Below are 288,358 nucleotides of genomic sequence, written 5' to 3' on the forward strand. Positions count from 1 at the left end.
AGATTCTCAATTGGATTCAGGTCTGGACTTTGACTTGGCCATTCTAACACCTGGATATGTTTATTTTTGAACCATTCCATTGTAGATTTTGCTTTATGTTTTGGATCATTGTCTTGTTGGAAGACAAATCTCCGTCCCAGTCTCAGGTCTTTTGCAGACTCCATCAGGTTTTCTTCCAGAATGGTCCTGTATTTGGCTCCATCCCATCAATTTTAACCATCTTCCCTGTCCCTGCTGAAGAAAAGCAGGCCCAAACCATGATGCTGCCACCACCATGTTTGACAGTGGGGATGGTGTGTTCAGCTGTGTTGCTTTTACGCCAAACATAACGTTTTGCATTGTTGCCAAAAAGTTCAATTTTGGTTTCATCTGACCAGAACACCGTCTTCCACATGTTTGGTGTGTCTCCCAGGTGGCTTGTGGCAAACTTTAAACGACACTTTTTATGGATATCTTTAAGAAATGGCTTTCTTCTTGCCACTCTTCCATAAAGGCCAGATTTGTGCAATATACGACTGATTGTTGTCCTATGGACAGAGTCTCCCACCTCAGCAGTAGATCTCTGCAGTTCATCCAGAGTGATCATGGGCCTCTTGGCTGCATCTCTGATCAGTCTTCTCCTTGTATGAGCTGAAAGTTTAGAGGGACGGCCAGGTCTTGGTAGATTTGCAGTGGTCTGATACTCCTTCCATTTCAATATTATCGCTTGCACAGTGCTCCTTGGGATGTTTAAAGCTTGGGAAATCTTTTTGTATCCAAATCCGGCTTTAAACTTCTTCACAACAGTATCTCGGACCTGCCTGGTGTGTTCCTTGTTCTTCATGATGCTCTCTGCGCTTTTAACGGACCTCTGAGACTATCACAGTGCAGGTGCATTTATACGGAGACTTGATTACACACAGGTGGATTGTATTTATCATCATTAGTCATTTAGGTCAACATTGGATCATTCAGAGATCCTCACTGAACTTCTGGAGAGAGTTTGCTGCACTGAAAGTAAAGGGGCTGAATAATTTTGCACGCCCAATTTTTCAGTTTTTGATTTGTTAAAAAAGTTTGAAATATGCAATAAATGTCGTTCCACTTCATGATTGTGTCCCACTTGTTGTTGATTCTTCACAAAAAAAATACAGTTTTATATCTTTATGTTTGAAGCCTGAAATGTGGCAAAAGGTCGCAAAGTTCAAGGGGGCCGAATACTTTCGCAAGGCACTGTATTTTGCAGAATATGCCAGTGCTTTTTCAGGATTGCTTTCATTTTCTCTGAACACTCAGTGTACTAATAAGTGCAAAACACTGTTACGTTGTTTTTTATTCTTTGGTTTAGTTTTTAGTAATTCCTCTCTTGGTTTTTGAGATATTGTGGTCATCGCAGCGTTAAGAGTTTTGTCCTTGTAGCCTCTCATTTTGAATTGATCTGTCATTGTCTTAGTATTGCTGTCAGTCTGACTGGTGTGTTTAACCCTGCATAACTGGCTATATGGTAGACCATTCTTGAGGGGAAGGGGATGAATATTATTCTCATATACAGTGCCTTGCGAAAGTATTCGGCCCCCTTGAACTTTGCGACCTTTTGCCACATTTCAGGCTTCAAACATAAAGATATAAAACTGTATTTTTTTGGCAGGTCCGAGATACTGTTGTGAAGAAGTTTAAAGCCGGATTTGGATACAAAAAGATTTCCCAAGCTTTAAACATCCCAAGGAGCACTGTGCAAGCGATAATATTGAAATGGAAGGAGTATCAGACCACTGCAAATCTACCAAGACCTGGCCGTCCCTCTAAACTTTCAGCTCATACAAGGAGAAGAAAAAATTGGCCCAGTGTCTTCTGGGTTTGGTCAGGGTAGGCCGTCATTGAAATAAGAATTTGTTCTTAACTGATTTGCCTAGTTAAATAAATAAATTGGTCTGCTAATAAAAGTCCAATGCACTACATTTGTGAAAAATGTTTTTATTAATATTTGTGTTTTATTACGATTTTTCAGGGGGTGCTGCAGTACCCTCGACACCGGTACCTCCCGCAGCTATAGAGGCAACCAGGTTTTTAGCTAAAATGCTCTGGTACTGGGTAAAGTTTATGATGCCTTTAATCTTAATAAGGGCCCCAGGAGGCATTGAAATGTATTGAAAACAAGGATGCCAATCATTTTGACCCCTATCTTTTTGAGAATAACTATTATTACTTGTTAAACAACATTTATTTCTCCGAGCAATTGTATTAGGATAAAATCATAGAATTGTGCTTTTTCTTTTTTGAATACAATATAGCTCAGAATTTTTTCATGCAGACTTTTTTGCTCATCTTTATCAAGGGTGGCAAACATTTTGGACCTGACAGTATAATTAACCTGTTGTGTTGGTGGGGGTATACTGCAGACCCAGTAGTAGGACTTCAGGCATTCTATTCTCTCTCAGGAGAGGGATTCCATGGAAAGCAATCCCTTCTCTGACCCAATCCTGTGCTAGCACATACTCTAACACATTTCAGTGCATAAACTTTACAACTGGGAGCTGATAAAATACATTTTGTTCCAATACAGTAGTTATTTTTACAAACTATGGTCAGGCCGAGATGACAGTTACTTGGGCAGCCTGAAGTCCCTCCCTTCTCTTTCTTTCTATCCTAGCCTCCCCATCTCCCTCTCTCTCTCTCATCGACTTCCGAGCTGTCACCATGACGCAAGTGTGTTGGGAACATGGATTTTTTTTAGCAAACGGTTCAAAAGGCTCCGCTCTGAGATGGTACTGGTACTGCCTGGAGCTCACTCTGTGCCGAGCACAGTGGTGCTCTGACAGGGCCATCTCAGTCTGGGTAGCAGTGATGAGGCCCCTCCAGGAGACCTTCATTCATCTACAGGTGCATCATGGCATCAGAAATGCAGAACTCACTCATGCGCCACATGTCATCCATCCAGCCCCTGTCTAGACAGAAGGAAAACGTTTTTTTTTTTCTAGCAAAAGATACTCCGATCAGTTCAGCATTAGTCCTTTCACAGAAGCATCTCTTTCAGGTAAAATACATACTGTGCCTAGACATCATATTACCTATAAAGGTATTGTAGATGACCATTGTTATTGCATGCTGTCCATCTAACATTCAAAATGTTCTTTTGATTCTTGCTCATGGATATGTTATATTTGTAACTGAAAGAACACTGTGCAAAGGATAGCGCTATGAGCCAGCTGTGTGTAACAATGTATAAGGTCTTCTGTATAGCGTATAGTATAATGCAATGCGCATTACTGTATAAATCTCTCAGCACAGTGTAACAGCCCATGGCATATAACAGCCTGCACAGTATGAATCCATTGTCTGTGATGCATTCATTATGAACTACAAACAGGTGGTTCACAAGCGTGGCTGAACTCAGACAGGAGTCAAACCAGGACAAACAAAACAAGTCAACAGAAACAGAAACAAAGTGTAATAAACATTAGTAACAGCTTGATCCAAAAATACTAAAATGTCATATTTCCACACATCGCCGCCAATGAACTCAAGGATGAGCAATGTTACAATAACGAATTGTGTTCTGCTCAGACTTCGCCTTGGAAATCTCTAGTGACAGATCGGACCTGGCTGAAAACCAACGGTGTCCTGGCTGGCTCTTCAGTGCACTCCAGTGGTCCCCAGCTGTCAGCTGCACTCAGCACACTGTACAAGTAATATGCAACCTTTGGCAAAAACCTAACCTTCTAAGAGGACAACAGTTGGACTCCGAACCTTTAAAAACACGTCAGACTCACTGCTTTCAGTACCCTATATTTGGTGAACAGTTTTTATTTATTTTACCTTAATTTAACCAGGTAGGCCAGTTAAGAACAAGTTAGGTCAATTTGGCAAAAAGCTAGACAACTGGATCGGTTTACAGTTCAGATTCAGTCAGGAGATTGCAGTCTCAATTGATATGGTTGGTGTCATGCTGCACCCAAATAATAACTATTTACATGTTAGTATAAGGGAGAAAATAATTGCAAAAGATGATACGTAGTCATAAAGTACGTTGTAAAGCATTATACATATGTACTTCATATGAAAGTATTACCCATAATAGTTATAGGGCTCCAGTAGGGTGTGGCTACAGGCAGCAGCTCAACAGGGGCAAAAATAAGAAATTGTCAACGTACAGTGCCTTCAGAAAGTATTCAGACCCGTTGACTTTTCCCACATTTTGGAAGGTTACAGCCGTATTCTTACATTGATGAAATAGTTTTCCCCCTCATCAATCCACACACAATTACCCCATAATTAGTTTTTTTTAAAATTGTTGCTAATTTATTAATAATAAAAATGGAAATATCACATTTACGTGAGTATTCAGACTACTTTGTTGAAGCACCTTTGGCAGCGATGACAGCCTTGAGTTTTCTTGGGTATGACGCTTGGCACACCTGTATTTGGAGAGTTTCTCACATTCTTCTCTGCAGATCATCTCAAGCTCTGTCAGGTTAGATGGGGAGCGTTGCTGCACAGCTATTTTCAGGTCTCTCCAGAGATGTTCGATCGGGTTCAAGTCCGGGCTCTGGTTTGACTTGCCCCAAAGCCACTGCTGCATTGTCTTGGCTGTGTGCCATTGTCCTGTTGGAAGGTGAACCTTTGCCCCAGTCTAAGGTCCTGAATGCTTTGGAGCAGGTTTTCATCAAGGATCTCTCTGTACTTTGCTCCATTCATATTTGTCTCGATCCTGCCGCTGAAAAACAGCCCCATGGCATGATGGTGCCACCATCATGCTCACCGTAGCGATGGTGCCAGGTTTCCACCAGACGTTACGCTTGGCATTCAGGCCAAAGAGTTCACTCTTGGTTTTATCAGACAAGATAATCTTGTTTCTTATGGCCTGAGAGTCTTTAGGTGCCTTTTGGCAAACTCCAAGTGTGCTGTCATGTGCCTTTTACTGAGGAGTGGCTTCCGTTTGGCCACTCTACCATAAAGGCCTGATTGGTGGAGTGCTGCAGAGATGGTTGTCCTTCTAGAAGGTTCTCCCATCTCCACAGAGGAACTCTAAAGCTATTTCAGAGTGACCATTGGGTTCTTGGTCACCTCCCAAGGCCCTTCTCTCCCAATTGCTCAGTTTGGCTGGGCGGCCAGCTCTAGGAAGGGTCTTGGTGGTTCCAAACTTCTTCCATTTAAGAATGATGGAGGCCACTGTGTTCTTGGGGACCTTCAGTGCTACAGAAATGTTTTGGTACCCTTCCCCAGATCTGTGCCTCGACACAATCCTGTCTCGGAGCTCTACAGACAATTCCTTTGACCTCATGGCTTGGTTTTTGCTCTGACATGCACTGTCAACGGTGGGACCTTATATAGACAGGTGTGTGCCTTTCCAAATCATGCCAATCAATTTCATTTACCATTTAGAGATGTAGAAACATCTCAAGGACGATCAATGGAAACAGGACGCACCTGAGCTCAATTTAGAGTCGCATAACAAAGGATCTGAATACTTATGTAAATACCATATTCCTGGATTTTTTAAAATTTGTATTTATTTTTTTAACAGTATTTTTATTGGAATTTTACAATTTTCACCCATATTAAGAGATACAACAACAGAGACAAAGCACACAGAAAGCTTCTCTCACCCCATCACCATCATTGGGTCCCTCAATACATACATTTTAAACAAACTTACAAACAGAAATTAAACAAAAAAGCTCAGTTTAAACCAAGAGGTTAGGTTCCACACATGGAACGTACAGTGTAGTTCTGAAATACATACATCCCCGTCATTCTACGAGAATCCTTGCAGCATAATAGCTGATACCTCAGGTTCTAGGTAATTTAGATAAGGTTCCCATACTTTGTAGAACTGGTCTGTTTTAGAATGCAATGTACATGTCAGATATTCCAGAGGCACCCATTCAAATAGTATCTTATGCCAATCTTTAATAGAAGGAACCTTATCACTAATCCACTGTAAAAGGATGTTTTTCCTCGCTGCGAAGGTGAGGATGTTGTAAAGCCTCCTTTTACCCACAGAAGTAACCTGCCTACTAGGGAGACCTAACAGTAAAGAAACTGGGTCCAACTCTAGATCAACCCCTAGGATCTTTTCAATTTCTTGCAGAACACCAGACCAGTATCTTTGTATTTTGGTACATGACCATAAACAATGTGTTAGGGTGCCTGTATCAGTTTTGCATTTAAGACACTGAGGGGAAGAGGAGGTGGGGCTAAAAGCATGTCTGCGATTTGGGGATATATGCAATCTGTGTATTATTCTTAATTGGATTGCTCTAGTACGATTACATATAGATATTGTTTTTGCATATCTCCAAATGTCCTGGATTTTTGTTTTTAATACATTTGCAAACATTTCTAAAAACCTGCTTTTGCTTTGTCATCATGGGGTATTGTGTGTAGATTGTTGTTTTATTGTTTTATTTAATCCCTTTTAGAATAAGGCTGTAACGTAACAAAATGTGGGTAAAGTCAAGGGGTCTGAATACTTTCCGAAGGCACTGCACACCATGCCAACAGTACAAAGGCTATAGCATAGACACTTTGCCATATGAGCAAAGTGTCTTGTGTTTAAGAGCTCCAGGGTAGCGCTCCTATTTTGGGAATGCCATGCTTAATAGGCCACTGCCTAGATCTGCTTTATGATAAAACATCTACAGGTAATGACTTATTGAACTTCCTCAAATTGCTTCTCACTGTGCCGGAAGCAGTCCTCATTGTGCGCTGGCCTCGGATCCATTATCGCCTGCGTCTGGAGGAGCACCACCATCACAACATCAATGTCTGCTTCCAATAAAGCAGCTGCTTACATCCAGAAGAGGTTATTAAGGCAGCAAGGCTGCTGGTCCATGATAAACCCTCATCATACTAGATGAAACAAGCAGGTGCAGAGCAAAGATCGGGGTTGCAAAATTCAAATTCCCAGGTTTTCCAGAAATTCTGTTTAGAAGATGAAGTAGGATTTCTGAAAAAACTGGGGATTTTGGGAAAGTAGGCAGAATATGCAACCCTAGAGCAGACACAGAGACGCTGGATGTGGTAATAAAGAGGGTAAACAGAACAGGGAGAGAATACATTTAGCTGAAAATAAGGACATAACGACAAATACACTGCATTCGGAAAGTATTCAGACCTCTTGACTTTTTTCCACATTTTGTTACGTTACAGCCTTGTTCCAAAAATGATTAAATAGTTTTACCCCCTTATCAGGGGTCTGAACACTTTCCGAAAGGCACAGAATATCTCTCCTTTGGAGAGAAACCATCAAGTTCTGGGACATGGAGACAATGTGCCAATACACAATAGAGTCCATTAAAAGCCAATAGAAGACCTCATGAGAAGAATGAGACGCGTGATACTGTTGCGCTCCACATGTTGGCATGCCATTGATTGTGGATCGGAATATGATGAAGTGTGTCAACCCTTTTTTGAAAGGTCTATATGACAACAATTGAGAAACAGTCTGTTTCCTGTACAGGCACATTTAGTTTACCTTCGAAGGAAGATGCCTTTATGGGACAAAACACCGTGTAGGAGGAGAACAGAAAGTTATCCCGGCGGATGACATTTATCAGCAAGCAGTTTGAGAAAGGAAGGAAGAGGGAGGGATGAATCTGCTGGCCTTTGCAAATGATATAATCTGAGGAGACAGAAAGAGGCTCAATCACTCACAGACTGAGTCACAGTCACAATCAGCCTCTTCGCATGCTGCATGTGGGCTAGTTAACATGACAAACAGCAAGCTCAGAAACAACTGGAAAAACAAGATAAACTACTGCAAGTCTTGTCTATGTCAATACAGCCAATACACTTTTTGGCCTGAAAATGGTGTGTTTTTCAAAATATTGAAATAAATTTGACACTAAAATGGGTTATATTAGTTTGATCCGGGGCCATTGCCGGGTCCGTTGGCGTGTCGACAGACGGGTGGTGCCCACAGTGAGTAAGAGGCAGGGAGTGTGAAGCGACAGGCAGCCGCAGCACTGCCACACCTTCAAACGTGCACCAGCTGCCACAAAAGATCAGCGTACGCTGCACAGAGGGAGCCGCTCTCCAAAAGAGCACCGTTGTTCTGTTGTCCTTGTACGTTTATCGTTGCAAATGAAAGGTCACCACGCAATAGGATGCTGCTAGACTCTCCCTCCCTCTGACAGTTTAGTCTCTACGCAGGTATTGTCGTGGCCAAATGCGCATTATTCATATTCGATACAGAAATATTCAACAACAACAAAAAATGTCTATCCCTTTTAAAACCGCCTAACATTGTATTATCTGTTGTCAACAGAGCAGCCATCTGGGCGGGTATACAGATCAAAGCTGTATTCTGGGAGAGTTGCACCTGGCTGAGGTCAATTTGAGTCTTTGATCTGTATTCCAATTGTTTCCTCCCTTTGTACCCATTATATAACCAGTATACTCCTCTCCCAGTGAAAGGGCCAAAGATTCAATTGATCAGTACTTAAAAAGGGATGTCACAGCCGAGCAGACGGTAGTCGGAAACAGCTTTCCTCCCGTGTTGCTCGAGGACTGAGGTGACGAGGGGGGCAAAGTGGTTGTGACAGAGCAGTTGGGTGTTTAAGGTGGTGACAGGTAAGTCTGGAGGACACTGCCACTGTGGGAGAGGTGTAAGAGCACAGCACTCTGCCACTGCCTCAGCCATTCATCTCAGCTCGCAGCCGGATTCCAACGTGTCTGCAGCTGGAGCCACAGCTCGGAACTTAGTGGCGTGACCTCGCCAATGACCTATGTCTGGCTCTGCTCAGGGAGACGGTCATCTCGTCACTATAGGCAACAGGGAAACATCTGACCGGCGCACCTATTACTGCTGTACACTCTCCTGTCAGTGTTACCCTGGTCTTTTACATGATAGCTGACCTGGAGATGCCCATTTGATGTCAAAATACTGAGACTGAAACAAGTCCTGCTGAGGCTGAGGTTGTCCTAATATGGACACCGTACAAAATATCAAATAAACATACTTTTTCAGATAGAGATAGATAAGAGATGCAACCAATTGTAACATTGTGCAAATGCAATGCCGCATGCATACAGGACACAGTGCTCTGGACACGTGAAAAACCATATGCATCCACCTCAAAGGTGATATATTAGCCAATGTCAGACCCCTTCCTCGAATCAACTGGACCTCACACACTCCAGTGCCATCCCAGCCTTGATTTGCCTGCTAAACAGCTGATCGCTTTTGACTTCAAATTCCCTAGAAAGTTGTAATCATTTCTATCTATCAAAGTCATAAGTTGGACATGTAATTCACCTTGTTGCGGTCGTTGTGCCACGTTTGTTAAATAGTCAAAGTTACATGTATTATCACCATTAGCGTGTCATCGGAGCATCTGCTCAGACCCAGCAACGGCCAACGCATAGTGCATCCTGCTGCCAATATCAGTCACCAGTATTCATCCCTGTGGGTTTCAATTCCGAAATAATGTGTTTGAGGAACAATTTCTTTCAACTCGGAAGGTAAAATGACAACGTGTACTGATGAAACAGAGGTCTAACTTGTCTTTGAGGGAAACTTTGTGACAGAGAGAGGGGAGAGAGAGAGAGAGGATATGGGGGACATTAGTCACGGGAGGATGTGAGCAGACTGTCATGGCCAGTTCGCCATCAACTTTGTCAGCTGACAGCCAATAGGGAGCAGCGTAGCAGCGAGCTGGGCCCTGTGAGAGAGCCCCAAGGGCGGAGGAAAACAGCACCACTCTGTAGCACTCCCTACTTCCTGCCTGCCACCATCGTCACGCAACCCCACAACGAAAATCTGAACAGCCCAATACTGGCAGCCACGGCAGGGGGCTCCTCTCACATGGCAGCCAGGGACATTATGTTGTCTGGGCATTTGAGAGATTATCGGAGAACTAAATTGCTTTCCAAAAGTTTCCCAAAATAGCTCGCTCAATAGTATTCTATCCATGTAGCCTGGGGTTTCGGAGCTTTAATGCACTTTCAGATTGTCATTAGCCAACCTATTAGATTAGTTTGTTATAAAACAGAATAGCAATAACCCTTTACATTGCGCAAGGTAGCTGGTCTTAAAGAACAGAGACGCCACATCAATCAATACAGCTCTCCGAGGGTTTGAGAAACCCTCCCTTGTTCCCAGGCTAGAATCTTACACATTCCTGTAGGACTAATATCCTCTGACAGCTAAGTGACAGCTGTGACTCTTATAGCCCTGAGCATCGTGTGCATTAAGGGTAGTGATGTGGGCGACACTTCTTCCCCACACAATGAAGGTGGTACAGGGATAGGGGAGGCTTTGACAGGACTCCTGGTGGACTGGTACTGTGACAAGCTGTCCCTGTTGCACAATGCCTTCACAGGAGGTTGGTTGCACCTTAATTGGGGAGGACGGGCTCGTGGTAATGGCTGCATCAAATACATCAAACACATGGTTTCCATGGTTTCCAGGTGTTTGATGCCATTCCATTCACTCCATTTCAGCCATTATTATGAGCCATCCTCCCCTCAGCAGCCTTCACTGCCCTCCGTGTACCATAAAATAAGGCAGTTTTGCTGGTAGGTTGCTGCTGGCCACTGATTGGACCTCGGCACATGCCGGGTTATGTCAGAGAGCATTTCTCAGGCTTTTAGGAGCAAGAGCGAGCACACAATTACAGGTGACATTTAGAAAATTGCTAGAAGGGGAACATTTAACATGAAATGGCAACAATCTTTTTGTTATTTTTCTAGGTGTGAAAATACCTTACCCACTATCCAAACGCAAGCCTGATTTTTTTGTTGTAGCAGTGAGGTTTGAAAAGTTCTCTCCCCTCATCTACAAAAAAAGGCACAGAAAGCAAAAGAACATAAACTCAAAAATAATAATGTCACCAAGACGGCAGTAGCCCCATCTTATTCCGTATTTCAAATTGTGCCGTTATGTCGAAGAGTTGCAGTTCATTTTCCACAGAAAAGTTTGGCAAGTTTTATGATGAATGCTTTGTACTTGTTCCTTTGTTCCTCATGTACATATTAATATTGGTTGGGGAAGATGGGAACTCTGAAAACAAGTCTGAAAAGTATGCATCCTCACTGTGACTGGCAGAGGCATAGAGATCCTATACCTCCATAAACTACAGCTATTACCCCAGCAGATGCATTCACCTCAGTCGATCTAAAAACACGTAACACCTATTAGCTATGCAATTAGCCGCTACACATTAACTCAGCACCGGGTTTAAAAAACGATACATACAGAGTGTTCTGTTGTGCAGAAAAAGTATTTTATGAACAAAAGGTAAACAAATACGCTTTCATGCCATGTTAATATGATATCTGAGAGTGACTCACAAAAACCAAATGGGGGCCCCATGGAGGTCAGGGCCCCTGGGCACATGCCGGTCATTAATTGGGCAATGATTACTACAAGTTTAGATAGCTGGCCAAAAAATTGCAACTGACATGGAACAATAGAGGGACTGTCATTGACTGACATATCAATAGTAAAACAGTTGATGTATAACCAAGTTTTGAAATGGCACCTTACGTAATTCTACTATTCTAACTCTCAACAATAAGTTGAAACCACGACTAAGCCCCCCCCCCCCCCCCCATTTTAATTTTGTATTATTGTTAAAAAGTATTGTTGTATTCATACGCAGACCAAAGCAGCTGTGAAACCATAGCATAAAATAAACATTCCCTTCCGTGCCTTTGTGTGATTCCATCTGAAGTTCAGCTTCCCTGAAAAGCAGAATCTCTCTCTCTCGCTCTGGTCTTCAATGTCCCTCTGCTTCCTTTCAGCCTGCATTTGGTAACAGTTTGCTGTCACAGTGCATCAGCTGCATCTAGACTACAACAGGGTTCCTCTGCCCTCTCTCGGGTCTTTAAATACCAATTTCACACAGACCAGGGCCACAGTCGTCGGGTACGTCCCAAATGGCATCCTAATCCCTACAAAGTACACTACTTTTGAACATAGCCCTAGGGGCTGGGTCAAACGTGGTGCACTAAATAGGGAATAGGGTGCAATTTAGGGCACACTTTTCCTCACCCTTTTACTATATCACAGCAGCCAGATTCAGTTCCACTTACTGTTACCAATGGCCTTATGACTCCCTCCTGATCGGAACATAAATTTAACTCTAATAATACCCATAAATGTGATAATGTATTTACTCAAGAATGATAGTGTACAGTCCTGGCAGAGACAGAGACTGGCCATTCACTTAGCAATGTACAGTACACAGCAACAAACGCAAAATAGAACAAAATTAATGGTGTGTTTTATTCTGATTGGCAATCAAAAGCACATCATTAAAAGTGATCGTTAGCCACTAGTCAGTTTACCCCCATCTATATGTACAAATTACCTCGACTAACCTGTACCTACGCACATTGACTCGGTACCACCTGTATATAGCCTCGTTATTGTTATTTTATTGTGTTACTTTTTATTATTGTTTACTTTAGTTTATTTGATAAATATTTTCTTAACTCTTTATTGAACTGCATTGTTGGTTAAGCGCTTGTAAGTAAGCATTTCACTGTAAGGTTGTATTCAGCGCATGTGACAAATAAAGTTTGATTTGATTTAGGAAAAGCTGACTTTTATCAATATATGTGCCTGTATTTACCTCCCAAAAGGAAACACTAGTTAGCTGCTAATGTAAAGAACTACAAATGCCATGATGATCTGGACAAGACTGCTGAATCGAGGCAAAGGTAAGAATGTCTGGATGAACTATCGAATGCTAGCTAAATGTAGTAAAGAATAAATTGGCAAAATGTGGTGCACGAGTGGTGCATGACTTCATAGTTCAGCATGAGAGAAATATCAGGGTCCAGAGATCATACCCAAGTTTCCTAGTCGTAATTACGAGTTGGAGGGGCATTTAAGTACATTTTTCCCCAGTAGGAAGGCCGTATTTACAAGTTCCCGACATGACGTGAACACAGCATTACCCTCGGGGGTAAGCCAGTCCCACCACAGGGCTGTCACAGCTTCAACGTTTCTCACTTGATTTCCAGGTGTCCTCCATGGTCCCCCGAGAAGACCATCCCATAATGAGTCCTTGGTGGGGCCTGGGGTGCTGATAGGGCTAGGGGGGATTTGCAGGAAAAACAGGCGCCTGTCCAAATATAGACACCATACGCATGAGAGAGAAGCAGCTAAGCAAAATATGTTAATGAGCCCAAATACAGAGAATAACGAATCAGAACTTTTAAAAAAAGCATTGCGGCGGTGACTGTAGGAAAATGACCTACATTAGCCTCCCACTCTGAGCGAAAGAGCAGCTGTGTTGTGGAAGTTGAATCCGATTGAAACTAATGACTAAACCCACAGTAATAGGCAGTCCCCAGATTGTTTTAGCAAGGCGTTAGAGGTGCAGTGGCGACCCGTAATTTAGCTCTTTTGAGCACCACCTGTTTTTGTTGTTGCCTGTTTTGCATGTTATTTTGGAATTAATACGTTTCACATATCAGTTTGCAAACAATGTAAAAACAAAACAAAAAAGTTCTGAAGACGCATGCAAACATGGTCTCTTTTCTGCTTTCTTGAGAAAGGCAGCTCCAAAATGCCGCCTAGTTTAGAGCTTTCTGTGGTGGTGGTGGTGGTGGTGGTGGTGGTGGGGCAGCCAGCGGAAAATAAAGAGTGTAGGGGTTGGTAATCTTCTCTAGCTGTGCCATGATTGGCTCCGTGTTCTGTCACTCATGGGGACACTGCTTCACCGCAAAATCTACAGGGAGAGCTAGAAAGTTCAAGTCCCCTTGGGTGCTGCCATAGATTTACATTAGAAGTGCCTTTCCAAGAAAGCTCAAGGTCATTGGCCACATAAAATGATGTCAAATTAAGTTATCTACCGTAGCTGTGACTGGACTGATCCTGTCAACATCATACTTTCAAAATCTTAGCTAGCAAGCTAGACAAGCAGTCATCATCCTGAATCAAGCCGACAATCTACTGGCAAATCCTTTTCAATCCTTGTCATATGAAGATACAATTATAGATGAAACTTATAAGGTGCACATCAGCCATTGGACATAAACATTACACAACAAGTTGGAGATTACAAATTCAAAAATGAGTGGTTTGGAAGGAATCCATTGCTAACTGCAAGCATTGCAAAGCAATCCCGATTTTTGCTTCCCCTGCTATTCGGTGGAGAGGGTTTGTGTGGTCCAAGTCCGGGTTTAACCTCTATGGGATCGGTGTTCCTAAACCTGTATGGATGTTGCTCAATATGCAATAATGTGACTACAATGCATTGTATACAACAGCCAACTTTCCGGGTCAGACATGTCTTATATTGTCAGAAAGCTTAAATTCTTATTCATCTAACTACAGTGTCCAATTTGCAGTAGCTAGTTACAGAAGAAAATTCCATGCAATTGTTTGAGGATAATGCACGACAACAAAACACAACTGGTTCGATACATTCACCTCTGAAGGTAAATAATGTACTTACATTCAGTAATCTTGCTCTGATTTGTCATCCTGAGGGTCCCAGAGATAAAAATGTAGCATAGTTTTGTTTCATAAAATCTATTTTTATATTTAAATGTAGGAACTGGGTTCTGCTGGCTCCAACACCCCCCCCCCCCCCCCCCCCCCCCCCGAAGCTAATGATCCATTATGTATGACATTCCTGGGAGCGTGTAAACTTAAATGTTGTATTACCATAGTTGTATGTTCTCTATAGTTATGTACTTGGAAATGTATAAATTGGGGAAAACTCCTGGCAGACTTCAAAATAGGCAAAATATTGTGTAGTGAGGTAATTCTTCACTGGATCAGTCTGAAGCTTTGTACACATGCTGCCATCTTGTGGACAAAATCTAATTTATAACTAGGATCATATCTTGATGTATGGCCTTTCTCTTGCATGTCAAAGAGATGATGGAACAAACAAAAAAAATATGTTTTTTCATTTGTATTATCTTTTACCAGATCTAATGTGTTATATTCTCCTTCATTAATTTCACATTTATACAAACTTTAAAGTGTTTCCTTCAAATGGTACCAAGAATATGCATATCCTTGCTTCAGGTCCTGAACTACAGGCAGTTAGATTATGGTATGTCATTTTAGGCGAAAATTGAAGAAAAAAAAGGTCTGATCCTTAAGAGGTTTGCAAGTCAGCCATATCAGCTATGTTTATTTTTATAAAGGCAGTAAATGAGGCTGAATGAACTGTTGATAGGCAGGTGCAGCAGTGGTAAGGATTCACTCCATGGTGTTGAAAAGAAAGGTCTGCTGTTGGGACAGCTTTATGTAGGCCCTAACAGTTCGTGGGCACCATTTCTCACCGTTATAGTGCAATTAATGTATTGTTTAGTGTTGTGTTGTGGCTTTGCTGGTATACATTAAAAAAAAGAATGTTGAGTTTGCCCCACCAAGATTGCCCATCACCCACCAAGATTGCCCCACCATGTTAAAATCGCCACTGTAGAGGTGTATTAGATATAATCAACAAAGTATGCCACCACGTAGTTATTTTTTCTTTTTAAAGAATGCTGGAAATAGCTTTGAGTAGGGCTGAATTTGGCTAGATGAATATGGACAGGACGAGCCACAGCATGGGTGAGACGACTGTCACATGACGTTACACTCCAGTAGCTGGTTCGGATTACTGGCAGGTTGGGCAGATTTGACAGAAGGCGACTGACACTAAAATCCCTTTTGGAGTAGGACACCGCAATGGAATCTGAGGGGAATTGATGAAATATTAATTTGCCCTGACTCTCATCTTGTTTGTGATGTGGTTTAACCCACACATGCAGAGACAACATATGTCTTATTCATCTATTGAAATATGAAGGAAAAAAAGGGTCTGTTTTCACACAATTACCATTTTTGCATATAAAATATGACATGAAGCCGTATCAAATTTGAGGCAAAGTGTCTTGGATATTTAGGCAGCTCTAGCTCCTGTTATCTGTTTAGGTCTAGATGAGATAGACATGCACTTCATATACTGTACAGGATCTAAATAGCAGAGTACGATATATGTCAGCATATGACTTGAGATGCCAAACAGCGTTATAATGTATATTTATTCAATTATAACATGAAGCAACTATAACTGGAGTCTGACGTGGGTTGTCAGAAGATGTAATAAGACCTTCTAATAAGGAACTGCTGCCACTCATGACTGAAGCAATAAATGAGTGTCACACTGCATGACTGACTGTGTCCCAAATGGCACCATATTCCTTATATATATATAAAGGTGCCATCTAAAACCTAAAAGGCTTATTCTGCTGTCCCCATAGGAGAACCCTTTGAAGAAGCCTTTTTGGTTCCAGGTAGAATTGTTTTGGGTTCCATCTAGAACCCTTTTCACAGAGAGGTTCCATGTAGAACCCTTTTCACCTGGAACCAAAAAAAAAGGGTTATTCTATGGGGACAGCCAAAGAACCCTTTTGGAACCCTTTTCCCACAAGAGTGTAAGTACTGTACACTACTTTTGATCAGAGCCCTAAAGGGTGCCATTTTGGACGTAACCCAGCTCTATCAGATCTTATGAAATACACCATGATAAAATATTAAGACTAATAAATGGCAATCAATACACGGTAAAAACAAATAACTACAGTATATCACCAAAACTGGAAATTACTTTATTTGATTAGATTTCAGATTCTCATCCATAATATTTGCCTTCACAACCAGGAAGCAAGCTTAGTGAGTCATAACAAAACCAGGTATGTAATCGTGTCATTCACCACAGTGGACTTTATGACATGTATTTCTGACTGTGTGTTTGTTTCCTACCTACCACCTGTCTCTGTACTTGTATTGGGCTCTAATGGATTTGAGTCGATGGCATAGCACAGCTAGTATTAAACCATTATGTCTGACAGTCCGAGGAACCACTGCTGTGCTGATGAAGTGCTGAAATAGACCCAGATTTGATATGGAAATGGTTCGAAAAGGGGAATACTGCAGCTGCATCCAAGATATGATGCAGCATAGGGTCAATAGAGAACCTGCTACATCAATCTTTTTACATTAGCCTTTTTTTTGATGGATGTTCATTGGAAATGGTCAATTTAATTTTGAAGGAGGTGAAGTGAAATTAATTTACACAAACTTATTTTATATCCCAAATGGCACCCTATATTCCTTATGGGCTCTGGTCAAACATAGTGCACTATATAGAGATGTGGATGCCATTTGGTACTCAGACTTAGAGTATGCAGTAAGTCGCATTTTGTACAGTGTTTTGTTCTCCACGATCCAGAAGCCAAAGCATTGAAAGGCACATGAATATAAATGGTATTGTCTGTCGGCTGTAAACATGTGCAATTGTGTTTATTTCTTGCTGCTGTTTGAACGCAAATTAATACTGACAGACTGTCATCAGCAATTAAAGTACAGATCTTTGAGAAACTGCAGGAGGACCCTGCACGCCCGGAGAAAAAGAGGGAGATATCAAACCAGTGATGAATCCAAGTTGACAAGAAAAAAATTGTCCCAGTACAAAAATTGATAGGCCTTCAAAAACATGTTTCTGACATCTGAGACGAGGTTTAGTGTTTCGTTTGTTTGCTCAGTACACACATTTATTCTAGGGGAAGAGAGTACATCACCTGTTGAGTGAGAGTTATTTTGTTTTATCTAAATGGGATTGTACTGAAGCAGAGGCATCACTCCATTCATTGCTAACTTGTCTTTCAAGATAAGACGTACCGATTCTTCTTGTGTTGTTGAAAATAATGCATGTTAGGCTGGTTTGAGGCAGGCTGCAAATAATGAATGTAATCTCCTCCTATTCAATCAGATCACTGTCTGCCTGGCACCCAGCCACCGCAGAACTGCAGAGAAAAAGCTCTAAATCAATCATCCAAATGAGCAAAGTATATGAAATCCATGTGCGGTATGATTACTGTCAACATAGAGGAGTATGGAATATGAATATGTACGAGTCACTGTACTGCATAAAAGGACCACCCTATTTTACCTCCAATTACTTTGTTTATCTGTATTCATGTTCACCTGACATTTATTATTAAACATTTGATTTTTTTTTTTAAATATGTCGCCTCAAATACCCCTTACCCAATCAAAGGGGTTGTGCCGCAGCTTAAATCTCAAGACAGTGGAAAACAACTCAGCGACAGCCTGCTAATTATAGTCTTATTTCAAGTCTGACTAGGCAGACCTGCAATATTGGAGCCTTTGGAGAAATAGCACAAAAGGATGTCTCCATGTGTGAAGTCAGTGGGACTGTTCCAGCCTAAATGAGAGCCGGCGGCGAGCTGGCGTCCGACCAACTGTTTCCTGGAGATAAGAGAGAACGGAGCAGTTGATATGGGACTAATTTAATAAGTCCAGGAGATAGCATGCTAACTGTCACTATCTAATTAACAATCGGGGATCACAAGACTCAGGCATTTTCTAAAGTTCCCGAGTGGATGAGAGAGTGAATTTCGAAATCCCAACGTCAATAGTAATTTTTTTTTCCAGGCTGACAAAGATTTCCAATGGCGGTTTGCTCTGCAGCTTTACTGATGAAGCTTGAATTCGTTGTGTAGTCGCAGTCGTGCTTTAATCCCTCTACTATGTCTATGAGAGAGAAATGACTGTATAGTTTGCTCTACGCATTAAAGGGGCAATCTGGGATTGCCTGTATATACAGTGCCTTGCGAAAGTATTCGGCCCCCTTGAACTTTGCGACCTTTTGCCACATTTCAGGCTTCAAACATAAAGATATAAAACTGTATTTTTTTGTGAAAAATCAACAACAAGTGGGACACAATCATGAAGTGGAACGACATTTATTGGATAATTCAAACTTTTTTAACAAATCAAAAACTGAAAAATTGGGCGTGCAAAATTATTCAGCCCCTTTACTTTCAGTGCAGCAAACTCTCTCCAGAAGTTCAGTGAGGATCTCTGAATGATCAAATGTTGACCTAAATGACTAATGATGATAAATACAATCCACCTGTGTGTAATCAAGTCTCCGTATAAATGCACCTGCACTGTGATAGTCTCAGAGGTCCGTTAAAAGCGCAGAGAGCATCATGAAGAACAAGGAACACACCAGGCAGGTCCGAGATACTGTTGTGAAGAAGTTTAAAGCCGGATTTGGATACAAAAAGATTTCCCAAGCTTTAAACATCCCAAGGAGCACTGTGTAAGCGATAATATTGAAATGGAAGGAGTATCAGACCACTGCAAATCTACCAAGACTTGGCCGTCCCTCTAAACTTTCAGCTCATACAAGGAGAAGACTGATCAGAGATGCAGCCAAGAGGCCCATGATCACTCTGGATGAACTGCAGATATCTACAGCTGAGGTGGGAGACTCTGTCCATAGGACAACAATCAGTCGTATATTGCACAAATCTGGCCTTTATGGAAGAGTGGCAAGAAGAAAGCCATTTCTTAAAGATATCCATAAAAAGTGTCGGTTAAAGTTTGCCACAAGCCACCTGGGAGACACACCAAACATGTGGAAGAAGGTGCTCTGGTCAGATGAAACCAAAATTGAACTTTTTGGCAACAATGCAAAACGTTATGTTTGGCGTAAAAGCAACACAGCTGAACACACCATCCCCACTGTCAAACATGGTGGTGGCAGCATCATGGTTTGGGCCTGCTTTTCTTCAGCAGGGACAGGGAAGATGGTTAAAGTTGATGGGAAGATGGATGGAGCCAAATACAGGACCATTCTGGCAGAAAACCTGATGGAGTCTGCAAAAGACCTGAGACTGGGACGGAGATTTGTCTTCCAACAAGACAATGATCCAAAACATAAAGCAAAATCTACAATGGAATGGTTCAAAAATAAACATATCCAGGTGTTAGAATGGCCAAGTCAAAGTCCAGACCTGAATCCAATCGAGAATCTGTGGAAAGAACTGAAAACTGCTGTTCACAAATGCTCTCCATCCAACCTCACTGAGCTCGAGCTGTTTTGCAAGGAGGAATGGGAAACATTTTCAGTCTCTCGATGTGCAAAACTGATAGAGACATACCCCAAGCGACTTACAGCTGTAATCGCAGCAAAAGGTGGCGCTACAAAGTATTAACTTAAGGGGGCTGAATAATTTTGCACGCCCAATTTTTCAGTTTTTGATTTGTTAAAAAAGTTTGAAATATCCAATAAATGTCGTTCCACTTCATGATTGTGTCCCACTTGTTGTTGATTCTTCACAAAAAAATACAGTTTTATATCTTTATGTTTGAAGCCTGAAATGTGGCAAAAGGTCGCAAAGTTCAAGGGGGCCAAATACTTTTGCAAGGCACTGTAAATGGCTATGTATCATTAATATAAAAGTAGGTACCAATCCCAGGTGGCCCATGTAACCTAGGAGAAAGTAATGGGGGAATAAACAGAAAAACAGTTGACACAGTACTGTAGATATGGTCTTTATAAGAGGCGTCAATCCCTGCTGTCACTCACAGCCAGCCTTTTCAGTATATCTCCAATATAACATAATGCCCTGTGCAATTTATTGTCTGTGGTATTTCATCCAGGTATTGAAGCCTGCATAATCAGATTTCCAACTATGAAAAATGCCTCTTTACTCAAGTTTGTCATCCGGGGATATGGTGTTATCACGAAATAATGACCTTTTTATTTAATCTTGAGGAATTACCTGGCAGGTTAGGAGTACATTCTAAAAAAAGAAGCCTAACAGAGTCTTGTCAATGCCTTGTGGGAAATGGATTCATCATGGATTGAATGATTCTGCAGGCGAGCAACTGAAGCTGGGCTTTAATGAACTTTCAAAGGCGTATGCTTGTTAAAGTGGATGGGGAATTTAAACGGAGGCTCTTCACCTGGTCTTCACCGAGAGGTTATTATTTTTTACTTGTAGAGGAAGCGATCCCATCAGGTTTTCATCCTTTTGGGCCATGAGAGTCAAACTCCCCACACTCATTAAAGTTTGCAAGTGAAGTTATGAGTGAATATCAGAATGCGATATCAGTCAGCAACTAGGTATCCTACCCTGAAGCACACCAGGTCTACTTTACAGAATGGGTCTCTCATAAGGATAGAAATCAGAGCACAGGAGGCTGGTGAGGGGAGGACAGCCCATAATAATGGCTGAAACGGAGCGAATTAAATGTCATCAAACACATCGAAACCATGTGTTTGATGTATTTGATACAATTCCACTCATTCAGCTCCAGCCATTACCATGAGCCCGTCCTCCCCAATTAAGATGCCACCAACTTCCTGTGAATCAGAGGATAAATTCCCCTCAAATAACCTCTAAATTCAAAGTAAAAAATATAAAGAAAATAAAACACAAGATTAACTTCCTTATCACATTCACAAGTCAACGCTTATCAACCCTGTGCATCTAGCCCCAAATGAACATCCGTACGGTAGTAACAATGAAAATACTTGTCAATCTTGATTCATAATTGCAATCTCATGGTGCAAATCACTCATGAGCACTTCACTTTTTGAACAGCCAATGAACTAAGAGAATAAATATTGTTTCCTGTTTTGAAACCTGTGGTTATGGCTCCTTGCCTGTGAGCTGGATCATTTCAGATGTTACTATGACAGATTTAGCTAATGGTTTTGCTTGTGTAACAGATGGTCAAAGGCCACGCTCATTGCGCACTGTGGTGAGTGTTCTCTCAGCTGCATTTAGGACCCAGTAATTGGCAATGAACCTGCTGATCCAGCCCCAATTTACAGTGGGTCTGTGTCCAAAATGGCACCCTATTCCCTTTACAGTGCACAACCTTTGACGAGAGCCCTAAAGAGAAAAGGGTGCCATTTGGGATGCATCCTGGGTTCTTCTTCAAGGCACACTCCATCTGGGAGAAGCGTCCCATTCAGCACCTGATCTCAATCTCTCCCAAAATAAGGATATTTGCCAGGAATGGTTTACACATCTAAACGTGCATCTTAGAATCGTTTTTATTCTCATTATTTGAAAAATATTTGTTAACACTTTCTATAAAGCATTATACATACTGTATGTACTTCCTAGAAAGGGATATAAAGGGTTCATTCATGTCAGTGTAGTGGCTGGCAGGGTCCATTTGTCTAAATAACGGTGTTGTTGTGAGCCATCTGCTCCATATACCAGCGTATACAGATTGATATTGTTTGATTGACAATCAAGTCATTGCACAGGAACAAATGGACAATTTGATACTTAATTGACTGTTCATTCATGTGCTGAACACAATGTTCTGGGAGCAGTAGGGACTGCATGGGACACATTTGGCAGGGGAAGTCAATATGGTTATTGATTTAGTCTGGGCTTTCCTATGGATGGAGAAGATTGTCCATATTATAAAGTTATTGCCGACTGTTTCATCAAAGCAGTACATATTTCAAACGGACTTATAACACTGAATTGAAAACATTGACACTTTTTAATTCAAAACTGATGAGTAGATATCACCACATAATCCATTCCCACAACATTCTGTCAAGATGCACTGATTATACTCACTGTAGAGAAATAACCCAAGTGCTGCATATTAATATTGGTAGACAGACTGCACTCTCTCTTGGTATACCATCATGTGCGCTAAGGGGCCGATTCAGACTTAGGACATGTATACCTTTTTTAAGCACTTATCAGTGGTTGGTATTCAGACCTACCTTGCGCTTGTGTGTAACGGGCTTTCAAGGTGTGGCTCTCTTGGCAGTGAATACATTTAATTAAACTGCTGAATTAGCTAGAGAAGAATGGATTTACTTTTTCAATGCTAGTTAAGGATACTATAGACCTAGTTATCATGTTTCATGTTGGATTTATTAACTACAAAATTAATTCTGGTGCCACTCTGCACACGCAAGCTTGTTAGCTAGCTAGCTAGCTAGCTCAAAGGATATTCAAAGTTACTTCATAGACTCCGACCCTCCTAGGTATAATTCTGTGGGCCTAATTCAGATAGAAAATTTCAGTTGCATCTTGAGCCATAGGCTACACTCGTCTGTCTGTCGCGTATGTAAACAACTAGCTTGCCTGCTCTTTAGCACTGATTGAAGTAATTTAATGAGCTAAAAATTGAATTCACAGGTTAAAAAAGGAACAATATAAACCAGTACTTCTTCTGGGTTTGAACCGGTTCAGAACTTTCTTTTGCTGGTCAGAACAGTGGAATGGGGGGAAAAAAATTGTGGTTCTGTTCAGAACGAAGCGGTTGGAAATCATTTTGGTTACAACACTTGGTTATCAGTACATTTACCTAAAGCCATCCCTTTAAATACAGAGTACATTTCATTTGAAATTTCTCAACAGACTCACTAAAATATAGAGAGAACCTGTTCTGAAAGCCATCTAAATACACACATATTAATTTCCTTCTCTGCGCCAATTGGTCAATTTAAAAATACTCTGATCTTGTAGGTTAGGAAAATATTTATGAATCATGAAAAAACTGGTTCGCAGAGCCATGCACAAAATATATTTGTGAATAAAAAATACAGTGGTTTGATTCATCCTGAAAGTTTATTTACCTTTAATAGCTTGTTTAATTGTCCTACGAATCTACCCTAATACTCACCAATCATGGAAGTGTGATGACAACGTTTTCTTGACTCGTGCGCCAGGCTCCAGGTTTAAATTGCCACGTTTTGTGTGCGTTTCGTGTGCGTTTTGTGTGCGTTTTGTGTGCATAACGCTTCCAATAGCCTACATCCCAAATTGTCGTACGACTTGTAATACTTTAGCCTAATATGATCCACTATTGCTAGCGATCGCTAGCGACCCCCAGCAACCACTATAGACTTAACAGAGGAATGAAACTAATGATGTAATGGAATTAAATATAAGCTACAAATGGAAGAAACTAACACTAAAGTGAAAGTTATAAATGTGTGTGAGTATTACTCAGAGTGGCTACTGATAGTGGCCAATATTAAACATGATACTTTTTTATATATATTAAAAAAAATAACACAGAGAAAACTCGGGGCATAATAAAAACATTCTAGAGCGCACAAGTCAACTGGGTAGGTTCCGCACTACTGTCATTGTTTAAGGCTTTCCATATAGGCTACAGTAGCACATTTAGCTTGCCTCCAAATTCCATCTCTGCAAATTATGAGGCCACACAATTACAATTCTGAATAACGGCACAGCTTTTTTAGCCGACTTCACTGTGGAAATGAGGCTGAAATACCTGTCATGTTAATATTATTTTCAGATCGTTTCCATATGACTGGTTTCACATTCATCTCCAGCAATCATAAGGAAAAATTATCCTAAAGCAATCGCTATGCTTTCTCAGTATTTGTATTTATCGTCCACTTCTCCAAAACTGTTTAGACCTAATCATTTACCTTTAATAGCTCGTATTAAATTATAAATGAAAGTGCATGGATAATGGCAAAAAAAAATTATGAGAAAAATCACAAGTGGTGTTTTCTACTTGCTACAGACATGCCCAGCGCTTTGTGGTTTCCTCGCGTGTAAAGGTGACGGTATTATTAGGGAATTAAGCCAAGGTCATAATACACTATCTGTAGACACACCTCTGTAGACACACCTCCGTTTCTGAGATCTCCACACAAACGTATAGCTGGCTGGCCCATGCGTTTCCCCATGCTTAAGCTCAAAGTCAGAATATGCGTAGAGAGAAAAGTGCATAAAAAGGGATAAGTTCTCGGGTCTGAATCCCCCCCCCCCCCCCCCCCCCATGTATAAAGTTCAAAAGGTCGTAGACTAAAACATGGTTGTGTGCCGACAGAATGAGTAAGAGTAATGCACATGCCCAGTAATCCCCAGAGAACATTATGAGGAGACGGGATACATTTTGAGGTGTGGCATGTGTGAAATTATCTAGGCAAAACATTTTCATGCCATTTGTTTTGCAATACAAGAGAGCTTTACCCCATTATAAGCAATTATGGTGGAATCCATAATGAGCCATTAAATGGTCTGGGTTTGCTAAAGCACAACATTGACATCAGAGTTTGAAATGTTTTGATTGCTCAAAAGCTATTATGATTGTTGATCAAAGCCAAAAACGTGACAATCAATTCTCCAAAGTCATTTGTCCCACCCATAGGTGAAACATACCAATTTTTTTGTTTCGTAAAGCTATTTCAGATATTAGGACTGTGTTTTGAAATGTAAAACAGCCTATGCACATGACACGCAAGACAATTTTAGAGCTATAATTGTATTCATACCTTCAGAAACCTCTTCTGAGCAGTCTACAGGTAAACGGCGGTCACAATAGAATGAAAGCATACCCGAACACCTTCAGCCCAGCTTGAACAAATGGGACAGTCAAAAAGATAAGTATAAATCCCTCAGGATCATTTGCAAATACAGTCATTTCCCTGTCTTTTTCCCCTGGCTTTCGTTCGACGCAAAATCTTACACTTGTGTGTATGGCCAAAGAGCTCTATTTTCATGCAGTCTGACCATAGCATCAATTCCAATCCAAGTGCCAATGCCGTTTAACAAACTCCAGGCATTTACATTTGCTGGATGACATGGAAATAGAGCTCTTTAGCCACGCACACCAGTGGTGGGTTTTGTATTGAAAGAAATATGCATATGTAGAAAAGTACCTCATACCTACTGTAAAATATGGTGGTGGATCTTTGATGTTATGGGGTATTTTGCTTCCACTGGTCCTGAGGCCCTTGTTAAGATCAACGGCATCATGAATTTTACCCAGTACCAGGACATTTTAACCAAAAACCTGGTTGCTGCAACTTGGCCGCAAGTGGATCTTCCTGCAAGACACACAAGCACACATCAAAATCCACAATTAAAGGGTTAATTGACTACAAAATCAACATTTTGCATTGGTCATATCAGTCTCTGGACTTTAACCCCATTGAAAACCTGTGGTTTTAATTGAAGAGGGCAGTTCATTAGCGCAGATGAAGGATATCCTAGGTTTTTGTTTCTACATCTGCATTGCTGGCTGTTTGGGATTTTAGGCTGGGTTTCTGTATAAGCACTTTGTGACATCGGCTGAAGTCAAAAGGGCTTTTTATAAATAAATTGGATTGATTGATCAAGGATCTAGAAAAGATTCTGTATGGAAGAATGGTCTAAGGTCACTCCCAGTGTGTTCTTCAATCTCAGAAAACATTTATGAAAAAGGCTCAATGCTATTTTCCTTGTAAGGTGTGGCATTATAAAAGGTATTGGAAAAGGGGTCAAAATTATTGCCGTCTAAATAATTTTTTGAAACAATATTACTTGTTAAACTAAGTCTCTTTCTCTGAGCAATTGTATTAGTATAAAAAATAATATATTTTCCCAATTTTGTTTGGATACTGAGCTATATTGTATTTGTATTATTTATTCTATACAGTCTTTTTTTTTGTCTCTATATAAAGGTTGGCAATCATTTTGGACCTGATTGTCTCTCTTCACCCCATTGTGTACATTCATCAACAAAGAAATACAATTACTAGAGAATCACAATTCATGTGAGTAATATGATCGCTATGACCATAGTTTAGAAGCAATGGGTCGTGTTTTCCAGGTTATCCTTTCTTGCTACCCATTCATGGTGCTGTACCCGGGGTTGTGTCGGCATGTCCCTTTGAGCATCCCCATCTAATCTACACCAGTGCCCTCCTGTCCACTGTCTGATCCTAGCCTGTCTCTTTTCCATGTAATCTGCCCTGTACAACAACCACGGCCATGGTCCTTTATTACACACAAGCTGGTGAATCTTGAACAGAATTCACCGGGTGGCCCAAAAACACAACAAAGCCAGCTTGAAATATCAAGATAAATAAAACAGTTCCTTGCGGCTGGCATACATGGTTATTTAAATTGCATAATTAAATAAATACATATGACAAGTTCTTCATTGATTGAACGTCTAAACTAGTGGTATTCAAAGTCCCGGGCACGATGGGGGAACTGCAGTGGGGTCGCCAAAATAAATCAAAAATACATATAAAAGAAGTACATATTACTGTATGGGACCAAAAACTATTTTTTGGAGAAAGATCATTTGAAGAAAAAAAAAAACATTGAGTAAATTGATTTATTGGTTTCTTTTCATTTTGATAAGAAAGGAAAATGTAATGAATTGAAGGTTGTGTCATTAGATTTTGGGTGGGGTGGGGTCGAACGGGGTCCCCAGAAAGTCTGGCGGGAAAAAAAGGGGTCCCCTCTGAAAGACCCCACTGGTCTAAATCAACTTCATCTCTCTCACCATTGAAGAGCACACAACAGCCCTATGGTGTCTGACAGACCTGTAGAAAGCAACCATTTTGTAGTTATCCCTGGAGGCATGAATCTGAGTTGTTGCCCTGGTTTCAGAGAGTCCCTCAGACTTGACAGCATGTGACACATCTCAATTTAATTGACTGATAAACTGCCCAAAGAAGCTGTCAGTCACGTTGACTGTGACAGTGGCTACGACACATCCATTCTCCTCACACATACTGCTCCTCTTTTGGAAGAGCACAAGGAATATGTACCAACAGGGATAATCCTGTCGGTCACGTACACGAAATGAGATGGCAATCGTGCCCTGATGACAATACTGTACGATAAGGTTTAACTGAATACAGCTGCAGAGGAGGGAGGGGTGTTTACGCTCAAGTGTAAGACATCACTATAATATTCAGATGACATGGACAATGCGACAGTAATTCCTTTTGACAGAGACTGTCAGCAATGTGTACGTATCTGCCAACAGAAGAAAATCCAGTATGGGTCTTATTTCAGAAGCAAAAGAAAGATGTGGTTTGCAACAAGGATTTGTTTCACTTTGCAACATGCATTTCAGGGGGAAGTCTTTGGTACAATCTTTTTTGATCTTTAAGACCTACATTTACATGGAAAGGCTTGTGTCATTTTTTTTTGGGGGGGGGGGGGACTTTCGTGATTGATATTCATGAAATCAGCCATACTTTCAGAAGAGACTCAAAAGTGGTGGTTACCCTTCAGTAAATCCAATTCTTTGCGTGAGCTCGGAATTGCAAGCCGTAAAAAAAGAACGAAACTAAATAACTTCCCTGGATATGTGTCAAAGGTTTACCATGCACATACAATGCTCTTTGAAAGACTTAACACCATTGTAGGTAAAAACCCAACATGTCATTTCGCAGAGTAAATCTCAAGTCTTTTCTCTCAGGTGAATGGTATAGTGGTTTCTACACTATGTAGAAAATGTATAGCATGCATTCAAGCAAATAGGCAGATGTTCACGTTATCAACATAGAGGCCATGCTTTTGGTGGGTCGATGGAGCCGTATCTTGCACAGGTCAATATCTCCCCACAGGTCAAATACGCTTTTAGACGGACACAGCCATTTTAAAGCAGCATCTCCATGGCAGCAGAGGGACTATTTTAGGTTATTCTTCCCACTGTAGAGTGAACCAGAAATGTATAAGCCCTGCCCTTAAGTAGTACTTTTTCAAACTGGGAGCAAGTGTTGGAATGGTTTAAGGATTTCCCATGTTATGAGGTCCTACTTAGTCCTGTGGGGAGAATCAACAGTAAAAAAAAAAGCATTCGGTGTCATTGACAAGACCTATGAACAAAGTCACACCAACTGGGACATCACCATCAAAGATAAACCAGATTGTATATTAGAATGCTGTGGAAGTTCTTGGATGGCAAATGTGACATTGGAATCCATTAAGTTAAGCTAGTTGTTAGATATATATATATATATATATATATATATATATGAATGAATGAAATAAAGAATATAAATGAATGAAAGAAAAAGAGAACATTTGAATGAAAAAAAAAAAAGAGAGACAGAGAGAGAGACAGAGAGAGAGAGAGGTGCCTGCGAGGCAGGTCAGAGAGGGCATGAGAAACTCAAAGCTGATTGATTCAAAAAGGCCGAGGGCAGCCATTGACCAGCTGACTGTATTGTGAATCAATCCCATATTCAGCAGTGAGGTGCACATGAACTGTGCTGGAATTCATTAATGAATAAGGGAGTCTTTTATGAATACATTGTGCAAAGCTTTGTACGTGATTGGACATGGAAATGTAGCTTTGTTTCATATAGAAAACAAATCTATTACCAGTTTATTACTGAAGAAGAAATACGTTCCAAAAAGTGATGTTAAACGATGACAAACTGTACCCTGGGTATGACAAGAAATGGAATGAAATACAAAACCACTCCAAAAGCTTGCATCAGATTGATGTGCTCCAATGAGGCTTCCTGTGGCAACAATGCACTCACACTCTAAAAGTCCCTATGGGCTTGTGACAACTAAAGGTAACTGAATGCTGGAAACCAAGCAATGGTACACGGTTTTCTTCCCAAATGTGCCCTTTATTTCAGAATTAATAAGTACAAAGTCTCCCATATCCTGTATACTGTCTACCAGTGTTGTCATGCCCGTTTAATCATTAATTTAAATTCAGAAATATATATATTTTTTAAACTGGACAAATCTGAGGGGGAACGTGCCTTTGTGATGTCACTGCACACAGCGTTTGATTTGATTTTAGCTGCCAGTATGTTTTTCAATGAATTTGATCAGCCTATGTAGCCTATTGATTCCTTCTTGATGAATAAATAAAACAAACATATTTTTGTTGTTTCTCTGTAATACTAGCCCCCTAGTAATTGTATGAAGTTGGGTTCCCAATCTCATAACTAGCTACCAAGCCATTTCAGGCTATCAATCACGATAGTGTAGCTTGTCTAACTATCTTAGCTGGCATGCCTGCTGGCAAGGTTGCTAGACTTTAGAAAAGCAAGCAATTACTAAATGTACTGAATAAGACTCACATTTCTTTCAATATTTTACCTAGATTTTAGCAGAGATGCAGAGAAGCATATTTACTTTCTTTAAAAACAGAACCACAAGTAAGGAGGATACAGACAGCTCAAGAGGTGTGGTTAGATATTCAGAAAAATACTTACATTCAATCTGGCACCTTATGATAATATCAAGATATTTGTGCTTTAATTATGCATTGATTAGGATGCTCTAGATTGCATTTCAGGTGTTAGAAAAATGCTAAATTCTCCAATCAGCTCCATTATCACGTACTTCGTGCCTCCTCTAAAAAAGAATGGTTGCATGGTGACCCTGGACCACTACTCTGCTCTGAGCTTGATAAGCTAATGGATATCAAGTGTTGCAGAGTCACTTGTCATTGAACGGATCAGTCTATTGTCATCTACCTCACTTGTGGGCACACATTGGTTTCAGAACAATCCTGTTGCATGCTTTAGTTACACACCATTAGCATCCAAGAACATAAACACCATTTTCATTAAGTCCTAGTCACAGACATCTGTCACAGACATCTGTCACAGACAGCCTTATTATTGACATCCTTTTGGAATGTTTGTGCAGGGTATGTCGGGGATGTTTCTTTACTTGAAAAGCCATGGATTTCCTTTCAAGACACTTGGTACCCACCAAATGAAAATATATTTCTTTGTTCTCAGAAATCCATGCTTTTATCGGGTCATTTAACTAATTTTCTGTCTGAACAACAAATTGCACATGGGTGAGCTGCTTGACCTTGTTTTGTGTGAAAAACTCTCCCGTGTATTGCCGACATTTCAGGATAAACACAGATGCAATTTTCCGTTGCATCTGAAAGATATGGTCAGTTTGTTATATACATGTACCATATATTGATAAACGTGAGCTGCTAAATGACCATATTATGCTATTTTAAATAGTTAGTGGCGACAATCCATTACAAAGGAGGTTTGATTACGTTAATCTGCATGTGCATAATGCCATTGCTCAAGAGACATTTTATAATGTAATTCCTATGTCAATATGACATAGATGGTTCACTGTGCTTTCCACACTATTCCATACAGAATGCAAGCGAGTTGGGACCAACAACATATAAAGGGATAGATAGCCTTGTATTAGACAATTTCCCACTCCCTTTGAAACCAACTCTGCCCTGACACTAGGATTATAGGTGTAGGATGGAAGCCAATTATAGGAATATTGCTCCATGTTCTTCAAATCATCACGTCTTGCTGCAGGTAATTCTGATGTGTCTGAACCACTGAGGTATATCTGAACTGGAGAAAGTGTCCAAGATGGCTGGCCATTGTTTTCAACATAATCCACTCACGTTCGCATACGCCGCTTCATGGTAGCTGCCATCCTGCCATCTGCTTTACAAAGCCGATAACGCCTACGCGCTAGCACTCAGTGCGCACTGGAGCAAGCGCGAGCAGCGACAACGTCATCACGTGATGATTATGTCCTCGCAGAAAGTTAATTTTTTTGCACATAGGTGATAACTAGGCCTTCCAAGGGGCGCAGCGGTTTAAGGCACTGCATCACAGTTCTAGAGGCGTCACTACAGACCTGGGTTCGATCCCGGGCTGTATCACAACCGGCCATGATTGGGAGTCCCATAGGGCGGCGCACAATTGGCTCAGCGTCGTCCGGGTAAGGGGAGGGTTTGGCCGGGGGGCTTTACTTGGATCATCGCGCTATAGCGACCCCTTGTGGTGGGCTGGCTGACCTCGGTCGTCAGGTGAACAGTGTTTCCTCCGACACTTTGGTGCGGCTGGCTTCCGGGTTAAGCGGGGGGGTGTTAAGAAGCGCTGTTTGGCGGGTCATGTTTTGGAGGTCGCATGACTCGACCTTCGCCTCCTGAGCCCGTTGGGGAGTTGTAGCGATGAGACAAGATCGAAATTGGGGAGAAAAATAGGGTAAAATACAAAAAATGTAATGTTTTAAATAAAGTAAAGTTTGTTTAGTAATTTTACAATTTCACTTCTCTATGGGTCCGTCGATGGGAATTGTCCCTTTGGGCTCGACTTCAGCTAAACTGCAGTACCAAAAGTGATCACAGTGGAAAGTGTGCTTCCAGACCGGAACCCTGGCCCCCTGGTCTGAACGTCAACCACAATGTCATGCTTTATTTCCAGACATGGGTAGCGGTTATGATATCTAAAACATCATTTAAAAAAAACGTTGCTGAATAACTCTCACACTGAAAACACATCGGTGGCTATGTGCCAAATAACATAATGTGGTTGTGTATGTAAGCAGGTTACATTGGGCAGAGTCATTGAAGTCTTAATTGGTGGAAAGCACACATTCATGACACTCACCCACTTTTCTGTGCCTGTCCTCGTGTGCACTGTTGTTTTAGTTACTCACAGTGTGTTTTAGTTGTTTGGTTTTCATGTTTTCTCTCAGTGTCCGTCTGGGGCCTTGGGGCTTGGGCATCCACCTGCCATCTTCAATTCAAGCAAATAGAAGTATCTCAAATAGTTTCAGAGAGTGTTACATAGGGATTATTGTTAATATTATTATCAAAAGAGTCTGAAAGACTTAAAGTGGCTGGCTGTCAACACAGCTACCAGTCACATGCTATTCAGGACACTTACAATTAACAGACAGGATTGAAGATTAGACAACAGTGAATGTTTCACAGGCTAGGTCTGGTGTAGCTATACATTAAAACGGCGATATGTGAATTCTTCCATAGAATCGAGAATGAAGAAAATAGCGTCAAGTGCAGGTTAGTTGAAAAATTGCTTCCGAACCTTTCTAGTAGTGACTGTGGAAGAATTCACGTATTGGCGTTTTATAGCTAGGTCTGATGTGGGACAGTGATAGGAACACTGGCGCTACCTCGCTCTTCAAACAAGGTGCATAAAGTGAGGAACAAACTGAAGTGAAGAAGCAGCTCTTGAGGGCAGTGGTAGTTGATAAAACGCTATTTAATTGACAAAACTAATGTGTTTAGTGGGAAAGGAGCCAGCATTTTTAAGGAAACAGTGGTGTATTCATTACGTCTTGCAACGGAAACCCTTTACCAAACGGAAGCAAACTGAGCAAATTAAAAAAAACGGGGAAGGACCTAGCAGAGTTTTCATTGCAAAACATTTTCCGTTTGGAGTAAACGGTTGTTACAAAACCTGTCGCAACAGAATCGGCGTAATGTACACACCCCAGGTGGAAGTGCATTCGAACCTGCAACCAATCAGAGCAAACAGATTATTAATTAAAACGGACCAATCGATCAGCACACAGGTCACAATCACGGCTACCATAATTCACTGTATAGAGGCACCTCCACTATATGCGCCACGTTGCTTTGCCATCAGCGTCGCGTCAGTGTGACGTTCTACCTGCAACACAGAACTTGTCTGTCTAAACATTGGATATTAGGTTATTAAATGATTGCATCGAGAGTGTGTGGCTTTCCTTAATTCTTTCATGTCCCCTATTGTACAGTACCATATTTATCGGTTATGTGTAAGTACAATAGCTGTGGTCCAGTATTTCAGAAGTACTCATTAGTTGCTTGTGAACTAGCTAGCTAAAGTTTCTGCTAGATAGTAACTTCATTACCATATAACCAGTGGTGTATAGTTGAGGCCATATGCAACCGAAATCAACTTTATTTCTCATTATTTTCATTCACAAGAATAAAAGAATGAACGCGTGTGTCAGCCATCGAGCATTGCACCATGGCGTTTCTTGGACAACACGAGCGCAACATGGGCAGTATAGCAGCTTTCACCACATTTTTGTACCCTACAAAAAGAAATTGAACTGTATTTTAAGACGGTTAAATGCTCTACTAACAAAAAAGCTGTTAGAATTGTAAGTATAGGCCTCCCGGTCGCGCCCTTAACCACTGCGCCACCCAGGAGGCCTATACTTACAATTCTAACAGCTTTTTTGTTAGTAGACCATTTAACCGTCTTAAAATACAGTTACATTTATTTTTGTAGGGTACAAAAATGTGGTGAAAGCTTCGTGGGGCGACGCACAATTGGCCTAGCGTCGTCCGGGTTAGGGAGGGATTGGTCGGTAGGGATCTCCTTGTCTCATCGCGCACCAGCGACTCCTGTGGCGGGCCGGGCGCAGTGCGCGCTAGCCAAGGTTGCCAGGTGCACGGTGTAGCCTCCGACACCAAACATCCAAAAGGACAATATAGGTGGAAGGTGGAATCCTATTACACTGGCTCTGACACTCGCCGTATATGACAGGGTTTGCAGACGATAACGGATTACAAAGGGAAACCCAGCGATGAGACGCCCAGTGACGCAGAACTCACAAATGAGCTATATGCCTTTTATGTTCACTTCGAGGAAAACAACCCTGAGTCCTGCATGAAAGCCCCTGTTGTTCTGGACGACTGTGCTCTCGCTCTGTGTGGCCGATGTGAGCAAAACTTTTAAACAGTGTAGCAGAGTGGCCTAACCTTATGATAATGTCTAATTCATTGGGTAATTAATTATGGAATATAAAATATGGATGTATCTATATTCTACAGTGGTACCACATATCATTTAAGTTGATTGGGAACTTTTTTAGCAAGTAAGGACAAACGGTACGTGTCACAATTATAATCTGAAGGTTCTGTAGAGTTCTTTCAATGACAAGTCGGATTCAAAATCTCAGAGACGGTGATATTATTTTATAACACAAAGAAGATTTATTATAAAACAAGTAAATACTACAGTACAGGATAAATGAATCAGTGACAGATTATGGAAAAATTATGAGCAATGAAGTACTTAGGAGAGGATGGTTTCTTTTAACTCACAAGAATAGGACAAGCAATTATAGGACAAGCAACAATGATTCTAAACAAGAAAGTGAGGAATTTAAGAGAGAGATAGCCTAAGCAGTATTGAGGTACACACAGTTGTACACGCTCACATCAATAGGGATTAAAGGATTGAGAAAAGGCTGCATTGAATTTGTTTACGTGGAATTCCATAGTAGCTCAATCTCTGGTTGGATTCCCAAATGTTCTTTCCAGTGCGAAAAATGGAGAAGGTTCCTGTTCAAACAGTTCCAGGGTGGTGTCTTCGTCCAACTGAGATCAAAGCGAGAAGCAGAAGACAATCGTTCAAAATTCCAATATTGGCGTTTGGCCTCCACTCATTGAGATCGGGGTGGATCAATAAGTAAGGGTGCTTTCCAGTTACCAAGTACGCTGATGTCTGAGCAGCAGATGGATTTCGGTCAGCCGTGGCTATTGTTTTCGCGCCACACTTTTATACACTGCATAAAATATAAATGCAACATGCAACAATTTCAAAGAGTTACAGTTCATATAAGGAAATCTGTCAATTTAAATAAATTAATTTGGCCCTAATCTATGGATTTCACATGACTGGGAATGCAGATATGCATCTATTGGTCACGGATACCTTCAAAAAAAGGTAGGGCCGTCAGTATATGGTGTGACCACTTTTTGCCTCATGCAGCATGACACATCTCCTTTGCATAGAGTTGATCAGGCTGTTAATTGTGGCCTGTGGAATGTTGTCCCACTCCTCTTCAATGGCTTGGCAAAGTTGGTGGATATTGGCGGGAATTGGAACACTGTCATACACAGCGATCCCGAGCATCCCAAACATGCTCAATGGGTGACATGTTTGGTGAGTATGCAGGCCATGGAAGAACTGGGACATTTTCAGATTCCAGGTATTGTATACAGATCCTTGCGACATAGGGTTGTGCATTATCATGCTGAAACATGAGGTGATGGCGGCGTATGAATGGCACGAGAATGAGCCTCAGGATCTCGTCATGGCATCTCTGTGCATTCAAATTGCCATCAATAAAATGCAATTATGATCGTTGTTCATAGCTTACGGCTGCCCATACCATAACCCCACCGCCACCATGGGGCTCTCTGTTCACAACGTTGACATCAGCAAACCTCCCACACGACGACATACACGCTGTCTGCTATCTGCCCGGTACATTTGAACCTGGGATTCATCCACGAAGAGCACACTTCTCCAGTGTGCCAGTGACAATCAAAGGTGAGCATATGTCGACTGAAGTTGGTTACGACACCAAACTACAGTCAGGTCAAGACCCACAGATAAGCTTGCCTGAGACGTTTCTGACAGTTTGTACAAAAATATTCGGTTTTGGAAACCCAGTTTCATCAGCTGTCCGTGTGGCTGGTCTCAGACGATCCCCCAGGTGAAGAACCCTGATGTGGAGGTCTTGGGATGGCATGGTTACATAGGGTCTACGGTTGTGAGGCCGTTGGGACATTCTGCCAAATTCTCTAAAATGACGTTGGAGGAGGCTTATGCGACTATCATTGATTGCCTTGCTCCTCTTGCTGTGCTCCTTCGACTCCGCTATCAGATGTGGGAGCTCCAGGCAACACCAGCCAGTCAGATAACAAAAAACGACAAGGCGGAGATGCATCCAACAAGCGCGAACGCAGTCCAGCCACCGGCGAAGAAAATGTAAACATTCCACTCTGAGTTTTCCCCAGTTTCTTATGTAGGCTGGTGACCTGCATGATCAATGAAGCAACCTCAAGCCTATAATCCTCGGCAAGCAAACAATTGGTGCATTGGAACTCTGAGTGATCCAGGTTTGTCCCAAAAGAAAGCGTAGTTGATACAGCTCCTACAGCGCTGGAACCATTCATTTATTTCTCCAGCCAAAGAGGGCTCCATTGCAAAACTCACCTGTTACCAACTTCGTTAGCTTGATGGCTAGCAGCTTTGTGTGAAAGTTCATTACTTTTTTGACTCATTACCTATGCTGCTGCTACTGTTTATTATCTGTCACTTAACTAGGAATTATATGTACTGTACATGTCTCCCTCAATTACCTCGTACCCCGTGTATATAGTCAAGTTATCGTTACTCATTGTGTCTGTATTATTACGTGTTTTACTTTTAAAATTATTTCTCTATTTTCTTTCTCTCTGCATTGTTGGGAAAGGGCCCATAAGTAAGCATTTCCTTTTTAGTCGAAACCTCTTGTTTACGAAGCATGTGACAAATACATTTTATTTTATTTATAGATTATCATCGAATATGAATTTTTGTTCAAATATGTTCAATTTAATTAGGTTTTAGAGTCATAAAGCAACTGAGGAAAAACAATTGCTACGTAGTATACCACTTGAATAAATAAGAAAAATGTGTCTAATCTCAACTCCGTGCTGAAAGATCTGATAGACGTTCTATCTTTTGTCAAATTAATAATTTTCCATAGTTTACAAATGTTTGTATTGACTTTTATTTTTTGAGATAAGAATGTCTGTTTTGAGTATTTGCTTGTCAACTCTGTCACTGCTAATTTCGATTAAGGCATTAATGAGTGAGCAAGGATGGACTTAGTCAAAATAACTATTTGTTCAGCACTTTAGAAATGTACAGCGACAGAATTCAGAACATGGGCCGTTCTTACAGTATTCTCCCTGTACACCAAGTCAGAACCATAGGATAAAAAAGGGGGATTATAAGCAGTCATTGAAAGCTCTTACAATATTCGATGATGACATTTCTCTAAAACAGGCTATATGCTACATGTGCACCACCGAGTCTGAACAGTAGGCTAAATTATGAGGGGGAAATTGACCAAATTATTAGGGCGAGGAACATGGGCTACTAACAGCTTACTACACAACATACACTTAGTATTACTTTCTTAGCTACAACATACATATCTCCCTGGCATACTCACCTTGTTATGCTGTGCTCACTTGAACAGGGAGGTGGCGCGGCGGTCCTTTGTGGGCAAATGTTGCCATCAAAGTCTGGCATTTTCTGGATTCAATGTGCTTTCAAGAAAATTGGGAACTCTGAAATAAACTAGTTTGAATCAGCTCTAGAAAGAGGCCAGAGTTGCCGACTTGAAACTCCGAGTTCAAACCGTATTATCCAAGTCGGAGTTCCCAGTTGTCTTGAACTCAATGAAGTCTGAGATTTCCCAGTTCCAAGTTTCCAGTTGTTTTGAACACGACAGAAGTCATGCTGGATTGACAACATTGCCAATGTTGAATGTTTATCCTGTTAAGCTTGGAAAAGAGATCCTTAAACCCATACTTGGACCACACACCCACCCCACTGAATAGCAGGCTAGTGATTACTTTGCAATGCTTGCAGTTAGCCACTGATTACTTCCAAACCACTCATTGTTGAATTTGCGATTTCCAACTTGTTGTGTAATGTTTATGTCCAATGTCCAGTGAGCACTGATACGTTTTATCTTTAATTTCTCTTCATTATTTATCTTTATATGACCAGGATTGAAAAGGATTTGCCAGTAGATTGTCGACTTGTTTCATGATGATGACGGCTAGCTAAGATTTTGAAATTATTCCACTTTGTTACATTACAGCCTTATTCTAAAATGGATTAAATAGTCCCCCCCCCCCCCCCCCTCATCAATCTACACACAATACCCCATAATGACAAAGCAAAAACAGATGTATAAAATGTATAACATTTTCAAAAAACGAAATATCACATTTACATAAGCATTCAGACCCTTTACTCAGTACTTTGTTGAAGCACCTTTGGCAGCGAATACAGCCTCAGGTATTCTTGGGTATGACGCTACAAGCTTGGCACACGTGTATTTGGGGATTATCTTCCATTATTCTCTGCAGATCCTTTCAAGCTCTGTCAGGTTGGATGGGGAGCATTGCTGCACAGCTATTTTCAGGTCTCTCTAGAGATGTTTGATTGGGTTCAAGTCCGGGCTCTTGTTGGGCCACTCAAGGACATTCAGAGACTTGTCCCGAAGCCACTCCTACGTTGTTTTGGCTGTGTGTTTAGGGTCGTTGTCCTGTTGGAAGGTGAACCTTCACCCCAGTCTGAGGTCCTGAGCGCTCTGGAGCAGGTTTTTAATCGAGGATCTCTCTGTACTTTGCTCCGTTCATCTTTCCCTCGATCCTGACTAGTCTCCCAGTCCCTGCCTCTGAAAAACATCCCCACAGCATGACGCTGTCACCACCATGCTTCACCATAGAGATGGTGCCAGGTTTCCTCCAGATGTGACGCTTGGCATGCAGGCCAAGAGTTTATCTTGGTTTTATCAGACCAGAGAATCTAGTTTCTGAGTCCTTTAGGTGCCTTTTGGCAAACTCCAAGCGGAGTGTCGTGCGCCTTTTACTGTAGAGTGGCTTCCGTCTGGCTACTCTACCATAAAGGCCTGCAGAGATAGTTGTCCTTCTGGAAGGTTCTCCCATCTCCACAGAGGAACTCTGTCAGAGTGACGATTGGGTTCTCGGTCACCTCCTTGAACAAGTCTTGCTCAGTTTTGATGGGCGGCCAGGTCTAGGAAGAGTCTTGCTGGTCCCATACTTCTTCCATTTAAGAATGTTTGAGGACACTGCGTTCTTGGGGACTTTCAATGCTGCAGAAATGTTTTGGTACCCTTCCCCAGATCTGTGCCTCGACACAATCCTGTCTCAGAGCTCTACGGACAATTCCTTTGTCCTCGTGGCTTAGTTTTTGCTCTGTCATGCACTGTCAACTGTGGTACCTCATATAGACAGGTGTGTGCCTTTCCAAATAATGTTCAATCAATTGAATTCACCACTGGTGGACTCCAATCAAGTTTTAGAAACCTTTCAAGTAAGATAAATGGAAACAGGATGCACCTGAGCTCAATTTCGAGTCTCATTGCAAAGGGTCTGAATAGTTATTTAAATAAGGTATTTCTGTTTTTGTTTTTTTATAAATTAGCAAAAATGTCAACTTTTCGCTTTGTCAATGTGGGGAATTGTTTGTAGATTGATTAGGAATTTTAGAATAAGGCTGCAACGTAACAAAATTAGGAAAAAGTCAAGGGGTCTGATAACTTTCCGAATGCACTGTATTTAGGGCAGCAGCAGCCTCTTAGGCGCAAGGTTGAGTAACAGGGTGGTAGCCAGCTAGTGATGGCTATTTAACAGTCTGATGATGACCCTGAGATGGAAGCTGTTTTTCAGTCTCATGGTACCAGCTTTGATGTAGCTGTACTGACCTAGCCTTGTGGATGGTAGGGGGTGGAACAGGCCGTTGCTCGGGTGGTTGATGTCCTTGACCATCTAAGAAAAAAATCCATCACCTAAAACCGGTAAAGTCTTGACGCTTACATGATGTGATAGCTGATACTTTAGTTTATAAAAAATATATATTTCAGATGTGATTATTATGAAGAAAACATTCAGTCGAAAAAATATGGGATATTTCAGTCTAAAGAATCCATGAGTTCCCGAAAAATCAGTTGTCTACCCGACAGAATTACAAGTTACAATCTGTGCGTAGATTGTATTGAGAACATTTGGTTCACCTTTGCCCTTTCATTCAAGGCAAACTAACCAATCAGATTGCACGTTATTGTGGAGTGGCCAGGTCTGGACGCTCACCGTGAAGTCAACATGGTGAGTACAGTTTATTGATAATATGTCCATATTTTGAATTACTAGCTCATTTAAGTATCATACTGTATGAGGTGTTTGGCATAAACGATCAATATATGAAAGGGGATAACCAACATAGCTATATTTAATTTGCTTAGTGTGTGTCGTCAACTGTCGCTAGCTAGTTAGCGCGTAGCTAGCTAATTCAACAGTTAACGTTACTCAGCTAGTTTGCAGCTACTTCGCTAACGTTAGCGTACTGCTGTAGGGAATCCTTTTTCAGTACCTAGCAAAAGTTAGACCAGCGTTAAAGGGGTAATGTTATTTGTGGAGGAGTTACCTGTGTGAACACATCACGTTATCCAACTAGCTAGCAATATGTTTGCGTTGACACTCCGCGAGAATAGCAGCTAACGTTAGCTAGTCAATGTATTGAATAGTTCATGCTAGCTAGGTAGCTATGTTTGCTAGCATGGCGGTAACTGTATTATCTAGCTAGCCTGCCTGTTATTAGCAAAATTTGGTTGCAAAAAAACTGAACAGCCCACGGGAAGTTAAGCATGTTTTGCTTTGCAACGAAAACCGCTTAACCGTTTACTCTAGGAACCAAACGGAAGCAAGACAGGGAACAGGGATGGACATACCTGAATTTGTCTAATACATACTCGTTTAAGTTGCAAAACGTTTTCCGTTTGGACTAGGCCTAGTACAGTACATATGTGAGCCATATTAACATACAAGCTGTAACTGTATAAATGGGGTCTCTTGTTCATTCATGTCCAGTCTTCAGATGGTAATAATGGCCAGAGCCAAGCACCTCCTTTTGCTGGGGTCCCAACCTCAGGCATGCCACCGCCTTTTGTAAGTTGGTGTTGGAAAACACCTGTATCTTCTATGTGTTCCCAATGGCATCTCAAAATGGGGTCTCATTGAGTGTGTTGAATCTCACAGCATGTGTCTCCTATATTTTCACCTGTCTAGATGGGACCACCGGGAATGCCGCCTCATTACCCACCAATGGGAATTCCACCCATGGGACAGAGGCCTCCCAACATGGCTCCCATGCCGCCTGGCATGATGCCACCTGGCATGATGCCACCGATGGGACAGGTGAGCCGACTATCAAGCTTTAAGTTGTCATTATCAGTTGTCGTCACAGAATGTGGGCCACACATTTTAAAGATCAATCGTTTGTCATTTGTTGGAATTTTCCAGTTTAGCTCTCAACAACCTAGACCACCTCGTGTAGTGATTCGATTTTAATTGAATATAGGCCTAATGAATTTTGCCGGGGACCCAGGAAGTACAATGTTGGAGTTGGACTAGAAGCTTAGCTTTGGTTGACTCTTTGGAGTGTGTTGCAATTGTTTTTAACCTACCTTTTCCCAAGAGTTGGCACAAAAATATTCTCATCACTTGGGTTTGTACTATTTGCTGCCAATATAAACTAACACTCCCCTCTTTATGTATCTGGACAGTGATGTAAAATGTGGCTTTATACTCCAGCATTTTGGATTTAAAGGCCCAGTTCAGTAAAAAAAAAATGATTCTTTATATATACTTCCACACTGAGGTTGGAATTATACTGTGAAAAGTATGATAATGGAACAGAGTTTGGGAACAAACAACTCAAATACTGCAGTGCCAGACGTGTCCCCCTGCTTAAGCCAGTACATGTCCAGGCCCGTCTGAAGTTTGCTAGAAAGCATTTGGATGATCCAGAAGAAGATTGGGAGAATGTCATATGGTCAGATGAAACCAAAATATAACTTTTTGGTAAAAACTCAACTCGTCGTGTTTGGAGGACAAAGAATGCTGAGTTGCATCCAAATAACACCATACCTACTGTGAAGCATGGGGGTGAAAACATCATGCTTTGGGGCTGTTTTTCTGCAAAGGGACCAGAACGACTGATCCGTGTAAAGGAAAGAATGAATGGGGCCATGTATCGTGAGATTTTGAGTGAAAACCTCCTTCCATCAGCAAGGGCATTGAAGATGAAACGTGGCTGGGTCTTTCAGCATGACAATGATCCCAAACACACCGCCCGGGCAACGAAGGAGTGGCTTCGTAAGAAGCATTTCAAGGTCCTGGAGTGGCTTAGCCAGTCTCCAGATCTCAACCCCATAGAAAATCTTTGGAGGGAGTTGAAAGTCCGTGTTGCCCAGCAACAGCCCCAAAACATCACTGCTCTAGAGGAGATCTGCATGGAGGAATGGGCCAAAATACCAGCAACAGTGTGTGAAAACCTTGTGAAGACTTACAGAAAACGTTTGACCTCTGTCATTGCCAACAAAGGGCATATAACAAAGTATTGAGAAACTTTTGTTATTGACCAAATACGTATTTTCCACCATAATTTGCAAATAAATTCATTAAAAATCCTACATTGTCATTTTCTGGATTTTTCTCTCATTTTGTCTGTCATAGTTGAAGTGCACCTATGATGAAAAATACAGGCCTCATCTTTTTAAGTGGGAGAACTTGCACAATTGGTGGTTGACTAAATTCTTTTTTGCCCCACTGTATATAACACAGGACAATCACATTTTTGACTGCACTGGGCCTTTAACAGAAATAACAAGTTAAAAATCATAAATAATGATGAGTGAAAAAGTTGGAGGCTACAACAACATGCGAACATCTCACCATTACCTATAATGGGGGAGGGAAGCATTTTTTGGGGGGGGTATGACCTTTGCTTCTTTAACTTTCTCACTCATCATCATTCACGATTCATTCATTGTTGTCCATAATCATGGTAGCATCGACATTGATGTAGTAGTGTTCACAAACATTTTGTTTTTTCTAAAAGTTAATAAAAATTCACCATTCACTTCCTATTAGGCCAAAGTCCGGAGCCCTGGTATGCCTTAAATAAAAGGTGACATTCTGTACTTTTGCCTCATATGAAACATTTGATATCAAATCCAAAATGCTGGAGTATAGAGCCAAATTCCAAATGTTAGCGTCACTGTCCAAATGCATACGGAGGGGAGTGTGTGATCTCATTATCCAAATGAAAAAGGTGTGATCCGAGATGTGTATGATCCAGCTGCCTGCCTGAGAAACGGGGCTCAGGTGGCGGCGAGGAACTGAAGATTGGAGCTTCACAGATCACAAGCTGTGGCTCCGTTCGCACTGTATAAGACTCAGTTCGTCGCTCTCACCCTGCCATGTCTGCTCTCACTGTGTATTAATACCCAGTGTGCACCCAGTGCGCCAGGCGGGGGGTGAAATTAACGGGTCCAATGAATATTTCATGATGCTCTTTTATTAGATACCAGGCATGATGCCACCTATGATGCCCGGGATGATGATGCCCCCTCACATGTCTGCTGCGGCGATGCAGCCAACAGGACCGGTAAACTCACTCGCCTGCCTCCTCCACTGCCTCACTGTTGTGCTTTGCACTTTTTAAAATAGAGCCCTCAGGTTGTCAGGAGTGACACCATTAGCTAACGTGGCAAAGCATAGGAACACTTACCAAAACAGACACCGGCTACCAATATAGAGGGATTTAAATATTCAACACAACTTGAACATGTACATTCCATCTCCATAATAATTCTAACTTAATTAGGCAACATTTTTTTTCCCTCAGAACTGTACAGGTACACGTTTTCTTACAGAGATGCAAACTTGCCACTATTCGGCGATATTTACCGTTTTGATCTCAAAATAGGTAATCTATGTGAATCCTGTAGCTCTGTAAAAAAAACTTTAAGGTGGAGATCTGTAGATTAGAGCCTATTATATTTATTTCAATTGACTGATTTCCTTATTTGAACTGTAACTCAGTACAGTCTTTGAAATTGTTATGTTGTGTTTATAGTTTTGTTCTGTGTGTATATATGTTTTTTTACACCATATACGAACAATAACTTAGACGCACACAAACGACGACTACATCTTATCTACCCAGACCGGCATGCTCACACCCCCATCCCTACTGCCTGCTATTCTAATAATAAATCATTAGATTTTTTTCATTGTGTTAATGATGGTGAATTGATTTAAGTTCCAACTTTGTAGTATATATTTTATTCAAGATGAGTGATAAGAGACTCGTCCTGCACATTGGGTATCTCACTACACCCTCATATGATATGTCTTGAAATATGCAGACACGCGGATTAAAAGTTTGTTTACATTGTAATACTTCTGACATTGAATTCTACCGTGCTAATATACAGTGCGTTTTATATAGTGAAATAATGCACCCTCTAGAATGCCCTTCAAGCCAATCAAAAACGAGTATTCAACAATGCCAAGGTATTTTTCATAATCAAACGGAAACCAAACAGATCTCAAAAAGCACTAATCGCTCAGCATTAGAAAGTATTCAACCCCCTTGACTTTTTCCACATTTTGTTGTATTACAAAGTGGGATTGAAATGTATTTAAATCTGCACAAAATACTGTCAAAATGGAAGAGAAATTATAATGTGAATATTTTTTATAACGACACTAATGTATCTTGATTAGATACGTTTTCAACCCCCAATTCAATGTTAGAATCACATTTGGAAGCAATTCGAGTCTTCTGGGGTAAGTCTCGAAGCTTTGCACACAATATTTGCCAATTTTTATTTTAAAAACTCTTCAAGCTCTGTCAAGTTTGTTGTTGATCATTGTTAGACAGCCATTTTCAAGTTTTGCCATAGATTTTCAAGCTGATTTTTTTAAAGTCGAACATTCAATGTCGTCTTGGAAAGCAACACCAATCTATATTTGGCCTTTTTAAGTTGTAGACAGTTCTGCAAGCGTTATGTCAAAATGCGTTCGTTACTCACCAAATATGGAGTTTCCGTGAGCAACTATCGTCATTTACTGACGTCACACCTGGTATGTACTTCCAAAAAAGGTCAAAATAACATTTTACGAGCAATCGAGAGAGACAATTTGTCTGGAAATAATCTGTATATTGTTTCTGACCAAGTGTGCATGTGCCAAATTCACCTCAACACCTCCAATAAACTGAATTACTGCCACTCGCATCTCGGCTGATCTAGCAGCAGTACAGAATCCCCAAAAAGCACTGATTTTTATCACCTACAACACTGTATGAACCTATTTGACATGCTTTACATGGAATGTAATAATATTTAATGTAAGTAAACTTTACTTTTCATCAGCCAACAACATGAGTAGACCTAACAAACAGCAAGAGCTTCTAGCCTATGTCAATCTACTATCCCCCTTAGTACAGTCAATCTATTCTATTCTGTGTGAGAATTAAATATGCCAAACATAGTTTGGGACAGTTGTCGGATGCGATAGATCCCAAATTAATACAACCACTAGCATCAAACTTTTTTACGCAATGTGGCTGACATAACAGATCAGAACGTTTAGCTTAAAATGTTGATAAACCAATAGGCTATTTCCTCACATAAGCGCAGCAATGCGCACACTGCAGTAGGCTATAAGCGCAAATGTTCCATTCACGGGGAAACACCATTGTCAAAAGTGACCACGTGATTATGCATGTACTGCTTTTATTATCAAGGTGCACTTTTATAGTAAATTATCTTCTCTAAACTTGATACTCGCGGGCTGCTTATATATGCCAGTTAGGCTCTACACCCCTTGAAAAGTGTGCTTAATTTTAAGTTATTTGGCCACATTTAGTTGTGATAAAAACATTATCAAAACATATAGGCCTATGGGCTAGGCTACATCAGGCAACTATGATTTGAAAAAGTTGCAAAAAAGGCATTGTTTCTTGCCTTACGCTGGGCATCATTCACAAGTGATAGTATTGTCACCCATCAGACTTGTTTTGATTTATATTGGACCATTATCATACACTTATCTCGAAACAATAATACATGTAATCTATGCACTTAAATAGCGAATGGAGGACGCTTTTCCCATGGTTCGTTTTCATTCCAGCCAGGTAGGCTTTACTCCTTTTGTAAAGACAAGCAATGTGCTTAATATTAGGAATATGTAAATATAGTTGGCCTAGCCTATAGAACGCTGATGGAATCCTCTCTTTAATAGAGGCCATCACTCTGTTTTCTCGCGCAATTGCATAGCCTATAGAAATATTGCGCAACATGGGCTCTCATGAAGTGTTTGATTCGATTTTTGATTCGATTTACATTGATGTCAGAGTGATTAGAGGGACAATAGAGTGCTGAATACCAGGCAGTTGGCAAGTTGTCCGAACCTCTGGCAGTCTCTATGGGGGTGCCACAGGGTTCAATTCTTGGACCGACTCTCCTCTCTGTATACATCAATGATGTCGCTCTTGCTGCTGGTGAGTCTCTGATCCACCTCTACGCAGACGACACCATTCTGTATACTTCTGGCCCTTCTTTGGACACTGTGTTAACAACCTTCCAGGCAAGCTTCAATGCCATGCAACTCTCCTTCCGTGGCCTCCAATTGCTCTTAAATACAAGTAAAACTAAATGCATGCTCTTCGGCGATCGGTTGATCGCTGCCTGCACCTGCCCGCCTGTTCAACATCACTACTCTGGATGGCTCTGACTTAGAATACGTGGACAACTACAAATACCTAGGTGTCTGGTTAGACTGTAAACTCTACTTCCAGACCCACATCAAACATCTCCAATCTATAGTTAAATCTAGAATTGGCTTCCTATTTCGCAACAAAGCATCCTTCACTCATGCTGCCAAACATACCCTTGTAAAACTGACCGTCCTACCAATCGTCGACTTCGGCGATGTCATTTACAAAATAGCCTCCAATACCCTACTCAACAAATTGGATGCAGTCTATCACAGTGCCATCCGTTTTGTCACCAAAGCCCCATATACTACCCACCATTGCGACCTGTACGCTCTCGTTGGCTGGCCCTTGCTTCATACTTGTCGCCAAACCCACTGGCTCCATGTCATCTACAAGACCCTGCTAGGTAAAGTCCCCCCTTATCTCAGCTCGCTGGTCACCATAGCATCACCCACCTGTAGCACGCGCTCCAGCAGGTATATCTCACTGGTCACCCCCAAAACCAATTCTTTCTTTGGCTGCCTCTCCTTCCAGTTCTCTGCTGCCAATGACTGGAACGAACTACAAAAATCTCTGAAACTGGAAACACTTATCTCCCTCACTAGCTTTAAGCACCAGCTGTCAGAGCAGCTCACAGATTACTGCACCTGTACATAGCCCACCTATAATTTAGCTTTCCCTACTGTATTTAATTTATTTTGCTCCTTTGCACATCATTATTTTTATTTCTACTTTGCACATTTCTTCCACTGCAAATCTACCATTCCAGTGTTTTACTTGCTATATTGTATTTACTTTGCCACCATGGCCTTTTTTTGCCTTTAGCTCCCTTATCTCGCCTCATTTGCTCACATCGTATATAGACTTGTTTCTACTGTATTATTGACTGTATGTTTGTTTTACTCCATGTGTGACTCTGTGTCATTGTATGTGTCGAACTGCTTTGCTTTATCTTGGCCAGGTCACAATTGTAAATGAGAACTTGTTCTCAACTTGCCTACCTGGTTAAATAAAGGTGAAATAAAAATTAAAGTTGCTAATGACCATCGGCAGTATCAGCTTGGAGATGTCTAATTACCGTGACTAAACGGTCACATGGAATTTGACTGCCTTCATGACTTGTGACCGCCGGTGTGGCAGTAATAGTCACCGCAACAGCCCTAGGTGACAGCAGTAAATTATAGTAGTTTCTCAGGGAAACTCCATATTTGGTGAGTAAGAATGTATTTTGACAAAACGCTTGAAGAGCTGTCTAATCAAACCAATTATAAAAGTTGACAAGTTATCATACCCATTCACAGGGTTGGTAAACTCTGGAGATCTCTTTGGTGTTTAGAGTTAAGCAAATCAGCCTTTTAATTTCATTGCACCTTTTATGTGTGGAATGATCTACAATACACTTTAAAATTCGAATAATTGGTGCCTCTAAAGCATTTGATTGTGGTTAGGGGACTGTTACTGAATAATGTATTTTTTATGGTTTGGTATGTTTTTCATATTGTTGTGTATAATACCGTGTATATAAATGTGTAGTTTATTGTAAACTCGGCAAAAAAAGAAATGTCCTCACTGTCAACTGCGTGTATTTTCAGCAAACTTAACATGTGTAAATATGTGTATGAACATAAGATTCAACAACTGAGAAAAACTGAACAAGTTCCACAGACATGTGCCTAACAGAAATGGAATAATGTGTCCCAGAACAAAGACGGGGTCAAAATCAAAAGTAACAGTCAGTATCTGGTGTGACCACCAGCTGCATTAAGTACTGCAGTGCATCTCCTCATGGACTGCACCAGATTTGCCAGTTCTCACTGTGAGATGTTACCCCACTCTTCCACCAAGGCACCTGCAAGTTCCCGGACATTTCTGTGGAGAATGGCCCAAGCCCTCACCCTCCAATCCAACAGGTCCCAGACATACTCAATGGGATTGAGATCCGGGCTCTTCGCTGGCCATGGCTCTATAGAGTACAGGCCTTGGTATAACGCTCATTCCTTCGACGATAAACACGAATCCGACCATCACCCCTGGTGAGACAAAACTGCTACTCGTCAGTGTAGAGCACTTTTTGTCAGTCCTGTCTGGTCCAGGGACGGCGGGTTTGTGCCCATAGGCAACATAGTTGCCTTACTGCAGGCCTACAAGCCCTCATTTCATCCTCTCTCAGCTTATTGGTGACAGTCTGAGCACTGATGGAGGGATTGTGCGTTCCTGGTGTAACTCGGGCTGTTGTTGCCATCCTGTACCTGTCCCACAGGTGTGATGTTCAGCTGTACCGATCCTGTACAGGTGTTGTTACACGTGGTCTGCCACTGCGAGGACCATCAGCTGTCCGCCCTGTCTCCCTGTAGCGCTGTCTTAGGCGTTTCACAGTACAGACATTGCATTATATTGCCCTGGCCACATCATGCAGATGAGCAGGGACCCTGGGCATCTTTCTTTTGGTGTTTTTCAGAGTCAGTAGAAAGGCCTCTTTAGTGTCCCAAGTTTTCATAACTGTGACCTTAATTGCCTTAATGACCGTTCCACAGGTGCATGTTCATTAATTGTTTATGGTTCAATGAACAAGCATGGGAAACAGTGTTTTAAACCCTTTACAATGATCTGTGAACATATGTGGATTTTTACAAATTATCTGTGAAAGACAGGGTCCTGAAAAAGGGACGTTTCTTTTTTTGCTGAGTTAATTTTGATGTGTATTGTGGTGTTATACAGGGCTTCTCCTGGAAAAGAGACCATGGTCTCAGCATTGACTCCCTGTCAAAATAAAGGTTAAATACAAAAAACATATGGGAAAATGAATGGTTTCTAACTGGGCTAGAGGAGATTTGTCATTCATTTTCTCCTCCTCTGTCCAGATACTGGTTCAGTTAACCATGCAACTTATTATGTGACTTGTTTAGTACATTTTTACTGCTGAACCTAGACTTTCCATAACAAAGAGGTTGAATACTTAATGGCTCAAGACATTACAGCTTTTCATTTTTTATTAATCTGTAAGAAATTCTCATAACAGAAATCCACTTTGACATTGAGGTAGATCAGTGACAATCTAATTGAATCCATTTTAAATTCAGTCTGTAACACAAAATGTGTGAAAATCAAGGTGGTTGAATACTTTCTGAAGGCACTGTTAGTTTGCTTTGGATGAATGTTATCTGGAGTGGAGTAGCTCAAATGAATACAATTTGTGTCTCAGACATTCAAAGTGCTTCGGGGACAAGATCATTTCAATCTTAAATTGGAGAAAAGTCAAAGAAAAACAACTTTCTTTTTTTTTACCACTTAAAACATCTTGTTAAATGGAGCATCACATCCTTACACTCCAGGTTTCTCCCTCCAGTAAATGGTTGAGTGATTTATGGAAGCTACATTTCAGTCTGTGTGTTGCTTTCGACAGCAGCCAGCTGTTTAACTATATGCACTAAGAGCTGCAAGCTGTCAAATAAACCTTCCACCTGTCAACTCTGATGTATCAAGACCACAGAGATTTTTGTCTTTGTGTTAGACGCTCGAGGGTACAAGCTTGTGTTGTGTTAATGAAGCACATTCAGGTCATCATTTTTGTTAACTAATACAATTCTCTTCCGCAGCCTGGAGTGGACACAACTGGTAAGGCTTGAATCGGTCTATGTTTTATTTAAAAAATATATATATTTAGAAAAAGCTTTTATGTTGTCTTAGTGATTTTATGAATTCTAATTATTGCTTTTTTTTCCAGTCACTGCTGCGCCTGGAACAGTTGTAAGTACAGCCTCATTTCTGTGGATAAGTTAATTTCATGTAATGATCTCTAGCAGTATCTAAATGACCGACCCTGCTATGTGTAATGTTGAACAGGGTACCACAAATGGCACGCCACAGGATGACCAACCGAAGAAGGTTAGTGAACATTTTTAAGTGGAAGCCTTTACTAACCACAGATGGCCCATTGTTTTCTGTGCAAAGATGTAGACTTAATTAAATTTTGTTATAGCCTTAGATGGAAAACATTTCTTGGGGGGGATGAAAACCTGCTTGATTTAATGGTTTGAAATCTAGTACTTTCCATGCAAATGTAGAATTTGTATCACAGAGCCCTTCATTTACCTGTTGCAAGTGTTGTTGCGTGGTGAAGGCAACGTGTGGTTGTCATCCTCAGAAGTCTGTGTGGACAGAACACAAGTCCATGGATGGGAAGACCTACTACTACAACACCGAGACCAAGCAGTCTTCCTGGGAGAAGCCTGATGACTTGAAATCTCCTGCAGAAGTAAGGCCTCACAAACGTACCCATCCCTCCCCGCACACTATGGATGTGTCCTAAATGGCATCCTGTTCCCTTTATAGTTCATTACTTCCCTTCATAGTGCACCCGTAAGGCTTGTAAAAAAAATATTGTGCTACGTAAGGAATAGGGTACGATTTGGAACGCAAATACTATTCCTCCCCAACTATCTTCATCGTCTACAATTTGTGGAGCGTGTCTAGACCATACCTGGGTTCAAATACGTGTATTTGTTATTTAAATACTTTTTGCCTGTGTATTTTAGTATTTTCAAATACACAACCCAATTCAAGTATTTCAATGGTTATTTGTAAAAAAAATAAAAAAAAAAATAATAATTAAAAAAAAAAAAAAAAATATATATATATATATATATATATATATATATATATATATATATATATATATATATATATATATATATATATATATATATATATATATATATATATATATATATATATATATATATATATATATATATATATATATATATATATATATATATATATAAAAATGAAAGTATTTTCAAATGCTATTTTCAAATATCTGAATACTTGTTTTGAAATGTATTGACAAGTAATTGAAATACCTGATAGTAATTGAACCCAGGTCTGGTAGAGACGCCATATTTTTACTTTGTGCTTTGCAGCAAATGCTGTCAAAATGCCCATGGAAGGAGTATAAATCAGACAATGGCAAGGCGTACTACTACAACTCCCAGACTAAGGAGTCCCGGTGGACCAAACCTAAAGAGCTTGAAGATCTGGAAGGTGAGCCTGTGCATTAATGATCCTTTTATAATCTACTGTGAAGGACCAGGGATCGCATTTACTCATCCTTTAGACCAGTGTAAATAGCAGGGGGTCAGACAAAAACAACTACTAGTAATCATGGGATCAGTCTCATCCCTTTGCATGAATTAATCTTTGCACTATTTATTCATAGACATGAAATGTGTTCCTCAAAGTTTCCTGCGAGACATTGTTAACAGGTGTATATCCTTTCTTTTAGCCATGATAAAAGCCGAGGAGAATGGGTAAGAGCTGCTTATTGTTACAACTACTCTACAGTAGGGTTGGGCGATATTATGATGGCATCATATACCAATGATGATTGACAGCCATTGTCGATGGTGACAACATTGTGATGTCACAAACGATGGTTTAGCCTTTGAATCGGAATGGAGTCGGGGCAGCGCCCGACATGCAAAATTCCCTTTTTTGCCATAGCCTACATTTTCAATAAATATGTGGTAGGTAGACTAACCTCTTAACACCTACGCAAGAATCATGTGAAACAGTATGGAGAGTGTCTACGAATGAGACCCCAAAAATTAGTTGAATGCTCAAAACAAACCCCCGACTCAGACGTTGCAAGAGGCTTTTGCCCGCGGCACACCACATGGCAAAGAATCGTGAAGCTGGAAGGAGATAACAGCTGTGGTTAAAACTTAGCAGAGACATGGGGGTTTCGTGAGTTGGTGCTAACACTCGACCCAAGGTACCAAATGCAAAATACCTTTTTAATTGTTGAGTATAATTCAAAATGTAATAAGAAATAGGCCTTTACGTGTGGTCATTTTATATAAACAATTTATTCATTGAATTTACAGAATTTGTATATCGTGATATGTATCGTTATCGGGGTATGAAATTACCTATACCGGGATATGAGATTTTGGCCAGCCCTAATCCCCATTAGCTTTTGCGATAGCAGCAGCAACTCTTCCTGATGTCCACATACAACCTAAAACATGAAATAATACAGCTCAAGGTTGGAACTTTATAGATGTCAAACGTCACACACAGCCTACAAATCAATAGATATATACACACACACACACAGTATCTAGGTCAAATAGGGGAGTTGTGAGGTGTTGCTTTATCTGTTTTTTGAAACCAGGTTTGCTGTTCGCTTGAGCAATCTGAGATGGGAGTTCCATGCAATCATGGGTTTATATAATACTGTATTTTTTTTTATTGAATTTGTCCTGTATTCAGGGACTGTGAAAAGACCCCTGGTGGGGTAAGTGGGTGTCAATGCTGTGTGTAAGTTCATTATCCAAACAGTTTGGAATTTTCTACACATTGATATTTATTTATAAAAAGAAGTGATGCGACCAGTCTCTCCTCTACTTTTAGCCAAGAGAGACTGGCATGCGTAGTATTGATATTAACCCTCAGATAACATTGAAGAGCAAGACATGCCGCTTTGTTCTGGGCCAACTGCAGTTTTACTAGGTCCTCCTTTGCAGCACCTGACTTCAACAAGTTATACTTAGACAATATTATAAATATTTATTCATAAGTGTTTGTTAATGTCCTTGAATTGCGCAACAGGCATTACATAAGCTCCTGCAGCAGAGCTTTCAATAAGCGGGAATACAAAATAAATTAATCATGAGTCTGTGTCAGTTGTCTTACAAGCAATAGCGTACTTAACAAATTGTGCAGTAATATCAAAGCCAACATCAATCAGATACAAAAATGACTTTATAAAACTTTACAAGTGAATGAACTTGGCTTAGGCTAAAAACGAATAAGCCCATTATCCTTATGCCTTTTTATATCAAATTGTAAAAATCCTAAAGTAATGTACAGTGCCTTGCGAAAGTATTCGGCCCCCTTGAACTTTGCGACCTTTTGCCACATTTCAGGCTTCAAACATAGATATAAAACTGTACTTTTTTGTGAAGAATCAACAAGTGGGACACAATCATGAAGTGGAACGACATTTATTGGATATTTCAAACTTTTTTAACAAATCAAAAACTGAAAAATTGGGCGTGCAAAATTATTCAGCCCCTTTACTTTCAGTGCAGCAAACTCTCTCCAGAAGTTCAGTGAGGATCTCTGAATGATCCAATGTTGACCTAAATGACTAATGATGATAAATACAATCCACCTGTGTGTAATCAAGTCTCCGTATAAATGCACCTGCACTGTGATAGTCTCAGAGGTCCGTTAAAAGCGCAGAGAGCATCATGAAGAACAAGGAACACACCAGGCAGGTCCGAGATACTGTTGTGAAGAAGTTTAAAGCCGGATTTGGATACAAAAAGATTTCCCAAGCTTTAAACATCCCAAGGAGCACTGTGCAAGCGATAATATTGAAATGGAAGGAATATCAGACCACTGCAAATCTACCAAGACCTGGCCGTCCCTCTAAACTTTCAGCTCATACAAGGAGAAGACTGATCAGAGATGCAGCCAAGAGGCCCATGATCACTCTGGATGAACTGCAGAGATCTACAGCTGAGGTGGGAGACTCTGTCCATAGGACAACAATCAGTTGTATATTGCACAAATCTGGCCTTTATGGAAGAGTGGCAAGAAGTAAGCCATTTCTTAAAGATATCCATAAAAAGTGTCGTTTAAAGTTTGCCACAAGCCACCTGGGAGACACACCAAACATGTGGAAGAAGGTGTTCTGGTCAGATTAAACCAAAATTGAACTTTTTGGCAACAATGCAAAACGTTATGTTTGGCGTAAAAGCAACACAGCTGAACACACCATCCCCACTTTCAAACATGGTGGTGGCAGCATCATGGTTTGGGCCTGATTTTCTTCAGCAGGGACAGGGAAGATGGTTAAAATTGATGGGAAGATGGATGGAGCCAAATACAGGACCATTCTGGAAGAACCTGATGGAGTCTGCAAAAGACCTGAGACTGGGACGGAGATTTGTCTTCCAACAAGACAATGATCCAAAACATAAAGCAAAATAGAATGGTTCAAAAATAAACATATCCAGGTGTTAGAATGGCCAAGTCAAAGTCCAGACCTGAATCCAATCGAGAATCTGTGGAAAGAACTGAAAACTGCTGTTCACAAATGCTCTCCATCCAACCTCACTGAGCTCGAGCTGTTTTGCAAGGAGGAATGGGAAAAAATGTCAGTCTCTCGATGTGCAAAACTGATAGACATACCCCAAGCGACTTACAGTTGTAATCGCAGCAAAAGGTGGCGCTACAAAGTATTAATTTAAGGGGGCTGAATAATTTTGCACGCCCAATTTTTCAGTTTGATTTGTTAAAAAAGTTTGAAATATCCAATAAATGTCGTTCCACTTCATGATTGTGTCCCACTTGTTGTTGATTCTTCACAAAAAAATACAGTTTTATATCTTTGTTTGAAGCCTGAAATGTGGCAAAAGGTCGCAAAGTTCAAGGGGGCCGAATACTTTCGCAAGGCACTGTATGTAAGAAAATAACCTAACAGTGCAAATAAGTCTGGATTTAAACCTCTTAATCATCTGACCCTCAATTTTCCCCTAAAATGACATATCCAAATCTAACTGCCTGTAGCTCAGGATCTGAAGCAAATATTCTTGATACCATTTGAAAGGAAACACTTTGAAGTTTGTGGAAATGTGAACGTAATGTAGGAGAATATAACGCAATAGATCTGGTAAAAGATAATATATTTATTACATTTTTTATTTGTATCTTTGAAATGCAAGAGAAAGGCCATAATATGATATTGCAGTTTAGGTCGCAATTTAGATTTTTGCTGCTAGATGGAGGCAGTTTGCAAAGTTTAACATTGATCCAGTGAAGCATTGTAATACTGGACAATATTTTGTATCAAGTCTGCCCAAATATGCCGAATTGATACACTTTCAAGTACATAACTATAGAGAACATAAGAAATGATATGGTAATACAAAAAATTAAGTTTACACACTCCCAGGAATGTCATACATGATGGATCATTAGCTTATACACTAACTTTCACACATCTAGATGGCTGGGCGGGGTGGGTGTGGAGCCAGAGACAGCAGGGGTTCAAACTGTAGAACCCAGTTCCCTACATTTGAATTTAAAAGTGGATTTTATGAAAAACAACTATGCTACATTTTTATCTCTGGGACCCTCAGGATGACAAATCAGAGCAAGATTGCTGAATGTAAGTACATTATTTACCTAAGGAGGTGAATGTATCAAACCAGTTGCTGTGATAAGTGTCTTGTTATTGTGCACTCTCCTCTAACATTAGCAATTTTTTACTGTAAATTGGGCAGCACAGTTAGATTAACAAGAATGTAAGCCTTTTGCCCACATAAGACATGTCTATGACCTGGAAAGTTTCCTGTTACTTACAACTATCATGCTAATCACATCAGCACACTTTAGCTCAACCATCCCGGTATAAGAACACCGATCCCGTAGAGGTTAAAAATAGGCTATAATTAAAACTGAATTAAAAGTACAATGAGTAACCATTTATACCACCGTTCAAAAATGTGAGGTCACTTAGAAATGTTGTTTTTGAAAGAAAAGCCTTTTTTTGTCCATAAATTTAAAAAAAACATCAAATTGATCAGAAATACAGTGTGGACATTGTTAATGTTGTAAATGACTATAGAATATCAAAGGACAGCATCCCGGAGTCACCTCTTCACTGTTGACATTGAGACTGGTGTTTTGCAGGTACTATTTAATGAAGCTGCCAGTTGAGGACTTGTCCTCTTGCTCAGTTGTGCACCGGGGCCTCCCACTCTTTCTATTCTGGTAGAGCCAGTTTGTGCTGTTCTGTGAAGGGAGTAGTACACAGCGTTGTACGAGATCTTCAGTTTCTTGGCAATTTCTCGCATGGAAAAGCCTTAATTTCTCAGAACAAGAATAGACTGACGAGTTTCAGAAGAAAGTTCTTTGTTTCTGGCCATTTTGAGCCTGTTATCGAACCCACAAATGCTGATGCTCCAGATACTCATCTAGTCTAAAGAAGGCCAGTTTTATTGCTTCTTTAACCAGGACAACAGTTTCAGCTGTGCTAACATAATTGCAAAACATTTTTCATTTTTCTAATGATCAATTAGCCTTTTAAAATGATCAACTTGGATTAGCTAACACAACGTGCTGTTGGAACACAGGAGTGATGGTTGCTGATAATGGACCTCTGTATGCCTATGTAAATAATCCATAAAAAATCTGCCATTTCCCACTAGAATAGTCATTTACAACATTAACAATGTCTACACTGTATTTCTGATCAATGTTATGTTATTTTAATTTATAACAATGTGCTTTTCTTTCAAAAACAAGGACATTTCTAAGTGACTCCAAATTATAATTTTTTTATTTTATTTTATTTTAATTTAAATTTTTTTTTACACCCTGTCTTAGGCCTACCTATAGACTTGGGAGTAGAGTGACAATATTTCCTGCTGTACTGAAAACGCGTTCAGACGGAGTGCTTGTTGCACAGCTGCATATGTATTATGGGCGACGTTGGCCATGACTGGAAAGCGATCCTCATTTCCTCTCCACCATTCTAGGTGGGTCATCGTTTCCTCCGATGGCATCTTCAGTGAGTTAGGCTGGGAGCTCTGCTCTGGACCGCTGTTGTGTACTCTGTGTGACTGAGCGCAACTTTCTTTTACCAAGGAAAACAACATAACTAGTGTTTATTCTTAACAGTGATTTAATAATGTTGTTTATTGCTTTTCTAACTATGTAAATTAGAATAATTACATACAGCTTAGTCTAAGCACTAAATCATAACCAATGTGTGTCACTACAGTCCTAATATTGCGTCCTTCCCGCGACTTGACCCCTCCGTCCTCCCGCCCGCCCCAGAACTTGTAACTAACTATAAGCTATGTGCCAAATAAATGATCTCCAACTCAGGGCTTGCTAGTTAAGTGGTTAACTTGCAAGATCAAACTTCTTGGTTACAGCAGAGACGGTCAATCCCCCTCTGGATCAAGATCCCTGCTGCCTTCATAGTTTTTTTGGGGAGGGATGGAAATAGCGCCCCTTGTGTGCACTGCCTGTAATACCATCTACCCGGTGTGGTACAGGAACGGTATGAACATCTGGATACCGCCCAACCCTACTCTAAAGACTTTATTGCCAAAGCCATTTTACCTTTATATTACCTCAAATAAAAAATATCTTTGTAGATGATGGAACACATTAACTTAATCAAATGATCAAAAACATTTCCTTTTGATCTGTTATTTATAGTTCTATTAGAATGGAATGGCCTAATTATTGTGACATTTGAAAAGGCACTCCTGTTATAATTAAAAGCATCATGGGGAATGCACTATCAAGGTCCTCCATCACTAACGTAACTGATTGCAGGACATCGGAGGTAGGCGCTCCTTGCGCTGTAATCGCCCCCACCCTTCAGCCTGACAGTGCTGCTGTCATGGCAACCATGATGATGGAAATGCCGGTCATGATGCCGATTACAACAGTTTTGGAGGAACAGATGTCCCAGGTGCCCATGCATGTAGCGGAGGTCAGCGCTGAGGCGCCTGTGAACTCCACAGAAGAAGCGGTCAGCATGGAGGCCCCAGCCAGGTACTACAGACATCCCATTTTCCCCCCAGATAGAATAGAGAAGCCCGCAACATGGGCTTTACAATGAACTCACCAGGAATCTCACTCAAATGTAGTAAAGGCACCGACCCTAATGTACAAACCTATGGTAAACATCAGTTTCTCCTGTCAGTGGGGCGACCTATATTATCAGAACACATGCCGTCAGTGCCAGGGGCTGGTCTAGTGGTATGGGGAAATATGTGGTCCATGGGTGGCACACTACCACTTGACCAGCCCCTGGCACTGACGGTATGTGCTGTTCAACCATTCACTTTCTGTAAATTTTCCCTTTACCTTTTCCCTATCTCCCAATTTCATATTTTAATCTATATCTGCCAATAAAACTTCAAAATACCCAGAAAAATGTGTCTCTAAAAAAAGAACACACACCATCGGACTACCAAAAACCTTGGTGCCGTTTTTATCTGAGGACAGTATTCATATTTTTCTTCCTTTCTCTCTCTCCTTTTAGTAATGACGCTTCAAAGGATGAGAGGCCAGAGCTGGTGAAGAAAACGTACAAGTGGAACACGAAAGAAGAGGCCAAGCAGGCCTTTAAAGAGCTCCTGAAGGAGAAGGTGAGGATTCCTTAACTCTCCTGCTGCTCAGTTGGGACTCCTGCATGTGTCATCCCAATGATTATTGGAATTTACAATCTGAACATTACATCTCGCTCATAAAGGCAAAGTGTGTCAATGAAGCTTGTGCAAGCTGGAACGCCTCATAGGGCAGGAGCCTAGCTCCTGTTTCTGTAGCGTGAGGCAGCTTGATGTCCAGGGGTTGTACTTGTACAGGACACTAGTCGATCTCCTTAATGCTGAGTGCTTAATGAGTCTTTTGGTTTGACTTGGCCAGGGATTGAACTCACAACCTTCCAATCTCAGGGCAGACACTAACCACACGGCCACTGAGTCGGTTGCAGCTCTCCTAGCTAGCCAACAAAATGAACCTCAACCACACACTTTTGTCTGAGAACCACATTAATCCGGTTTGATGATAAGGTGCTCGTAGTGCTGTAAGGACTCCACCTAAAGATTGTTTACCAATATGGCCCTCCTGGACTGAATCCATCTCGCCTCATCGTGAGCACTCTCAGGTTTTAGCATGATTGCTAATCCTCACCGCGCCTCCTGTTGCTGTGGCAGTGGATATGTTGTTTTTGACCGAGGAGGTGGCTCAGCACAGCTATATTTAGGTCTTTTTAATTTGGCGCACAAAGCTCTCCTCTGAGATTGCTTTCACCGTTTCCCTGCGAGATCTTAATGACTCCGTCTTTATGATTAGCGTTATTGGATGAAGGCACGGGCCTGGATTAAGACAGCGGAGAGTGGCATGCTCCACTGGGTTAGAATAACTCTGGTTGTGTCTCAAATAGCAGCCTGTTCCCTGTAGAGTGCGCTACTTTTGACAAGTGCACTTTGTAGGGAACAGGGTGCCATTTGGGACATGGACTGTGACAAGGCAAATGCATGCCCAGAAATCATCTGTTCATAATGGATGAATGAGTCGCTCTACTGGAGAAAGGCAGGCAAAAAGGCCACTTACGTAAGCTATCTCTCTCTGGCATTTCTTTAAATTATTGGTACTCAACCCCTCTTAACCCTGCATCCATTAGTAATTAAAGATGGACTATGCAGAAATCGCTCTGCCATTTCCTGGTTACTAAAATTGTAATTTCAGTTTATATGACAAAACAAGCAAGTATAGTATAGAAAATCATTGTACCATCTAAACCACCGAAATATATTCCATAACAGAAATATTGTATCTTTAGATGTTTGAAGATGGTGTATAAAAGTGAAAGACTATAAAAAAACAACTTAAGAACTGGAATCATAGATATATCACACAGAACAGACCTATCGCTTCTTAGACTTGGTTTCAATGAGAGATCTGACTCAGATTTCTATGTGAATTTGGCCCAAAAGTTCCATATTGCAGCTTGAAGAAAATGTATGGCCTTGGCTGGAACAAGCCAGATAATCTCAGCACCAAGTTACATCTTTTAAATAGGCTACATGCATACATGTTCCCATAAATAGCAGAACTGGGTTCAAATACATATACACTGCTCCAAAAAATAAAGGGAACACTAAAATAACACATCCTAGATCTGAATGAATGAAATATTCTTATTAAATACTTTTTTCTTTACATAGTTGAATGTGCTGACAACAAAATCACACTTCTCAATGGAAATCAAATTTATCAACCCATGGAGGTCTGGATTTGGAGTCGCACTCAAAATTAAAGTGGAAAACCACGCTACAGACTGATGTAATGTCCTTAAAACAAGTCAAAATGAGGCTCAGTAGTGTGTGTGGCCTCCACGTGCCTGTATGACCTCCCTACAACGCCTGGGCATGCTCCTGATGAGGTGGCGGATGGCTCCTGAGGGATCTCCTCCCAGACCTGGACTAAAGCATCCGCCAACTCCTGGACAGTCTGTGGTGCAATGTGGCGTTGGTGGATGGAGCGAGACATGATGTCCCAGATGTGCTCAATTGGATTCAGGTCTGGGGAACGAGTGGGCCAGTTCATAGCATCAATGCCTTCCTCTTGCAGGAACTGCTGACACACTCCAGCCACATGAGGTCTAGCATTGTCTTGCATTAGGAGGAAGCCAGGGCCAACCGCACCAGCATATGGTCTCACAAGGGGTCTGAGGATCTCATCTCGGTACCTAATGGCAGTCAGGCTACCTCTGGCGAGCACATGGAGGGCTGTGCGGCCCCCCAAAGAAATGCCACCCCACACCATGACTGACCCACCACCAAACCGGTCATGCTGGAGGATGTTTCAGGCAGCAGAACGTTCTCCATGGCGTCTCCAGACTGTCACATGTGCTCAGTGTGAACCTGCTTTCATCTGTGAAGAGCACAGGGGCGCCAGTGGCGAATTTGCCAATCTTGGTGTTCTCTGGCAAATGCCAAACGTCCTGCACGGTGTTGGGCTGTAAGCACAACCCCCACCTGTGGACGTCGGGCCCTCATACCACCCTCATGGAGTCTGTTTCTGACCGTTTGAGCAGACACATGCACATTTGTGGCCTGCTGGAGGTCATTTTGCAGGGCTCTGGCAGTGCTCCTCCTGATCCTCCTTGCACAAAGGCGGAGGTAGCGGTCCTGCTGCTGGGTTGTTGCCCTCCTACGGCCTCCTCCACGTCTCCTGATGTACTGGCCTGTCTCCTGGTAGCGCCTCCATGCTCTGGACACTACGCTGACAGACACAGCAAACCTTCTTGCCACAGCTCGTATTGATGTGCCATCCTGGATGAGCTGCACTACCTGAGCCACTTGTGTGGGTTGTAGACTCCGTCTCATGCTACCACTAGAGTGAAAGCACCGCCAGCATTCAAAAGTGACCAAAACATCAGCCAGGAAGCATAGGAACTGAGAAGTGGTCTGTGGTTATCACCTGCAGAGAACCACTCCTTTATTGGGGGTGTCTTGCTAATTGCCTATAATTTCCACCTGTTGTCTATTCCATTTGCACAACAGCTTGTGAAATTTCTTGTCAATCAGTGTTGTTTCCTAAGTGGACAGTTTGATTTCACAGAAGTGTGATTGACTTGGAGTTGCATTGTGTTGTTTAAGTGTTCCCTTTATATTTTTGAGCAGTGTATATTTGAGTATCTGGTTTTTAAAACACAGCCCAAAACAAGTACTTTTTATTTGAATGGTTATTTGTAAAAACCAAATACACTGACTCAAGTACAAATACATACATTTAACCCAGGTATTTGAAAATACTGTCATACTTACAAGTATATTTCCAGATATATTTAACTAGTTGTAATGTCACAAGTACAATGATGAAATGCCTACATTGAAAGACTACCTGTCTTTTTAAATAAAATATATTTGAATACTTCCTTTGAATATATTTTAAAGTAATTGAGATATTTGAAACAGTATTTGAACCCAGGTCTGGTACATGAGTGCATACATTTAATACATAGGCTACTCCCAGCACAATGTATTGTTTGCTGTTGATGGTGACATAAGCTGCCCTCATACACAGCTTTGCTACATATGAGCTGTAACGCAGATTGTACAGCTGAGGTGATTTGAGTGTCAACTCTTAACGCTCAATATCCTCTTTTTAAAATTTCAGGGCGTTTCATCCAATGCGTCTTGGGAACAAGCCATGAAAATGATCATCAATGACCCACGCTACAGGTACCCACCCAGCTTTGCATTTCTGATTATGTTTATGTCGTACATGAATATTCAATTACTTTTCTAACCAACTGTTTGACATTAATTTTTTTCTTCCCTCCACAATGAAGTGCCCTGCCCAAATTAAGTGAGAAAAAGCAGGCCTTCAATGCTTACAAGGTGCAGACAGAGAAAGAGGAGAAGGAGGAGGCCAGACTCAAATACAAGGAGTCCAAGGAAACGTATCAGAGATTTTTGGAGAATCACGAGAAAATGACATCTACCACCAGATACAAGTAAGTGCCTTTCTTGGCGTAGTCAAGATGTATCCCAAATGCCACCCAATTCCTTAATAATATAGTGCACTAGGGCCAGTAAGAATAGGCTGCTGTTTAAGCCTCAGTCTTTATGTCTTCGTTTCTGTCACTGATATGTGGTTCCTGGAGTTGCCAATATGTGGCACTATTGAGATAATCAATGACACCACGCAGACGTGATCCAAGTGAGTTACTGGCTCATGTGTCACCGGAGCACCGACAATATGCCCCCACTTAATCATCGACCTCTCTATGGTCTAGTGTTTGTGGTCAGTCCATATTCCATATCTAGCCATACCAGATGTATTGTTTGCGGATGAGTATACACTAAAAGTACACATCCTGAATAAATCACAGGCAGATTGGTTTATGAACTTACCCCAACCCTAAAATGAAACGTTGCTTTATCAGATAGATTTTAGGATTTTGACTTCCCCTGCATTTGAATCCACCACATTCATTACCATGCAGTCTCCCTGTCTCTGTGTGTGTGTGTGTCCCTCTTTGTCTGGGTGTGAACTGTAAAAGTCACTGACATGGCTCAAGGGAAAGTGATCGGCTGGTGACCTTGACAACCAGCCAGTTTGGAGGCCACTGTTGTCGTGGCGACTCCATGTTGTTTGTGTGCTGGGCTGGCCTAGAATGAACAGCTGTGAGGGGGGGGGGCGTGTGACATCAAGGTTGTCTGTTGATTTTTATTGTTTTAGAATGCACTCATTCTAGAAATACTACTTATCCGCTGGCCTTGCTGCTAGAATGGAGATCATGTAATTGATTTGGTTTACTTACGTCATGAGGTATTTTAAACACGTTTCTTCTCATGTTAAAGTTGAAAGTGAACTAGTCTTTCTTGGACCATGTGCAATCGCAGCAGTGCTTTGAGCTGGGCAAGATCAGAAGTGATGATTATAGCTTGTGTAATGCTGCCCCCTTGTGGAATGGTCATTTGAATTCCCGATTATAAAAAAGTGTTTTTCAAATTTTTTCCCCAACCTATTCCCTCCTGATTCTGGGAATTTGGGGATTTTCACAACCATGTTTGTCATGCATGTCATCTTTGTTCATGACCGTGATTGTGTGTGTGTGTGAACCAGGAAAGCAGAGCAGATGTTTGCAGAGCTGGACGTGTGGAGCACCGTCCCAGAGAGAGACCGACTGGAGATCTATGAAGATGTCCTATTCTACCTGGCCAAGAAGGAGAAGGTCCGTGTTACTGGCTGCCTCTCAAACGGCATCCTATTCCCTATATAGTCCACTACAGGACCTTTGCTGTCTGAAGAACATAGTACTACTATAAGGATATTATGTAGCGTTGCAAAATTGCAGTACCTGAAATTTGACAACCCTACCATTCTGTCAGTGTGTGGACCGCCGCCTAACTAACGTCTGTTCCATCCTTGTCCTGTGTGTGTGTGTGTGGTACAGGAGCAAGCCAAGCAGCTGAGGAAGAGGAACTGGGAGGCGCTGAAGAACATCCTGGACAACATGGCCAACGTGACCTACCGCACCACCTGGTCCGAGGCCCAGCAGTACCTGCTGGACAACCCCACCTTCGCAGAGGACGAGGAGCTCCAGAGTACGCAGCACGCTGTCATTCATACTGGGTTGCGTCCCAAATGGCACCCTATTCCCTACATGGGGCACTACTTCTGAGCTGCCCTCTATAGTGCTCTGGTCAAAAGTAGTGCTCTGTGTGGGGAATAGGGTGTGATTTGGGATATATCCTTACTCCGAGCTCAGCGTTCATATAACTAGAGCAGCACCGTTACATCTCCGTCATTAAGCTTGAATGTGTGAACGACTGAACAGGCTGAGTAGCTGCAGTCGCTGGCTGACTGCCCTGTCCAGTCAGGTGATGTGGTTTGCACCGGTGTAGCTGTGTGGGTAAAAGAGTGAGTCCGTTTGACGTGAGTGCTCTGTTGACGCTCTTCTGGCTGTCTTCTCTTCTCTCTCTGTGTCTTATCTCTTCTCTCTCTCCTATATCTCCATGTTTGGCTCAGACATGGACAAGGAGGATGCTCTGATTTGTTTCGAGGAGCACATCCGTGCGCTGGAGAAGGAGGAGGAGGACGAGAAGCAGAAGACTTTGCTGAGGGAGAGGAGGAGACAGCGCAAGAACAGAGAGTCCTTCCAGGTGAGAAAGATGGGTGTCCTACCCCACCGTCTAGCATTTTGGAAACATTGTGTAGACCGTAGACAATCCTGATACAAAATGGCAAGTGCAAACCGAGCCCTTTGGTGTCACCGAGAGTCACACTCTCTGAGTTGGGAGAGAGAGATATATATATATATAAAAAATCCACATTTCCAGGTCACACATGCGCCTAAATTACACACGTGTGTAATATGACAAATTACTCCCACCCCCCAAAAATGTAACGCATAATAATACTAACCCAGACTGGACAGTCAGGGGTTTGACTGTAACAATGTATTGGAAAAGTACAGGAATATAGGAGAGAATGTTTTGTGTGTAAATCCCTCTTGGGGACAAGTGACATTGGTCATTTCAGTTGATTTGCTGAGCTCAGCTGTGTTGTTTCCCCCCCAGAAATTCCTGGACGAGCTCCATGACCACGGTCAACTCCACTCCATGTCTGCCTGGATGGAGATGTACCCCACCGTCAGCTCAGACATCCGCTTCGCCAACATGCTGGGACAGCCAGGTAACGGCCTCGCTCTCTGCATGCGCACAGACGCACTCCGTCACGCACTCGCACCCACAGACTGACGACACTCACTCACACGTTTTAAGCCACTGTGTTAATGTCAAATCGTCCTTCTGGTTCTTTTAACTCTCTGGTGTTGTCATAACCATGTGTTGTCGGAGCTTGTCTTGAATAACATGTGCATGTTAGTTTATGGTGTCTATTCTGCAGGCTCCACTCCCCTCGATCTGTTCAAGTTCTATGTGGAAGACCTGAAGGCTCGCTACCACGACGAGAAGAGGATCATTAAGGATATCCTGAAGGTGGGAGATGTTATTTACTGCCACCTAGGGGTCGAGACTCAAATGGCACCCTATTCCCTGCCCTACGTTTGAACTATATTTTTCATTTTTCCCTGTTTAGTGTACTACTTTTGAGTACCTAGAGTAGGGTGCCATTTGGGATGCATTTAAATCTACTTTACAGTGTGTCTTGTCTGGTAACCACTTTTGATTCATGTGCATTTCATGAACTTACTTTCTTGTCACTTTGTTTCCTCCCGTAGGACAAAAACTTCCTGGTGGAGGTCAACACTAGCTTTGAAGACTTTGGCTCTGTGATCAGCTCAGACAAGAGAGCCATGACGCTGGACGCAGGCAACATCAAGCTGGCCTTCAACAGTGTAAGAGTGCTGCAATTTATACCCGGCTTGTGTCCCAAATAACACCCTAGATAGTGCAATACTTTGTACCAGACCCATATGAGCCCTGGTCAAAAAGTAATTCGCCATTTGGGATGCTGATCATTTCACTGACCCCGCTGTGCCTCTAATAACCCTCATGCCCTCCCTCTCGCCTCTGTAGTTGCTGGAGAAGGCAGAGGCTCGGGAGAGGGAGCGGGAGAAGGAGGAGGCCAGGAAGATGAAGAGGAAAGAGGCCACCTTTAAGAGCATGTTGAAGCAGGCCACCCCGGCCCTGGAACCAGAGGCCACTTGGGAGGGGGTATGAAATTATATTACCCTTAAACCACAGGGGTCAAACTCATTCCATGGAGGGCCGAGTGGCCGCGGGTTTTTGCTCCTCCCTTGCACTTGATTGATTGAATTAAGGTCACTAGTTAGTATAGAACTCCTCTCGCCTGGTTGTCTAGGTCTTAATTGAAAGGAAAAACCAAAAACCTGCAGACACTAGGCCCTCCATGGAATGAGTTTGACACCGCTGCCTTAAACACACACACACGTATTGGTGTTAGGGGCTACTGTCTGGCACCTGCTTTGATAATCATGCAACTAGTCGAAAGCGAACCATTTTATTTTCTGACTTCCTATGGTCTCTTTGGATGTCGTAGGTCCGAGAAAGGTTCCTCAAAGAATCTGCGTTCGAAGACGTGACTCTGGAGTCTGAGAGGAAAAGGATATTCAAAGACTTCATGCATGTCTTGGAGGTAAGATTCATTTAACTGTTATTAACAAGTCCAATACAGCAAATGAAGGATAAATAAAAAGATACAATTGTTATTCACAGAATTAAAGATGGACTTCTCCTTAATGCAACCGCTGTGTCAGATTTTTTTTTAAACTTTACGGAAAAAGCATAATCTGAGAACGGCGCTCAGAGCCCAATCCAGCCAGAGAAATCTCCGCCATTTTGGAGTCAACAGAAGTTGAAATAACACAAATATTCACTTACCTTTGATGATCTTCATCAGAAGGCACTCCCAGGAATCCCAGTTCGATAATAAATGACTGATTTGTTCCATAAAGTCCATCATTTATGTCCAAATACCCACTTGTTGTTAGCGTGTTCAGCCCAGTAATCCATCTTCATGAGGTGTGAGCACTTCTTCTAGACAAAAACTCGAAAAGTTCCGTTACAGGTCGTAGAAACAAGTCAAACGATGTATTGAATCAATCTTTAGGATGTTTTTAACATAAAACATCAATGTTCCAACCGGAGAATTCCTATGTCTGAAGAAAAGCACTGGAATGAGAGCCAACTCTCTCGTGACTGCGTGTCATGAGACCAAGGCTCTCTGCCAGACCACTGATTCAGAGGTCTCATGAGCCCCTCCTTTATAGTAGAATCCTCATTCAAGTTTCTAAAGACGGTTGACATCTAGTGGAAGCCGTAGGAAGTGCAACTTGACTCCATTGACACTGTATACCATGGGTGTCAAACTCTGGCCCGTGGGCCAAATTTGGCCCGCGGGGTAATTATATTTGGCCCGCGAGACAATACCAAATTACTACTAAAGCTGGCCCGCCGGTATTATACAGCACATTCACCACTAATACTACGAATCCCATAATGCTCTGCTGTTTTCGCGCGCCAATCAGGACAGGACCCAGAAACGCTCTCTCCTCTGTGACAGTAGTCATAGCAACATAGACGCTACAACTGTCAGCGAGCTAACCCTTCCCAAAAATGGCGAAAAGAAAGGCAGAAAACAGGAGCTTTCTGGACAAGTGGGAGGCAGAATATCTGTTTACATATGTAAAAGACAAACCTGTTTGTCTTGTTTGTGGAGTCAACGTGGCTGTAAGTAAGGAGTACAACATTAGACGACACTATGAAACGAAACACCATGACAAATACAAGGACCTGGACATGACTCAAAGGAGCCAGAAAGTAGAGGAGATGAAAAGAAGTTTGGTTTCACAACAGAATATGTTTTAAAAAGCCACATCACAAAGCGAGGCTGCTGTAAAGGCTAGTTATATAGTGGCAGCAGAGATCGCAAAATCAGCCCGGCCCTTTAATGAGGGAGAGTTCATGAAAAAGTGCATGATGACGGTTTGTGACCTCGTATGCCCAGAGAAAAAACAAGCATTTTCAAACGTGAGCCTGAGCAGTAACACAGTAGCTGATCGCACATGTGATCTTTCCACCAATCTGTATGACCAGCTGATGGAAAAGTGAAAAGATTTTGTTGCGTTCTCCCTCGCTGTGGATGAGAGCTGCATGGCACAACCACAGGAAAGGAAATATTTGAGGAGGTTTCCAAATGTGTAACTGAAATAAAGCTGCCGTGGGATAAACTCGTTGGATTAACGACAGATGGTGCGCCAGCCATTGTGCTGTAAAAAGAGTGGACTGGTGGGCATGGTTCGGGAGAAGATGCGGGAAGAGAACTGTGCAGGTGAGCTAACTGTTTACCACTGCATCATACATCAGGAAGCACAGTGTGCCAAAGCCCTAAAGATGGAACATGTTATGACCACAGTAACACAGGTAGTTAACTTTATAAGAGCCAAAGGTCTAAATCACCGCCAGTTTAAATCTTTTCTGGAGGAGTGTGGTTCGGAATACGCAGACGAATACGCAGTATCACACAGAGGTGAGATGGCTAAGCAGAGGAAAAGTACTGAACAGATGTTTCGAGCTGCGTGAGGAAATATGTCAATTCCTGGAAACCAAAGGGAAGGATACAGCAGAGCTCCGGGAGCAAAAGTTCCTGTGTGAGCTGGCCTTTCTCTGTGACATCTCGAGCCATCTCGATGCGCTGAACCTGCAGCTTCAGGGGCGGGGGCGCATTATCACAGACATGTACGCTGCAGTGAGGGCCTTCAAAACTAAACTGTGCCTGTGGGAGAATCAGATGCTGCAAGGAAACCCTTGCCATTTTCCCTGCTGCCAATCCATAAAAGCGCAGATCTCTACTGCCGTGTTCCCATGTGCACAGTTTGCTGAAAAACTCAGTGTTCTCGCCACTGAGTTTAGCCGGCGATTTGCCGACTTCGATGCCCAGAAATGCAAGTTTGAACTGCTTAGTAATCCCTTCGCAGTTGATGTGGAAAATGCACCAACCAACATCCAAATGGAGCTGATTGAACTCCAGTGCAACGACACGCTGAAGTCAAAGTATGATGCTGTGGGCGCCGCACAGTTTCCACGGTTCATCCCTGACACAATGCCTCAGCTCCGCACCCAAGCTGCTCAGATGCTCTCCATGTTCGGCAGCACTTATCTATGGGAGCAACTTTTCTCCTCGATGAAGATGACCAAAACAACTCACAGGAGACGTCTGACTGATGAACATCTTCGCTCGATACTGAGGATTTCTTCAGCTCAGAGCTTGAGCCCAGACATTGATGAACTAGCATCCAAGAAGAGATGCCAGGTATCTGGCTTGGGCACATCAGATTAGACCAGTGTCTTTATGCACTTTTTCTTGCTACAAGGCATGGGCTTGAATGGTTGATTGATTTATTATCATTTTATTTGTAAAATTATTAGCCAGTGGAAAAAGTTTATTTTGGTATTTAAATCAGAAGGCTGCAAATAGAAAAGAGGCATACAATTTTTATTTACATTTTATTTATTTAATAAATGAATGCCATTGATGTGTTTTTTCATTTGAAATTCGATTTTGCATGTCTCCACTATTAAATTATATATTGTATGGCAATAAGCGATGCTTGTTCCATATTCAATGTTAAAGCAAAACTTGTTTGGGTCCATATTAAAAGGTTAATTTGTTCAATGTTGGCCCGTGACTTTGTTCAGGTTTTACATTTTGGCCCACTGGGTATTTGAGTTTGACACCCCTGCTGTATACGGTAGGTCAAGCTTTGAAAAACTACAAACCTCAGATTTCCCACTTCCTGGTTAGATTTTTCTCAGGTTTTCGCCTGCCATATGAGTTCTGTTATACTCACAGACATCTTTCAAACCGTTTTAGAAACTTCTGTGTTTTCTATGCATTTATTAGCATCTGGGACTGAGTAGGAGGCAGTTTACTCTGGGCACGCTATTCATCCAAAAGTGAAAATGCAGCCCCCTATCCCAAAAAGTTTTTTAACCTCTGTGGGGGGAAAAGTATCCAAGAATGTGTGTGTGCTCATCAGGACATACTAAACACCAACCTGACTGCTGTTTCTTCTCCTCACAGCACGAGTGCCAGCATCATCACTCCAAGACCAAGAAACATTCTAAGAAGTCCAAGAAGCACCACAGGAAGCGCTCCCGTTCCCGGTCTCGATCGCGATCGGTCAGTATGCCCCGTCACCGCACAGGCCAAGCCCCCTCTATGGCCCAATTCCAAATCAACACATAGACCCACCCTATACACTTGTGGAGATGTTTTGTGACCAAATGTTTGTTTATTTAGTAATTTCTTGAGGGGGGGGATACAGGTACAATATACAAATTCATATAATTACATATTCAGTTTCCGAGGCCAGTATCTGTATCAGCATGGCACCTGACCAGACAAACCTCCCTCCTACTCACACCCTTCTCTCTGCAGGGCTCGGAGTCTGATGGTGAAGACGATTATCACAACAAGAAGAAGAAGCGCTCACAGTCCAAGTCCCCGTCCGAGCGCTCCTCCAGCGGTGAATCTGGTCAGTGGTTTTCACGTTGACAATACTTTTACGTTTAGGCATTTTCTCATCACATTTACATGGAAAAAATGTGTGGCGGCCATTTTCTGACATCCCTGTCTGTTTGGTCAACAGAGAGAAGTTATAAGAAGTCCAAGAAGCACAAGAAGAAGGGAAAGAAGAGGCGTCACAAGTCGGTAGGTTCTCAGGACTGGACTGGATTTTTGGAGGACTGATTGGGCCACTTGGGGAAAGAATGTGGAGCGCAATGGCTGACCATGTGCTGGTTATTGTGACCTTTCAGCAGTCTCCTGAATCTGAAGGCGAACGAAAAGATAAAGGAAGAGAGAGGGACTGCAAGCGTGAGAAGGACCAGGAGAAGGAGAAAGAGAGCGACAAGTCCCGGGGGAAGAGTCGCTCTGACTCCAAGCAGAAGTCTCCTAAAAGGAAATCTACCAAGGAGGAGGTGAGTCGTCCCATTCCGGTCACTGAACCCAGCCTGGGCTTTTAAAGCTTAAAAAAAACAATACACCATTCCAGTAAACACCACTTGTACTGCTATTGAAGCGTTTTGGCTCATCCTGGGTGCAGAGGTCATATTTTGTACTATCCTCCTAGTGCATCCCAAATGTCACACGAGTCACTATGTAGACTCCCCGACATATGTATTTGGACAGTGAAGCCAGAACTTTTAATTTTGGATTTAAGATGCAATGTTTTATGAGGCGATAGTACAGAATGTCACTTTTTATTTGAGGGTATTTTCCATTTAGAAATGTAAAGCACTTTATGTATCTAGTCACCCCCACCACCATTTGAAGGTGTCAACTATATTTACTATTGTATGAACCCTTGGCGTACAATGGTCACGCCCCTCCGGAAATCAAATTAACATAATACAAAAATATGTGTTTTAAGCTAGAGGTTTTTTTTTTTTGTCTCAATCATCACAATTGCCGATATCGCCCTTCCACATCAGTGGTGAAAGGTAGCAGAGCTAGAACGGTGTTTGTCAGACCAAGAGACATCCCCAAAATCTATTGTCTCACGAAAACATCTCTGTGGTGTCCAAATGGTTTACACACTGGCATTGGCATTTACCCTTACCCTTTACCCCTAGGACGCCAACAAGACTCGTCTGAAGGTACCGGTTTAAAAAAAAAATGATGGAAGTATATAATAGCTAAATTATCCTTTGTATGACCATCTTAAAACAATTCCATGTTAGTTTAGAACCGCCTACCTCTCCCATGGGTTATACAGGGCTCAGACTCTAGAGGGTTAAAGTAGTCAAAAATGTTATTATTTGGTCCCATATTCCTAGCACCCAATGACTACATCAAGCTTGTGACTATGAACTCATTTGCAGTTTGTTTTGGATTATGTTGTGCCCAATAGAAATTAATGGTAAATGTGGTGGTCACTTTTATTGTAAATAAATGTTTCTGAACACTTCTACATGATTATGGATAGTCGTGAATAATGAGTGAGAAAGTTGGAGGCATGTATATTGTCCCCCCTCTCTTTCCATAAGCATGAAAAGGGGAATGTAAGAAGCACATGTAGCCTATTGAAATGATAGGCTACATGTCATATTAAACAGGAGATAAAAACTCTTGGAACGATCATTAATAATTTAGGCTATATTATTTTAAGGTTATAGCCTACAAAGAAATCCATTGAAGCATTTTCAAGTGCGACACAATAGGCTGGTAAGAACCTAACAGCGCACAGCATTTAAACAACATTTTGTTGTATTAAATCATTTGTGTATAAATTGTGCATATAGGCTATGACTTAGAATACTTTTAATTCATTTTTCGAAAACAAGTTTGGCCAGTCGAAATTGGAGCAGGCGAAGGCTGACGCTCCTGCCTTTTGGGAATCCCGCTCGGTGTTCCATTCAAATTGGGCACGCTCTGCTCCTCGCTTCGCTCCACTCACATACGCTTTTGTGCCACGGTACATTTTCTTAACAATAAACAGGCTCATTGTATTCAGAACCAAGGGTATGACGCCATGTCATCATGTAGCTCTACATCAAACATAGTGATCATAAACTGTATATGACATGATTTTTATGATGTGGAAATGCGAAGTGCAGATTTGGACTATTATAATCCTCAACTGTCAAAATACATAGTCCTCGTAATTTACAGCATTTCTCTCACTCAGACATAAAAACATTTGCTGAAGTTAGCCAATTGCTGGGAGGGACGGAGGCCACTTTCTGTCACGCGTGGTGCTGAAGTTCAGAACGGCTGTCAGTGAAAACCCATACAGAGCTGTGAAGCGCAGAGCCAGAGCTCTGACATTTATTTTTTATGTAACCAGGTAGGCCAGTTGAGAGCAAGTTCTCATTTACAACTGCGTCCTGGCCAAGATAAAGCAAAGCAGTGCGACAAAAACAACAGAGTTACAAACAAACGTACAGTCAATAACACAATATAAAAATCTATGTACAGGAGTAGGGAGGTAAGGCAATAAATAGGCCATAGAGGTGAAATAATTACAATTTAGCATTAACACTGGAGTGATAGATGTGCAGATGATGATGATGTGCAAGTAGAGATACTGGGGTGCAAAAGAGCAAGAGGATAAATAACAATATGGGGATGAGGTAGTTGGGTGTGCTATTTACAGATTGCTATACCTGTACACAGCCAATGTGTGCAGCCACTATGTTCCAATTAGTGCCCATATCTGGTATTTTCAACCCGTATACGGGTGTGAAGGTCTACTACACTTCAAGTGAATTTCTCCAAATACTTATGACACCTTAAGGGGGACTAGATGCTTAGTGCTTTAATTTCTAAACAGATAAATGGGACATTCCATCGCCTCATAAGTATTGTTGGAAAATGTGGGTTTTGATGTCTTTCTGTAGGGTGGCTGGGACACATCAGGCAGCGAGCTGAGTGAAGGAGAGCTGGAGAAGAGGAGGAGGACTCTACTAGAACAGCTGGATGCTCCTTAATGCTCTCTTTCTTCACTTCATCCAACATGCATTCCCCCTAGTGCTTCCTTTTCAGCGTAAGGCCACACATGCTTGGACAGGTGCTGCAAAATTCTGGTAAATTTCCCCAAAATCCCAGGTTTTCAGGAATTCCCATTTGGGGGAGTTTACCAGAATTTCGCAACCCTACTTTGACTGTATGTAAACTATAATGGGAATGAATCCGCCGCACAAGAAAGCTGGGTACATATTTTCTTTGTTTCCTTACATAATGGGAAGTGGTCACAGGCAGAGTTGACTACTTTATCAGAGTACGGTCTACTGTGTTGAAATGTTTGATAATATCCTTTCTCTTTGTAATTTGTAGTCATTGGTAGAAGTTTTTCTTTGCTACTAGTTTGACATCTAAGTGGATTAAAAGCACATCTTAACATTGCTCTTCACGGTGACTTTGCCCTGCAGCTCATTTTCTTAGTCTGAGTCCCAAATGCCACCCTATTCCCATTATAATGCACTACTTTTGACCAGGAACCATGGTCAAAAGTAGTGCACTATATAGAGAAGTAGTTATTCACCGTTTGTCCCAAAGTCTGTTTGAAGAATCCATGTTCTGTACAGGTGAAACGAGACATTTTAAAATGAATCTTGGTTGGAGGAATTGAAAGTCCTCGTGACCTAATCTATAAATGTAATAAAATAGTTGACATGGATTTGCCTTCATGTACGATTACTGAGTCACAAACACAAGTCCCCCCCCACACAAATAGCGTTAGTTATTTCCTTAGATCATCCTGTTATGAGGACCTCTTCTCAGAACTAATTCAATAGGCTTATTAGTATCAGTGACATAAGTAATGAGTGCTATTGTAGGAGGGAGGCCCAAGAACATATCAAGACTGAGTTCCAACAACTTAAGCAGAACTGGCCAGAGACTGACAAATGGAGAGCCTTGGTTGCTGCCCTGTGTGCCAGTCGGCACAACAGGGATGAGTGGGTTACGATTGCTACTGTATTTACATAGGACAAGACGGACTTCTCCAGGGTTCTGTATCAGTAGACAAGCTGTCTGCTTAAACGAATGATGAAGATTAACGTTGAAATAAAGATGCACACAGTGTAGACAGTTTATTTGATCATATCCATTGAGAACTCAATCTAACAAGTATTTTGTAATAAGCACATATTGCCTTAAAAAAACGACGTTAATAACATGCCAATATTATCCAGTCTTATGAAGCTGATGAGTGGTTAAGTTCACAGGAAATCTAGAGATGAGTGGTTTGTTGTGCATGCTATAATGTGGACATTTACAGTCCCAAGACCACAGGAAGCTTCTCTGAATGTCAATGGGTTACCTATAGAGCGCTACTTTTGTCCAGTTCCTATTGTGCTCTGGCCAAAAGGGTGCCAATAGCGACACATACACTGATCTAATAACTCTACTGTCGGGCAAGTGTGACACCAGGGAATCCTGTTTCACACACTAGATTATTTTATGTTCAAGAGAAGCCAGATCTGTTTTCGTCTTAAATTAAAAATACGTTAAAATAAGAAATTGTATATGACATGGTGTTTTAAACAATATGTACAATATTAACCTTATATGGTAATGAGTAGATTAAGAAGTATAAAACAATGCATAAATTTATCAAAATATCTGTACATTTCAAAAGCGTTTTGTCTGTTCTGACATGTTTTAACATTATCAAAAACAACTGCCGCTCATTGTCCAAGTGGGTCACATGAGCGATACTGAATGGAAACAGTTTGTGGTTAAATACTATACATTAAAGTTATAGTGAGTAGACAGTTTCCTAGAGATTCATTAGCCGATAGCAGTTTTCAGAGTAAAAAAATCTTGGAATCCAGTTTTCATGACAAGCTCCTCAAGTAGCCTAAAGTGCCTTACTTGCAGCCACTACACTTCACTGGAAGTATATCTGCTGAGAAGTGTTTGTTTCAGCACCTTTCCTATTCGCTCTGAGTCAATTGTGTCTCTCGCTCTGGTCTAGTTTGGCTGTGATCGCACAATCGTACGACCAAACAACGACCTGGACCAGAGCTATTGTGGCTCCAGGGCCCCCACCAACAGCATTGCATGTGAATGGCACTTGAGGTCTACATGAGGAGAATATATAGTTCTATCTATTCACGGCTTGGTCCACTAACCATGTTAACACTGATAAATGAGATGTTAATACCGTCATAACCATAATATGGAGGCCTAGCTATATACAATTCACATTAGCCTGGTCTCATCTTGAGAAGCCACACCTCTGAGCTATATTGTCTTTGATATGATTTCTCTGGTCATACATTGGTGTACATATGTCTACCTCATCCTCAAGTAGTTTCTTTGAACATATTTGTTTTGGATCACTGCTTTATAATATACTAAAGTAAGACATGTACACTACACAACCAAAAGTATGTGGACACCTGCTCGTCAAACATCTCATTCCAAAGTCATGTGCATTAATATGGAGTTAGTCCCCCTTTTGCTGCTAAAACAGCCTCCACTCTTCTGGGAAGGCTTTCCACGAGATGTTGGAACATTGCTGGGGGGACTTGCTTCCATTCAGCCACAAGAGTATTAGTGAGGTCATGGAGTCATCACTCCAGAGAACGCGTTTCAACTGCTCCAGAGTCCAATGACGGCAAGCTTTATACCAGTCCAGCCGACACTTGGCATTGCGCATGGTGATCTTAGGGTTGTGTGCAGCTGCTCGGCCATGGAAACCCATTTCATGAAGCTCCCGACAAACAGTTATTGTGCTGACGTTGCTTCCAGAGGCAGTTTGGAACTCTGTAGTGAGTGTTGCAACCGAGGACAGACAATTTTCATTTAACCAGGCAAGTCGGTTAAGAACAAATTCTTATTTACATTGACTTGCCTTCAGGACTCGGCAGTTCCGTTCTTCGAGCTTGCGTAGTCTACCACGGCTAAGCTGTTGTTGCTCCTAGACGTTTCCAATTCACAGTAACAGCACCTACAGTCGACCAGGGCATACATTTGACGAACTGACTCGATGGAAAGGGGGCATCCTATGACGGTGCCACGTTAAGTCACTGAGCTCTACAGTAAGGCCATTCCACTGTCAATGTTTGTCTATGGAGATTGCATGGCGGTGTGCTTGATTTTATATACCTGTCAGTAACGGGTGTGGCTGAAACAGACAAATCCACATACTTTTGTATATATAGTGTATGTCCCCTTTAAAAAGTACATTAGCCCTTTAGTAACAATGGAAAAGCTCATGCGTTCTTTAAAGTGCCACTTGAGCACATTGTGTAATTTCTAAGAGTGATGGCAGTAGCACCAGGAATGTAGTAAGATACTAGCTATGAAATACCATATTCATCCCCTGTGGCGGAATACCTTTCGACAGCTAAGGGAACCGTGACCCGTTACATTCTACACTTCTTTCAGGAATCCCTGCTACAGACGTCTGTGTCCAGTTTTACATATCAAAGGAAAACACAAAGCCAGATCAAGTTGTATTGCTTGAAGTAATAAAAAAATAAAAATCACAAGACAGACAAACAGGAGGCAAAACAACAACTGAACACAAGTACGTTTTAGGCACTTTGCTTGTCTAAGGTTCCCTATAACTGACCTGTCAGACCCATCATCTCTCCTTCAGTCCTTAAGAGTGAGAGACTGCTACACTTTCCACATCACTCCCCCTCCGCCCCTAACACATGCACTTCTCCCTCGTCAAATGACGACTTCAGAGTTGTTGACCGGCCGCAAGTTCTGGTCGTCAAAGCGTCTCCTGACGCTCCTCCTCACCGCGTCGGCTCGCCTGTAAGGCTGATTGCGAAGATCTGGAATGGAGGGAGGAAGATGTGTCAGTCATCTAGCCAGGGCCTTCAGATGTGCCCAGAGGCTGGTTGCGTTGGCAGCCAGTCAGGCAAAGCAGCTTGAGTTCTACAGAAACATTCACCCCTCCGTTCACTTCTCTGGACGTAAAACAAAAACAGGCCTACAGAAAAGACCTGATTGATTTACAATCTACTATTCCTTCTGTCACAATCAATAAAAAAAACAAGCTATGGATGGCCCTTTATACAAGCCTTGTCAATGGAGAAGTAACATGTTTTACAAATTTCAAAAAGGCTGGAAATGTCTTCCCATGAAGGGCATTTTAAATAGAATTTTGCATTCTTTGATTTCAGACATACCTACCGCTGAGGGAAAGCCCTCAGCGGTAGGTAACTTAAAGGGAATGGAGGTTCAAAAAAAAGAGATGCTTGCCAGGTCTGGGACACATCCACCACCACAGGGGTGCTATTGGAGGAATTCCTTACCCTTGAGTGGACATTGGGAAATTTAGTAATATTATTCTTCTTTAGGGCTGGATGGATGAAGAGAAGACAAAATGGAGGTTAAATAAGCAGGGTGACCAGAGTAGTCACTCCAGTGTTTTCACAGTGTCCTTGCAGCGGTGGGAGCGCGGAGCGAGCAAAGCAGCCAATAGGGAGGCAGGGGACAGAATAAGACATGACTAGAGGTGTTAAGGAGGGCCAAAGCTAAGACAAAGGGAGAACAAACCAAAGCATTTGTTTTTCTGTGTCTCAAAACTCAGGCTGCTTTGCAGAATGACTACCAGCATGACAAAAATAGAGCTAAGCATCGAACTTTGCACTAAAACTTTGGAATAGTTATCATGAACCAACATTTTTTTTTCTCCAACAAAAAACTTAATATTGAATAGAACACGGACCAAAAAACAGCATGCATTCAGCCAGGTACATGGGGATAGGATGCAAATTAAACTGTTCGGAAATGTTTAGAAATACTGAGGCGTTTCCCTTCAAATCGCTAATTCATGTATCTGGCTGTAGGTTAGTGGCACACAAAGCACACGTGACATCCAAGACCGAGAACACGTGTCAGAAAATAAAACTTCATGCAATATGTTAGAAAGGTGCCCTGGCAGACCACAGAAAGTCATGTGATCAGATTGTGCTCCATCACCAGGCATTTGAGCCAAGCACAAGGTAAGGTGGGGGAACTGTAGCTCTGGTCCAGAGCGCTACGTATAGCTTCAAGGCTCAGCATCAGAAAGACAGATGTAACACCCTGGATCAGAGATAGGGGATCTGGGAACAGGGGACATTTTAGGTATGAAGCAGGAGAAAGCCAGTGGCATGCAGAGACCCGAACAGCAGGAGTAATACATGATGAACACGACACTCAGTTTTCATGATAAGGCAGACGGACACACAAGCAAGGTATAATGCCACAGCCATTTTAAAATGAGTCAAGATCAACACATCCTAACTTACAATATATTATAGAATTATAGGGTAAACTACTGTGCTATGTTGACAATTCTAACTATACTAACTTCATCTACTGAAGCAGAACTACAATACACTATACCACATAACTACTGGCATTAATACTAGTCAACATAACATATGTCATGCAATATAAATGTCTTGGATGGTAGTCAGTGACAATCTGTTGGGCTACGGCCTAGGAAGCACTTCAGCTATTTTAACAGCAGAGGGCACTTACCATGCTGTCTGATTGATATACACTGAGTGTACAAAACATGAATAACACCTTCCTACTATTGAGATGCACCTCCCAGTTCCGTCGGGGCATGGACTCTACAAGGTGTCAAAAGCGTTCCACGGGCATGCTGGCCCCATGTTGACTCCAATGCTTCCCAAAGTTGCGTCAAGTTAGCTGGGTGTCTTTTGGGCGATGAACTATTCTTGACACACAGGAAACTGTTCAGCGTGAAAAACTCAGCAGCGATGCAGTTCTTGACACAAACCAGTGCTCCTGGCACCTACTACCATACCCAGTTCAAAGTCACTTAAATCTTTTGTCTGGCCCATTCACCCTCTGAATGGCACACATACACAATCCATGTCTCAAGGCTGAAAAATCCATCTTTAACCTATCTCCTCCCCTTCCTCTACACTGATTTGAAGTGGATTTAACATCAATAAGGGATAATAGCTTCCACCTGGATTCATCTGATCAGTCTATATCATGGAAAGAGCAGGTGTTCATCATTATTGTACACTCAGTGGATGTATTACCAATACACATAGAGCGAGATGGTTTCTTACCCATCTCACTCTTCTCAAATATCAACTGACCGACAGGAAAATGTCTGTGACATTATGGTCTGCTATGGGTGATGATACAAACGGATAAGAAAGTATATAACAGGGATGACACGCTTCATGCAGGGGAACGGAGTTGACGTCAGCGACCCCTCCCTCCTCATGCTCCCCTCATAGGAGGGGCGGACAGACACCACAGAGTGAGCGAGTGAAGAGGGAACACACAACACACAGTGAGAGTACGGCGAAAGAGAGAGATGGGAAAGAAAGAAGAGAAACTGTATTTACAGCAACCTTTCAGAGAGAGAGAGTTCTAAGCTTTAGTAATGGCTCTCCTCATTGTGAACCGGCTCGCAGAAAAACCGAGAGCCCCGTTTGGCTGTGCGGGCGGTAAAGGGCACTGTCTTCAGCACTGCATTGAAACAACGACAACAGCCAAGACAAGACAGTAAGGAGAAGCACACATCTACAGGGTTTTAGAACAAGTTAACACCCTACAGCGTACAGCATTAGAAGACTGAAGCACAGAAACATTAACACATTATATAGAGGGTTACAGTCTACTACAGGCCTACAAGGGCTGCAAAATTCCGTGAACTTTCACAAAACTCCCAGGTCTTCCAGAAATCCCCGGTTGGAGGATTCCCTGGAATCAGTACAGAATAAGTAGGACATTCGGGAATCTTCCAACCGGGGATTTCTGAAAAAGCAGAGAGCAGATAATGATCGTATACACATTTGAGCCGGCTCCAAGTGTCTAGGTTAGGTTAGCTGGACTGTCAATGCATGTTTTTAACATATGATTAAGGTTAAATAAAGCCTTAGGATCGAATCTTTGACAGTTCAAACATTTCAATAGTTCAGAGGCAACGTACTTGTTAGGGGTTTAGAAACCCATGTTAATGATTGAATGAGACTGGATTAGAGCACAGGAGAGGACTTGCATGCAGAACACCCAGTATGTGTGTGTGTGTGTGTGTGTGTGTGTGTGTGTGTGTGCGCGTATACAGTATGTGTACACGCATGTGTGTGTATAAGTAATGTTGGGTGATTGTAGAACTGATGGTGATTGGCCCCCGGTCCTGTTTACCGGTGATGATGTCCTCGATGGCTCCGTCCTTTCCCTCGTAGACGTGGCGGCTGCCCGTATCCTTCACCTGCTTCTTCCTCAGCTCAGCTATCACCTCCTGCTGCTGACTCCTGCCCCGGGTGTTCTTATGGGACGGAGACTGGTGGGGAGACCACACACACACACACACACACACGGACGCACAGTCAAATCACAGGCGCCTTTTTCGACTATTCAAACAGCATTAGGGTGGCCCCGTGTGACTCTTTATAGCTCTATAAAACCTAGAGCCGTAGCTGTCACTCTAATGTGTCCATTGGAAAGGTTCTACATATATTATATATACCGTCTATATTTCCTGGTTGGTTTACTAACACTTTATGTTTACTGGTTATATATAGTGGCTTATCTGGACTTGATGTGATACACTAGGTGTCTGCAGTACTTAATATAGCTGCCCCACCAGCGGGTGGGGGAGGAGGGAGAGCGGGAGGGGGCAGAGTTAGGGGAAGGAGAGAGGTAGAGCTTTGGGAGAAAGATAAGCTTAAATTATAGGATGAGGAAGGAGAGGGAAAGAGAGGGAGAAAGGGTGAGAGGGGGAAGGGGTAGTTTATCTTATAGGAAGTGGGTGAGGAGGGAGGGAGAGAGAGCGAGATATAGATGAGGGAGGAGAGGTTACCTTCTTGTCCTCCTGGTCCATCATGGCCTCCTGCTCCAGACGTTTCTCCATCATCATCTGCTCCGCTCTCTTCTTCTGCTCGTTGTCCTCCTCCGCTTGCTGAAAGAACACACAAAGACACACTTAGACTGAGCCTTAGACTGAGCCTTAGACTGAGCCTTAGACTGAGCCTTAGACTGAGCCTTAGACTGAGGCGTTTCCACAGCCGGGGGAACAGGGATGAGGGTTGGTCAGGAGCAGGTGGGGGGGGGTTGGGACATTAGTCTCACCCTGTAGGCCTTGACGAAGCGCACAAACACCGGGAAGAACACAGACGGGGGCGTCGTTTTGGAATTCTCGCCGAAGAATTTGACCGCCTCGTCGAAGGCGTCCTGTGAGAGAGAAAAAATTGCACATTTTGCATTCGTGATTTCCCTTCGACGTTCTTTAGCATCGAAACATCTGTTACATATGAAACATATGCCAATCGTAACTTCGTCCTGTCAAACATATAAGGCCAGTTTCTCAGACCCAGATTAAACTTAGTCCTGAACTAAAACCTTTAATAAAGTCGCTGTATTAATTTGGCACAAAATCAATTCGGTGAGATGAGATTTACCTGTGCGATCTTGGCGTCGTCCTGCAGCTTTTTCAGCTTGCCCTCGTTGTGTGTGATGAAGTCTTTGAGCATGGTGTTGTGACCGTGCATGCTGTACTCTCTCTTGGTCAGGTCCATTCCCCGCTGGAGCTCCTTCACATCCAGCAGAACGTTCTCTAACGACACTGAGATAGCACGCAGACACACACACACACACACACACACACACACACACACACACACACACACACAATTGGATACTGTTCAAATCAGGGAGGGCCGTTTACAGCACAGCTCTTCAGAGTAACACCCAGCTTGGAGGTGTCAATTCCTCAGCAAGAGAACGACATCACAGTCCGTTGTAGCACAAAACGGCAGATGACTGAAGGCGCAGTGCAACAGAATTGCCTGCGGACCAAAGATCGGCTACAATCCAATGACTTAGGTATGCGTCCCAAATGGCACCCCTATTCCACATATAGTGCACTATTTTAGACCAGAGCCCATCAAAAGTAGCGCACTATGTAGGAAATAGGGCGCAGCCTAGGATCTGATTTAGCATCAGCCCTTTCACTGTAATATCACGAGGCCATATTGTGAATCGTACCTGCTGCGGCCTTCTCCACGTAATGCAGTTCGTTGTAGAACAGATTGACCTGCTGGTATTTCTCCTTCACCACGTTGGCTATGTAGTGCAGCAGTGTCATTTTCCGGTCTGTCGACTTGGTGTCTAGTAGCTGGGGGAATTAGAGGATTTAAAAAGGCGTGCAAAGATAATTACGTCCCAAAACGGAACCCTATTCCCTTTGTAATGCACTACTTTGGACGTGGGCCCATTAGGGCTGTGGTTCAAAGTAGTGCACTAAATAGGGAATAGTGTGCAATTTGGGATGCGGCCAATGACAATACTGAAGCACGTTTTGCACTAGCAATACATTTAGGGAGAGAGAATCTCTTACCAAATCTAAACTTTGTAGTTTAAAACCGTATACCGCTCCCCTTTTACTGCTGTTCATGTAGTTTCCGAGAGCCAAGATAATCTGTGGGGGAAACAACAGCACTGGAACATCAACACAGAAGGCAGCCAGGAACAGTATTTCAAACAACAAAAAATCACCACGGAATATTTTCGATGCAAAGAAATCTGTTATTGGTCGCTTACCTCTAGAATTTTCTTCAGTTTCTGTGAGGATTTTATTGACACAGATGCTGCGATGATCGCATGAAGTTGCTGTAAAAAAAAAGAAAGAAAGAAGGAAGTAGAACAAAAGTCAGACAAGAGGAGAATAAGTCAAACTAAAGAAGGCCCTGTACACACTCAGGTTGTACAACTGATCTACAACACATTTGACAATGGTTGTGATATGACTGATATATTTATGATACAATGGAGAGTTGGTCCTAGGGCCGGGCGGTATACTGTATTTTACTATATACCGGTATTAATGCACAGACCGGTTTGGGTTTTTACTTTACCTTCTATAACGTTATTTGAATTTTTGGTTTGTTAAATGTGATATGCCGTGTGTAACGTACATTTTAAAAGTTTACACTGCTACTTGGGCCAGCATCATACCACCCTGCATCCCACTGTTGGCTTGCTTCTGAAACTAAGCAGGGTTGGTCCCTGGATGGGAGACCAGATGCTGCTGGAAGTGGTTGGTGGGCCAGTAGGAGGCACTCTTTCCTCTGGTCTAAAATATATCTCCAATGCCCCAGGACAGTTATTGGGGACGTTGCCCTTTGTAGGGTGCTGTCTTTTGGATGGGACATTAAATGGGTGACCTGACTTTCTGTGGTCACTAAATATCCCATGCCACTTATTTAAAGAGCAGGGGTGTTAACCCTGTGTCCTGGCTAAATCCCCAATCTGGCCTTCATACCATGATGGACACCTAATCATCCCCAACTTTCCAATGGGCTCATTCATCCACCTTCCTCTCCCCTGTAACTGTCCCCCATGTCGTTGCTTTAAACGAGAATGTGTTCTCAGTTAACTTACCTGGCTAAATAAATACAAGTGAATCTCTCCATACCGCTTTCCACACAGACCTAGCCCCGCCCCCTATCACTCAAGGAGAGTGTTTGTTGTTGCTTGACCACGAGACGCTTGCGTTCAGTTTGCATGGTCAATGCAATAATGCTGATGACAATGTTGTTTCCACTTTGCTTCTTAATGTAAATCCACAAGGGTTCTATAATTACACTATTATTTTGTGTTTCTTATATCTGCAAACAGCTAGTTTGTCTTTTTTTTAGCAAGGTTTAAGTAAATTGCTAATGTTAATCGCTAGTTAGCGGTCTAATAAATGTACTGAGCTAGCTAACTATACAGACTGATACCAGTGATGGTATAGGCCTAAATCAGCATATTGTTTGTGCAACATTATCTTCTAAATCAAAGAGGAATAGGCGAAGGAAGCATGAATATGTTGGCTACATGAAGAAACATTTAATGTGGCTAAACATTATAGGGTCCCCTAAGAAACACTGACCAACACTTTGGTTCCTATCCAGTCACAATAACTCCTCCCTGGCATATTATTCTAAAACATAACATACTGTCAAAAATTTGATATGATATTTTGGACATATCGCCCAGCCCTAGTTGGTTTGCACAAAAATGTTCACGCGATGCTTGTGTAATTTTTTTGTGTGCAGAAACACTCTGTTGTATCACAAAACCCAAAAGTGTTGTACATCAGTTGCACAACTTGAGTGTATATAGGGCCGAAGACCGAATCCTCCTCTCCCGTCACATATAACCTCAATCATATCAGGTAAGCCCTAAGACAGCCTCACCGGCGTCAGCATCTGAACGCTCTCGCAGAAGTTGCCTATGAAGGCCATGATGGTCATCTTCTGCATGAGCCGCTCGATCTTGCTGAAGTGCATCATGAAGCGGTCCTCGTCCGTCAGAGCCTCGACGGGCTTCCGCTCCTTCTCGTACTGACGCATGATCTTCACCTCGTTCTCCGTGGGCAGGAAGCGCATCAGACACTCCACGTAGTCCACCGACAGGGTGCGCAGGTCAAACCTGACGGGAGGGGGGTGGGGGGGACACGCAGGTGATGTCGGTTATTAGACACAGAAATGCACGCTATGTGGAGGCACAGGCAAACACGGACTGGAGACACAGACATGCACACAGACGCTATTGCTATACAGACACACACACACACAAACAAAACCCTCATTCGCAGTGATACATAGAATAAGAAGACCACTAGGTCGTGTTGCGGAGTCCATGACGTCTTACAGCTGAATGGCCTTGCAGATCTCCTCGGGGGCCTTGCCCACTTTCCTCAGGGTGATGGCCATGTTCTTGGCCCGGTTGGCGTCCAGCAGCGCCACCTTGTTGGGACCCTTCTGGATGATCTTGGTCTTGCTCACGGCCAAGTCGATGGCCGGGCCCTGGGCTTTCGTCTTGAACATCTCCTCAAACTCATCCACGTTCAGGTCCTGAGGTTTAAAACACACTTCAAGTGAGAAGGTTTGAATCCTAAGCAACCCTGTGGTGAGTAGCCTACATGTTGTTTTGAAGTACAGAAGACCAACATAGCGTTTAGAGAAGGTCAAAGTGTGAAGTGCATATACGTGGGGGTGAGTGGACGGTTCCCTACCTCCAGTATCCTCTCGTCGTCGATCTCGTTGAACACGGTGCCGTTGATTTGGTTGGGCTTCAGTGCCACCCAGTTGAACACCGGCAAACGGAACTTGGTCTTGATGGGCTTCTTAATCTTCACGGCTGCACCGGGACACAGAGGAATAAGTCAGCAAACACACCATCTACCTCTCTCTGTCATCGCTCTCACAAACACACAGTGCACACGTCATGTGATGGAGGATAGACATAGGCTGCATGGATCCCAAATGGTGCCCTATTCACTATGTAGTTCACTACTTTTAGTACTACAAAAGAAGTGCACAAGATCAGTGGAGGCTGGTGAGGGGAGGACGGCTCATAATAATGGCTGGAATGGAGTCAATGGAGTGGTAACAAACACGTGGTTGATACCATTCCATTGACTCCATTCCAGCCATTACTATGAGTCGTTCTCCCCTCAGCAGCCTCCACTGCACTATATAGGAAATAGGGTGCACTATATAGGGAATACTGGTGGCATTTTGGACACACACAGTCCTATCAGTGACTGGTGGTGGTGACACACATGGATATGCCTTCCTCCGTAGATAGATAAATAGGCTGAGACTGGCCGTCGGTCTCATCTTAAGAGCCCATTTAATGAAATCCCGCCTGAGAGAGATGGAGATGTGCTCTACAGCCACTTCTACAGCAGGGCATGATGGGCTCTGGCTAGCTCTTTACTGCTATCCATAGCCACTAGTTTATTGATTTAACCTTCATTTAACCAAGACATACTGGTCAGTAGCGGGCCCAGAATAGTGCCTTGGGGGACACCAAATTGAGTTAGCTATGATATTGAATGTGCATATGGCTAGGGTTGTCATCCCTGGCACAGTGGCATATTGTGTTTATATAGACAAAGATTATGGCCATACGGAGTATATAAACCCAGATTGACTGCCTCTCCCCGGGTAACCTCTCTAGCACACAGACAGACAGAGGTACCGTGGAGCATAGCGATAAGGATCAGGATTGGAGAGTGTGACAACCAGGGCATTCCAGGCTTGCGCAACACTCTCCTATCTTGTTATCAATACCAGCCTACCTGCAGTGGCACGTCAATGTGTTTGAGCATGCAACAACAGACACTTCCTGACATTACAATAAATCACACACGCACATGGTAGAGTACAAGTATGGAGACCGTGCAGGAGTTGGAAATGTGGCATTTTCAGTGATCCCATCAGTCAAGACTAAATAAGACAGATTGTACTGTATTTTGTCTCGTCCCATTATGTGTAACAGGCTAAAGACCCCAGCAGTTCAGGATCCCAGAATGATGACAAATGATCCCAACTAGGACTCCATGTCTTGTTTTGTGGATAGACTGTTGTTTCATATTTTGGTGGGCTCAAGCCTTCTACAGTACAGCTGTGAAGAATGAAGAATATTTTGGGGGAGTCTGCAAACAGTCGCAAGAGTATTTAAAGAGAATGCATGAAACAAAAGAGTCCAATTTCATGCTTGGCTAGACTAAAGAAATCATAGGGCATAAATGGCCATCTCTATGCAGACATTCCTCCTGTGTGTGTGTGTGTGTGTGTGTCTTGTCTTCACGTTTGGTGTTACAACTAAAAATACCATTTCCAAATACTCAGGAGAGGAGGAACAGTGAAAACACAACCACATGACAGAAAAAAACCTACAGAACAGTTTGATGGGTCCCTCTGGTTGGCAGAAAACAAGATAGAGAGAAAAACAACCAGAGAAATCATTATTAAGGCGAGAGAGATTAGTAAGATAATAAATCATAATAGACAATAATAGATCATACAAAACAAGCTTCACAGCTGAAAGTGTACTAATGCTAGTGCTGTCATATACTGAATTAAGGCTTCAGATCAAGAGTCATATTCAAGGTGAAAGGTCAAATTCTGGAATGATCTTGTGTCACATTGTATCTTTGTCTCAACTGGTCAAAGTCTGCAGTGAGTACAGACCCAGTGACACACAATGAATGATAGGTTAAGGGGGAGGCCAAGTCAGTGAGTCAGAAGACGCCTGACTAGCCGTCACATCCGCTGTGAGTCACCCATGATATGCACACCCTGATATCCAGGAAGTCAAGCAGCTTGAAATTGCGGTGAGTAAACAGCATCAGACACAGTGATACTGTAAATATCGGCAGGGTTCAAAAGGCCTAAAGGATATCAGGAGGCTTGGCTCAAGTTGATAAGGCAACATAGTGTAGACTAAAATTGTGAATTTTTGAAGCATTGGAAAGCACATGGTGTGCTTTCAGTTACATACAGTGCATTCAGAGAGTACTCAGACCCCTTGACTTTTTTCATATTTTGTTATGTTACAGCCTTATTCTAAATGGATTAAATTGTTTTTTTTCCCTCATCAATTTACACACAACACCCCATAATGACAAAGCCAAAACAGGTTTTTAGAAATGTTTGCACATTTTCAAAAAACTAAAAACGGAAATATCACATTTACGTAAGTACTCAGACCCTTTACTCAGTACTTTGTTGAAGCACCTTTGGCAGCGATTACAGCCTCGAGTCTTCTTGGGTATGACACTACAAGCTTGGCACACCTGTATTTGGGCAGTTTCTTCCATTATTCTCTGCAGATCCTCTCAAGCTCTGTCAGGTTGGATGGGAAGCGTCGCTGCACAGCTATTTTCAGGTCTCTTCAGAGATGTTTGATCAGGTTCAAGTCCGGGCTCTGGTTGGGCCACTCATAGACATTCAGAGACTTGTCCCGAAGCCACTCCTGCATTGACTTGGCTGTTGCTCAGGGTCGTTGCCCTGTTGGAAGGTGAACCTTCACCCCAGTCTGAGGTCCTGAGCGCTCCGCTCCGGAGCAGGTTTTCATCAAGGATCTCTCTGTACTGTGCTCTGTTCATCTCTCCCTTGATCTTGACTAGTCTCCAACATCCCCACAGCATGATGCTGCCACCACCATGCTTCACCGTAGGGATGGTGCCAGGTCTCCTGACGTTACACTTGACATTCAGGCCAAAGAGTTCAATCTTGGTTTCATTAAACCAGAGAATGTTGTTTCTCGTGATCTGAGTCCTTTAGATGCCTTTTGGCAAACTCCAAACGGGCTGTTATGTGCATTTTACTTAAATGCTGCTGACATTTTTTGGTACCCTTCCCCAGATCTTTGCCTCGACACAATCCTGTCTCGGAACTCTACAGACAATTCCTTTGACCTCATGAATTGTTTTTTGCTCTGACATGCACTGTCAACTGGTGGACCTTACAAAGACAGGTGTGTGGCTTTCCAAATCATGTCATATCAATTGAATTTACCACAGGTGGACTCCAATCACATTGTAGAAACATCTCAAGGATGATCAATGGAAACAGGATGCACCTGAGCTTATTTCGAGTCTCATAGCAAAGGATCTGAACACTTCTGTAAATAAATACTTTGGCAAACATTTCTATAAGCCTGTTTTTGCTTTTTCATTATGGGTATTGTGTGTAGATTGATGAGGGAAAAATGATTTAATCAAATTTAGAGTAAGGCTGTAACGTAACAAAAAGTGGAAAAAGTCCAGGGGTCGGAATACTTTCTGAATGCACCGTATTATGATAAGGTCTGATAAAATACTGCAAATGATTAACACTTGATAATGACGGTTCACAAACATACCAAAAAAGATTACAATCGTGATGATCACTGATAGCCGATTCCCTTAACATACATTACAGTTTTCTTCAAGTGCGTTGGTGCGATTTTCACAAGTGGGAAAGTTCAAAACATTTAGTACAAAACTCAAACCAGATAATCGAAAAGGCTGTTTTAAAACTCTAAGCACATTTTAAATTTACTAAGTACAACACACAAAAACATAGGTCATTTTTTCACCAAACTTAAATCAGTGGTTCATCTAGAAATACGTTTTACATTGCACATGATCCTCTCCAGGCCATGGATGAGGCATGCAATGATTTGCCATGCCAAAAGGTTTTTCTCCACTCCAGGTGCATGAACAATGAGGACATTTATTGCAATGTTGATGAGAACCTATGGCCAAATTCTCAAGACAGGCTTTGATGCAAACTAGTGGCTGCAAAACTTAGTTTCTTTCTTTCATTAAATTCATTTGTTTCATTTTAATACAGGACACCTATGTTGTAATTACATCTGAAGAATATATTTTCGCATCAATGAAAATTTGTAATAATCTCACCTTTGACCACACATGGGATAGAAATTATATAAACATATTTTTGGGATCAATGGTTGTTTGGTGAAAGATGTCGCCAAACAAAATGAATGCAAAATAAAAACGTTTTGAATAAGTGTTAGCAGTTTGGAGTATTGTATTAACAGTTTTGAAGACACATACTTGTGAAAATAGCACCAAAGCGATAACAAAAAAACTGTAACAGAACAAAAGCGTATCTTGAAAACCCATCTTTCATTGTCTGGTCCAGCGTGATTCCTCCACATCCACGACAAAGGGAATAGGGTGCCATTGGAGACGCATTCAGTCTCACACGCAGGCGGCGTCTGGGTGGGATGACCTTACCTGCTAACCCTGAGTTGAAGATGACAGTGGGGGATCCACAGCCGGGCAGCGGTGGGGCCATGGGGGGTGGAGGAGGGGGCGGGGGGGCAGGCACCGCCATAGGGCCAGGGGGAGGCGGGGGCGGCGGGGGAGGGGGAGGAGCGGCGAGGCCAGCCAATGGTCCATTTGGCACTGGAATAGAGGGAGCGAAATAGAGGAGAAGATGAACAAACAGGAGCAGAGGGAACAAGAGAGAGAAAGTAAGCGTGGAATTGAGATGACAGCATGCCAAGTGCTGTCTTCCATTGAGACTCAATCAGCAGAGTACAAACTCCTCTCGTGTGACTGCTCTGCTCTCTCTTTCTCTCTCTGCTGGCTTCCCCAGCTCTGCCTCTGTGTCTGTTTATGTTACAATTCAAATGCCAGAGCTGGAACAGCTTGGGGTAAAGGCATACCGTTACATTAAATTCCACTCAAGAAAATAGGACAGTAAAAATGAAAGGGCATGTTGTGAAACTAGCAACTAGCAGTTCAGACTGCTTCGCTACCATCTGTGACTAAACAGTAGGCTAAGCCGGAACTGGTCTGGACTCGTAATTCCACCTACCAGGCACAGGTGGTGGGGGAGGAGGAGGGGGCGGCGCGGGCATTCCCGGGATCCCATTCGACCCCATCGGGCTGACCGCACCCCCGTTATAGCCCCCTGGTACACCCTCAAATCCGGCCACCAGCGGGCCCCCGGGGGCGGGCGGCGAGGTCAGGATGGAGATGTCCCCGTCGCCCTTCTTCTGGACCGTCATAGTGCCCTGCTTCTCCAGCTCGTGGATCTTCTTCTCCAGGTTGCACTGCCTCTGGATGGCCTCGTCCTTCTCCTTCACCATCCGCCGCAGCGTGTGCACCTGCGAGTTGGCGTCCTTGTACACCTCCTGGGTGGGGGGAGGGCAGGAAACAGACAGAGGTGTTACTGCATTGCACGCAGATCAGAGGATTATTAACCTGTGTCCGTCAGCCATAGAATTACATAAAGAAAAAGTAGAATGGACACTGGCATCCTAGCAACATGACTAAAGAGGGGGGGGGGGACTTTACTTCTAGGATCTCTATGCCGTCAACGTCACTAACTCCTCTCCCCTACCGATTGAGGGAGTAGAGCGAGTAAAGTCTCAAGTCTCACCCGGACGGCGTCGAGCTCCTTGTTGCGCGTCATCAGCTGTTTCTCCAGCTCCACGATCTTGGACATGGCCTCGTTCTCCGTGTCCTGCAGCTTCTCCGTCATCTGAGGGAGCAATGGTCGACAGGGGGGGGGGGGGTTTCGTCAGATCACATGACACGTATAACGCAGAGTGAGTGTTTGTAGTGAACGTGTCAGCGAATAAATGCATGGAGAGAAATGGATGGATGCCAAGTCACTGAACGAGTGACTGAGGATTCAGATAGAAGGGACGGCGGAGTGAGTTATCAAAAAGGTAGGGTGGCAAGGAGTCTTCTGTAGGGAGTCAGAGTGTTATTGGATAGAGACGTCTGTGCGTGGTTGTCGTTTCTTCTCACATGTGACATGTTCTCCTCCAGCTCCTCCACCCGCTCCAGCGCGGCGTTCTTGGTCTCGGCGTCCTCCAGCAGGGCGCCCACGTCAAACACGTTGTCCAGGTAGGCTTGGATCTGCACCTGCAGCTTGTCACTCTCCGTGTGCTTCAGCTTCTACACACAGACACTTACATTAGATTTTACATTTAGGAGACACTTTGATCCAGAACGAGAGATAGACAGACATGCAGGCAGGACCGATGGATATACAGACAAACAAACAGACAGACAGGTCTGAGGATGGACTGATTGGGCCAGTTTACTGAACTCAGGGTCGCATCTCAAAGACGAGGATTGATTTCAGCTTCTTCTTCAAGGCGAGGGTTTATAGAATTAATTCATTTTCCAAACAGAGTATTGACCTTGTTTCAGAGTCTTGAGCTGAATAACTAAGTGCATTTTTTACTAGCATCTCAACATATTTCCTGTGATATATAGCAGGTTTGAGGCCAATTGCTTTTCAATTCAGTAAGTAAAAATAAATCCCAATTCCAATTCTCCTCGAGGCCTACCTAGACAGAAAAATGTAAATGCTTCTCTGTGAGAAAAAAACATTGCAATTCTGTTTACTTCCTGAATTGACTGACTTGAAATGGAATTGACTCTAGGGCCTTTGCTGGGACCATATTACCACCACACTGGCAGCCATGAGTCATGACCACAGTAAAATTCCATGTGACTGTTATCTCCTTTATGCCCTCTGGACATGTGTACACAACTTGCTATGTACCATCAGGTCCTAATGGCCTGGTACTCAGGGCTCTATTGTCCCTCTGATATCAATGCAAATGCAATCACAATTCACATCAAAACAGCATTGTGCTTTTAATACTCCCCTCGCTGTGATGATCAATTTGAAGAAAGAAGTTCAACAGCAGGTTGAAACTGAGTTTAAAACATGGTCGTTGTGGATGTTGTTTCAAAGCCTAACTCAACGAAATGGACAGCTGCTTTCTAAGGTGATGATTAATTCAAAACAACCATACGCATATATTAGAGCTTATGCATATGAAGGTTTATGAGCCCAAGCCCCCCCCAAAAAAGAACTGAATTCAAATGAGGATTGTTCCGTTATACAATACATAGACTACCCATATTACACATGGCAGAAAAACCTCAAACAAAACTGATTTAAGATGTCTTTGGTACATAATTGGTCCAGCCTATACTCCAAAATTAAAGTAATACCCTTTGAGTGTGGACCCTATTATTATGCATACTGGATAGACTGGTTACTCTATGCCACACTCCAAAATGTCTGCCCATGAGTCTGGGAGAGAACGTACAGCCCTAGACGATGCTATTGGCTCATTGATTGTGCAGGGCGACTTACACTTGACCTACAATGAGTGAATTTGTATTAGACTTTGAATAGCTTAGTAATAGTGATTTCTTGATATATTTTCATAATTAATTGGGTGGCACATTACCTTTAACTATACAGAATATCTCACTGCCACGCGTTTCCATCTCCTCCTCGCTCTCCTTTATTCCTGTCGCGGGCGGGCAGCGGGGCTGCCAACAGTTTAGTGAAATATGTTTTGTGGCGAGAATGTCCCTAAATTAAGCACTGGGTAGCTGCAAGGAGGAGGTTGGAGAGCCCATGGCATACAGAGTTTGGGAGGAATATCCACCTTTTGGGCAGCGAGAGCGTTCTCCTCAAACAGTGGTTGACGCGAGTGGAGCGAAATAAGTGTTTGTATATTTATTTCTCAGCTGCTCATATTAACCACATACTCCGCTACAAAGCCACAGTAGCCTACAAAACAGACTGGCGGGAAAGGGCGTACCCTCCTCCCTTTTCGCTATTCGAGTGCGGACAAATGACATGTGTTTTTCCCCTGCCCCTGTTCCTGCCCATTCGATAATGGACCATTCTAAATCCAAAACTCATTTGACATATTACTAAAGACAAGATTTCATTTAGAATTGTCTGACGGGCGAAAATATGATCACTTGATGAGAGAACAGCGGTGCAGCCTGAGGCAAGGGCCTGAGTGCAAAGCTATACATTTTGATTTCTAAGACAGTATAACTAAAGTTGCCAAATAACTCTAAATCTAGCATATAGGACCTGTTTCAAATTATCACTTTTATGCTCAACATAGCCACTTCATATGCACTCTTGCCATAATGGGAAAAAACATCCTTTCTATTTTATTTAGCTAAGTTCTTACTATAAAATCATATAATCTAAAATAATGGCACAGGACTTATCAGCATATCTTGTCTGCTAAATGAACAAGCCTACAGCCTCTGTGGCATGGAGCATAGCCAGGTAACATACAGTAGGACTCTTCGGAAATACATTTCCTTCATTTCGTATTGTAGATGTTCCAAAGGTGCGCATCAGCAGGCTTGTATGTGTGGAGGCCTGGAGATGCTAAATGTTCAATGTTCATGTTAATTAACAGTCAATTACCGTGAGACCGGTAAGCTTTAGCGTGACAATAACCGGCTGAGAAAATGTCATGAGCGTCACAGCCTTATGTGACCCCAACTCAGGCTGGTATCCAGCTACTTACGTCCAGGTAGTCGTCCAGACAGAGCTTGGTGAAGTTGTACTGCAGGTGAACCCTGAAGTTCATGTCCTCTACTGAGTGGACCACGATGTTGATGAACTGCATACACGCCACCTATAAGGGACCAACAAGCACAACCATCAAGGGATAATCTCACTGTACTGATACTGAAACATCCATGGGATATAGGGTGCATCCCAAATCACACTCTATTCCATGTACTATTCAGGGAGGAGGGTGCCATTTGGGGGGAAAAGTATTAAATGTGTAAATGAGCATGGAAATGATATGGGTGCATTCGTCATGCTAAATGGGCAGATAAAGGGAGTCACTTCAGTCCGCATCCCAAATGGCACCCTAATCCCTATGTAGTGCACTACTTTTGACCAGGGCCCATTTGGGCTCTGGTCAAAAGTAGCACACTACATAGGGAATAGGGTGCCATTTGGGACACTTCCTCCGTGTTGAACGTACACAGTGGAGCGCCACAGAATCAGTGCATTCTTGTCACCCTGCTAATACTGTCTTAATGGACTTCCTTGTTAAGAAGCTTGGAGTCAACTGTGTGAGAGATGCCAGCCCTGTCTGACAAATCTGTTTGCTTTCGCGCTCGTGTCAAATGACTGGCCCTCTACCAAATGGCTCAGAACGGACTTGTGACACACGCGGCCTATTCAAACACACAGGGCATCTGGTTGGCCTCTCATGCACACACGGCAGGCACAGACCAATGGGGAGCCTCAAAGTGGAGGCAGTGTGGCACATTGAGGAAAACAGATATTTCGCCATGCCGCCTCATCTAGTTCGATTAACACGTATTAGTAGGAATAGTGCGACAAAACAAACTGAGTTGCTGAGGTTTCCTTACGTGTGGTTGGCTAGATATAGAAATAAACAGAAGTCAAGCAACAGGGTCTGGTTATAAATTGTGATTTCAGGATATGATGTAACCGAACAACTCATGGCTCGTCCAGTGGAAACGCTGTGTACCATAAAGTCAATGTTGTTGTCCATGTCCTTGAAGTGTTCCATTAGCTTCTCGAACCTCTGTGTCTCAGCACACACCTGCAAGAGAAATCAGCAATCATTTACTTTTAGCAGTGGACTCAAAAGGCGATGAAAGGAATCTTTAAACACCACTGTACTTCGAGCATCCAGATATAACGCTTTATGACTTGTTATAAAAATGTATGAGTCTTAATAATCTGTTATAGCAAGGCTGTTATGTTTCTCTCTGAATAACATTTTTCAGTTGTCTCAAACTGGCTGCTATTTCTTTTATTTCACCTTTATTTAACCTGGCAAGTCGGTTATGAACAAATTCTTATTTACAATGACGGCCTTCCGGGAAACAGTGGGTTAACTGCCTTGTTCGGGGGCAAAACAACAGATTTTTACCTTGTCGGCTCGGGGATTTGGGGCGGCAGAGCGTTGGACTAGTAACCGGAAGGATGCAAGTTCAAACTCCCGAGCTGACAAGGTACAAATCTGTCGTTCTACCCTTGAACAGGCAGTTAACCCACTGTTCCTAGGCCGTCATTGAAAATGAGAATTTGTTCTTAACTGACTTGAATAGTTAAATAAAGGTAAAATAAATAAAAATTGATCTAGCAACCTTTCGGTTACTGGCCCAACGCTCTAACCACTAGGCTACTTACCTGAAATATGTGTAAGACATTATAAACAGGTCCAAGCCTCATAACTGCATTATACATGGAATCGTTAAGTCTTACTTTGCAATGCAGAATACTGTATTACCTTAGCGAGAGAAATGAAATGTTTCCGTCATAATCTCTGCCTTATATAAAAACCCAGCCCTGTACTGTCTCCTTACTCCCTCCCATCACACTGAATCCTTCCCTGATCAAATATCAAGAAGAGCGCCAGCATGGTGAAACCTCCCCTGCCATAGGGCTTTGTAACACTCATGACCTATTTTCCCCCTCTGTGATTACCATATATACAGCACTGAAAGAGAGAGAGAGAGAGAGAGAGAGAGAGAGAGAGAAAGAAAGGAGGAAGGGAGAGAGAGGGAGAAAGAGAGAGAAAGGAGGAAGGGAGAGAGAGAGAGCAGGAGAGGGAGAAAGAGAGAAAGAAGGGAGGAAGGGAGAGAAAGAAAGGAGGAAGGGAGAGAGAGAGGGAGAGAAAGAAAAAAAGGAGGAAGGGAGAGAAAGAAAGGAGGAAGGGAGAGAGAGGGAGAGAAAGAAAGAAAGGAGGAAGGGAGAGAGAGATGGAGAGAAAGAAAGGAGGGAGAGAGAGAGGGAGAGAGAGCGAGAGAGAGGGAGAAAGGGGAGAAAAGAGGGAGGGAGAGAGTGGAGAAAGGAGGACAAGAGAGAGGGGAGAGAGAGAGGAGAAAGTGAGGTTGGTAGGGGGGAAGAGAGAGAGAGAGACACCTCTGCAGTTCAGACATCGCTTAAAGGCAGGGAAGGGGAGACAGACAGACAGGAAAGATAAAGAGCCAAGGAGAGGAGGAGGAGAGGAAAGAGAGGAGAGGAGTGCATAAGCACTCCACACAATGCTCTGTGCCCCAGCCTGCACCCTGCCCCCCACTCCAAACAACCCCCTCTAACCCACAGGGCGGGGAGTCAAGAGCCCCCTAACAACAAGCTTCCCCATAGAGGGAAAGCAATGAGCACCATCTCAACTTAAGCAAGCCAAAATAACACTTGTTGTATATCTGTTGTATAATAGCATAAAACACGAAAGAAAAGCGGCAAAAGAAAGCGCTGTCTTTATATTACAGTTTATATGGAACATACTGCCAGACAATAACGATTGTACAATGTGACCAATAAGATAATCTAATAGTTATTTTTGGAACAATGCCGTTTCCACCACATATATTGTGAAGGGCCAATCGCAATCCATTGATTTTAATAGTCACACATGGCTATGTCTCTGAGCTTTAGAGTTGGCTATGACTCTGAGCTTTAGAGTTGGCTAGTCCACCACTAACAACAGTGAAATACAATAGAGAGTAATGCTCAATATTTTATTCTGGGTCTAAATATTGCATTAACTTCAGTCAGCCCAATTTTTCCAGAGCCCGCCTGCGAATTGGACTGTTGTACAGAGGGCACCTCCAGAAGCCCAACAACTTTAAACATACAAATGCAGACACACAGGGTCAGGGGTCGTATATATGTATCAAGCGTCTCAGAGTAGTGCTGATCTAGGATCAGTTTTCCCTTCTAGATCATACTGAATTGAAGATTAAAATTGACAGGGGGACCTGATCCTGGACCAGCACTTCTAATCTGCTAAACTTGGAACATGCGACCCCTGATCCTGTTGAGAGCATTCCACCACTACACGACTCAATGCGTGAACTACATGGAATGACACTGTTTAGGTATAATAGCATAGCGCCGCCTTCCTGCTCCGCGCATCCGCCGCACCGTACCTCCTTGAAGTTGTCGAACGCAGAGAGGATGATTTCGTGTCCTCCCCTGACGAGACACACGGCGGCCAGTAACTCCAACACGAGAGCTTTGGTTCTGGGAAAGCAGGAGAAGAAAACAATGATGGGTTAACCTCGTGTGATGCCACTGCCAAAGCCAACCCCCAGTGATGCCTAAGAAAGAGAGGTCGCATCCTTTCTCCCACTAGGGCTGTTTCCCAAATGGCGCCCTATTCCCTTCCTAGTGCACTACTTTCAACCCGAGGTCCATGGACCCGGGCCCAAAGTAGTTCCCTATGAAGGGAATAGGGTGCCATCCGAGGTTACATAACGTGTCTTACCAGATGATGTTGCTGGATCAAACATGTCAATTCAATAGTACTATATGATAAACAGGGCTGTGGGTCTAATCCTGGGGATTAAACGAAAGGTATACAGAGCAGAGTGAATCCCTCAGCCATAATCCCTATGAGTGATGAGGTGGTGACGTGGTACCTTGTACCGTTCGCTCATTCATTCAAAGGAAGGTATTATGTTATTTTTATTCTATTCCACACACACACACACACACACACACACACACACACACACACACACACACACACACACACACACACACACACACACACACACACACACACACACACACACACACACACACACACAGAGTGTGTCAGTGGTGCCCTGATCTGCAAGCCGGGCTGTCTAGATGGCTGGCTGAATGAGTTTGCACTGGATGCTGGCTTTACACACACTTTGGGCGGGGTGTTGAACGAGCATGTGCACTGGCTCTATCAGCAGTTGACAGAGCTGGTGCAGTCTTAAGGGAAGGTAGGCCTGTAGTGCTGATCTACGATCAGTTAATCCTTTTAGATCATAATGAAATACGATAATATATATGGACCCTGGAGAGCTGATCCTAGATCAGCCCTACTCCTTGGAGACGCTTGAAAAATAAGCACCCAGAGGAGTTGTTTAGCACCAGGCCACCCAACGAGTCCATTTTACCTGGGATTCTTATTGTTGAGACTTAGTGCAATTTCATTCACAGCATGCGGGTGGGACATCACCATGTTGAAGCCGTACTGGGCCATCAGAAATAGATAGAGAGAGAGAGAGGGGGAGAGAAAAAGAAAGACAGCTCGTTAATAAACAGGGAGGGAACCGTTTACATAATAAAAGGGAAACTTGAGAAATGATCTGTCGCGGAAAACATGGCAGACGACAAATACAATTTGTCTTGAGGATAGATGAGGGTGTGTGTCTATACCTCAACCCTCCATCTACGGCGGTTTCCCAAATGGCACCCTATTTCGAAAGTATTCAGACCCCTTGACTTTTTCTGCATTTTCTTACGTTACAGCCTTATTCTAAAATGGATTAAATTGTTTTCCCCCCTCATCAACCTACACACAACACCCCATAATGACAAAGCAAAAACAGGTTTTTATACATTTTGGCACATTTAAAAAAATATATATATAATAATGACATCTCATTTACATAAGTATTCAGACCCTTTACAGCCGCAAGTCTTCTTGGGTATGACGCTACAAGCTTGGCACACCTGTATTTGGGGAGTTTCTCTCATTCTTCCCTGCAGTTCCTCTCAAAACAGGTCGTCATGTGCAGCTATTTTCAGGTCTCTCCAGAGATGTTCAATCGGGTTCAAGTCCACATTCAGAGACTTGTCCAGAAGCCACTCCTGCATTGTCTTGGCTGTGTATTTAGGGTCATTGTCCTGTTGGAATGTGAACCTTCACCCCAGTCTGAGGTCCTGAGCGCTCTGGAGCAGGTTTTCATCTCCCAGTCCCTGCTGCTGAAAAACATCCCTTACAGCATGATGCTGCCACCACCATGCTTCACCGTAGGGTTGGTGCCAGGTTTCCTCCAGATAATGACGCTTGGCATTCAGGCCAAGAGTTCAATCTTGGTTTCATCAGACCAGAAAATCTTGTTTCTCACAGTCAGAGTCCTTTTAGGTGCCTTTTGGCAAAATCCAAGTAGACTGTCATGCACCTTTTACTGAGGAGTGGCTTCTGCCTGGCCACTCTACCATAAAGGCCTGATTTGTGGAGTGCTGCAGAGATGCTTGTCCCTCTGGAAGGTTATCCCATCTCCATAGAGAAGGAGGGAGCTCTGTCAGAGTGACCATTGGGTTCTTGGTCACCTGATCAAGGCCCTTTTCCCCCAATTGATCAGTTTGTCCACTCAGCCAGCTCTAGGAAAAGTCTTAGTGGTTCCAAACTTCTTCCATTTAAGAATGATGGAGGCCACTGTGTTCTTGGGGACCTTGAATGCTCCAGAAATGTTTGGTATAGACAGGTGTGTGCCTTTCTAAACCATGTCCAATCAATTGAATTTACCACAGGTGGACTCCAATCAAGTTGTAGAAACATCTCAAGGAGGATCAATGGAAACAGGATGCACCTGAGCTCAATTTCGAGTCTCATAGCAAAGGGTCTGAATGCTTATGTAAATACGTACATTTAAATAAAACATTTTTTGCAAATATCCCCCCAAAAATATATGTTTTCGCTTTATCATTATGGGGCATTGTGTGTAGATTGATGAGGAAAAACAATTATTTAATACATTTTAAAATAAGGCTGTGACGTTAACAAAATGTGGAAAAAGTCAAGGGGTCTGAATACTTTCCGAGATGCACTACATTTGATGAGAGCCCTATGGGCCCCGGTCAAAAGTAGTGCACCAAATAGGGAATAGGGTGCCATTTAGGAGGCAGACTATGTATTGGGTGAGCATGGGGGCTGGAGAGAGAGAGAGAGACTCTCACCTGGTAGTTCATGATGGCTCGCAGGCACATGATGCAGACGTGAACGTCGTCCTTCTTACAGACCAGCCGGGAGTTCTTCAGAGTTCTCCGGCTCGGCAACGTGTTGCAACTGAAACGTACGGACACAGGAGAGTTTTCACAATATGCACCATTAGTCTGAATTGATACAAACAAAGAAGCAGCGCTTGGTGAACAGGAAAACATGTCATCTGTGAACTGTAGAAATTAAACTCGTTAGAAGGACACAAAGAGTTGTGTAATCTACTGCCTTCCTCAAGAGGCCAAAGTGGAATTGAACTGTCGCCGCACAAAGATATCACTTGCAGCTAGTACAACGGCAGCAAGTCATTTGCATGCATGGCGGCGACCAGGACGGCTTTGTGGAGATAAAACAGCAAAGAGGGGAGCTTTTCCCGCTGACGCCTTTCTCACAATGAAAGGAGAGTGGGTGTGTTTGTTCAAGTGTGTGTGCGTGTGCTACTGAACACGGCCCAGTACAGCCCAGATCAGCTCCGTCCAGCCAGGGACATAAAGACGTGATATTTTCAGCGCTGTCACAAGGCTCTAACTACAATGGTTCTGGGAAAAGGTTCCTTGAGGCTACCGATGCACACAAACACTGACTCATGTTTGCACCGATGCCTTAGGGCCAAGTCGTCAGTCACGGTATTGGCAGAGTGTGTTGTCTAAACAATCTAGCAAACCACAGTAGATGATAGGTCTTCATGGTCAGGCACGTCTCACTGGTTACATCAATGTGAGCTATTCAGCAAGCAGTTATGACGTCTGCGTGTAGTAAATGTAAAATAGCTATAACAGTAAGTGTGTGTATGCGTGACTTTGTCTGTGTGTGTGTGTTTATGTGTGCTCTTTGTTCTATTTAGTTGCATGTGACAGAACAAAAAACAAGTGTCCTCGCGTAAATGAGCTCGCTTCGCGAGACAGAATTGGACCGCTGCCTCACCCAGCAGGCGACGGCGGTGTTCTTCAAGAACTAACCTCTTGTATTCTTTCCCCTCATTACACAAAACTATCTCCAGCCCTCAGCCTGCGACCAGGCAGCGGGGACAATAGGTAGAGTAACACATCTGAGGGGAAAAATGATCTATATCCTGAATGGCACCCTACTCCCTACATAGTGCACTACTTTCTTCTTCTTCTTCTTTTTACCAGGGCTCTGGTCAAACGTAGTGCACCACATTGGGAATAGGGTGCCATTTGGGATGCCACCAGTGACTTGGAGAGCACATTGTTTCTTAATCATACAGATGGAATGATGTGTGATGACTTGACTATGAGCAAAAGGAGACAGTCATTCACCCCGCTGCAATGTCGGCCCAGTAGGCTTGCGTTGACAGGCCTGGTGGTGGCGTACCAAATTCCACCCAATGAAAGTTCGCCAAAAGGCTTCCAGCTATGCTTTCGTGGACGTTATTTCAACACTACAGCTACCTAGTCTAAGGCTGAGTCCCGAACGGCAGCCTACTCCTTGTACAGTGTACTCCTTTTGACCGGGGCCAAATAGTACACTACACAGGGAACAGGGTGCCATTTGGGATTTACACTCTGTCACATCTCACTACAGTACAACAACACGTTGACAGACACAACTATAGACTACAGTAGGCTAGCCTGAATAAGGAGCTCTGGAAGAAAATAAAAAACAGAAGACATACCATCGTCCTTGAGAACACTTTGGGCATTTTAAAGAGCTTGGCGTCCTTCCAAGTATGCAGTGAGGTTTTCAGAGAAATACATAGAATTCTTAATATGACATCAGAAAAGTGACAACAATGATTGACTTGGAGGGGGTGAAACTGTTACAACAAGGCTAAGTTTCTGTATGTGGGAAAAATGAATAAATACTAACATTGCTAATGTTAATTAACCTTGACTTGTCAGTCTGTGTAAGGAGGAAACTAAAGAATGTACAGAAGGGTTTGGTTTACAGACAGTTACTAATTGAACAACTAGCAATATACAGAGGGGGCCAGAAACAATGCCAGTACAAACAGCCATTTGCTCTAAATGGGAACAGAAATCTAATTTCTACAGTAAGCACAATAGAGTTAGTAGCAGCAGAACAAATAGGCCTAACTTCCCCTCGCTCCCCTTCACACACTGGGTAATTTGGTAATGGAAGCAGGTTGTGTGTGTGTGTCAGGGTTTCTGTTAGCTAGGTAAATATTATATTATTTTTAACAAGGCCGATAAAATAAACTACATTTGCTGTCCAAATTGTTGTGAGAAAAAAATAATTCCATTGTAGAATAGTGTTTTTTATTCATTGATGGAAATACCAGTGGATGTGCTCCAACGTCAAAGGCACATATACTTCATAGGCTAATAAATCCAGCAGCTGGGACATTAGAGTTAGATGTGTTTCTAGTCTTACTCACGCAAAAGACTGGAGGTCCCTCACAAGGAACTTCAGCTCAGTGAACCCTGACTGGGCAACATTGGTGAAGATTGTGTTGATTATCTGTCTCCAGTGCGCCCGCCCGAGAGGTGTCTCTTTCATCAAAACAGAACGAAGACAGCCTCATGATCTCGCCTTCTTAAGGACAAAGTAATGAGGCTGATGTGAGTCAAGCTGCTCCAAGGTGTTGACTTCCCAACAAGCAGTGGCTGTCTTTGAGCAGGCCAAGGTCCACCGCAAACGCAAGTGAATTAGAGGCAAATTATTGTGTTCGTCATGTTGTCATGTATAGTATAAAGATTTGGAATGGATTGATAGACTAGAGTAGAGTAATGATGTGTATCATGCATTTCAGTTGAACTTATTCAGTTGCGCTTGGAAACGGACAAATCGTCACCGACTTTTCACATTACAATGTTGCAATCACTAGTAGGAAACAGAGTTGTCAATAGGCCCCGTATATCACCCGACACGAGTCTCGACACCACGACAGTTCAAAGTACAATAAACATAAAATGTATTAACATCATCCAGTAGAACTGTAAAAAGAGTGAGGTATAATTTGAGCTTTGGAAACAAGTGCTTTTGTAAATGTATGGTGCGGGCCCTCGTTCCACAGGAGCATTGTAAACTAAGCTTTCTCTCAATGAACCAGCCTGAACTCATTTGGTTTATTAATATCACATTTGATTGTCCAACATGATCATTTCTTCATTTTGTGGCTGCCTAGAGTGTACGCTTTCCACTTCTGTGTTGCTGAATCGCGGTGGGAATGAGGAGTGGGCCGGGCCGGTCATGGCTAGAAGGGATCCAGCTTGCCAACAAAAATATAAACATAACATGTTGGTTGCATGTTTTATGAGTTGAAATAAAATACCTTCGAAATTGTCGATACACACAAAAAAGTGTATTTCTCTCAAATGTTTTGCACAAATTTGTTTACATCCCTATTAGTGAGCATTTCTCCTTTGCCAAGATAATCCATCCACCTAACAGGTGTGGCATATCAAGAAGCTGATTAAACAGCATGATCATTCCACAGGTGCACCTTGTGCTGGGGAAAAACAAAAGGCCACTTTAAAATGTGCAGTTTGTCACACAACACAATGCCACAGATGTCTCAAGTTTTGAGGGAGCGTGCAATTGGCATGCTGACAGCACGAATGTCCACCAGAGCTGTTACGTAGAACATAATGTCCCAGTTCTTCCATGCCCTGCATACTCACCAGACATGTCACCCATTGAGCTTATTTGGGATGCTCAGGATTGACGTGTACGACAGCGTGTTCCATTTCCCGCCAATATCCAGCAATGTTGCACAGCCATTGAAGAGGAGTGGGACAACATTCCACAGGCCACAATAAACAGCCTGATCAACTCTATCTGAAGGAGATGTGTCGTGCTGCATGAGGCAAAATTGTGCTCACACCAGATACTGACTGGTTTCTGATCCACGCCATACATTAGGGCCTAATGAATATATTTCAATAAATCTGAGTAAAATCTTTGAAATTGTTGCATGTTGCGTTTATAATTTTGTTCAATATCGATTTTTCTTTTTGCTAACCCTAACCCTTTTCCTAACCTACTTTTCCTAACCTGCTATGCTAATTCTCCTAACCTGCTGCTAAATTAAATCAGAGAGGCCTTGATTGTATTTGAAAACAGCTGTGTTCTGTTATTCATTAATTACACATTTTATACAAATAGCCTATAGGACAGGTCATTGGCAAATTACATTATACAAATATTATATTTTGAAGTCGTGTCGGAGACTAGTTCTTCTCGGCTCATGTTTGTATTTATTTTTATTATGATATTCATTCATGATATATAGAAGGGATGAAGACGCAACGGGCAATGCTATGCTTTTCAATAAAAACTGTCATTTTGGTTTAAGAGCATCATTCTATTTTATTACAACTTTACAGGCTAATTCCTATTCCGTTAAGATGAATGACAATCTAAAGGTGATGAATGACAATCTAAAGGTGATGAATGACAATCTAAAAGTGATTATGAGCACATAATGCGTTACGCACCCAATTCATATGGACGCCCGGTACATTTCTCAAATATCCGGTAAATTCAAATCTTGCCAGGGGGTTGAGGTGGGGGGGGGGGGGGGGGGGGGGGGGGTGCTGCGGGCATCTACATCTATCAGACAGCACCATGAGCGACACCTCAAGTAGACCTGCCTGCTGCTGCTGAAGAGTGGAGCACAGAGCAGGAGACTAGAGGACGAAGGCCAGGACAGAACACCAGTCAACATCACAGCTGTCACCTTCATACAGCTCACATTCACATACAGCACATTGTTTTTTTCCCCCCACATCAATCTACACACAATACACCATAATGACAAAGCCAAAACAGGTTTTTAGATTTTTTTTTATTTTCTTGCAAATTAATCAAATAAAATGAACAGAAATATGACATTTACATAAGTGTTCAGACCATTTAATCAGTACTTTGGCAGCGATTACAGCCTCGAGTCTTCTTGGGTATGACGCTACAAGCTTGACACACCTGTATTTGGGGAGTTTCTCCCGTTCTTCAATGCACATTCTCTCAAACTCTGTCAGGTTGGATGGGAAGCATCGATGCACAGCAATTTTCAGGTCTCTCCAGAGATGTTTCATCAGGTTCAAGTCCGGGCTCTGGCTGGGCCACTCAAGGATATTCAGAGACTTGTCACGAAGCCACTCCTGCGTTGTCTTAGCTGTGTTTAAGGTTGTTGTCCTGTTGGAAGGTGAACCTTCACCCCAGTCTGAGGTCCTGAGAGCTCTGGAGCAGGTTTTAATCAAGGATCTCTCTGTACTTTGCTCCATTCATCTTTCCCTGGATCCTGACTAGTCTCCCAGTCCCTGCTGCTAAAAAACATCCCCTACAGCATGATGCTGCCACCACCATGCTTCACCGTAGGGATGGTGCCTGGTTTCCTCCGGATGTGACGCTTGGCATTCAGGCCAAAGAGTTCAATCTTGGTGTCATCAGACGAGATAAACTTGTTTATCATGTTCTCAGTCCTTTAGGTACCTCTTGGGAAACTCAAAGCAGGCTGTCATGTGCTTTTTACTGAGGAGTGGTTTCCGTCTGGCCACTCTACCGTAAAGGCCTGATTGGTGGAGTGCTGCAGAGATGCTTGTCCTTCTGGAAGGTTCTCCCATCTCCACAGAGGAACTCTGGAGCTCTGTCAGAGTGACCATTGGGTCCTTGGTCACCTCTCTGACCAAGGCCTTTGCTCATTTTGGCCGGGCGGCCAGCTCTAGGAAGAGTCTTTGTGGTTCCAAACTTCTTCCATTTAAGAATGATGGAGGCCACTGTGTTCTTGGGGACCTTCAATGCTGCAGAAATGTTTTGGTACCCTTCCCCAGATTTGTGCCTTGACACAACCTTGTCTCTGAGCTCTACGGACAATTCCTTCGACCTCATGTTTTTTTTTTTTTTCTGTCAGAGTGACCCCGGGTTCTTGGTCACCTCCCTGACCAAGGCCCTTCTACCCCGATTGCTCAGTTTGGCCGGGCGGCCAGCTCAAGGAGGAGTCTTGGTGGTTCCAAATTTCTTCCATTTAAGAATGATGGAGGACACTGTGTTGTTGGGGACCTTCAATAGTGCAGAAATGTTTTGGTACCCTTCTCCAGATCTGTGCCTTGACACAATCCTGTCTCAGAGCTCTACAGACAATTCCTTCAACTTCATGGCTTGGTTTTTGCTCTGACATGCACTGTCAACTATGGGACCTTATATAGACAGGTGTGTGCCTTTCCAAATCATGTCCAATCAATTGAGTTTATCGCAGGTGGACTCCAATCAAGTTGTAGAAACATCTCAAGGATGATCAATGGAAACAGGATGCACCTGAGCTCAATTTCAAGTCTCATAGCAAAGGGTCTGAATTCTTATGTAAATAAGGTATCTGCTAAAATGTCTAGAAACACGTTTTCACTGTTATTATGGGATATTGTGTTTAGATTGACAAGGAAAAAACATTATTTAATACATTTTAGTATGAGGCTGTAACGTAACAAAATGTGGAAAAGGGGAAGGGGTCTGAATACTTTCAGAATGCACTGTATGGTGCCACTTAAATGGCACCCTAGTGCACTACTACAGAAGTAGTGCACTATATAGGTAATATGGTGCCATTTGGGACGCAGCTATAGCCTCAGTCTCCTATAGGATCTTCCATTTGATCTAAACTCGGACAGACGAGTATTAACACTGTAGCCCCACAGCCCCTTGTACATACGTGCCAGCACACTGGATGCATCCCAAATGGCACCCTATTACCTATCAAAGTGTTGCACCATACAGGGAACAGGGTGTCATTTGGGACACACCCACTAGCCTACCAGAAGAAGCTCATGAGTTGTGAGTTGAGATTCATTGAAAATTAATGTAGCTTAATCCACCATATGTGAATTAGAATAGTGTTGGGATCAGCGGAGGCTGGTGGGGGGAACTACAGGAGGACGGGCTCATTGTAACAATTGGAATGGAATAAATATAATTAATGTTTGATACCGTTCCATCGACTCCATTCCAGCCATTACAATGAGCCCGTCCTCCTATAGCTCCTCCCACCAGCCGCCTCTGGTTGGGATTGAGAAGACATGTGCAACATGGTGCGAATGGTTTCCTTTCTGCAACGTTACCACAGTCAGACAGAAGGATTAGCCGTCTATGTGAGAAGTCAATGGGAATAACACCCTGGCACATCATTGAGACAACAGCAGGGATTAACACGCACAGTCAGAAATAGGCAGAATTGGATGAACCTGGTTAAATAACGTAAGCAGGGGGACAATTTCAACGTTGGCCAAATTATAAAAAAATGTGTATCATTCATATCATATTCATCACATAACATATCATATTTGTAAAATCCCTGTGGAAAAGATATTGTTAGAAAATGGGGATTTCTGGCTTGTTCAGTAGCTATGAAAACCCCAGTGTCAGCAATGTGCGGTAGAGATATCATAATCCATAACATTTCATGTGATGTCTGAAAAGATCATTTGTTGTGGTCATGAGGCCCGGAAGGCTTTAAATGGCTTAAGACACGTTTCAGTCTGGCACGGATTTGCAGGATAGAGGACGGGGGTGGGTTTGTTTTCCATGGATACGTTCCAAATGGCACCCTATTCCCTATGTAGTGAACCTTTTTTTTGACCAGGGCCCATAGGGAATCCCATATTGCTCTGGGCAAAAGCACTATCTAAGGAATAGGGTGCCATTTGGAACGTATCCATGGAAAACAAACCCACCCCCGTCCTCTATCCTTCCAATCCGTGCCAGACTGAAAGGTGGTTTAAGCCATTCAAAGCCTTCAGGGCCTCATGACCACAACAAACGACTTTTTCAGACATCACATGAAATGTGCGCGCCTTCAGAAACGTCAAATACAACCATGTGACGGCCCTCCCACTCCGTCTGCCTGAATTCTCTCTCTTTGCTCTTGTTTTCCTTAATAGGATGTCGGTGGGCGGAGGCGGGAGGGTCGTCAGCGAAATGGGACACACGTGGGCTCGGGTGTGTCCCGGGATAAATACACCTCTTCCCCATTCATTGAGGAGACTCTCTCCATGCAGACACACTGATAGATTTTTGGTTGTGGCATTTTTTGTGGTTGTTTTGTTTGTTTGCTTTGGCACCTTTCAACACCCCTCATGATCACATTTATGCACGCAACCACTCACTTACACTACTGATTACCGACAACACACACCATTGTTAATTGTATTTATGTTACTTCAGTTAGTAAACATATTTCTGTTATTCCTTATCTCCACATTGTCTCCCTTTTTGTTACGGACTTCGTGCCGGTTCGTGACAACCACGTGAACGAACCCAGAGCATCAAATTAGGGAACTATAACAATCCAGACTAAGTGAACCCCATTCTGGACTTCTCAAACAATTCCTTGTAGATACCACACACATATCCAGTTTTAAATACAGAACTCTGACTACGTTATCATTGTGGCGTAGCCTTATAGTAGCTTCTAGCCTGTAATGTATGGTTAGAGTCCGGCAACTTTCCCAAAACCCCCAGCTTTTGCCAGAAATCAAGGTTGGAGGACTCCGGATGTCATGCTTATTCCCTCTTGATTCTAGGAAACGTCAAACTGGGATACCTGGAAAATCTGGGGGTTCTTTTTTTTATTTTTATGTTATCCACATTTTTTTCAAGCCTAGGAACAGTATTGAGGCGTGTGGTTTACCGTAGCGTGGAGTGTCGCCCGGCGCGGGAGATGCTGTTCCCGTTGACGGGGGACGGGAAGTTACTCCCCCCGTGCAGGTCCTCTATGGATCTGCTCCAGGGCTTGTCCACCGACTTCTCCAGGTTGTTCTCCGCGCTGTCGCCATCAAACCTGGAGAGGAGGAACACGCAGGACAGGAGACTTAAGAGATCGTAATACATCACTGTACTCTCTGATCACAGTCCGACGAAGCCCGTGTCCCAAATGCCAACTTATTCACGTTTAAGTGTACTAGTCTTGACCAGGGCCCATACGTAGTAAAAGTAGTGCACTACATAGGGTATCGAGTGCCATTTGGGACACAAGCCTAGACTGTTTAGCGCACTATCAGTAGGTAGAAGGGTATACAAATTCTGCGTAAGTGCAACATTATGGAGATGCTCTTATTTCAGATTTCAGCAGGGCAATAATTCCCAAATAGACGTGGCTATTTTCTAATGGTAAGGCAGGGGGCTAACTTGTACCAAGCGAATCAAGGTCAACACTCATTGATGGGGTAACCATTTGATACTCGTTGGACAGACTAGTAACATAGGGTACGAACGTACATTTCAAATGTAACTGAATCTACAAGCCAAACAGAGCAAAATGCCTACGTCCCAAATGTCAGCACTATTCCCCTACGTAGTGCACTACTTTTTGACCGGGGCCCATAGGGTGTCCCATAGGGCTCTGGTCAAAAGTAGTGCGCTATGTAGTGAATGGGATGCAGCCAGTGGTCCCGGGAGCCGTTCGGTCACCACATTCGACCAGTGACTCGGGTGTTTCTGAGAACGAGGCAGCAGTAGCAGCATTGGTCGAGGAAATGCATCACTGATTAGGCAGAAAAGGGCCATTGTGCTCATTGTCTGGGCCTGCGCGAGATGAGGTCCATCTATAGGGTGAACAGAGCGAAGGGGGACTTACGTGACAGCGTACTGCGCAAAAGAAAGATACTCCACCAACACATCCAGGCCTTTGTTTTCGTCGTTGAGGAATTCTCTCACCCACCTAGAAGGAGAAATAACAGCCGGTGTTAGTCCAAGAACAACACTCGGCTCACACAAACAGTACGTGGGCCCACAGTGTGAGACACACGACAAACATCACACACGCAGAACTGTCTGGGATTCAGCCATATTATCGTTGAGATACACGTCAAGTGCTAAGGGTCTGACACGTGATCTAGCTAGAAGGGGGGGGGGGGGGGGGGGGGGAGAAAGAGAGAGATTTTAGATTTCCCCCACATTTCTCTCACTCTCTTCCCATCAGTCACTGGGAGGAATAGCGATGAGCCGGTTGGGGGACTTCAAAGCCTTGGTGGTACCGTGGAATACGGCAACACGCACACATATATAAAGACACATAGGCAGCTCCACTCTCTTCTCTTCTCTGCCAGGGAAGGCCTTGACAATGATCAAAAGACCATTTCTACCTTTCTAACCGCCACCAGTGTAAAAGTGGGCCACCTATTCAGCATGCTGTGGAGCTTTCATCTGCACTCGACAGCGACGGAAAACAGAGCAGTCTTTTTGAGAGACAATACAGCATGTTTGACTAAAGTCTCTCTCTCTCTCTCTCTCTCTCTCTCTCTCTCTCTCTCTCTCTCTCTCTCTCTCTCTCTCTCTCTCTCTCTCTCTCTCTCTCTCTCTCTCTCTCTCTCTCTCTCTCTCTCTCTCTCTCTCTCTCTCTCTCTCTCTCTCTCTCTCTCTCTCTCTCTCTCTCTCTCTCTCTCTCTCTCTCTCTCTCTCTCTCTCTCTCTCTCTCTCTCTCTCTCTCTCTCTCTCTCTCTCTCTCTCTCTCTCTCTGCGACTCCACCAGCATCGTGTCTATTTACGGGCCAATTACTTTAACGGGCTGTGATTGCGCGGTGATTGCACCGAGCGTGACACACGGCCAGGCCTTTAGAAGTACTGTGACGATCACTAACAAGGGACGTGCTCGTCTGAGAGCAGGGTCCCATTCATTAGGCACTGACGGGACGAAAAACAGATTGAAACACGGAGGGCTTTAAGCGGAACTGCGCCCTAATGAACTGGGCCCCTCAGTCTGACTATGGCGTGGCTGCATTCTGACTTGTGTTGCTAATAAAAAAGGGATCCTTTAAAGGGCATGGGGGCCCTTAATAGTAATGTACTGTAAAGGGAATAGGGTGCCATTTGGGATGCGTCGAAGGTGTGGAGGGGTGTGACCTGACTTTAAATAGGCACGCACGGTAGTCACGAGTCGTGACCACAACAGCAACAGTTTGATTCAGAATATGACAATGTAACTTGTCAACAATTGAACGAGGTGAAAACAATTGAAAGGCTGTGTTGTACTCAGTGCTTACTGAGAAAAACGCTATCTCCACTATCAGTAGACGCAAGACGTGTCTTCTCTGAAAAGGACTGATTGTTATGTAGCCTACTGGTCATCACACTGATTTCTTCTGGTTTCTGCCCCCCCCCCCCCCCCTTCTTTATAACCGCCGCCCTCCCTCCCACTCCCTCAGTCTCTCTCTGGGAAAAGATAATGCTTCATTATCTCATCTAGATTAGGTCGATTATTAATGTAATCTAGTTTAGCGACATAAGGTCACTAAAACAAGGCACGAGATAATCCACGTAAACAATGCCCCCCCTCCTGGCTTTGTTTTGGGAGACAGACTTCCTCCAACGTGACTCGGCTTTGTGGTTCAGTGTGTATGTGAGTGAGTGAGTGAGTGAGTGAGTGAGTTGGTGTTGTTGGGACCCTGAGATCCTGTAACCGTTGTTGTGTTATAGTGCCTGACTAGCTGGAGTCTGTGTGTTGATGGTACAGAACTGTGGCTGTCTGGTCCCCTTTCTGCAACAGAGTCCCAAATGTCACCCTTTTCTCTATGTAGTGCCCTACTTTTGACCAGGACCCAGGTAGGGAATAGGGTGCCCTTTGGGACGCAAGCCCGTGTCTTCCTGTCCCTCACAACTGTCTGCCAGTGTTGTCTACCGTGTCACCGGTGACCTTGCCCCGTCCCATCAGCCCCGCTGCATCCTGCTGTCCCTTATCTTGCCTCATCCTGACTATAGCTCCCAGCATGCACCCCGGCTTCATTACTCCCTGGGACCACAGCTGACCTGGCATGCGTCCCAAATGGCATTCCCTTTATAGCGCACACCATTTCAACAGGCCCTCAGGGAATAGGGTGCCATTTGGGACGCAGACAACACTTTCACATCCACACACACATATCAATTGCCACCCACCCTATGTGATTTGTCCTTAACGAAATTTCCAGTTCTCTCAGGACTTGGGTGGACTCCTGCACTCTCCGTCGGAATTTCTGGGGGGCAAAGAAAGGGAATTATTATTAATGTTTCATCCCTCTGGTCGGGCAGGTTATAAATCCTAAATCAGATAACAGACACCACCGCTGCCATTCCCGAAAGGGAAATGTCCTGAAGAGAATGTGTGTGTTTCCTTGTCTTGAATAGGGCTGCACAAATCTGGGAACTTCAAATACATTCCCTGGTTCTCCAGAAAAAAGTTCCTCCTTATGGGACAATAGAATCTTCTGCGCATTCCAAATGGCACTCTATTCCCTATGTCGTACACTTGTTTTTTTTTAATGGGCCCTGGTCAAAAGTATGCACTATATAGGCAATAAGGTGCCATTTGGGACGCGGATATATTCAACTCATTAAATTGGTCCTGGCTTGTATTTGAGCTGCCGGGCCCTTTGCACACACCGACCGTAGATCCATTCTTGTCCTGTGTGCTGTTACCGTGGTTTTACCGCCGGGAGAAAACGCTCAGGGGACTGAAGTGTATGACCTGACCTGCATGTGAATATACTCTCTCTCTCCCTCTCTCTCTCTCTCCCCCTCTCTCTCTCTCCCTCTCCCCCTCTCTCTCTCTCTCCCTCTCCCTCTCTCCAAACAAAAGCCCTGCGGCCTGTTGCGCCACAACTGTGAGGAGGAGGAGGAATAGAAAAGGCACAAGCGTGAGCGACGGGGCTCGCTAGCAGGCATTCATAATCAACGGCCAGAAGAACCAATGTTGCTCACTACTAGTTCAGAGGAAGAAATCTCAATGATGACACAGAGTGAAATCATTGCATCACCAATGACATAGACCGAGGAGGAGGCTCCCAGTATCCATATCCACCCAGTTTGGCTGTGGCCTTGCCTTCCCGTTCCATGCTGTGCCCATAGTGCATAGTGTAGGGAATAGAGCGCAGTTTGGGATGCACCCTGTGTCTATCAGGGAGGAAACAAACAGAGCTAGACTCAAGTGTTATAAACACAGAGAGCGAGAGAGAGCAGTACAGGGACGTTCCCATTGCCAGGGCTTCTCTGGGCTCGTAGTACTGGGCTGGGTGGAGGTGGTGTGTGTGTTTGGCCCATGTGGAGATGAGAAACAGAGTGTAATTGTATTAGGGAGGAGACCCATTGTGTGGAAATCAGAGCAAGTGCTAAGGCTACTGCGCAGACTCCTTGACACCCCCCGCCCACACACATACACAGTCACGTACACACATACACACCCCACTCCTCACTAAGTACTACCAGCTGTTCTACCAGCGCAGACCCAGAGAGAGCAGAGGAAAGAGGATAGAGAAGACAGAGAGTATGGCGATATAGAGGAGAGAGGAGAGCGAGGACAGAGAGTAGGGGGATATAGAGGAGAGAGAGAGAGGACAGAGAGTAGGGGGATATTGAGGAGAGAGGAGAGAGAGGACAGAGAGTAGGGGGATATAGAGGAGAGAGAGAGAGGACAGAGAGTATGAGAATATAGAGGAGAGAGGAGAGAGAGGACAGAGAGTAGGGGGATATAGAGGAGAGAGGAGAGAGAGGACAGAGAGTAGGGGGATATAGAGGAGAGAGGACAGAGAGTAGGGGGATATAGAGGAGAGAGGACAGAGAGTAGGGGGATATAGAGGAGAGAGGACAGAGAGTAGGGGGATATAGAGGAGAGAGGACAGAGAGTAGGGGGGTATAGAGGAGAGAGAGAGGACAGAGACTATGGGATATAGAGGAGAGAGAGACGTCAGAGAGTAGGGGGATATAGAGGAGAGAGGAGAGAGAGGACAGAGTAGGGGGATATAGAAGAGAGAGGAGAGGACAGAGAGTAGGGGGATATAGAGGACAGAGAGAGAGGACAGAGAGTAAGGGGATATAGAGGAGAGAGAGAGAGGACAGAGAGTAGGAGGATATAGAGGAGAGAGAGAAAGAGGACAGAGTAGAAGGATATAGAGGAGAGAGAGAGGAGAGAGAGTAGGGGGATATAGAGGACAGAGAGAGAGGACAGACAGTAGGGGATATAGAGGAGAGAGAGAGAGGACAGAGAGTAGGGGGATATAGAGGAGAAAGAGAGAGGACAGAGAGTAGGAGGATATAGAGGACAGAGAGAGAGGACAGACAGTAGGAGGATATAGAGGAGAGAGAGAGAGAGACAGAGATGACAGAGTAGGGGGATATAGAGGAGAGAGAGAGAGGACAGAGAGTAGGGGATATAGAGGAGAGAGAGAGAGGACAGAGAGTAGGGGGATATAGAGAGAGAGAGACAGAGATTACAAGAGTAGGGGGATATAGAGGAGAGAGAGAGGACAGATAGTAGGGGGGTATACAGGAGAGAGAGGACAGAGAGTAGGGGGATATAGAGGATAGAGAGGACAGAGAGAAGGGGGGTATAGATGAGAGAGAGAGAGGACAGAAAGTAGGGGGATATAGAGGACAGAGAGAGAGGACAGACAGTAGGGGAATATAGAGGAGAGCGAGAGAGGACAGAGAGTAGGGGATATAGAAGAGAGAGAGAGAGGACAGAGAGTAGGGGGATTTTGAGGAGAGAGAGAGAGAGAGAGGGGACAGAGAGTAGGGGGATATAGAGGACATAGAGTAGGAGGATATAGAGGAGAGAGAGAGAGACAGAGACTACGGGGATATAGAGGAGAGAGAGAGGACATAGAGTAGGGGATATAGAGGAGAGAGAGAGAGAGGACAGAAACTAGGGGGATATAGAGGACAGAGAGAGAGGACAGAGAGTAGGGGGATAAAGTGGACAGAGAGAGAGGACAGAGAGTATGAGGATATAGAGGAGAGAGAGTGAGAGATGACAAAGAGTAGGGGGATATAGAGGAGAGACAATAGAGAGGACAGAGAGTAGGGGATTTGGTGGAGAGAGAAAGGACAGAGAGTATGGGGATATAGAGGAGAAAGTGAGAGAGAGTAGGGGATATAGAGGAGAGAGAGAGGACAGAGAGCAGGGGGATATAGAGGAGAGGGAGAGTAGGGGGATATAGAGGAGAGAACAGAGAGTAGGGGGATATAGAGGAGAGAGAGGACAGAGAGTAGGGGGATATAGAGGAGATAGAGAGAGGACAGAGACTAGGGATATATAGAGGACAGAGAGAGAGAGGACAGAGAGTAGGGGGATATAGAGGAGAGAGAAAGAGGACAGAGAGTCTGGGGATATAGAGGACAGAGAGAGAGGACAGAGAGTAGGAGGATATAGAGGAGTGAGAGAGGACAGATAGTAGGGGGATATAGAGGAGAGAGAGAGAGAGGACAGAGTAGGGGGATATAGAGGAGAGAGAGAGAGAGGACAGAGAGTAGGAGGATATAGAGGAGAGAGAGAGAAAGGACAGAGAGTAGGAGGATATAGAGGAGAGAGAGGACAGAGAGTAGGAGGATATAGAGGAGAGAGAGAGGACAGAGAGTAGGATGATAGAGGAGAGAGAGAGGACAGAGAGTAGGAGGATATAGAAGAGAGAGAGAGAGAGAGAGGACAGAGAGTAGGAGGATATAGAGGAGAGAGAGAGGACAGAGAGCAGGGTGAAACAGAGGAGAGAAAGCGGGGAGAGAGAAATAAAGCAGGGAAAACGAGCAGGGGTAAAAAGAGAGAGCGGGGAGAGAGTAGAGGGAAAGAGAAGAGAGCGATAGAGCAGGGAAAGAGAAAGTAGAGGACAGAGAAAACATGGGGAAAGCGAGAGAAAGAGGTAGAGAGTGTGGAGCTGTGCCCGCTCCAGAGGGGTCATTCTGGAAACAAATCAAAGGCTGATACATTCTTGTGAACTTTTTGGAATGGAAATCTTCCTCCTTGGCTGTCTATTGGCTGAGCGGAATGCACTGGGCCTGCATATGTAAAGCGGAGGCAATGACCTCCAGCTCCGGCTCTCCACAGAGGCACAAAGTGGCAATTGTTTGAGTCTGAAGAGAAGGGGGCTGAGCAGGAATGTAAAAACCATAACTCTCTCTCTTTCCCTGTGTCTCTCTCTCTCTCTCTTTCCCCATCTCTCTCTCTCTTTCCCCATCTCTCTCTCTCTTTCCCCATGTCTCTCTTTCCCCGTCTCTATCTCTCTTTCCCTGTCTCTCTCTCTCTCTTTCCCCGTCTCTCTCTCTCTCTTTCCCCGTCTCTCTCTCTCTCTTTCCCCGTCTCTCTCTCTCTTTCCCTGTCCCTCTTTGTCTCTCTCTTTCCCCGTCTCTCTCCCTCTTTCCCCATCTCTCTCTCTCTTTCCCCATCTCTCTTTCTCTGTCTCTCTCTCTCTCTCTTTCCCCGTCTCTCTCTCTTTCTCTGTCTCTCTCTTTCTCTGTCTCTCTCTCTCTTTCCCCGTCTCTCTCTCTTTCCCCGTCTCTCTCTCTTTCCCCGCCTCTCTCTCTTTCTCTGTCTCTCTCTCTCTGTCTCTCTCTCTCTTTCTCCGTCTCTCTCTTTCTCCGTCTCTCTCTCTTTCCCCGTCTCTCTCGCTCTTTCCCCGTCTCTCTCGCTCTTTCCCCATCTCTCTCTCTCTCTTTCCGTCTCTCTCTCGCTCTTTCCCCATTTCTGTCTCTCTCTTTCCCCGTCTCTCTCTTTCTCTGTCTCTCTCTCTTTCCCTGTCTCTCTCTCTCTCTTTCCCCGTCTCTCTCTCTCTCTTTCCCCGTCTCTCTCTCTCTCTTTCCCCGTCTCTATCTCTCTCTTTCCCCGTCTCTCTCTCTCTTTCCCCGTCTCTCTCTCTCTTTCCCCGTCTCTCTCTCTCTTTCCCCGTCTCTCTCTCTCTTTCCCCGTCTCTCTCTCTCTTTCCCCGTCTCTCTCTCTCTTTCCCCGTCTCTCTCTCTCTTTCCCCGTCTCTCTCTTTCTCTGTCTCTCTCTCTTTCCCTGTCTCTCTCTCTTTCCCCGTCTCTCTCTCTTTCCCCGTCTCTCTCTCTTTCCCCGCCTCTCTCTCTTTGTCTCTCTCTCTCTTTCTCCGTCTCTCTCTTTCTCCGTCTCTCTCTTTCTCCGTCTCTCTCTCTCTTTCCCCGTCTCTCTCGCTCTTTCCCCGTCTCTCTCGCTCTTTCCCCATCTCTCTCTCTCTCTTTCCGTCTCTCTCTCGCTCTTTCCCCATTTCTGTCTCTCTCTTTCCCCGTCTCTCTCTTTCTCTGTCTCTCTCTCTTTCCCTGTCTCTCTCTCTCTCTCTTTCCCCGTCTCTCTCTCTCTCTTTCCCCGTCTCTCTCTCTCTCTTTCCCCGTCTCTCTCTCTCTCTTTCCCCGTCTCTATCTCTCTCTTTCCCCGTCTCTCTCTCTCTTTCCCCGTCTCTCTCTCTCTTTCCCCGTCTCTCTCTCTCTTTCCCCGTCTCTCTCTCTCTTTCCCCGTCTCTCTCTTTCTCTGTCTCTCTCTCTTTCCCTGTCTCTCTCTCTCTCTCTTTCCCCGTCTCTCTCTCTCTCTCTTTCCCCGTCTCTCTCTCTCTCTCTTTCCCCGTCTCTCTCTCTCTCTTTCCCCGTCTCTCTCTCTCTCTTTCCCCGTCTCTCTCTCTCTCTTTCCCCGTCTCTCTCTCTCTCTTTCCCCGTCTCTATCTCTCTCTTTCCCCGTCTCTCTCTCTCTTTCCCCGTCTCTCTCTCTCTTTCCCCGTCTCTCTCTCTCTTTCCCCGTCTCTCTCTCTCTTTCCCCGTCTCTCTCTCTCTTTCCCCGTCTCTCTCTCTCTTTCCCCGTCTCTCTCTTTCTCTGTCTCTCTCTCTTTCCCTGTCTCTCTCTCTCTCTCTTTCCCCGTCTCTCTCTCTCTCTCTTTCCCCGTCTCTCTCTCTCTTTTTCCCCGTCTCTATCTCTCTCTTTCCCCGTCTCTCTCTCTCTTTCCCCGTCTCTCTCTCTTTTTCCCCGTCTCTCTCTCTCTTTCCCCGTCTCTCTCTCTCTTTCTCCGTCTCTCTCTTTCCCCGTCTCTCTCTCTTCCCCGTCTCTCTCTCTTTCCCCGTCTCTCTCTCTCTTTCCCCGTCTCTCTCTCTCTTTCCCCGTCTCTCTCTTTCCCCGTCTCTCTCTCTCTTTCCCCGTCTCTCTCTCTCTCTCTCTCTGTCTCTCTCTTTCCCCATCTCTCTCTCTTTCTCCGTCTCTCTCTCTTTCCCCGTCTCTCTCTTTCCCCGTCTCTCTCTTTCCCCGTCTCTCTCTCTCTTTCTCCGTCTCTCTCTCTTTCCCCGTCTCTCTCTCTCTCTCTCTCTCGGTTTCTCTCTCATTCCCCGTCTCTCGCTTTATTTCCCCTGACTCTCTCTCTCTATTTCACCCTCTCTCTCAATTTCCCTCCTCTCTCTCGCCCCCTTACCGCTCTCTCTCTCACTTCCCCCCTCTTCCCTGGTGCAGGCTGCTGACCTCAGCGAGGGACACGATAACCCCCGTAGGAACAGGGTATAAAGCCGAGTATCTCACAGTTCTTCTCTACCAGGGCAGGGGCTAAACGGCCCATACAGGCCGACGCTTCGATGTGAAAATAAACACGGGGGGGTCAGGGGGGGCCAGGGATGTCTTTCCTCCTCCGAGAGCAGACCTGTTTAAATAAAGAGCTGGTGCCTCTCGGTCCGATTGTGACAGACGTTTTCAATAAAGGTAGAGGACGACCATACTATGGTCAGCGCTGCTAGACAAACAAAGGGAGCGAGGGCTAACCTACTGTATGCAGGCCCTGGAGTCAGTGGCCACATCCCAAATGGCAACCTAACCCCTATATAGTGCACTACTTTTGACCAGAGCCCTATGGGTCTCCCCATGGACCCATAAGTAAGGCACTATAGGGAATAGGGTGCCATTTGGGATGCACATAGTGTGTAATAAATCCTTCCTTCAGCCATCGCAGTGCTACGTGTTTATACCCTGACAGAGAGAGAGAGAGAGACACAGACAGACAGAGTAAACCTGGACCAGTCACTTCCGTCATCTGGGAGCCCTCCTCCCACACACTACGGCTGTGTTTCAAATGGCACCCTAATCCCTATATGGTGCACTACTTGTGACTAGGCCCTGGTCAACAGTATAGGAAATAAGGGTGTCATTTGGGATGCAGAGGAAACATGCCCCATCCCACAGTACACTCGTCCTCAGTCTTACGTCTGCCTACAATAAGAGCACTTCTCATCCACCATCCACTCTGTTCCCTCTTTCTATTCCTCTATTCTATTCCTCTCTTCTCCTCGCCTATTTTGTTCCTCAACCTTCTTCCTCCCATTCTCCTTCATCTCCGTCTCCAGAGAGAAACGCTGATCTTTCAACCCTGTTCGGGTATCATTAAAAACAGTGTACCAAGGATGCGTCCCAAACGGCACCCCCATAGGGATCTGGTTCAAAGCAGTGCACCAGAAAGGGAATAGGGTGCCATTTTGGATAGACGTTAAGACTACATCGATAATGCAGCTATGGGGTGCAGGAGTGCCAAAATACACGCTGCATAACACATTCCCTTTGCTCTTTCTATCGCGGAAGGGGACGAGGGACAAACGTTCAACACTATGAGAAAAAAAACCCTGAACAACGCTGTAAATAATTCAACATTAGCCTAGGATAGCAGAGACAGACATCCTATTTGTGTCGCTGTCGTCACATCCATCGCCAGCTACAGATCTGAACTCTCGCTCTCGTCGTGCCGCCGCGAGCGTACAATGTGGCTCTTGAAACGTTCACTCCAGTCAGTTCAGCGTAATGAAATGATCCGGAACAGTTTGCTGTTATTCTGGCAGAGTCATTCAGTTCATTTGTTTTTAATCACAGAGAGAAAGACGACGCCGCCGACCCAAATAGCACCCTATTCCCTAGATACTTTCCGATATACCCTCCCGGCCCTGGCCAAAAGTAGTGCACTATAAAGGGAATAGGGTGCGATTGCGGACGCAGACCCTTCTCACAGCAGCACTATCGCTCTCCGCGAGCCAAAACTCTGCCTTATTGGCAAGGCCTGAAGGTTGGCTGACACTGTACTTTAGAAGGAAAAAAACCACACCCCAAACTCCCCTTCTGTGGCCAGAGAGTCATCCTCAGCCAGTACAGGCTGCTTCACTCCCCTGCTGCTGCCACCAGCAAGTTGTGGGGATGATATCATAACACTCCTTTAAACTATGGTGAGGCTCTGTAAGGCCATGTTTAAAGGGACATTTCACTCACAAATGACATTGTGTCAGATGTTTTCAGACCTCAAAAGTAGTCAGAAGGACACCTATATGCCTATTTCCCATGATGACGGTGCACTCATTTGGGGTGGAGACATACAGTAGCTGGATCTACGCAACCGATTGCCGTGGGTCGTGGTTTCATCTTGACATTAGAGGTCTGAAAACATCTGACACATTTTTGATTTGAACGTGCAATGTCCCTTTAACGCCAAGGGGTCCACTACTTCTCGGGGCCACTGGGCCTTCTTTCCACAGCCATAGGGACGCTGGGATATCCTGGTGGTGTGGAGCTGGTTGAAAGGGGAAGGAAGAGGCTGAGGCAGTGGAACAGTTGGTTGGGAACAATCAACACTCACTCACCTTCCTGGTGACCGCTGGGTCCAGATAACCCCTCAGCTTCTGGATGTATGTGTGAGGTGGGTTCTTCACTTGGAATCGTTCCTGGGAGAGAGAAAGAGGAGAGTGAGAGAGCGAGAGAGGAGAGAGAAAGAGGAGAGGAGAGGAGGAGAGCGAGAGGAGAGAGAGCAAGAGAGAGGAGAGAGCGAGAGAGAGGAGAGAGAGCGAGAGAGAGGAGAGAGAGCGAGAGAAGAGAGCGAGAGAGGAGAGAGAGCGAGAGAGAAGAGAGAGGAGAGAGAGCGAGAAGAGAGCGAGAGAGAAGAGAAAGGAGAGAGAGCGAGAAGAGAGCGAGAGAGGAGAGAGAAAGAGGAGAGCGAGAGGAGAGAGAGCGAGAGAAAGAGAGAGGAGTAGAAAGAGAGGAGGAGAGAGAGAACACACAAGACACATTCGAATACTTTACTTTTTGTTCAGCAGCGGTTACGAGCCTAGCTACTTTGCTCAAGCCTGCGGACTCAGAAACATTGCGGTTGTTTTGTAACGGCACTAGCATCAAAGGCCATCAGATCATCACTCACAGGGACCCCAAAATCAGACTCCTTTTTGAATCCCTCGTCTTAATGTGAAACCAGCTGGTGGTGGATACAATAACAGCTGATCTTGAGACGGACACCCCTCTTTATATTATCGAATCACGCAAAAGCCCCATCATGAATCACCATCATCCATCCAGTCAATGTAAATCATAGGGCTTTGTTGTGTTGTGAGAGGCTGGAGAGCTGGGAAGCAGTCTGTTTGAATGAGACTGAGTCCCAGACGGCACCCTATTCCCTATATGGTGTACTACAATCCCCAGAAAGTGCACTATATAGGGAATAGGGTGTCATTTCGGACAGGCCCTATGTCTGATTGACTCTCCACTCGCACTGGAGTGGACGTGACCAATATACCTCAGCGTGCTGTTAGCTACCACCCTGGCAGAGGTAGTCTGATGGACTCTGGTCAAAAGTAGTGCACCATATATGGAATAGGGTGCCATTCGGGACAAAAAAAAGTGGCCAGTCCAGAAGGATGATTAACTAATCCACACAGCTCCTGTTCCCACACAATAGCTTTGTGTCTATGCTGTATTTATGCACTGCGGTGGTTCATCTGTGCCTACTAAGAGCTCAGGAGGCAGGCTGGCTACCCCCGGCTGCACTGACCGACTGGCAGTAGGCAGGTTCCCCCCCCCCCCTTCCTCCACGGTGCTCCAGAGCTCACTACATGTCGCTAGGCAACCCAGGTCAGACATGCAGGGACGCAGACAGAGTGGTTTTTATGTTTCGGGGGCGAGCGGTTTGATCATCCCATTGCTGGCTGTGTGATGATGTCGATGGCCTCGGCCGTCACATCAATGCGTGAGTGAGTGCCTTTCAGTCCCAACTGGCACCCTATTCCCTTTATACTGCACTACTTTTGACCCGGGCCCATAGGGTCACCCACAGGGCTCTGGTCAAAAGTAGTGCAAGATATGGGGTGTTATTTAGGCCTCAAACATGGAAACCATTGTTGGTGACAGACAGGCTGCATATGTTGCTGATAGAAAAGGACAGGGAAATGAATATATGTGGCGGGCCTATAGAGTAGAGAAAGTATATGAGATTCATAGGGGCACATATAAAAGAGAGTTCCTACATGGTCTAGGACAGCTATACAAGTGGTCTGAGAGAGGATATAGGAAGGGTAGTGGTCTGGATTCGATCTAGACTGCAGTAGAATCCCTCCTCCTCTCCTCTGCACCTGCAGCATGGGGGCTGAGTAAGATAGGGGAGGGGGAGACTGGGAAGGTGGGGGTAAAGGGAGCTGGGAGAGTAGGAAGTGGGAGACTGAGAAGGTGGGGGTTAAGGGAGCTGGGAGAGTAGGAAGTGGGAGACTGAGAAGGTGGGGGTTAAGGGAGCTGGGAGAGTAGGAAGTGGGAGACTGGGAAGGTGGGGGTTAAAGGTGCTGGGAGAGTAGGAAGTGGGAGACTGGGAAGGTGGGGGTTAAAGGAGCTGGGAGAGTAGGAAGTGGGAGACTGGGAAGGTGGGGGTTAAATGAGCTGGGAGAGTAGGAAGTGGGAGACTGGGAAGGTGAGGGTTAAGGGAGCTGAGAGAGTAGGAAGTGGGAGACTGGGAGGGTAGGAGTTAAAGGAGCTGGGAGAGTAGGAAGTGGGAGACTGGGAGGGTAGGGGTTAAAGGGCACTGTGCCAGGAGCTTATGTAATATCCTGTGTGTGGAGGGAAAGAGGAGCTTGGTATAGCCGCCAGATAAAGAGGAGTGAATTCCTGGTAATTACAACCGAGCCGCCGTTGTAAAGCCCTGAGTTAAAGACATGCTCCGGTACTTTGGCGACTAAGAAACCTCCCGCTTTAGGCTGGATGTGTCAATGTGTAGTTCATTCATGCATAATCTTTGAGCAGAATTACTGTCATACCTCAATTAGCCACGAAATCCCAAGTGCGAAAGCGACTGAGTTCGTGAAGCTGTGCCGTGTAAATTTCCCTACATTTCCCCCCACGTGGGCCAGCCCGCTAGCATTTAGATTTCTTGCCTCAGTCTCTTGCATTTGAGTGACAGCTAGAAAGAGGCCTGCTCAGCACTATCCAATGAGGTTGCAGGGCGGGCCCAACGGCTCACTGGACGCAGCAGAGAGCGAGAGCAATGACGTGGTGCACATATCTGCACATACGTGACTTACTACGACATATTTGGGGACCACTTTTGGATTGTGAGGGCTACTTCCAGACGTACTGGCTAAAAAGTATACAAAAGTACCAGAGAATCTCTTTAAAATCCCAGGCAGCGTGCTTCTCCCCCATTCTCAGAAACAGCACTGCGGTGTGGATGAGAGGGACAGGAAAAGGAAGAGGAGAAGGAGATGAGAGAAACTTCTCCCATTTCAAAGGGACAGAGAGGAATCACTGAACATGCACCATACTGGGCCGTCAGGCAGCTGATCGAGCAAATCGTTACAACTCCTCTATGAATGGGGAAAGCAGATGTCTCTCTCCTGTGTTGTAGGAGGAACAAGTCGAGAGACACTTTGCTTCAAGGGCTTTCCCAATCTATAGGCTGAGGATGAAGCACCGTGAATAACTGGGTCATTCCACAAAATGAGTCCCACCCGTTATATAAAATACGTAACGGTTCTGTTTCACTGAAAGAATAAAAGTTTTGTGTTTGAAATGATAGGTCATTAATATGGTCAAATCCGGAAACTGAGGCTCGTATTTCTGTGTGTTTATTATATTATAATTAAGTCTATGATTTGATAGAGCAGTCTGACTGAGCGGTGGTAGGCAGCAGCAGGCTCGTAAGCATTCATTCAAACAGCACTTTACTGCGTTTGCCAGCAGCTCTTCATAATGCTTCAAGCATTGCGCTGTTTATGACTTCAAGCCTATCAACTCCCGAGATTAGGCTGGCAATACTATAGTGCCTATAAGAACATAGAATAGTCAAAGGTATATTAAATACAAATGGTATAGAGAGAAATATTCCTATAATTCCTAAAATAACTCATCCTAAAAATTCTTAACTGGGATTATTGAAGCCCATATTAAAAGTAACCACCAGCTTTCATATGTTCTCATGTTCTGAGCAAGGAACTGAAACGTTAGCTTTCTTACATGGCACATATTGCACTTTTACTTTCTTCTCCAACACGTTGTTTTTGTATTATTTAAACCAAATTTTACTTGTTTCACTATTTGTTTGAGACTAAATTGATTTTATTTATGTATTATATTAAGTTAAAATAAAAGTTCAGTATTGTTGCAATTGTCATTATTACAAATATATATATATAGAAATTGTCAGATTAATCGGTATCGGCTTTTTTTGGTCCTCCAATAATCGGTATCGGTATCCGCGTTGAAAAATCATAATCGGTCGACCTCTAATACAAAGCTCATGTTCAACTTAATGAAAAACAAATTTTCCTATGAAAAAGTTAAATAAGGGCCTCTCGAGTGGCACAGTGGTCTAAGGCACTGCATCACACACTAGCGAGTCCTGTGATGGGCCAGGCGCAGTGCACGCTGACACAGTGTCCAGGTGCATGGTGCTTCCTCCGACACAATGGTGCGGCTGGCTTCCGGGTTAAGTGGGCATTGTGTCAAAAAGCAGTGCGGCTTGGTTGGGTCGTGTTTCGGAGGACGCACGGCTCTCGACCTTCGCCTCTCCCGAGTCCGTACGGGAGTTGCAGCGATGAGACAAGACCGTAACTACCAATAGGATACCACGAAATTGGGGAGAAAACAGGGTAAAAAAAAAATAATGTACAAATATCAAAAGGTACTCTTTTTGTGAAACGACCCATCTCTCAAAAACATTGCTGTACCAACATTCCATCCACATGGCATTGACAAACAGAAAAGCCATGCTCTATGTCCCAAATGGCACTCTATTGTTTATTTAGTTTGTTACTTAAGACCAAGGCCCACAGGTCTCTGGTCAAAAGCAGTCCCTACGCCATTTGGGACGAACCCATGATGTAGATGAGAGAGGTCTACAAAGGGTCAGAGTAAGGCTCGTTAGGTGATTACAGTCTCTGATGAGGATAATTGGACATTGATGAATTCAGCATGTTCTTCATGCAGGCCTCCTTCGAATCATCTCCTCACATTGTTTTTGTTGTGAGAGCATCTTTAATATTTGATCGATCTCCTTAATTTCCCCCCAAGAATTGAATAATTCAACCCCTCTGAATATTTTTTCAGGATAAATATTGTTAAAAGCTAATGTACTTATCAGCCTTGTTTCTCTGGTTACCCCTACGAACATCGCAGTTACCATGATTATACATTGAGAAACTCGGTGTAGCTATATCGTGACATGGAAAAGCATATTATTCAAGGCTTTAACATGGGTTCGTTATTTTGACGGCAAACATGAAAACCCAGGAGTAAATTTTTTTAGAAAACACGATCCAACTTTGTTTGCACAAACAGTGAAGAAAATATTGGATCCCGGCGTATCACATCTCACGCCAAAAAAATTCCAGGACAGATTTACACCAGTCGATCCCTACACCACTACTTGATCAATCTTTGTTTAGAAGGAGAAGTGTCATTCTGACACTGTGTCCCAAAAAGCACCCTATAGTATTCCCTATATAGATGCAAAAATAAACGTTTGACCAAAACCCTATGGTCCCGTGGTCAAAAGTAGTGCACTAAATTGGGAATAGGGTTGCATTGAGAAATGCCAGACCACCTCACACATCACTTGGTGTACGACAGCTTCATTGTGTTCAGGGTGGCTTCGTATCAATGGTATCCTCAGCCTGAGCGGGTGCTTGGTGGTCCCTCTCTCACTCTCCTCTTTTCCACACTGGCAGAAGGGCCGAGCACTTTTGACCCGGTTCCAAATGGGCTCTGGTCTAAAGTAGTGCACTATATAGGAAACATGGTGATACATGGGATGCAGCCACAGAGTGCCCTCGCCATTGGTTAGACTTGTGAGTCACTGACACACCGGACATGAGATCCCAAACTAGGAGTTTGTGAACAGATTATTGATAGAGCAACATCCCACCTGATCACAGATGAGCTCCCACTTCTTCTCGTTGTCGTACTGCCGCAGTAGTCGCGCTTTGTCTGGAGGAAGGTTCATCGAATTCTGAAAGAGAATCAGGGAAAACATCACCACAAGACACTTTCACACAGGTGCCAATAATAACATGTAAAACAATGACGAAACGTCGACCCGAACTGTCAGAAGACAACACAGACAAAGCGGGAGGGAAATGTAAACTGGATGGTTCCCAAATGGCACCCTATTCCCTGTATAGTGCACTACTTTTCACCAGAGCCCAATGGTTAAAAGTAGGGCACTATTTGGAGAATAGGTTGCCATTTGCGACGCAGCTTTAATAACTGTTCTGTCATCGAGAGGGAGACTGTGATGGCTTGTGACATATAGAGGTTAAGGAGTAGCAGGGTGAGGAGAGAACTATCTCCTAATGAGTCTGACTCTGTGGGCTGTGTCTAGGGGGGATGAACTAACCCATTTCTGTAGTCTGTATACAGGGTGTGTGTGTGTGTGTATGTGTGTGTGTGTGTGTGATCCATGGGATTGCACTACTGTATAATATAACCCGTCTGTAGCGCTAGGAGCCGTGTCTCTCTCTCTCTCTCTCTGAGACGAACGTCCCTTCATAATAAGCACCATCAAGTACAATCACTCAGCGCCATTTAATCCCTCAGGGATCCCCAGGCACAGCACCATCCGTGTGTGGGTTTTGTGTGTGTGTGTGCAAGCGTGTCATCATTCTATGCGATTGCACTTCTGGATCCACACAAGTACAACACTGACAGAGTAAGATAGGGGAGGAAGGCTGTGAGGGAGAGCATAGATTACAAGGCCTAGTCTCCCCGGTGCTACGTATCCTCACTAAGGAAATCCAAACTTCTTTCTGCCTTGAAATAGGTCCTCTGCAATGAGATATGATTGTCTCACATATACCGTATGCAATCTTAAGAGTTATTGTAGCGAAACCACTCCGTAAAACAAACTGTAAACATCCAACCAAACGGTTTAGCCAGAAAATACAACTTTCGATTCCATTTTCTTTGGTAAATGGGAACTGGAAACAAAAAGCTGCTTTGTTATGGAGAGGATTTGAAAGTGACATGCAGCAGGAAGTGATGTGCTGTATTAGCGGCCTGCTATCCAACGGCCATGCATTGGTTCAATGCATGACACTCTATGCTTTGTTAGTGCTTGAATTGCAGATTGTCCCTGCTACATGTAGCCCATTGTCCCTCTTCCCAAGAAGAGGTAACCCGTCTAAATGACTATCGCCCCATAGCACTCACATCTGTTGCCATGAAATGCGTTGAAAAGGCTAGTCATGGATCACCTTGGACCCACTCCAATTCGCATACCGCCTCAAAACTCAAAACCACTGCGACAAAAGGAACACCTACACGAGAAGGCTGTTCATTGACTACAGCGCAACGTTCAACACCATAGTGCCCTCCAAGCTCATCACTAAGCTAAGGGCCCTGGGACTGAACACCTCCCTCTGCAACTGGATCCTGGACTTCCTGAAGGGACACCCCCAAGGGGTTGAGGGGAGGTAACACATCTGCCACGCTGATCCTCAGGGGTGCGTGCTTAGTCCCCTCCTGTACTCCCTGTTCACCCACGACTGCGTAGCCGCTCACGATTTCAACACCATCAATAAGTTTGCAGATGACACGACTGTGGTAGGCCTGATCACCGACGACGATGAGCCGGCCTAATGGGAGGTGTGGTGCCAGGAAAACAACCTCTCGATCAACGTCAGCAAGACAAAGGAGCTGATCGTGGACTACAGAAAACGGAAGGCCGAGCACGCCCCCATTCACATGACCAAGGCTGTAGTGGAGAGAGTCGAGAACTTCAAGTTCCTCGGTGTCCACATCACTAAGGATCTATCATGGTCCAAACACACAAACACAGTCGTGGAGAGGACACAAAAACGCCTCTTCCCCATCAGGAGGGGATTTGGCATCCTCAAAAAGTGCTACAGCTGCACCATTGAGAGCATCTTGACTGGCTGCATCACCGCTTGGTATAGCAACTGCTCAGCATTCGACGCAAGCCGCTACAGTGGGTAGTGTGTACGGCCCAGTACATCACTTGGTCCGAGCTCAATGCCATCCAGGACCTCGCTACCAGCCGGTGTCAGAGGAAGGCCCTACAAATTGTCAAAGACTCCAGCCACCCAAGCCATAGACTGTTCTCTCTGCTACCACACAGCAAGCAGTACCGATGCACCAAGTCTGCAACCAACAGGTTATACCCCCAAGCCATTAGACTGCTAAATAGTTTGTTAATTAGCTAACCAAATAGCTACCCAAACTATCTGCCTTGACTAGAGCTGTAACAGTACACATATTCGTACCGAAGTGTTTGGTACAGGAAACTATGTTCGGTTTGCACTGTGAAAATATCTTTAAATAAAAACACCAGGCCTTTAGGCTATGCTGCGTTGTATTCTTTTTATTTTACCCTTATCTTACCAGGTAAGTTGACTGAGAACGCGAGTGGTGGGCTCGATAAAACCAGAATTGTGGGATCCTCAATCATTGTTTAAAACTCCAGCTTGGGTACATTTTGGCTTCACAGTCGTTTAAAACGGTGAGGGACAGAGAGTTGTGGATAAAACATTAATCATATGTTCTCCACTGCCCAACCAGAATAGCCCAGAGTGGAGCACGTAGCTCGTTGTTGTTGTCGGCCAGTCACAAGTCATCAAAGCGCCACTACAGTCATAAAGCCTTCAATGGAAAAATGGAATTGAAATGCTGGAATTAAAAGTTAAATGAGAAGTATACTGTACAACGACCAAGAGCCTGTTATTTGTAACTGTAGAACAGGAAGAAAGTGCATGCAGACTTAATTATACTCAATTAGCAAGCTGGCTATCTAAGCCAATGCTTCTCAGGTTTTAAGCAGTGAATACAGCTACTAAATAATCTTATTGGATAATAAATAACCTAGCTATGACAAGCTCGAAGTTAGCATTCTAGCGTGAGTTGGCTTGTTATGGTTGGCTGCTGTCTCTCTGTCGCTCCCTACCTCCTCCTTGCTCCTGTTTGTCTCGCTCACAGTAACACAACGCAAGGACCCTCCCGCGCCTGCTCTCCCTCACGCCGTGTCATCTCCGGTTAAGAAAGTAGCTAACAAACGGACTCTTCTACTGCTTCCCTCACTCGGATCCGACCATGTCGATACGGACCTGGTCGTCCTCGGGTCTCTATATTGATATTTTTTTATTTATGCATTTTATTTATGCATTTGTCCAGGTGGGAAAGCTCCAGGTCCATTTCGGGAACAACTTCTTGAGAGGCCCGGTATAATAATCCCTTTCACAACAGACAAATCCAGAAACATTGTGAATGACGTCACAGAAACTGGACTTGGGTCACAAATAGGGTGCCTTTTTAATTTTGGCGTATTTAGCCAAATAAACAAAAATGAACAAGAGTAACTGTTGGCATTTCATTTTTGTCCGCTGTACCGTAACCGAACCCCTGCATATCGACTCGATACCGCTACCCCTTGTATGTAGCCAAATGATCAGTACTTATTGTTTATCAATTATTACGTGTTTCGCTTTTCTAGAAGTTTCTCTCTGCATTGTTGGGAAGGGCCCAACAATTGACTGTTAGTCCACACCTGTTGTTTACGAAGCCCTTTCTTTTTCGGGTTCGCTTACCCTACTTAATCAACATCTGCTTTATGTAATGTCCCCCTGAAGACTGTGGTTGTCTCGTTTTGGCCCCAACCCTCACTGTACCCCACCCATAAGTGCATTAGGAAATATTGAAACAATTAGCTGGTGCTTAATCGCCACCACACATCCAAATTCATTGCCTATCCTAGCGCACACTCACTGACAGAAAACACACCATATTGAACCATAACCTTCATTATTACTCAGAAAACAACTAAAGGTGTTAGGCTATAACATGAAGCAATTCTTCAGATGAGAAACGCAGATTATAAACAAGAACCTAGATATTCCGCATTTGTGTGATTGTCATTGGGCTGTGGTCCATTCTGTTACTATGACCGTTGAATACCATGTCTCTGTTATAAACACAGACTACTAGTGGTGCAGGGAGAATGTTTTCCACTGCTTAAGGAAGGAAAAAATGTGGCCACTTTACAGTCTAGTGCAGATTTGGGTTGTTTTTTTTTTACTCTGATTCAATCGTCAGGATCATCTATCAATGTGTGTTCAGCACTGGGACTAGCTAGTCTATGGTTTTCCGCCACTGAATTTTCCAGAGCCACACGGTGAGGACAGCTAATGGAAGACAGATGGGGGGATATCCTGCAACTCAAATCAAATCCAATCTTATCGGTCATATGTGCCGAATGCAACAGAATGCAACTTCACAGTGAAATGCTTACTTATGAGCCCATTCCCAATAATGCAGTTAAAAAATAAGACACATAATTTGCTAAATTAAAAGGAAATAATAACACAATAAAAACAATAACGAGGCTGTTCTAATGTCCAGAAGCTCTTTTCAGTTATAGGAAACGATGGCGAAAACATGTAAAAAATAAATAATAATAATTACGGTCAGCACCAAAAAAATACACAAAATAGCACGTAAAACGGCCGCCATTCCCTCCGGCGCCATGTGTCGTTTTCCGTGACCGAGTGATAGCAGGAAACAGCCGGAGATGACCCCATGTCTCACATCTGTGTCTATGCAATGTGTGTTGGAAGGGCCTGACTTATACAGAGCTGGCATCAGGGTTAGGAAGGAAAGGAATAACATGCCAAGTGTTGCCTGGTAAAAAAAAAAAGCCAAATCTGATTCTCTCATTCAAAAGCGATAAAAAGGATATCGACCAGTGTTTCTCACAATTCCCAAAATGCATAAAACCTGATCAAAATGCATACTCCGAGATCAATCCGCCACACGGCCTCAACTTTACTTTAGGGAACAAGGAACAGTACTTGTTGCATTTAGGGAACAATAGCAGTACTTGTTGCATTTAGGGAACAATAGCAGTACTTGTTGCATTTAGGGAACAATAGCAGTACTTGTTGCATTTAGGGAACAATAGCAGTACTTGTTGCATTTAGGGAACAATAGCAGTACTTGTTGCATTTAGGGAACAATAGCAGTACTTGTTGCATTTACAACTTGTCTATCATCAACTGATTTCAGCCATTGTATGGCTTTAGATTGACTGCATTGTTTGAATTGCATATTGGCATTTAATTTGAAAAATGTATGTTACCATTCTTCTGAAACTGCCTAGCTAGCTAACAAACATACAGTGCAGATCAATTATTCAAATTCATTGTTTTACACAATATCTTGTCACAGCACTGGCAAACCATGGTTGACCAACTCCCTGACCAAAATGGCTGACCTTGATCCCGTCATAAGAAGATCCACGTACATTCTAGTATTCTAAATCGCTAATTCTATGGGTCAGCCTTTTCGGTCAGGGACTTGGTCATGGTTGGTCATGGTTTGCCATGACTGTGGTTTGCCACGTGCTGTGATAAGATATTGTGTTAAATAATGCCTTTCGGGAATGTATCTGCATTGAATGTTAGCTAGCTGAGAAGAAACTCAAGCCCGTGGGTGGATCTCTACGACATTGTCTCATGGTGATGGATGCTGTTGGGGGAAAAAGGCCATGTGAGGATCCATGTCTGATTCAGCACACAGAGCCTACACAACACAAGAAGCACTCATGCTCGTAATAGCACTGAACTGCCATGCACTCTCTTCCACCACCATAGGAAACAGAAAATGACATTCGTATTCTGGAGCGGCTCGGAAACAAGCAGCCTGCTGACTGGAGGGAATTGGAGTTTCCCCGAGTTCCATCGACTGGTCTGGCTAGGAACCAGACTCCTAACATCGCTAACTAGTAGCTACCCCCTTCCGGTCCCAAAAAGAGAACACTACATCTGAGCAGCCAGTCACAAGAGTGTGACGTAAAACCACAAGCCGTGGGCAGCGTATTATACCCACCGAGCCACTGAAACACAACCCATATTAATCAATTGGATGACATGCTCAAAATAAGGGAGGCGAAACCATTAATGAAAGTTCATTCCTCCTGCCTGCTGCCCTGTTATACTTGGAGCCCAGCAGTAGCCCTTGGCCCCGAGACATATGGGTCTGTGGCAGTGTCACTGACGTAGGTGCTGTTAAATGTGCAGTCCTGAGCGCAGCCTGCTGGCTGCTCCCTCGGCCCCTGTGGGCTAGCTTTCCTGTGTTCCAACTCAAGCAGAGGCCACTTCTAGCACCTTTAATGTTCCCGCCTCTGAAATGAGCTCTTAGAGCGCCCGGTTCGGGTTTCCCTCGCCAGAGGCTACGGAAGTGTGTGTGTGTGTGTATGAATGGGGCGGTGTCGTTGACTGACGTGTAGGTGTATGGCAACTCCTCTCCTGACCATCCTCCCGCCTACAGGAAGGACATCCCCCCCCAGAGTTCAGAAACATGCCTCGTTGGAGGTCAAACCAAATCAAGAATCCAATAAATCAGGCATGAGCTGACTTGTGGAGATCAGCCTGTAATAGCCCTGCTACAGTATGTTATGTAAGGTTTAAAGGCCTAGCTGTAGAGATGGCAACAACACCAATGGTTGTTTTGTGAACTGTGGGCTATGTCTATGTACTAGTTTGATGTAGGCCTAGACATCTACTGATGAAGCATAGAATAAACTTTTACGTGAACTTTACAGTCAAAATTAAATATGCCCAACAGGGATGTCACTGCATTGCCATATTTAATTGGCTCCCAGTGGTCTTGAAATAGCCCATCGCTGTGTACACAATCCCTGTGTACAAAAGGCTGCAATAAACAAATGAAAAATAGTCTTGAACAAACTTGTTTTAAATAAAACAGAGAGATGGCTAAATCAATCAATTCGGCAGAATGAAAAATGCATGTCATCTCTTGGTCTGCACGCCGTAAACAATGCTGGTCTTCCTCTTCAGTTTCTGGAAAGGTCTAACATTTTCACTAATCCTTATACAGTGCCTTCAGAAAGTATTCAGACCCCTTGACTTTTTGCACATTTCGTTACGTTACGGCCTTATTCTAAAATGTATTACACACAACACCCCATAACGACAAAGCGAAAACAGGTTTTTCGAAGACTTATTATTTAATACAGTTTAATACATTTGCAAAAAAATTCTAAAAACCAGTTTTCTCTTTGTCATCGTTTGTGTGTAGATTGATGAGGGGAATTTTTATTTCAATCAATTTTAGAATAAGGCTGAATAATTTCCGAATGCACTGTATACACTGGAGTTGCTTACCAAGACGACACTGACTGTTCCTGAGTGGCCTAGTTACAGTTTTGACTTAAATCGCCTTGAAAATCTATGGCAAGACTTGAACATGTCTGTCTAACAATGATCAACTACCAACTTGACAGAGCTTGAATGTTTTATATGAAATATTGTACAATCCAGGTGTGCAAAGCTCTTAGAGACTTACCCAGAAAGCATTACAGTTGTAATCACTGCCAACGGTGATTCTAACATGTATTGAGTCAGGGGGTTGAATACTTATCTAATCATGACACAATATATTAGTGTTTTATTTTTCATATATATATATTTTTTTACACGTTAAGACTTTTTCTTCCACTTTGAAATTACAGTATTTTGTATAGATAGTTGACAAGAAATTACAATTAAATCCATTTTAAATCCCACTTTGTAACACAACAAAATGTGGAAAAAGTACATTCCTGAATGTGGCACATAAAACACACTACGTGGACAACCTTTGTGAAATATTCATCCTCGTGTATTGCGGAGACGAGAATTCAGTCCGCTCCGACCGCCGTGAACGAGGACCTCCATTGACTAACAACAACATTACCTTTAAATAAACTCCAGCCTCCCATTACGTGAGTCATACTGGCCAGGCAGACAGACGGACAGCACTTGACTCAACCCCTCCACCTCTACCCACCATCTCCCTGGGAGATCCAAAGAAAAATGGCTTCACATAGCTAGTCAAAAAAACACTTATTTTATGCTTCATTTGCTGTCGTCACAGACCAGCAGAGACCCCTCCCCAAACATGGGCTACCCTTGAACCTTGAGATAGGATACATCAATTAGCCTAGGCCTAATTTCTCTGCTTGGTAGAGGAAGTCAATAGCCTAAAACCTCAAGCTTGTATACGGTGAAAAAGTATTCAATGGGGCTTTGGACAAAAGCACTACGGCCTATGCCACCGCAAACACATTTTTGCCAACTTCTGACATACAGTAGACCATGTGATTAGGCTATTAAAAGAACCAACTTGGGAACTCTGATCACCATCGTTCTGAGCACACTGGTGAATCATAGGAAAATGGCTGAGGCCAATAATAATCTTGACAGTGTCTGTTTATTTCTGACGGTATTCATCCTTCATGCGGACAGTGACCCGTGATCTATCACCATCTGCCCACCAGCTTAAGAGTTCTGCAAACCAGAAAATGTCCTACAGTAGCATATTTAGCCTAGTTTACTTCACTTTTGCAGGATTCGGAAAATACAAAATAGTGTCTGCAATGCAGCATCTCTCCCCCGCCCACATCCTCTCAGATCTTTTAGGAGCCTTTGATTGATACGACCCAGGGGACTGTCTAGCTACAATGAGGGAGTAGAGCATGCCCCTCCCTTCCGCCCCAGCAACCTGTCACTGATCCAGCCAGGACCTGTCAGATGAGCGTGTGGGCCCCCCTACCCCTCTACAGTCCAGCTGCCATCCACTGCAAGCAACAGTGTCAGGAGGATCCAGGGAGGCTGTAGTATAGCTGCTGTACAGAACAGAATGGGAGAGTGTACTGGAGGCTTTGCTGATCTGCATGGTCTGGTGAGATGGCTGGGCTCTTTGCTCGGCTGTTTCACATACACACACAGGACTGAATCTGTGACTGGATGAGTGGGCTCCTCTTCAGCCAGCCAGCCAGCCAGCCAGCCAGGCCTCTCCGCTTGGCTTTTTCACATTACTGTATTTCCTCAGCGTATCCTGAGCTGCGTATCCAGTCTGGCTTTCTCCAAGCCAGGACCAACATTAGATAGCTTTCCCAGGAGAGGCTAAGGCAAAGTGGGTTGGATCAGACCAGACAGCGAGGGGGAATAAAACCACAAGAGAGGAGAATGATAATGACACGAGGACAGCAAATCAAATTGCCTACTGTGGCATAAATATTACTATTCAAAGCAACTTTTATTCCCCCCACGCTCCTCTATCTGTTGTATTTTTGACTTTGCAGTCTGCAGGCCACAACATGCACTTTGACGTTGTAAAAAAAGATATCTGGTAATAACAAGTCATTGTATAACACTAATCTAAGAGTTGCTCAACGTTCAGGAAATGACTGTGTGCACCATGTTTGTCAGCAGCATACCACTGCTGGCTTGCTTCTGAAGCTAAGCAGGGTTGGTCCTGGTCAGTTCCTGGATGGGAGACCAGATGCTGCTGAAAGTGGTGTTGGAGGGCCAGTAGGAGGCACTCTTTCCTCTGGCCTATATCCCAATGACCTAGGGCAGGGTTTGGGGACACTGCCCTGTGTAGGGTGCCGTCTTTCGGATGGGACGTTAAACGGGTGTCCTGACTCTCTGAGGTCATAAAAGATCCCATGGCACTTATCGTAAGAGTAGGGGTGTTAACCCCGGTGTCCTGGCTAAATTCCCAATCTGGCCCTCAAACCATCCTGGTCACCTAATAATCCCCAGTTTACAATTGGCTCATTCATCCCCCTCCTCTCCCCTGTAATTCCTAGATTCCCCAGGTCGTTGCTGCAAATGAGAACGTGTTCTCAGTCAACTTACCTGGTAAAATAATGGATAAATCAAAAATGAAATGTTCTCTCAGACAGTCAGACCCACTTGGTTGCAGCAGCCGGGTTATAAATGTGCATGCCAGCCATCAGGCAGCACTTTGCTGTCCCTCCCTCCACTAACCCAGACTGTCTTGGCCAAGCACAGCCAAGCATCCTCCCCTCATTAGCACAGTGTGGATCCATAATCCTCCAGTCGGAATTATGTGGTGGCACAGGTGTCCCTCGTCTGTCCTCAGATTAGCCGTGTAATCCTGGGGACCCCCCTGCCCGGCGCCTGGTTTAACCCACCATCATGACAGGCTATTGTTTTTGTTTGGAGAGCTGTTCCCAGGAATGTATCCTATGCCAAACAAACGTAGAGACATTCGCTGCAAGTCTCCCTTATCATAACACTGTAATGTTTAATATGATACTTGGTTGCTTAATGTTTTTCCACACACCTAAAAATGTTTTAACTCATAATTATTTGTATTACCTTTTAATTTATTTAACTAGGCAAGTCAGTTAAGAACAAATTACTTACAATGACGGCCTACCCCGGCCTAACCCAGACGATGCTGGGCCAATTGTGCACCGCAGTATGGGACTCTCAATCAAGGCCGGTTGTGATACAGTCTGGAATCGAACCAGGGTCTGTAGTGACGCCTATAGCACTAAGATGCAGTGCCTTAGACTGCCGTGCCACTCGGGAGTCCCTAAAGGCCAATAGTCTCCTTTGTTTTAGTAATTGAATCCCCGTCTAGTATAGAAGTATAAAACATCTCTTTCTACTTCCCAATATGGTTGCCCAGTCCATGCTCCCAGGTGAATAGGTATCTGCCAGGGTGCAAATACCATTGCCAATGTGCCTTCTAATACATTACATAAACTGCTTCAATCATGGATAGAGTGACTGAGTGTCCTTGCTTGAAAAAGGAATTACATGTTGAACATACTGGAATACCAGACACTAGGGATGTGTAAATGGAAAAATGTTATTAACGTTTACACTTCCATTTCTTTTAGGGGGGTTGTTCCATTAAAACAGTCAGCCACCAGGCAGACAGTCAGAACCGTGCACTAGGCCTATCTAAAGCTGTATCTCACAAAGGAATAGTGTATCTTGCGATTTCTTTTGCTTGCAATGTCTCGCAACTTCAGTCAAGCAGGGCCTATCATCAACGAATAGGCTAGGATATTCTACACGCAATAGGCCCGGAGACTGAACACACACTTGCATCATTAGCAAAGAGCAAGTGCAGGCGAGCTCAGCGCGAGGGAGAGAGAGGAGGGGTAGGCAGAAAGAATGTCTTGGTAATCTGTATCTCGTAACGTCTTGTCTTGCATGCCTCGCAAATTCAACCAAGTAGCCTCTTCCTCTCTGATTTGATTTAAATTACACAACTTTCCACAGGCATTTACAGCCATATAGTCTGGTTAGACTACAAGGAAAAGTCTATTTTTTGTGATAACTGCACTGTGATTTTAATGTTGTTGGTTTTAGGGGGGTGTTGCAAATGTGGGTAAATGTCAACTCAAATGAATAGGCTAGAAGACACCATTTTTACTACAAAAGGTTATACTCGCACACTTACGGTATTGTACAATTTTAAATCTACAACCTAGATTCCTGTTTGCTTAAAATCGGGGAATGCACCTTGATGAAATCAGGATTTGTAATGCCAACCCATAATCCTTAACTTGATTTGTTCTATTTTCTCCGTCACCCCAAAGATGCGGCACCACACAGCACCGCGGAGCATACATTCTGATCTAATGCGGCTCCCACGTCACAAGCATTAGGCTGATTGTTTGACACTTCATGGCTATTCCTCCATGTGCTTCTGCTGTGTAGCGATTACATCAGCCGCCTCGGACATAAAGTCTGGATGGGCAAGCAGCGCGGTTACAAAGTTACTTTCATGTCAGAAGATAAAAAAGTGTTCCAATTAGCCTTCCCCTGTTGGCTCATTGATTTCTGTGCAATGGTCTTCTGCAAAGCAGTCATTTTAAAGCCTGGTAATTAACTTTAATGGCCCCACTACCTCATTGGCTTTACAGGGCCTTCAAAGCCTCCTGTCCTCTCTGGTAGGAGTCATGTGAGCAGAGTAGATGTAGATGCATCTCTCTGAACTCTTGACAAAGACACACACTCATGAAACCTCCAGGAATCACAATGAAAATTGCCTCGGCACTTCATTTGCCCTCTGATTAAATGCTAGGCTAGCAATTTACTTATTTAATGACTTACAATCATAATAGATGTATTTTGTATAGCGCTTTTCATACAGAATCTCAAAGTCGCTTTAATTATACATTTTAAATCAAAAATACAAATAATTCACGGAGCTGGCAGTTCAAGGGAGATGCTCTTCCACAGCTAGATGAGGCAGTTCAGTAAAGAATTAGCTTGAAATAGCTTGAGGTGCAGCCAGGGAGGGAGAACCATCAGTCAGACAGGCAGACCCTAGCTTTTCATCAGGCACCTGTCTGAAGTTCACAGCTACTCCTCCTCTGTACTGCAGGTAAGCTGGTAGGCTGGAACATCCTCCACCGAATGTGTAGCATCTCCTTGGGTGACGCCTCAGCAGCTATAAGCGCCTGAGAAACCACCACACCTCTGCAGTTCTGCCCCTGAACAGGCAGTTAACCCACTGTTCCTAGGCCGTCATTGAAAATAAGAATTTGTTCTTAACTGACTTGCCTAGTTAAATAAAGGTAAAAAAAATAATAATAATAATAATTAAAATTCAGTAACAGTGTCCTTACAAGGCAAACCTCTGTCATCCCCTCAAACCGTAGCCCACATCTTTCCAGAAACAGGAGCAGGTAGAATAAAAATCTGATGCTGTGTTGATCGGGTGTTGATGCATCATTCAAACTAGCTTTAGCCAGCTAGCTAGCTATAGCTAGCCAAGCCAATTAAACAGACTTGCCATCGTCAGTCCTGTATTGTTCTAAAGTACTAAACTGATATGAATTTCAGACAATTAGTTTAGTCTAATAAACTCAATAAGATGTTGGCACATTCAATGTAAGGCTGACCAAGCAGTGATGCCTGATCTTTACCAAGGAGCTTTCTGAAAAAGCTTTTGTCTCATGCAGTCAGCATGAACCTGAGAGGCATCCACCTCAGGCCCTGACCGCAGTGACATGATCGCCACACTGGAACATCGAGGCAGTCTGCTCAGGCCTAAGTGGTAGTACCCAGGGGTCTGCCTCTACTTTACCACATCAGATGGGCCAGACACAGAAGTTTACTGCTGGGTAAACAGGCCCATGCTCCACAGAGCCTTGGGCTCTAAGACAGGGCCAGTCTGGGAGCCATAAAGACTCTACCTTCAAGGCTGCAAAAGGCACATCCCAGGGAGGGGGCATTCCTGACATGGTTCAAACTGTGGGTGGCTTCTCAAAGAGACATTGCTCACTCGTGGCCACAACCATTTGGGTTTCATTGGGAGAAAGTGAAGACACCTTGTGATTGTAGCAGGCTTGTTAACCCTTTGACACATACGAATGTGTCAAAGTGGTCCCTGCAGCGTAGCCTCAAATCGGTGTGATTAGAAAACTTGTTTAGAACGTCCAGTTACGATTGACGCAACAGTCACCGTTTGAGCTGGCCACTGTTTTTCCACAAACACGGTCTTTACAATGTTATGTCCTTAATGTGAACAGTTTATTTTTTGGGATGCAATGTTCAGACATTCACAGAAGTAATGACAGCATAACAAAATTATCATCCAAACTGGAAAATGTAAACTACATTAGTTGTAGTGCTAACTGAGGAAAGAGTGACCTAACTCTCCCTCACCAACTTCAAACATCTGCTATCTGAGCAGCTAACCGATCGCTGCAGCTGTACATAGTCTATTGGTAAATAGCCCACCCATTTTCACCTACCTCATCCCCATACTGTTTTTATTTATTTATTTTTCTGCTCTTTTGCACACCAATATCTCTACCTGTACATAACCATCTGATCATTTATCACTCCAGTGTTAATCTGCATAATTGTAATTATTTGCCTACCTTCTCATGCCTTTTGCACACAATGTATATATAGACTCCCCTTTTTTCTACTGTGTTATTGACTTGTTAATTGTTTACTCCATGTGTAACTCTGTGTTGTCTGTTCACACTGCTATGCCTTATCTTGGCCAGGTCGCAGTTGCAAATGAGAACTTGTTCTCAACTAGCCTACCTGGTTAAATAAAGGTGAAATAAAAAAATAAAATAAATAAAAATAAACATGGCACCTCCGACCACATTTTCAGATCAAGCATATATTGGCTTTAAGTCTAGGCCTCCGCAATGGATTAGTTCACTGAGATGGGCGCAAACATATATTTCTTACTGCTCGACTAAAACTATCTCGGTCGACAAACAATCTAACTCATTTGGGTAGGCCCTAGACCTAACACAAACAATAATATTTAGCTAACTCTAGGCTGACAGAAACCATAATAGGAATTAGCTAATAGCAATTACTATTCACAATTCATCAGATCACAGGTGACCTCACCATTCACTTCCATCATTCACTTCCAAAAATGTACTCGAAAGACAAGTGAACCATCTCTTCACCTCGTTTTGTTATAACATCTTTGGTCTGACAGACATTTACATGACAAGCAGAATGCATTGTATGATGTCAACAAACATGGCGCCACACATAGCTGGCAATTAGCTTAGCATTAGCTCAACATAATCAGTCCAACCTTCCCAAAAGTATTTTACACACATCAAATATGTCCATTTCAATCTATGCAAGATTTGTCACCAGTACTTTAAAACATGAATAAAACAGTAAATACATTATGCTCCATACGGTGTGCTTAGTAGAAACGACAACACGATATACAGAAACTATAATGATAACGTAATAAGGCACTTACTTCGAGATGAACGCACGCATGTACAAAGTTATTATTATTAGTGAAAGCAATGCATACGCCAGCAAGAAAATGTGCCAGGGAGGAAAAAGTTTGTGCTTGGGTTCTCGTCAAAGAGAGAACTTTTGTCTGGCTCATTACTGCCTCAAACGTACATTTCCTGCAACAGTGAAATGGGCTACTTCTATATGAATGAATGAGGAGGCTGAACACAGCTCAATTGTGTTGAAACATAGCCTAATTGAAACATAGCCTATAGATAATTAGCAGGAAGCGTGCCTTGGTTTGAGGGCAGCGTGGGTTAACTGTCCTGTTGCCTAACAATCACATTTTGGAACAGTGAGTACATTCTGACATCAAGCGCATAAAAACCAAAGATGCTGGGGCGACAGAGATATTTGCAGCTAGTACGGGAAAAGGTTGAAAGTACAATATAGCCATTTCTATTGTTTGTACAGATGAACGTGGTACCTTCAGACATTTGGAAATTGCTCCCAAGGATGAACCAGACTTGTCTACAATTTTTTTTCTGCGGTCTTGGCAGATTTCTTTTGATTTTTCCATGATGTCAAGCAAAAAAAAGGCACTGAGTTTGAAGGTAGGCCTTAAAATACATCCACAGGTACACCTCCAATTGACTCAAATGATGTCAATTAGCCTATCAGAAGCTTCTAAAGCCATGACATCATTTTCTGGAATTTTCCAAGCTGTTTGAAGGCACAGTCAACTTAGTGTATGTAAACTTCTGACCCACTGGAATTGTGATACAGTGAATTACAAGTGAAATAATCTGTCTGTAAACAATTGTTGGAAAAATTACTTGGCTGACATTTTAGGTGGTCTTTTCAAACAGCTCTTACACTAAAAAGGGCATTATCTTAATTTTCACAGTATTACTTCAACCTCATGGTGTGGAAATATATATAAATCACATTAAAGTCTAGTTTCTGACTGCACTGTGGCTTTAAGAGTGTAATTTACAGGGGAAATTGGTCATTTCATTACGTCAGTCACCTGGACACAATTTTAGCCTGAAACTTTGTCCTAAACTTAAAATAATGAGATGGGTAAAGAACAAGCCTTTACTCAGCACGTATAGTCTATAATCTAGTAAAAAAAAATATCACTTCAGATTTAGACACAAATCAGTTTCTTATTTAATAATCTGTGAAGGTGGCAAGTCTACATTATTTAGCCTAGTTTCGTCAGACCAGTTGTGACACCCCTCTAAGGGGGTCTGGTTCTACTGTAGCCTTATGTTCTGACATGAAAACTGCTAAATAGTTCCCCTTTTGGGCACAAACCTAAAACATGCTGCTGACTTTCTTTTTTGTTCGCTGATGTTTAAAACACTTAAGTCAGCGTAGTCAGTTTTTTTGTGGAGTTCAGATGAATACCACCCCCCCCCCCCCAGCACATACAGTACAGTAGCAGATGGTAGCCTCGCCACCTTATTGGCCCACTTGTTTTCAAAGCTGGTTAGGCTCTGCGTCTTGGCAGCACTGCTAACATTTCTGACAGTGCCAGGGCACCCAGTTCAGACAAAGGGAAATGGATTACAGATAAAATACCCAGGACCCATTAACCCTGTAATACTGCCACAGTGATCAGGCCAACATCTGAGACATGAAACTCTTCTACAGAGAACTCTGAGGAATTCTCTGAACAGAGAGCAGTAAGGAACTCAGACCCACCTCTCTCCGTAGGGAGATCATTGACGCTCTCTGAACTACAGGTTCCCACTGGAAAAATACGCGCCTGTATCATACACATCTATAGGTGTTGGTTTGATCGACTTCAAATCACACGACAACTTGGGACTTTGAAAACAGAATTTCAAAGCATATTTATCTGAGAACTTCAGTATGATACAAAAAAAACGGTTTGGAGAAGGCTTAGGCTTACAGGACACACTTCTTTTTTTACGTACACTGTGTGTACAAAACATTAAGAACACCTTCCTAATATTTGCCCTCAGCATGGACTCTACAAGGTGTAGAAAGCGTTCCACAGGGATGCTGGCCCATGTTGACCCCAATGCTTCCCAACGTTGTGTCAAATTAGCTGGATGTCCTTTGGGTGGTGAACCATTCTTGATACACAGAGGAAATTGTTTAGCGTGAAAAACCCAGCAGCGTTGCAGTTCTTGACACAAACTGGTGCACCAGGCACCTACTACCAAACCTCATTCACGGGCACTTAAATAATTTGTCTTGCCCATTCACTCTCTGAATGGCACACATACAGTGCCTTGCAAAAGTATTCATCCCCCTTGCCGTTCTTTCCTATTTTGTTGCATTTTTATTTGGATGTCATGTAATAGACATACACAATAGTCCAAATTGGTGAAGTGAAATTCAAAAAATAACTTATTTCAAAAAATGCAAATGGAAAAGTGGTGCCTGCATATGTATTCACCCCCTTTGCTATGAAGCCCCTAAATAAGATCTGGTGCAACCAATTACCTTCAGAAGTCACATAATTAGTTAAATATAGTCCACCTGTGTGCAATCTAAGTGTATATGCAATCTCAGTATATATACACCTGTTCTGAAAGGCACCAGAGTCTGCAACACCATTAACCTGTCTGGGAACGGGGTTCCGTTCCGCTAGCGGAACCCCTCGCCAACAGCCAGTGAAATTGCAGGGCGCCAAATTCAAACAACAAATCTCATAATTCAAATTTCTCAAACATACAAGTATTAGACACCATTTTAAAGATAAACTTCTCGATAATCCAACCAGTGTCCGATTTCAAAAAGGATTTTCGGCGAAAGCACAACATATCATTATGTTAGGGCAGCACCTTTTCACAGAAAGCATACAGCCATTTTCCAACCAAAGAGAGGAGTCACAAAAAGCAGAAATAGAGATAAAATTAATCACTAACCAGAAAAAATAAATAAAAAGAATCACTCATCAGATGACACTCCCGGGACAACATGTTACACAATACATGTATGTTTTGTTCGATCAAGTTCATATTTATATCCAAAAACCTCAGTTTACATTGGGCTTTGCTATAATCCGCCATGTTGTGTAATCAACAGAAATCAGAAATAGCATTATAAATATTCACTTACCTTTGATGATCTTCATCAGAATACACTCCCAGGAATCGCAGTTCCACAATAAATGTTTGTTTTGTTCGATAAAGTTAATAATTTATGTCCAAATACCTCCTTTTAACGAGTCTTCAATATTCCCAGGTAAGAAGTTTTAGGTTGTAGTCATTATGGGAATTATAGGACTATTTCCCTCTATACCATTTGTATTTCATTAACATTTCACTATTGGATGTTCTTATAGGCACTTTAGTATTGCCAGTGTAACAGTATAGCTTCCGTCCCTCTCCTCGCTCCTCCCTGGGCTCGAACCAGAATCACAACGACAACAGCCACCCTCGAGGCAGCGTTACCCATGCAGAGCAAGGGGAACAACCACTCCAAGTCTCAGAGCGAATGACGTTTGAAACGCTATTAGCGCGCACCCCGCTAACTAGCTAGCCATTTCACTTCGGTTACACCAGCCTCATCTCGGGAGTTGATAGTCTTGAAGTCATAAACAGCGCAATGCTTGATGCACAACGAAGAGCTGCTGTTATAAAAAACAATCAATCATAATCACTAGTTAAACTAGTAATATCATCAACCATGTGTAGTTATCTAGTGTGTAATCTGACTGAGTATATAATCTGACTGAGCGGTGGTAGGCAGCAGCAGGCTCGTAAGCATTCATTCAAACATTCATTCAAGCATTCATTCAATAATTAATTTGCTTGAATGAATGCTTGAATGAATGTTTGAATGAATGCTTACGAGCCTGCTGCTGCCTACCACCGCTCAGTCAGATGCTTGTATGCTCAGTCAGATTATATGCAACGCAGGACACGCTAGATAAACTAGTAATATCATCAACCATGTGTAGTTACCTAGTGATTATGATTGATTGTTTTTTATAAGATAAGTTTAATGCTAGCTAGCAACTTACCTTGGTTTACTGCATTCGCGTAACAGGCAGTCTCCTCGCGGAGTGCAACGAGAGGCAGGTGGTTATAGCGTTGGACTAGTTAACTGTAGGTTGCAAGATTGGATCCCCCGAGCTGACAAGGTGAAAATCTGTCTTTCTGCCCCTGAACGAGGCAGTTAACCCACCATTCATAGGCCGTCATTGAAAATAAGAATGTGTTCTTAACTGACTTGCCTAGTTAAATAAAGATTAAATAAAGGTGTAAAAAAATAATAATAATAAAATCAGCCAAATCGGTGTCCAAAAATACCGATTTCCGATTGTTATGAAAACTTGAAATCGGCCCTAATTAAATCGGCCATTCCGATTAATCGGTCGACCTCTAAAACAAATCCAAACGTGCGTGCAAGTCCAGGCGAAAGGTCGGACGAGAAGTCAAAAAAGTTATATTACAGGTCGTATAAACATGTCAAACGAAGTATAGAATCAATCTTTAGGATGTTTTTATCATAAATCTTCAATAATGTTCCAACCGGAGAATTCCTTTTGTCTGTAGAAAAGCAATGAAAAGAGAAAAACTTTCACATGAACGCGCGTCACGAGCTCATGGCACTCTGACAGACACCTGGCTCAAACAGCCCTTATGAGCCCCCACTTCACAGTAGAAGCATCAAACAAGGTTCTAAGGACTGTTGACATCTAGTGGAAGCCTTAAGGAAGTGCAATATGACCCCACAGACACTGTATATTGGAATGGCAATGAGTTGAAAAACTACAAACCTCAAATTTCCCACTTCCTGGTTGGATTTTTCTTAGGTTTTCGCCTGCCATATGAGTTCTGTTATACTCACAGACATCATTCAAACAGTTTTAGAAACTTCAGAGTGTTTTCTATCCAATACTAATAATATGAATATATTAGCATCTGGGACTGAGTAGCAGGCTGTTTACTCTGGGCACGCTTTTCATCCAAAAGTGAAAAGGCTGCCCCCTAGCCCAAACAAGTTAAGCAAAGGGGCATCACCAAACAAGTGGCACCATGAAAACCAAGGAGCTCTCCAAACAGGTCAGGGACAAAGTTGTGGAGAAGTACAGATCAGGGTTGGGTTCTAAAAAAAATATCAGAAACTTTGAACATCCCACAGAGCACCATTAAACCCATTATTTAAAAAATGGAAAGAATATGGCAACACAACAAACCTGCCAAGAAAGGGACCAAAACTCACGGACCAGGCAAGGAGGGCATTAATCAGAGAGGCAACAAAGAGACAAAAGATAACCTTGAAGGAGCTACAAAGCTCCACAGCGAAGATTGGAGTATCTGTCCATAAGACCCCTTTAAGCTGTACACTCCACAGAGCTGAGCTTTACGGAAGAGTGGACAGAAAAACGTTATTGCTTGAAAAAAAAAAAGCAAACACATTTGGTGTTTGCCAAAAGGCAAGTGGGAGACTTCCCAAACATATGGAAGAAGGTACTCTGGTCAGATTAGACTAAAATTGAGCTTTTTGGACATCGAGGAAAACGCTATGTCTGACGCAAACCCAACACCTCTCATCACCCTGAGAACACCATCCCCATAATGAAGCATGGTAGTGGCAGCCTCATGCTGTGGGGATGTTTTTCATCAGCGATTGGGAAACTGAAATTGAAGGAATGATGGATGGCGCTAAATACAGGTAGATTCTGTTTTCCAAAGATTTGAGACTGGGATGGAGGTTCACCTTCCAGCAGGACAATGACCCTAAGCATACTGCTAAAGCAACACTTGAGTGGTTTAAGGGGAAACATTTACATGTCTTGGAATGGCCTAGTCAAAGTCAATCCAATTGAGAATCTGTGGTATGACTTAAAGACTGCTGTACACCAGGAAACCCATCCAACTTGAAGGAGCTGGAGCAGTTTTGCCTTGAAGAATGGGCAAAAATCCCAGTGGCTAGATGTGCCAAGCTTATAGAGACACCCCAAGAGACTTGCAGCTGTAATTGCTGCAAAAGGTGGCTCTACAAAGTATTGACTTGGGGGGGGGGGGGGGGGGATTGTTATGCAAGTCTTCTGTTTTTTTTATCTTATTTCTTGTTTGTGTCACAATAAAAAATATTTCACATCTTCAAATTATACAACCCCCCCCCCCCCAAATCCATTTGAATTCCAGGTTGTAATGCAACAAAATAAGAAAAAGGCCAAGAGGGTGAATACTTTCGCAAGCCACTGTACACAATCCATGTCTCAATTGTCTCAAGGCTTGAAAATCCTTCTTTAACCTGTCCCCCCCCCCCTCATCTACACTGATTGAAGGGGATTTAACAAGTGATATCAATAAGGGATCATAGCTTTCACCTGGTCAGTCTTTGTCATGGAAAGAGCAATAAAGAGTTTATATTTTGTACACTCAGCCAACTAAAATGTGATGTTGACAGGATGTTGACGTCAGGTCTTTGCCCAATGCGTGTGTATGATGTGCGAGGCCCAGGGGGAGAGGCTGGTTTTCAGCCCAAAAAACCTGTAACAGCAGATTGCTGTATTGTTTTGAGCCTAAGGAGCTGTCTCTGAGGCCTATATCAAACCATGACATGAGAGTACATTCAAATGCACAAGGCAGGACCTCACATTTTCACTGCAGATGTTGCTTCTGGCAAGAGCTTACCCTACAAAACCCTCCTTTTACTCAGACATCTTCAAAAGGCAACAAATGTCTCGAGAGAACTCCAGCTGATTGTTGCGCATCAGTCAGTACTGGTGGGGGGGGGGGGGGGGGGGGGGGGTTCCTTCTGCAGAGCTTTCTGCAAAAGCCTTACTATTTTAGCTTCAGTAGATCCGAGATCTAATAACTATGATAGACACAATGGCCTTGCACTCACAATGGAGTAGGCTTGCATTAGGAAAGGAGTAGGCTAGATACAGTCTGGCTGTAGGGTAAAAAGCCCATGGACTTCATTTACTGTAACCTGATTTATTTTTTTAACTCTAACTGACTTTCACTCAAAGCAGCGGTATAGAAAATTAAGGAAATATTTGTTTAAATGGTCTGAGACTATTTGAAGGAGCCAGTCACCGTTCTCTGTGCTGTCAGACGTAAACACCTTTGATAGCGCATAAGTCCTTGAAATCAAAAGGGGCAACACAAGATAACAATGCCTCTGGTGCCCGGGACACAGATTCTAATTAATGACTGACCTCAGTGTAAAACATTCTCTCCTGTTTTGTAGGAGCATGAAGCATGGTTTGCTTTAATCATAAAGTTGAACTTCAAATAAAACAGCTCGAACATAAAACAATTCAAAATGACAAAAACAGAAAAACACCCAGACTTAAGATAGTCTAAACAGTGTCTAATTTTGTGCTGTTTCAAACAGCTGTCACCTTGGGCTGTTCAAAGAACCACTCCGTAAGGCAGTTCACTCCAGAGGCTGAGTGCCAACAGTGACTCTTCTCTCCTATTGTTGTGGGACTGTTGTAGGGCTGCTGCGTTGGGCCATACTGAGGACTGGCTGTAACTGGCTGTGCTCAACATAAAGGAGCCAAGCTGGACCATGTCTAACTTGCCTCACTCTACACCTGCTCATTACGGTAGGGTAGAACAACAGCTAAGAAATGACCAATACAAAAAAACTGCATGGATGGTAGTGAAGCAACATACAGCGCATTCGGAAAGTATTCAAACCACTATCGGTTTCCACATTTTGTTACTTACAGCCTTATTCTAAAATGTTTTAAATTGTTTATTTTCCTTAACAATCTACACACAATACCCCATAATGACAAAGCAAAAACAGTTGTTTAAAAATGAAACTGAAATGTCACATTTACATAGGTATTCAGACCCTTTGCACAGTACTTTGCTGAAGCACCTTTGGTAGCAATTACAGCCTCGAGTCTTCTTGGGTATGACACTACAAGCTTGGCACACCTGTATTTGGGGAGTTTCTCCCATTTTTCTCTGCAGATCCTCTCAAGTTCTGTCAGGTTGGATGGAGAGCGTCGCTTCACAGCTATTTCAGGTCTCTCCAGAGATGTTTGATCGAGTTCAAGTCCGGGCTCTGGCTGGGCCACTCAAGGACATTCATAGACTTGTGCCGAAGCCACTCCTGCGTTGTTTTGGCTGTGTGCTTAGGATCGTTGTTGTTAGGAGCTGTGTTTAAGGTTGTTGTCCTGTTGGAAGGTGAACCTTCGCCCCAGTCTGAGGTCCTGAGTGCTCTGGAGCAGGTTTTCATCAAGGATCTCTCTGTACTTTGCGCCATTCATCTATCCCTCGATACTGACTAGTCTCCCAGTCCATGAAAAACATCCCTACAGCTAGATGCTACCACCACCATGCTTCACCGTAGGGATGGTGCCAGGTTTCCTCCAGACGTGACGCTTAACATTCAGGCCAAAGAGTTCAATCTTGGTTTCATCAGACTAAATAATCGTATTTCTCATCGTCAGAGTCCTTTGTCCTTTACACGGAACCCAAACCGGCTGTGCGTGTGCTCTATCGTGCATACATTTATTTTGTCCCCCTACACCAAACGCGATCACGACACACAGGTTAAAATATCAAAACAAACTCTGAACCAATTACATTCATTTGGGGACAGGTCAAAAAGCATTAAACATTTATGGCAATTTAGCTAGTTAGCTTGCACTTGCTAGCTAATTTGTCCTATTTAGCTAGCTTGCACTTGCTAGTTAATTTGTCCTGGGATATAAACATTGAGTTGTTATTTTACCTGAAATGCACAAGGTCCTCTACTCCGACAATTAATCCACACATAAAACGGTCAACCGAATCCTTTCTAGTCATCTCTCCTCCTTCCAGGCTTTTTCACCTTTAAACTTATATGGTGATTGGCATCTAAACTTTCATAGTATTACCATGACAACCGGAAACACAGTTCGTCTTTCCATCACCCACGTGGGTATAACCAATGAGGAGATGGCACGTGAGTACCTGCTTCTATAAACCAATGAGGAGATGAGAGAGAGGCAGGACTTGCAGCGCGATCTGCGTCAGAAATAGAAAGGAGTTCTATTTTAGCCCTTGGCAACGCAGACACTCGTTGAAGCGCGCGAGCAGTGTGGCTGCACTAATTGAATAACAGATTTCTACATTTATTTTTCAACGGGAGCAATGTAGTCAGGGTATTAGGTGCCTTTTGGCAAACTTCAAGCAGGCTGTGCCTTTTACTGAGGAGTGGCTTCTGTCTGGCCACTCTACCATAAAGGCCTAAATGGTGGAGTGCTGCAGAGGTTCTCCCATATCCACACAGGAACTCTGGAGCTTTTTGCAAACATTTCTAAAAAACCTGTTTCTCTTCATCATGATGGGGTATTGTCTGTAGATTGATGAGGAAAAACATTAATCAATTTCAGAATAAGGCTGTAACATAAAATGTGGAAAAAATGAATGCGTAGTGAAAGTTGTAAGCTATGTTTGTGTCATGATGAATGCTCAATGACATCCTGGCATTGTGCAGATCTGTTCCATTTTTAACAGGGTTAGACGAGGCTATATATATGCACTTAAACTTGTGTACTACCGACTGAAGGATGCCAAGCCGGAATCCTGTTAAAATAGCTCTGTAATCATACTAGCGCATAGCCTAGCCTTCTGTTCAGTACAGACCTCATGTCAAAAAACAACCTGGCAGTACTGGTTAGGCCTAGAAGTTGTATGAGTGATTAGAAGAAGGTATAACTGATTGAATTGACATCCATTTCAACTCCTTTCAATAGGCCTAGGCTACATGTTTTCTAACTTGGCCCATGTCACTCATGCCTAGCTACACAGTAACCCTCTGACATCCCTATCAACCCACACGACTGCTTTGTGGAAAATTTGCTCTCGCGAGCACGACTGAAGAACTTACAATCATGCCTGACAAGGCCATTGAAAACAGTGTCTCGCTGGAAGACCTGCTTTTCACAGGTGATAACACTGAGGGTCGGATTCATTCCTTCAATTCGGTACTGCACTTCACCGAGCCCAGAACCTGGCAGAGCTAGGCCAAGCAGGTGTTGTACCGCGATTCCTTCCTCCAGGGAACAGTAGTTATAGTCATAAAGTTACGTTCCCTTTCAGCAGGTACTCTCAGTACAACACTCCATTAAGGGGAACTACAATCCAGCCCAAAGCCGACACCAACGGATACCAAATTAAACGGCCCATGGCAGACCACCAACCCGCAAGATGCGGAAGTCTTGGTTTTGCGCAAACTGCCCACTGCCTAATGACCCTCTCCTGTCCCAACTGTAAGCACACTGTGGGCCACACCGAGAGCAGTGACATCAAGTGATAAAACCTCACAAAAGTGTATGGCGATGCCCAACTCGCCTTCGCACAAATATCCCCTACAGTCAACCCTTTAAACCAGAGATGTCAAACATAAGGTATAAATATATTCATTTTTGTTTCGATTTTCCTCAGGGGAAAAAATATCTTAATCGACATTGAAATGACAAACTAAATCAAAACTGTGTAGAAATGATAACGAGCCTATATTTATAGTCTCTTCACTCTGTCCAGCTTGCTAGCAGTCATCGAAATGAAAGCTAGACAGTCAGAGGGCATTTAAAATTCTAAAAGCAATGGATAGAGGACTATTTTAACCCAATGGCGAGCGAAAATAATACATTTTAAGTGCAGCCCTCCGGACCTCGGTGAAAACGAAAGGTGTCCGTCCGGTGGTGCAAAATGAGTTTGACACCCCTTAGTTTGACACCCCTGAGTTTGACACCCCAATGTCCAAGACGCCGCCAGACCTCTGGTGGAATGGGCGAGTACAACGTTAGGTAACCTCTGCCCCTTGCGGTCATATTCCAGGGAGATAGCCTTCACAATCCAGTGGCAGAGGCGCTGCTTAGAGAGCACTCTACCAGGAGCCGGATTAGCAAAATAGACAAAATGCTGGTAGCCCAACTGGAAATCCTGGGCCTGCTCACTGTACGTGCGTAAAGCTCGTACTAGACACAAGGCATGCGACCTCTGTTGATCCTCAGATGCAAACTGAGGCGGTGAAAAGGGGAATAGCTCAAATGCTAATGACCTGTATGATATAGCCAGACTTTCGGGGCGAAGGACGCATTAAGGATGCAACGTCACCTGAGTACAGGAAGGGTGTATGGATAATGCGTGGAGATCACCCACACAGTTAGCCGAAGCCAGAAGCAGGAAGTTTATTAGGATAGGATTTACAAATCCACCAACTCCAAGGGCTCAAACGGGGCCTCACATGGAGCCTCCAAAACCCAAGTGGGCGCAACTGGTTTGGAAACCGGTCTAGACTAGAGGGCGAGTCCCCCCTCGTGACTCCTTCAACACCCCCATGACATGCTGATAGAGCAGCCATTGCCACCTTTAAAGTGGAGAATGAACGACCCTGCTCTAAAAGCTCCTGTAGAAACTTAAAATGTCTACCATTTGAACTTTAAAAAGGAATAAGTCATTTGCCACCCAGTGTGCCTGAGACAGTAAAGCCCTGCGCAACCGGCGTGGCGAACCATGGTTTACTGGACCATCAGGGAGTCACAAGACAAGCCCTCCAGACGCACACCTCCAGAGTGGACTGTACCAGTCCCCCCAGGAGGAAATTAGTAAATTAGTTTTTGTGGCCACTGGTGTGCGCCAGCGCCTCCGTTCCCAACAGAGTGCTCGAGTCCCCATCGCGAAGAACCGACAACAATGTTTGTTTTCTCGCGATGCAATAAGGTAAACCGTTGGTCTTGCCGAACACATCCCATGCCTGGGAGCCCAGGGATGTAAGCCACCCCTCCCAAAGGAGAGGGCCTCCCTAGATATGGAGCGTGCTCTGCGCAACTGTCACTCCCCCATATGACCCGGGATGCAGGATGAAACCCTGCACCCTGGAAGCAAAAGGTCTCACCACAGAGCCAGTTGACATGAAGGGGATACCTGAAGCACTTGGTTAAGTAATAAGCTGCCTCCAGGTCACTGACTATCTGCCAGTGCGGGAACGCACACATTTTAGAAAAAGACCCAGGGGGGAAAAAAACGCTACCATGGAGATTATTATACCCAACAGATCAGGTACAGGCGACAACACACTTTCTAACCTAGCTGGAAAAGGGACAGACAGTAAAAGCTGTAAAATCACATAAAAAACTGATTAAACAACATCTCACAGCACAACGCGGACTGTGAAGAGCCACACCCACACACACGCACTCTACACACACATTGTAATGTTGTGGTATTGAGGATTTTATATTGTACATTTGTAAGTTACACTGAGTGTACAAAACATTAGGAATACCTTCCTAATATGGAGTTGCACCCCCTTTTGCCCTAAGAACAGCCTCAAATGGTTGTGCATGGACTATAATGTGTCAAAAGCATTCCACAGGGATGCTGGCCCATGTTGACTGCAATGCTTCCCACAGTTGTGTCAAGTTGCCTGTATGTCCTTTGGGTGGTGGACCAGTCTTGATACACACAGGAAACTGTGAAAAAGCGTGAAAAAAAAAAGTGTGTCAAAAACCCAGCAGCGTTGCAGTTCTTGACTCAAACCGGTGCACCTGGCACCTACTTACATACCCCATTCAAAGGCACTTAAATGTTTTACCTGTCCCATTCCCCCTCTGAATGGCACACATACACAATCCATGTCTCAATTGTCTCAAGGCTTAATAACCCTTCTTAAACCTGTCTCCTCCCCTTCAACTACACTGATTTAACAGGTGACATCAATAAGGGATCATAGTTTTCACCTGGATTCACCTGGTCAGTCTTTGTCATGGGAAAGAGCAGGTAGTCCTAATGTTTGTACACCAACTGTATAATGTAATAATGTCTTATATATTGTTTATTTATGATGTAGTATGTTGTTGTGATGTCATTGTTTTAATCCTGTTTGGACCCCAGGAAGAGTAGCTGCTGCCTTGGTAGCAGCTAACGGGGATCCTAATCAATACTAAGGTGCGATACATCATCAAATCTAATTCCAACCCAGAAATGAAATGTGCTGAGACAAAAGACCAACAGCTCTTTTTGGGGTCTACTATGAACCTCGGAGAGTGTGTGGGACACCAGCATGTGTTCAGCACTGCTTGCTCCCTCGACTCGCTGCCACCGTTACCACACTCCCTGCGCGCCCGAGGCAACAAGTTCCTGCCCCTGTGGAGCGAGCCAACGCCAGGAGAGAGACCCTCCTTGTCGTCGGAGCCTGGGTCCGTAGGCATAAAGGGAATACCTGAAGCACTCGATTTAGGTGGTGAGATGCGTCCTGGCGACTGGCTAACACCCAGCGCAGGAACGCATGTGCTAGAAATAGACCCCGGGGAAAACTAGAACTAAATGTGGTGAGACGGAGGAAGACCGAGCATCGTGAGGTCATACCTCAAAGACTATGTGTGGGAAACAGCAAGGTTAAACTCAGCATTCCTTGTTCCGTCCACAACTCTGCAATCGCCATTAGATCGCCTATGAAGTCCATAACCTGCATCACCAGACCCCATAGGGACATGCCTGGCTTGACGATGAAATCCCAGACGAAAACCCAGTAAAAAATATATATATTTGGGAAGGGTGACACCTTATGGGCAGAAAGCGAGTTATCCCTTCTACATATCCAAGGTGACAAAATGTCTGGATATAGAGGGTAGAAATCCCACATCCAGTAAATGTGGAGGAGGAGCTAAGATGGAATGTCGCCTTGTTAAGACAGAGAGGAAAAGGCGAAGCGAGAGGTTTCACTCCATGGGCTTATTTCCTGCCTTTGGGACAACAACTCCCATTGTTAGGGCAGAGACATGAGCATCTCGTCATTATATAGAGATCTCTGTTCAACATCCAAAATCGGAAGGCTCTTTTCATTTCCCCTGAAAACCGGAACATCCATTTTTGGGGACCTGGCAGAGGCTAGCTTCCAGCATACATTGTGCTCACGTGAGATTGTATAGCCTGCATAGAACCTGGGCACCTTTCTGGGTACCTGGGGCTCCTGCAACGGCTGTATCTAGTTTAGCCATAACCAAATGGGGCCGCTGTTGTTTTAAATGGTGGGGAACAATAGTGACTCAGACCTGTGCCACAAGCCCCTCGCTCCGGGGGTTACCCAAGATACAGTAGATTTCCGGGGGCTGCATCCTCACAAGAGGTGCGCACACATGCCCCGCTTCCTCCACTCCCTACAACTCCAAAAATTGGATATAGGGGTGGGGTTGCCATAACACTGGGAGAAAGCTAGTAGTTTCATTTTCTGGTAGTTATGTATACTAGCCGACATTGGCCATGAGGATTTTGTCTAAGCTAAGCTAGTAGCCAGCTAGCTGGCGTTCGCCCAGTGGATTAGTAGCCAAGCCTGAGCTAGTGGAGCCTTCCTCCGATATTGAAAATCTCTGACCGTAGCACTGTGAGGTGGGACCTGTCAGTTTAGAATAACCAAGCAACTGAACGCTACGCACACTAAAGAAGAGAACTACACCAGCATTTCCACCGTTGGGAAGGCAGGAATAGCTAGTAGCACGTTTTGCAGCATTTCGCTATAGCCTAGTCTAAAAAATCTCGTAAGACTGAACCCTTAGTCAACCAATACTGAAAAGGGATGCAAGCGGTGAGAGTAGTCTCCTGCAACCGGTGACAATACACACAAGACCAGGTTGAGCAAGGGCAGCATCCGCATGCATCAAGCTGAGGCAAAAACAAGACATCTGATTTGACCAAAGCCCCAGCTCCCATCCCCGCCTCCCGCAACTCAGCATCAGCCGAGGTACAGGCATCCGGGAGAGGAAAGTCACTACCAGAAACTCAAAGCTTCCTCAAGAAGGCTACACATTTATAGCTGCATGACTGGGGACATGGTCACAAACCCATGCCTGGAAGTCAGTCTTCGTCGTGTCAGTCACATTTTTTGCCATCTAACTCATTTCTATAGCCAGGCTAAGCAACTCGAAGAATACTATACTGAACAAAAATATAAACGCAATATGCAACAATTTCAATGATTTTACTGAGTTACAGTTCATATAAGGAAATCAGTCAATGGAAATAAATTCATTAGGCCCTAATCTAAGGATGTCACATGACTGGGCAGGGGCGCACTGGGGAGCCAGGCCCAGCCAATCAAAATGAGTTTTTCCCCACAAAAGGGCTTTATTACAGACAGAAATCCTCAGTTCCATCAGCTGTCCAGGTGGCTGGTCTCAGACGATCCCGCAGGTGAAGAAGCCAGATGTGGAGGTCCTGGGCTGGCATGGTTACACGTGGTTAACCGTTGTGAGGCCAGTTGGATGTACTACCAAATTCTCTAAAATGACGTTGAAGGTGGTTTAAAGTAGAGAAATTAACATTCAATTCCCTAGCAACAGCTCTGGTGAACATTCCAAGTCAGCATGTCAATTGCACATTCCCTCAAAACATCTGTGGCATTGTGTTGTGTGACAAAACTGCACATTTTAGAGTGGCCTTTTATTGCCCCTAGCACAAGGTTCACCTGTACAATCATGCTGTTTAATCAGCTTCTTGATATGCCACACCTGTCAGCAAAGGAGAAATACTCACTAACAGTTGCGTTTATATTTTTGTTCAGTATAATTGGTTTGTAGGAGGGAAAAAACAAAAACAAAATACAAACTCTAGCACACAAGTTTGACAGTCTCGATTTCCAATGTTTGTTTCAAGATAGCAGCGTGAATCGTTCTACTCAGCTCAATGTGAAGACCTGAAGAATAAGAAATTAATCCGAGACTCAGTGTTATCACCTGTGGAAGGCAGGGCTTCCAGCGAGGCTTGAGTTTCATTGGCCTTGTCAGGCGTGATCGTACGTTCTTCAGTCGAGCTTGCGAGAGTGCAACTCCCTATTGTGAGGTGTTGTACCGAAAGTGCAGACTGAAAGAGAACCCAAACGTTTTCGACCTGACACTCCTTGCACACAGCCAAAGGCTGGTTCCCACACAACCAGCCGATTCTATGCCAGCAGAGGGAGCGAGGCCGAAGCCTTCAAGCTCTGCTGCCTGCCTGCAGTGTATGCTTTAAAAAGCCCATTGCACACCACAGCAGCCTAAGACTTGTGATGGGTTGGACTGGCCAATGTGGTGCGAGCTGGATCACTAAGCCTACTACTTCTCTCCATTAACAGTTTTGTGTTCCTCTGCGCGACGGCTAATTAGTCCGGGAGCATCCTGGAGTTCTGACACCACGTCGACTGTTTGCCTCTCAATGAATCCCCTGAACGACCCAGCAGAAGCAGCCCAGGTCAGAAGCATCCCCAGACTAAGCGCTATGGGACGGAGCTGGCCTCTGGACCTGAGGAAGGGACGGCCACTAGCCTAGCTGCCTGCCATTCTAGCGTTAGTGCCAGGCTCTGCGGCACAGAGAAGAGCCATTTATTTGACTCTTTTAATGAAGAGTCAGCATGAAAAATGCAAAGAATGCTGGCTATTAATGTATTTATTCTTTACCACTGTTTGCATTTCTTTTCTCAAAAGATATAGGCCTACTGAGTGGGCAAGGAGAAAGGTACGTTAAAATGGCAAATATACTCTAACCAGAGCAAGCTGACAATTTTTCAAACTGTGGCCCGTTTACCAAAACGTTAAAAATAAATGTACAGTATCTCAGGGTAAAATAACAAGAAAAGTTAATGGTACTTTGGCTTCCTTTAAACAAAGCAGTTTATATACACAGTAATCTTCGCTATTGAGAAGTCCAGCTACGACAAAAGCTAAACCCTCAGCCCCCATATGGTATTCAAGCAAGTCCCAATAACTGCCTCAAACTTCTCTGCCTCCCTCACAAGCCTGTGTATACAGCAAAGCCTAAATTAAGATCCATCACTGTTTTAACATGGTGAACAGCGAGATTAACAAAATGATGTTACCAAACTTTGCATCTGCACAGTTATTCTTCCAGTAAATGTGTTTTTGTAAAATGTTCCGTGTAAATTGTTAAAAGTAGTGAATAGAATTTTAAGTGAAAAATGGGGTCCTTTACTGTGGAATTGCCCTTTCGAAAAACAGGAAAACACCTCTAGTCTAGTGCAACCCATCTCTTTGATTATTTCCCATGTTGAAACAGCCAACGCTAATGTCATGGGTGCTATGGAAACCACACGAGAGCTTACAGACATGCTCCTGAGCAAAAGAGACGACTAGCCTAAATGCCAAACTCACTTAGACCGACTGTTTTCCACCTCTGTGTTCGATGAAAAATGGAAACGTCCACATTTCTGATGAAAACAGAGCCTTAGTGTGTAATGAGCTGTCTTCATCATGCTTACCAAAAAACAGAGGGGCTTAGACAGTGATCAATGGAGGGACGTTCAGTATGACAGTTTACTACACAACGCAATAAACTACAGAAATGTACGCAACTACAGCAAGGGGACATTGCAGAGTGTTGAGGCCTACAGTTAAGAACAAATGAAAGCAGCGCAATTGAAGTTGAAGTCACCCATGCAAGAACATCGGGCTGTAATTTTATGAAGTAGTTAACGCAACTGTTGACTCATTTTCATATTCGCTTGGTTTGTCCTATTGGGTTCAAAGGCCTTGTGTTTGACACCTGCACTAGCCTATTATCTACATTATGACTGACTTGTGATCTTTGCCCATGCTAGTTTGATTGTATTGAGATTTATTTTTGTATTTCTTTAACCTTTATTTAACTAGGCAAGTCAGTTTAAGAACAAATTCTTATTTACAATGACGGCCTACCCTTCATTGTAAAATAAGCATGACAGCTAGAATACATTGAGTATGATTAAAACTGAGCGTTTGTAAAAATTTAAAAAAATTGTCATAGGCCTTAATGCACACGAAAATATATTTTTTTACTGCGACAAAGTATTACCTACAAAGAACGAGTTAGGCTACCTGGTAAAAACAGCCCTTCGAGCAAAAAAGTGTTAATGGAAATGAAATGACAGTCCTGCTACTTAATCAAATCTACATAGAAGATAATGGAAGTAGGGCTGGCACAATTATTGTATAATTAACCATTAATTATGGACAATAACCGTGAAAACGTTATTTTGCTTCATAATCGTCTTAATACATTCCTTTAAGAAGAAGGGAATTTCAACTTTATATTCAATTACATATACACTACATTACCAAAGGTATGTGGACACCTGCTTGTCGAACATCCCATTCCATAATCATGGGCATTAATATGGAGTTGGTCCCCTCTTTGCTGCACTAACAGCCTCAGCTCTTCTGGGAAGGCTTTCCACTAAATGTTGGAACATTGCTGCAGGGACGTGCTTCCATTCAGCCACAAGAGCATTGGTGAGGTTGGGCACTGATGTTGAGCGATTAAGCCTGGCTCACAGCTGGTGTTCCAATTCTTCACAAATGTGTTCAATGGGGTTGAGTTTAGAGCTCTGTGCAGGCCAGTCAAGTTCTTCCACACTGATCTCGAAAAACCATTTCTGTATTAACCTCGCTTTGTGCACGGGGGACATTGTCATGTAGAAACAGGAAAGGGCCTTCCCCAAACTGTTGCCACAAAGTTGGAAGCACAGAATGGTCTAGAAAGTCACTGTATGCTGTACCGTTAAGATTTCCCTTCACTGGAACTAAGGGGTCTTGCCCAAACCATGAAAAACAGCCCCAGATCATTATTCCTCCTCCACCAAACTTTACAGTTGGCATTATGCATTCGGGGAGGTAGCGTTCTCCTGGCATCCGCCAAACCCAGATTAATCCGTTGGAATGCCAGATGATGACGCGTGGTTCATCACTCCAGTGAAAGCATTTCCACTGCTACAGAGTCTAATGGCGGCAAGTTTTACACCACTCCAGCCGACACTTGGCATTGCGCATGATGATTTTAGGCTTGTGTACGGCAGCTCAGCCATGGAAACCCATTTCATGAAGCTCCCGCGAACAATTATTGTGCTATCTTTTGCTTCTAGAGGCAGTTTGGAACTCGGTAGTGAGTGTTGCAACCGAGGACAGACTATTCAGCACTTGGTGGTCACATTCTATGAACTTGTGTGGCCTACCACTTCGCGGCTGAGCCATTGTTGCTCCTAGACGTTTCCACTTCATAATAACAGCACTTACAGTTGACCGGGGCAGCTCTAGTAGAGCAGAAATTTGAAGAACTGACTTGTTGGAAAGGTGGCATCCTATGACGGTGCCACGTTGAAAGTCACTGTGCGCTTCAGTAAGGCCATTCTACAGACAATGTTTGTCTACGGAGATCGCATGGCTGTGTGCTCGATTTTATACACCTGTCAGCAAAGGGTGTGGCTGAAATAGCTGAATCCACTAATTTGAAGGTGTCCACATACTTTGTATATATAGCGTAGTTTACACAATAGAAGTTGTCATTTCTTTTCTTTTTCTTTTCTTTTTTTACATGAAGTGGGAAATGTTAGTAGTCATTTTAAGAGGAGAACGGCACAGTAAAGAGAAGCTTCATTTCCAAAAGTTAGAAACGGTTAAAACCATACTTGTTTTAGACAGGGGTATCACCAAAGCTGTGTTGTATTCATTTGGTATGTTGCAGCTAATATTGAAAGACGCATTATGATGCACTACAATTTTTTTTAAATAATGACCAAAAAAATAAACAATTATGACAAACACGGGGCCATTTATCGTTACCAAAAATGGCATAATCGTAACAGCCCTAAAAGGAAGTTCACATTATACTATCTTCTCTCCATGGTCAAGGTCGCATTTGAAAAACGTTGCCTTATCTTGGCAGAGGCCTTACATTCAAATGATGTCTAGTTTAAATATCAGCCATAGCTCTAGGGATTATTTGAGTCCCCTACAGCAGCTGTATCAATGGAAGCCAATTTGCTTTGTAAGGGGAAACGGATAGGCTTAGTAGAATCAGCCTGGAGCAAACGTAGACTTCTCCAGGCAAAGGCTACCTGAAAGTGCACTAACTCTGTTCTCAATGTCTATTCTTATGATTACAGTACAAGTGCATATAAAGTCCACTATTCCACCTGCGTAATAACAACCAAATTCCCCTACTATGTAATTACAAAGCAATTAGTCTATTTATAAGCCTACGTAACAACATGTTACAATGTTGTTACTATGGTAATTACAGTGTTACTACACAGTCAATTGTGACCTCAAACAGAATAAACCTGTAATGAGGTGCATCACATAGCCTAAAAAAAAGCACAGCTGTCTGCTGATCATGGACATGTTGTTTTGGGTTGAACATTACAGGGTCTGTGGAGAAGTCAATGCTTTCATTTAGTCAAATCCCTCCCAACCTTGTTAAATCCACCTGGTTTCTTAATGTAGGAGCTGGCGGGGCCTTCGCAGCAGTGGTCCCCTTTTGCAGTCAAAAAGCAACATGACCTAGAAAATGTAACATTAACCTATTCAAAACAGTTCTGTAGGAATGAGGTTTGGGCACTAGGCCTAATACATAATCACAGCATATTGGCTTTATGCGTGGCTTGCCAATATTGTTCTTCTCACATTTCAAAACTCGAGCTTTGATGACAAAATAGATCAGTTCGTGTAGCACTTGCGAGGCACAGCTGAGCATAAATTGAAATTATTTGCTTTTTTGTTTTACTGAACTGATCTTACCTGCATCTGATGGTCATGGTAATTTCAAGACAACTAGGAACTCAGAAAATTAATGAATTCCGAGTTGGATGACCGTTTCTTTCCGAGTTCCCAGTAGTCTTGAACGCACTGAAGTCGGAAGTCAGAGATTTCCGAGTTCCCAGTTGTTTTGAACAGAAAATTAGTCGGAGTGGAGGGAGGAAGCAGCATAGGATCCACCTCTCACGGTCCCTGCCCTCTCCTTTTCTACGGTGAGACTTTCCAGAGAAGGGACACAGTCTTCCACCTGATGGCGAAACTCAAGTCGTGCTGCATATGCCTCATGCACAAATTCATGTTGTCCTATGACACCAACGTGAGAATGCTATTCATTTACTACAGCTCAGCGTTCAACACCATAGTTGCCCACAAAGCTCATCTCTAAGCTAAGGATCCTGGGACTAAACACCTCCCTCTGCAACTGGATCCTGGACTTCCTGATGGCCCGCCCAAAGGTGGTGAGGGTAGGTAGCAACACATCTGCCACGCTGATCCTCAACACTGGAGCCACTCAGGGGTGCGTGCTCAGTCCCCTCCTGTACTCCTTGTTCACCCACGACTGCATGGCCAGGCACGACTCCCAACACCATCAGACGACACAACAGTGGTAGGCCTGATCACCCGACAACGCCTATAGGGAGGTCAGAGACCTGGCGGGTGGTGCCAGAATAACAACCTATGCCTCAACGTAACCAAGACTAAGAGATCATTGTGGACTACAGAAAAGGAGGACCGAGCTTGAGAGCTTCAAGTTCCTTGGTGTCCACATCACCAACAAACTAGAATGGTCCAAACACACCAAGAAAGTCGTGAAGAGGGCACGACAAAGCCTATTCCCCTCAGGAAACTGAAAAGATTTGGCATGTGTCCTCAGATCTTCAAAAGGTTCTACAGCTGCAGCATCGAGAGGTTGACAGTGCTGAATAAAAACTTCAACATAAACTCACTCATAAAACCAGAATCTCTTTGCTGTATTCTTTGACAGTCTCTCTCTGGTCATGGTTTTAAAAGTTATGAAATGTCAAGTAGGCTAGTATAAAATGTTGCTGTGGCCAGGGTCGTGGAAGCTGTAGGCGCGGTGATTTGAGCTATCCGATTGGACAGCGCAGTAGGCACACTTCATTTGGCCACAGCTCTCCCAGTTCGCCAGGTAGGCAGAGTTTTTCTCTGAATCAAGTGCACCTACCGCCAACAGTGCAAAAAAGAAAGAAAAAGAGAGCACTAACCAGTAGCATTGGTTTTTCTACAGAAATGTTTGGTGATCGACTAGGAATGCCCTGAAGATCAACCATGGTGACCACTGCTCTAGATCCCTAAGGATCAGACTAAGAGGGAGCTCTTATGTAAACATGTTGTAATTAAAATCACCTCTACGGCTAAAAAGAACCATTTGGACAAGGAACTTTTAAGGCAAAAGCTATTTAAAATTCTCTAAATATAGGACTAATATACCCGGACAATATAGCATCGCAGTTTGAAAGGGATATTTCCTCAAATAATTTCATTACATACAGGCCATCCTGTTTATTATAGAAATAGACTGTTTTACATAGGCCCAATCTATGGAGATTGGAATGATTTTTTGAGTTGGCAAAGAAAGAAATGAGCAGCCATATCATCCAACCCGTGATACCATCAGCCTGCTGCACATACTTATCAACCAGTGAGTGTATGTATGGTGGTATTGATCAATGATAGTCGTGCTGCATATGCCCAATACATCTTTGCAATCACTAGCCTTGCAGGTTAAAGTGACACACCAGGTTACCAGATTCACACGCTCACCGAGGCATAGGGGGAGCCACCAGCCAACGGGCATGGCTGACATGCAACAAGGTTTAAATCGCATTAAATATAGCTACGTGCTGTGATTAAGACGCTAAACTCGCCTAATGTCGCACGGTTCGCTTCCTGCCAAGAGTAAAGACATCCTACTGGCAGAGGGAGGGAGTTTTGCTGACATGCCAACCATGCTGAAGAACATTCTAGCTGGAACTCCCTCAATGTCACATCCATCCCTCTTCAGTGAGCGTCAGTCCCAGCACTGATTACTCCTGGTGCCACCAGACCCACTCTGTTGTTTAAGCCAGTGCATATGTAGCATTTACTAATAGGATCCATTTCCAATGTGACTCATTAGGCCATCAATGACCTACACCTTTACGGAGGGAAAATAAATATGGGTAATGAGCATGCTGGGAAAAGCTAACAGACCATTAACTGTTACTATGAACTTAATGATGCGGCATCCTCAGAGTAGCGCCTTAAGGCAGTTAAATTCCGTTCCTCTGTCCTACTTTGTTCGGCCTGTTAAGTTTGAAAAGTAGGTATTCGAGCCAGGCAGATCATGAGAAGCAGCCAGGTGATCCTAAAAGCAGACGGGATTAGGCAGTGTGCGTCAACCCTGTCTCTGTCCCAAATGACACCCTTTTCCATATAAAGTCCACTACCTATGGGCTCTGGTCAAGCAAATACAGTGCCATTTGGGATGCGACTGATCTCTAGACAGAAGTCTGCTCCCTGCCTCCCTCTCCTCCAACACAGAATGGGATTCATCTGGCCAGGACACGCAGCAATTACGCCCCAACTAGAACACTGTGACAAGCATTAGTTACTCCCACGGGAAAAAAAAAAACTTGCTCCATTAGGTAATAACAGGCAAAATGGCTTGGGCCAGCACAGTCAGCAAACAGAGTAACAGACTATACCCCAAGGCAGAGAAAAGGGGGAAACACAGAATGAAACAGGTAACAGTTATTTCCTCTTTTAACCATTCCTTCTGACAAGTACAGTTGCAGGATCGCTGAAGTCACATGGCACTGCATGACCTTCTTAGTAGGTCTGTGTTAGACTAAGTGTGTTGCAGGCGCCCAGGTCCCACAACAGAGCCGCCTACCCTCAGTTGAGTGGAGTATTAGGTCTGACTACAATAACGTCTGACCCACATTTACACAACCTCACAAAACCGGGCCTTACAGTCATGAGCCCCCCCCCCCCCCCCCCCCCCCCCCCCCCCCCCCCCCCCCCCCATGTGCCTTGACTGGAGGGCTGTACTGTAAAGTGCCCCTGAAGCAGCAACACATAGCACAGAAATGCACAATTGTCATCGCATTTGAACACAGAATAGTTGAACAGGTTGTCGTGCATGCTATGTAATGCAAAACATAGGATGATGATGATTTAAGGCCATGATTTAGGATACTGAAACATTGAGAAGGTGTATTAGTCATGTAGGCTGTATCTTATCTTTTAAAAAAAAGACAGAACATGGGGATGATTTCAATAAAGTAGCTAACTTGCTCATTTTGTCTTGACAGCTGTGCAGGTGGTTCTTTGAGTAAACACAGGTTGGCCACACATCACATTTACAGAAGCATGCTGTGTAGGTAAATAGCCTAGGTGTATACAGGCTGAACAAACATTCTCTGACTAAACACAACGAATGTCACACACAGAAAGGCATTTTCGAATTTGCCAGACTACCGTTTGGTCCATGTATGGGGCAAACAGCTAACTACTCAAATGTCTGAGGTTATATTGACATGCTGATCGTATAAGGGAGCAAACTTGCCGAGGTCAGTTGCCTTCACTGGCTACCTGTATAACTTCACCCGTTAAAATAAAGGAAATGTCTAAACTGCTAAGACTCTTTGAATGTTGACCATGTAGTTCTCTACATAACAACTACATGTGATTGTCTGTTGCAGTCGGATCCATGTAAAAACATGTCAAGAAAGAAAAACAAAACAATGACTGCCATACTTATCAGCTAGCGTTAACACTAACCTAACATGGCATGCGTAAAAAGACTAAACAAAAAAACACAAACTTGTATGTTTGTGAAATGCCCCCTCGAAGTCGAACTCAATCAACACAAAAGATGAACGAGCTCGAGTTGGGAGAATGCTGCGCTAGTTACTGTTAGCGGTTGTGCGGTGCCAAGCGCAAATGAGGCATGGCGCAAGACAAAGAATGGGAAACTCAGTGTTCGATAAGAAAGTACAGTGAACATACCAAAACGATTGCGAATCTCTCCTCCAATTCACCTGGCTCCGGCATCGGCAGTTTCAAAGGCATGTTGTGTCCCCTGAAATCAGTTTGTTGGTCCATACTCCCTGCGTTCCCCATGTTTCTGATTTATTTGAGCTGGATCACAACTACCGTCCACACCTTCCTCCTCGACTTCAGAAATCACAGAAAGTCTACGACCCCCCCAAAAAATAAATATATATATATATCTGCACGGTTGCTTGTTGTTTGCTAATTTTCCCGTTTTATCCCAGCCTCACCGCTTCAACATGAAACACACGTGAGGAAATGTGCACATGGTTCCAATGAGTCGAGTCCTCGTGAAGCATTATGGAATATGGGACTTGCTGGAAACTTGACTCGGAGCAACAACCGCGCAATCTCTAGAACCAAAGATAACTCCTATCCATATCTTGCACAATTTCTGCTCCACTCCCAGTTAGATGTAATGACGATGTGCATGATTCAGGTTTAGCAATCCCCGTATGTGTAGCTAGCTAAATCTCCCCATTGATGACTAACTAATACAGTTGAGTCCTGTCGACTCTACACGCCGCATTCACAATCACATCTCTACACGTTGGAGTAACGAGCTCTTTCAGACAAGCCTACTACTTGGGCGTGCCATAAGCCGCACAATGTTTTGTATGATTGCATGCTGGTATATGCAGTCTACTCATGGTGTATAACACGTGCATAACAACCTTATTTACTTAGTCCACAACCTTTATTACAATCGTAGTCCAGTATTTAAATCCCATATCCCAAAGAATTAGGAAAGGCCTAATTAGAAGTCCTCCTTTAGAACCATTATACAGTGCACTCAGAAAGTATTCAGACCCCTTGACTTTTTCCACATTTTGTTAAGTTACAGCCTTATTCTAAAATGGATAAAAAATAAAATCCTCAGCAGTCTACACACAATACCCCACAATGACAAGGCAAAAACATGTTTTTAGACTTTTTTGCAAAAAAAATACCTTATTTACATAAATACGCAGACCCTTTGCTTTGAGACTCGAAATTGAGCTCAGGTGCACCCTGTTTCCAATGATCATCCTTTAGATGTTTCTACAACTTGATTGGAGTCCACCTATGGTAAATTCAATTGATTGGACATGATTTGGAAAGGCACACACCTGTCTATATAAGGTACCACAGTTGACAGTGCATGTCAGAGCAAAAACCAAGCCATAAGGTCGAAGGAATAGTCCGTAGAGTTTCGAGGCAGGATTGTGTCGAGGCACAGACCAGGGGAAGGGACCCAAAACATTTCTGCAGCATTGAAGGTCATCAAGAACACAGTGGCCTCCATCATTCTTAAATGGAAGAAGTTTGGAACCACAAAGACTCTTCCTAGAGCTGGCCGCCCGGCTAAACTGAGCAATTGGGGGAGAAGGGCCTTGGTCAGGAAGATGACCAAGAACCCGATGGTCACTGACAGAGCTCTAGAGTTCCTCTGTGGAGATAGGAGAACCTTCCAGAAGGACAACCATCTCTGCAGCACTCCACCAATCAAGTCTTTATGGTAGAGTGGCCAGATGGAAGTCACTCCTCAGTAAAAGGCACATGACAGCCCGCTTGGAGTTAGCCAAAAGGCACCTAAAGACTCTCAGACCAGGAGAAACAAGATTCTCTGGTATGATGAAGCCAATATTTTTCAGTGGCAGGGACTGGGAGACTAGTCAGGATCGAGGCAAAAATGAACAGAGCAAAGTACAGAGATATCCTTGATGAAAACCTGCTCCAGATCGTTCAGGACCTCAGACTGGGGTGACAGTTCACCTTAACAGGACAACAACCTTAAGCACACAGCCAAGACAACGCAGGAGCGGCTTCAGAACAAGTCTCTGTGAATGTCCTTGAGTGGCCCAGTCAGAGCCCGGACTTAAACCTGATCGAACATCGCTGGAGACCTGAAAATATCTGAGCAGCGACGATCCTCATCCAACCTGACAGAACTTGAGGGGATCTGCAGAGAAGAATGGGAGAAACTCCCCAAATACAGGTGTGCCAAGCTTGTAGTGCCATACCCTAAAAGACTTGAGGTTGTAATCGCTGCCAAAGATTCTTCAACAAAGTACTGAGTAAAGTCTGAATACTTGTAATGTTTTCAGAATTTTTTTTGCAAAAAACACTGAAAATCTGTTTTTGATCTGTCATTATGGGGTGCTGTGTGTAGATTGTTTCCGAAGGCACCGTAGATAGAATAACCCAGCTATTCACTAGGCTTGAAAGAGAAAAAAGAGCAAAGAATCTATTAAGCTTTTAGTTTGCAGAAGATATGAGATAATGTATAGCCAAACAGGGTGGTGTCCCATTGCTTGTGAGAGAGGATGACATCAGCTTGGGGAGAGGTTCCATGAAAATGAGAGGTTCTCCAGATGCACAGTGGTTTTAGTGAACAACACAGACTGTGTGTCAACAGGGCGTTATCAGGGGGTCAGCTGTGTTAGCTGGCTACACAAATTGCATCAGGGACATAATGAAGAGTGAGGCACACCAAAATGCTCCAAATTGTTTTTGTTGGCGACGTACATGTTCTGACATTCTCCTCCTCCGTCTCGTTTCTCGTAATTCAATTATCAAGCATCGTGATTAAGCAGGATTTTGACTGGCTTGAATCACAGTCACTGAGTCAGTTGACAAAAGTGATATTTGGGGACATAGGCAAAGCATAAAAATATGCTGGATAGATCACAGTCATTCCACTCATTTTAGTCAGTTGATGTGAAATGAGCAAGTTTGTGAGGAACAAAAGTAGGCCTACATAAATGTTTAGCACAAATATAGTTCTATTTTAAATTCCAATATCATTTCTTAGAATTCCACATGGAAATGTAAAATACTCAAAGTTAAGATATTATATTCTTTCCCTTTGATATTCTTCCCCTTTGCAGACACACAACAAAACATCAAATACCATCTAATACCGGTGGGTATATCTTCATAACATTGTAATTACAATCAAATGTCCTTGTCAGTGGAATCTCCATAGATGTACATTTTCAACATAATATTACAACCTGAATCACATACAGTAGCTATTATAATTGGCCTTTCTTTTTCCCCTCCAAGTCGTAATCCCATTGGTTTAGGAGCTCAACAACTGACCTATTATTCACCACAAATGAAGTAATGAACATACAGAACAGTAGTGCTCAGCAGAGCTATGCCTGTAAAATACACACACAAAACAATTAACAGTCCAACAATAGTAGGGTCTCTCCCAGACGTCTGCATTGGACAGTAGCCAAGGCTGTGGAGTGAGTGGGATAGACCTGATGCAGCTGATGAGCTAGACACAGGAGATGGTGTGTTTGTGTGTAGATGGAAATGAGAGACATTGATTGCCTGGTGTAGGGTGGTGGTGGTAGCTGCAAACAGGCCAGGTCCTCAGCTGGCTGAGAAAGGCAGGGAGATCGTGTCAGTCCACTGGAACACAGAGAGAGAGAGAAGAGAGAAGAGAGAAAGAGAACGAGAAAGAGAGAGACAAAACAGGGAGAGAGAGAGATGCCCGTGTGCCCCCCACAAACAATGATGGAATGAAGGGGGCCTCTGACACCAGGTATTTGATAGAAAGACTATGAAAGGGCAAGTTACCCCGTTGATATAACCCAGTGCACGTGACTAGATACGATGCCGTCATCAGTGTCTGAGCACGAAGGTGGAATACATTCCCCGAACTTTCACATGTAAACAACACATTGTGTTGCACCAGCATTATCTTGTGACAAATAGGCTAAAATGTGTTACTATGACAACCGCTAGGCCAAATACTATAGTAAATGCCTTCGTTTTTTTGGTCTATGTTTTGTATCACAACAAACAATGACATAATACACTCCTCCAGGGCAGACTTTTTTGGCCTACTCCACATAGAGAATGGGGGAATATGGTGGTTCAGGGGGAGACACCGCACAGCTGCACAGTGCTGAGAGGCCCACAGAAATCCCCCCTAAAGGCACTCCTAAGAGAGCCCAAAGCGCACCACACGGAAATGTAAAATGCCAAACAGATGCCAAAAATAAAGAGAGCACAATCAAATCTCTGTGTCAGGAATCTCCCAGGGACACCAATTCACAGCTGTTGCTATATTTCTCTACAACGCAGCCAAAGGACGTTGTGTTCTCAAACACGAGAGCAGGGTTTCCCAAACTAAGTCCCGGGCCCCCGGCCCCCCTGGGTGCACATTTTGTTTTTTGCCCTAGCACTACACAGCTGACACGAACAACCAACTCATCATCAAGCTTTGATTATTTGAATCAGCCGAGTTTGGGAAACACTGCTCTAGAGTGCACGCTCATGAGAGGGAGGAGATGTGACACCAAGAGAACATTGTGGTGGAGCCACAACAGAGCCAGAGTTTTACAACCCTCCTTAACCCCCAACGATGTCTGTTAATCAGTGGGCAAGAGTCTACACATCACCCACACAGGGAGTTCGTTCAGGTCATTCTATAAACGTGAATAAAATGTCACGTCAAAGCATCCATTTCGGTTCAGAGTAGACAGCAGGAGACAGGAAGTTATAAGATTCAGGTCATCTTAGCATCGTGAATGTGGACAGAATATTGGGCTTGTTAAAGATTCAAGCTGCATGAAGACTTTACCCAGACATTTTCTGAGTGAGGTCCAAAGCTGAGAAAGTAATGTCCCATAGAACGAAAACGCCCTCTAGTGTATATTAAGTGTATTTCAAGAAGAAGAAAAATGTGATACAATTCCTTTCTTGCTGTGTGAATCAGACATTAGAAACACACAAGTAAATGAAAAAAAATAATGGAGACACCTGAGTAAATGAGGGTTCTGGTGAGTCTTATGGTGTGGGGTGCCTTTTCCTGGCATGGTTCATTCAACCACTTCGAGGGCAAGGTAAAACGGCAACAAATACACAGCCATTCTGAGTGATCACCTTCAACCTAGGGTGAAGCATTTCTATCCTGATGGGAGTGGTCTCTTCCAGGATGACAATGCCCCCATCCAAAATTCCAAAGGGCTCGAGTGGTCACTGAATGTTTTGATGACCATGACAGTTATGTAAACCATATCCCCCTTCCCTCCACCAAACCCACCACTGGCGTGCATGGCCAAAAAGTACATCAGTGGTGGGTTTGGCATTGAAAAACCGAAGCGTGTGCAGAAAAGTGCCTCATACCTACAGTAAAATATGGTAGCGGATCGTTGTTAAGGTCAGTGACATCCTGAACTTTACCAGGTACCATTTTAGACAAAAACGTGTATGCATCTGACAGGAGGCTGACACAAGTGAATCTTCCAGCAAGACAATAACGCCTAATACTAACGGACAATTTGAATAACCTCTAACACTAGTTAAAAATGTAATCTGTAAAAATGTAATTACTAACAACAACAAAAATCACGAGTCAGACGTCGGTTTCGGGAAATGTGTTTAGTTTCACATGTAAATCCCTCGTTTAAAAAAGATATCCCCACGTGACTTTTTTTCACACCTTTATTTTTCACATGATTATTTTTACCACTTTACACGGTCTCCCGTCCAGGGACTGACCGGAACCCACCCTGCTGAGCTTCAGAGGCAAACCAGCAGTGGGATGCAAGGGTGCTATCTTGCTGGAATTAATGTGCCAACATTTGCAAATGGAGAAAAGGCAGCGAAGCAAAGGCCAAGGTAGCATAACCAAAGATAGGGAAAATTGCAAAGAGGGCGGACGTTTTTTATTTTAATCGCCTTATCATAAAACATTATTTTTTTTGCGTCCATTTACAATTTATTTGCTCTCGCATTTAACATGATATCATCTCAATGTTTAGTTTGGCTAGTAATATCATTCTTTTTGCTTGCAATACTAGTAATTTTGTTCTCGACTTCATAAGTTTAGCTTTATATTAAATAGCACAAAAGTAACTCACTCTAGGATTGGGTTGCACCATATAACAACACTATTACTCAATAAGAAATGTCCAATGCAGCTGTTTTTATCTCAATATCAAATCATTTCTAGGTAACAATTAAATACCTTAAATACTGTGATTGTTTTGATTAAATGGTCAAGATAGAAAAACAGCTTCTTAGAAAAGAGCAAATGTATGTAAATGCTTAGCGCCACAGTTTTGCTAAAAAGCTGAAGGATGGGGCTGGAGAAATAGAACCAGTCAAATCCATAGACTATGCTATGGATGCCAAGGACTGACCATCCATGATATCAAAAATAGTTATAACCATGTCTTTAACCTCTATGGGATCGGTGTCCCTGAACCGGGACGGTTGTTGCTCAGTATGCGATAATGTGACTAGAAAATGTTGTGTACAACAGCCAACTTTCCCGGGACATAGACATGTCTTATATGGGCAGAACACTTAAATTATTGTTAATCTAACTGCATTGTCCAATTTACAGTAGCAAAAATACCATGATATTGTTTGAGGATAGTGCACAACACTTATCACGGCAACTGATTTGATACATTCACCTCTGAAGGTAAATAATGTACTCTGATGTGTCATCCTGAGGGTCCCAGAGATACAATGTAATGTAGTGTAGTTGTGTTTGAAAAAATCTCTGGCTCCACAACCACCCCGCCCGTGCCATCTAGATGTATTTTTTGTAGGGAAGATAACGAACCACCATGTATGACATTCCTGGGAGTGTGTAAACTCAAATGTTTTATTGCCATAGCATTTTTGTATGTTCTCTATAGTTATGTCCTTGAAAATGTCTAAATTGGCCAATTCAGCACATTTGGGCAAACTCCCGGCAGACTTGATCCCAAATATTGTTACTCTGGGATGCTGACCTTCTTGGCAGAGTTCCTCTGTCCAGTGCCTGTGTTCTTTTGCGCATCTTATTAATCATTTATTTTTATTGGCCAGTCTGAGATATGGCTTTTTCTTTGCAACTCTGCCTAGAAGGCCAGCATCCCAGAGTCGCCTCTTCACTGTTGACGTTGAGACTGGTGTTTTGCAGGTACTATTTAATGAAGCTGCCAGTTGAGGACTTGTGAGGCGTCTGTTTCTCAAACTAGAAACAGCGTCAAACTAGTACACAGCGTTGTACCAGATCTTCAGTTACTTGGCAATTTCTTGCATGGAATAGCCTTAATTTCTCAGAACAAGAATAGACTGACACGTTTCAGAAGAAAGGTCTTTATTTCTGTACATTTTGAGCTGAAAGTTTACATTCTGAAAGTGAAAATCAAATGAGCAGTTTCACACCTAAACTCCACATTTACTTAACATTTGTTTGTAAACCAAGTAAATGCAAACAAACACTGTATAGCTTAAATAGTTCTCCCCCCCACACACACATTCAATCTACACACAATCCCTCCTAATCACAGATCAAAAGTTTTTTTTTAATTGCAAATGTATACAAAAATTATTAAATATCACATTTACATAAGTATTCAGACCCTTTACTTAGTACTTTGTTGAAGCACCTTTGATAACCAATTTGCCTCAAGTCTTCTTGGGTATGCTTGGTAAGCTTGGCACACCGGTATTTGGGGAGTTTCTCCCATTCTTCTCTACAGATCCTCTGAAGCTCTGTCAGGTTGGATGGGGATCGTCGATTCACAGCTATTTCCAGGTCTCTCCAGAGATGTTCGATCAGGTTCAAGTCCGGGCTTTGGCTGAGCATTCTGAGGACATTCTGAGACTTGTCTTGGCTGTGTGCTTAGGGTTGTTGTCCTGTTGGAAGGTAAACCTTCATCCCAGACTGAGGTCCTGAGCACACTGGAGCAGATTTTCATCAAGGATCTCTGTACTTTGTTCTGACTAGTCTCCCAGTCCCTGCCACCTAAAAACATCCCCACGGCATGATTTTGACCACATCATGCTTCATTGTAGCGATGGTGCAGGTTTCCTCAGACGTGATCCTCAGGCCAAAGAGTTCAATCTTGGTTTCATCAGACCAGAGCATCTCATTTCTCATGGTCTGAGAGTGCTTTAGGTGCCTTTTGGCAAACTCCAAGCTGTCTGTCATGTGCCTTTTACTGAGGAGTGGCTTCCGTCTGGCCACTCCACCATGAAGGCCTGATTGGTGGAGTGCTGCAGAGATAGTTGTCCTTCTGGAAGGTTCTCCCATCTCCACAGAGGAACATTTGAGCTCTGTCAGAGTGAACATTGGGTCCTTTGGTCCTCTCCCTGACCAAGGCCTTTCTCCGCCGATTGCTCAGTTTGGCTGGGCGGCCAGCTCTAGGAAGAGTCTTTGTGGTTCCAAACTTCATTAATTTAAGAATGATGGAAGCCAGTATTCTTGGGGACCTTCAGTGCTGCAGAAATGTTTTGGTACCCTTCCCCAGATCTGTGCCTCAACACAATCCTGCCTCGGAGCTCGTCAGACAATTCCTTCGACCTCATTGCTTGGTTTTTGCTCTGACATGCACTCCCAACTGTGGGACCTTATATAAACAGGTGTGTGCCTTTCCAAATCATGTCCAATAAATTGAATTTACCACAGGTGGACTCCAATCAAGTTACATAAACATCGCAAGGATGATCAATGGAAACAAGATGCACCTGAGCTCAATTTCGAGTCTCATGGCAAAGGGTCTGAATAGTGATGGAGTATTCGACATTATGGGGTATTGTGTGTAGATTGATGAGGAAAACATTTTATTTAATCCTATTTAGAATAAGGCTGTAAAGCAACAAAATGTGGAAAAAGTCTAGGGGTCTGAATACTTTCCGAGTGCACTGTATATGGTAGGAAAAATAAATAAATGTCACTCCGGAAATGTATGGGCTTCAACATTGATCAAATTGACTTGTTGCTGTGTGATGGCGCAGTGCACATAAAACAATACTTTGTGGTTATATTCCCAATATTTGCGCATTCAAAACTAATGTTTGCATGAATTCTGATCATTTCCAGGGATACTCAACATCCTGAAATATATGTAGATATATTTGTTAGAAAGAATACTACATTTCCCTTGACTGATTGATGCTGAATGTAAAAAAAAATGGCTCAACTTACCCCACTCCCCCCATGTCACATAAAATGTTCATGTGACGTACAGTACATGCGACAACGGGCCTTACGAGATGCAAACCACTCATTTAATAATGCATAGAAATGTGTTATTTGAGGTCTCCTGAAGCCGTCCTAATCCCTGCTTAACTGGTCCCGGCTATCTAAGGGTTAAACCAGAAATCCTCTCTCTTTCTGAACAGACGAGTTTAAACTCATGAGTTTAAATCACTACTGAAGACTATGTGAATGCTTATGTTGTTGAAGTTGCCACCCTGTCCTGTCATATCTTCCGTTGAAACCAGCGCTATTGCAAAGACGATAAGGCGGTTTAAGATGGCAGAGTTTTTACCTGTATAAGAATGGCCAGGTGACAGGGGGAGTGGTTATGAGGGCAGTGTGAGTCTGATCACCCAGGACCTGGAGACTCAAAATGTCTCTGAGGCTGAGAGACATCAAGGAGTTAGATCGTGGATTCTACATGGAACAAAAATATAAAACGCAACATGTGAAGTCTTTGTCCCATGTTTCATAAGCTAAAATAAAAGATCCCAGAAATGTTCCATAAGCACAAAAAGCTTATTTCTCTGAAATGTTCCCCGTTACTGAGCATTTCTCCTTTGTGAAGATAACCCATCCACCTGACCGGTGTGGCATATCAAGAAGCTGATTCAACAGCATGATCATTGAAAGGTCACTCTAAAATGTGCAGCGTTGCCACACAACACAATGCCACAGATGTCTCAAGTTGAGGGAGCATGCAATAGGCATGCTGACTGCAGGAATGTCCAACAGAGCTGTCAAATAATTTAATGTTAATTTCTCTACCATAAGCCACGTCCAACGTTGTTTTAGAGAATTTGGCAGTACGTCCACCTGGTCTCACAACCGCAGACCGCGTGTAACCACGCCAACCCAGGACCTCCAAACCCGACTTCTTCACCCAAGGGATGATCTGAGACCAGCCACTCAGACAGCTGATGAAACTATGCATTTGCACAACCGATTCACACCAACTGTCAGAAACAGTCTCAGGGAAGCTCATCTGCGTGGTCGTCTTCCTCACCAGGGCCTTGACCTGACTGCAGTTCGGCGTCGTAACCAACTTCAGTGGGCAAATGCTCACCTTTGATGGCCAGTCTGAGTAGCCATTTGATTAGATGTTCAGGAGTCTTATGGCTTGGGAGTCGAAGCTGTTTAGAAGCCTCTTGGACCTAGACTTGGCGCTCCGGTACCGATTGCCGTGCGGTAGCAGAGAGAACAGTCTATGACTAGGGTGGCTGGAGTCTTTACAACCATCATATCAATGTAAAATTGTAGTCATGCAATGATATGTTGTGTAGTTCTCCCACTGTGTCTCAGGAAAGCATGCAGCTTATTAGGCTACAGATGAATTGAGCCATGAACTGCCAGTGTTGTAAAGTCCTTAAGTAAAAATACTTAAATACTACTTAAGTCGTTTTTTTGGAGTGTCTGTACTTTACTATTTATATTATTGGCAACTTTTACTCCACTACATTCCTAAGGAAAATAATGTATTTTTTTACCCCTTACATTTTCCCTGACACCTAAAAGTACTCATTACGTTTAGAATGCTAAAGCAGGACAGAATTATGGCACCTGTCAATATAACACTTTGTCATCCCTACTGCCTCTGATCTTGCAGACTCACGAAAACTGTGTTTGCAAATTATGTCTGAGTGTTCGAGTGTGCCCGTCTGTCCGTAATAAAAAAATGATATGAAAATCGTGCCATCTGGTTTACTTAATAAGGAATTTGATGTACAGCATTTACTTTTACTCAAGTATGACATTTGAGTACTTTTTCTACCACCTTATTTAAGTACATTTAAAACCAGATACTTTTAGACTTTTAAAGGAGCAGTATTTTAGTGGGTAACTTTCACTTTTAATTTTCTGTTTTACTCAAGTATGATAATTGAGTACTTTTTCCAAAACTATGAACTGCACAGGGTGGTGAAAGTACACAAGGTTGATGCTGCTTTCCAATAAATATTGATGATCTTATTCTGGTGACACGATCAATGCTCGGTTGCCATTTCACAAATAAAATAATCTCACTCTTTTATACATAATAGGAATCTCATGTAGGTAGCCGAAAATGATCTATATTTTTTTGTACATGTAAAATCAATTGTTCCGCCGTCCCTGGGCATATAAAGAATATTCTGTTTATTCATGGTTACTCGTGAGCGGGATATCAAAGATGCATGTTAACAGCTTGTCCTGAATAAGACCTTAACCGAGATATTATCCAGAATACTGTGTGCATGTAGATGTGGTCGGTGTTATGTTAATTAACCTCTTTAGTTTGGTATTCCTTATCAACAACTAATACTCAGCTTGGGTTGGCCGACCAATGATGGAGGTCACGACGGAGCTGGCCCTGGACCCAGATAAGGTTGCTGTCTCCTGGGGGCACATGCACGCAACACAGTCCGCATTCTCATACTTCCACGCATTAGCTCAGGTTACAGAACCATTAGGCAAACCTAGGACCCCTATTGACTTAAAACAAACAGCGTGCCGGTAAGTTGTCTTAATCAGTTTCGTAACAAATGGGAGTTTCGTAACAAATGGGCCGGGATAAATGTGGTTGTAAACCGGTGTGGTTCGGTAACTTAATGTGATTGTTTTAAATGAAAATGGTCAAAAAGAAACAAAAACAGCTTCTTAGCAAAAGGCAATTTCTCAAGCAAGAATTTGGTTTGGAACTCTTTCTTATGGATCTTTTAACTAATTTACTGCCTGGTCATCAGGCAGGCCAAAATTCCATCCCACTAAAAAAGGGCTGAAATTTCATGCAGCTTTTTCAAACAGCTCTTACACTAAAAAGGGCAATATACTTTTCAAAATTTCACAATATTATTCCAAAACGCATAGTGTGGAATATATATATATATATAAATCACAGGAAAAACATGTTTGACTGCACTGGGCCTTTAATACCTTTTTTTTGCTGCCATGTAGCAGTGTAGCTAACTAATATAACTACACATAGGTTGTGAAGTAACTCATGTTCAGAAGAGTGCTGATGGAAAACCAGATAGGGAGGAGGATGTTTTGTGTGGGGACTTGGAGGAAATGGTTCTCCCGAATGAGGAAGAGCAGAGACGACCTGGGCAGAGATATGTGATATAGTGTACCCTCTGCAGGCTGAGGTTGATTCCTGTGTCTATTTAGGGGAGACGTTCTTTGTTGGGTTGAGTGACACTGAGGAACTAGGTTATCTTGGTTTGAGAAAGGATTTGGTTCCCCCAAGTGATCTACTGTATTCAGAAGTTGTCAGTGATTATTTTGGTCCTTTAGCTGACATGTTCTTTACCAGAGTAGTGGAGGTTGTGGTTCCGCCACAGCCTGACAACGAGGTTGTTTGGTTGTCTGTTGCTGATTTAGCTGACATTTCTCACTGAGCTGTGAGAGGGAGGAGACTCTTCCCAGTCATGTTGTGAGATTAGTGAGGTTCTGCTGGAAGACTTTTTCTTTAGGTCGTATCTTGTGATGAGAATCAGGAGCTTGAAGAAGAGAGGTTGCGGGGAAAGCCAGATCCACCGGAGTTGTCGCTTCCTGTTGTTGAGGAGCTGTCACAGTTCATGCAGCATGTAGTGTCTTCTGTTAAAGTGGAACCGACAGTGTTGGAACTACTTTGCAGATATGAAACAGACAATCATAACAGCAGTAAAAAATATAAAATTCCTAGTTCATGCTGCAAAACTGACTTTTAAAAGAGGATTTAAAAATAGAACCTATGTGACTCAAAATTCCATGACGTAGAGTAAGGCATTGTTGGCGGAATGGGTGGATGTAGTTCAATGCATGATTAATATAGTTCACCAATTTCTTGGTAGTCCAAAAAAATATTGCAATGAAGTTGTAAATCCCTGCTGGCCTGGTACATTGTTTGCTGCCTCCACCCATTTGGGATGCACTGTTCCAGTTTCAATGACTCAATATTTTGAACTAAAATGGACTACTGTAACTAAAGCTGTATCACAACCGGCCGTGATTGGGAGTCTCAGTGCAGGCACAATTGGACCAGCGTCGTCCGGGTTTGGCCGGTGTAGGCCGTCATTGTAAATAAGAATTTGTTCTTAAACTGACTTGCCTAGTTAAATAAATACAAAAATATATGTCAATACAATCAAACTAGCATGGGCAAAGATCACAAGTCAGTCATAATGTAGATAATAGGCTAGTACAGGTATCAAACAAGGCCCTTGAACCAAATTGGACAAACAAGCAAATATAAAATGAGTCAACAGTCTACTTTATAAAATTACAGCTCAATGTTTTTGCAATGGTGAATTCAACTTCAATGGGGCTTGCTTTCAGTGGCTTCGATTTCTAAAGCTTGACAATGAATAACCTAAAAACTAAACCTGCAACAAAACACCATACAAAGGAGAAACATGTAGGCCTATTACAGCATCATTTGAGCAGTAGCATTTTGAGTGCACCACATTTTCAATACGGCCCATGTGCTGATTGAGGTTGACACCCCTGGGCTAGCTTGTCTATTTCTGGCACTACCTATTTATTTAGCAAGTTAAAAACAGTAGTCTAACGTTAGCTGCTGGGAGGATGTCATGTCATTGGAGGAGTGGGTGACTTTTTCCCCTCATTGTTTTTCAGTGGCTACAGCTGGAGATGCAGGTGTCACTTGGTTGACTAGCAAGACATGTGAATTGCTTTGCTAGCTAGCTATGCTGAAATCTTGAATGACTTATCCACAGTTAGCATTTCTTAATAGCTAAAATTTTGACAGTCAACTAGCTGAAAAAGTTTGAGAGGGTTTATCTTAGTATTCCTTCTTTAGATTTTAGCACATCTCACTCTGGCTAGCATTAGTTGTTGATGTGCATAGGCAACTGAGGGAGCGATAGCCTGCCTTTTCAGGGTTGTTTGATCAATCGAACTGCGACGACCGCAAATGTAAAAGAGGACTCACGTGGTATTTTACATATTTGCAGAAATCCGTTCAGGGAGGGGTATTTTGTGGCTTTTGGGGAATGCGTTCTAATGATCTAAAGTTGCATTCTATTAATTCATGAAATCGTGAAAATGACCATACGGAGGTGAGGAGAATACAGTTAGTGTTTCCCCATTGATAATACTCGAGGAACACTAATGCTCTGGAGAAGGTAGAGATTGTTCTCAAAGTCAGAGTGAGGCGGCAATGGCTAACAGTTCCCCTCCAGCGAGTGCTCAGGGCTGGAGGAAGAGGGCGTTAGGGGACGTGGACGTGTTCCTGGTGAGGTTTTTTTGGAAGTCGTTGCTGATGTCCACTTGTCCCTGGTGGTGGTTGCGCCAAGTCTCACAATTGCCAACATAATGGCTCTTGTTCCTTGTGACCCTGGGCCCTGTGAAGGAAGTTGGTCTCAGTCTAGAACCAGAAGGGGTCACAGGTTGTCCTTTGGCAGGAGCACCTGAGTGTAGAGCCGTCAATTATGGTTTTGGATGACTGGCTTATCGTTTTGAGGATAGCTTTATCCCAGAGGTGAGGGTATCTGAAGCCAAGTTTCATAGTTGTGCAGTTCTAGTATTTATGGTGTACATATTAGCCTCTTCAGTTAAAGAAGTTATAGAAAAAAAGTCAATTAATTGAGCAATGCCAGTCATGGTATTTTTTTTTACTGTTTGTTTTTCTTTTTTAACTGACAAAAACAATCGTTATTCCCCCATGCTTCCAACACTATAGGAAACTCATCCCAATCACGAAATACAACCAGCTTGATTTTGTGATAATTTATTTTGTAACCGTGAGCAACTACACTTGTAGTGTTCTCATGACATGTAATCTCTCATACTGATACATTTATAAAAATTGAAGAAATATAATCTACACACAATCGAATACAAAATAAAAAAATCTGTGTGTGATAATTCACTGGTCTGTTTAGTATTGCAAATGTGTAATAATGGTGGACACGTGCTTGCAGGAAAGATCACAAAACTGATGCTCAAATATGACAACAAGACTGTGCTTAAATAATTTAAAAAACATTCTAAAAGCCCAAGTAATTGCAAATACCATAATGCTGATAAAACAAGGGTCATTCCACAAAATTGCCTTTTTATATAAGTAGAAATTGGTCAACAATATTGAATTGACCCTTGTGTTATATTAAATGAACTGCCCTTTAACAGACCACATGGACAATTCAAATCACTGATTTTTAATATAAATAATAACTTGCTAAAGTGGCTAAATTCTGCATTTTGACATGTACCATGATGTGCACCCTCTGACTTCTAGGAACATTTGAACCCACTTAACCCCAACATTTCACCATCATTGTAAAGCCTTAGTTATTTTGCCGCTTTGACAAAGCCATTTGTGAAGATGATCCTTTACGTCATGTGATTCGTGACTCCTTTATGTCTGTCCCTCATTTTAAGGTCAACCTTGTTACGTGAACTGAACTCGTTCAAATAATGGTGAAACTATAAATGTTTAAAATATTATTTTCAAAAAGAAACATTCAACATCTAACAATCAAATCATAGTGTAAAAGCAGGGGAGCTGGTTTCTACTCCTGTGGTGGAAAACTGAGCGGGTCAGCCATAACACATCAACTCTGTTACGCATAGATAGACAGGCTAGAAATGGTTTAACAATTAAACATGTTTTTGTGAAGCTTGCACACAAACTTCCATTCCCCCCGTCACTAGGGGATTCATGGCCGATATAAGATGAAATTGTCAACCGTGTTACATTACTTGGCACTTACACACTTAGGAAAATGTGTTTGTTATTAAGTTGAACATGTGCACTCTATGACAAAGTTAACATTGGGTGAAAAAAACAAACAAAAAAAAATGTTGACCAAGTTACACTTCTCAAAAGGCACCGAATTGGTGGAACAACCCACAAACACGCCACTGACTTCGGGTTTGTTTGGTTGAGGGGAGAAAACCGTAGATAACCGTAGATACTGTAAATTTAGCAAATCAAATAAATGGATCACACACAAACAGCTGGAATGCGGTTAATGTTAGAAATATCAACATCTGATATCTACTATAACTGATAAGTAGGAAAGTGCATAATCATAGCAAAAGGTAATGAAGCCCATTCCCTCTCCCCCCCATTTCAGAGTGTGTCAGAGAAGGGGAGTGTATTACCAACACAGCTATTAAAAAAGATAGTAAAAGCTAAAAACAGGGGATATGGGTTTGTTTTGTACTGGTTGTACCACTCATTCCTCTTCTTCCTCCTCCTCCTCCGCCATCACCTCCACCAGGAGTTCGGCTGTGCACGTGGCCTCGCCCAGACTGTTGACAGCCTTGACGGTGTATTTGGCATCGTCGTCGCCGTTCACCTCGGAGATCACCAGGCTGCAGTTGCCCTCCTCGTCGTAATCAATCTGGTAGTGGCGCGTCTCCTTGATGGGCTGTTCGTCTTTGTACCACACCACCTCTGGATCAGGGTAGCCTGGGAACCACAAAATACAGACCAACTTTAGTACTTTGGTTCGTGTACAGTTTAGCGGATGGTAGCTGGCTAGTGACTGTCTAAGGTTCAGGACAGGGTACTGGGTGGAAGCCGGCTAGTGGTTACTATTTAACTGTCTGATGGCCCAGAGATTGATCAACAGCTTCGGTCTACCGGTCCCGAGCTTCGATGCACTTGTACGGCTTCCAACTTCTAGATGGTAGCAGGGTGAACAGGCCATGGCTCGGGCTCACCTCAGAGATCACCAGGCTGCAGCTGCCCAAGGTTCTTGATGATCTTCTTGGCCTACCGTGACGGGTGCTGTAGATGTCCTGTAGGGCAGGTAGTGTGCCCCCAATGATGCGTTGGGCTGACTGCACTGCCCTCTGCAAAGCCCTGCGGTTGCGGGCGGTGCAATTGCCATTTCAGAATTATTGTTAAAGTTAGTTGACCTGATATTATGCTTTTTACCACAATTTCCACAACTGTTTTCCAAGTCGAAAAAGGTAAACAAATCCATTATTTTTTTTTTTACATTGATCACCTAATGAAAAGGCCTGAGTTAAACATAACATTGAATTTTTTAAAAGTAAATACATTTTGTAATTTCTCATTACCGCAACACCTTCCGAATCTTGTTTGTCATAATGACTTGTGTAGACATGTTATTTTTATGTACACATTTGGATAAAAGCATACTATTAGATTTATACTTCAGTAATTTTGTCTTAGTTATTTTTCTTACCATTTACAAAATATTGGTGCATTACAGTAATGATAAGCAGATTTCTGAGATGAGAATGTATGTTTTGGTAATGAGTGTGCATAGTTTGCCATAAAAAAAAAAACTGTACTGAGCTCCGTTAGAGATTCAGTAACTAATTTGTTGATCCAAATAACTTGAATACTAAAATCACACACACGTCAAAATGAGGGATATTCTCCTTTAAGTGGTGGGGTTGTTCTTTGCTGAAAGACAAACTCCAGATTGTGGCTGTAAGTGAAACAAAATTGGGTTTATACAACGATATTTCTTGACAACCTCTACTTAATCAAATAATTGATGTTTGACAACAATAAAAAAATCTATACTATATGTAAGCAGTGGTCCTAGTAAATTAAAGTTACAGCCCAGCGCACCCCATTGACTATACATTAGAATTAGCTTATCATTACCGAAATATGCCTTCAGAATAAGATCCTCATTCTGAAGGCATATAAGTGAAGATATTAACTTGTGCTCATCTAAGGACTACTTCACTACTTCAGATGATACATCATACGTGAATAAAACTATTAAACTATAAAATATATATATAGGAACTTGAAAGTGTTATGGTAATGAGAAACATGTCCACAGACACTTTTTATGTACTAATATTATATAGTTTAACTTCAACTAGGTATACAATTATTATAATTTATGGACATACTACAGCAACATAATGTGTTTTATTTAAATAAGTTATAAGAACAAAAATGATATAAAATGAACCACTAATTTAATCATGACACTTTTCAGTAATGAGAATTTGGGGTGAAATGTTACATTTGACATTTTTGCTGGAATTGATTTAAAATACGATACTGTGCCATAAACTAGGCATCTTCGTCTTCAACATGATAGTTGATTGTTGCAGATTTATCATGGTTTTCTAACTCAATTTGCTACTGCCATGGTTAAAACTGGTTTCATGAACTTTAAGCTTTTGACCCTCTCCACTGCAGTCTGTTGACGTGTTTGGGGATGTGCTCTCTGCTGTCTCCTGTAGTCCGTGATCAGCTCGTTTTGTTGACATTGACGGAAAGGTTATTTTCCTGCCACCACTCACGTCCTCACTACCACTGTTGTGTCGTCAGCAATCTTGATGATTGCGTTGGAGAACAGGGAGTACACAGGAGGGGGGCTGAGCATGCACCCTTGTGGGTCCCCTGTGTTGAGGATCAGCCTGGCGGAGGTGTTGTTACCTACCTTCACCACCTGGGGTTGGCCAGTCAGGAAGTCTCGGATCCAGTTGCACAGGGAGGGGTTCAGACCCAGGGCCCTGAGCTTAGTGAGGAGCTTGGAGGACACTATGGTGTTGAAGGCTGTGCTGTAGTCAATGAGCAGCATTCTTATAGGATGAACAGCATATTGTAGCATGTGCCACTTCGGGATGCAGGCTGTGTTTCTCAATGGGTATTCATAGGATGCAGGTAGTATTAAGAAATATGAATGGGATCGAACAGATTACAATTATGGACAACCATCGAGAGAAAAGTTTACACTATGTGTGCTGCCTCAAAACCATATTTGCCTTCCTTTTGTTTGGTTTATGTACTTCATGGCAGATGAATGGATACAGCACTTGTGATGCATGTATATGTAAATTAGGAGGCCATGTTGCATGTATATGTAAATGAGGAGTTTGTGAGACATTACCCTCAATCTTGCAGTCAAATCTGGCTGCGCTCCCCTCTACCACTTCAACATCCTTTATCATGGAGCTGAAGGTGGGCTTGACCTGGGTTCTCTCCTCAGACTCCAGGAACTCAAGGAACTGGTTGTCCTCTGCAAAATATGAGACAAAACAAAATGACATTGTTTTAGCCTCAAGTTAAACTGGTGCAGAGAGTGCTGCTTTGACTTCGAATAGGAGCAGCAGCTCCCTTGGTAGCACCACCTACTGTACCAACCAAAGTGCTCCAAAAAATGAGGGCAAATATTTTCAGTGGCATTAATAAAACAAACACCCCTAGCTGAGTGCCATCCCTTGCTCAGGCGTACAACAGAAAGGTTTAGAACATTCATGAGTAAAAAATAAATAAATAAATGTTTTGTTGCCATGCCACCTTCGGTAGGGGAGCCCTTCTTGGCACTGACGCCCGCCAACATCGCCATGGACGACAGTCTTCCTATGGCCCGCACTGCATGTCCCGTTTTCTGCCATGAAATCAATGATGCAATCGTTACATGTATGAGCAGTACAAACAGTCCTTGGGCTAGAAGATAATTACATCCTCCAGAAATGTTAGAACCGCAATCTTATAAGTAAATGGGCTCGTTTGTATCAATTTGAAATGTCCTGTTTGTTGGCCAGTTTTTATAGACTAGGGTGAGTCCCAAATGGCACCCTATTCCCTTTATAGTGCACTGAGCTGGTCTATAGTAGCGCCCTATATATGGCGAAGGATGCCATTTGGGACACACCCAGCCTGTGATCCTAAAAGTATGCTTGCTACTACAACCAAAGCTTGATAACTTGATCCCTGAGATTGCTGCCTTCAGGATTTATAAAGGACAAAAAAAAAAGACATCGCTCCACTTTCACCGTCTACTGTTTTGTGCTCTAGTTTTCCAACATGATGCTTGCAGTTTGTCCTTTTCAACCTCATGAAATACTAATGGACCTCCATGTTGACTTTGTTGTAAAATGAGCGGTCTACTCATGTGTGAGCACTCAGAATGAGTTGAACTGCAGGGACTTAGTGAGATTCACTTGTCTTAACCAACTTGGAAGCTCATCGAGACGGCCTGATGAGGCAAGTCAACAATTTCTGTAGCCTCTCCTATAGCAGAATGACACCCTATTCCCTATATACTGCAGTCGACTACTTTTGACCAGAGCCCTATGGGACAAATCCCACGATCTGTTCTGCTTGCACCTACCTGCCATTTCCTTCTCAGGATGTATTTCTTCATCCTTTCCTTGGACAGCTTCTTGGCCTCCATTTTGCCAGTGTCTTGTTTTAGCCATGGGTGTTCATAGCAGCGATCACATGTTAGTCTGGCCCTACGATCAGAGAACCACATGAGCACTGAGCGAGAGGCGTAAAGACCTCATTCTCACTGCATTCCAACACATCAGATAGTGATTTGGGTCGAGTCTCAAATGGCACCCTATATAGTGCACTACGTTTGACCAGAGCCCTGGTCAAAAGTAGTCTACAACCCAGGGAATAGGGTGCCATTTGGGAAAGAAGAATTACGTACATCTTACACCTCAAAAAATGAAAACAGACATCTGGCAGGCTGATCAAAGCCATTCTACAACATTTACACTCAAATCATGTCAAGACTGGGACTTCATCCCAAATGGCACCCTAAAATATGGTAAAGTAGTGCACTATGTAGGGAATAGGGTGCCATTTGGAATGCCTCCGGTCTTTCATCATGTTGTGTTTCAGAGAGCAGCACCATCGTGCTTACTTCATATCTTTCTTCAGCAGCATGGTGATGAAGTCTTTGGCGTGGTCTGAGATCTCATCGAAGGCGTCGTCTTCAAAGTCCCAGGTGGCCGAGGTCACGTTGGACAGGGTCTCGTTGTCGTTGTCCCCCATGAACGGGGACAGGCCACTCACGCTGGGGAGAGAGAAAGAGGCAAAGCGATAGAGGATCGTGATGGTTGACCAACAAAAATTGCACAACAATATCTACCAAAAAACACTTCTGCTTTGCATGGAAAGTACACCACACCCTGGCAGCACCCTAAAACCTGCTTACTTTTAAATGAAGAAAGGTCCAATTGTAGTATAAATTATTACTATTGGTGGTCTTGGTAAATTTCAACAAAGCTGCTTGTTTCATTGGGCACACCCAGGTGTTTTCCATACTGTAGGTGTATAACGGTACATCAGTAAAGCTTTTTTATTCTCCAAATGGCACCCTATTCCCATAGGGCCTTGGCCAAAAGTAGTGCACTACATAGGGTGCCATTTGGGACGCACTCTGGAATCTGACGCAACAGAGGAGATACGGGGAGAGCCTCATTTGTAACACTTATGTAAGCAGTGTGTAATAAATCTTTGTGGACCAAGGAGACCTCAGAGGTTTGGGGGCACTGGAGAGTATCGCTGTGCTCTTCCTCTATATCCATTTACAGGCATAGAGGACGGAAAGGCCCATACACTGCCTGCTGGTGGAAAGTATCTGTTGCAGAGAGCATGAAAGCCCAGAAAAACCTGATTAGGCTGGTTTGAGATTAGGGACACATTGTAGCACATAGACAGCCATACTTTATTTGCATAGTCCCCTATAGATGATATACAGATGCTCAAACTATCAACTATTAGTGGAACAGCTTGCTGGTTAGAGTTATAGCAAGGTTTAAAAGACAATTCTGCACTTTATAACCAGTTACGCTGTTTGTTTACACCCACGGGCCAGTTTATTAAGTACACGAAAATGGATCACTCCTACAGACATGTCTGTCCGTGGCTTGCTACATAAAGCAGGCAAACAGGCATCCAGTTACTGTTTGACTGAACGTTAAAATGGCCAAAACTATGTTGGTGCAGGGCACGCCGAATCCAGTATCTCAGAAACAGCCGCCCTCTTGGGCTTTTCACGCACAAGTGTCTAGGGCTTACCGAGAATGACTATCTCCCCGTGGCACTGACTTCTGTCATCATGAAGCGCTTTGAGAGACTAGTCAAGGATCATATCACCTCCACCTTTCCTGTCACCCTAGACCCACATCAATTTGCATACCACCCCAATAGGTCCATAGACGATGCATTCGCCACCACACTGCCCTATCCCATCTGGACAAGAGGAATACCTACATCAGAATGCTGTTCATTGATTATAGCTCAGCCTTCAACACCATAGTATCCTCCAAGCTCAGAATTAAGCTGGAGGCCCTGGGTCTCAACCCTGCCCTCTGCAATTGGGTCCTGGACTTTGACGGGCCGCCCCCAGGTGGTGAAGGTAGGAAACAACATCTCCACTTCGCTGATCCTCAACACTGAGGCCCCACAAGGGTGTGTGCTCAGCCCCCTCCTGTACTCCCTTGTTCACCCATGACTGCCTGGCCATGCCAACTCAAATCATCTAATTTGCAGATGACACAACAGTAGTGGGCTTGATTACCAACAACGATGAGACAGCCTACAGGGAGGAGGTGGGGGAACTTGGAGTGTGGTGTCAGGAAAACAACTTCTCACTCAATGTCAACAAAAGGAGATGATTGTGGACTTCAGGAAACAGCAGAGGGAGCACCACCCTATCCACATCGAAGGGACAGCAGTGGAGAAGGTGGAAAGCTAAGTTCCTCGGAGTACACATCACATACAAACTGAAATGGTCAACCCACACAGACAGTGTGGTGAAGGAGGCGCAACTGCGCCTCTTCAACCTCAGGAGGCTAAAGAAATTTGTAGTCACCTAAAACCCTCAAATTTCTACAGATGCACAACTGAGAGCATCCTGTTGGGCTGTATCACCGCCTGGTACGGCAACTGCACCGCCCACAACCGCAAGGCTCTCCAGAGGGTGGTGAGGTCTGCACAACAGCCCTCCAGGATTAGCTACAGCACCCAATGTCACAGGAAGGCCAAAAAGATCAAGGACAACAACCACCTGAGCCACGGCCTGTTCACCCCGCTACCATCCAGAAGGCGAGGTCAGTACAGGTGCATCAAAGCTGGGACCAGGAGACTGAAAAACAGCTTCTATCTCAAGGCCATCAGGCTGTTAAACAGCCATCACTGACACAGGGGCTGCTGCCTACATACAGGCTCGAAATCATTGGCCACTTTAATAAATGGATCACAAGTCACTTTAATAATGTTTACATATCTTGCACTACTCATCTCATATACTGTATTCTATACCATCTTGCATCTTATGTTTCTTACTCCATTCCTTCACTTAGATTTGTGTGCATTAGGTAGTTGTGGAATTGTTAGATTACTTGTTAGATATTGCTGCACTGTCAGAACTAGAAGCACTAGCATTTCGCTACACTAGCATTAACATCTGCTAACCATGGTGTCTGTGACCAATATAATTTGATTTGAATGGTGTGACAAACAAAAAAACATAGTCAACGGCAGTCCTGTGGGCGACAACAGCTTGTTGATGAGAGATGTCGAAGGAGAATGGCAAGAATTGTGTAAGCTAACAGGCGGGCCACAAAAAGACAAATAATGTATAATGTATAACAATGGTGTGCAGAACGGCATCTAGGAATGCACAACTCGCTGATCCGTGTCACGGATGGGCTATTGCATCAGACGACCACACCAGGTTCCACTCCTATAAACTAAAAACTAAGTGGTTCCAGTGGGCACACAATCACCAACACTGGACAATTGAGGAGTGAAAAAATATGAATATGACAGAGTTCAGTTTACGTGTGGCCTGCGCAGTCCCCAGACCTCAACCGAATAGAGCATCTTTGGGATGAGATGGAACAGGCTGTTCGCATCATGAATGAACCGCCGTCCAATCTGCAGCAACTGCGTGATGCCATCGCGTCAGCATGGACCAACATCACTGTGGAATGTTACCGACACCTTGTAGAATACCCCAAATAATTCAGGATGTTCTGGAGGCAAAGGGGGGTCTGACCCGGTACTAGACAGGTGTACCTAATAAACTGGCCAGTGAATATACACTACTGTTAGATCATTTTTGTTAGTCATACTGCACGATTCCTCATTTGTCATTTTGAAGGTTCTGTATTGTACTCCCCTACAGCATACTATGATTCTCAGGGTACATTTCGCCTCCCAATGCTCCGCCTGCTTTTAGCTTAGCTGGCTGGCTATCAAGCACAGACAAGGCTTAGTCTAGATATTTTGCTCACGCCATAAGTTCTGAGTGTATTTCACATTACTTTTGGGTTCTAAATTATAGTGCTTGGATGAATGTCATGCTGAATATCTGTTCATGTTATTGTCACCAATCAACTGCAACCCACAAAAAAAGTATAATTAGATGCTAACTAGCTACGCTAACCATAAGAGTTACTGCATCTAGATGGCATGCTAGCTAGCCCGACTGCTACATCCAAAATAATAGAGTTTGCAACAATAACAGAGTTTGATCTTAGCAACTGTCTTAACATGTAGGCCTGTCAGAAGAACACAACGTTTACTCTGAAATGTATAGGCAAATCATTAAGGAGTCCTAGTCTCAGCCTGTGTCTTTGGTGCCAACATTACCAATGCTAGCTAGCTAACGCACTAAACCTGCTGCACCTGAAATAGTGTTTTCAACAATAAGACAAATACAGCCTCAGCGACTGTCCAAGCAACCTTCCAACAACACTGGAGGCCCATTGGAATGAATAAAAAGGGCAAAATGGCGGCAGGAGCTGCAACTTCGTTTGGTGATGGTGGGAGTGGTTTTGCCAAATGGAATCATTAAAGTTCAACAGAACAGAAAAATATTGGAGTAAGCCGACTATAAATATATTTCTAAGGGTTTCTGAGCCTCTATTTAAAATACTTACAAATGTTAGACAACCAGAGCAACATAACAATCACTAATAATTGACTGTCCAAAAGGTATTGTATTAGTCATCTCAGGGATCCTACTGGAAAACGTCAGAGAAGCAATTTCTGGATTTGCTCATCACTAAACAGTCAGACATGAAATCATAAAACTCCACAAACTGTGTAGGACATCAGTAAATACTTCATAATAACAACCCAAATGTTGCCTTTTAAGGCTAGGGCAAGTAGATATTTAGTTGAAATGTTGCTGACAATTAGTTGAACAATCTACAAACCATCTATTTGGGACTATCCAAATAAAGTGTTACCATAGAAGCTTACCACAAACATTACAAATAAGACTAGTTATAAGGGTACTTCTAGTGGTTACAAGGGTACTTCTAGTGGTTACAAGGGTACTTCTAGTGGTTACAAGGGTACTTCTAGTGGTTACAAGGGTACTTCTAGTGGTTACAAGGGTACTTCTAGTGGTTACAAGGGTACTTCTAGTGGTTACAAGGGTACTTCTAGTGGTTACAAGGGTACTTCTAGTGGTTACAAGGGTACTTCTAGTGGTTACAAGGGTACTTCTAGTGGTTACAAGGGTACTTCTAGTGGTTACAAGGGTACTTCTAGTGGTTACAAGGGTACTTCTAGTGGTTACAAGGGTACTTCATAGTGGTTATAAGGGTACTTCATAGTGGTTATAAGGGTACTTATAGTGGTTATAAGGGTACTTATAACTTGCTTGACACTCACAGAATGTAGCAGATGACTCCTATACTCCACATGTCTGTTGGGTAACTGATTGCTTCATAGTTGATCACTTCTGGGGCCACAAACTCAGGGGTTCCAAAAAGAACTTTCAATGTTCCAGAGTTTTCTAGGAGCACACAAGGGAAGAGGGTTTCAAGAATGAAATGTTGAAGTTTAGCATAGAAAGTTATTGAAAAGAAATGTCATGATTCTGAATTCCTGTAACTTGATCAAAATTCCCAAGTTTTCAAATCACAGTTGGAATATTTCTGGAATCAGGAGGGAATAAGCAGGATATCTGGGAATCCTCTAACCAGGATTTCTGGGAAAGTTACCAGAATTTTCCAACTCTAATCCTGAAAATGTCTTCTGCACATGAGGCCTGGTTACCTAGTCTGCGTGCGAGGCCAAAGTCGATGAGTTTGATGGTGCTCCCAGTCTTGTTGACACACATGATATTCTCAGGCTTCAGGTCCAGATGGACTATGCCCTGCTTGTGGATGTAATGGACCCCATCCACGATTTGCAGCATGTACCTGATGACCTCTCTCTCCGTCAGCTCAAAGTCTTCATCGATGATACGCTCAAACAGTTCCCCACCAGAGATCCTGCAGAGGGAGAGAGAGAGAAAGATGGTTGAGATCCTGCAATATAGATAATCACAGCCAAATATGAAAATCATTCACTGGATACCACATCCTTGTCAAATCTTGAGTATCTCGAATATAATTTTTCAGCTTACAAGGCATGTCTAAAATTGGTACTAAGGACAATTGCTGTTTTTAAGTGTTCTTGTGTCAGTCAACTGTTTGACAATGCTATAAAAAGAAAAGGGGAAGTGTTTCAGTCTAATGTGTTTACATGTCTAAAATATTTGGCAAGTGAACTTTTTCAAAGCATAACCATATAAAAAAAGCCAATGGTTCTGTCTGAAGTGTCTGTCTGGTAAAAAAATATAAATAAATAAAATACAGACGGAAATGTTGGAAATGGAAAACAAATTCCTTCCCCAAAATAAAGATGATATCACTTTCATATTCAGGTTTTTATTTTTAAAAAACTACATTTTTTTAAACATGAGTGTCATCATCTACTAAATAACATTTCTAGCCAAACTACTGTAAATAGGCCTGTGTCCCCCAAAGTAGTGCACTACTTTTGACCAGGCCCCACAGGGTAACTGAAATTAATATTATTTGTAAGGTATAAAAGTGAAATGAAATATACTCACATTTCCAAAACCATGACGATGTCCGACTTGCCCTCGAAGGCATCAATGCACTGGACAAGTTTGGGGTGATGGAGGGAGTTCATTATAGCAATCTCTTGTCTCACATTATCTTTCTCTTTGGCAGAGTAGGCTTTGATAAACTTTCCAGCCCAATGCTTCTTTGTTGCCTTCTCCAAAAGTTTAAATACTTGTCCGAATTTCCCCCTACAACATAGAAGACAAAAATGTTTTGGGGGAATTAGAGGAGATCATGAATGCGAGGCATGTACAATAGGCCTATTGCGGACAAGTGTCAATGTAGATCAATGCTTCGCATGAAATATATGCCATGTAGCAGTGGCTTTTATCCAAGGCGACGTACAGTAGTAGGGCATACTCTGTTCATATGGGGGCCCGGAGCGGAAATCGAACCCACGACTCAAGTGTTTACAAGTGCAATGCTCTACTGACTGAGCCTGAGGAGCACAATTAAATAAATGCTTTGCTGACCAACGTTTTGTAGGTGGGTACTCACGTTCCGAGGCGCTCTTCCACATCGTACAGATCCTTGACTTTAACGTCTGTTCTCACGGTCACGTCTCTGTAGTCTGGCTCCTTGTCTGAAAATAGGAACATGACACTTTGGAGTTATGACAGTATAAATGCCGAGTCAGTCATAACACATAAGCACGTTGCAAAACAAAGGACGTAATAAAGCATTTTACATGTGTGCTTCATAGGTGTTACCCATTTTTATTTTTGGGAAGGAAGCAATTATGTCGAAACATGGATTGGATTAGACATACCTTCATCATCCTCAACCTCCTCCTTTTCTGTTCGATAAAATTATAAAAGAATGTTGTTAGTCATTGGTATGAATCAATAATCATTAGTATGAATCACTGTCCGACAATGTCAAGGAAAATAGCTTGTTAACAACGAGTGACAAGTGTAACCAATGAGTGGCAGTACACCAGAAGACCCCCACTTACCCTCTACATCCTCCTCTAGCATTGTGACAGGCTCAGACTCTGCACTGGGCTCGCCGATACCGTAGATATTGACAGCCCGCACCCTGAACTTGTACTGGCGTTGACCCAGCAGATTGTGAACATTATAGAAGGTGCTGTTGCAGGAGACCAGATCCTTCCACTCGTTGTCCACAGAATTCCATATCTCTAGGTTGTAAGACTGGACCGCGCTGCCCCCGTCGTAGGTGGGGCCGTACCATGACAGCGTGAGGGTGGAGCGGCGGATGTCTGAGGCGGCTGGAACACGGGCAGGGGGATCAGGTTTGTCTGGAACACAGAGGTCACACAGAGCCACTCAAGAGGTCAACGCTGAGTTCTGAACACTGGTCCGGGTTACATTGATGTGAAACATACTCTAGGCTTTGTCCCAAATGTAACCCAGTCCCTATATAGTACACTACTTTTGACCAGATACCTATGGGCCCTGGTCAAAAGTAGTGCACTACTTAGAGAATAGGGTTCAATTTGGGACAAAGCCTAGACCCCCACTTCTCGCCGCTGCACAGGCGCGAGTTGAGTTAGTCGACTCGTGAAGATTTGGACAGATTAGACTCCCAGTCCCAGGATCTGATAAATGTGTAGTGCAAGACGAACCACCTGAGGGGGAGATCGAATGATAACAGTTCCAGGAAGGACAAACAAACCTTCCATTCACAAATGTCAGTACTCAGTAGTCACCATACACAAAAGCACAGCCGTGTTGGTAATGAAAAAAGGTTTGTCTGGCTATAGTGGCTACCTTCTGAACAGCCAACAACCATTCGTCAACAACAGTCTCACCATATCCAGCCAGGGCAGGGTGTCCATTAAAGGGCACAATACAGGAGACTATACGTGAGAGCAGATGATCAGTGAGGCAGGGAGGATCCACACAAGATGTCTGGATCAGTTTTATGTACAGCCAGCTACAGTGCACTTTATTCTCCCTGCTTTGTTGAAGGGGTGGGAGCCATGTTACACAAGCTGTTACCAGCATACCCCCACTTAATCCACAGGGTTCCATTGTAAAACACCAAACGAATCCGCCTCAAAGAGCACAGCTTGACACCAACAGGCTTGCAATGGTGGAGGAGTCAATGAAACGAATTATATGAAACAATTCAATACTAAAACCTCTATACGCCATACATGCAGTCGAAGGTTGTAATAGTAACGCGAGGATCATATACATTAACAAGCATCTAAGTAGGGGGCTGCTTATACCAGTGTGTAACAAGTGCTGTGTCTCTGTACGCTATTAACAGTTCTCTGGGCACATAAACGGTTGCGTTTATGTGGAGCAGCGCAATAACTCGTCTCCCAGGCTGCTGCGTATTTTCCCTGAGTCAGGCTGGATACACTCCACTCTGACAGAAGTGGCAAAGGGCCTCATTAAAGCAACAGCTGAAGAGAAAGCACAAGCCTTAAAAGGCCATTGGAGATCCCTGCAGTGGCTTGTTAGTGTTAGGACCTAGAGAGCTCCAGCTTTCCCGGCCTGCGTACCTTCCCTTCCCCAACCACATTCCCCAAAGCTACAGGACTGCCATTTTTACGAGAGACGAACATGATAGGTAGTGGGGCGAGTTAAATCATGCGTTATAGCAAAAAATAATTTCACAGGGAAAGATGTCTCAAGAGTCTTAATTGTCTTGGGAATCTCAATGATGGAGCTAAAAATGGCATCACTGCCTAGCGCCTAGAGGCCAAACTCAATACGGCCTGATTTGGATAAATGGAACATACCAACAACGGTGAGGTTGAGAGCAGCCTGTCTCACGCCGTAGTTGTTTCGCAACTCTACGGTGTAGCAGCCACAGTGCTCCTGCTGGCTGTCAGCGATGGTCAGTTTACTGTTGGACTCAGTGGTTTCAATGGTTAAATCACCTTTGACCTCTTGGATCTGCAGACAAAACCACCATAAAAAAGGTCAGTCATATCACGGAGAAGGAAACTTTCGCTAAAACAGTTACATAGAGTTACTACAGTGTTATTAAATATATATACAGAAATAATTAGAAATTGGACATGGTGGTTAATTTCAGGTGATGGTTGGAGTTGATCATAGACAGGGCAGAGCAATAGAGTCAATACATAATCAATACATAAAGGGGCGGACTGGTACAGACTTGTCCTTACTGGTTTGCGGAACTTGAGCCAGATGCATTTGATTGGAGGAGCTCCTCCAAACTTACAGAGAATTTCCACCTTCTGTCCTGCCAGGATCTTCATGTCGTCTGGGAACTGAACAATCTGAGGTGGTATAGCTGGATGACACACACACACACACACACACTTCAGCAAGAAACATCTGTATCCATCATCAGAACAAACCTCCAGGTAAAGCGTTCAGTACTCATCTGGCTCCCCCCGTCCACTGTTTGTCCAATAATCTGGGGGCTGAGATGGGTTGGCAGGGGGAATCTCCCATTGCTATTACAGGCACCCTCAGACAGAGCAGCTGAGTCCAGCCAGTGTTTGGCACATGAGCTAGGCCCTCTAGCCTGAATGAGAGCTGGGCTGGAGCACAGGCTAGGGGGATCATCTATCCTGCTTGTTGACATTTGGGTCGTTCTCAATTAGGCCAGAGAGTTTTAGTACAGGGGCTCAATGTATCAAGTGCTCCAGAGTAGAAGAGCTGATTTAGGATCCATTTTGTCTTTTTGGACAGGGGGAGCTGATCCTACTTCAGCACTCCTACTCTGAGAAGCTTGGTACATAGAGATACCTTTTGCATGTATGAGGAAGTCTTTCTTACCCTGTTTGGGAGGAGTCTTTGTATTCGGTTTCTTTATCCTTGCCTCACCTGGAAAAAATAAATTACAAATTGGGAAGGCCGCAGTTATGTCAATGCAGTTGATAATGGATCCAATGAGATTTGATACAAATGATTCCCATTTGTGAATCTTCAACGCAATTATTCAAGTAAAATGAATATATTGATCAGAACCCAGACTGATTCTAAAAATGGTGTGTAGAATTCACATAAATTAATGTCATTGCAATTGATTACATTGTGAGCAACAGCAGCAGCAAGCATCAGTAAATCAAAGTTTAAGTTCCTGTTCTTTTCCCAACATAATCACTCAGTGTTCGCGCACCAATATAGCTGGAATCCAGTTGTTACTATTGACAAGACTTATTGATCAAAGCATAGATGAAGATTGAATTTGTACAGCTCATTTACCACAAGTTTGAAACACCAGTCCAGTTTGTAGGCTAGCCTCTGACGGAGCACATACTGTGGGAAATAACACATTCGTACATTCAGAATCCTTGTTTAAAGCATTTGCCTTTATAGTACATCTATAAAATCATTTTGGTTTTATGACCACTTATGAGTTCTGAAGACTTTACTAGTGTATTATAAGGCATTATGAACTTCATAGAAAAGGTTAGTTCTTCCCAGGACAGTATATGGGAACCGAGAACAAACTGTCTGATAAGTGAACTTGGGGGAGGGAGCTATTCTCTTGTAGATGTCCTGGAAGAAAGTGCTGCCTTGTCCTTTGGTATTTGCCTTTTTTGGTCATAAAAAAATAAAAAAATGTACCAAAGTCTTCAGGGAATAGCTCTTGGCACAATATACATTACATTTGATTGCCGTCAAGAATGAATGTGACAGTAAAAACAAACTAATGGAGCTAGTGAGGAGCAACACGGAATATTAACCTTGATGAATTACAGCTTAGGCTCGCAATGTCTTTACTTCCCTCTTTTCTGCATGAGATCCTCCTCTCTGGAAAGAACATCCTTTTTACAACAACTATTTTTGCCCAGTGTACTGAAACAAAACATGAAGCTGATAAAAAGTTTAATTGCACAAATAACATCTACCATTGCTGTTTACATTTGCTGCGTCAAATACAGAAAATGACAGCCAAACAAAGAGAACAGGCTTTTAAACACACAAATTGTTATGAGCACACCGAATGGCTGTGAAAGGGTTTAATGCGGGAAATAGCGTACTCTTTAAAAGCTTGTGTTCATGAAGTTCCCAAAACAAGTAGAGAACTTAAAAAGGGGAAATCCACTCTTTCGGTATTTTTTTCTAAATGTTTTGCATGCTAGCAGTCAAATCTTCAAGATATTGGACTTTCAAGAAGCAATGTGTTACCGGCCACATCATGATGCAAATACATTTTGCATCATGACAACGTGATGGGGCCGGTGACACTTTGCATCTTGAAAGTCCAAAGTCTTGAAGATTTGACTGCTGACATGCAAAATATGTCGGGACTGTATCAACAGCAGACTAATGAAAAAGAAAAAAACACCAAAATATAGATTTTCCCTTTAAAGAACAACGAATGCTTAATTAGTCCAGTTGTAAAGTTCACATACATCCGTTCAGTTCTGAATTCTAAATAAACTACTGCACCCAGCCTTTGAGCTGCAGTTAAAAGGTAGTGTGTGTATTCATGGGTACCAAGGGAAGCCAGGCTTCCCCCAGAAATGGTCTGTTTCATAATTTTCCTTCATTTCGCAAGAGGCTGTATCTCACTAGAGAAAGCATCAAAGTGAGCGAAACAGTACCCGTCTGACTCTGTCTGGTCAAAAAGAGTATGACGTTGTTGCCATCCATAGTACTGAATTCAAGAGAAGCCAGTGAGCATTTGACCTCCCTTGATTGAAAAAATATAACATAGCCAATCAGCGTTGAGCTAAACTGAGTGAGCTCAACTGTGAATGGTCCTGTCACATCAAAACAAATTCTAATAATATTAAAAAGTGTCAAGGGAAGCCAGTTTAGATTTGGCTTCACTCCAATCACACGTCTGGTCAAAAAGAGTATGACGTTGTTGCCATCCATAGTACTGAATTCAAGAGAAGCCAGTGAGCATTTGACCTCCCTTGATTGAAAAAATATAACATAGCCAATCAGCGTTGAGCTAAACTGAGTGAGCTCAACTGTGAATGGTCCTGTCACATCAAAACAAATTCTAATAATATTAAAAAGTGTCAAGGGAAGCCAGTTTAGATTTGGCTTCACTCCAATCACATCGAAAGCAACATTTTAAGTCATTGACAGAAAAAAACTTGAATTGTTGCATCTCGTTGTGTTGTGGCCCTATGGTGGCTAGCTAAAATTGCCTCTCCTAAATTAGCCATGGATGGAGACTTGGACTTGTGGTTTTACTTAATTCTCCATACTGGCCAATGATTGTAACTGCGATTCTGATCCAACCATAAATTCATACATTGTGCCTGAGGATGGAAGTTCAACATGCTAGATGTTAACTAGCTGGCTTGGCACATCGTTGCCCATGAAAGGAATTTAGGCTAGTGAGCAAACATTTTAGCCATTTTTCCCCCTACTTGCACGAACACACAGAGAAATGAGAACCATGCACAGCCACATAGTTTACGTTGAATGGACTAAATTGTTTTATGTATATTTTAGTTGTCACTGTCATAGGTTATTTGATGATGTTGAAATGGTGCTGGAATAGGGAAGTTGCTCTCCGGTTTTATCGTCTCGGCCTTATACATCTCTGTATCACCGTCGCAAGGCATATGGACTAACAAGTTCATATTGTTCATATTGCCAATCGCAATATAAAGTCAAGAGAAGAAAAGGCCTGGAAGGAAGAGAGATGACTAGAAACGATTCGGTTGACCGTTTTGTGTGTGGATTAATTGGCAGAGTAGAGGACCTTGTGCATTTCTTTTTTTTCTGTTGAATTTTTAGCCCTTTTTCTCCCCAATTTCGTGGTATCCAATTGTTGTAGTAGCTACTATCTTGTCTCATCGCTACAACTCCCGTACGGGCTCGGGAGAGACGAAGGTTGAAAGTCACGCGTCCTCCGATACACAACCCAACCAAGCCGCACTGCTTCTTAACACAGCGTGCATCCAACCCGGAAGCCAGCCGCAACAATGCGCCGAGGAAACACCGTGCACCTGGCCACCTTGGTTAGCGCACACTGCACCCAGCCCGCCACAGGAGTCGCTGGTGCGCGATGAGACAAGGACACCCCTACCGACCAAGCCCTCCCTAACCTGGGCGACGCTAGGCCAATTGTGCGTCGCCTGACGGACCTCCCGGTCGCGGCCGGTTACGACAGAGCCTGGGCGCAAACCCAGGCAGTACAGCGCCCTTAACCACTGCGCCACCCGGGAGGCCGGACCTTGTGCATTTCAGGTAAATTAACAACTCAATGTTTATATCCCCCCAAGATAAATTAGCTAGCAAGTGCAAGCTAACTAGCTAAATTGCCATAAATGTTAATGCTTTTCGACCTGTCCCCAAAATTAATATAATTGGTCCAGAGTTTGTTTTGATATTTTAACCTGTGTGTCGTGATCGCGTTTGGTGTGGGGGGACAAAATAAATGTATGCACGATGGCGCACATGTGCTGCCAGTTTGGGTTCCGTGTAAGGCACTGCATCACACTGCTAGAGGCGTCACTATAGATCTCGGTTCGATCACAGGCTGTGTCGCATCCAGCCGTGACCGGGAGATGCATACGGCGGTGCACAATTGGCCCAGTGTCGTCCAGCTTAGGGTAGGGTTTGGCCGGCCGGGATGTCCTTGTCCCATGACTCGCGACCTCGCCTCTCCCGAGTCCGGCCCGCCACAGGAGCCGCTAGTGCGCGATGAGACAAGGATATCCTGCCGGCCAAACCCTCCCTAACCCGGAAGACGCTAGGCCAACCTCCCTAACCCGGATGATTTGTGTGGCCCCATGGACCTCCCGGTCGCGGCAGGCTGCGACAGAGCCTGGGCTTGAACCCAGAATCTCTGGTGGCCAGCCTTAGACCACTGCGCCACCCGGGAGGCCCGGATCTTAATGTGTCTTTAAAATAAATGCGAGAAATATCGGTGAAAACACTGATGCTCAAATATTGATATAATAACCATATTGAAGTAAACTTGGTCCTCCCACTATGACTCTTCGGGAATGTATGCAATTTATTAGGGTTGGGGCTACAGATTAAATCAATTGTAGCCCCAACAGGGTTGTGAAAGTGCAAGGTGATGAGCTTGATGCGCCAATAAATATTAAGGGTCTTATTCTGGTGACAGTCGATGCATGGCTGCCGTTTGACAATTCAAAATAATTTAGCTTTGGTCCAAAATAAACTAATCATGCATTGAAGTCAACCGGTGTAAGTGAAAGTCAAAAGAGCTAGCTTTCTATCTCTATGCAAACGTTAGCTAGCATTTAGCACACGTTTTCAAACTAAGCAAATGTAAATATGTCTGCCAGCTGTTGGTAGCCAAATGCTGATGCTGTCATACTATAGATCAGGGGTATTGAACTCTTACCCTATGAGGTCCGGAGCATTCTGGTTCTCTGTTCTACCTGAATCAATTGCAGCCACCTGGTGTCCTAGGTCTAAAATCATCACTGATTAGAGGGGAACAATTAAAAAAAAAACAGAACTGGCTTCAAAGTCCACAGTTGAGTTTGAGGGCTGTAGATACAGTGCATTCAGAAAGTATTCAGACCCTTTCCATTTTTCCCCACTTTGTTACGTTACACCCTTATTCTAAATTTGATTATTTTTACCCCCCACCTAAATCTACACACAATACATCATAATGACAAAGCAAATTCAAGTAAATAAAAATTGCAAATCCATTAAAAAATATATACTTTTACATAAGTATTCAGGCCCTTTGCTATGATACTAAATTGAGCTCGGGTACATCCTGTTTCCATTGATCATCCTTGATGTTTCGACAACTTGGAGTCCACCTGTGGTAAATTCAATTGATTGGACATGATTTGGAAAGGCACACACCTGTCTAAATAAGGTCCCACAGTTGACAGTGCGTGTCAGAGAAAGAAGTAAACCATGAGGTCAAAGGAATTGTCCACAGAGCTCTGAGACAGGATTGGAAGAAGTTTGGAATTACCAAGACACTTCCTAGCGCTGGCCGCCTGGCCAAACTGAGAAATCGGGGAGAAGGGGCTTGGTCAGGGAGGTGACAAAGAACCAGATGGTCACTGACAGAGCTCCAGTTCCTCTGTGGAGATGGGACAACTATCTCTGCAGCACTCCACTAAAATCAGGCCTTTATGGTAGAGTGGCCAGATGGAAGCGACTCCCCAGTAAAAGGCACATGACAGCCTGCTTGGTGTATGCCAAAAGGAACCTATAGGACTCTGACCATGAGAAACAAGATTCTCTGGTTTGATGAAATCAAGTATGAACTCTTTGGCCTGAATGCAAAGTGTCACATCTGGAGGAAACCAGGCACCATCCCTACAGTGAAGCATGGTGGTAGCAGTATCATTCTGTGGGGATGTTTTTTTGTGGCAGGGACTGGGAGACTAGTCAGGATCGAGGGAAAGATGCACGGAGCAAATTACAGAGAGATCCTTTATGAAAACCTGCTCCAGAGCGCTCAGGACCTCAGACTAGGGCAAAGGTTCACCTTCCCATCTACAGTTCAACCAAACCGCTTTGTGTATCCTTGAAAAACAGCCAGCCCAGACATAGTGGACATTCACACATAACAAATCAAAGCGCTAGATAAATGGAACAGCTGTTTCAGGAAATAATCGACTTTGGTAGCAAAAGGATCAGACCAGCGCCATAAAAATGATACACTGCTCAATGTACACATCACAGACAAACTGAAAATGGTCCACCCACACAGACAGTGTGGAATTGTTAGATATTACCTGTTAGATACTGCTGCACTGTCGGATCTAGAAGCATAAGCATTTCGCGAACATGCCACAATACATAGTGTCAACTGTAAAGTTTGGTGGAGGAGGAATAATGGTCTGGGGTTGTTTTTCATGGTTTGGGCTAGGCCCCTTAGTTCCAGTAAAGGGACATCTTAATGCTACAGCATGCATTGACATTCTAGACGATTCTGTGCTTCCAACTTTGTGGCACCAGTTTGGGGAAGGCCCTTTCCTATTTCAGCATGACAATGCCCCCGTGCACAAAGTGCGGTCCATGGTTCGTCAAGATTGGTTTGGAAGAACTTGACTGGCCTGCACAGAGCCCTGAACCCCATCAAACACCTTTGGGATGAATTGGAATGCCGACTGTGAGCCAGGCCTAATCGCCCAACATCAGTGCCCGACCTCACAAATGCTGTGTGATTGAATGGAAGCAAGCCCCCGAAGCAATGTTCAAACATCTAGTGCAGGTGTGCGCAACCCCAGTCCTCTGGGGCCTGATTTGTCAACATTTTCTCCATCCCTTGCAAACACAGATAATTAATCAAATTGCATTCTAAACTGAAGATCATGATTAGGTGATTATTGGAGCCAGGTGTGTTAGCTGGGGCTGATGCAAAACTGTGACACCAATCAGGCCCTCGAGGACTGAAATTGCCAACCCCTCACTAGTGAAAAGCCGTCCCAGAAGAGTGGAGGCTACCCCATATTAATGCCAATGATTTTGGAATGAGATGTTCGACAAGCAGGTGTCCACATACTTTAGGTCATGTAGTGTAACTCAAGAAATCGCATCAATTTTTTTTTTGTCAAGTTGGTCTTAAGTCTCAAAAATGTACATCCAACTAAGACGTTTGCAGTTTTGCTCAAGTGAAAAAATGTACATGAAAACAATTAGTCTCTCGTTGAATGACCCCTACTGTTGACCAATCACCGAAGGGGCATAGACTTTGGCTTATATTTGTGCACGAACAGCCCAAAAAAAAAACACACAAAAAAACTTACAGAAGACCAAAACGTCACGAGCTGTTCCCAACTATTTCGGATGGAAAGCATGTGGACGCCTTCAGCTGAGAACTCCACAATTACAATCCATTGAGATGTGATGTACATATTGTGAAGTGGAAAATTCTCAGCTACTTGCTACTAAACTGTTCTTATGCCAGCACCCAGGATATCAAGCCTTGAAGGCTCACGGTCCATATGTGAGCTGCAGAGCAGTTGCACCATGTTACCCAGCCGGAGACGTGTTGAAGCTGTCAAAACAAGTCCGGCCTTAACCCTGATCTGGTTCCTTCTCACAGGCTTGGAGTCAGTTCTCTCTACTTTCATTGTGTTTAGACAATCTGGAGACATTGCATTGCACAGGCCTGTATAACAATCAGTTTTATTTTTATTTTTTTATTAATCGCCCCACCCCCCCAACATGGAATCTAGAGAAACCATTGAATTACCTGATGAGCACACACTCCATCATAACAGAGGGAGAACATTACATCTCACTTGTCCAGCATTGTTACGGGCTGTCAAAAGGAGTAGAGGGCACAGATGAAAGCAGTTTGATATGAGGTAAAGGAGCGGTCGAGTGTCCCGACGGGACAGTGCATTCTGAGCTCTCCGGGACCCTGCAGTGCTGGACTGTGCGCAAGTTAAATAAATGTGCAGGGGTTAGAGTTTTCCAGCGGGGATGAAAAAGCTGCTTGTTTTCATAGCACTACACCACTGACGCATTTCCCATGGCTCACCACACTCTGCGGCTGTAATTAGATAACACACGAGCAACAGGGACTGCTTTAGAAAAACCATAACATGGCGAATAACATCGATAGCCCACTCGATAAAGCACTTGGATGTAATACGACCATGCATCTGGATGAGAATCTGAATCAAAACATTTACATTTTTGTCATGTAGCAGACACTCTTATCCAGAGCGACTTACAGTTAGTGCATTCATCTTAAGATCGCTAGGTAGGACAACCACATATCACAGGCATAGACAGTACATTGTTCCTCAACGTAGCTATCAGTAGAGTTGGAGCTAGAAGGGGGGGGGGGGGGTTGGGGGTCAAGTGCAAGTTGAGTGTTGAGAATGATTTAAGATACTGTTTGGGTTTCAGACGTTTTCGGAAGATGGGCAGGGACTCTGCTGTCCTAGCTTCAGGGGAAAGCTGGTTCCACCATTGGGGTGCCAGGACACAGAAGAGCTTGGACTGGGCTCCCGTAGGGGGGAGGGCCATGAGACCTGAGGTGGCAGAACGGAGTGGTCGGGTTGGGGTGTAGGGTTTGAGCATAGCCTGAAGGTAAGGAGGGGGCAGTTCCTCTTGCCGTTCCGTAGGTAAGCACCATGGTCTTGTAGTGGATGCGAGATTTGACTGGAAGCCAGTGGAGGGTGCGGAGGAGCAGGGTGACCTGAGAGAACTTCGGAAGGTTGAAAACTGGACGGGCTGCTGCATTCTGGATAAGTTGCAGGGGTTTAATGGCACAAGCGGGGAGCTCAGCCAACAGCCAGTTGCAATAGTCCAGACAGGAAAGGACAAGTGCCTGGATTAGGACATGTGCCGCTTCCTGTGTGAAGTAGGGTCGTACTCTACAGATGTTGTAATGCATGAACCTGCAAGAGCGGGTCACTGCTTTGATGTTTGCAGAGAACGACAGGGTGTTGTCCGGGGTCACTCTGGGAAGGCGACTGTTGAGTTGTCAACCGTGATGGATAGGTCTTTGAGCAGGCAGGCCTTCCTCAGGAGGAATAGCAGTTCCGTCGAGGTTGAGCTTGAGATGGTGGCCTGACATCCAAGTTGAGATATCTGCCAGGCATGCAGAGATGCGTGTTGCCACCTGGGTGTCAGAAGGGGTGAAAGAGAAAAGTAGTTGACCATCATCCGCAGGTAGCCTAGTGGTTAGAGCGTTGGACTAGTATCCGAAAGGTTGCAAGATTGAATCCCCGAGCTGACAAGGTAAAAATCTGTCGTTCTGCCCCCGAACAGGCAGTTAACTCACTATTCCTAGACCATCAATGAAAAATAATTTGTTCTTAACTGACTTGCCTAGTTAAATAAAGGTAATAATAGCAATGATAGGAGAGACAATGTGAGGATATGGTGGAGCCGAGTGACTTGGTGTATAGGGAGAAGAGGAGAGGGCCTAGAACCGAGCCCTGGGGACACCAGTAGTGAGAGTACGTGGTGCAGACACTGATCAACTCCACGTCACCTGGTAGGAGCGGCCTGCCAGGTAGGATGCAATCCAAGAGTGTGCAGAGCCTGAGGCATCCAGCCCTGAGAGGGTGGAGAGGAGGCTCTGATGGTTCATTGTATCAAAGGTAGTGGATATATCTAGGAGGATGAGAACAAAGGAGAGAGAGTAAGCTTTGGCAGTGTGGAAAACCTCTGACACAGAGAGGAGCAGTTTCGGTTGGATGACCAGTCTTCAAGCCTGACTAGTTAGGGCCAAGAAGATCATTCTGAGAGAGATGAGAAAGTTGATCAGAGACAGCACGCTCAAGTGTTTTGGAAAGAAAAGAGAGAAGGGATACAGGTCTATAGTTTTTGACGATGAGTCAAGTGATGGTTTCTCGAGGAGGGGTGCAACTCGAGCCATTTTGAAGTCAGAGGGGATGCAGCCAGTGGTCAGGGATGAGTTGATGAGGGAAATGAGGTCTCCAGAAGGGAGGAGATGGGGTTGGGCAGGCAGGTTTGTCAGGCAATTTCTTTAGGAGGGGAGCAAAACAAGCCCCTTGATCCTGGTTGATGTGTCAACAACTACCTGCAAATTATGAGCAGTCAGCAGTTCACACACCAAGTCAGCCACTGGGAAAACAGGCAGCACTTAAAGTAGATGGCCCTAGCTAGCAAAAAGACAGTACTAGACCACAACAGATAAAGACCAAAAAGTTAAACACTCCTGCAGATATCAGGAGTCCTCCAGCTATAGAATGAAGCTATAAAACTAACGTTACATTTGGCAACAATAAGCTTTCTAGTACCATGTAAAATAACAAAATATGTAAGAACTACAGTATAAGCACTGACACCAACTATCACAAATCGGGGTTATAGCTTCACATGACATCCAATACCCCATTGGAACATTGTAGTGAATGAATCATTCTAAAAACAGAATTATACCCGACGCCAGACTTGAAAACATTTTCCTTGTTTCAAATCTACCCTACTTGGGAATCCAACATCAAAAGAGATTAGCCTTAATAAATCTGGGGCTCTTGTGTCAGGTCTCAGCCTCCTGCTTTTACTTAACTGCTCCAAACTATCCTACAGCTCTGAGTTTTGTGGCTTGTTGGGGTCAGGCCACATTCCAGCAGGACAAAAGCGTATCCCAAAACTGGCAGATTTTCTGCAGAACCTCCAAGTATTGGAAAAAGAGGCCGGAGCATGTGCTTCTGGCTGAATCAAGAGATGGCTGAGGAACAGGGAGACGCAAGCCTTACATGGAAGTTCGGGAGAGGAGGTTGAGTAAGCGGGGCAGCCATGCAAAGGGTCTCTCGCTCTCACTTCCTCCCTCTCCTCTCTTTCCCCCTTGCCTTTTCCTCTCCCTCTCTCCCTCCCTCCTTGGGCTTGTTTTAAGTGCCAGCGAGTGTCCCGGGCTTAAAGACAAACAGCAGTCAATTAGCTCTGTCAAACATCACAGAGGAGAGGGGTGTCGTAGTGGCCTCTGACCCCTGGAAGGAACCATCCAGGCTGAAGGGCTAAACGGACATGCTTCATGCTCAGCCCTAAGCGTGGCCGATCCAAAGCCTTTTAAGTAAAGGAAGATTTATGTGCTTGATTCAGAAGGAGGATTCGGCTGGGTTCTTTACAGGCTTACATCATATGGAAAATAATGTGGAGGGGTATAGCACATAACTCTGTCAAACTACCTATGCATTCCTCAAGCTTGGAAAGATTAAGAGGACTATTAAGATAAGCACATCTTCTTAGTAATCTTTTCTAGTAGTGTAAATCGAACCTACTTCGGATAAAACATATACTGATCACTATTTACACCTTATATCTGTCCTTTGTTCTCTGCAAGCCGATTACAGGGTAAGAACAATATATATATATTTTTTGTTCACATGCTATAAAAGTGCCCGAGCTCGAGGAGGCAGACAGGCTGCAGCAGTGGGAAAGGCAGATCCCATGCCGCTCCTTCTTTGGGGAATAAGCATATTTTGGAAACTCACTCTCGGAGGTAGGGATGGATGGCTTCTTGCTCTTCTTGTCAGCTGCTGTCGAGTTTGTGTCTGTAGGATCTATGGGAGAGGAAAACGAAAACATGTTTCAGGTCACGGATTTCCACACATTACCATTGCCATGACTTTCATGCTAAAAATAATCCCTACGAATTGTATCAGTAACTAAAAAAAAAAACTAACCATAGTCTCATACAGTACTTTATAGAAATCAAATCAAAGTTTATTGGTCGCTTGTTTTCCTAACACCAACAGTGCAGTAATTCAAAATAATACACATAATGCAAAAATAAATGTAGAAATATCATAACGAGCAATGTCAGCGTCCGGAATATAATGGTGTGTATAGACCGTGTGGACCGTGAACCATACATGAAATTAACCAGTCAATGTTAAAAATGTAATGATTCCCAATGGACCATTTAAAGTTAACTGAATCATTAAGATATGCCCCTGTATCCATCTTTGTCTCTCCTGCTAAACATATTTTATCTCGACTCACTTTACTAAATGGCAGCCCCCCCCTCCCCCCTCTCTGATTCAGTTGGGTTAAATGCGGAAGACACATTTCAGTTGAAGGCATTCAGTTGTCCAACTGACTAGGTATCCCCCTTTCCCTAAATTATGTTTCATAATCTCATATTTTTGTATTGATGCAACAGTAGTAGAAGTATGCGACAGTTCAGTCAATGTGTATTGCGAATGAATCTAAAACTAGGATTGAACCGTGCGTGTCTGCCTAATGTTTTGATGCAGGCCTGTTAGTGAGTGCTGGGGGGCTGGGCAAGGCGGACGTGCAGTGGGAGCCTGGAACAGGGACTCCAGCTCCGCTAATCTGGCCGCTGTAATTGCAGGAAGTGCCTAGGGTTATGCCGGGGCAGCCGGGAGTCCAAGGGGGACTCATGGGGGTGGGACATGGCTGCCAGGAACAACTCACCATCCACCAGCACCATGCAGGAACACTCTGCTTTACCGGCCGAGTTCTCCACCCGGCACTTGTACTGGCCCTCGTCCTCGGGCAGGGCCTTGTCGATGGTCAGGGAGCACTGGCCTCCTGCAGGAAAAACACACACACATAGAGGACCTTAGCTAGAGTAGCCCCAGTACACACAGAGAAACTTTGTCACTGTGGCCCCCAGTACACACACACAGCGGCCCCCAGTACACACACACAGCGGCCCCCAGTACACACACACACAGCGGCCCCCAGTACACACACACACACAGCGGCCCCCAGTACACACACAGCGGCCCCCAGTACACACACACACACACAGCGGCCCCCAGTACACACACACACACAGCGGCCCCCAGTACACACACACACACACAGCGGCCCCCAGTACACACACACACACAGCGGCCCCCAGTACACACACACACACACAGCGGCCCCCAGTACACACACACACACACAGCGGCCCCCAGTACACACACACACAGCGGCCCCCAGTACACACACACACACACAGCGGCCCCCAGTACACACACACACACACAGCGGCCCCCAGTACACACACACACAGCGGCCCCCAGTACACACACACACAGCGGCCCCCAGTACACACACACACAGCGGCCCCCAGTACACACACACACAGCGGCCCCCAGTACACACACACACAGCGGCCCCCAGTACACACACACACAGCGGCCCCCAGTACACACACACACAGCGGCCCCCAGTACACACACACACAGCGGCCCCCAGTACACACACACACAGCGGCCCCCAGTACACACACACACAGCGGCCCCCAGTACACACACACACAGCGGCCCCCAGTACACACACACACAGCGGCCCCCAGTACACACACACACAGCGGCCCCCAGTACACACACACACAGCGGCCCCCAGTACACACACACACAGCGGCCCCCAGTACACACACACACACACAGCGGCCCCCAGTACACACACACACCGGCCCCCAGTACACACACACACACACAGCGGCCCCCAGTACACACACACACACACAGCGGCCCCCAGTACACATACACACACACACAGAGGCCCCCAGTACACATACACACAGCGGCCCCCAGTACACATACACACAGCGGCCCCCAGTACACATACACACAGCGGCCCCCAGTACACAATCACATCCATAGCCACAGTGACCCCCAGTACACAATCACATCCACAGTGGCCCCGAGAACACACAACCATAGCTACAGTGGTCCCCAGCACACACACACACACACACACACACACAACCCTCCAGAAGCCTCCATTACTACCCTACGGCTCCATGAGGACATAACTCACATACTATTTTTGTTATTGTGGGACGCAAATGAAAAAAATGTGCATTCTTCAACATGACCCACAGTGACACTAAAAGGAGAATAAAAATGACCTGCGGGGGGGGGGTCACCTATACATGATTCCATTATTTCATTAGACGAGGCCCTGACTTGGCTGTGTGACGGTTGAGATCTGGGGCTGTGTCACAGGACATAACAGCTGGTGGTTGAGCAGTGTGCCTAGTTATGTTACTGTGCTGCTGCCCGTTGATTGTCTTGTTAAATTAGCCCTTACCCATAGAGCTGGTCAAGGGGCGTCATTCGGTTGCACTCAATAACAGACAGGCAACTCGCCGTTGTCATCATCAAGCTATGGGACCAGAGCAACGCTTAACCCCTGCCTCAACTCTGGACTGAACTGTTATCCCGACAAAACTGCACTCTAACTGGACTGACAAATACTGGTTCAAGATAGCCAGAGTTTCAGGTATCTGCATCAACACAAACTGCCTGAAATAACAGAGCAGTGATTATGGACGAACACGTCCCAAATTACACCTCGTTCCCTATGCAGTGCACTATTTCAGGAAAAGGGTGCCATTTGGGACGAACACGACGTCTGTGTTGGCGGTGTGTCAGGGGACCCCCAGGAGCCCAGAAACAGGGAATCCTTTGGCCATTCTTACTCTACATTCGATTCATACCACCTTGTAAATATGTGGGGCTTTCTACAAGGAGACAATTACAAGCACCCAGAACAAAACAATTCGGCACTATGATAACATCGACTCCCTCTATGTACAGGGATATGTTTCCATCATATCCCATATCGAATGCGGCGGTGCAAGAGGGGAAACTCAGTCACATCACTGTCTGTCACACTACTTCATAATATTAGAAGCCAAGCCTCTACAAACACATGGGATGCGAATTACCTACGTAGTGCACTAAAAAAACATAATAGGGTGCCATTTGGGACGGTAGACATGGTCGGCCTAGTAGTGGTCCACATACTTACCTTCGTTGGACAGCTTGATGAACTTGGAGGGCTTGATGACCTTCCCGTCTAGAGTCCAGGTAATAGTAGCTGGGGGGTCACAGGTCACTTGGCAATGTAGCCTCAGGCAAGCCCCGTCCACCACGCTCAGATCACTCAGCTTCTGACTGAACAAAGGCTCCTTTCCAATGTTGTTACTCTCATCAATAATCCCACCTGCCACGCAGTTGATAGCGTTCTTCTCCTTCTCAGTGGCAGCAGGGGCTTTCGGTGTTGCTGCTTCTGGAGCAGGGCTCTCCCCATTCTTCTCCAAGCTCGTCTGATTCTTCTTGTTGGCCAGAACCGATCTGAAATCTGTAGGCTCTCCTTTCTCAGTAGGAGCGGTACCTGGTTTCGGGGAGGTGGCGGTGGTGCCCCCTTTTTTCCCCAGCACATCTCTAAAGTCCACCTGCGTGGGAGCGTTGACCTTCCTCTCATCTTCAGACAGTGTCTTGGGCTTGCCCCCTCTGGGCTGGAGCTGGCCCCTGAAGTCCATCTGTTCCGCCGTGATCTCCTTCAGGTCCTCCTCGGAGACGCTCTTGGTGGTGACTTTCCTGCCCAGCACTGTGCGGAAGTCGCGCTGCTCAGCCTCCTGCAGACGGATCTGGTCCTCGCGGTGCTCCTTGGTCTCCACGCGCCTCTTCAAGAGTCCCCGGGCTGTGCTTGGCTCTTCTGACCCCTGCTGCGGAATGGAACTGCTGCTTGGTGGTGCTCTGCCTCGCACTGTCCCGTCCACTCCTCCCACACGCTGACAAGGCTCAGGGCTGCAGCAGCACAGAGAGAGCGAGGTGTGGAAGAGGAAAAAAAAAAAACAGGGGTTGTTTTAAAGCCCCGGCTGGCTCAGCCTCCACTAGTTAATTGGGGGAGATACACAACTCAACATGTTACATCAGAGATGACTTCAGTAGCCTTATAAGGGCATGCACCCTGAACAGGGCCCCAGCCTTTGAACAATGGCACAGCTGGAGGAGGTACTGTAAACTATTTATTTGGTTATATTCAGGGATTAAGCGGATTTGAAACTGGGGTCTGGGGAGGGGGAAGGGAAGGCAAAAATAGCCCAGGTTGAGGGACCTCGACAATGAAGCAGTAGGCTAGTTAGTTACATACGTTTGGTGCTCTCCACTGGACACCACTGCAGCCTCACTGACCACCAGAGTGGCAACACAACTGCAGTCACCCACTTTGTTCCTAGAAGAGAGGATGAGAAAAGGAATGGAAAACTGTGGAGGAGGGAGTGTTTTAATTGACCGTAACTGGTCCTTTCAGACCAAATCCCTCTAAAAAAGGGACAGCATAAAGAAGAGGGCTTGTGTCTCAGTGATGGCAGTTTTAGATGACCTTAACATGACTTTTCAATATGTAACCCTAACCCATGTACTAAAATAACCAATCAAAGCATAACAAAAGAGTGAAACAAAAGTGAAACATTCAAGTCATCTAATGTATAAGGAGTCCTCCCACTATGTCCCAAATGGCACCCTATTCCCTATGAAGTGCATCCCCTGGTCATCTAGTCAAAAGTAGTGCACTTCATAGGGAATAGGGTGCCACTTGGGATGTAGAAGCCTACCTCAGGCTGATCTCGTAGTCCCCGGCGTGGTGGGACCGGACTCGTCTAATGAGCAGGGACACCACATCCTCCTTCTGCAGTATCTCATAGTCCAGGTCAGTGTTCACCACCTGGCCCTGCTTCATCCAGCTCCACTGAGGGAAGGGGTCCCCAGCGATGGCACAGGACAGCAGGACATTCTGGCCCAGGTAGGCGGTGGTGGGCTTGAGCTTTGTGATGAACCAGGGCTGGACCCCGTCCTGGGGCTCTGGAAGACAGACATGGATAACCAACAGGTCATTATGGCATGAACAGGGTTGCAAAATGCTGGTAAAGTTACACACATTTTTGTAACCCGAGGCATAAACTACATCTGCTACAGTTTAATACATACAATTTCACCTGACACACCGAGCTCTCTCAAGTGGAGTTAGCTAGGCTGCTAGCCTACCTTGTACAGTGAGTGAGACCTCTGTGCGAACCTCCCCTACTTTGTTCCACGCCTCACAGGTGTATTTCCCAGTGTCCTCAGGGAAGACTTCCTGGATGAACAGACTGCATTGGTTCCCCTTCCGCTCAAAGTGGAAGTCCTCAGACTCCTGGATCTCCTTCCCATTGTGGAGCCACACAATCTCTGGATGAGGATTCCCTACGACCATAAAAAGGTCACATTAAACCTCGTGTTTCATGTCCACATCATTTCAAAGTGTCTAAAATGGGATTGTGTAGATCAATAAAGTGACTTTAAGATGATTTGGACCGGGGTTAAGGTAAGGAAACTAAAATCATATTCTAACTTTGGGTGAACTACCCCTTTAAATTGTGCCCTATAGTAGCAGGCCGTTATGACAGGTTGTATTACATAACACACTCAATGATATACAGTTGTCTTGCATAATTGTATGCATTTTTCACATAGGCATGATCAAAATAAAATACATGTGCTTTAATGCTATTAGAAATATTTTATAAGAAAATAAAGCACGAGACCCTCCTGCTCCATCACTATTCACATTAAAAAGGTCTAGAATAATGTAAATCATACGACGCATTACTAGTGACTCCTCCCCCATGCGAACAACCTCAGTGGGATAATGAAGATTACGTAATAATAATAATAATAATAAGTGATAATACTCCGAGTCAATCCATCCCCTCAGGTCACACATTGGAAGGAAATGGAAATGCAGAAAACACCCGAAAACCAAACAAACATCTCTGGGGGGCCAAGCAGGAAATACCAGCTTCTAAAGCAAACAGTCGCTGAAAACACACACAATGAGTTTTCCATTCTGATTAATGGGAATCAGGGCTAAAACGAGACACCCACCAGGGTTGTATTCATTGGGGTGCACCACAGCAAAATGTTTTTCAAAGTGAAGGTTATTTTTTAATAGAGGGGGTGGGGGGGGGGAAGCACTTCTTGGACTTGTCCAGGTAGTCCCTCTCCTGTTTGTCTGTTTTCTTCCGTTTGGTGCCTAATGAATACGACCCTACGAGGCCTTCTCTTACCTGTCACCTCCACAGTCATGATGACTTGGCTACCGTCCATGACTTTTAGATCCTTCAGACCTCTGAGAAATACAGGGGCCGATGGCTTCTTGGTGTCGACTGCATTTGGAGGGTCCGTCCTCTTGGCACTTTTCTTAGCTGAAATGTAACATTTGCAGGGTTACTTTTTACAGAACAGGAACATGAGTAATTCACTGAACAGCACACTAAGCCTAGAGAACCAACGACAGTCAACTTTCCCCCAGTTGACGGTCATTGCGAGGGAGCTGGCCTACTCTAACAGTCAAAAGGCTTAAAACAACAGATAAAAATGGAGGTAAAAAATGACTTCATTTATTTTAAAACTGCAGAGCAAGTAAAAACCATTGGCAGAAAAAAAACATAGCCTTGCTTGGAGGACTCTCCAAACACTTCTGACACAGGTTAAAAATACATTCATTCATTAAGCTAATATCATCTGCACCTGTGTCAGTCCTCCAGTGTGAAATTAAACAGCCAACAACCTATTAACAAGACAATTAGCAGTTGGGTGTGTGCAAATGTCAATCAGTGCAGGCTATTGGGAGTTTGTCTTTCTGTTAATTTTCCATTCCAGTCAAAGACATAACATTACTTGCTTCACAGTTAAATATGCTATATTAAGAGAGTCTTCTCCAAGTGAAGGTATTTCCTTCACAGTCATGTAAATAAATATTACCTCAACATGGATTCCTGGAGTACTATATATAGAGGCTGGAGTAGATCTCTTAAAATACATCCCAAATAGCACCCCATATAATGGAATACTTATGACCATAGCCCATGGTCAAAAGTAGTAGACTATATAGGGAGCCATTTGGGACACAGTCATGATGATTTAGAAAAACAAAGAGGAACATGCTGATGTTAACAAACTCCCTGTACGTCTCTTGGGAGTCTCTGCTCGTTCAGAAAAAGATAACCTTCTGGGAGAGAGCAACAGCTCTCCTACATCAGGAAATGAGCTGTCTGGCAGTCTACTGCAGGATATCCGAAACCTAAAATACTGAAGAACCCATACCAAAGAATCTGTGGAAAACTGTTTATGTTCTTAATGACATTGGCAGCCAAGCATATATAGGTGCTGCAGTAGCAGCCACTGTCTGCACACTTCCAGAAGCTATGGAGCAGAATGTCACGAGTACACCTGATCCTCATATGGAATTGCCATCTGGAACACAACGCTATAAAATATGGTGGTTAAATTAACTCCGGCAGTTTACCATTGGAAAAAAATGGTCAAGGTTCCGGTCTGTGTAATAAATAAAAAAACACCCCAAAAATAAGTGGGGTGTCTTGGTTTCTTTACCATCTCTGATGGGGTCTGAATCCCAAATGGCACCGTTTTTCCTATTTAGTGATGTACTACATAGGGAATAGGGTGCCATTTGGAATGCAGATCATGAATACTAGACACATCCTGAACATTACCAGCATGTATTGTGTTTGGTTCTACGTAGTCAGCTCCCCATATTGTGATGTTCTTGGCAAACATGCAAGGAACATTTTCCTGAATATGCAAACACTGGAATAATCTCATTAAACGACGACCATAGGGACGATGTTCCTGCCAAGGTCTTTGAGAGTCCAAAATCAAATTACTTGACTCATCATTACGCTTCAGTCCATTAAAAGGTAGACTCAGATGAATTACATTGCAACGAACAACACCGCAGATATTAAGACTTCGTTCTCACACAGTCATACACAGTATCTGCGCATGGGTTCGGCTTCATGCTGTTACAGAGTGGTAGTCTGGGCACCAAAACAGGCCAGCCTCGCTGTGAGAGAGAACGAGAGACCAACGGGAACTTTTTGGCCCTCGCTCCTTGATTCATGCACACCATGTATGGTGTTTGGTTTTACGTAGTCAACCCACCTCCCTTCCCCCAAGTTTATAAATTGAAAAGGTTCTAACCCTGTGGATGTCAGGACCCAACAGACAGGGAGGCAGGCTTGTCATAAACACAGCTCACCGTCTGTATGCATATCCAGCATGCCAGAGGGAGATCCAAGGCATCTCCAGCATGTTTCCATCAGCACTGTTGCTTAAACAGCCCTGCTTCACTGCTGCCTCAGCCAGCATTCCAAATGGCACCATATTCTCTTTATTAGTGCACCACCTTTGACCAGTGGTGTAAAGTACCTAAGTAGTACTTTAAAGTATTTTTTACTTAAGTCGTTTTTTGGGGGTATCTGTACTGTATCATTTCAATTTTTGACAACTTTTACATCACTACATTCCTTAAGAAAATATTGTACTTTTTACATCCATACATTTTCCTTGACACCCAAAACTACTCGTTACATTTTGAATGCTTAGCAGGACAGGAAAATAGTCAATTTCACGCACTTATCAACCAAACATCCCTGGTCATTCCTACTGCCTCTGGCGGACTCACTAAACACACTTGCTTTGTTTGGAAATGATGTTTGAATGTTGGTGTGCCCCTGGGAAAATGGTGGTATTTCAAATGTTTACCCCAGCGAAACAAATAGCTGAACCTCCACCTTGAAGTCTGGCGTGTGCTGATAGACAAGGATTTCATCCCAAATGGTAACCATTTTTTTTTTTTGTGCTGCTTTTGATCAGGGCCATGGTCAAAAGTAGTGCACTACTTAAGGAAATAGGGTGCCATTTGGGACAAAAACAAACTGCATGCTGGAACGGAGAGAGCAGATGTTTCCTTAAATGCTACATCGGATCCCTAAATAGCTATTATCTTAGAGTAGCACTTCTTCAAAGAGGCTCAAAGTACTCACAAGAGACATTTCAGGGCTTTAGCAAACCATCAAATACTCATTCTTCTAAATTTTCCTAATTTTTTCCTAATTTCCTAATTTTCCCATTTTCCTATCTCATGAATTGAGCGCAGTCTCAATTCATGAGCGCAGTCTCCGCGTGTTTAGATGTTCAAAAACGTAAAACCTAAACCCAGTTATCAAAATAACATTCATTGGTCATTCCCCTAATTTTCGCACTGCAGACTTTTGGAAGCCAAAGTCATAAAATGTGAATATATTACAAACTATAGGGCTTCGGGGACTAATAGCGGAACTGCAAAAGTACAAGTAATCAGCATCATTTTGAGAAATAATTACATACATATGTGCTCTATTGGGGTAGTCCCCTGGGAAATATCTGATACAATCAATCACAGATTAAGTGTCTTCTCAAAGATGCAAAGGATAAAGAAACACATCTGAGGCTGGATGTATCAAGCGTCTCAGAGGGGAGTGCTGATCTACATCAGGTTCGCCTTTTAGATGACAATGAATGAGATTACATGGACAGAGGGGAGCTGATCCTAGCACTCCTACTCTCAGGTAGCGTTTACACAGGAAGTCCAATTCTGATCTTTTTCCCAATTATTGGCAAAAGCTCCGATTGGTTAAAAGACCAATTAGTGAAAAGAACATCAGAATTTGGTGGCCTGTGTTTACGCAGCCTGAGAAACTCGATACATATGGCCTCTGTAGAGGCTCCCAGGCCCACCTTTGATGATGACTTTGGCAGTGCACACGGCTCTCCCATGGATGTTCTCAGCAATACAAGTATACTGGCCCTCGTCCTCTGGCAGGGCGCCCTGGACTGTGAGTTGGGCCAGGCCATTCTCAAAGGAAGAGCGGGCGTACGGCATGGGCTTGTCTGATGGTGGAAGAGAGAGGAACATGTGTCACACTTGAGGAACACCTAAACACAATCCACTCCCAGCAAAAATAGTTTCTCTTACACAGAGCAGGGTATACTCTTTTGCTGTCACGGTAAAGCAGGGCCGTATTGGGGAGAGATAATGAAAGGTCATTACAAATGAAGACGTTTACCATGCAGGACATGTTGTGTAAATCCATTTTCATATCAAATCAAGGGACTAAGAGTGTGTATTCCTTCAAATCAATTCTGAATGGTCACGTTTTGTAAACAGGTGTAGCATAACAGCTTACTTCCCAACAATGCAAAAATTACACAATCATTCAAAAGTTGGGGGTCACTTAGAAAAGTCCTTGTTTTTGAAAGAAAAGCACATTTTCTGTTCAATAAAATAACATCAAATTGATCAGAAACACAGTGTAGACATTGTTAATGTTGTAAATGACTACAAAAACTACATAGGCGTACAGAGGCCCATTATCAGCAACCATCACTCCTGTGTTCCAATGGCACGTTGTGTTAGCTAATATATATCAAGTATCAAGTATATCATTTTAAAAAGGCTAATTGATCATTAGAATACTGAACTGCAGATCTCGTACACCGCTGTGTACTACTACATTACAGCATTTCGACCATGAAGACCTGATTCACTCAGTCCCATCTGAACAGTTGATGTTGAGATTTGTCTTACCTGAACGATGAATTTGTGCTGCAATTTCTGAGGCTGGTAACTCTACTTTCCTGTGGCGGTCCTCATGAGTGCCAGTTTCATCATATTGCTTGATGGTTTTTGCGACTGCACTTAAAACGCTCAAAGTTCTTGAAATTTTCCAGATTGACTGACCTTCATGTCTTAAAGTAATGGACTGTCATTTCTCTTTGATTATTTGAGCTGGTCTTGTCATAATATGGGCGTGGTCTTTTACCAAATAGGGCCATCTACTGTATACCACCCCTACCTTGTCACAACACAACTGATTGGCTCAAACACATTAAGGAAAGCAATTCCACAAATTAACAAGGAACACCTGTTAATTGAAATGCATTCCAGTTGACTACCTCATGACGCTGGTTGAGAGAATGCCAAGAGTGTGAAAAGCTGTCATCAAGGCAAAGGGTGGCTACTTTGAAAAATCTCAAAACCTATTTTGATTTGTTTAACACTTTTTTGGTTACTACATGATTTGATGTGTTATTTCAAAGTTGATGTCTTCACTATTATTCTACAATGTAGAAAATAGTACAAATAAAGAAAAACCCTGAAATAAGTAGGTGTCTAAACTTTTGACCTGTACTGTAAATATAGAAAAACATTTTAACAAGGGTTAAGACAATGAGCAATGACAACTTGGCGTATGTGATGTGTGGGGCAAATATTTTTGCCACACACTTTCGCTGCTGCTGCTGCTACTGTCTTATGTATCCTGTCACTTTACCCCTACATATCTACCTCAATTTCCCCATACCCCTGCACATTGACTCGGTACTGGTACCCCATGTATATAGCCAAGCTATAATTTATATAAATGATAGTCCAGTGTGTGTGCATGGAGTCAAAAGGATGGATTTAGTTCAAAAAGGGTCAATGCAGATAGTTCGGGTAGCTATTTTGTTAACTAATTAGCAGTCTTATGGCTTGGGGGTAAAAGCTGTTCAGGAGCCTTTTGGTACCGCTTGCCATGCGGTAGCAGATCAAACAGTCTGACACCGCCTGGTAGAGGTGTCCTGGAGGGCAGGGAGTTCGGGTCCAGTGATGTACTGGGCCGTACACACTACCCTCCGTAGTGCCTTGCAGTCAGATGCCGACCAGTTGCCATACCAAGCAGTGATGCAGCCAGTCAAGATGCTCTCAATGGTGCAGCTGTAGAACTGAGGCTCTGAGGGACAAGCCAAATCTTTTCAGCCTCCTGAGGGGGAAGAGTTGTTGTTGTGCCCTCTTCACTACTGTGTTGGTGTGTTTGGACCATGATAGGTCCTTAGCGATGTGAACACCGAGGAACTTGAAGCTCTCGACCCACTCTTCTACAGCTGCTCAGCGCATGCTCTGAGTATGTGTCTTGGTAATCTGTCTGGCCCTGTGGCCTTGTTAATGTTAAACCTGTGAAAAGGTCTTACATCAGCTACGGAGAGCATGATCACAGTCATACGGAACAGCTGGTGCTCTCACGCAAGTGTTGCTTGCCTTGAAACATGCATAGAAGGCATTTAGCTCATCTGGTAGGCTCACGTCACTGAGCAGCTCTGGACTGGGATTCCCTTTGTAATCTGTGATAGTTTGCCAGCCCTGCCACATCCGATGAGCGTCAGAGCCAGTTGTAGGACTTGATCTTAGTCCTGTATTGACACTGCCTGTTTGATGATTCGTCAGAGGTTGTAGCGGGATTTCTTATAAGCGTCCGGTTGAGTGTCCTGCTAATGAAAGCAGCAACACTAGCCTTTACCTCAGTGCGGATGTGACCTGTAATCCATGGCTTCAGGTTGGGATATGTATGTACTGTCACTGTGGGGACGACATCGTCAATGCACCTTTTAATTAAGCCGGTGACTCATGTGGTAAACTCCTCAATGCCATCGGATGAATGCCGTAACATATTCCAGTCTGTGCCAGCAAAACAGTTCTATAGCTTAGCATCTGCTTCATCTGACCACTTCCGTATTGAGCACAGCACTGATACTTCCTGTTTGAGTTTTTGCTTATAAGCAGGAATCAGGAAGATGGCGTTATGGTCAGATTTGACAAATGTAGGGCGAGGGAAAGCTGTGTTTGTGTGTGGAGTAAAGACGATCTAGTGTGTTTTTTCCCCCCTCTAGTTGCACAGGTTACATGCTGGTAGAAATGAGGTAAAACGGATTTCAGTTTTCCTGCATTACATTCAGCAGCCACTAGAAGCACCGCATCTGGATGAGCATTTTCTTGTTTGCTTATGGCCCTATACAGCTCGCTGAGTGCGGTCTTAGTGCCAGCATCGGTTTGTGGTGATAATTAAGCAGCTACAAAAAATATAGATGAACTCTTGGTAAATAGTATGGTCTACAGCTCATCATGAGGTTTAACTCCGGCGAGCAGAACCTTGAGACTTGCTTAATATTAGAGATTGTGCACCAGTCTTTGTTCACAAACAGGCAAACCCCACCCCTACGGATCTTACCAGATGCTGCTGTTCTGTCCTGCCAATGCATGTCTTTGTTCAGCCATTACTTCGATAAAGCATAGTATTTTACAGTTCTTAATGTCCCGTTGATGTTCATTCATGTTAAGCAAACGTATGCTTGCTGTAAAATCGCTCATAAAAACGAATAAATATGCAGAGGCATAAAAAGACAACACCTCACGGAGGTGAAATAGATTAAATTGAGATTGTGTCACTGGCCTACACACACACACACAATACCCCATAATGTCAAAGTAGAATTATGTTTTTAGAATTTTTTTTACAAATAAACTTACAAAATGAAAATCTGAAATGCCTTGAGTCCATAAGAATTCAACCCCTTTGTAAGCCTAAATAAGGGCAAAAATGTGTTTGACAAGTCACAAAACATAATAATCAATACCAATGTGTTTAATGTGATTTTTGAATGAGTGACTCCTCTCTGTACCCCACACATACAATTATCTGTAAGGTCCCTCAGTCAAGCAGTGAATTTCAAATACAGATTCAACCACTAAGACCAAGGAGGTTTTCCAATGCCTCACAAAGAAGGGCACATATTGGTAGATGGGTAAAAATACAGAAAGCAGACAGTGATGTTCAAAAAGTTACTAATTACACTTTGGATGGGGTATCAATACATCCAGTCAATACAAAGATCCGATTTCCTTCCTCTCTGGCAACGGTCTTATGGATTTCACCATGAGGCCAATGATGACTTTAAAACAGAGTTTAATGGCTGTGATAGGAGATACAACATTGTAGTTACTCCACAATACTAACGTAAATGACAGAGTGAAAATAATCTTGTTTTCAACAAGGCACTAAAGTAATACTGCAAAACATTTGGAAAAGCAATTAACTTTTTGTCCTGAATACAAATTGGGGAAAATCATATCAAAAACTTTGAGTAGCACTCTCCATATTTTCAAGCATAGTGGTGGCTACACCATGTTATGGGTATGCATGTAATCCTTAAGGACAGGGGAGTTTTTCCACGATAAAAAAATAAATGGAATGGAGCTAAGCACTGGCAAAATCCTAGAGGAAAACCTGGTCAGTCTGCTTTTCACCAGACACTGGGAGACAAATTCACCTTTCAGCTAGACAAACTAAAAACAAGTCCAAATATACACTGGAGTTGTTTACCAAGACGACATTGAGTGTTCCTGAGTGGCCTAGTTAAAGTGGACTTAAAATCAGCTTGAAAATCTATGGCAAGACTTAAAAATGGCTGTCTTGACCGAGCTTGAAGAATTTAAAGAACAATGAACAAATATTTTACAATCCAGGTGGGCAAAGCTCATAGAGACATACCCAAAAAGAGACTCACAGCTGTAATCACAGCCAAAGGTGATTCTAACATGTATTGACTCAGGGGTGTGAATACTTATGTAAATTAGATATGTTAGTTTTTCACTTTTAATCCATTTGAATACATTTCTAAAAAATATATGTTTTCACTTTGTCATTATGGGGTACTGTGTGTAGATGGGTGAGAAAAATATTTAGTCATTTTTTTATTTAGGCTTTAACAACAAAATGTGGGATAAGTCAAGGGGTATGAATACTTTCTGAAGGCACTATGTATTAATCTTTCCTCGCAGGACTACATTTCACAGTCGGGAAGCTAGCTAGCGCGGTGTAGAATTTAACCTGGATGAGTTGTGATGCTCTGCCACCAACAATTATAAATGGCTCCCGCGCCCAGTGCTGGACAACCCGATCCCAAGAAAGGCATTCACTTTGAAATCCAGGGGAGCCTGTTGGCAGGTATTTCAGAATCGGCCTGCGCAAGTCCGAGTCTCGGAAAGAGAGAATCTCAGATGTCTGCTTAGGGAGCACAAACACTTGCCAAGTCTGTCTGGGTGTAATACTTCAGCAGGGTTTCAGGAAGGAGGGATGCATGTTTTTCCTTTATATGGTTCCTCGGCTTCATATTTGTTTAATGGCTGTGGGTGTATTTTCCAGCGGTAGGAACAGAAGAGAACAGAGGGGCTGTGAATGGATTGGTACTGGGATCCCTACACAGTTGCTGGGAACAGGACTATTTTTCTTCCCTGAGTTGACTATGATGCCATTAATTGTCTATCCGTCTTTAAGAGGCTAACATCAACAGCTCCTGCACATACAGCTCAAACCTGGAGCACTAAGAGAAGCAGACCTTTGGAAACTATGAGTACATCCCTAATGAAACCCTATATACTGCAATACTTCTGGCCAGGGTATATAGGGGTCTGGTCAAAAGTACTATACTATGAAGGGATTAGGGTGCCATTTGGGACTGAGACAATGATACTTCTCTATTACAAGTCAATTCAATTAGTGCTTAAAGAAGATGTTTTCTGAAGAGGATAATTCAACACATTTGGCCCCCGAAGCACAACAAAACATAAACAATTACACTGGCCTAGACTCACCCCTATCAGTTTACAAACAAGTTCAGCGGCCAAACTTTTGACTGGTAATGAAAGTTAGAGTTGAGAACTGAATCCTTATGTTGAGAGTCAAGTTAGGCTGGGGTGATGGATACAGATCAAACCAAACTTCAACAGAATTGGATGCATTATAATTAATGCATCATTGGGGCGGCAGGGTAGCCTAGTGGTTAGAGCGTTGGACTTGTAACGGTAACTAGGAAAGGTTACAAGTTCAAATCCCTGAGCTGACAAGGTACAAATCTGTCATTCTGCCCCTGAACAGGCAGTTAACTGTTCCTAGGCCGTCATTGAAAATAAGAATTTGTTCTTAACTGACTTGCCTAGTTAAATAAAAGGTCAAATAAAAATAAATACAGAAGAATAAAAATAACCCAGCTACAATAATACAGAAAATAGGGTTATAACGGCAAGGTTATAAAAGTAAACAAAAACTAAAATAAAAAACATAATTGGAAAAACAATTTCTGAAACTGAAATAAAATTAAGAAAAACAAACTCTACAGAACAAAAATGTAAACATGTAACAATTTTTTTACTGAGTTACAGTATATAAGGAAATCAGTAAATTCATTAGGCCCTAATCTATGGATTTCACATGACTGGGAATACAGATGTGGCGCGATGACAGGTACGGAAAGGGTTACAAAATTCTCTCAACTTTCCCAGATCTCCTGGGGTTTCCAGAAATCCTGGTTGGAAGATTCCCCAGAATCAGGAAGTATTCCAGAATCCTTCAACCATGATTTTTGGAAAACTTTTGCAACCCTTCTTACTGCAGGGGGAGATAAGCTCTCTGGTCACATATACCTTAAAAAAAATATATTAAAAAAAGTATGAGCGTGGATCACACAACCAGTCAGTTATGGTATGACCATCATTTGCCTCATGCAGAGCGACACATTTCCTTTGCATAGAGTTGATCAGGCTGTTGATTGTGGCCAGTGGAATGCTGTCCCACTCTTCAATGGCTGTGCGAAGTTTCTGGATATTGTGGAAATGGAACGCACTCTCGTACACGTCAATCCAGAGCATCACAAACATGCTCAATGGGTGACATGTCTGGTGAGTATTAAAGCCATGAAAGAACTGGGACATTTTCAGCTTCCAGGAATTGTGTACAGATCCTTGCAACATGGGGCCATTCATTATCAAGCTGAATCATGAGGTGATGGTGGCAGATGAATGGCACAACAATGGGCCTCAAGATCTCATCATGGTATCTCTGTGCATTCAAATTGTCATCGATAAAATTAAATTGTGTTCGTTGTCCATAGCTTATGCCTGCCCACATCCCCACTGCCACCACGGGGCACTCTTCACAACATGGACATCAGCAAACGCTCGCCCCGTCACAAAGCAATACACATGGTCTATGGTTATGAGGCTGATTGGACACTGCCAAATTCTCTAAAATGAAATTGAGCACAGCTAATGTTAGAGACATGGACATCACATTCTCTGGAAACAGCTCTAGAGGACATTCTTGCAGTCAGCATGCCAATTGCATATTCCCTCAGAACTTGAGACATGTGGCATTGTGTTGTGACAAAACTGCACATTTTAGAGTAGCCTTTTATTGTCCCCAGCACAAGGTGCACCTGGGTAATGATCATGCTGTTTAATTAGTTTCTTGATATGCTATACCTGTCAGGTGGATGGATTATCTTGGCAAAGGAGAAGTGCTCCCTAACACCAATAACGCTAGAGAAATAAGCTTTTTGTACATATGGAAAATGTCTGGGATCTTTTATTTCAGCTCATGAAACATGAGACCAACACTTTACATGTGTTAATATTTATGTTCAGTGTATATTATCCTGATTCCAAACAGGAAGTACCAGTGACACGCTCAATTACGGAAGTGTCTGATGAAGCGGAAGCTAAGCTGTTTCGCTAGCACAGATGGGCATATGTTCTGGGATTCATCCGATGGCATTGAGGTGTTCACCACATCAGTCACCGGCTTGGTGATATTGATTACAGGAAACACCAGCACTGAGCTAAAGGTTAGAACTGCCACTTTCAAGGAGCGGGACACTAATCCGGACGCTTATATGAAATCCCACCATGACCTCCGACAAGCCATCAAACAGGCAAAGAGTAATAACAGGACTAAGATCGAATCCTACTATGCTGGCTCAGACGCTTGTCGGATCTGGCAGGGCCTGGAAACTATCACAAATTACTAAGGGAAACCCAGGTACGAGCTGACCAGTGATGCAAACTTACAGTACCAGACAAGCTAAATGCATTCTATGCACGCTTCCGAGGCAAGCAACACTGAACCATGCATGAGATCACCAGCTGTTCCGGACAACTGTGTGATCATGCTCTCCATAGCCAATGTGAGTAAGAAGTTAAAAACAGGTCAACATTCACAAGGCCGCAGGGCCAGACGGATTACCAGGACACGTACTCAGATAATGCGCTGACCAGCTGGCAAGTGTCTTCACTGACATTTTCAAGCTCTACCTGACCCAGTCTGTAATACCTACATGTTTCAAGCAAACCCCCATATCCCCGGTTCCCAAGAACACCAAGGTAACTTGTCTAAAAGACTATCGCCCTGTAGCACTCACATCTGTAGCCATAACATGTTTTGAAAGGCTAGTCATGGCTCACATCAACACCATCATCCCAGACACCCTGGACCCACTCCAATTCGTATAGTGCCCAAGCAGATTCACAGATTAGAGGTCTTCAAGGATCCACCTGTACCCGAATACCCAAGACCCGGTCTGGGACCAGAGCGGGTCTAGATCCAGAATTCTAAAATGTCGCAGGTCTTGGTATAGCAACTGCTTAGCATCTGACCGAAGGCTTGAACCCCTTCGGTACTGGTATCCTGTAGTTACTCATTGCAAATTTAAAAATGACATGTTACTTTTCTATACTTTTTCTATTTTCTTTCTCTCTGCAATGTTGGGAAGGGCCCTTAAGTAAGCATTTCCCTGTTAGTCTACAGCAGTGTTTATGAAGCATGTGACAAATAGAATTGTATTTTATTCAAAACTCCTGCCGGTGCTAGAGTAAATGGGTTGATTGCTTTGCAAATTGATACAGCAACCCAGAAAGTTATGACATTCTGAATGAGGCATGAAAAATAACCCTGGGCGTAGACGAACGACGCATGAAAGGACTGATTGCTTCATTTATGAGCATTTCAGCAAGCTTCTGTCACCCCTCCTTCAACAAGGCACAGCATGCATTGCTCAACCTCCATCGGATTTAGCATCCGCACACCGGAGAGGTAATTGACTGCACATTGGACATACCAGAGGAGAAGATCCTTCTCGTCCTAACTGACAACAGGGCGAACATAGTCAAGGCTATCAAGCTGTTACACAACAGGCAAAAGAAGACCCATGACCAGAGCTGGCCATAGCTTTGAACTGCGCGGCAGACAATTCTCGTTTTAAATCTAAGTTACATTTAAATTATAATTCATAAATCAATCTGAATGTATTACTCCCCCGCCCAGTGACAAGTGACATCCCCAAAAAACACTATGGATCCTAGCCTCCCACACGTGCTACTTTCTGTCCCTAACATTAAAATTGAAACTCAATATAAAAACAGACATTTTAGAATACTCAAACTAAATAAAAAATAGTAGATGAAGTCTGAAAACAGAAACAGAAATAAAAACAAATAGAAAAATCACAAAACTATAATAACCTGGTTTCACTGTGTTGAGTTGAAATTCTACTAGATCAATTGTCAACGCCAATGCTTACATTTTTTTATTTTTTATTGTAACCTTATAAAACAACATTCAAGGGGGTTTCCCCTGACGTTCAATATGTGGAGCAGTTAAAGATGAAAAATAAACACTCGGTGTGTGATCTGGACGTGGTACAGAGAGACACATGAGCCTTCAGCAGCAGAGCAGCCAGACTTGTGAAATAGTGGTCCTCTGATCGGCCGCCCTCAGGCTGAGAGGGAAAGCAGTAGCAGAACTCCTATAATGCCTCCCAAATGGCATCCCATAGGGCTCTGGTCAAAAGTAGCGCACTATATAGGAAATAGAGCGCCATTTGGGACACACACACAATAACTCACACCCCCTGTCTAGCTGATCTGTTCAAGAGGGTTCTGAGTACAGAGAAATTTGTATTCCTCCCCCTTCTCATATCATCCTTCACTTTTCATAGAAATGGACCTGCTTTTAGTTGGTCAGTCCTGTGGGTGCAAAGCCTCGAAAACAGGAAGTCACCCCCCTCTAGTGGGTAAAGCGGCATAACTGGACGTGATGACTGGTACGGAAAGAGTTACAAAATTCCCTCAACTTTCCCAGAACTCCTGGGGTTTCCAGAAATCCTGGTTGGAAGATTCCCCAGAATCAGGAAGTATTCCAGAATCCTTCAAACATGATTTTTGGAAAACTTTTGCAACCCTTCTTACTGCAGGGGGAGATGATAGGCTCTCTCACCGTTTAGGAGCCAGGAGAGGTCAGGTCGAGGCTTTCCATCCACTGAGCACTGCAGAAGAAAGTCCTGGCCCTCACTCACTGAACATCCCTTCAGGACTGTGCTGAATGCAGGGGGCTTGCCCTCCTGCCATGGGTCTGCAGGGGAGGGAGTACACAGATGGTGTATTAACATTTACAGTATGCCGTATTGGAGCCTTGCAGTACATTTCAAATGGAATGTGTGGTAATGGTCAGTCTAAGAGTGACAAATGTGGTATTAGCAAAGTGGGGGAGGTCCATTGTGATTCTGCACCCTTTGCCCAAAGTGTGCACTTGCACACTCCCATCTCAGATTTAACAAACCTGGAAATGCCCTCCAACCAAAGCTGACACCAAACCAAAGCTTTTATATCGATGACGGGGAGTGTGCCAGTGTGCCACACTTTGGGAAAATCGGGACGCATACTGGGTATCTGACAAGATGCAATTTTCCTTCTTTCCAATAGATGGCATAGGTAGACAAGAACAGTTAGTCATTCATAAAAGGATGCTCACTCCCAACAAATATATACTGCTCGTCTCAAGCAAACTGAATCTGCATAGTGTTTGGCACTGTTCTGAATTAGAGAAAATAAACACAATATAAAATGCCAGACGCTCCCCTTTTGCTGCAAATTGAATCACTGGTCGACTGGTGCCAGTCTGTCAAGTCCAAACAAAAACAACTAGACAAGATATCAAAACCTCTCCAAATCCTCCACTAAAATAGTTTCACTTTGATTATCATTAAATAAACAAGCAACTTTTTTTGGGGGGGGGGGGGTTTATAAGGACATGCAACAGTCTCGTTTCCAAACGCAACAGTCTCGTTTTAGATCAACTCAGCATTGTAGCTGAGGAATGGACTTAACCTCAATGTGCTCACTTATCCTGACTTCATCATTACCATGTTTTGATTGAGACAGCCAGGGGAAAGGAATTAGATGGGTTTTTTTTACCCAAAGGCAGAGCTGGAGACCAGAAACTGCTCAAAACTATTACACTTTCACAAACATAGACCTGTTCACTGAAAAGGCGTAATGTAATGAGCCTACACAACACGGGCCTTAGTTCACCCTATTAAAGCTAAATGTACTTATTTACAGTAAAACTGCATCCCAAGCGGCAACCTATTCCCTATATAGTGCCTTACTTTTGACCAGGGAATAGGGTGCAATTTGGGATGCATCCTAAGTACTTACTCTTGACACCGAGGATCCAAGTAGAAGAAACCTTCCCAGTGCTGGTGGTCATGGTGCATCCATAAGTTCCACTGTCCCTCTTCTGAACGTTGGTCACAGTGACGATGTGTGTGTTGCCGTCCTGCTGGAAGGTCAGCCCTGCTCTGGGTCTCAAAGGGAGGCCATCTTTAACCCAGCTCAGGCCAGGCACAGGAGAACCTGAGACTGGAAGAGCACATCAACAGTCAATCTAATGGGATAAACATGCAACAATGAAGTAGCTATTAGTGAACATTGTCCAAACGGCCTATTAAAATGTCAAGAACATCTAAAAGTTGGGAATGGGTTGGGAAGGTCATGTACTATTTTCTCAGATTATATATAGATTTATTTATTTTTTAACATCTGAAAACATGGAATCGCAAATTTTTTTGAATCACCTTGGCATTTGAATGTGACTGAGTTCCCCTCCGTAGCATCCTGGCTCTGAGGTACAGAGTCCAATTTGGGTTGAGCTCCTGCAGTCACTGCTGCCCTCTCTGACCGGCTCTCTCTGGTCTGCCTTCTGGTCTCTCTGGTGGGCTCTGGAGACGGCTCTGGGACTCCCTTTGGGGGGGGTTTCAACGGATCTCTTGTATCCCTCTCAGGGGCTCTGCTTTGGGGGTGAGGGCTGGTCCTTGCAGCGCCCTGGCCTCCCAGGTGGTGCTGCAGGGTTGTGGAGCTGGCAGTCTTGGGGGGAGAGACACCAGGCTTTCTAGGGGCTTTGTCTGGCAGGTCCGCAGGAGGCTTGGGAGAAGTCACGACGGTGGTCTTGGGAGATGCTGCGCTGGTCTTCCATGCTGGAGTTTTGATCTCTGTGCTGTCTTTGGTCTCCCTGGTGAGAGTGGTGAGCCTGGTCTCAGTCCCGTCTCCTGTTTTGGCAGGGGATCGTTGGTCTGCGAGCAGGCCATTACTTGTGCGCTTGACTTCAGGTGAGTCAGTTGTCTTTGGGACAGGTGCTACCAGAGCCGAGGGACTCAGGCTGTAGAAGTAGTAACATATGACATTGTCAAAAGATTGAACACCTCACTGTGAAGAAATTGTGGAAATATTTTCTAGAAATTCAGCCAACTCACAAAAATGCTTACTCATGTAGTCACACAGTAATATCACTATGCAGGGAATTTTATGAGATACATACTCACATGCCCGAGTCACAGCCTGAACCTAAAAAGGAATGGATACACACTGAATTTCCCCTCTCAAATACGAGTCAACATTTCCGAAATATAACTCGGTATTCAGAACTGGCGCTGCTGATGATTTACTGTGACGTTAAACGGTACCTTATTCCCTATTTAGTGGGCCCAAGTCAAAATAAGTGCACTGCAAAGGGAATAGGGTGCCATTCGGGACACTGCATGTGTGTTTTGACGGCTGATGGTTGAATAACAGGCTGTGTGATTGGCTGCAGTGTCCTACCCTGAACGATCAACTCCGCTGTAGCCGTGGCCTTCCCAGCACTGTTGGCTACAGAGCAGGTGTACATTCCTGCATCGTCTACACACACGTCTCGGATCTCCAGGAAGTGGATTCCGGACTTCTCAAACATGTTGAAGTGGGGAGAAGCATGGAGCGCCTCATCTCCCTGCGACAGCCATCCATCACAGAGAAAGTGGAAGAAAGAAAGGGGGAGAGGGGAAGAGAGTGAAGTCAGAAATTCAGAGATGAAGACTCACCATCCTCCATCTTTGAAAGACAGAATGTCTTCTCTATACCATCTAGAGTTGCAAAATTCCAGTAACTTTCCCCAAATTCTCAGGTTTCTAGAAATCTTGGACAGATGTCATACTTATTCCCTCCTAATTCCAAGAACATTACAACTGAGATTTCTGGAAAACTTGGGGAAAGTTACAGAAGTTGCCAAACTCTCTCTGTTCCATCTCACTTTGAGCCAGGTAACCAGGGGCTGTGGACGTCCTGTGATTTTGGCCGAGAATTTGCCAGTCTGTCCCATTCTGACAAAAATACGTGAGGGTTTTGTCACAAACTTGGGGGGGCTCTCCCCCCAAATACTGGGCCTGCTCTCCACCGCTGGAACTCCAAACCGCCCGCTGGAGTCAGAGAAAACACAATGACTCACTCACTACCTTATCGTCCAAAGATGTGTCTGCTCAATAACATCACTTGAACAAACAAATTACATTTTAATAATGACTTAATATAGCAATATGACTGACTGGCTATATTTTTAACACCAACATAAAACATCTGCATTATTCTAAATATAAAACAAATACAAGATTAAACATATCATGCAACAAATATTCTGGTTTTACAGATGGAACAGGATAGGAAGGTTGATTTAAAAAAGAGAAATCATACCACCATGTGCATAGAAAAATGTGTCCCAAATGGCACCGTATTCCCTATATAGTGCCCTACTATTGACCAGGGCCCATAAGGCTTTGGTCAAAACTACTGCACTTTGTAGGGAATAGGGTGCCATTTGGGACACAAGCAAAGACATCTTACCCTGTTCTACTGGAGGAGGGGAGGCTGTATTTCTTCCCCGTGTTCCCTGAGAGAAAACATGCCTCAGATAATGAATAAAAAAACTAAAAGTATGCATCTCAAATGGCCCCCTATTCCCGATGTAGTGCCCAGAGCCCTGGTCCAAAGTAGTGAACTATATAGGGAATAGGGTGCCATTGGAGAGACAGCCATAGAATATATCGCTGGTGCAATTCCAGCAGCACGTAAATGAATGGGCAGTGTTGCAGAATGCTTCATATCTCAGTCCAATGCTTTGTAAGATGTGTTTGTTCTGCTACTTGTTAGAAAGGGCGTGCTCCATATGTTAATGTTTAGTGAGCCTGAGGTGCCTAAATAGCTGTTTATGATCTTGGAAAGCTGAACAAAATGTGGAGGATGTCCGAGTGTTTCCATACTTCTCCCCGGAAAGCAGTAGGTGCATAATGCATAATGTTACCTAAGTATCCACAGTGTAACTATCGGAAATGGAAAGGCACAGCTGGCATGTCTACACCAAGGAATAGAAAAAAACTAAGTGTGCTAACACCGTTTATGCTAACAGGACAGTATAAATCCAAAATGGCCCCCTATTCCCCATTTACTCTGGTCAAAAGTAGTGAACTATATAGGGAATAGGGGGCCATTTGGGACGAAAACCTCTGTTGGCTTTGGATGGGTTGCTCTAATGAGTTCCTTCTGAACGGGGAATTAGAAAAGGACATTATCTGCAATAAATCAAAAACAAAGTGGTCCTTTTGAAGATGATCCATATTCAACCTTATCCCTATCATTACATTGAGTTAAAACATCACTTGGGCAAAGTATAAAAGCAGTATAAAAGCCCGTATTACAGGACGTCTTATATTTTATGGAGTTGAATAAATGTGCTGGTGTTTAAAATACTTGACACAGTCTTGGTTTTAATTTCACATGAGCTTTTGAGGCCGTGCATTTCTCAGGGTTCCTTAGAAGTCTGCTTTCCATGCTACATTTGAAAAGGAGCTACAAAGCAAAGCCAGTGGACCCTGCCAAAACATTTGTTGACAGACCATTCAATTATCTATCTGGTTGGCTGACGAACAGGGTCAAGTTGTGTTCCAAATGGAAGCCTAGACTGCCATTTGGGAAACAAATTGAAGGCGCTTCTGTACCTTCTACAGTGATCTCCACTGTGACCTTGCGACTTCCGGCATCGTTGACTGCCTCACACGTGTAACGTCCCGCATCCTCCTCCTGGATACCGTGGACCACCAGGCTGAAGGTTCCACGGCTACTTTGTTCCATGGCGAAGCGCTCTCCAGCTATCACCGCTTTCCCATTCCTGGACCACATGACCTGGGGCTCAGGGTGTCCTCTCACCTGGGAATAGATGGATGTGTTTCAGCGGATTTTAACTATACAAAAACAGAAGAAATGGGGCATCAGGGGTTAATGGTCATGGTTGAAACACAGCCCAACGGTGTGCTACTCCCAATCATAAACGGTATCCGTAAGAAATTACTTTTTTTTAACTAGCAGATTAGTTTTTTTTAGGCCACTGACTGACACCAGCTCCGTGACAATCCCAATGCCTAGTATGTGTTCACATCCATCCATTTATCTTCTCAATACAATTGGAGTCGGAGCACAGGAACTCCCTGGGTGTGTGAAACTGACTGAATCTGTGGCCCATAGCCTAATTAAAACTTAATTACACGTAAAAACAAAATGGACACAGCAAACAATAGGATATTTACAAAAACAAATGATAAGCATTGATATCAACAATCAGCAAGCGAACTGGGAAGCTACTGATTACTCTCAGCGTTTGACTTCCCAGAATACAACAAATGCTACTTGTGGCAGTAATTAATGTCTGTTTAATTATCTCGGTCTTCTGTTTTCCAACAAAACCTACATTGCCACAACTTCCTATCCCCAGTGCATATTGTATTTCTCAAGTTCTTAGTCCTCTCTGACGTTTCCATTCTCTCGATGCTTTTTGTCCCAGGTCAGTAGCCATCGCTAATAACACCACGTGAAGAGTAGAGTACAGGTGCTGAAAGGGAACACGATATGGCAGGGATGAACAGGTACAGAAGCTCTGTGAAACACTGCTCACATCCCCCGTCTATCTGGAGGAGCTTCCCACCTTTCTCCGATTCATTTCACTTCTTGTCGACGTCCATACAAAAAAAAAAAAATTGCACTACAGCTTATTTTCTCTTTGAAGCATCACTTATCTACAGGCAGAGACCACAGCTAATAAAAGGAAAGCGGATGGGCAATCTCTCTCCAACTCTGTGTTTCCACTGGTGGCATTGCCAACCATCCTCCCCTTGAACCCCTGGGACTTTGTAAAATAACATTTCGGAGGAGAACCATGGTAAACCCAAACATGAACATTACATGGGTCTCACTCTGCAAAGCAATACAAGCCCTTGCACATACTGGCTTTAAATTAACAGCAAAAAAAAATGTAAATTGTTAACCACTGCAGCTGGTACGCATTTCAGATTGAACATACAAATGAATATGGCTCAACAGCTCGTAGACAATAGATTGATTCCATATGGAACTCAAAAGTCTTAGGGGAGGTAAAAAATAAAAAAAAAGAAGCTGCGAAAGTCCAGCTTCTCTCTGTAATCGACCACTCTCATTCCAGTCTGTCAAACTAGCCTCTCAGTTTCAATAAAATATTACCTCTGCTGTACCCAGTCCTCCTCAGGCTTGCCCAAAAATAGCAGTACTAGGTTTAAAGTCGTTATTAAATCAAACAGACACTGGCATTTCCTCTTAAAACTCAGCTGCTTGACGTTCAGTGCCACAGAAATCTTGAAGCAGAGTCGAGACTTCTCGTTCATAAAACTTATTGTGGTCAACCTCTCGACCTCAAACATCCCAAATGACCACGTTCACATGTCGAGTATAGGAGAAACAACGGGTTGTTTACACACCGAGTCAAGTTTATACCAAACCCGGACACAAGTACCATATTGGTTTGTCAAGGGAAAAATGGCATGAAAACAAAGGTTGCGACAGGACTATGGATCAATGCACTGGCAGACGAGGAGAGCCTCGACTGCTGATCCATCCTGGACATACAGCCTAGCTCCCGAAGAGCATCGAAATACCCAAGAATGCAAGAAGACAAGTAAACAGGGAGAGAGACATATGAGGAACAAAGCGAGGAATATTGTCTCTAGTGCTTTTTGAGTCACGCTACTGGCACCCAATGTATCACCACATCAAGCGTTACTACTTGCCATAACAAGGCTAATACTTCTGGGATAAAAGCAGACTTTACAACGAAATCCCCCCATAATGAAGAGAGGAAAATGATCAAAGGGAAGCTGAAGTTTGTTATTTTAATCATGTAAGCAGAGCGATTCATACTGCCACCGTTTCCATGTGAAGCAACTATTTTGATCCCTCGCGTCTTTAGACAAGACGCTGCTCCAAATCAATAAATGCATCAGACGTTTTCTTGTCTGCTTCTCAAATGACACCTTATGTCCTATTTAATGCTTTACCTTTGACCAAAGTCCTAGTGAAAAGTAGAGCACTATATAGGAAATAGGGTTCCATTTGGAACTAAAGCCTTGTCCTTTCCATTTCCCAAGAAATAGGCCTATGGTTTATTTGGCCCGGTAATTCTCAAAAGGTCTTGTACAGAGAATTACTTTTCAACTTTGCATTCTGGAAGACACCTGTACTGGATTACAGCTGGAGCTGGCCTCTCAGAGACTCAAGAATAATTGTCTGGCTAATTCTCATTGGACGTACAGTTCAGCAGAACCTATTCATGTATTCCCACCAAGTTGTGATCGCTACCGCCCGGATGGTGTCAGAACCGGTTAATGTCCCAAATGGCACCCTATTCCCTTCATAGTGCACTACTTTTGACCAGGACTCATAGGGGCTCTGTTCTAAAGAAACGCACTTCGGGAATAGGGCGCCATTTGAGACACATCCCTGTTCTGTCAGGTTGAGTGATCCATAAGTTGATTCTCACAGTGCTGTGAATAGCCACTATCCACATTGTGAGAATCCAACATCATTTAGGGACATGTTCATGTTTAATCCTGAGCTAACATTCCATTGGAGGGGGAAAAATTAAGTATTTGACTGCTGTTTTCACCATTCAGAAACAACCTGATGTCTTCATCTCATCAACATTGCATTTTTCCTGGCTTCGCAGCCACTTTCAAGCCAGACTGCCAAAAGGCTGCCATGAATTACACACGCAAAAGACAATAATTACCCGTGTTCAACTACCGTTCCAAACAGTCAGTGGACGGATGAGACCGCTCTCTGCGGGGAAAAAAGGCCTTCATTGAAGTAGCCTATGTGAACAGCGTACGCCATTAAAACCAAAATGTAACATTTGAATGTAACCAGCAGCAGAAGAAAGATGGCCGCTTCTCTAACACTGGTCAGAGGAGTCAGCGGAGCGGTGAGTCAGGGTGGAGCCGTGTAGGAGTAGCCTAGAAGTGGTCCACATCTGCTTTCAATAGGCAAGCAGTTTCAACCACCATCAGGTTTCTGGCAGCATACCTTTCACAGCGTTCACATGGAGCCTCCCTCGCATGCTGCTCCCCCTATATTTTCCTACTGGCTCGTAATTATGTAATAATATAATTCTTTAGGAGGATGAGTTCTACCCTTGGCAGGCCATTAAAATGACTGGGAGGCTGGGGAGAGAGGCGCTACATTGACCCGTGGCATGTCAGATGGCTGACTCCATGTTGGTGGACATTCCTCGTCTTCAGAGGAGCATCCCCTCACATTAAGAACATGCCCCTTGAGCATGACAACAACAATGCCTGTCGGGAAGGGAAAACAAAACACGTACGGTCACTGTCATGCAGCACGACCAGCTGACCTCAAATGGGGACACAGACCTGGTTTGAGATGGACAACTGCACTGTCTACTGTAGAATATAGACAAGCAAGAATATAGACTACAGTACTTTTTCACTGCCAATGAACACGTGAATTTTTTTTATTTATATATTCTTTCAGGAGAGTCTGTAATTATGCCATATTAATAGTCCTGCAGCACCGCCCAATTACTTATTGTCCATGTCCCAAATGGCACCATACACACACACACACTGAACAAAGTATAAACTCAACCACTTCAAATATTTTACTGAGTTACTGCTCATACAGTATAAGGAAATCAGTCAATTTAAATAAATTCATTAGCCCCTTACCTATGGATTTCACATGACCGGGAATACAGATATGCATCTGTTGGTCACGGTAAGGGCGTGGATCACAAAACCGGTCAGTATCTGGTGTGACCACCAATTTGCCTCATGCAGAGCAACATCTCCTTCGCATCGAGTTGATCAGGCTGTTGATTGTGGCCGATGGAATGTTGTCCCACTCTTTAAATGGCTGTGCGGAGTTGCTGGATGTAGGCAGAAACTGGAACACGCTGTCGTACATGTCGATCCAGAGCATCACAAACATGCTCAATGGATGACATGTTTGGTAAGTATGCAGGCCATGGAAGAACTGGGATATTTTCAGCTTCCAGGAATTGTGTACAGAACCTTGCGACATGGGACTGTGCATGATCATGCTGAAACATGAGGTGAGAGTGGCAGATGAACGGCATGACAACAGGCCTCAGAATCTGGTCAGGGTATCACTGTGCATTCAAATTGCCATTGATGAAGTTAAACTGTGTTCGTTGTCCATAGCTTATGCATGCCCATAACATAATCCCACCATGGGGCACTCTGTTCACAACGTTGACATAGGCAAACCGCTCGCACACACGTCTGCCCGGTACAGTTGAAACCGGGATTCATCCATGAAGTGCAAACTTCTCCATCGAAGGTGAGCATTTGCCCACTGAAGTTGATTACGACGCCGAACTGCAGTCAGGTCAAGACCCTGTTGAGGACGACGAGCCCTCAGAGGAGCTTCCTGTGACGGTTTCTCACTGTTTGTGCAGAAATTCTTTGGTTGCGCAAACCCAGTTTCATCCGCTGTCCGGGTGGCTGGTCTCAGACAATCCCGCAGGTGAAGAAGCCGTTCAGCTTTCCTTTGACCCTGACTAGTCTCACAGTCCCTGCCCCTGAAAACCATCCCCACAGCATGCTGTTGCCACCACCATGCTTTACCGTAGGGATGGTGCCTGGTTTTCTCCAGATGTGATGCTTGGCATTCAGGCCAAAGAGATCAATCTTGGTTTCATCAGACCAGAGAATATTGTTTCTCATGGTCTGTGAGTCCCCAAGCGGGCTGTCATGTGCCTTTTATTGAGGAGTGGCTTCCGTCTGGCCAGAGATGCAGAGACGGTTGTCCTTCTGGAAGGTTCTCCCGTCTCCACAGAGGAACTCAGGAGCTCTGTCAGAGTGACCGTCACCTCCCTGACCAAGGCCCTTCTCCCCCAATTGCTCAGTTTGGCCAGCTCGAGGAAGAGTCTTCTTGGTTCCAAACTTCTTCCATTTAAGAACGATGGAGGCCACTGTGTTCTTGGGGACCTTCAATGCTGCAGACAGGTTTTGGTACCCTGCCCCAGGTCTGTGCCTCGACACAATCCTGTCTCAGAGCTCTACTTCGAACAAAGTGTAATTTGCATGGTTTAAGGCTTATATCAATAAAGACAGCCTCTTCCAGGGTAATATTTTACACGATCTCTATTCAGCGAGGGGGAAGAATAAATCATGTCTAAACCAATTTGACGGGGCGAAATGCTAGAGCTTGGAAATAGAATTTCCAGTTTGGTACGGATAGTCCTACGTCTTTCTCTCTTTGTAAGTTTATAAATGTTATCCAGGATGGCTTATCTTGACATATACATTTTTAAACTGCACTATGCATTTTATCCCGTTAGCCAGAAGTGGGAACCATGGGAAGCATTTACCTACAGAAATGCAGCTGTGGCAATATATTTATTTTGATAATGGTTATTCTGCCGGTTAAAGCAACCGTTAGTCCATCTACTGAGGTCGGATTGAATTGATTTGAGTGTTCTGTTTAAGTTTCTGCAAATGGTTTTATCTAAGGAAAGAATTGGGAATCTATAAGTAGAGAAGGAGTCCTCCATCAGGGTCTTAAGAGGCAGTAGGGCTGATTAATTTGATAAATTCAGCGCCATCAAGTTTTATCTATGACCTTTTTAATGCGTTTGGGAGCGATTGGGATACATTGTCTAGATATAGTAAAACATTGACTGCGTATAATGAGATAAAGTGGTCAGTATATTTTAGAGATATTGGTGTCATTTCCTTAAATGTATGAATTGCCTGGGGCAAGGGGTCCATGGATAATAAAAATAGCAAAGTAAAAATGGATCGCCTTGTATGCTGCTCCTAGTGATTCTGTTGTAATGATAACAGAGGGATTTGCATAAACAGGAACATCTGCATCGAGATCAGTATCTGACCCCACAAATATCTTTACTTAGTGCCAGAGGAGCTACAACTTGCACCGTTCTGATAAAAGAGAAGTCAAGTTTCCCCTACGTAACACAGAGCCATTGAAAAAGCTTCAATCTAGACGGGCAAAAGAAGGGGGACAGTGGTATTTATGGACGCACCATGACCTACAGCACTGGGAAGGTTTCTTCTTCTTGGATCCTCAATGTCAAGAGTAAGTACTTAGTATGCATCCCAAATGGCACCCTATTCCATATATATAGTGCACTCCATTTGACCAGAGCCCTACGGGTCAGGGTCAAAAGCAGTGGACTATATATGGAATAGGGTGCCATTTGGGACACAGACGTAAGGAGAGGTGATGGATCTTTTCTTCAGTATTGATGAATGCTGCCTGGGAGAGCAACAGAACAAAGTAACAAACTCCCTGACACATGACCTCCTCCTGGAAGCAGATAACCATATGTGCACACGATACCCTTGTTTGAAGGTCGTCTGTAAATCATAGATGGTGGGAGCCCGCTTTAATCTAACACTGTGTGTGTGTGTGGGGCATTTGGCTGGCAGATGTCCAAAGTGTTCCATTCCATCGATACCAAAGAACCTAAAGTCTTAAGGTTGGTGCTGAACATATCTACATCCCACACAATATTTTTAAAGTCATTTCACCAAGATGCTCTCACTGCACACAAACATGCTTTAGCTCCATCACAGTTTGAGGTCCTACTGTACACTTCCACAAAAAGTAACAGTTGGAGAAATTCTGTGTTGTTGCAGAGCATCCAAGCAGAAGAGGAGCTGACTGGGTTCTGCTCCAGCGGCTCTGAAAAAAACAATACCTCAGGAAGCTGAAAGTCACAAGACTAAGATCTTTTAATCCCCATCAAGACGCATTCCATATATCTACTCTGTCTCAGCACCTGCCCTGGGTTCAAATACTATTTCAATTCTTTCAATAACTTGAGCGTTTGGACTAGCCTGCCAGTAGCCTGACAGTTTTGGGAGCATTTTATTGGCCCATTAAGCCAGGCAAGCTCAATCAAGCACAAATAAAGAATTTGAGATCATTTGAATAGTATTTAAACCCAGGTATCCTTACCACTGGACAGTCAGGCTGTACTGAATCAGACACCGCAATGCTGGCTCCCTCTTCCTCTGCTAACAAGCATCTCACCCTCATCACAAACAACCAATCCCAAAGGATAAGGAAGTGATGCATAAGGTGGGGCTAAACTATCCTCATAGCAAAAATACACATCCATTTATTTCGATGTTGGATTTAGCGTTGGTTTAGTATCAACAGTAATGGAAATACAATGTGTTAGAATTTGAAAAAAAAATGTATTGTCCAAAATTGTTTACATAATCACTGTATGAAGGTTAAAATGCCAAGACTGTTACACATTATAGAAAGAGCTGGAGAATTAGCACTGAAGGTATTGTTATTGTTGGTCCAACGTGCAGCACAGGAATGCAAAAGGTCTGTGTTTAGGAACTATAAATAATACAGATTTATCCATACTGTCAATGTGCCAGAACAGAAGTGACCCAGGCGAGTAGTCTGTCTGCAGAAACAATTTCCATTGTGTCAGTTTTATTTTTTAAATTAAAGATTTTCGAGTTAGCTGTACTTAAATTTAAAGTACTTTCAATATCAGTGTGTTATTATGCCCAAAATAAACAAATATGAACCATATGAACCCATAGAATTACATATTAGGGTCGCTGTGTATGAACCTATATGATCGATACTGTAACTAAAACCAGAGTGCTAAAATGGGTTTCTAACAGAACAGTTCCCCCAAACTGGACCTCTCAACTCCAACAGTTAGCTCCATTCTCTCAGGAAACAGCTCTAGACTTGGTTGCCAAAGGCTTTGCTATCAATGACCTGAATTGTTTGAGGCAGCCATTATCATGCCATGCCATCTCAATATTTTCAGGGGGGATTCAATAATGTGCTTCCTTACATTATGTCAGGGGTGTGGTCATGACAACAGTCAGAAGTGTGTATCCTTTAACATGGGAATTACAGTAGGCGGGTGAGACATACTTGAATCTATGGTAACTTTCCCAAAATTCCCAGGTTTTCCAGAAATCCCAGCAACCCAACTTGGATCCTTATGAATTTTTCCCTATTCACATTTCATCCAACACAACTTGACTTTAAAGATCTTAAATACATTTCCAGACAAATTCAAACAAACCCATAGATTAGGATGACACAGGGGGGAGGGATGAGCTTCCTTTGTGAGTGAACTATACACATGGAGCACAACAGGGTGCTCTGTGGACCTGTGGTGCTCTGTGGTGTTAAACATCTGTGGCCACAGCTCAATGGATTCTGACCGAGCGTCTGAGCTGCAGTCACTGTCAGACACAAAGTCAGTCCAGTTCTCCTCTAACTCCCTCAGCAGTCCCAGGCTTCTAGCTCCATGCTCCTGTAGCTTCCCTGGCTCCGGCTCCAGACTGCAGCAGCATTTATCATTTCAATTCCCTTTGCCTTGCCCACTGTGTTTTAGGAGCACACCACAAGGGTTTGCGGGCGGCGAGAGTATTTAGAGTACCAAGAGCCATTTGAGAAGGGGGGGGAAAAAAAAATCAACTAAAATGTGGAAGCTCATTGACGGCAACACAGGCAAAGATGGTATGTTAGAGAAGCCAGAGGAAGTTGAAGATAGGGGAGGTTTTTACATTCATACTGGATCTTGATCATGAGCACTGGTTAAAGTCCAGCCCGGTTTAGTTGAATCAACTTAGGAAACGGGTAGTTCAGATCCTGGATGCCGATTGGTTGATAGGCACTATTTATTGACTTTAAATTGTAGGCAAATGCCTGTTAACAGTTCCTTCCGAATTCTCTCTCCTTCTTGAAGACTTTACTGCAGGGATCATTAACTAGATTCAGCCGCGGGGCAAACGTTTCTTGAGCGGATGGTGGGGTTGCAAATTGACTGACTAAACAGATAGAATATTTGACTAAAACAATTGTTTCACACCTGGATTACATTTAAAGACATTGCCCTGCGTAGGGTGCCGTCTTTCAGATAGGACATTAAAGCGGGTGCCATTCAAAATCACTTATTGTAAGAGTAGGGGTGTTCACGGCGGTATCAAGGCTAAATTCCCAACCTAGCCACATTCCATCATGCCCACCTAATCGGCATATATCACTCCTCAACGGATGTGTGGTGAGCATTCTGGCATGAAAATGGTCACCGTGCATCCCTGAGGTGGGTGCTACACATTGATGGTGGATGAGGTAAGTTTCCCCCTACTATGTAAAAAGTGCTTAGGAGTTCCTCAGTTTGTAGAAAAGCGCTATATAAATCCAATCAATTATTATTTGTATACGATCACATACAGAATGTCTCTAATATGCGTGGGAATACTTTAACAGATTTGGAAATCACTTGGAGCTGATTTCCTGGTGTTTTTTATATCTTATGTCCACAAAACATGGGGGTCCACCATACACATGGTTTTGGCCCGCCAGTTGGGGAACCCTGCTTTACTTTATCGTTTCATAAAGAGGATGCAATTTGGATTTTTATCATGAGCCCCAGAAATGACTCCATTACTTCACATCAGACTCAAAGCAGAGACAGGGAAGCCGAATGAAAACCATGTGTACGGTGGAGGTGAACTCAAAGCGACAGGAGCCTGCTTTCTGTAACACCACAGTCTCATTAGTCACACATCCTTTCCAATCGAAGAGCGATCCCACACACAGCAGGGCCATAACGCTGCCTTCATGTCGTTAAAACCGAACCATGGATTAGTTTCTCCTGGCCCGTAGACTACTTTCAGGGTGAGGAACCATCGAACATCAAGTTGTAAAACTTCCCCTTTAAAGAGGACTCATTCAAAGCATTAGCAGAGAGCAGTAAGGTAAACATAACCAAAGTATTGATTGCTGCCATCCCTTATCAATTGTCTGCTTACAAAGTAAGTAAAACAATGTAATTTATTTTGTGTGTGAACTATCCCTTTTACATGGAAAGCAGTGGGGAGACTTGACAGGAACTGAGACCGGGACATCTGAGGAGCAGAACCGACCCTTAGGGGAGTGTCAAAACATGACACGCGTACATGATGACAGGGTTCCAAACACAGAGCAAAGCCACTGTAGAGAGCTTGTCTAGCTTAACTGACTGGCCATGCTGACGACATGTGCAGTGGACAGAGTAACATTTCAATCGTGCATTTTGGGGGACAACAAATCAAGATCACAAAACCAATGACCTACACTCTGGAGATATAGTTAGGAAATAAAATGTATTGGAGAAATGCATTGTGGTCCTGTGTAGAGTTCGGCACTAGCACATCCAGGATAGTGGGTTCGAGTCGCACTGTGGCCACCAATATGAACATTTATGCCCACATGACTAAATTGCTTGGATAAAAGTGTTTGCTAAAAGGCATAAATTATATTATTCTTCATGACAAACCTCTAACTTATCCATGTTGATCGGGATTCTCTTTTTTCCAAATGTTTAAGTGTATTTTAAAAAAAGCATAGCCTACGCATCAATGATTTAAATGTTTGGTTAAAATGTATTTTTAAGGATAACAAGTCACCATCCATTAATCATTTGGAAAATGGAAATTCAAGCAATCTTTGCCAAAAGGACCTTTGCGATAAATCAAGGCCTGACAGTACCGTCTGCCAGCCTCAAGTACATGTTGGGAAAAGCATTCTGAGACTGTCATTTTTTTTGTAAAAAGCCTGGTTGCTCACCCATGACCACACTGGACACGGATGCCCAATTCCAAATCAATCCCTACGCATGTGGAGATACAAAAATATATTATAGGTGTTAGTGATATGGCAATATCTCCACCTTGCCCCCTTGGATAGGCTAGGTGGAGTTTTCACCATACTGCTCATCTCCACAAGTGCATAGGGCGTAGGGGTCGATTTGGGATTGGACCAAGTCCAAACAGACAGTGATACTCAGAGAGGGATGCCAAGGAGAGCTCAGTAAACAGCACAGTAGGAGCCTTGGGCCTGCTAACAGGAGGTGGGTGGGGGGGTCAACACAAGGCCTTAACCTAAGGCAACAAAGTACACTTCAGCACCTCTACTCCAAACACAATGAAGGTTATACAACATGCTCAGCTCGCGCACACTCGGGTGGGAGGGAAAAAAAAATACATTTTTGGTCCATTCACAAATTGGATCCCTCTCCTCCTTATGGCCCTAATCTTTCAATGTTTGCAGATTTGGTGGAAGCCTTACCACTACACTGTTCAGAAATGCTAACATCAAAGAAGATAGGACCAAGGGGAAGGGATACAGAGAGCGATTCCTACCTTCCCATCAAGGCGTGCGGTCTCTCCTGGGCTGACCCGGGCATTGCGGGGTGGGAGAGTGAAGGTTGGAGACTCCGGACTTGGAGAACCTCGGCCTAATGTCAAGCTGGTCTTGGAGATCCGCGTTGTAGTCACAAGCTGCACATCCCCCATATTTCTGTAAAGGATAGAATTACTTTGTAAATTGTTTTGATAATGCACTTCCCTTTTATAGGCCACATCCCCAATGGCATTCTATTCCATACGTAGTGAAGTACTTTTGACCAGGGTCCATAGGGGACTATAAAGGGAATAGGGACACAGCTAAAGGCTGTTTGGCTTCACATATTACAGATAAAATAGAAATAGTTGATTCCTGTCTTTATATACCTTTCTCTTTATTCTAATCCACCATTTGGGGTGTTTATTACGTCTGGGGTATTTATTTGGGGTATTTATTACGTCTCGCAACGTAAACCGTTAAAAGAACCAAACAGAGGAAATGGAATGAAAATGGGAAGGGACCTACCGGAATCTGTCCAATAGAAATGCTTGCTTTTGTTGCAAAATGTTCTCAGTTTGGAGTAAACATTTCCTGTTGCAAACCTCTTTGCAACAGAATCGGTATAATGAATACACCCTGGTGTCAAGCCAAATCAGTAGACCTTATCAACCATAAAAACAATTGTGAATCAATGGATGATTTTTAACAATCATTACTTTTGAGCTTGTTATTCTTATACACCTAGCTTAGCTTTGGAAGGCCAAGCTGTAGAGGTAGTTAAGGAAATATTAGAAAATAACTGCAACTTCCTTTTCCTGATGATTTAGGGGAAATACCTCCCATGTTTATTTTCCAGCACAGGCTTGAACAGAAATGGCATTCTCAGACACCTTTTCAGCCCCCCGACCACATTTCTGTGACAGAGTCAAAACTCAAATTAAGAGCAAATAAGCAACCCCCCAAAAAAATATTCAACAAAAAAAATATCGCTGTAGGCTATAACCACCATATTTGACTACTCAAAGTTTTCTGGATCACAGTACGTGCTCAATCTAGCTCTAGCTGGCCAACATTTGCATCCCTGCGTATCTAATCTAAGTCATTAGAATAGCTAAATAAAGGACAACACCCACATACTGTACTCAGTAGGTCCGACAGATGCCTTGGTCATTGTATATCCCATGTGTGGAATGTGTTAATCACCACCATGGTCTCAATAGAGGAGTTGGGACAAGTACACGTGTTTTTATCCTGCCTGTTTTGAGACGCTAGATGCCTAACGCTGGTATAAAAACACTGGGCCTTCAGTCTGCAGCCATATGGAGCTGCAGCCGGTGCCCCCGAGGATGAACGTGAGAGTGCCACAGGGTAGAAAACCATGAATGTTACCTCCACGAGATGCCAGAAGGGCCTGTTGGACTACTCTCCAGCTTAACAAGTACTGGTGGTATTAAGCAAAAGGATTTGATCATTCACAACCACCAGTTCCACTGGGAAACAGGAAAGGCAGTCACACCTTTGAGCAGAGGATGAAAGCTCATGCCGCATTTAGTTTCATTAATCTGCTTCAAAAAAAAACTTTGCAAAAAAACACTTATTGTACTCTACGGTTCAATGGCAGTGGCTTTCAAGCATCAAACAAAGAACTTGAGCATAGCCTTTATTAGAATTTAATACAATTCATATCCCAAATCCACACAATGCCACGTAACATCACATGGGATTAATAATGATGTCAATACAGCTGTGTATTTGATGTGGCGTGTTGTAAAGCCCTCTTGCTCTTTTAGTGTTGTGAGAGCGGTGTCAGTTCAGGGTAACTGAGGGGCTTTGAAATGTGTTTTTGGTTGAGGCCCTGGTCAAAAGTAGTGAACTGTATAGGGAATAGGGTACCATTTGGGACACAACCTTTGCCATTGGGTTATTACCTCACAGACGTGGCATGACACACTCAAAACATGACATGCCCTGTCAGCAAACAAAAGCATCACAAGAAGGGGAAGGATTTAGCTTGAGCTCTGGGCAAACATGTTAGTGACATTAAATATTAAATGAATCTAACAAAAGAAGCTTGATTGGCCCCAACGTCAATGCAGTCTATCTACAAAAGGTCCTAATGTATTATTACTCTAAGTATACTAAAAAATATTTAAAAAAGCAACATGTAAAATTTCAGTTCCATGTTTCATGAGCTGAAATAAAATATTCCCGAAATTTTCCAGACGCACAAAAAGTGTATTTCTCTCAAATTTTGTGCACAAGTTTGTTTACATCCCTGTTAGTGAGCATTTCTCCTTTGCCAAGATAATACTTCCACCTGACAGGTGTGGCATATCAAGCTGATTAAACAGCACGATCCTTACACAGGTGCACCTTGTGCTGGGGACAATAAAAGGCCATTTTAAAATATGCCGTCTTCTTTATCCCTAACAGAAACTCATTATTCAATCCCAGGAGCCTCTTCAACATTATGTATTCTCAGAGGTTACCCAAAGTGGACCTTGTCGTTATATCTTTGGACGCCGAAAAGGACTTTGACCAAGTTGAGTGGTCCTATCTATTCAAGGTCCGACAGAAATGTAATATTGGAGATGGGTTCACAAAATGGATCCAGCTTTTATATAGGAACCCCTGTGCGAGAATATCCACGTACCAAACTTTGTCACCACGATTTAACCTTTATATAGGGACAATGCAAGGTTGTGCGCTGTTGCCTCTGCCTTTTGCTCTAATCATTGAACCTCTCGCTCAGGCGATATACGGCTATAATACTAAAGATAAATCTAAATAGGATTTCACTATACACAGATGACATTCTCCTATACAGTGGCTTGCGAAAGTATTCACCCCCTTGACATTTTTCCTATTTTGTTGTCTTACAACCTGGAATTAATATATATATATAATTTTTTTTTGGGGGGGGGGGGGGGGGTTGTATCATTTGATCAAAATAATTTTTATTGTGACAAGAAAAAAAAACTTGACCCCCCCCCCCCCCCCCCCCCCCCCCTGGCTTCATAGCAAAGGGGATAATACATATGAATGCACCACTTTTCATTTTTATGAAGAAAAAAATTTAAATTTCATTTCACCAAGTTGGACTATTTTGTATATGTCCATTACATGACATAATAATCTATTTAAATTACAGGTTGTAATGCAACAAAATAGGAAAAACTCAATGGGGGATGAATACTTTTGCAAGGCACTGCATGTAGTTACCAAACAATACCCCTCACTATTTAAAGAGAATTTCCCCCATCTGATGCAAAAACTCAAGACAAACATACAATTTAAGAACTCCCCCAATTTCATTGCTCAGAAGAATTAATGCCATTAAAAGTCTTCCTCCCACAACTGCTTTACCTATTCCAGAACATCCCAGTATTCATACCTAAGTCCTTTCATTAAACTGGACTCAATTATCAATCCATTCATCTGGGATTATAAAACACACGGGATAAGTAAAACACCTCTGTAATTCCAAGATGGAAGTAGGATTGTCTCTCCCAAATGTTCTATTTTACTATTGGGCTGCTAACCTCTGTGCCGTTACGTTTTTGCTGGATGATGCATTTCCGTCATCCAGTTGGCTTAGTATGGAGCGTGAGGATTGCCCCCAATTCTCTATTGGCGCTGTGGTTTTGTCACCTGTCAAGTTGATGTCACTTTATAGTGACAATCCTATTATACACAGCACGGTCTGAATCTGGAAGCAAATTAAAGTCTATTTTGACCTTACACCAATATCATTCCTGCTTCCTGTTGCCAGAAATCCCTCCTTTGCCCCCTCTAACACCTTAGAGCAATGGGGAGAACTAGGGCTCAATACCATAGGGGATCTATATATAAACCCAGCAAAAACGTTTGTCCCTTTTTCTTCAGGACCCTGTCTTTCAAAGATGATTTGTAAAAATCCAAATAACTTTACAGATCTTGATTGTAAAGGGTTTAAACACTGTTTCCCATGCTTGTTCAATTAACCATAAACAATTAATGAACATGCACCTGTGGAACGGTCGTTAAGACACTACAGCTTACAGACGGTAGGCAATTACAGTCACAGTTATGAACATTTAGGACACTAAAGAGGCCTTTCTATTGACTCTGAAAAACACCAAAAGAAAGATGCCCAGGGTCCCTGCTCATCTGCCTTAGGCATGATGCAAGAAGGCATGAGGACTGCAGATGTGGCCAGGGCAATAAATTACAATGTCCGTAATGCGAGACGCCTAAGACAGCCCTACAAGGAGACAGGACGGACAGCTGATCGTCCTCACAGTGGCAGACCACATGTAACAAAACCTGCACAGGATCGGTACATCCAAACATCACACCTGTGGGACAGGTGCGGGATGGCAACAACTGTCCGAGTTACACCAGGAACGCACAATCCCTCCATCAGTGCTCAGACTGTCCGCAATAGGCTGAGAGAGGCTGGACTGAGGACTTGTAGGCCTGTTGTAAGGCAGGTCCTCACCAGACATCACTGGCAACAACAACGTCGCCTATGGGCACAAACCCACCGTTGCTGGACCAGACAGGACTGGCAAAAAGTGTTCTTCACTGACGAGTCGCGGTTTTGTCTCACCAGGGGTGATGGTCGGATTCACGTTTATCATTGAAGGAATGAACATTACACCGAGGCCTGTACTCTGGAGCGGGATCGATTTGGAGGTGGAGGGTGCGTCATGGTCTGGGGCGGTGTGTCACAGCATCATCGGACTGAGATTGTTGTTATTGCAGCCAATCTCAACTCTTTGAGTTACAGGGAAGACATCCTCCTCCCTCATGTGGTACCCTTCCTGCAGGCTCAAACTGACATGACCCTCCAGCATGACAATGCCACCAGCCATACTGCTCGTTCTGTGCGTGATTTCCTGCAAGACAGGAATGTCAGAGTTCTGCCATGGCCAGCGAAGAGCCCAGATCTCAATCCCATTGAGCATGTCTGGGAACTGTTGGATTGGAGGGCGAAAGCTAGGGCCATTCCCCCCAGAAATGTCTGGCAACTTGCAGGTGCCTTGGCGGAAGAGTGGGGTAACATCTCACACCAAGAACTGTCAAATCTGGTGCAGTCCATGAGGAGGAGATGCACTGCAGTACTTAATGACTTATGATTTTGACCCCCCCCCCCCCCCCCCCCTTTGTTCAGGGACACATTCCATTTCTGTTAGTCACATGTCTGTGGAACTTGTTCAGTTTACGTCTCAGTTGTTGAATCTTATGTTCATAAAAATATTTACACGTTAAGTTTGCTGAAAGTAAATGCAGTTGACAGTGGGAGGACGTTTTGTGTTGCATTATAACATTCATGTCATCACAAAAAAAAAAAAATTAAAAAAGGTATATACTTTCTTAATGACTTAATGTTTATTGTATGTGCAACAGAAAGAGGGAGGGTAAACATAAAATCAGAGAGAAGCCAACTCACTGTACTCTGTGTTGGGCTGCCTTTGCCGTAGGAGGGGCAGTGGAGGACCAAGGCCTGCCTCTGTTTAGGAAGCCTGATGCTTGTTCGTCGGAATCACCACTGGCTACCCCTGGGGCTGGGTTTGTGAGCGTCCCTCCTTTTTCCTCCTGTTTGCATGGATAAAATGAGTTAAGGTAGGAACACATTATTTGTCTAAGGACAAACAGAGCTGCACATCTTCACATGGATTGAGAGTGATTGGTTCATTTGTTTATTGATTGAATTGATAAGTATAAAGTTGCTCCAGCCTGATTTTTTTTTTTAAATGACCGATGATAAAACACAATAAATGCCCAAAGGTGTCCGATTTCCAATTTTGTCCTCTTTTTCCATTTGATTCTCAAAAGTCCATATTATGTTACTTTATTTAGCCTGTCAAATGATGGCTTACTTCCAAAAGAAGTCAGAGTCTTTGTTCAGCTAACACAACATCGTGTTAAACACATCTATCATGGAAGAACACATGGTCTCGATTAAAAGTTAAATACTTTGTTTTATTCATTAGATTCTCTTCAGTTGGAAATCAAAACGAAAACGAGGAGAAACTGATGCAAACAAAATTGGAGTATAACCTCAGGTGGAATCTAAACATGTGCTTGGTGAGGACTAGAGAATGAAAACAGTTGTGTTGCTTGTATTGACTTTCCATCAGCCACAGGAATTAACATAAATGGTTCCTGTCTGAGAAAACATTTAATTGACAGGATGTGCAAGGCCTATAATAACCAACAAAGTCCCTTTTTGCTGTATAAACCATCAAGACAGGGAAAAAAACAACAACTGTTAGTTGTTATTCTGTACACAAATTTGACAAACAGTTCCCTCTAAGCATAGCACGAACATCAAAAGGTTGCCCTTAACTACAGAACTGTTGTTTTTCTGAATGCATTCTTCTATCCGTGTCCCAAATGATCCATGGGCTCTGGTCAAAAGTAGTGTACTATATAGGGAATAGGGTGCCATTTGGGATACATGTTCTGTAATCCATCATCAGGATGCCATGTTGCTTGCCATCTATGAAATAATAACAGTGGGCCACTATCAGCAAAAACACAGCCAGACCTGTGTTTCATTAATTATTTATTTAACACCAAGATAGGCACGTTGGTGCTTTATCAGTGGACACATTGCAGAATGTATATTCAGTTTATTTGAGCTATGATGTTTTGCATGGCCCCGAGTCAGTCATGCCTCATACCTCACATTCGACATGGTCAAAGTAAGGTTCATACCCTTTAAAAACCAATATCAATAAAAAGAACCACGGCATAATAGTTCAGCAAGGCAAATAAAAATGCTTGCAATAGCTGATAGAAGACAAACCACTAAAAATGTATCAGTGTTATTGCAAACCCACATAACCATGGCTATTTCCATACATAAGACTATTTAACTGTGTTAACCCTTAGATGCACAACATGGGCCCAGGAGGCCCACAGGAATATTGGTTCCATCCAAAGTACTCCAATACCAATGCTCCTTTCATCTAAGGGTTAAGTCACATATGCATACCTGGAATACCTGGCTGGGAGAGATGTACTCTCTCTCTGACAGTTTGGGGGACCGTTGCTAGCAATAAGCAAACACTTTTACATGGCCATGGGGTCATTCACCTTCACTCGAGGCCATTAGGGTGAGATAACCCACAGCACATAAGGTATACACATTCCAAATTATACCCTATTCCCTATGTAGTGCACTACTTTTGACCAGGCTCTGGCCAAAAGTAGAGCACTATATAGGGAATAGGGTGCCATTTGGGACGCACAATGAATCACCAGGAAGACAAACAGGTGTACAACACGGAGGGGACTGCAGTTAAATACAAAAGGACATAATGAAAGGAGAATGATGGGGACAAACTGGATAACGTGTGTATGAGCACAATGTCTAATCTTACTCAGAGTAGAGTCACACTTGTTGGAGCTTTTGGTAAACGTGACACACTGTTGACTGACAGCTGGGGGAAACATGAGTTAGGAGAATCTTATTTTTTTTCAAATAAAAAAATGAATAACAAATAAATAAAAACTGAGTCCATGATGTACATGGACAATACTACTGCTCGTCAATAGCATCAGGAAGCTCATAGGACAGGACTGTGATAAGGCTAGTAACAACCCGGTAACCCACGCCTCTCAACAAAGTACATCCCAAATGGCACCCTATTCCCAATGTAGTGCACTACCTTTGACCAGGGCCCATGCCTCATAACAGTTTCATTTGCCAACTGTGACTGTAGCCGAGTCATGTCATATCAAACCGTAATAATTAAGTTTGTTTTCCATAAATCTGTACTGTCCTTTTGTTTATCACGCACTGCTTTGCTTTATCTTGGCAAGTTGTAAATGAGAACTTGTTTTCAACTGGCCTACCTGGTTAAATAAAAGGTGAAAAATATATAAATATATATATATATATATATATATATATATATATATTTTTTTTTTTTTTTTTATCCACATGGGAAGATACCAGATTTCCTGCTTATTCCCTCCTGATTTCAGGATTCTTACAAATGGGATTTCTGGAAAACCTGGGAATTTTACATAACCTACTGTAACACCAACCAGCTCCATTGTCTGCCTGTAGTCAGTGTCTGGACAGGGAAAAATGCTGAGCTAAGACTTCTGCTCCTACTCAAGACCGTCCTTAGGTTCTGGATGCCCAATAAAATAGCTGACTGCCAGAGCACAGCTGGCGAGTGAAGATAACTATTAGTGTTACAGTATTAACTGGACTTCTTGTTCAATCACCTGTGTTTCATTACTTATGGCACTACTCACGTCCAACTGATTATGGATCAAGCTCATTAAGAAGAAATTCAACAGGGGCCTCCTGAGTGGCGCAGCGGTCTAACATGCTGACCAGACTGGACACGTCGCGTGCGTCGCAAAATAAATGTAGAAATCCATGTTATTCAATTATTGCGCATGCCCCAACGAGCATCTGCGATGCCAAGGGCTAAAATAGAAGTCCTTCCTATTTCTGACGCAAATCGCGCTGCAAGTCCTGCCTCTCCCATCTCCTCATTGGTTTATAGAAGCAGGTACCCACGTGCCATCTCCTCATTGGTTATACCCACGTGGGTGATTGAAAGACAAAATTCTGCCGGTCGTCCTTGTAATACTATGAAAGTGTAGATGCCAATCACCATATAAGTTCAAAGATGAAAAAGCCTGGAACGAGGAGAGATGACTAGAAACGATTCAGTTGGCCGTTTTATGTGTAGATTAATTGTCAGAGTAGAGGACCTTGTGCATTTCAGGTAAAATAACAACAATGTTTATATCCCAGGTCAAATTAGCTAGCAACAGCAAGCTAGCTAAATAGGACAAATTAGCTAGCAAGTGCAAGCTAACTAGCTAAATTGCCATTCATGTTTAATGCTTTTCGAACTGTCCCCAAATTAATGTCATTGGTTCAGAGTTTGTTTTGATATTTGAACCTGCGTGTCGTGATCGCGTTTGGTGTAGGGGGACAAAATAAATGTTTGCACGTTAGCGCACGCGTGCAGCCGGTTTGAGTTCCACGTTAGGCACTGCTTCCCAGGGCTAGCTGTTACACTACGGATCCTGGTTCAATACCGGGCTGTGTCGCAGCTGGCCGGACCTGAGACCCATGAGGCGACGCACAAGCAGCCCAATGTCGTCCAGGTTAGGGGAGGGTTTGACCGTCTGGGTTGTCCTTGTATTATCGAGCTCTAGCATCTCCTGTGTCGGGCCGGGCGCATGCACGCTGACACTGTCGCCAGGTGTACGGTGTTTCCTCCGACACATTGGTTCAGCTGCCTACCGGGTTAAGTGTGCATTGTGTCAAGAAGCAGTGCGGCTTGGCAGGGTTGTTTCGGAGGACGCACGGCGTCCTCAAAATGGACAGAAACAAAGACCTTTCTTCTGAAATGCGTCAGTCTATTCTTGTTTTGAGAAAGGGTATTCCATTCGAGAAAAGTTCAGTGTAGAATGTGATTAAGATTGCATCATCTGTGGATCTGCTGGGGTGGTATGCGAATTGGAGTGGGTCTAGGGTATCCGGGAGGATGCTGTTGATGTGAGCCATGACCAGCCTTTCAAGCACTTAATGGCTACCGACGTGAGTGCTACGGGGCGGTTATCATTTAGGCAGGTTACCTTCGCTTCCTTGGGCACAGGGACTGTGGTGGTCTGCTTGAAATATGTAGGTATTACAGACTCATTACTTGCCAGTTGGTCCGCGCATGCTTTGAGTACAAGTCCTGGTAATCCATCTGGCTTTGTGAATGTTGACCTGTTTAAAGGTCTTGCTCACATCGGCTATGGAGAGCGTTATCACACAGTCATCCAGAACAGCTGGTTCTCTCGTGCACGCTTCAGTGTTGCATGCCTCAAAGCGAGCATAAAAAGGCATTTAGCTCTTCTGGTAGGCTCGCGACACTGGGCAGCTCACATCTGAGTTTCCCTTTGTAGTCCGTAATAGTTTTCAAGGCCTGCCACATCCGATGAGCGTCAGAGCCGGTGAAGTAGGATTCAATCGTAATCCTGTATTGACGTTTTTGCCTGTTTGATGGTTCATCGGAGGGCATAGCAGGATTTCTAATAAGTGCCCGGATTAGTGTCCCACTCCTTGAAAGTGGCAGCTCGAGCCTTTAGCTTAATTTGGATGTTGCCATGGATTACAGGCTTCTGGTTGGGATATGTACGTACGGTCGCTGTGGGGACAACGTCATCGATTCACTTATGGATGAAGCCGATGACCGAGGTGGTATACTCCTCAATGCCATTGGATAAATCCTGATTTTTTTGGCGTAAACTATGGCCAAACAGTAGCCTGTGAGTTCTGGTTAATAAACCATTCAATCGAGAACTCAATCTGGTTGTGGACAATTTTATTTATTATTTTATCAAGATCATTACTGTACTCTAGTAAGGTGGTTTGGGAAGTATCATGCCCAGTTAGAACTGCTCATTTAGGCAGGTGGTCAGATGAAGATGGAGGACTTCAACTAGCTTTGTGCCTCACGGACGATGCTTTGTCCTGTTTGTTGTTGCTTAGCCCGGAGGACAGACATGATTATGGGGTGTTAGTTGGAACAATGAGGCACTTTGGACACTGCTTACAACCCAAGCTGCTGGGCTAGATGCAGGCAGCCAGGGGAGCCGCTACGGGTGCTCGCTAATGACATTGAACACATCACTCGGCAGGCATGCGCTCACATGCCCCCTCCGTGCAGAGCGAGCTGGCATGTGACCAGTTCACGCTCTACTACGGAGCTGCACACACAGACCCAGCTAACTCATCTCAAGTCATTACAGAAGCAAACAGTGGGGGAGTTTGGAGATACACCCACTGTGCGGGCTGTGGTGCAGAGCCTGGAAAGCCTGTATGGGTGACAAATGACTAAACTCATTTGTGCGATATCGCCACAGACCGCATGCAACACACACCCCGGCCCCATGGTCTGCTGGGGGTGTGGTCAGCCAGGAATTGCCCTATGTCCTCCAGAGCCCAGGGAAATGTCTTGGGGTCCACAAAGACAGGGCAGGGAGGACCCCTGGCTCTCTTTACCAACCCCCATTATCATCAGGAAGGGGGAGAAAGGCTCCACTTCCCCCAAAAGCAGACAACTGCAAGCAGACGTAGCCTGCATTGTCAGTGGGCAGGAACTGTGTTGGGGACTTTTGTTACATCCCTGTCAAGGGGGTGCCCTGCACTGAGTCCACAGTAACTCCGGTGAAGTCAGACGTCGTACCAGGTTGAACTCAGTTTCAGGCCGCACGGTCACAGGTGAGCTGGTACCCATGAAAGGGTAGGGGGCAGGACAGTGCATCATCCTGTGTGGGTAGCAGCGGTACAGTACCCCATGTACCCTGGGGTTGGAGTTTCTTAGGAGCACAGGCTTCCAGCTAGGCCTAGACAGGGGCACAATAGCTTCCAGGGAGGGCCTGCAGTCACCAAATACTCATGGCTGCCCTGCCCCTCCCCCACATCTGTGTGAGACCTTCCCGCGGCTGCACACTATAGCTAAGCCCCCACAGCTTAGTGTGACATTCCCCCAGCTACCTCAATGACACCTCCCCCCCAGCCCAGCTACTCCAGATAGGAGAGGACACTGTTGGCAGTGAAGGAGATATGGGAAAAGAACTGTGACTGTCTTGACCCACAGCAGCAGGAACATCTGTGGCAGTCATTGTTCAAGTTCTGAACAATGCTCTGAGGATAAGCTGGGTCAGACCCACATGAGATAGACACCGGCAACGCTCTGCCCATCAAGGGCAGAGCAGGTACAGCATGACCTGCTGTACCTGCATGGCATGAGAGGACTTCAGGAGAGGACTTCATCGAGCCCTCAGACAGCCCCAGGGCTGGTTCCTTAGGGGGGCAAGCTGAGGTTCTGTGCAGACTACAGGCTGCTGAATGAGGTAACCGGGAAGCATTCATACCCCCCTACCATGCGTCAATGAGCCGCTTGATCTGGACCTCTGCAGCAGCTACTGGCAGGTGCCCTTATCCCCAGAGGCCAGAGCCAAGAGAGCTTTTTCCACCAGCAGAGGTCACTGGCAGTTCAAGGGCCTTTGCAACGCACCAGCTACTTTTGAGAGGTTAATGGACAGGATGCTGGACGGCATCTCCCCGAAAGGAGTGTGCTGTCTACCTCAATGACATCCTTGCCCACGGCAGCTCCTTCCAGTCTGCCCTGGGAGTGCTAAGGCATGTGGTGGAGTGCCACTTCATGAGGAGAGGTTCTCTTTCTTGGAGCACAAAGTGGGGATGGGGGGGGGGGGGTATCAGCACCATGGAGAACAAAGTGGGGGCTGTCCGAGACTGGCCTACCCCCACTGACCAGCAGCACTACAGGAGGTTTGTACAGGGCTGCTCCAGTTGTGCCGGTCCCCTAAACCGCCTGCTGCCGACAAGGCCTTGACATGGACAAAGGGGGACTTCAACACCCTTCAGCGTGCACTGATCGAGGCCTCCATGCTCGCCCCCCACAAGCAATGTGGGAATGGGTGGGGTGCTGGCCTAGGTGGGGCCAGAGGGGGGAGAAAGTGGTGACTGACTTTCAGCAAGACATTCAACAAACATGAGTGCCGCTACTGTGTCATTTCCAAGTATTACCTGGGTGGCCTGCCCTTCATGGTAAGGACTGACCACTCTGCCCTCCAGTGCCTCAAGTCTTTCAAAGTGCCAGAGAGGAAGGTCGCATGCTGGTTGAAGGAGCTTCAGTCGTAAGCCACTCCAATGCCATGTCCTGCAGACGGGTTCCACCACTGAGCGGAGAGAGGCCCGTGAGAGAGCTGTGTACGGAGGTGTGCCATATGTCACGTGCCTGTCTGCTGTGAGCAGCAAGTGGTCAACATGGCTGAATGGCAACGCTCTCACCAAAGGGCTGTGGTAAAAGTTCGGGGCTCTGCGGCTGGCTACGGGTGTGCTACAGCAAGCATGGAAAGGGCCAGCTACAGGAGAAGAGAGTTGGCAGGTGGTGGTCCCCAAAGCACTGCAAGAGGCTGTGCTCCAGGGCATACATGGATGAGTAGGGACTGGACACTTTGGGGTCACAAAAACCCTCTGCCGCCTCCGTCAAGGCTTTTACTGGGGGCAGCACAAGAGGGATGTGAAGGACTTTTGCCGCCGCTGTGACAGCTGCACAGCGAGAAAGAGCCCTTTAGGCCACTCTCACACACAGATCCAACAATGTCCAGTCAGGGCCCCCATGGAGAGAGTAGGAGTGGATGTAATTGGTCCATTCCCCACCAGACAGTGGAAACCACTGGGTGCTCACGGCCATGGACTATTTCACAAAATGGCCTACGCTCTGCCTGACCAAGAGGAAGAAACCATCGTGGACGCCCTCACAGCAGTTACGTTCAGCAAGTTTGGCGCTGCGGAGTCCATTCACGATCAGAAACTTTGAGTGCTGCGTGTTAGCCACCATGTGTGAGCAGCTGGATATTCTCAAGATCCTCACTACTCCACTCACAGGGCAATGGCTTCATGGAGTTCTTCAACAAAACGCTTGCACAGCAGCTGAACATCTCTGCCAAACACCAGCATGATTGGGACACGCCCGTGCAGACAAAGGAGACCTCCGGTTTGCTTCCGAAGACTTTCTGTGTTCCCTCGGAGACGAGGGACTTTGAGGTGGGTGGGTGTAGCGACCCACATAAACAACTGTGTGTCCCTAAGTTTTGTTGTTCCTTTATTGTTGTGCACTTTACCAGTATCCGGTCAACCTGTTGTCTGCCAACCAAAGGAATGTCTGGAATGTTCTGGTGCCAGGTGTCCTTGTGGTTGGTGGAGGGAGGCAGGAGGTCAGGCACTGCAGGTTGAAAGACCATGCTTGCTATTGTTTGCTCTTTTTTTGCATCCTGACAGAGAGTTGGAAGCCTGTTGTTGTTTACTGATTTATTTGGAGTAGACTATGGCCAAAACAGCAGCCTGTGAGTTATGGTTAATAAACCGTTCAATTCGATTACTCGATCCTCTGTTGTGGACACGTATTTAATTATACATGTCCTCCAAGACGCATGATAAGTTACGTCATCCAATTCGTATTATATTGCATGACCGGGGAATATGTATGATATTGTACGACTGCTATTCCATTCATAATGTAACCTAACGTAACGTAATATATCATACTAAATGGAGTGACACAGATTTAAGTACAGAATAATAAAAATTGCCCTGAGAACATCTTGAAATAAAACACACATGATTTTCGAATCATCTACTGCAAGGTTTATGTAGAATTTGAAACTAAAAAGCAAAAAATGAAAAGCTCAACAACAAGAACTATAGATTGAAAATATTGTGGTAAAGTATTAGGCTATTTTAAATAATTCAGTAGAATAATATCACTAGTAATTTCACAGATTAATTTAAAGTAATAAATAAATGAAAAAGTCGATGTATTTGAAAATGGAAATTCATACAAACAATTGTAAAGTCACATCAATAATAGAGTAAGCTAAATCAATAACCTAAGGAGGCAATAATAAAAGTTCTCTACTGTCATGATCAGAGTTCCTTCATTCGAAACGTTTATGCAATAGCCTACCATGATCAGAGCAACCTTTTGTAGGTGCAGTGATATCCCAGAGTTACAGGTAGGCTGAAGCAAACATTTTCAATATTTCAGTTGGACTTACCAAAACAGCACGTTGCCAAAATAGCGTCTCGCCAATATGAAGCGCTGCTCCTCTGCTCTAACTTTTAACTCTGATGAGATAAACTTCTCCTAGAACAATTCAGCAGAGAAAATGTATTGCGCTTTCAAAGACAGATGGGTCACTCATCCGTCGGATGTATCGCCGTCTACTTTAGTAAAATCTTGCGGGATTCGTTGCCAGTATCAAACTTTTTGGCGTCAATCCTAACATACGTTGTGAGACCTTTCATTGGTCGTGCGAGATGGGAAAGGGGGAGGTCTGAAAATCTGCAGATCTATCCCCAAATGTACTGCCTGGTCTGGGTCACACAGCATTTGTAAATTGATGTATGAAATGATGTAACTACATGATGTATTTTGCTCTCAGCTTCTTCCACTATTTATTTGAGGGTTAGTTCACAAATTTCAACTGGTAAATTCAAATAGATAACTTACATAGGCTATTCAGTGCTTATTCCACATAGCCTACAAACAGAAAGCCATATTCTGAAATGTAACCAACTTTCCGTCCTTAACACATATACTACATGAGTAGTATGTGGACACCTGCTCATCGAACATCTCATTCCAAAATCATGGTCATTAATATGGAGTTGGTGCCCTCTTTGCTACTATAACAGCCTCCATTGTTCTGAGAACACTTTCCAATAGATGTTGGAACATTGCTGTGGGGACTTGCTTCCATTCAGCCACGAGAGCATTACTGAGGTCGGGCACTGATGTTGGGTGATTAGGCTTGGCTCGCAGTTCGCATTCCAATTCATCCCAAAGGTGTTTGATGGGGTTGAGGTCAGGGCTCTGTGCAGGCCAGTCAAGTTCTTCTGCACCAATCTCAACAAACTATTTCTGCATTTTGTCATGCTGAAACAGGAAAGTGGCTTTCCCAAACTGTTGCCACCAAGTTGGAAGCACAGAATCGTCTAGAATGTCATTGTATGTTGTAGCATTAACATTTCCCTTCACTAGAACCAAGGGGCCAAGCTCGAACCATGAAAACCGGCCGCAGACCATTTTTCCTCCTTCACCAAACTTTACAGTTGGCACTATGTATTCAGACAGGTAGAGTTCTCCTGGCATCCGCCAAACACAGATTAGTCTGTCGGACTGCCAGATGGTGACGCATAATTCATCACACCAGAGAACACGTTTCCACTGCTCCAGAGTCCAAAGGCGTCAAGCTTTACATCACTCCAGCCGACGCTTGGCATTGCACGTGGTGATCTTAGGCTTGTGTGCGGCTGCTCGGCCATGGAAACCCCTTTCATAAAACTCCCGACTAACAGTTATTGTGCTGATGTTGCTCCCAGAGGCAGTTTGGAACTGGGTAGTGAGTGTTGCAACCAGTACAGACGCTTTTTACACGCTACTCGCTTCAGCACTCGGTGGTCCCATTCTGTGAGCTTGTGTGGCCTACTACTTCGTGGCTGAGCAGTTGTTGCTCCAGCAGGGCAGAAATTTGATGACCTGACTTGTTGAAAGTTGAAAGTTACTGAGCTCTTCAGTAAGGCCATTTTACTGCCAATGTTTGTCTATGGAGATTGCATGGCGGTGTGCCCGATTTTATACACCGGTCAACAACGGGTGTGGTTGTAATGGCCAAATCTACTAATTTGAAGGGGTGTCCACATACTTTTGTATATATAGTGATGTATTGATTACCTTGAATACCCAGTTGCGAAACTGAAATAGCCTCTCAGGCTTACTTTCATCATTACCTGGACAGGTTGTGATTACTCAAAACAAAAAGGACAGTCTAGGGCTGTTTCTCCTCTGCATTTCTCACTGTATTCACTCCACAATCAGTTCAAACACCATAGTTCACAACTATCACCAAGAGCCACAGCCACAAAGTTACCACAGCCACAAAGTCTAATTATGGCTAATCCCCACCTATTTCTGCAATTTATTTTCTTAAAATCAGATTTTAAACCCAACCCTAACCACACTGCTAACCTTATGCCTAGCCTCATTTTGACTTTGTGGCTGTGGTAACTAGGGACAAACAGCCACTGGCTTGAACATCATTTTTGAAAGCCCCATTTAAAGTGTAGTTATTTCTGTGCCGATTAAATATTACTGTGAAAAATACATCTTCTTGGAGCTGAGCTATCGCAAGAGTTGAGGCAGACAGTTGTAACATGTGGAATGGTCATTTAGTCCGTGTGGGATTCAAGTAAGAGGCTGAATAGTGAAAACACCTGCCACGTCTTCTGGCTGTTACAGAACCCAGTGAAATGCATTTCTTGACTTGCAGCTGATTTCACAGCCTGTCAACACTCAGTGATGGCAGTGCTATGTAGGAAACACAGGAAGCAAAAAGATGTCAGTGGGCTGGATGCAAGAAACAGCCCATACGCAAGAAACAAAAGAGCTTGAGAGAAAGTGTCAATATAACTTGTGATTTGATGATAATGTGATGGGGTTTCTTAGGTTTATGCAAAGGAAGCATGGCGTTCATTTAGTTTGGTCACTGATCAAATAACACACATTGGAAGCTCTATAAGTCAAACTGCAAACTGCAAACTTTTTTAACAGTTAACTCATTTTCCAATTGTGCATTGAGAGGTCAGCATCAGCGTTACATCGGTGCTCTCTAGTGGATATTGTACTATATTGTACTATTACACTTCAGTTTATCAGTACATCAGCATATCAGTGTATTTATTATCTGTAACTGTGTCTTTTCCTACCTTCTAATGAACTGTGTTGGTCAAGCAAAGGAGCAATAGTATTTATACCTCTGGATGGTTAGCTACAACAAACGACATAAAACAACGAGATACACTGTTATGTGTTCACCTTCTATAAAGTAATGTCATATTACATGTAAATATGTTGACTCCCCCCTACCCATTCCAGAAAGAGGCAGGCCTTGCAGTAGGCTACTTCAGCATGGGAATCAGATCAAGAGTAGCTAGCCCACCGGAAAGGTAAAAGTAAACATTCTCTGGGAGTGCTGCCTCAAACGAAAACTCCAGACAAAACAATCCTAAACTGTCTGAAACACAGATGTATAGGAAACCCCCCTCTGTGATTTCCTCCACATGCAGTGTTAACCCTGCTCAAGGGAAGGCAGTTTGACATTTACGTTTCAATATGGAGAGTTGGTAAAATCATCTCCTCCTACACGTTAGTTGTGTATCTTAAGTCATGCAGTGAAAAACATTTGGTGTGCTTTATTGGAGTGTTCTAGTGTTTCTCACACTCCACACTTTTATTAATTCACCAATTTCCAAATATATTCCACTGGCCTATTAAAAACGACCATAACATTTGAACCAGTATGGAACATTTTATTATGATAATATAACATAAATGCTCATTTTCAAAATGGTCCTGACCTTACCATAACATGTAGGCTACTGTATTGCTCTGGTCCAGGGTGTTAGTATGGCTGCTAACGCTGTTATTAAGGGGCTCAGTGTTAAAAGCTGCGCTAACACCCTGGACCAGAGCTAGCTATTGTATAACCTTGTTGACCTTGACCTTTAGAGGAGTCTGTTTGAAAGGGTGGTGATCTCAGGCGCCACTGATCTGCTTATCTCATTTAGTTGATGGTGTAATTATTTTCTTCCTGTCAGTTTGTGGCTGTATCTCTGTAATTGGCCAACACACTCCACTGATTAAAGCATTCAACCCACTGTGTGGTTTTTAGGAATGTTTTATGGCCTGGTTTTGGCCACAAAAGTTTCCAATTGGAGAATGATATTGGCTATGCTGGCAAAACATCAGCTTGTCCTTTGAGGCGAGGTTTTTGGTTCGTAAACTGAAATGTGTAAGGTACTGAGACTTATTTGTGTTAGGACTTTTGGTGGGAATATTGCAGTTGCCCAATTTGTGTCATTTTTGTGGACAGTGATTATGTTGCAAATAGCAATAACAATTGTTTATCCATACAGCGTTACAATGTAACGCAAGCCTTCTGGTGCCTATAGCGCCATCTCCTGACAGAAGTTAGAAAGTGTCCTACTAAATGATGTGTCCCAGCTGTCCCGTGAGTAGTTCTCTGCTCAATACATGCAACAGCTCTCCCACTCTCCCATAAGGACCTGTGGTCATCTGGCCAATCTCTTTCGAAATGTTCATTTTTCCTACATACTATTTTACCTGTGATTTGCAGATACGCTAAATCTACTCTATAAAGGATGATACCTTTTAGGGTGCATGCAGTACGTGCCTTGGCTTCGTTTCCCATAACCAGGGTTCAGTAATATACTCTATAGAGCTTGTAATGAAGAGGATCGGAGCATATTAAGCACTCAAAGGAGGTATTTCACTGTCTCTAGATTTTCATGGCTCTGTGATGTATTTCATGAACAGTACAGCTGCTTTCTTAACTTGGTAAAATCTGTCCAAACAATTAAAATCCTAAGGGAAATGTCCACATAGTCATGATCATTCTTCCAAGACAAGGTATAGGCTCCCCCCCATAATACACTCAACTTAAACCTGACTTAGGTTTACAGTGTCCATATTAGGACTTCCTGGATGTTGGATGCTAATCATTTGCTGTGCATTTGTCTCATCCTGTGGGCCTGTGTCTGTGGGTAAAGCATGAGGATCCTGGCAGAACCAGTGCTCAATGCCCTGTTAACAGGCCATAGTCTGATGGCTCCAGGCTGCCTGGCCCACAGCTCACTTAGACTGCAGAACATTCCATGCTCAGGTGACCATGGAAATGGTAGGAGCTGGAACGCACCGAGAAATCAGAGGACCATTTACAATATTATCTAATCTACCCGCATGTATAGCCTAGGCCTAGTAGACAACATATTCCAATCACGAACACAACACACAAAGGAATCTATTTCTGAAATTACAATTTAGCGAATAAAATTTAACTTAGCATCTGTTGATGACACAAAGGAGATACACAAAGGAGAGTTTCAATTACCACAAGTTAATTGGAGATATAGCTATGGGGCAAAGAAAATACCAAACCAAATCCAACATGGTTTGCCAGAAATCAGATTATTATGAAAATTATATGTAGTTTAGGCTGCATTTACACAGAAAAAGAGCTGATGTGAAAAGATCTCATGTGATTGGTTAAAAGACCAATTAGTGAGAAAAAAATATCTTAATTGGACTGCCCTAGTGAAATGCAAACTTTGCAGCCTTACACAGCACACACACACACACACACACACACACACACACACACACACACACACACACACACACACACACACACACACACACACACACACACACACACACACACACACACACACACACACACACACACACACACACATTCAGAGTTGAGCAAGCTTAATAGCCCGAGAAAACTTTGTGTATTGGTGGCCGTAGCGGGGATGACCTAGTTGGTTGAGGAAGGCTGTCACTTCCTGGCATCTGGTAGCCCAGCGGGTCCATCTGTGGGACGACACACTCCCAGTGCACTTTCACATACACACACATGAACGCATGCAAGCACGCACACACAGAAATATGCATGCGTACTGTACACACACAGGCAGGCGCACAGAAACACGCAAGCGTGTACACACACGCGCGCACACACTGGCTGTACTACAGAACTCCGCACCATGTGAAAACATTGCTGCTATCATATTGAAGGTTACTTCGGAAAATAAGCCACTTTTGTAGTACTATTGGTATTATGTGGTAAAATTTCACAACTCAACTCAACCTTAAGCACATTTTCAACACGCAATCACACAGTAACTTTTTCACCAAACCTAATCAGTTTCATCTAGAAATACCTTTCATTGAAAGTGAAATGCAATACTCACGATACTTTTTATATGATTCTCTTCTCATTTGTTTGAACACATTTGGCCATCACTTAATCCAACTGTGCTTAATGGTTAATCACCGTTTGGTAAACCTATAGATTTTAAACGGGGTTGTCTACTAAATATGGATATTGAGTAAAAAAATGTGTGCTTGTAAAAGTATAAACATCTAAAAGACATGTATGATACATGGTAACCATACATAATGACTACTCGTTATTGTTAATTGATTTCACATTGTGGAAACCACATTTGGTCACCATATACTGCAAAAGGGGATGTGTGAAGAATTGCAATTTTTGTTCAACATGGAGCAGTATAGACAGCAAAGGAGAGAGAGAAATCAAACGGCTCAGAGAGGAGGGCATGGGCTCCATCAAAGAGGTCAAAGAGATGGGCATTAGCCCTGTCAAAGAGGTCAAAGAGGTGGGAAGGGGCCCTGTCAGAGGTGGGCATGGGCCCTGTCAAAGAGGTAGGAAGGGGCCCTGTCAAAGAGGTGGGCATGGGCCCTGTCAAAGAGATGGGCATGGGCCCTGTCAAAGAGGTGGGAAGGGGCCCTGTCAAAGAGGTGGGCATGGGCCCTGTCAAAGAGATGGGCATGGGCCCTGTCAAAGAGGTGGGCATGGGCCCTGTCAAAGAGATGGGCATGGGCCCTGTCAAAGAGATGGGCATGGGCCCTGTCAAAGAGATGGGCATGGGCCCTGTCAAAGAGATGGGCATGGGCCCTGTCAAAGAGGTGTACATCAGAGAGAGGGAGGCAAACGGCAGGGAACTGTTATGTCTAATGAAGTCTGGGCCATCGTCGTTGACCATGTGGTAAACAAAAGCCTTACCATGACAGAGGCAGACAGATTAGTTCAACTCTCAATTTGATCATGAGAACATTTCCCCAAGAAAACCGGTAAGTCTGCAGGATATGCACTATGCTTTACCATTACATTTAGAGTAAATGACATATTGTAATGTATGTACATTCACAAAACATGTTACAGTATTCTTGCAGTATGCTCTATTGACAGTAGACTCTGTTCTAACCTCAGAATTGACAGAAGACCCCATGGTGGTGGTCGTGTGCTGATCGACCAGCAGGAGGGGGCAGTGGGGGAAATGGGGAGGGCCAGGAATTACATACGGTTGTCTGAAATTAAGCAGGCCATTGAGGTGAACGATGACACCTTGCCAATGTGGCATCCGTTTACCTTTTTGTTTTATTTATTTGCACCAAAGAAAACAAGTGATAGACAACACAGATAAAAACACATTTAAAAAAACGGTGTGCAGGTGTGCTTGGAAGCCCAAGGGTCTATACAAAAAGTAAAACCACACCACAAAAAAATACAAAAATCTAAACGGTTTGATAAAACAGATAATAAAACCTGCTTATTATAAACGAATTGATCAGTAATCACGTAAAAACTAAAAAAGAATATACACTGCTCAAAAAAATTAAGGGAACACTAAAATAACACATCCCAGTCTGAATGAATTAAATATTCTTATTAAATACTTTTTTCTGTACATAGTTGAATGTGCTGACAACAAAAATCACGCAAAAATGATCAATGGAAATCAAATTTATCAACCCATGGAGGTCTGGATTTGGAGTCACACTCAAAATTAAAGTGGAAAACCACACTACAGGCTGATCCAACTTTGATGTAATGTCCTTAAAACAAGTCAAAATGAGGCTCAGTAGTGTGTGTGGCCTCCACGTGCCTGATGTCCCTACAACGCCTGGGCATGCTCCTGATGATGTGGCGGATGGTCTCCTGAGGGATCTCCTCCCAGACCTGGAGTAAAGCATCTGCCAACTCCTGGACAGTCTGTGGTGGAGCGAGACATGATGTCCCAGATGTGCTCAATTGGATTCAGGTCTGGGGAACGGGCGGGCTGCATCAATGCCTTCCTCTTGCAGGAACTGCTGACACACTCCAGCCACATGAGGTCTAGCATTGTCTTGCATTAGGAGGAACCCAGTGCCAACCGCACCAGCATATGGTCTCACAAGGGGTCTGAGGATCTCATCTCGGTACCTAATGGCAGTCAGGCTACCTCTGACGAGCACATGGAGGGCTGTGCGGCCCCCCAAAGAAATGCCACCCCACACCATGACTGACCCACCGCCAAACCGGTCATGCTGGAGGATGTTGCAGGCAGCAGAACATTCTCCACGGCATCTCCAGACTCTGTCACGTGCTCAGTGTGAACCTGCTTTCATCTGTGAAGAGCACAGTGCGCCAGTGGCGAATTTGCCAATCTTGGTGGTCTCTGGCAAATGAAAAACGTCCTGCACGGTGTTGGGCTGTAAGCACAACCCCCACCTGTGGACGTCGGGCCCTCATACCACCCTCATGGAGTCTGTTTCTGACCGTTTGAGCAGACACATGCACATTTGTTGCCTGCTTGAGGTCATTTTGCAGGGCTCTGGCAGTGCTCCTCCTGCTCCTCCTTGCACAAATGCGGAGGTAGCGGTCCTGCTGCTGGGTTGTTGCCCTCCTACGGCCTCCTCCACGTCTCCTGATGTACTGGCCTGTCTCCTAGTAGCACCTCCATGCTCTGGACACTACGCTGACAGACACAGCAAACCTTGCCACAGCTCGCATTGATGTGCCATCCTGGATGAGCTGCACTACCCGAGCCACTTGTGTGGGTTGTAGACTCCGTCTCATGCTACCACTAGAGTGAAAGCACCGCCAGCATTCAAAATTGACCAAAACATCAGCCAGGAAGCATAGGAACTGAGAAGTGGTCTGTGGTTATCACCTGCAGAGAACCACTCCTTTATTGGGGGTGTCTTGCTAATTGCCTATAATTTCCACCTGTTGTCTGTTCCATTTGCACAACAGCATGTGACATTTATTGTCAATCAGTGTTGCTTCCTAAGTGGACAGTTTGATTTCACAGAAGTGTGATTGACTTGGAGTTACATTGTGTTGTTTAAGTGTTCCCTTTATTTTTTTGAGCAGTGTATATATATATATATATATATATATATACACACATATTTGTTTACATGTGTGTGTGCATGTGAGAGTTAGGCTATAGGCTATATGGAGGAGATTACTGAGTAGTTTGGTTCATCCAGCTGACCCCATGTCTTCACTTGAAGTTATTGAGGGATGATGATATTTTTGCAATGTGAAGATAAGAATTCCTGAGTATGGTACCTCTGTATCTGATAGAGAATTGACTATGTGAGGTGCGGCAGTGGGGAGGGGGAAGGTTATCACAGTGTCTTATGGTACATTGATGGATGTCAGACTGAACCTGGAAGAATCCATTGAAGGGTTTAGGTAACTGTCTGGGTGGTGTGAGTATTTGTAGATGAAAGTGCAGAATTGGAGTACATTAATGTCATACATAAACAAGATATTGAGTTTCTTAAACAAAGCTGAGGTTATTTTGTATGATGATTAATGAGTGTAGGTAGGAAGCATATGTACTGGCCCAGACAATATTACATTAAATGAGATATGGGTAAATAAAGCTATGGTCTAAAGTTAGGAAGCAAGCCTGATGAACCAAAGCACTAATCTTTGAGAGTACCAACAGATTTCATCACTTTGCTTCAGACCAAGTGACCTTGACAGATCTGCTCAATCGCCCGCCTTTTGAAGAGGCACCAGGTATCTATGAAACACATTTACCTGGTGCCTTTTGAGAGAAACAACAATCAGGTGAAACAACAGCGGGCAGAGTATGTGTCACGGTCGTTGAATGGAGGAGACCAAGGCGCAGCGTGATATGAATACATGTTACTTTAATGACGACGAAGAAACACATAAACAAACGTGAAGTTAAATAAATAAATTTAAAAAAAAATATATATATATATAGTGCAGACACAGGAATCTAACATAGACAATAACCCACGAAACACCCAAAGAAGATGGCTGCCTAAATATGGTTCCCAATCAGAGACAACGATAAACAGCTGCCTCTAATTGAGAACCAATCTAGGCAACCATAGACATACATAAACACCTAGATGGTAAACAACCCCATAAACCTACAAAACCCCTAGACAGTACAAAAACACATACATCACCCATGTCACACCCTGACCTAACCAAAACAATAAAGAAAACAAAGAATACTAAGGTCAGGGCGTGACAGTATGTTCAGGTACAACACTATATACTGTATTACTTTTACTATTAGATGCACATACTACTTCACAATATCATATTGGAACTATACTGTAAAAATAACTAACCAAAATATATTTTTAGAAGGAGATGGTGCTTGATGCTGCTGTGAACCGTCACAAGTATATCTTTGTTGATGAAGCGTGCTTCAACCTGGCCAAAACTCATCGGTCAACGGGCGACCGTCCAAGTGCCTGGACTAAGTGGGGGAAACATCTCCATGTGCGCAGCTATCTCTGAAGTTGGGGTGGTAGGACCTGGGCCATTGTGTTTCTAAATGAAATTGAGCAGGCCTGTCAAGGTCAAGGGGTCACCTATGTCATTGTCAATGTCAGGATCCACCATAAAGGCATGGTTTCGGGTCCATCCCCGATTTGTGGCCCTATACCTGCCCCATACTCTCCTTTTCTCAACCCTTTTGAGGATTTTTTTTCCCAGCATGAAGGTGGAACGTGTACGATCACCATCCCATGAGCATGCCACCCTCTTTCTGGCCATGGATGAGGCCAATGTCAAGCTTGGATTCGCTATGCCAAAAGGTTTTTCCTGCGGTGCATGAACAATGAGGACATTCATTGTGATATGGATGAGAATTTATGGCCAAATGCTCAAGACAGGCTTGATGCAAATGAGTACGTGCAAAACATTGTGTTATTTTCATTAATTTGATTTTTTGTTACATTTGATTACACACAGTGCACCTATGTTGCAGTTATATGAGAAACACTTTTGTTTGCATGAATTATTTTAGAGGATGTCTTCATTGATCACACCTTTGATTACACATAGGATAGATATTATGTAGAATATTCCTTTCAGCATGTCTAAGTGTTCTGAAACGCGTATCTTGCATTATTTACTATTGGATTAACTGACAGTTAAACCGACTAAATTGACAATATATCATTATATTGTGGATTGATCATTAAACCAATGTTATCATTAGATTTCAAAATCAATGGTTGTGTGGTGAGAGATGTTTACAATCTAAGTGAATGCACAATGACAGGTTTTGACTGAAAGACTGGCTGCGTTACAAGTGAGACCAGTTTGGAGTTTTGTACTAAGAGTTGTGAAAATTTACCACATACTTGTAAAAATAGTACCAAAGCGATATAAAAGAAAACTTGTAAGATCAAATGTTTTAGCAGTCAATGTAAAGCAGAAAAAAATACTACTTCGAGTCTAAGTTAAATATAATTATATTTATTTCCACTACAATGGGACCTGATTGACAGCCTGTAAAGATGAATCAGTTAGTTGGATCCAGACGCAATTTGCGATTGTTGATGAAGTCTGATACTTTTACCACACCGTTGTTCGAGATCCTGTGAGAAACCAAACAGGATACAGAGAAAATAAAATAATAATTTATCATCTTCAAACCCTATCTATCGAGGTGTCATAAATGCTTTGCACTCACGCTCTCTTTTGCAGATAGCTGAGAACTCTGTCAATCTGCGACTGTGAGATGTTCTCATTCCCAACTGCCAGGTAGGTGTAGAGAAACCGGAAGGTTTCAAAGGACACACATGCATCTGGAGGCTTACAGTTGGAATCGCAGTTCATTATGTAGCAGGCCTGAGTCAAGGCATCTTTGACATTCTGTCAAGAGATGGACTAAGAGGTTGACTTTCTTATGAATATAGTGTACTTTTTTTATTTAACCTTTATTTAACTAGGAAGTCCCATTGAGCTCAGAAGTCCTCTTTTTTAAGGGAGACATACTTCATTGGTAATGTGAGAGATGCACATTCTACAATGAAATGATATAAAAATAATTACATGTTGAATGCATTTATATTTAGTAAATATGATTTACCTTTCCAAGATAACTGCAGCATGAAGCAAGGAATTTATTCCATTCAATTTCTTCACCAAACTTTCCCATTGAAAGGATGTGGTTCAAGGTATTCTCTGGCATATTCAAACTTTTCCATATGAGCCCAATCTCCAACTTTCTAACGGTCTCCCTTTCAGATAACTGGGAGATAGATTTTAAAAGGACTCCAGGTTAGTTGGCCTAACCTGTGTTGCTTGATTCGGCATCATGACAATTTGTTAACTGCAAGTGTACTCAATTCATACATCAAGAAAAGACCTGAGATATTATACCTGGGAATGTAGAATTCCCAATATCTCATTTGTCAGTTCCAGTTTGGTTTCAGGATTTGGCTTCACTGAAAAAGGCTGTCCTTTCACCATAGCTGTGAAGTACCTACACAAACAAAATAGTATGGGCTTTGAAACCTCACTGTGTGTTTACAATAAAATATGGTGCATACAGTGAAATGCTGGAATGCAAAGAAGCATCTGCTCCTTCAAGTGTTTTTTGAACTCACGCAGTGGAATACTCAATAATATCCTCTGGCTGAGCTCTGATGGCATCTTTGGTGAACTGCAGCAAAAAGTCTGGCAACTCTTGTGGAATATGAACACTCATTCCAGTGTGACTGCATCCACTTCCACTTGAATTAGACCTAGACATGTCTGGGAACACAAAGGGTCCTAAAGGTGTTCTGAGAGAGAGAGAGCGAGAGAGCGAGAGAGAGGCATTTTATCAATGTTTTTTCATCTACTAGCTACATAGCTAACTTTTTCCGTTTTTTTTTTCATTATTCTTATAATTTATGTTCACACCCCTATATCATTTCATTAGGCTGTTATTTAATTTAATTATGTTTCATGTTTTTGATTGTTGGACCCTAATAGTGATTTTCGAGCCCCCATGTCACCATTCAAATCCTGATGCCCGGATGAATTGGTTTGTCATGCTGTTTTTACATATTTCTATCGAAATGCCAAGTAAATCAAGTGGTTATTTTTTTTTATCAAGAAGTTCATCCCACTGTTTTTCAAGTTTGCCTTGATAGAAAATGTAACATTAAGCCCCATTTTTTTTCTTCATTTTTTTTTCTTCAGGACTAACCATTAGCTTTAGTGGTAACAATCCAACGTGTTTTTCTGCCAATGAGCACAGGCATGTTTTTTTTAACATAGGTATGAATTCCAACATAAATAATAAATAAGATTTAAAAAAAAAACTTACTTAAACTCTTTTAGCTCTATCCCAAGAAAGAAAACACATTTAGTATAGCCTACTCCTCTCCGTTTCTGTTTAATATGTTTATTTTTAAACGAATACCAGGTAGGTAGCCAAGTAACGCCACTAGCGTGACGTTCTTGTGATGTTTAGGTTTAATTGCGCTGTCTCACGTTGTTGGTGGTCAACAGAAAACACCAGTCTACCACTAGAGGGTAATGTTTAGCTTTCTATCGAGCAGACAGACAACAGCGTGATCACAGTGCCACATTGAATGCGATCCATTTATGATTTAAAAAAGCCTAATGAAATATCAACAGCGAACCTTAACTTTCATCTTCTTTCATGTTTGGGGAAAGCTACACAAATACTTCATTCAAATCCACCGGAAACTGCTGACAAGAATCAGGCTATTAAATGTCATAGAATTACTTTTGGGATTGTTCCCATGTGCTCCCATATCGAAATTCCTCCTAATTAAGCCTATTATGACATATCTCTCGATAGAGGGCATCAGCGGGACCAATAATGGTGCATTTGAATAGCAGGACGTTGTCTTGTTAACTCATGGGACGAAGGGAGCGAGAGGGGTTGGCCAATCGATTAACAAATCGTTTTTTTCTAGTCATGATCCTTAGCAGGGTGATTTTTAATTTTGTGATTGCCCCCCCCCCCCCCCCCGCTAGAAAAACATAGGTTTGTAGAAAGTAGTTATATTTAATTACATGGTTTCTTGTGTAAACTTTTTCTACAGCGAGCACTTTACTCACCAGCAATTACCTGTTTAGGGAAAGGGGTTTGTTTAGGGGGCGTGTGTTTAGGGGCGGAGGAGGGTGCGGAGGGGTCCGATTCTGAGCTATTGTTAGGAATACACCCCTGATGATACTGCTTGTATCTGCGCGATTAGTGGATTTTACAATCAATAAGAATACAATTAATTTGTTGGAATATACGGATATTAGCCTGCTATTATGCGTTTTTTTTCCTGAAAACGTAAAATCATGTTGATGCTTTTTTTTATATAGCCAGACCAGTACCATTATGCAGATTTCGTGACATCACTAGAATTAACTGCCAAGAAACCGTTCTAATGCAACCACATGCTGATGCCTTGTCTTTGTAGGCTACATCTGCTCCGGCTGTATTATACTCAAGACGTGTGGCGTTTATAATACATCCGTTGTTTTGCCAGTAGAACAACCCATTTGCAATCTTACGGTATCTCCAATTGTGTCACACGCGCCTTGGCTTCCTTTTGTGGCGCCGGGGCTGCGAGAGGAGGAGGTAGAGTTTTAAACAATAGAGCGCAAAATACAGCCCTGCTCCTTGGAGCTTGTAACAAGGACGGGAACCTACGACTGAAAAGCGAACAGCTGTGACAAAGAACTCAAGAACATGAAGAAGCTCGTGCACTGATTTGGTTATAGTAATCACTGGATATATTTTGCGCTACATTGTCTCTGACATCCTCAAGGAGAAAACATGAATTCAGCTGAAGGAGCCGAGGAGGGTCCAAATGATTCCGATACGGATGCGTTTTTCAAAACCGGTAGGATGAAAGTACAGTATTTGAAACCATTTCCCTCTGTGAAGTGAAACGTTTTGAGACATCCAGTGTTGTTTGGGGTAGGCTATTGTGTTGAACCTATGGCAAATCCATCTCATTCATAGCCACACTAGGTTTCTGTGAGTTCCTCGGCTTTCACAGTCATTGGTATTCATTTACACTATGTAAGCATTGAATTGAGGAAATCTGTAAAATTATGTCATACTTTGTATATGAATGTTCAATTAGGCTGTATTGAGACTCTTATTGCAGGACCGTGAACTAATGACTTATACACACACACACACACACACACACACACACACACACACACACACACAGATACAGTATGTGTTAGTAAACACTTGGCATCAGGGGAAGTGAAGATGATATTATGCCTTTCATAAAGTAGAGTATACACACCCTGGACTGCTTAATGGGTGCCTGTATCCGTCAGTGGGGGACTCCCATCACAGTGGAAAGGCAGTTTCTCAGGGACAACCCCAGCCGTCTGACACTGCTCATGTTTAGTGCCTCTACACAATGTGTATCCCTGAGCAGTCTGCCATGTGTGTGTGTCGCACACATTCTGCCTGCTCTACTGGAGAAGGGGGGGACACACCCTGCCTCTCCATCTCACTCTAGTCTAGTGCATGGGAATCACACACAGTTCTGCCGCCACGCACCCACTACGAAGTAGATATGTATCTCCATTTACAGCTTAATTAGTGGGATAAGCGGTTATTAGGGCCGGGCAAAAGAGTAGGTCTACATCCCAAATGGTACCCTATTCCCTAAATAATGCACAAAGTTTTTCCAGGGCCTTGGCTTTGGTCAAATGTAGTGCACATAGGGGAATACACTGGTCAAAGGTAGTGGAATAGGGTGAAGTAGTGCACTATAAAGGGAATAGGGTGCCATATTCTTTTAGTTGTGGCTGTCTGACTGTGTTCCCTCCTTTTTTGTAAGTCAGTTAGAATGAGAGTAGGAGCTCCCTTCCTCTTTCCTCAGAGGGAGGTCATACTGGAAAGGCTCTTACTGTTTTTATGCAAAGCATCCTCATTGTAACTGGAGCATAATCTATCAGGCATCCTTCACTGTAGGTGGAGAGCAGATAAGAACCAGGAAGTGGGACAAAACACAAGCTGGGGGAAAAGTGGCGCCCCGGGCCCAGATACATTCTGCCTTTGGTGTCAAGGTCTGCAGAACCACACTAGAGCAGCGCTGGCTTTTTCTTCTTCTACACCAAGATGGAATTGAAATGACTCCCAGATGGCGAGATCTGTAAAAGCCACTGGCGAGGAATATGACTTTGCTGTGGTGGTACAGTGAAGACCAAAAGAGGACATCTGCTCCTGTTTCTCCATCTACGATCTATCATTGATAGTTGTATTGATACAACATGGCAGGCCCTACCCTGGGGGCCAGGCAGGCAGGGGGAGAGACCATAAACCATGAAAGGCCCCTTGCCCATTCCCACTCAACCACAGCACCAACCAGGAGTGGGTGTTTACCGTGCGAGAGAAAGACATTATGTGGCTGAATGAGTAGTAATCCATTCACAACGGCCGGCTGAAAGAGCACTTGAAGTGGGTTTATGTCCCGGGCCTCACAGGAGACTCCAGGCCTGCTTATTCGGAGCTTAGAGGTAGATTAACCTCGAATGCGAACTTTAATTCGCCCCTCTTTGTAAAGTGGATTCCGAGTCGAAGCATTTTCTTGTGTACATGACATAGGTCTTTTCCTCTTCAGGCTCACAAAGTAATCAGAGGGCTGTGTAGAACTGTATTTCTCCCTCCGTCTGCCTTTTTGATTATATGTAATTGGTAGCCATGGCAATCACTTTGCTGGGTAATTTTGGCTGCTGCTCTTGGCTTTTAAGTAGTTCCCTAGCAGAGCGAGGGCCATCATCAGTCCGGATAATAATTTCTGAAGATTGACAGAGGCAAACTCGTGGATTAGTATTTGATTTGCTTTAGCATTTCAGTCTGCCAGAAATAAGTCAAGCTGAGGAAAACCCCCCCCAGAGCAGCTGGGTTGAAAGGGGCTACTTTAGCTGATTGGACCTTCCTGACATTGTGAATATGAAGTAGGCTTATTAACCAAATGAATTGATAACACAACTAGACCTACATTTTGTATTTGTGTTATAAAACCCAAATTATATTTAGACAGTTCCTTAGTGGCTATTGGGCGTTGTAGAGGGTTAGCTCTATTCATTATTAAAAGCCCTAGCCAGTGTGTTGGTGCTAAATATGAGAGTGGGGTGTAGTGTGTGTGTGTGTGTAGTCACACAGCTTGCTCAAATCTGCTAGGGCAGCTGGTTGACCCTGGTGCCCCCAGGACCTTTTTCATTTTCCACTTCACCGTGTGATATAGGACCTGCTCCCTCAGGGAGCCAGTGCTTGCGTCCCAAATGGCACCCGATTCCCTATATAGTGCACTACCTATGTAGGGAATATGCTGCCATTTGGGATGCTCTCAATGACACAAAGGCTGCCTGGATTGGATGGTTAGGCTTAGGTTCTGATGCTTATTATCTGAGCTGAGTTTGGTGAGGGGCGATGCTTTTTCACTTAATTTAAAAGCTAAGGTTGACCGTTATGCCGCCCTGCACCTTAGAGGCTGCTGTCCTGTATACATAGACTTGGAATCACTGGCCACCTTAATAATGGAACACTAGTCACTTTAATAATGTTTACGTACTGCTTTACTCATCTCATATGTATATACTATATTCTATTCTACTGTGTTTTAGTCAATGCCACTCTGCCATTGCTCAATCTAATACTTATACATTTCTTAATTCCATTATTTTACTTTTAGATTTGTGTGTATTGTTGTGAATTGTTAGATACTACTGCACTGTTGGAGCTAGGAACACAAGCATTTCGCTACACCTGCAATAACATCTGCTACATATGTGTATGTGACCAATAACATTTGATTTGATTTGGATAGCTCCACTTTGTTGGGTAATGTCATGGCACTGCAGATGAGTGCATTCAGTCACCTGATTCATGTGTGGCGCATCACATGCACGTAAAACATCACATAAAAACACCTCGGTGTAGTTGGCTCCCCAGTGTCAGGGCAAATATTTACGTTAATTCACACGGCTCGCTTTGCTTTGTTATGTTTTCACTTCATTTCCCCCTTGGTAATAGGCCCATACAATTAAAAGTAACAGATCATTATTACATGATTGTTACAATGGTAATTTAATGTCTACCTCAGTGCAGTGCCTATTTTGCCAGGTCATGCATTGACAATTGAGACAGTATAGACCTACTTACAAAACGGCACATCTGCTCTGACCAAACATAAACAATGCAGGCCAGGGTGTTGTGATCTTGGCACAGGAAAGAGAATCTGTGAAAGGGAATGAAACACCGCTAACTGAATGGAGTCATGGTGTCCCTGCAGTCTGAGAGGCAGACCGACAGACAGGCAGGTTCCACCCCACCGTGACTAGCCCTGGCCTGGGTACTTCATCGCCGGGCAACCCCCTCCTCCTGGTAGTGGTACCACACTGACTGACTGACTGGCCTGGCCCCAGTAGTTAATGGTGGCTATGCTTCATGGGTAGACTAGCGGGGGGGGGGGGGGGGGTGGTCTCCGATGCCCCCACTGTCAGCCGGAACAATGGGTGTATACTGAACCCTCTCTCCCCGTCCCCTCTCCCCTCGGGCGGCCAGCCAGAAGCACCAGGCTCAGTCTATACTGCACCGCGCCACCAGGGTGGCAGATGGCTAATTGGCCAACGTAAACCACTAGGATAATAGAGAGAGTGAGAGAAGATTTGTGAGGATTATTGAGTCATGATCTGACGTGGAGGAGGGATAGGCAGAAAGAGGGATGTCCCCCACTCATAAAAGCAGCAGGCTCGTCACTGCTCATGTCGAACCATATGCTGCATGTGTGTTGTTGAGGGCGGTCTGGTTGGTTAGCCTGAGAGGGTAACGGAGGGAGACCTTATTAGCAGATCGCTGCTGCTGGAATATAAAGGCTTTTAGAGAAATTGACAAAGTAGTCGAAGCAGTTCCCTAAGGACAGCATCTGTGTTTATTCTGTCTGATAAAGAGTCTCTAAAGACATAACAGTAGTTGACGTTTTCTTCTGCCTGATTGTTTATCAGGAGTGGCTGGTTTTAGAGGCTTTCATTTTTGTTTTCCTGCATAATATTTCCTTGTCATATTTAATACATGTGCTGCTGCACAATTTTAACCAGTCATTGCAGCAGTCATTTCAGTCTTGTCGTTTCAGTATGTCTAATAAAACCTGTGATGATGACGACAGTGAAGTGTTACATCTCACGGTCACAGAGACTATTATCCATTTCTGCTGGGAATTTACAAGACTGACTAATCCTTAACAAATCTCAACATAATTGGTGCTGTAATATCGCTACATTTGTGTTGAATGAATTAATCTACAGGCTAATCTAGATATGTATGGTTATGGGATTTTATAAAAGGTTTATTACACTTTTAGAGTACACAAACAAGTAAACAAATACCTAATGCAATAATGCTGTAACTTTGTAGGAGATATGTGTCTTTCAAATTATTTGCCACAGATAGGGTTGCAAAATGTTCAATTATATTCCCTTGTTTTCCAGAAATCCTGGTTGGCGGATTCTGGATTCTCTGCTTATTCTCTCCTGATTCTAGAAATCGTCAACTGGGATTTCGGGCAAACAAGGGAAAGTTCCCCAAATTTTGCAACCCTAGCCACAGATACAAAGTGCTCCGCATTAACAGTTGTAACAATGGCAAAGACTGAGGCAGGGAGGCGACAGCAGCGAAGTCCTGTAAGGCAATACTTTGAGAAGTTTAAATGAAAAGGTGCAACCTTTGTGAGCTGGAATTGAGCTACAGTGGCAGTACAAGTGTAATGCTTCACCATTTGAAAGGGAGAAATGCTGAGATCCAAACCATTGCTGGCAGCAGCTCTTCACAAGAAAGAAGGGGCGGAGTTTCAAAAATCACAGTGTTGATGTCAATGGTTTTTCATTTTTTTAAATTGAACAAATTCTTATTTACAATGACAGCCTACCGGGGAACAACTGCCTTGGGGCAGAACAACAGATTTGTCAGCTCGGGGATTCGATCCAGCAACCTTTCGGTTAATGGCTCAACGCTCTAACCACTAGGCTACCGGCCGCCCCAATGTCTGGGGTTGGGGGACAGCAGTAAGGTGAGCTCTGTCTGATAGCCATGACTTCGGTAGATGGAACTGCATTGCTCCCTAGCTGTCATATGCAGAACCATATCTACATTGTGAATTCATGTATCATTTAAATAAACAATGAAAAAAATGGCTGTTTTTAAACGCTAATATGTATTTTTTGCATTTGTCACATCCCTAATCAGGAATAGGGTTCTATTTGCGATGTAGCCATGGCAACCAGCTTAGACCACCTGCTCACCCCATCTTTGCCGCCTAGTTTAATATATTTTATATCCACTCAAGTGGATAGGCCTATTCCTTTATTTCCCCCCTCCTGTCCATGAACTCTCAATCATTTTGTAAACTCTAGATGGGAAATATAGCGAGGCCTCTGAGATTGAAGATGGAAAGCATACCTGATAGGGTAAGCTTGAAAAAAGCTTCGGGATTACAACCAAATAGTTGCCAGCTGTAGCCATCAGATTTTAGCATGATGTGATAGGCCTAAATAGTGCTGTTTTTAAGAGGGGTAGGTAAGGGGACTGGTCATTTTCTAATCCTATACTGACAATTATGGAAAACCAATGTGTTGCGGTGATCTTTGTACGAACTTGAACCAAGTCACAGAGAAACACAGCAAGCAGAGGTAAAGGTAAATTCACCTCTTTACTTAAAGTCTTGACAAAAACAAGGCAACAGCACAAGAGTCAACTAAACATAAGACCTAAGCACAGATACAAGCAACAGAGGAACCTAATTAGCAAGGCAACCAGGTGAACAAAGAAAGTAATCAAAACCAGGTGAAACCAATAAGTAATAATTAGGGTAACCTGGAAACTAGAACACAAGGCAAGGGTGCCCTCCAGCGGTAACCCAAGGGAACATCACATAAACGGAACCTGTGACAGAATGGCCGTGAATTTTTTTTTAAATCGACCGCCAATCGTTTAATACATCAATTTGAGAAATGTGTCTGTCTGGTTTGAGCTTGCACTCTTCCTAGCGAATTTGCAACATCGTTCCAGTCTGCAGTTTGCTGAGCAAGTGAGTGTGACAAACATTGCTGTATTTGTGCAAGGTAGAGATGCTATGTTCAGGTATTTTATAAAAGTTTTATAGATTCAGGGATGCAAACTAGTCACCTTTTGGCGAAATTCTGCATTTTGAATCCAAAATAGGTGACCTACGTGATTCGTGTAGATCCGATGAGAAAAGTTTGGGAGAGGGGACATACTACTGGCTGTAAGCGAACGAGGGATGTGCGTTTGGAGCAATCCTGGCTGTATCCAAGGCTCAGCCAATTGTTCACATAACAACAGAATGCAGCACGCGACTGAAGAGAGAAGAGACAACCAATTTGCTAGTTACAGCATCAGCGTGCGCTCTGGAAAGACAGCGGAGAGTGGAATGGCAGTTTGCCAGTTACAGCAGCACATCCCCTGAACGATAAGCAGCACATCCCCTGAATGAAAGTTTGAGGTGAGGGAGAAAGTGTGGAGGAACAAGTATTGTTTGGAATTGTTAAGTGTCTTGCTAGCTGGATCGAATTCTCTGTTAGCTAGCCAGAGAAATGTTGGGCAACATTAGCCAACTTAACTGATCAAATAATTGAGTTTATGGTGTGAAAATTAGCTGGCTAATAAAGTCAGACCGCTAACGATAGCTAGCTAATGCTACAACATCAGATGAGCTAACATTAGTAACCCTAACCAATTCACTATAGTATTAACTGGTAGCGTATAGGACTCCTTGCCGTTCCTCAAGTTATAAAGCGTTAGTTGCTTACTGGACCCCGGCAATCTGTGAGAAACTAGCTAACAAACTAACTACTATCTGTGAACTAATGTTTTCCTTCTACAGTCTGTGGTTAATTTTCAGAATGAAAGAATTAGGTGAAAATGAGGCATTGCTTGTGGATTCAGGGATCAAGTGTAGCTGGAGCTGGGCCTGGCTTATGCTGGATGCCACTATAGAGTTGAAAGGAACACCACACACTCTCCCTCTTTCTCACTTTTTCAATACAGTGGATAAAAAGGGGTATGCCAGGTGTACTCTATGCCTGAAAGAGATCAATTATGCGTACAAAGGCAGAAAGTGTACAAGGTAATAATGTGCTGTGTAGCCCAAAGATATTGCTTTTGTTCTGTTGAACTTGACAGTGACACTTGTGTGTGAGTGAGCGGGTGTTATTACATGTTTTACTCATGTAACGTTATTTTTGCACACATGTAGCCTTGTGCACTTGATTGAAGTCTACTATAGTGGCCACTATAATAGAGCAAAAATATAATTGCTGTTTGTTTCATTCTATTTGTACTTTAAGATGTTTTTTTCCCAAGAGCAATATTTAGATGTGTGTGGTCACAAGCATTCTGTTATAAAGGTGGTTATGGCTAACTGCAATATCAGTGTATTGTTTTTTTCTCAAGACTTGAGTGTCATATGCAGTAAAGTCTAGGCAACAAATAACATTGAATTTATTTATTTACATTTTTTAGCTGTAAGTTAAGTTCACATTAACCACTTTTTATTTTACACACAGAGACTGATAATGTAGATCAGTGGTTCACAAACTTTTTATAGTCCCGTACCCCGTCAAACATTCAACCTCCAGCTGCGTACCCCTTCCAGCACCAGATGTTGTTTTTCAAATGTTGTTTTTTGCCATCATTGTAAGCCTGCCACACACACTATACAATACATTTATTAAACATAAGAATGAGTGTGAGTTTTTGTAACAACCCGGCTCGTGGGAAGTGACAAAGAGCTCTTATAGGACCAGGGCACAGATAACCTATCATTTTGCTATTTATTTAGCCATCATAAAACCTTATTTGTTCATCGACAATTGTGAATAACTCACCACAGGTTAATGATAAGGATGTGCTTGAAAGGATGCACATGACGCTGCAATGTTGGGTTGTATTGGAGAGAGTCTCAGTCTTTTTTTTTCAAAATTTTACCCCTTTTTTCTCCCCAATTTCGTGGTATCCCATTGTTTAGTAGCTACTATCTTGTCTCATCGCTACAACTCCCGTACGGGCTCGGGAGAGACGAAGGTTGAAAGTCATGCGTCCTCCGATACACAACCCAACCAAGCCGCACTGCTTCTTAACACAGAGCCATCCAACCCGGAAGCCAGCCGCACCAATGTGTTGGAGGAAACACCGTGCACCTGGCAACCTTGGTTAGTGCGCACTGCGCCCGGCCCGCCACAGGAGTCGCTCATGCGCAATGAGACAAAGATTTCCCTACCGGCCAGACCCTCCCTAACCCGGACGACGCTAGGCCAATTGTGCGTCGCCCCATGGACCTCCCGGGCGAACCCAGAGTCTCTGGTGGTGCAGCTGACGCTGCAGTACAGCGCCCTTAGCCACTGCGCCACCCGGGAGGCCCAGAGTCTCAGTCTTAAATAATTTCCCACTCACAGTCTGTGCCTGTATTTAGTGTTCATGCTAGTGAGGGCCGAGAATCCACTCTCACATAGGTACGTGGTTGCAAAGGGTGTCTTAACAGTGCGATTTGCCAAGGCAGGATACTCTGAGCGCAGCCTAATCCAGAAATCTGTCAGTGGCTTCTGATTAAATTCAATTTTCACAGAACCGCTTGTTGCAATTTTGATGAGGCTCTCTTGTTTAGATATCGGTAAGTGGACTGGAGGCAGGGCATGAAAGGGATAACGAATCCAGTTGTTTGTCATCCGTTTAGGGGAAGTACCTGCGTGATTGCGCACCCAACTCACTCAGGTGCTTCGCTATATCACATTTGACATTGTCTGTAAGCTTGAGTTCATTTGCACACAAAAAATCATACAATGATGGAAAGACATGTGTGTTGTCCTTGTTAATGCAGACAGAGAAGAGCTCAAACTTCTTAATCATAGCCTCAGTTTTGTCCCGCACATTGAATATAGTTGGAGAGTCCCTGTAATCCTAGATTCACATCATTCAGGCGAGAAAAAACATCACCCAGATAGGCCAGTCATGTGATTAACTCGTCATCATGCAAGCGGTCAGACAAGTGAAAAAAACGTGTCAATACTTTGCCCCTTGATAACCAGCGCACTTCTGTATGTTGTAAAAGCATTACATGGTCGCTGCCCATAACATTGCAAAGTACACAAAATCCACAAAGTTAATCCACAAAGTTAACCATTTTCACTGTAGTGTCCAAAATGTCTTTCAAGCTGGCAGGCATTCCTTTGGCAGCAAGAGCCTCTCAGTGGATGCTGCAGTGTACCCAAGTGGTATTGGGAGCAACAGCTTGCTCATGCGTTACCACTCCACTATGTCTCCCTGTCATGGCTTTTGCGCCATCAGTGCAGATACCAACACATCTTGACCACCAAAGGCCATTTGATGTTACAAAGCTGCCCTGTACTTTAAAAAATATATTCTCCTCTTCCAGTGGAGAATATATGGTTTGCAGTGGTTTGCAGTGGTTTGCAGAAGAGGATGTCTTCCTTACTTGACCCCCCCATAAATATAACGGTCATATACCAGGAGCTGTGCCAGGCCCGCCACCTCTGTTGACTCATCCAACTGTAACGCATAGAGCTCCCTGGCTTGTATGCGAAGTAGTAATTGTTTCAAAACATCTACTGCCATGTCACTGATACGTCGTTGAAACAATGGTGTTTAATGGAGGCATTGTCTGTATAGTTTTTTTGGCCTTTCCCCCCAGCATTGTACCAGCCATATCCATGGCAGCAGAAAGAATTAAGTCCTCCACAATAGTATGGGGCTTGCCTGTCCTAGCCACTCTGTAGCTCACCATATAAGATGCTTCTAGCCCCTTCTTATTAATGGTATCTGTTGCTTTTATACATGTCTTACTACTTACTATTTGGCGCACCCCCAACGGGCACCCCCAACGGCATTGTGTGTACCCCTTTGGGAATGCCAGTTTGGGAATACCCGTGTAGATCATATTCTTTGTTGTTTAATTAGTTATAACCTGCATTTCCCACTAGCAGGAATGTTTTTGCATGTTTCAGTGCAACAACAAAAAAGTGGCACCTTTTTGGGCCCTCACTAGTTTGCATCCCTGTAGATATATCTCCCTAAAAGACAACTGACATAAATAGCATACAAAGGACGAATCAGACACTATCAATAGCAACAGCTCATGGTGCTCCTGGAATCAGAAGCTTTTTTTGACTCAATGGAGGAACGTAGTCAGAGAAATGCTGATGAATGTCTTGCTCGAGCTGTATATGCAACTGGCTCACCTCTGATGCTCACCGGCAATGTGTATTGGAAGAGATTTCTGAATGTTCTTCGCCCAGCATACACCCCTCCAACCAGACATGCTTTATCTACTCATTTGCTAGACACAGAGTTCAACAGAGTTCAAGTTAAGGTCAAGCAAATCATAGAGAAAGCAGACTGTATTGCAATCATCTCTGATGGGTGTTCGAAAGTTTGTGGGCAAGGAATAATGAACTACATCATCTCCACCCCTCAACCAGTATTCTACAAGAGCACAGACACAAGGGACAACAGACACGCCGGTCTCTACAATGCAGATGAGATGAAGGCAGTCATCAATGACCTTAGACCACAGAAGGTATTTGCACTGGTAACAGACAATGCTGTGAACATGAAGGCTGCTTGGTCTAAAGTGGAGGAGTCCTACGCTCACATCACACCCATTGGATGTGCTGCTCATGCATTGACTCTGCTCCTCAAGGACACCATGGCACTGAAAACAATGGAGAGAGCCAAACAATGGAGAGAGCCAAGCAAATGGTTAGGTATGTGAAGGGTTATCAAGTTATAGCAGCAATCTACCTCACCAAGCAAAGTGAGAAGAATAAGAGCACCACATTGAAGCTGCCCAGCAACACCTGTTGGGGTGGTGTTGTCATCATGTTTGATATGGCAGTCGTGCCAACATCTCATCAGCCACCTGGTGGAAGGGACTTTGTGGATCTGAGCCTCGTTCCCCTTTAGTTTCTAGACTATCATTTTACAGATGTACTATTAAAACGTTTTTGAGAGATGTGATGGATCATTGAGGACCGTTCAATATTCACTTTCTTTGGTTGTTCAGCGAAGTCATCCCATGTGAAGAGTCAACTCGTTTGATTAAAGTTAAATTCGTAACTAAATAGTTTTTAAAATTTCTATTGGAAGGATTTAATAATTTGCAATTATGTCTAGGTAAAAAGTAATATGTTTATGTTTCTGTCTCCATATGATATGGTAAAGATATGCAATGCAAAAAACATCTACCTTTAAACGATGTTAATATTAATTTGCATAGATTTCCGTTAATTCCCAAATATTCCCGTTAATTCCCACAGAACGTTTCGAAAATGTGCAACCCTAAATGGCAGTGGTTAATTGGTGGGCTCAGGGAGTCGGTGGTAACTAATTACATGTGGGTCAAGTACGGCACTGCCACCTGAAAAAGTCAAATTAGCTACTCATAGCAGTAATGTGAGGATGATAGTTGGATGGCTGGGTCCCAAGTGGCTGCCTGCGTGATAAGGGCCTACAATGGCAGAGTTAAGCAGGGAGAGGAGCCGGCTAGTGTGTGTGTGTGTGTGTGTGTGTGTAGTGCTGCACGTGTGTGCGTATGTGTGTCAGAGAGAGAGATTACACTCTCAAACACCACTCCACATCAGGAGTCCACAGGGAAGGAAAGCATGTAAACCAGAGCATTACTATTGGAGGATTTTCTATTGACTTTCTCTCGGTTCGGACTGGCGCTTACACATGCCCATAGGGAAACCACTCCTTCAAGCCTCCGTCCTTCTATCCACCTCTCTCTCTGCCAAGAACAAGGGATTGAAAGGAGTGGTGAGGAGACTCAGCAGAGTCTCAATGTTCTTTTGCCTTGTGATGAAGACATTGCTTTTGAGACCCCCTCTGACGCCAGTGTCTATATCTGTCTGCAGGAGTCTCCGGGGGTAATAGCCATGATATAGCGAGAAAATGAAAATGGATATGAGAGAGTTAGTCATTTCAAGGGAAAGCTCAAACAGTCTCCTGTTTTATTGTTCTCCTCCTTCAGACCCCCCCCCCCCCCCCCCCCCTATCCTCAATCCCTGTCCTGTCCACAGATGCGGTGTGTGTGTGTGTGTGTGCGTTCATGTGCAATTTGTGTGTGCGTGAGTGAGGGGGTATTTGTGTACGTGTGTGTGTCTGTGTGCCTTAGCCCCTGACCTCCCTCCTCTCTGAGCACTCAGCCCTGACTCACTGTCAGCCACAAGGTCGCATGGGATGGAACTGGAGAGCACTCATGAATTTTTCATCATCTCTTGCTCTGCTCTCCTCCAGTCAACTTACTGTATTCCTCCTCTGCTTTATGCCGGGTCTGTGTCCCAAATGGCACCCTAAATGGCACCCTATTTCCTGATATTGTGCACTACTTCTGACCGGAGCCTTATGGGCCCTGGTTAAAAGTGGTGCACTACTTAGGGAATAGGGTGCCATTTGGGGCAAAACACGAGGCTGGCTGGGCTGGACGACTACAAGGCACCACTGTCTGTCTGCCTCTTATTAAGCCTCTGTATTAAAGATGCCCCTGCAGCATCAGCTCTGTCACCTTGTTCCTCTCTGATTAATCTCCGTAACAAAAATGGCACTGAGGACTGTTGCACATAAAAGTTGTCCTATTGTGTACTCCTACGTCTTAAAGACTCTGTGTCGAGATGGGCTAACTAAAAGGCCTTATGATGCCAGCAGTTAAGACCTGTTCATAAATAGCCTGTTAAAAAATGGTGTTCAGCACACGTCCCACAAGATTGGTCTGGTGTCAACATGCACCCAAAAAGCCCTAGTTATGTCAAATAAGGGGAAGAGAGAGCCAGAGAGACAGAATCACACTGTCAATGGAAAGATGGTTCGCTTAACACTTTTCCAACACAATATTTCACGGTAACTGGAGCAGGGACGATTGAGGAGAAAAAGGATGTGAACAGGGTGTAAGAGGCGCCCAATAGAGATACTACAGGAAGTGATGCCAGTAAAATGCCTTTTTGAGCAACCGCCTCTCCCTCTTACATCTTTGTAAGCTCTCTGATAGCTGTAACAGGCGACACACCAATAGTATACACATCAAGTAGTACACCCAACAGCTGTAGCAGCATAGTAACAGCATAGTACTTTAGTATCCATGCTGAAGTGCTATGCTGTTACTGTCGTACATACAGCATTACTACACAGGTAGACGGGCGAATGTAAAGTGTTCCCTACAGTGCAGTTCTTTTCACCTACAGTTACCCTGAATGTGTCTCTAACACGTGGGAACCCAGGAGAGTATGGCAGAGTATAGTTTAGGCCTAAAATGAGTAACCATGCTTGGGTTGTTCCACCTCAAAAAGCACAAGAAAGAGGATTGTGACATGCACCATGTCAGATTGTTCTGAAATCCTCTCTGTAGTTAGAAACAGATCAGATTAGCATTCCTGAAACATTTTGTTGAAATATAATTTGATATCTGAGAAAATAAGCTAATTGGTAGCACCCAAATTAGCCATTTCCATTCATAGGATTAATATAATATTCCAAAAATATAATACCTGACATCCGATTTGGACCAAACTTTTTTCTAACAATGAGTTAGAATCCAAAGAAATGGTCAACACCTATTGTGTTGGCATTTAAAAAGCAGTTGTGTAGCCTACCGTAACAGACAAACAAACATACCACAGCCGAGGTGCTAGAAAGGGTCACATTCCATTATGTCTCAAAAGGTCATCGATATGGATACGGTAGCCTACTGTAATTTCATATTATGAGACAAAAACACTCCCTCCCACTCAGCAACATAAAGTACCCCATGCTCACAAGACTGGCCCGGAGATGCCTCTATCCCAGTGACATCGGTGCCATGAATAGCCTAGGATATTCTACACCCAACAGACCGAAGACTGAACACACACTGGCATCATTAGCAAAGAGGAAGTGCAGACAGGTCAGCGAAATGGAGAGAGAGGGGCAGGCAGAACCATATGTCTTGGTAATCTGCATCTTGCTATGTCCTGTCTTGCATGACTTGCAAATTCACCGAAGTAGCCTAACGTTTCCCTCTCGCTCTCTGGTTTTATTTAAATGACACAACTTTCCCCAGCCATTGCAGTCTATCGTCTATTTAGGTTATAACATGTAAAAATGTGTTTTGCGATTAACTGCACTATGATTTTAATTATGTGTGGAGAAGAAATAACAGAACAAATTGAAGGATCCCAACTTCGTTTAAACTTTTAGCGTTTAAATGTTCACACCCATAGCCGAAGTAACATGGAAAGACCCGCTTGTGATGAAGTGTGACTGGCAGTGGAAGCCGACTGATGAAACAAATACAACATCTTTCTCAAAAGGTAACAAACCAGCGAGGCTAAAGCAAACAAAATACTTTATTCTTTCCCCACCTCAGACTGACAAATTCCCTCAACACATTGGTTTTCTTATTCAGAACTACTTTTAACTGGTTTCCCTCTACAGATTAGGACTTTGTCAAATATCAATGTCCATTAGTTTCTTCGCAAAAGGCAAACTAAATTTGTTCTGCGCACCGTTTCCATCGTTTCTTGGTTGTGCATCCCAAAAGGCACCCTATTCCCTGCACAGTGTGCCACTTTTGGTCTGAAGTAGTGCACTATGTAGGGAAAAGGGTGCCATTGTGGACACACACTCAGTTCTTACCGGGCTCCTGTCTGTTTAGTGTATACGGCCCAGGCCCAGACCGACCCAGGCTTATTCAGCCCCTCAGCTCAGCTGGTCCGCTGCTGTGTGTCTTGGCCTGAGCAGGGTCATGTTGATGACTCCCCAGGGCTAGCTGGCCCGGCCTGGCCCGAAACTTGATTACAACGAAAGCCCAACTGACTGCAGTCATTGTTAATGGGCTGACCCTTTCACAGCGACCTTCGCTGTGTGTTTAATGTTAAATAAGCCCTTAGTAGATGTGCTGTTTGCGACATGCTGCGGTGGGCTACTCCAGTGTGTGTGTGTGTGTGTGTGTGTGTCTGTGTGCAGACCACGCTTCTACTTCTGCTCCTCATCTGCGTGGGGGAGTAATGAAAACGGCATCATGTGGATGACCTCATTGATATGCGTGTTCCTCCGAGGTTCTGGCTTATGTTTTATTAACGTGTAGTGTGGACTGAATTCTCCTGGTTTTGCTCAACACCACCCTAACACATAAACAGCCTGCCATTGAGAGGACAGAGAGAAAGACTCAGCAATAATATGTCTGCTGTCGTTGTTTTCTTTGTGGTTGTATGGTGGGAAAAAAAAACTCCTGGTTTTGTTCTGGTTCAGTGTTGATTCAGTCTGCGATTGTCGATGATAGGATTTCTGTAAGTAACAGGCATGTATTTAAAAAGGCACACACAGACCCTATATGGACTGGCTTGCAGGAGATACCAGCTGTAAGTAAGACTTCCAAGTTCTATTAGCAGTTAGAGGTATGTGCTTAGCATGCTGTAAATAGCATGCCTCTCACAAGGCAGAGTAAAAACCCAGGGTTGTTATTGGGGGTTAGTTTTAGCAATATCACAGGGTTTAGATCTGCAGGAAGGTAGGGTTACACACACGCAGGGATTACAATGGGACCCCACACTGACAAGTTCACTGTACTGGACCCATAATACCCATATATTAGAGCTTACTAGAAACATCTGGAAAAGCCATTCGCCCAGGGAGAGACCAGCTCATCGCATTTAATAAAAAATAAAAAAAGCCTTTAGACTTTGCCCGAGTAGGAAAAAAATGTCTTTCAATGGTACAGAGCTGTTGCTCGCACAATCATGGCTGCCTGCTCTTAGACTGTTTAAGCGTCCCAAATGACACCCTATTCCCCATTTTAGT

At 43.5% G+C, this 288,358-nt stretch overlaps 5 protein-coding genes across 21 annotated transcripts in view; 2 read left to right on the forward strand and 3 right to left on the reverse strand.

Moving 5' to 3' along the window:
• Positions 1-39,617: 39,617 nt before the first annotated feature.
• On the forward strand, positions 39,618-74,163 carry LOC110501528 (pre-mRNA-processing factor 40 homolog A). 3 transcript variants are annotated; one of them, XM_021579172.2, is made up of 28 exons: positions 39,618-39,672; positions 39,908-39,979; positions 40,742-40,819; positions 40,940-41,068; positions 43,239-43,322; positions 50,039-50,057; positions 50,167-50,189; positions 50,286-50,327; positions 50,587-50,697; positions 51,365-51,485; positions 51,727-51,751; positions 57,807-58,028; positions 58,522-58,627; positions 62,166-62,230; positions 62,341-62,505; positions 63,621-63,729; positions 63,952-64,102; positions 64,527-64,660; positions 65,078-65,192; positions 65,406-65,497; positions 65,740-65,856; positions 66,038-66,175; positions 66,522-66,617; positions 70,065-70,163; positions 70,422-70,518; positions 70,633-70,694; positions 70,802-70,963; positions 73,385-74,163. In XM_021579172.2, exons 2-28 carry the CDS (start codon positions 39,977-39,979, stop codon positions 73,472-73,474), a joined length of 2,655 nt encoding a protein of 884 aa, XP_021434847.2. In that variant the 5' UTR covers positions 39,618-39,672; positions 39,908-39,976; the 3' UTR covers positions 73,475-74,163. The 3 variants fall into 3 exon arrangements, with proteins under 3 accessions (XP_021434847.2, XP_021434846.2, XP_036814791.1); XM_021579171.2 differs by having other exon boundaries at positions 39,624-39,672; positions 65,385-65,497; XM_036958896.1 differs by lacking the exon at positions 40,742-40,819 and having other exon boundaries at positions 39,654-39,672; positions 65,385-65,497.
• A 2,054-nt stretch (positions 74,164-76,217) lies between these two features.
• On the reverse strand, positions 76,218-165,974 carry fmnl2a (formin-like 2a). Of its 11 annotated transcripts, XR_005038796.1 has the most exons (30): positions 165,361-165,973; positions 126,182-126,265; positions 120,651-120,731; positions 112,185-112,261; positions 109,888-109,971; positions 108,943-109,092; positions 101,974-102,018; positions 100,298-100,406; positions 98,509-98,585; positions 97,504-97,597; positions 95,091-95,165; positions 94,104-94,214; positions 91,543-91,692; positions 91,169-91,270; positions 90,602-90,920; positions 90,016-90,186; positions 87,164-87,184; positions 85,492-85,616; positions 85,128-85,330; positions 84,671-84,905; positions 83,031-83,099; positions 82,828-82,908; positions 82,476-82,605; positions 81,890-82,053; positions 81,561-81,662; positions 81,292-81,390; positions 80,634-80,772; positions 79,838-79,955; positions 77,765-77,811; positions 77,133-77,281 (listed from the first exon to the last, which is right to left on the reverse strand). XR_005038796.1 is itself a non-coding variant. In XM_036958900.1 (29 exons), the coding sequence occupies exons 1-29, from the start codon at positions 165,472-165,474 to the stop codon at positions 77,243-77,245; spliced, it is 3,297 nt and encodes a 1,098-aa protein (XP_036814795.1). In that variant the 5' UTR covers positions 165,475-165,974; the 3' UTR covers positions 76,218-77,242. The 11 variants fall into 11 exon arrangements, 10 of the variants coding, with proteins under 10 accessions (XP_036814795.1, XP_036814793.1, XP_036814798.1 ...); XM_036958900.1 differs by lacking the exon at positions 79,838-79,955 and having other exon boundaries at positions 76,218-77,281; positions 165,361-165,974; XM_036958898.1 differs by lacking the exon at positions 77,765-77,811 and having other exon boundaries at positions 76,218-77,281.
• Positions 165,975-180,082: 14,108 nt separating this feature from the next.
• On the reverse strand, positions 180,083-258,116 carry LOC110501531 (myosin light chain kinase, smooth muscle). Of its 2 annotated transcripts, XM_021579175.2 has the most exons (33): positions 257,848-258,116; positions 248,681-248,826; positions 243,264-243,420; positions 231,720-231,927; positions 230,569-230,614; positions 229,982-230,147; positions 229,516-229,681; positions 229,239-229,260; positions 228,495-229,075; positions 228,076-228,279; positions 226,856-226,990; positions 216,672-216,824; positions 213,158-213,295; positions 212,097-212,294; positions 211,667-211,913; positions 211,204-211,284; positions 210,076-210,857; positions 207,739-207,855; positions 206,793-206,861; positions 195,721-195,768; positions 195,102-195,229; positions 194,709-194,865; positions 192,948-193,253; positions 192,762-192,788; positions 192,491-192,575; positions 191,977-192,180; positions 191,136-191,353; positions 190,749-190,872; positions 185,977-186,129; positions 185,437-185,560; positions 184,620-184,710; positions 184,210-184,338; positions 180,083-181,787 (listed from the first exon to the last, which is right to left on the reverse strand). In XM_021579175.2, exons 3-33 carry the CDS (start codon positions 243,414-243,416, stop codon positions 181,552-181,554), a joined length of 5,496 nt encoding a protein of 1,831 aa, XP_021434850.2. In that variant the 5' UTR covers positions 243,417-243,420; positions 248,681-248,826; positions 257,848-258,116; the 3' UTR covers positions 180,083-181,551. The 2 variants fall into 2 exon arrangements, with proteins under 2 accessions (XP_021434850.2, XP_036814803.1); XM_036958908.1 differs by lacking the exon at positions 216,672-216,824.
• A 10,848-nt stretch (positions 258,117-268,964) lies between these two features.
• LOC110502115 (ropporin-1-like) lies at positions 268,965-270,879 on the reverse strand. The gene is made up of 6 exons (XM_036959577.1): positions 270,827-270,879; positions 270,120-270,296; positions 269,893-269,995; positions 269,600-269,761; positions 269,201-269,382; positions 268,965-269,105 (listed from the first exon to the last, which is right to left on the reverse strand). The coding sequence occupies exons 2-6, from the start codon at positions 270,263-270,265 to the stop codon at positions 269,030-269,032; spliced, it is 669 nt and encodes a 222-aa protein (XP_036815472.1). The 5' UTR covers positions 270,266-270,296; positions 270,827-270,879; the 3' UTR covers positions 268,965-269,029.
• Positions 270,880-271,678: 799 nt separating this feature from the next.
• The window catches only part of kalrna (kalirin RhoGEF kinase a), a 284,612-nt gene continuing 267,932 nt past the window's right edge, over positions 271,679-288,358 (forward strand). For 3 of the 4 annotated variants that reach the window (XM_036958909.1, XM_036958910.1, XM_036958911.1), the window contains exon 1: positions 271,679-272,369. In XM_036958909.1, coding sequence (XP_036814804.1) covers positions 272,303-272,369 — 67 coding nt within the window. In that variant the 5' untranslated portion in view covers positions 271,679-272,302. The remainder of the gene's footprint in view (positions 272,370-288,358) is intronic. The other variant, XR_005038797.1, reaches the window with a different exon arrangement.

The sequence above is a fragment of the Oncorhynchus mykiss genome, chromosome 22 (assembly GCF_013265735.2).
Source record: "Oncorhynchus mykiss isolate Arlee chromosome 22, USDA_OmykA_1.1, whole genome shotgun sequence".
Lineage (NCBI taxonomy): Eukaryota > Metazoa > Chordata > Actinopteri > Salmoniformes > Salmonidae > Oncorhynchus > Oncorhynchus mykiss.

Excerpts from the sequence above, each read along its gene's own strand:
- LOC110501528 (XM_021579171.2), top strand. Across the intron at positions 50,190-50,285 it reads CTGCTGCGCCTGGAACAGTT|GGTACCACAAATGGCACGCC; the intron begins GTAAGTACAGCC and ends AATGTTGAACAG. Across the intron at positions 62,506-63,620 it reads ACATCTACCACCAGATACAA|GAAAGCAGAGCAGATGTTTG; the intron begins GTAAGTGCCTTT and ends TGTGTGAACCAG.
- fmnl2a (XM_036958897.1), bottom strand. The coding sequence starts at position 165,474 with ATGGGGAACGCAGGGAGTATGGACCAACAAACTGATTTCAGGGGACAC. Across the intron at positions 85,617-87,163 it reads GGGACCCATCAAACTGTTCT|CCGTGAAGATTAAGAAGCCC; the intron begins GTAGGTTTTTTT and ends GTCCCGGTGCAG. Across the intron at positions 83,100-84,670 it reads GCGTTCAGATGCTGACGCCG|CAACTTCATGCGATCATCGC; the intron begins GTGAGGCTGTCT and ends TTTTTTTTACAG.
- LOC110501531 (XM_021579175.2), bottom strand. The coding sequence starts at position 243,416 with ATGGGGGATGTGCAGCTTGTGACTACAACGCGGATCTCCAAGACCAGC. Across the intron at positions 229,261-229,515 it reads AGCGGAGTTGATCGTTCAGG|GTTCAGGCTGTGACTCGGGC; the intron begins GTAGGACACTGC and ends ATTCCTTTTTAG. Across the intron at positions 216,825-226,855 it reads CCTCTCCTGGCTCCTAAACG|ACAAGCCCATGCCGTACGCC; the intron begins GTGAGAGAGCCT and ends TTCCACCATCAG.
- LOC110502115 (XM_036959577.1), bottom strand. The coding sequence starts at position 270,265 with ATGTCTAGGTCTAATTCAAGTGGAAGTGGATGCAGTCACACTGGAATG. Across the intron at positions 269,762-269,892 it reads TGGGAATTCTACATTCCCAG|TTATCTGAAAGGGAGACCGT; the intron begins GTATAATATCTC and ends TCTATCTCCCAG. Across the intron at positions 269,106-269,200 it reads AGCTATCTGCAAAAGAGAGC|GATCTCGAACAACGGTGTGG; the intron begins GTGAGTGCAAAG and ends GGTTTCTCACAG.